The 288,358-nt window shown below is 45.1% G+C and overlaps 1 protein-coding gene across 1 annotated transcript; it reads right to left on the bottom strand.

Moving 5' to 3' along the window:
* Window positions 1-747: 747 nt before the first annotated feature.
* On the bottom strand, window positions 748-123,857 carry VSTM4 (V-set and transmembrane domain containing 4). The gene is made up of 8 exons (XM_086920089.1): window positions 123,541-123,857; window positions 80,387-80,785; window positions 54,282-54,350; window positions 49,933-50,040; window positions 38,647-38,680; window positions 37,302-37,402; window positions 35,189-35,253; window positions 748-1,063 (listed from the first exon to the last, which is right to left on the bottom strand). Exons 1-8 carry the CDS (start codon window positions 123,593-123,595, stop codon window positions 938-940), a joined length of 957 nt encoding a protein of 318 aa, XP_086776215.1. The 5' UTR covers window positions 123,596-123,857; the 3' UTR covers window positions 748-937.
* Between the last annotated feature and the right edge of the window lie 164,501 nt (window positions 123,858-288,358).

Consider the following 288,358-nt stretch of genomic DNA (forward strand, 5'->3'; position numbering starts at 1 on the left):
GTGAGCAGTAAAATAAAATTCCATCACAAACGCAAAAAAATATAATTACAAAGAATTAACAGTTCAAGCTTCCTAAACATTTCAAAAAGCAGTAGTGCAAGCTTCCCTTACAAACACAAAAAGGTAAACACCTACACCAGAGGGACAAGCTCCCTTCACAAACACAAAATGTACGCACATACAGTGGCAGTGCTAGCTTCCTTCACAGATGCTACAAGGTAAACTTGCATCAATAGTGTAAGCTTCTTTCACAAATGCAAAAAAAAGCATACAGCAACAGCGCAAGTTTCCTACTAAAAAACACAACAAAAGACATACTGCAGCGGCGAAAGCTTCGAACACATTAACACAAATCAAAGTCATAGAGCAGCAGGGAAAGCTTCATTCACAAACACAGTAAAATAACACTGCAAGTTTTCATGAACACATCAATTATCGACACAACCAATAGTTTTTTTATATAGTGAAGTGTTTTGGGTTTTGTGTCTGTGACACCTTTTTTCAGTCCAATGACACTGTACAGCCAGTTCTCGTGTCTTTGAAGCTATTGACTCCCAACCTGGTAAAGCTCTGAACCCCTTAAAATAGCATTTTGCGTAATTTCAAACTTTTTATCAAAGTTCAGTAGCATGGCTAGATAATCTTTCATTAACCAGTTGGTTTGACCCAAAAGGAGAATGTTTCTAATGATACATCTTTTCTAGACTGACCAAAGGACGCGAGAAAAGAAACACATAGACACGGATATGCAGAGCTATCTGAAGGGGGTAGGTTTATGTCTTGGCTTAAACTATACAGAGAACAGAGAGTCAAGTCAACAAGGCGCCTGGCGCCAGCAGAGAATAAGCGAAGACAGTACAGTAAAAAAATAATGAAATGTGTTTCTTTTATAAATATCAGTCCAAGAGGGCTCAGTGCCAGCATCGGCCGGATCCATTTAGATGGTGTTCTCCTCAAATAGGATCTGGGCATAGACTGTGGATGTGGGGTGGCCCTTGGCAGGCGGCGGGGGCTTCATCAGCTCCAGCTCCGCGTATGTCAGGCTCTCCTCCGTGATTCGAGGCTGCAGAGATAGGGAAAAGCAAAGTGATCTGGGTGAGCAAGACTCCTCATCGGCTAAAATGAATACTAATACTACATAATAATAATCATTTTATATAGCTCTTCACACTGCAATCCTGGTATAAGTTCTGTAATGCTTGTTACTATTACATAATTTAATGTACTCACTTTGCGAACTCAAAGGGATGGATAGTTAAATTAGACTTGCCAAGTTTCAAACTAATGGCTTGAAATTTTCTGCATTGCAAATATTCACTTCACTTTGGTATTGTCGGGACGGCAATGCTCCCTGGATGGCAAATGGGTGAATACCCTATTCTTAAAGTACCTGACTGTATATAAAACTAATAGCCTGAATTTAAATTTCAGGCACAATATTATGATTATCTGGCATGTGTGCAAAGACTTAGGCCTGTCCCTGGTAATGCAAGGTCCTATTTTGTGAGCTAGAGGGGTGCACCAAGCATGTCCTCATAATTGTTGTAGGACTACTGTCCCCTGTGAACCACGTGAAGTGATGGACACAACATACCTAGTTTTGTGAACCAGACGTGTGTCCAGACCTTTTTTGTGTTAGAGACAGGAGATTCTACTGACCCCCTCCCATAAAGTTTCACCGTTACAGGAACCCCGTGACCCTGCACTGATATGCTGTGTGTGTGGTGCGGTCATATAGGTGTAGTGAGTGTGTAGGAGCAGTACAAGTGGGATCCATTTTGGATGACCCCTGTTTTACCATGGCTCAGGACAGAGGGTATTACAGCTTTCCAAGACTTTGGAACCACATTGCCTGCATTACTGTGGCAAGAGGATAGACACACAGACACTGGGGTGAGGAGGAGGAACACAGCGCTACAGTAAGAAATTCCATGAATCCTTGCTAGCAAAAGGCTGCTGGTTAGTTCTTCTTGAGCACTGCCATTAGGTGAACGTAGGGGTGAGGGGTGGGGCTTCACTTTCTGTTGTTCAAGGTGAAGAAATGTGTAGGCCAGGCCTGCATGTTCAGAGAGTGTGCTTAACCATGCAGGAGGAGAGTCTGTCTAGGAGATGGGAGATGTATTCTTGGCATGCAGAATTCCCAGAAGTTGTTGACTGTCATTGAAAGTGAAGCCGGAGCCGACACTTGTCATGAGCGGTCTCTCACTGTGACCCTGCAGGAGACCACCTACAATAATGAAGCCCAAGAAGTAACCATGTGTTGTATGACACCTTTTCAATGCCCATGGTCCTTGAGTTGCTGCTTCCCAACTCCAAGTCAATCCTTTTGAGTATCAGCATCACTGCCAGAGATGGAGCCTGAACCCAGATAGGAGGCTGCACATGCCAGACAAGCACCCCATGTGATCCCAGCTAGAAGGCTGCAACTGCCCACAACCAACACCTATTGGATCCCTGCCTGGAGGTTGCATCTGCCAGGATAGGCGCCCACCGAGCAGGCCTATCATGCTGCTCACCTGCTGTGCCCAAAATCCTGAGTGAAGCTTCCACTGCTGTCTCTTGTCAGTGAAGCTGCTTCTGAAAGCACCCACTAGCGATGTGCAATTGAAGCAACATGAGCAGTAAACTGGTCACATACAAAAGAATGAGCTAGACACTCAAACTGTGTTCTACTGCGTGAACACTGAGTGGTACTTAAAAAAAATCCAATTGGCATGAGCTGTTAAACTGAGCTAGAAAATACACTGTATAAGTTGAGACCTAGTGAACTGAACTTGAGCGTAATATATGCCTTTATCTACACTTCAGTAGAAGTTCCATAGACACTAGAGTAGTCCTAGAATGGGAAGTGGGTGCCATACAAAACGGAATTGCAGCAGGGATTAAAACACCATAGCTGAGCCCCAATGAACTATGTAGTATTGTGATTTGCTGCATTATTACAGTACTTTCTAAGATTGAGAACACTTCACTAAAAAGGGCACAGTGCTGAAGAATGCATGCATTATTTTTGTCTGTTGCTTGACTACTGAGTTCTGAGCCCGCACTTATATACCACCCACCTGAAAAGCCTTTGACCACTTGCTCCTGCTAACGCGAGAGCCAAATGAGGAAAGGGTCAAATCTGCCTATTTTTCAAACCATAGGTGGTTGGACCTAAGAACACATGGCAAAATAACCTCAACCACCACGGTTGATGCCCAGTAGCCCCTGACTGTTCTGTGGCCCCTAAATGGGTCTGATTGCTATTCTGCTGGATAATGAAGAATGGATGGTGTTCGCTGGTTAGCATGGTATTGCAAACTTTTCACAAGGTAGTGGTCTACTTTTGTGGACTAGTGCACATGACAAGCTCTTTATCTACTAATGCGGCACAGCCAGATCTTCATAGGCTGGTGTGGCAAGCCTAGCTGTCCATGAGCTTTTGGGCTAGTGACTGCTGGTAGTGCATCAAAACTATGAGAGTTTGTCAAGTACTTTGGTGGTTAAGTTACTTGTGGGCTAGTGTGACATAACTTGTTGTTCATAAACTACTGTGTCATAGCTATCGGCTCACATGTATGTGGAGTAATGTGGCGCAGCCATCTCCTCAGGGGTTATGTGAACTGATGTGGGACAGCCAATACTTCATGGACTTACGGCCATGAACAGCTCTGTGTGCCCTTGATGGCAAAAATGGCCAGCGTTTCACAAGGTGTAGCATGGCCAACTTTCCATCTGCATGTGTGTTTAGAGTGGCCCGGCCAGCTAGCTGTGAAATAGTATGGCGTTCACAGTAAAGGTCTCTCTATCTCTACCACCCCGATTAACTCCCTCTCTTACTCGCTCTATCTCTTCTGGTTGTATGTTGTCTCAACCTGGTACTGTCCCAAAATAGAGCAGGCACTGTGAAAGTTGTTCACCGTCTGTCATGGTAAGCGCCTCTGGGGCACTACCCTCTGTTGAAGCTGTTCTCCTTCATGACAGAGTATTGCACTGCAACGCGGCCCATAGAAGCCATGGAAAGTATTTTCCGTCAATGACACCTGTACGCATAGGAACACAAGCCATGTGAGGTGTTCTATCTCCTTGGACATGTGCCCTCCACAGCAGACATCATGAACGACATTCTGTCTCTCAAGCAAATTGGACCATACACTGTGGAAGGTGTACTCTGCCTGACAGAGAACTACATTGGAGGATATGACGTATAACGAGTTTCCACTGTCAGAGCACATTCAAGACAACACTTTGTAAGCCACCTGTACATGTCATAGCACACTTTGTGGAATGGGTCCTTCTTCCCTGGCAAGGTACAAACTTGTGCATATATTGCACTTACACCACACTCCACAGTAAAATACACAGTGGAGCAAGCACTGTGAAGGTTTTTTCCCCTCTCATGCCGTGTAGCACCTTGAAGCACACATTATGGATTGTGCTCCCCTTAAACACACACTGTGGAACGTGTACTCCCTCCCAGGCAGTATACACACCAGAGCACACACTGCCCGGAACGTGTTCCATTCTCACTGTCCGAGTAGCGCCTGAGCAGGTGGCACGTGCTTTACACCCCCCCCCCCACCCCCCCCCCCCCCCTTGCAGGGCAGCCGGGACTGGGAAAGGCCCAGTTGTTTCTTAGGCTGCATTTCCCATTATCTTTGGAGATGAAAAATAACCCTCTCCCATTCACCAGGTCAGCGGCAAAGAGGGCTGCTCTGCCTTTTTCATGCATTTTTATGATGTTCCTTGTGTAAACATAATTTAATAAAGCCAAAGCACACTAAATAAATAATTGCATCTCGAAAAGCAATAAAACCAAATAAAATTAGTGCGCTCATAAACGGAGACGGCCCCTCAATTACCGCTCGAAGCCGCGGCGCGCTGTAAAACGCGGAGCAGACGCTCCCCCATGCATATTTCTCGCATGTAATAATTTGATTGCGAAGATGAAGGAATCCGCTGGAGGACGGAGTTTGCGCCGTGTGTACTTAAATTCCAGCTCATACTGTGAGATTTAGGGGACACGCTCCACCGGCAAACAACCGGAAGCAGCCCCTGCACGTTCCGCCATCACCCCGAGGTCCTGTCATGTGCCTGTGACTACTTCGGTCAGCAGAAGCCTCAACACGACCATCTTGAAGTGACTGCGCGAGCTCAGTCCCCAAGCACTGCTCATGACTACACCCAAATCCACACACATCACAGTGCTGCATTAGTGCAGATGATAAGCATTCTCTGGCACTAATTTCCAGAGATCAAGACTTGTTTTTATCATCAGACTTTGACCAAAAATAAGAGATAGAAAGCAAAAATAAAAACAATTAAAGAAGTGAAGGATGGGAAAGAAACAGTGACAAAGGGAGAAAGCAGTAGGATGCAAAAATTAGATAAAGGGCCAGGAAGTGTAGGGTGGTGGAAGAACAAGACATGAAGCGAAATCCAGCCTAAACAGTCTTAATAATCAGTAATTCTATTATTCAGCAGCAGACTCCTAAAAATACATGGCATACTTTGCCCCTGTCCTTTCATTTTTTAATAAATGTTTACAAATTACATTTTTTTGACAAATTAAACGCCGATCACATAACACATTATCCGTGCTATCACTTGTTAGGAGTTCAATCCTGTGATACATCCCAGCGGCTTCATTGCTCCCTTACAAAAAGAGGGGACACCCATCTATACAAGGCGTATCACATCCACCATTGTTAAGTCACAGTTCTTGCTACACTATGGTGTCTATTGCAGGGGAGATCCACGTCTCTAAGCCACCTGTGCATGTTGTGTTCTTTTTATGTTCCCAGTCTGGATCCTTCTGCACTCTACAGTTCAATGTTCTGTTTCTTCACAGCTACATCTGGGCTTCGTACACGAATACCAATAACTGTACATATATTAGAACGAAGTAGTATGCAATTTTCCAAGGAAACTATAAGACAACAAATTGTGCTACTTCTGACAAATTTAACAGTGTTATTATAGGGATGAGACCCCAGAGATGTGGTGCTGTGCAAGTCTGTAATACCAATCCGAGCTGGACAAATCCATAGGTTACTAACTTCCTGTTAGGAGGAGCAATGCAAAGGGTTTGAGGGAGTTTGTGGATGATCATGGTTGTGTATGGAAGGATTGTTTGCATTGTCTTTGAGCATGGGTTCTGGAGGTTCCACTGCTTTTTGGTGCAGACAAGTGCTCCTCTGTGTGGGTCTTGTTTGCTTTCACGTTCTTCACTCCACTGTCCCACCCAGTCCTTTCCACGGCTCTTATGGAACGTTCTATTCCCTGTTGGTCCTTTCCTTCCAGCAGTGCACTTTCATCATTTTTGCTGATGCTGCAGTGAGTGATTTTTTGCTCCACATGAAGGAGCCCAATGTGTCCTCCCCTCCCCACCAGTGCCAAACCAGTGACTTTCATCCTTTCCGCTGCTTCATCCCAGATGGACATCTTTTCCAACCAGCTTCATTGTCACTGCTGCCCTGATCAAGAGAGAACCCTATCCAGCAACCATCTGTAGGGGGTGTGATGTCTGTGAGTGTCAGTGACGAAGAGAGGCGCAGAAATAAAGAGCAAGTGGTCTGTTGCAGCAACTAAACGGCACACTTTTGAATCTTTGGCCCAAGTATTAGTTTGAGGGACAATGAAAGACCACTTTTGTCTTACAACTTCTCTAGTCGAGAATGAAGCGTACATGTTTTTGATTTTGGTACCATTTCGTAGCATTTCTGAGGAGCGATGTCCTTGAGACGGGAAGGGATAAGAGAGACCGTTTCCAAATGGTATCGGTATGAAGAAGTAAAATCTGGTCAGACAAAATCTCATCACTTTCTTTTATTCAGAAATTGTGAAGATAAGGGGGGGGGGGTTTGTTTGGTGTAAACTGTGGTGTAGTAAACAATAAAATAAATCACAGGATACACAAAGGATACTGCTCACTTGTACACCATAGTTGGAATATGGGTAGTGTAGGAAAGAACCTTGTCCATATTTTCCAGTGGTATAAACTTGGTTACAGGGAGAACATAATGTAATAGGGGAATTATATGATCACCATATACATGATAATAATGGGGCTCTTTTGAGCTGTGCACGACTATGAAGGTGAATACGACAGAGTCCTTAATCATCTCTTTTAGTATTGTACCTTCTACATTAAAAATATATGAAAACGAATTATTGAATGAACATTTTTGGACACTACTCAAGATGTCCGAACATTTGACTAGTGGACCAAAAAGTCAAGCATTGTCCTACATGGATTTCCTTCTCCCCTCTCCCGCCCCACCAGCCTGTGGTAGTGCATGGTGAGGAAGGAGGTGGGAGAGTGCTTCTGTCCGTCCCAATACCGTGATCGCAGTCTAGCAGTCTGAATTACAACTTACACGTGCACTCCCCACAGGGGCTAATGGTTGTTCAGTAATGCAAGGTACATAGGAAGCCCTTCGCGGTCAGAAGCATTAGAGCTTAAAAAGGGGAGAAAATTGGGGAAACGCAGTGAGAAAGGTAGACATAAAAAAATACTGAAGTCTGGTCTATTCACCCTCTTTAGAGAATTCAGTATGCATATTGAGGAGTGCACTAGTCAAACGTCAGTGGACTGTGTGACAAGGTCTGGTGATGAAACGTGGATGTACACGTCTATAGACAAAACTCAGAAGGCTCCCAAGTGTGATTTCCACAGTCCACAGTTTGAAAGGTAGCTCTATAGCTATGCACTATGCACAGTTAGATATTTATTTATTTTATTTATTTCAAAGGTTTTATATAGCGCTGCTGGACCCAAGAGTATCAGAGCGCTTTACAATGGGGTGAAGATAAACAAATGATTGTGCGGAAAAAACACTAGAAATACAGCAAGCAAATATACATGAGGAAGCAAATAAATAAAATGACAGTGCAATCATCAGAGTTAGCATAAAGTACCCCAGTATTTGTTGAGAAGAAGTACTTTGAGTTCTTTTTTGAGGAGAGAGTAGGAGGGGTTACAGCGAAGATCCTTGGGGAGAGAGTTCCAAATTGTGGGCGCGTTACCAGAGAATGCACCGGATTGGGTGTTTTGACATTTGAGTCTAGGAGGGATGAGGACAAGGGAGTTAGTGCTTCTCAGGGACCTGGAACATCCTGCTTTGTGAAGTTTGATTGAAAGGTAAGAAGGCGTGTTTTGGTGGAGAGCTTTGTGAGTGATGCAAGCGATCTTATAGATGGATCTTCCTTCTATTGGGAGCCAATTGAGGTTTTTGAGGACGGGGGAGATGTGATCAAATTTTTTACAGTCAGAGATGAGTCTAGCAGCAAGATTGAGGACAGATTTGATCGGGGCAAGATGGATTTTGGGGGTGCCAGCCAGAGTTGCGTTACCATAGTCGATCCTAGAAAGGACAAGTGATTGTACAACAAGCTTGAAATCGACTGCTGGAATACATGGTTTAATTTTCTTGAGGTGGAGAAGGGTGAAAAGAGCACTTTTTGCTGCATTTTTAATGTGTGGGATGAGATTAAGGTTCTGGTCAATACTGATGCCTAGGGATTTCACAGAATTAGAAGTGGAGAGTGAACAGTTAAGAGCTTTGATGTCATTGATCCAGAGGAAGGGAATTGTTTTTGGGAGAGAACAGTATGGTTTCAGTTTTTTTCTGGTTCAGTTTTAGATGGTTCTGATGGAACCAGGTTTGAACTTTAGTCAAGGTGCTATTTAGGTGAAGTATGTCTTTGTGGGAATTGATCTTGTAGTATAGTTGGGTGTCGTCAGCATAGAGGTGGTAGCTGATATTAGCTTGTTTGAGGATGAGAGTGAGAGGTTCCATGAACAGATTGAATAGGGTAGGGGAGAGGATGGATCCTTGGGGGACGTCGAGTGAGACAGGTTGGGGATGAGAGAGGAAGTGGTTGAGCTTGATTTGTTGTGATCTATTATTAAGGAATGAGGTGAACCAATTGAAAACATTACCTTCAAGGCCAAATTGAACTTTTAGAGTGTTGAGAAGGGTGGGGTAGTGCACTGTATCAAAAGCAGAAGAGAGGTCAAGGAGGATGAGTATAGAGATTTCCCCTTTGTCTAGTGAGCGATGGATGTCGTCAGTAATGTTTATCATAGCAGTTTCTGTACTACATCCCCTTCTGAAGCCAGATTGGAAAATATCAAGGAGATTGTAGGTGCTGATGTGTTTTTCTAATTGTAATAGGACACATTTCTCAAGGGCTTTAGAGAGGAATGGAAGGTTTGAGATAGGGCGAAGGTTGTTGAGGTCATTGGGGTCGGTTGTGGGATTTTTTAGAATGGGTGTGATTTGACCAAGTTGGAGAGAGGCAGGGATGCAGCCAGTGGAAAGAGAGGAGTTGATGATTTTGGTCCATATAGGTGCGATGATAGAATTAAGTTTTTGTACTAGATGGGTGGGAAGAGGATCTTTGGAGTGGGAGGAAGGTTTGAGTTTGTTAATGATTCTAGTGATCGTAGATTCGGATACTGGACTAAAGTCGCTCCAAGAGGCATTGTTTTTAGCCGGGGGGGTTTGTTCCAGAACGGGATCAGGTTGGGAGGGAGCAGGGAGGGATTGAGAGGAGATAAGAGAGTGAACGAAGAAGAGTTAGAGGTGGTGGAGTGGGTGTGTTGGATGGGGGGAGGTTGGAGTGGAAGTGGGAGGGAAGAGAAGGATAGTTAGATCAAGTTGATTTTGTTTGGTAAAGAAGCTTGCAATTTCTTCGCATCTGTCGGTAGAGGCTAAAATTTTGGGAGGGCCAGTGGAAGTTTGTTTTTTGACAATGTTAAAGAGTTCTTTAGGGCGGTTTCTCGCTTGATCAAGCTGAGTCCGGAGAAAGGAGGCTTTTTCCTTGAAGATATCTTTTTTGTATTGGGCTCTAGCTGCTCTAAGTAGAGCCAGATTCTCAATGGTTGGATGGTTCCTCCAGACCCTTTCAGAGTGTCTAAGGGTCCGTCTTTGATTATTTAGCTCAGTATTAAACCAAGACTTAGGAGGAATTTTTGTTGTTGTTTGAATTTGATTGGAGCAATTTGATCGAGGGCTTCACAAATGGAGTTATTATAGTGGTTAGTTAGATCGGTGGTGCTGTCAGAGAGTGGGGGAAGAAGTAAGTGGTTCTTAATTGTGGATTCCAGTTGTCCCGGGGGAATGAGGTGAAGGTTGCGTGTGGGTTTCTTTGGTAAAGTGCTAATGGGGGTGAGGCGAGGAAAGGGTCTCTTCATGGTAAAAAGGATTAGGTAGTGGTTGAACCAGTCTACCGGAAGTATGTTAGATAGGGAGGCCAGATCATGGATGGTCATAAAAGCATCGAGGGTGGCACCTTTGTTATGGGTAGGAGAATGGCAGAGTTGGGTCATATTTGTGACGTCCATGGTGTTGTTAAATAATATGACAGCAGGGTCATCATCTTTGTTCCAATGGATGTTGTAGTCACCGAGAAAGAGATTATTGGGGTGTGAGAGTGATGCTTGAATAATAAGATCGGTCATCTCTTCCGTAAAGGGGATATTATTACCCGGGGGGTGGTAGATCGTGTGTAACCGGGTGGAGGGGGCGTCGGGTATAATGAGATCGGCGCAGAGGTATTCAAAGGATGAAGGATCTTGATGGGGGACAAGTGAGATGTTAAGTTCAGCTTTAAAAATTAAGGCGAGTCCTCCTCCTGTTTGTTCAATTCTATCTTTCCTAATGATAGAATAGCCTGGAGGAATAAGTAAGTCGAGGATGGGAGTGGAGTGGGCAGTGAGCCAGGTTTCCGTTAAGAATGCAATGTCAATGTTTTCGCTGAGAATGGTTTCAGCAATCTCAGTGGCATGGCAAGAGGTGGAGCGGCAATTAATCAGCATGCAACATAGGGGAGTGGGGTCTGGTGATTGGGAGGGGGGACAGGGGGGGATAGGTCTAAGTAGTTGGGGAGGTCTCGGAGAGGTCGGAAGAAGGGGGAGTCTGCTAGTTCCCAAGAGGACTGGGATATTAGACTGATGGATAGGGGGAGAGGTGGGCAAGGGTGGGGAGGGAGAGATGGGAGAGTTTGTAGAAATATTTACTTCAGAGGTTGTTGGGTGAGTACCAGGGTGCTGCGGTGATGGTGTTCTATCCATGTCGGGAGGGACAATTAAGGACGGATGAGTGTGTAAGGAACTGGTTGTGTCATTATTAAAGTGGGGAGGCGTGTTGTTGTAGGTAATAGTGTTAAGTGGACAGAAAATGGATGGGTTGCGGAGAGTGTCATTGTGTGTGGAGATGGTATTGGTAAGGAGGGAGATGTCACTTCTAAGGGAGGAGAGTTCTAAAACTAGGGATGTGAGGACCATTTCAATATTGGGGGGTGCCCAAGTGTGGTTAGATCGGAGTGGTGGATCAGTATTTATTGGGAAGTTGACAGTGTTGGGGTTGGGTGGGGGGGGAGGTGAGGTGAGGAGGTTTAGGGGGAAAACCAGGAGGGGGGTGGGATTAGAATGCGGGGGAGGATCATTTTTGTGGGGCAGAAGAGAACACGATGAGAATGGAGTAAAGTTAAGCTTATCAGGCTGATAGTTTGGAGAAAGTGATACAGGGGAAGTAGGAAGTGGAGAACCTGTTGGCTTGAGGATTGTCGAAGGGAATAGGGAGGTGAGAGGAGGTGATTTTGGAGGGTACATGGAGGCTGCTAAGGGGGTGTGGGGAAGGGAGCCCGAAGGAGAGATGGTATGAGAGTTGTGGGGGGGGGAGTGAGGGAGGGGGTGAGTGTAAAGAGGGGGGTAGTGCCAGGGGGTATGTGGTAGCAGGAGAAGTGGAAGGAGAGTGAAGGGGGGGAGGTGCATAGAAGGGAGATTATTAATGGAGCATGGGGGAGTCTGGAGGTAGGAGGCAGAGGGAGAATTGGAAAGGCAGTAGAGGGGTGGGAGGAGTGTGGTAGAGAGTTTGTGGTTAGAGATGAGGGGGACCAGGGGGTAAGTGGGGGATGTTGGAGGTGGAGGGAAGTACTCGAATGGGGGTGAGGGAGAGTTGGTGGCGGAGAAGGAGAGGGGGGGATGTACTCAAGAGGATTGTGAGATAAGGGAGTCGTAGCAGGTTATAATATTGAGAGCGAGAGAGGTAAGTAGAGATTGAGAATAGTCAGTTTGATTGAGGGAGGGGGAGGAGGGGGAGAAAGAAAGAGGGGATACAATGGGGTGTAGATTGTCATTAAGAGTGTGTGAGGGGGAGGGGGGCGTGATAGTGAGCGGGGATATAATGGGGTGAGGGAGTGGGGGATCTGAAATCATACTGGGGATGTAAGTGGGGGAGGTCATTAGAGGTTGGGAGAGGGAGACGTTGTTGAGAGTGAGAGAGGGAGATGGTTGGTCAAGAAGAGGTTGGGAGAGGGAAACATTATTGAGAGTAAGAGAGGGAGATGGGAGGGCAGGAAGAGGAGGTAGGAGGGAGGGGGAAATGAAGGGAGAAGAAGGTGAAACGAGTTGGGATAAATCAGAGAGGTGAAGTGAGGCAGTCTGGGATGTGATGGGAGGTGAAGAGGGGGTGAAGAAATGAGGGGAGAAGAAGGTGAAACAAGTTGGGATAAATCAGAGAGGTGAAGTGAGGCAGTCTGGGATGTGATGGGAGGTGAAGAGGGGGGGTAGAGGGGGTGAGATGGGAGGGTTCAGGGATTGAGTGAGGTTTTGGGATATATTGCAAAAGTGTTGTTCAAAGATGTCGAGATAGTTTTCAGACGCTTGGATGAGTATGGTGCCGGATTTGAAGATGGAGATATCTACTTCGCCAGGGAAGGATGAAGATGGTGTGGAGGAGAGTTTTAGACCATAAGGGATATTACGGGAATTAGAGATAGTGAGGTAGCGTAAGAAAACGCGTTTCCATTTAGATGGACGTTTAGTGAAGAAGACGAAGTTGGTGGTAAGTGAGGAGTTTAGGCTGTTATGATGATCAGCAAATAACGTTTCTGGGTGGAGACAGAGCAGTTTATGTTTGAAATTTTTCTTACAGTGTTTGGAGAGATGAGGGGGGTAGATGATGGACTAAGAGTTTGGGCCGAGTTTCGAGAGGGGAGGGGTTGAGATTGCGTGAGGGAGAGTGAGTGGAGGCATGTTTTAGAGAAGAGGGGGAGAAAGTGAATGAATAGCAGATTTGGTCGTACTGATCATAGAAGTGAGGACAGGAGGTGGAAATATAGCAAAAAGAACAATTCGAATAAAACATTGGGGCAGATTACAGTGATGGGACATGAGGGAGAGCTAAACGGAGGAACTTAAGGCACATCAAAATATACAATAAGGCAAAGTAAATAACGGCAGTTTACACAATTAGGATAAAGTGCATAGTGAAGGAGGGCACAATGTCTATGAGCATAAGAAACAGTCTAAAATAGAAGACTTAAAATTGAAATGTATGATACATAAGTTACAAATACATAAGTTACAAATATACAAAGAAAGTAACATGCCATGTGGAAGAGGGACAAAACTAAATACACAATCCAGTCGATAAAGAATTAAAGATGAAATGTATATAGAGCCAGTTGGAATGTACAGCAGAGAAAACACTAATCCAGAATAAATAGGATTATATTTTAACACTTTTAGAAGTTAATAAAGTGCACGCCAGAAGTAGGTGTAGGTAAAGTGAGCTAATTAAGAATAGAATAGTATGAAATAGGATACAGTGAATGATAACTGGTTTAAGTGGTGGGTACAGTGAGGTTGAAGAAAGGAAGAGAAAAAGAAAAGAAAAGAAAATGGTGTGAAAAGGAGGAAAATGATAGGAAGAGATGAAGCAGATATGAGGGAATTGTTTGTGAGATGACAGATTAAAATAGGATAAAGAGTAGAGATAGTGAGCATAGGCTTATAGTTGTGATTAGAGATCAGGATTGTCTTCAAAGATGGCAGCCAGTTTGTAGAGGAGAAAGCAGTCCTTTTTTGTGTCTAGGACACAAGTATGGGAAAGCAGTCCTTTCTTAGTGTCTAGGTCAACAATAGGTAGAAGTGGATAGAGATCGTCAAAATTGAGGACATAAAAAGTTAGTTACCGACCGATAGTAAACAAAATGGACTCATCACGTTAGATTTTTCCTTAGGAATTGAATCTAGAGATAGAGCTAGGAATTGCATCAAAAGACAACGTAAACAACGCAACACTAGTGAGGGTCAAAATGGACATCAGCCACACGCCATGATCTGCTCCCTGAAGGGACCAATTGCAGGAAAAATTCACTCGATCAGCGAAGCCCCACTGATCCTACCTGTATCAATGAGGTAGTCCGGAATAACAGACAGGCAGGAGCGAAGCCGCCAATACTGAGTAACAGGGGCGGGTGGACTATTTAACATCGTCATGCAGCAGGGGTGCTCCGGCCAACTTGCAGCCTCCAAGCTGTTTGTCGGCAAGTTGACCGGCAGACCGCAGCGCCCAAAACGGGGGAGAAAAAAGGAAAGGCGAGGAATCTTGAAACCCTCCTCTTGTGTAAGGGTCGAATTCGCCCGATCAGCTGTGAGACTCCGCTCAGGGGAAGCAGCTCTGAAGAGGTATCAGGAAGGAAAGCGGCAGCTGGCGGCTCCGAGCACGGAAGTCATGGTGGTCACGGCAGGGTACCCAATTCCGCTGTAGCCTGGAGGGGGGCCCCTGTGATGCAATCGGATCAGCGGCAGCGTTGATGGGGGTCTCGTCAGTGCCCTCGGTTTTAACGAAGGTCTCATCGGAGGGAAGCAGTGGGTGCAACGCGCTCGAGTCTCTCCTAGAAGCGATGCAGACCACTTCCAGGGCAGTCAGCTCTGCAGACTGGACAGCTCTCTCATCAGGACAGAGAGCGGCGGCTGGTGATTGAGAGTACAGAGGCAGCGGCCGCATCCACGGGGGTCGTGGCAAGTCATACAACTCACCGGCAGCCTCGAGGGGGTCACGGTAGAGCACTCGGCTCAGCAGCAGCGGCAAAGGGTTCCAGTCGATGTCATCGTTTCAGTGGCAGCACCAAGGGTATCCCGCTAGTCACTCGGTCCGGCTGCAGCAACGAGGGGGGGTCACGGTGGTGAAAGCAGATCGGTAGAGAGAAGAAAGTAAGTAGCCTCGTCGCCTGGACATCACCAATTTCGTGAGTAGATATCAAAAGTTAATTTCAATGTCGTCGATGGATAAAGTAAGTCTTCTGATTATTAGTGGGAGAGTTACGCGGAGATGGTCTTAGGTTTATCCGGGGATTTACACCAAAAAGGTGATCCCTAAACCAGGAGCTTTTCATTCAGCTCCTCCTCAGGCGGCCATCGTTCCATTATGAACATGTGGTTCAGTTAGAATGTGGATATGTTATGAATATTTAGGCTAAGGCAGTGTGTAATGTGCACTGTTACACAGGGGCAGCTCATCCGTTGGAGCGGAGGAGCGTCGCCCCACTTTAGTTACCCTATGGGTAAGGAGCCGTTGCTGAATGACAGCAGCATGGAGGAGGGTGGGCTATGTTTGCACATGTCTTTTTGGCAAGCTGTATAGCGACGGTCCGCCACATATGCGCACTTTGAGACTTCTAACCAGCTATCGTCAGACAGCTGGGTTCGAGAAAGTGCAAGCATCCAGTGCCCTCGGGAGCAGCGAGTGAGGCCACTTCCTCCAATCAGGGCGCTGCTCTCACAGCGTGAAAGCAGCGCAAGGATTGGTGCCCGCACTGCAGCATCCGGTTGAGAAGAGGTCCAGAACTGAGAAAGTAGGAGGATGTCGGTTGAGGTTTTTTTTAAAATTCAAATATTTGCTTGCTCGCACGTGACCCCTCACCGTAGATGCCAGCTGCCACTGCCTGTAGATGCCAGCCGACACTGTGTGCACAACAACATTAATTGGAAAGCTCTGATTTGATGGTCATAGTGGGAGGTTAGTGCAAACAAGCATTTGCAATGCAATAGGTCTCGCATTAGGAAAGTTTGAGCTATTGGTATTCTAAATGACACATTTTTTATTTATGTGTTGGTTTTGAAAATAGCTAAATTAATAGCTTTGCCATTTACAATGCCAATAGTTATAACTTTCGCAAATGTGACACCTATAGCATTTGTAATGCAATATGTGTTGTATTTACGTGACTTACATATATTGATATTACAAATAACAATGGCTTTTATTTTATTTTAATAATTAATACTTAAATAAAAGTTATTGTAATTTATAATGGCAATAGCTTCAACTTTTGTAAATAACTTTTGTGAAGATTATGTTCAGTGTATTTTATTGTGATGAAAATCCAAGAACAGAAGTGAAATATTAACATCTTTTTGTGTCAATTGTAATAAAGCTTGAAACATTGAGAGGACATATTTGAACCAGTTGTTGTTGAAGAGTTGAACAGATTGATGCTGTGGTGGCGCTGAGTGATGTTGTGGTGGCGAACGAGTGATGCTGTAGCGTTCAGTGATGCTGTGGTAGAGCATAGTGATGTTGTGGTGCCCCTGAGTGATGCTGTGGTGGTGCTGAGTGATGCTCTATGCTATGCTATGTTTTGTTTTGCTATCCTATGTTTTGTTTTGTTATGCTATGCTATGTTTTGCTATCCTATGCTTTGATTTGTTATGCTATGCTATGCTATGTTTTGTTGTGTTGTTTTTTTATTATGCTATGCTTTGTTTTGCTATGCTATGTTTAGTTATGCTATGCTATGTTTTGTTGTGTTTGGTATGCTATGCTATGTTTTGCTATAATATGATATGTTTTGTTTTGTTTTGCTATGCTATTTTGTTGTTGTGTTTTGTTAAGCTATGCTATGTTTTGTTTTGCTATGCTATGTTTTGCTATCCTGGTGTGTGGTTGTGTGTGTGTGTGGTTGTGTGTGTGTGTATGGTTGTGTGTGTGGGGGGGGTTGTGTGTGTGGGGGGTTGTGTGTGGGGGGGTTGTGTGTGTGTAGTTGTGTGTGTGGGGTTGTGTTTGTGGGGTTGTGGTTGTGCGTGTGTGGGGGTTGTTGGTGTGTGTGGGGGGTTGTGTGGTGTTGGATTGTGTGTGGGGGGTTGTGGTTGTGTGTGGGGGGTTGTGTGTGTGTGGGGGGGTTGTGTGTGTGGTTGTGTGTGTGGGGTTGTGTGTGTGGGGTTCTGTGTGGGGTTGTGTGTATGGGTGTGTGTGTGTGGGGGGGTTGTGTGTGTGTGGGGTAGTGTGTGTGTGGGGGGTTGTGTGTGTGGGGGGGGTTGTGTGTGTGTGGGGTTGTGTGTGTGGGGTTGTGTGTGGGGTTGTGTGTGTGGTTGTGTGTGTGTTTGGGGGGGTTGTGTGTGTGTGGGGGGGGGTTGTGTGTGTGGGGAAGCATAGAAAGCACAGCAAAAGTGGGCCTGGCAGAGTGTAAATTAGATCGTGAGCAGAAAAGTTTTGGTTACACTTGAAACCCCATCAGCAGCGACAATAAAGCATTATTAAACTGAACCGAAAGTGTGTGAGGGAAGGGACGTGAGAAGCAGGGGCACAGAACAAAGATCTAGGGCGAGAAGAGGCGGAGGAACAGAGGAGCAGAGAAGTAACAGAATGAGACGAAGGGATAAAGAAGAAAATGCAATGACACGGCGAACGAAGGAGAGAGGGGAGCATGTAAACAGGTCTAAAGGGACGCTAGTAAGAGAGGCAGAGAACAACAGAAGTGAGTGGAAGGAAGAATGTTGAGAGGAGGAGAGAAAATAGAGAAATATGAGGTGTTAGTGGGAGAAGAAGGGAGGGGATAGCAAGGCAGAAAGAAGGAAAGAGGAATAAAAATGGAGCACGAGGGGGCTGGAGAGAAATCGTGAAAGGGAATGAAAAGACATAAAAATAAAAATGCATGCTAGTATTGGCATAAGTTATAGCTAATATATAATGGTATATACTTAATGGTTTAGCAGTTCGCTGATCAGTAAAATAGCGTACGGTATTTTGGTATTTGATAGTAGTAATGGAGAGGAAATAGCGGAGGGCACGCTGTGGTAGTGTAGTAGCAGTGATAGTGTAGATAGAGCTGAGGGGCACGATGTAATAGTGTAATAATAGTAATGGCGTGGATAAAGCTGAACAGCACAATGTTGCAGTGTGATAGCAGGGATAATGGCGGTAGAGCAGACGAGCACATTGTAGTATGATAGCAGTGATAGCACGATAGAGCTGAGGGGCACGATGTAATAGTGTAATAATAGTAATGGCGTGGATAAAGCTGAACAGCACAATGTTGCAGTGTGATAGCAGGGATAATGGCGGTAGAGCAGACGAGCACATTGTAGTATGATAGCAGTGATAGCACGATAGAGCGGAGAGGATACAACATTTTGTTACGTGAAAGTAGCAATGGCAAGGATACTGCAGACGGGCACGGTATGGTAGTGCGATAGCAGTGATGGGGGAGATGCAGCAGAGGGGCACGCTGTTGCAGTGTAATCGCAGTTATTGCGGGGATAAAGCCAAGGGGCCTAATCTTGTAATATAATAGCAGTAATGTGAAGGATAGACCTAAGGGGCATGGTGGTGCAATATGATAACATCAATAGAGGGTGTAAAGCAGAGGAGCACAGTGTTTTGTTATGTGATAATAGTACTGGCAAGGATACAGCTAAGGAGCACGATGTGGTAGGGTGATAGCAGTAATGACGGAGATACTGAAGAGGGCACAGTGTTTTGTTTTGTGATAGTAGTAATGGTAAAGATATAGCGAAGGGCTACAATGTTGTAGTGCGATTGCAGGGATGGCGGGGATAGAGAGGAGCATGGTGTTTTGTGGTGTGATAATAGTAATAGCGAGAATACAGCTGAGGGGCACGGTATTGTACTTTGATAGCCGTGTTGGTGGAGATGAAGCAGTAGAGCATGGTGTTGCAATATTAGCAGTGATGGCAGACATAGAGCGAATGAGCACAGTGTTGTACTGTGATATTAGTGATGGCAAAGATGCAGCACAGGGCACATTGTGGTAGTGCGATAGCAGCTATTGCGAGGGTAGAGCAATATTTCTAAACATAATACAACATGAATATGTAATCATTTACACAATTTCACAATATGTTTGTGCAGTTTTTATTTCGTTCACTCTATTGCCACACGAGTCTGTTAGCAGTACCTTTTACATCATTCTTTGCAATATGAGCCGAGTATCTCTGGCAAAAGGGGGCTTTGGAAGATGGGGGAGCCGCTAATGTACTTACTTTACTCGCGAAACAAAATGAGGTTAAGCATAACTGTATTCGGAAACCCATTCTGCGCGGACGAAGTGCTAAAGCAAGATAGATATTGTGCGAGTATTTGCAAATGTTGTTGCTGAGTTATGTGGCAGTTTATAAATGCTTACACAATTTCACTATAAGCCTGTGTAGTTTGTATTTACCACTCCTTGCAATATTAGCTGAGTATCAGTGGCAGAAAGGGGCTTTTGAAAATGGCGCCAGTGAGACGGCCGCTCATGCCTTCACAACAAAGCAGGAAAGAAAGAAGCTAATTAACGCGGCATACTGCCAGCTAACCACGTGCTGTGTAACACTGGATGCTACCTCGTGTTTATGAGTGCGTTCATAAGTTAACCACTACACCATGCACTATAAAGCAGCAGTGTTAGCGACGACGAAGCGCATTAATCGCCAGATTTGTACATGTCAGTGCTGTCATAATACAGAGCTAAGTATAGAGCAAAGGGGCATGATGTCATAGTGTAATAGTAGTGATGACGGAGGTACAGCGCAGTGTATAACGTTGTAGTGTAATAGCAGTGATGGCAAAGATAAAACGAAGAGGCACAGTGTTGCAGTATAATAGTAGTGATAACACAATAGAACAAGTGTAAAGAAGATGTGATTTAAGAAAAAAGGTTCCTTTGGTTTTTAAAAGTTTGCTATATTTTACAAGGTCTTGTTACATAATTTACATTGCAAACATTTTCAGGGCTTGGCTCTGTGCATCAGCGTTTGTAAAACCCGCACTTGACAAAAATGAACAAAAGCTCACATTCTTTAATTATGCGGCACAGGAAGAGCGAGTTCCTCAAGGCAAAGAGTAAAGGGGAGGCAGCCATGAGAGGACAATTAGGAGAAGGCTGGAGTGATGGGAAGAAAAGTCAGAGAGACAGAGAAGGATAAGGCAAATAAGCTTGTTTTTTGTTGTTGCAAATGTGAGCTCGACTTAGGAAGTTGAGCGCTAGCTGCTGGCGAATAGGGTAGTCTAACGCACAAGGGTTGGAATGCAGGCATTATGTACTCAGCTTTCGTGCTACTGATAATTTTCGTATTATCGTAAAAAAAAGGGTAATTACACCTGCAATGACTAGCGCTTAGAATTGACAGATGTGGGGTATGAAGAGCTAAGCAACAAGTTATGAAGTAAACCTTCCTCGTCCTCCTTTTCCTCCCTCAAACTAAACTGAGAAGAGCTGAACTGCCATGATTTGCACTATCACTTCTGAGACAGGCGATGCAACGCATATGGTGGTCTGCATGACACAAGTTCCAATACCAACACACTGAGGTGGCTAAATCGGGTACCCTTATATTGGGCAATGTTTGCCCCTGTCCTTTACAGACAGAAATGGCACGGGCACGATTTAAAGTGTTATATATGGCAAGTATTATTAACCTCTTCTACACACAGAAAAGCAAATGATTATTTCTAAAGGAAGCTGTGAGTGTAAAGATCACTTTATACCGCATTCTTCCAGACCGTGTCACCGTGGCAATACTTCATGAGTACCTGTAATAAATGCACATCTGTTTCGTGTTTAAGAAATGTTATAAAACCAAAAATCGAATGGTATTTTTAAGCATGAAAGCCGCACATCTTGCTTGTTGGATCGGGCAATCTATATTAGAATTTAGTTTAGGGCCAAGAGATCAAGGCAGACATCAACGGTTAGGTGCACACAGCAGAGCCATTTATCAGAACCACATGAGTCAGCGAAAAGCGAAAATGAGCACAGATGACGGGGCTGCAGCGTGCCCTTGTCTGATGACATCCGGGGTAAAGCTTCCCGGCGTGGCCTGGATTGCAGCGACATATTGCTGCATCTTTTAGTACTTGTCGTGAACTTCTTTTGGAGTGGCTGTCACGCGATTAAGACCTTCTGAAGACGCAAGCTTCCCCTAAATGAAATGCTTTTTGCATGCATATTTGTAACTGACATGCTACTCAGGCATGTTGATAAAGGTGTGCCCATTAGGAGTGACAGTCCAAATGGTCCCAACACCTGTTAAAATATGTGGAATTGTTACAAAACAATGTTGGATAAAAAGGTAAAGTCTACTGAGAAAAAAGTAATGAAATTGGCAGGGGTCTCCCACCCTTCCAACCTTGCCTCCTTTGCATGTCTGTGTTACAGGATCGGGCTACGACAGAAAATAGGTGTGGGCGACAAAATACAAGCGGCCTTTGTTTTTTTTGTGAATCCGCAGTGCGAAAGTAAAATGTAAAAAAAATTAACATGAAGTGCGGCACCCGTCTGTGAAGCGGTCGTAGTGCAACAAAAGAAAGTTTGTTTACGCAGGCTATTAGTTGGAAAATGCAGCTTCATGGACGAGTGCCTGGATTCATGTTAATGTATTTAATGTTTTACTTTCGCACAGAGGATTACATGGATGAGACATTGTCACACAAAGCGGCGTAGTGCAACAAAAGAAAGTTTGTTTACGCAGGCTATTAGTTGGAAAATGCAGCTTCATGGACGAGTGCCGGGATTCATGTTAATGTATTTAATGTTTTAATTTCGCACAGAGGATTACATGGCCGAGACATCTTCACACATAATCCACACTTAATCTTTAACCATGCTCGCTCGGAGGGCAAAAACTTGTACCCAGGCATTGTTAAAGATGATGTGCAGTGTGTGTGTGAGGCTGTGTTGTCCCGTAGGAAATGCCAAAAATAACAAGCTCTCGGCATTGCGTGGCGCGGGAGCGGCTTCCTTTGAAGTCTGATGGGGGGGTGGGAGGGGGTGGGGGAGCAGCTTCCTTTGAAGTCTGATGCTGAGGCCGATGGTGTTTGATGTGCACGCGCCTGGCTCACATGAACTGTACACGATCCGCAGCTAGGTAGACTTTTCGGACCACTTACTATAATTCTCGACAAACGAGCATTGCTAAAGCAATGCTGTAGGTCGAGACCTAAACATCATTGCATCCACATGGCGAAAATGTGAATGAAATAAATGTAAATAAATCTAATTTACATATTCAGTGGTTATCCAAAAATCTTCCACGGGCCCCACTCTACTGGAGCCACCATTTGACACAGCTGGCCAGAGGCTAACCTGTGTGTGACCTGCAGACTTCATTTCAGGCGGGTAATATGTGTGAGGGGTATTCGTGAGGCACACATTGGAGAGTGAGCATGTTTGAATATGTTCCTAGGTCAGAGTTCAACAGATACGTAGCTTCCGTGCACGGACAGGGAAGGCAGGTCACAGAGGCTGCACTCAGGACATAATGAGAGGATACAATGACCGGGCCCTTCCGCAGGGGGAGTGAGAAGATGGGATCCCTTATGTCCCCGCAGAGCTCTCTTACTGGAATCCCCTCATTCACAGGGCAGTCTCCATCAGAAGCCCATGAAATAGAGATGCCATATTCGCTAATCCGATTGCCATGAACATCGCCATTAAGTGGTAATGGAAGCTCATCCCACACTCTTCATCACGAAACCCTCGGGGCTAGCAACATAATGACCGACAGCCCCTGCACGCCACCTGAAACCCCCTCTGTGCACCATGGATGGGAGGTGCGGGGCTAGTAGAGGAAAGGGGGTGTGTGCGCCCAGTCTTGATGTACTGAAACAAGCATTGGCAAAGCCAATGGGTCTGGACTTGGCAAGGCTGTAAAGTTTGTTTTACATTTCCTTATGTCTTTATTTTTGCAAATATATGCACTAAAGTGTACAGGTTATGGAAAGCATAAAAACCAGTCTAAATGGGTCATGTATAAGTTTGCGAAATATAAATAGGTACAAATAAGTGAAAAATGGCCCATTGCAAAAATTAATTTAAAAAAAACCTGAAACGGAAGTAAAAATAAATGCAGAGATTAGTCCACCAGGGGTGGCACTGAAGTGGATTACGTTTTATCGCTGTGTGCAAGCAGCGATGCATCACTTCTCAGTGTGCACTCCTTGCGACATACGTGATGCGTCATATTTATGTATGACGCATCATGTCGCAAGGAGTTAAAGATATGTCAGTATTTCTGACGTATCTGTAAGCGCAAAAGTGACGCATTGCTGGAGTGTGTCACAAAAGTGACGCAACTCCAGCAATGCATCCTTTCACCTGGGGCAAGCACCATGTGAAAGGGCCTGCGTCAGTCTTAGGCCTGCTGTGAGGCAGGCGCAAGATTTTGACGCTACAGGGTCTTAAAAGTGACGCAGTGAAATCTCGTAGATTTCACTGCGTCACTTCTACAAGGCTTTTTGTGAGGGAACACCTGCATACATTAGACCTGACGCAGGTATAATGTAGCGCAGGGGTTTACAAAATGACGCATCTACTTAGATGCGTCACTTTGTAAATAGTGCGCAACAGGAGGCATGTTTTACGCCGCCGATGCGTCACAAAAAGTGATGCATCGGAAGCGCAAAACTGACGCAAGGCCTCATAAATGAGGCCCCCAGGGTTTAAAATATAGTTCCATTGAAATGTAGTAATAATGTGCACAAATAATTACTAACACATAAACTATCTCTGCTGCCTCAGGATTGGGACGTACCTCACTACAGAGTTCACAATTTCCACCCTTAGGTGAACTACACAAAAAGCCGCAGGGCCAACTTTTTACTCACTAGGGAATTCACCACCAGATCCTTCATACTCTGTTTGATCACGTTGCCTTAAAAAGAGGTACACGCTTTCTTTCATGAAAGAAAGAATTCCAATGTCACCTGTTTCTTGTACCGAGGAGACCTTGAAACAATTTCAGTGTTGAAATGTGTGAGGTGTGTGTGTGGACGGGAGGGATTTTTTTTTGGGGGGGGGGGGGGAGACAAAAATCACCAAAAATTGCAGATGTTCCTGGCACAAGAGAACTGAGATTCATGTGCTTTCCCCATATTTCGGTCTGGCTTGGAAGCGCAGCTGTCGCCAGACCCTATGTGATCAAAAAGAGCGTTCAGGAGTACTAGAGAGAGGACTGTGGCTATGCCCAGATGTTGGTTCATCTGAGTACAGATTTTGATTTGTCAAAAGCGGTGTGCTTCCACAGAAGAACTGATTACCCTCCAATCCAAACAGCTGTAATCATTTGTTTATCCTGCTGCTTGAGAAAGGCTCTTGATAAAGCAAAGCATGCCTTAATGATGGATGAAGCTTACTCCTTAAGGTAATACAGATGCCACTGTGATACTTTGAAGCAACTTCTCCTAGATAATTACTTATTTATAGTGTTTGCTCTTAACTGGGTGCTATGTGTGAAAGCTTATACTCAATACAACAGGGCTTTGTTGGTTATGGCGGCAAGCCAATGACCAAGACTATACCCCAGATCTGTTAACTATGAAAAGTTATGATTTTTATTGTGATAAGAATATATTAAAGTCAATAAGTATTTAAGGGTGAATTGTTATTACTCCACTAAAATCTGCAGAGATGCATTTTTTTACATGGAATTTCTCAAAATTAATCGCAGTTGGCAAGGGTTTCTGAGTCGGCTACCGCCTCTGACAAACTGTGGGGATAACAGATTTGCAATGTGATAATCATAGTTAGGTCCTTTTGGCGGAGACAGGTGCTTATTTACTAACCCCATGCACCGCCACTGAGTCACTTTTTGTTTCACGCACCAGCGGCGCAATCAGTGCTCAACACTGCTCCAAATCTACAAACTGATGCATTGGGTACAATGCGTCAATTTGTAGAGGCCTGCGTCACATTGTATCTGCAGCAGGTATATTGTATGCACGGTAGGCGTTCCCATGCAAAAAAAGCCATGTAGAAGTGGCGCAGTGAAATGTACAACATTTCACTGCGTCACTCTTCAACATGACTGCGTCAAAGTCCTTATGCCTGCTCAGACCAGGTGTATTCTGACGTATTGCAGGAGTTGTTTCAGTTTTACGATCAACTCCAGCAAAACATCACTTTTGCGGCAACAGATGCATCAGAAGTTCTGACGCATCTGTTAAATCCTTGCGCAGTGGAGCCCTGTATTGTAAGTACTGCGCATCCATGGTGTCGCAAGGACATTTGGCGCAGCTGCAAGGAAACTGATGCATCAATGCCAATGCATCAGTTTCTTGTAAATAAGGCCCCAAGTATTTTGCTTTGGCAACTGTAATATTGTTTACATTTCTAATTGTGTGACTGTATACCTGATAGTGCCTTGTTAAAAAGCCTACACTCAATACAGTAGGCCTGAGTTGCTTATAGTGACAGGCCAATGATAAAGGGTATAGGCCAGATTGGCTTACTGGTGTCTAAAGCCATAGCTCTGATCTCTTTATTATAAAACATTAAGACAAAGGAAACAAGCATGGCTTGTTTATTGTGAAAAAATATTGAAGCCAATCAACATTTAATGGTGGAATATTATCACACTGTGTTGCAGATTGTAGTAGGTATTTTCTTACATGACTCTCATAGTTTACTATAGAAGGCAAGGGTTTTATTGTCATCATCAGCAGGACTGTATGTTGTTTTGTCAACTGTTCTTTTGTAAGTATTTGTAGTTTTATAACTGTATGCATGACAGCTGCTAGCATACACGCACTTCAGTAGACCTATGTTGGCTATGCTGCACTGGCACCATGGTACCACAGGGGCGTCCTCGATTGGTACCGTGGTAGTGGGTGCTATTACCACAGTACCGTCGACCCAAATTATTTTTTATTTTAACTTAATCGCATGGCTCTCTGGGTCAGGGTATGCCCACTTTGCCCCTTAAGTTACCTTTCCAAAATTTTCCAAGATTCGAGGACAGAGTCCTCGAGTCCTGTAGTAGAGGCTAAAACCATTTTTTCGGTGTTGCAGCCAGCCAATCAGATCATTCAGTACCATTGTACTAGCACCAGTACCACAGTACTGAAATGACTGACTGGAAAAAAGAATGGCCTATTTTTATTTTTTGGTAACAGAGGAGTCCCGTGGGGCTCCCACAGACCGCCATCAATATAAACCAATTTTTCTTTAGGTTTAGCCAGTTCATGGCCAGACTGAACCCCTGTTCGAATGCTAATTTCTCAAAAATGTCTGAACGAAAGTACTTCAAATCCATAAAGAATGCTTTCTTGGGAAAGTTCTAACTTCACGCTAAAACTGATGTAATTTTTTTCAGCCATTTTTTCTGTATCAGAGCGCAGATTTTCATATGGGAATTACCATGAGAAATCACACTTTTGGGACTCCTCATTTCCTTGCCCATTGAGTTCATTTAGAGGTAGTATGGGGTCGCAGCTTTGACCTCTGACCTGCTCACAGCTACTCCTAGCACTTCCTTTGCGACCCCTGGCTTTGTGTGCCCCCCCTGAGGCCGGTGGTTGCACGCGTTCCGTTTCCCTGCAAGCCGAACCACGCATGCATTAACCACGCATATGCCTTAACAATGTATATGCGTGGTAAAAGCAATACGCGGTCTAGTTCCAGAGTGGATGGGCGAGCACAAGAAAACAGGAAGAGGAAGGATTGGGAGACGACACAGAGAGGTAAGTCAGACTGGGACCAGGTCTTGGGGGAGTTAGAGTAGTTTTTCAGAATGGGGTCGTTTTTAGAGCTCAGGAGGTGGTCAGGGAGCAGTTTTAGGGCTCAGAACAGGGGGACTCGGCAGAGGTACTTTAAAGGTGTAGGTGACAGTTTTTAGGACTCGGGCAGGGGGGCAGGATGTCCGGGTCGTTTCTAGGGCGTGGGGCCAGTTTATAGGGCTTGGGGGCGGGGAAAAGGGACAGTTTTAAGGGCTGGGGCAGGGTTAGGTCTCAGGGCGAGAGGGGGTTGGGTCGGGGTACTTTCGGGATGTAGGGGACAGTTTTTAGGGCTTAGGGCGGGGGAGGCTGGGGTCGGGGTCGTTTTTGGAGCATGAGGTTAATTTTTAGGGCTCAAGGAAAGGCAGGGGGAGAAGGGACAGTTTAGAGGGCAGGGGTCAGTTTTAGGCATCAGCACGGGGGTTTGATCGGGATACTTCAGGGATGTAGGGGACAGTTTTTAGGGATGTATGTCACTACAACGCATACTTTTACAACGCATGCCATTACAACAAAACTTTTACAATGCAACATCCATTACAACGCATTCCATTACAACGCATGCCATTACAACGCATTTCACAAAACTACCATTACAACGCATTCCATTACAACGCATTCTACCTTTACAACGCATACCATTACAACACATACCATTACATAGCATATATGGTTAGTATTGGCTAGTGTAGGGGTAAAATGTACTATTCTAACTCCAGGGGGTGCAACAGTAGGGTAAGTGTTGGATAGTGTAGGGGTAAAAATTACTATTCTAACTCCAGGGGGTGCAACAGTAGGGTAAGTGTTGGATAGTGTAAGGGTACTTAGCGTAGTAATGGTATGCATTGTAATGGTATGCGTTGTAATGACTGCGTTGTAATGACATGCGTTGTAGTGGTATGCGTTGTAGTGTCATGCGTTGTAATGGTTGCATTGTAATGGCATGCATTGTAAAAGTTTTGTTGTAATTGTAGTGCGTTGTAAAAGTTGCGTTGTAAAGGTTGTTTCCCGTTTTTAGGGCTCAGGGCTGGGGTCAGGTTGGTTTTTGTGGTGTGGGGTTAATTTCTAGGATGCAGGGCAGGGGGTAAAGGGACAGTTTATAGGGCAGGGGTATGATCTTTAGCACACATGTCTCTTTAGCCATCTTGTCTTTACCACAAAATGATGTGGTATAGGCATTCTTGGTAAAGGCATGCATGATAAACACACAGTCGTGGTTGGGATCGTGTGGCACAGGCCTCCTTCATGCGTCATACAATCGTTTTTTTCAGACCTGTCATGAGGGGAGGGTACAGAAGGCTATATGTGCACCGAGTGAAGTTTGTGAACAAGGCCCCACATAAACTTCGAACTGACCTGGTTCTTCTCCCACAGGTCGATGGAACAGTGATGCAAAATGAGTAGCCGATTCTAGCTGTCTGATTGTCTGGACAGGAAAGCAGGAGTAAAAGAGTAAGGGCAGTTGCAACAGAAGCAACAAGAGATTGGAGAGTAAAGAACAAGATAAAGAGAGAGAGTCAGAGAGAGAGATAAAAAAAAGTGTATGTGTCAGAGGAATCAAAACCTACCATGAGCTTAGACACCATGTAATCCTTGTAGGGGAATACTTGGCCTGAAATGGTCCAGGGGAACAGAAGGATGACACTTTCTTCCTAACAATGTCTACACTTAGACATACCTGTCTCTGTGGACCCACAAAATGAAGAAAGTAGTTTAGTGATTTGGAGCTGGAATTAGTAAACACCCCCTCCCCTTCCCTTCATTTCCTGAGTAGCTTGGGCATCTGAGATATCATGTGTACCAAGTTTCAAAGAGGTGTCCTACACAAGCGTACTCTTCGTTGAGTCTGATCAGTGTTAAATTTGAGCTGGTGGTTGTAGGTAGGTTCCCATCAGCGCTCATGTTTGGGGACTAACTTATTTTCCTCATCTGATTTTGATTCAAAGCAAGAGAGAAAATGCGAAAAGGAGAAAGGAGGAAGAGATAGAGAGAAAAACAGTGTCAGAGGGAACAGGCATTAGTAAAGCCAATAGATTTAGCCTACGTGAGATATATTGGCTTTGTCAATTTATTTTAGACGTGTTACACAGTAGCATGGGCTGCGGTTCAATGTGGCTTAAAGTAAGTAAAGAATAAAAAGCACTGGCCTGGCCTGGCACTGGGCGGCACGACAGACACTCTCTCCAGTTTTGCCTTGGCACCTTTCAACACTATAACTGGTATCAACCAAATATTATCAACGCCTTTGTTGAGGGTGTGAAGGTGTGAGAGAGGGTTCACGCGTCGCATCCACTGAAATGTCGCTTATCTGGAATTTACTTCTATTCCTGATAAAAACGGACTTTTAAATGGTTTTAAATCTTCTTTATATCAGACAGCCTTCAATAAGATACCTGGTGATCTGAAACCTTGAAGGCAAGATGTCTGCTTGCACCAGATTAATTAACTCCTTAGAAAAATGGACATGTCAAACCAGCAAGGAGTAACTATAGGGGAACACCTTCGATTGCTGAGAAAATAAGGCAGTGCTGTGACCAGAGCTTCCCTGAACAACACAGCAACCTGCCCTGTTGAAGGGAGGCTTTCAGCTTTTGTATGATACTGAAACTGTGCTGTTGTGTAGTATACCATTGGAAAACTTTGAGTGATGTTTACATTATGCAAAACAGAAAAGGGAGCTTCTGGGTATGCTAACACTTTAGGTAGAAACATTCCAAGAGAAAAGCATTTTCTCTATTTTGCCTGCTCAAAGATCTGTTATCTGGCACAGTCTTTAAGCATTCGATTACTGAAATATCATCGACACACAGCTAGAACAGGGCTTAAGCATTTACAATTGGAAGCAACGTTAATACAACTTGTAGATTAGTACACCACCATCCATGTCCACTTGGAATAGAATAAAATCAACTTCCGGAAGCAGCTCACAGTCAACCCTCATCAGAGGGGTACAGCTTAGTCCAAACACGAGGACAGCATCCAGTGCAAATGACGTATACATTATTCAAAACATACAGGAACTCAGGCGGAAGACGGTTCAAGTGATACGCGTCAGTCCATTAGTGGCAATCGCAGATTTCTAGAAAAGTCTTAAATCACTGGATTACCAAAAGGCCAAAAGACAAACTTTCTCAATTCCAATCAAAATATGATTGGTATTGATGGTTTAGTAAAATATCACCCAAGCCCCTATGTCATGGACTATGCGCAACTTCCAGCATGCGTTGCTCTTTGTAAAGCGCATCAGAGACATATGGTGTATTCAGAAGTGCTCAAAGCACCCTGTACAAGTGAAACAAACACGCTCAAAAGCTTAGGATGGGCCATAATTGCACAAAAACTAAAGAGGAACTTTGGGTAATGTCCTCTTGTGTTTGTCCCAAACAGCAGTAATTTACTGATTTTTTTCTCTAGTGTTGTTTTGGTCTTAATAATGACCTCAAAAACTGGGCCGAGCTGTTCCTGTGTTTTTTCTGTGCTGGGGCCTTAATGCTGCTAGAGGTCATTGCTTGGTATGTGTTGGGAAGGTAATCCTAGGTAAAACCTCACACAGAGGACGAAGAATAGTCCGATAAAGAAATAGCAGCAGCACAGAAAGTCACAACTTGTTCGACCTTTGGGATGTCAGAGGTGTTTAAAAACCTCTTCAGATAACACTCTGTAGGCCACTCAAATGTAAGTTGTATATGGCATCTTAATTAAATGAGGATGATTATGGAAAAAAAATAAGAAAAGTAACTCAATTCTTGACTAGATAGCTAGGGTAAAAGTCAAATTAATTGAAACATCGGAGCATCAACCAGTGGCGGCTCCTCCGCTAAGGCGGAGGAGCATCGCCCCACTGCTAATTCAGCAATATACAAAAGGAAAAATAAAATGATTATAACATATTTTTATTATCATTTTATTTTTCCACGCGGGAGCTCGGAGCCAGCTGGAGGCGGGGCCTGGGTCCATGATGCCAAGCAGAGTGAGGAGTGATTTGGACTCCTCTAAGTGCACATGACTCTTTGGCCAGCCCTCTAGGGCCGGCCAAGCCGTCATGTGCACTTGAAATGTTCTCCATTGGGCTATGTTGCACAGCCCAGAGGAGAACATGCCCACCATCCCCAGGCCCTGCCTGAGCATCCAAACAGGACGCTCAGACCAATCACGATGCTGCTCCTGAAGCGTTGTGATTGGCTGGGAGAATCAAAAAGCCAGGGTGCTTCCAGTGCTTCTTGCAGATCGAGGAAGAGAATGGAGGAGAGACGTGCGGCAGCGAAGGAAAAGGTAAGTTAATTTTTGTATTATTTTTTTGTTTTGGTCAGCCATTCTACCCGCCCTCACCACCACCGTTCTGAGGCAGCCGCCACTGGCATTAACCTGCTGAGAAGTACTATTAAGCTTTTTCACTTACACGAGTCGGGAAAAAGGGCCCGATGCACAGGGTTAATTTGATGGCATAGCTTGGCCAAAAGGCGAAGTCGGATTTAAATCCCAGTTTTTTGGGGGCTCAAGCTTGAACACCCCCGGATGTGGGTGCTGACGCTTGGTCGTTGTGCTTCGTTGTGCAGAGACTGGTTCAAATGAAAAACACACAGTCACAAACTCTCTCTCTCTTAACATGTAGACCTGAGAACACTGGGTAAAAGTGATCTGCCTGAGATCACATGAAGTGTCAGTTCTTCGATTATAAATGCAGGACTACATGTAATATAATGCCCAGGGGGCCACCTCTCGTGGGACAAAGCTGATTCTATAGATATTTAGTCTGTCAGCACTATTTCTTTAGTGAGATTTTTCTTACAGCAGGCACGACGTGCTTTGCAGCAACATTCAGTGCGTCATGCGCGCTTTCACTTTCCAAGCAGCCTGGACGACGGTGGCCGCTTCTTTGGAATGCCATAGGTCGCACATTTACAAAAGTTTGGGCTATTGGCATTGTAAATGACAATAGATTAAACTCTCATAAATGTAACACCTATTGCTTTACAAGTATTTTTTTTGTGGGTTGTTTCCAAGTGCCCCATGGTGTGCTCACACTTAATACAGGCCATGCCTCTTTCTTTAAACCCAGCTCATCTAAAGAAAGGGGCGTGGCCTCTATCAAGTGGAAACAAACAACATGTCCAATTCAATAGGTCTTCCATTTGCAAGAATTTAAGCTATTGACATTTACAGTGCCAATAGCTCAAAGTCCTGTAAATGTCAGACCTATTGCATTGCTAATGCTTGTTTTTAAGAACAAGGGCTTTTACTGATAGCGCATGCATGCTGCAGGTAAAACCTAAAGAACAGGAGTGAAAAAGAATCTGCAAGAGTGAGATAAAGAGGCAGAGAATGTCTAGTGGTGGATTAAAGAGACATGAGGTGAAATACGCAGCCTTGGTATTCAGCACTCTGACTTTTGATAGCACCGGCCGGGGGTTTCTGAACAGACTTTGGGCCTCAGCACTTATTCTTTTACAAACTAAGCATTTTTCCTGGTACTTACTTGACTACAGAGACTTCTCTGAGGCTACCAAAGCTTAAGACCTTATGCTGAAGTGGACTGAGATTTAAGCAAATTTGGTAAGCCGGGCACACAATCCTGCTCATTTGGCTTCAGGATTTCAGTAACACAGCTTGTGTAATAGGAAGCCATGCTCCTTAGAATGGTGTGAGAGTGCTGGTTCCATGGGATGGGGCAAAGGTTTACGGTTTGTAAGTGCATATCAAATCACTGGTTCTTTGGGAGAGTGTTCATGGGTTGGGATTCTAGGCATAAGGCAGCCGGGTGCACCATCTCTACAGAAGGTAGAAGCTCAAACCAGAGGGCATACGGGGACTAGTTATCTAGAAGTCCGGTATTAAGTGCATTGCAAATGTGGCAGGAATAGAATGGTCCGTCCAGTAGCTCCTGCTCTTACATGGGAGATTTGAAAGCATTAATTGCTTTAATAAGGGATCAAATGAATGTTGTGCCCTTCTCCAGTGCACGTCCTGTTTTTCTACAGATGTCCTACAGGAGTCATCTGCCGTCCTCTGCTCATTGCGTCTACAAGTTAAATAACCTACAGGTGCATTCTGTCCATTTTCGACTTCATGCTATTCCAGGGCAGACTTGTGATGGGTACAAGCATGTGCTTCTTTTCCACATATCCCTGCTAGAAATCTACGCTTAGCACACCAAAATTGGGTAACGGTTTCCAGAATCTGGAAGCAGAAATGAGGAGAAAGAGCTTTTTCAGTTGCAGCAGCAAGCAGCGGCGGCTTCTACCTGTTAGCAGCAGTGGAGGAGGGTGGGGGAGTGGGCGGGGGGAATAGGTAAAAAAAATCAATTACTTGCCGGCCGACTAGCTTACCGCCGCCTCTCCTACATCCTCTTCCTGGCTTCTTGGGGGAGGGAGACAGGAAGCAGGAAGCACCGGGGCTCCCAGACTCCCTACAGCCAATCACAAAGCTGCAATGCGGATGTATGACGGTACAACTTGTACCGTTTCAACGCATGCTTTTACAACGCGTCTTTAACAACGCAAGTCATTACAACGACTTGCGTTGTTGGGCGCGGATAGTAAATAGTATAATTTACTATTCTAACACCAGTCCCCGTGGATAGTAGGGAAGGTGTTGGAATAGTAAATATACTATTCTTTATCCTTTAGCGCCCTCCAGCGCAAGTCGTGGTTACGACTTGCGTTGTAAAGGACGCGTCGTAAAAGCACTGCGGGGTAACATCCGCGTTGAAAAGGATGTTCCCCCTGCAATGCTCCCCCTGCTCTGAGAGCAGGTCTGCCCCACATAGACGCAGCAATGGGGAAAACTAAAATGATAATAACCTTGGGTTATTATCATTATATTTTTCCTCTTTTTACACTGCAAAAAGCAGTGGGGCGATGCTCCTCCACCTAAGCGGAGGAGCCGCCACTGGTGGCAAGGCTCTGGAACATTTTTCCCCACTTTCTTATATCCCAGACAATGCATCTCCCTTTTAGAAAAGCCTTAAAAACTTGGCTGTTCACTTCATAGATATGCACAGTATTATCTGTATTCTAACAGTTCGCTGCATGGTTTTTGCAATACTACAGCGCCGAGATGTCTATTGCCTTTGTAAATTTTTATAAATCTTGGTCATTCATTCATTCATACTCTATATCACATCTAGTAGTGGGCCCCACCTCCTCAGTCCCTTCCTTTTGCTACGACTCCCCTTCTTTTGCAAAATAGCCTTCTCTAGGTTACAAACAGCCAACACCCTGGCTAGCCATTGTTGGAACACTGGTGGATTACTATCAAGCCAAGCAGAGGCAATACATAGAAGAAAAATAGTCATGGCGATGAAGATCAACTCTCTACCTCTTGTCGGCCTCTCATATTCAGATACTCCCAGAAGAATGACTGCCGGAGTTAGAATTACCTGAATATTCAATTTGTTTGATAAAAATTCAGTAACCTGAGTCTTAATGAGCGATAAGGAGGAACAGGTAGCAAAGATATGCACAATGTCAGCACCCCTAAGTTGACATCTAGGACAACGGGTGCCTTTACCATCCCCCATTTGATAATCCCACTGGGGGTATAGTATAAATTAAAACGTGTTTTATAATATTGAACATGTAGTTTTACTGATATGAATGATGTCTGGACGAGAGAGAAGGATTCCTGAAAGCAGATATCTGAGATGAGCCATTGTTCTTGCCATCTCTGCGAGTGCTTATCTAAGTCATCCTACTTCATGCATCGCCGTTCTGACTCTTTGATGTTTCAGATTAGAGACTTCTTCCTGTCAATAAGGATCACAACTACACCACACCCTGCATGCGCCTTTAGCCGAGGTTGCTAGTGGCAGGCACAGCAATCATTCTTTTGTGACTGTGACTTATTTTTCATCATCAGACTTTGATCCAGAGCAAGAGAGAGAATGGAAGGAAAGAAAGATAAGAGAAAGAGAAAGGTAGTGTTGTAAACAGAGAAGATAGTAAGTGTAGTTTGTTGGAGGAAAGAGAAGCCGCGGTCGGTAATGGGTGTACTTGCAGGGCGGTGCGTGGGGAGGTGGAGGGAGTGGGTGGGGGGTAGTAATCTATGGATTACGGAGCTTTACAGGTAAGTAAACATTTAAATAAATAAAACGAATTTTGTTGCATGCACTGCATCCCCAAATGCGATGCAGTGCGTGCAACGAAATTCATTTTATTTATTTAAATGTTTACTTACCTGTAAAGCTCCATAATCCATAGATTACTACCCCCCACCCTGCCCCTCCCCCTCCCCACGTCACCGCCCTGCAGGTACACCCATTACCGACCGCGGCTGGGAAAGAGGTAAGGGTGGAATCTAGATTAGACAGCCTTGGTATTCTGCAACCTTGGCATATTTCAACAATGGTGGCAGAAAACATTTGTTCCCTGCTCTTTCTTTTTTTTCTAATAAAGTTCTACATTGATAGAAAAAAAACCATTTTCCATGGCTCTAAACGGGAATCTCATTAACCACTGGGTAGGTTGTGTTTCTAGACAGGCATTGAGTGCGCCATGCAGTACAGAGGTCAAGCGATTACTGATCTGACTGTGGAAACCCTCTGAAGTCTCAGCACAGACCTCTCAGAGTCTGCTGTGACCCGGAAATGGAATGGGCACTTTAAGGAGAGGATGTCTAAGAACAAGCAAGCCAGAACTTACCAGTGCAATGTTACCCGTGTGATGCTTCAGCAACTTGGGTCCAGGAGGCACCTCCAACACTGGAGCTGGAAAGAGCAATCGGGATGGGAATTAATGCAATAGCAAAAAAGAACACAGAACCAAAGCGACTGCACATTTTCAGGTCTAATTTACATGTGCCTGCTTAATTTATTTTGGGTCTAACGACTGCGAAGTAGATCTGCTCTTTCACTTTCATGGTTTGTATTTGTATGGACACTCAAAATCGTAGAATTTCCCAAATTTCTCCTGCCTGTATCTCTCATGAAAACTGAATACACACTTTGTGTTCAATATCACGCAAGATACTATCAGGAGTCTGGTTCAGAAAGAATGTATCTCCTTCATGCATGTTTTTCATGGATTAGTCTTTCCTAGTCAGAAATGAGGGTAAATAGTGCACCTGCAAAATTTGCAACATTTTACAAACTTTGTGCTTATACGAAACTGGTAAATTTTGTAGCCGTAATTTTTTTGCCTGAGTCTTATTCCCTCTACCCCCACATCATATGTAAACGACATGGGAATGCCTACCCTGCATACATTATACCTGGCGCAGATATAATGTGAGGCAGGCCTCTACAAACTGACGCATTGGGCCCAATGCATCAGTTTGTAAATATGGAGTAGTGTGAAGCACTGATTGCGCCGCCTTTGAATAAAAAAATAATGACGCTATGGTGGTGACAGCTCCTTTAAAGTATGCCCCTCTGTTTTCTATCTACCAGGTATTTTGGCTGGGGTGTTCTCTCTCATCAGTACGTCATGGTGAGTGACTGCTCTATGACTTTGGAACATTAAGTGTGCCTCCTATTTTGGATATGTGTCTCCTTGGGATGGGTGTCTGCTGAATCAGTTCCAGATCACTTTATAGCGATGAAGATCAGCTCTTTCAATTGCAGGCCGCCTAATACAACCTCTAGGCTCACATGCATGAACATATCTGCATGATATACTCCACATTGTTAAAATAATGTGCACTTCTGGTTTGGCCATTTAGAACCAAGGGAGAGTCATGGAAGGCTGGAAGACCAAGGGCTGCTTTTACTGATGGGCTGCAGAGGTATGACAGTAAGGCTTTTAGCCAATATATTAAGAACATTATGCTTTATAATTAATTATTTTAACCCATTAAGTGTTGCTTACGCTATTAACACATTGCACCAAACTTCTATCAGCTCTCAGCCTTGCCCTGGTCGTATGTGTTGGTGATTTAATATGCAGGTCCTTTGGGTGATGTGTGCCTTCTCATTCAATTTCCAGGTAACAACGGGATGATGTGTGCCTGTTTTACGTCAAGGTTCATCTTAGCAGTCGAGCATTAGTATTGTGTGAACTGTGGCTGCTTTACCACTTCCAGGTCATTCTAGCCTCATTTAGTCCTGCTCTATCACATACAGGTTACTCTCGGTGTGGTCTTATGTGCTTTTAGTTTCAGGTCACTTGGTTTCGTCTGCACTATCACATCACAATTGTTCTGGGTGAAGGGCGCGCATTTTATCAGCTCCCTGACACTCTGAGCAGTCACGTGTGTCTGCTCTATCACACGGATGCCACTGGATGTGAAATGGATGTCTGCTACGTCACTTCACAGTTACCTGAATAGATCAGCTGCCATTTTGAGGGTGTTGTGGGTCCGGGTCACCCTAGAGTGACGTCGATGTGCTCTACTCTGATCTACCATGCTGTTAAGTTCTAGCATACCCAGGTAACTTTGTAATGACGTATGTCTGTTATCATATGCAAGCCACTTTGAGGTGGCGAGTGTTTGCACTTTCACTTCTGGATCACATGGAATGAACAGCGCTATTGCGCCCCCGTCACTAAGGGTGAAATGTATTTGTTCTATCATCCTTTGGTCAGTTTGAGGGTGATGTGGGCCTGCCACACTATTTCATCCAATTCTCTTTAAAAGGATGTGCGTCATGTGCAGGTTCACCCACGGGTTAGATTGTGATGGTGGTGTGTTCTGCTCACATCCCTTTCATTTTGGGTTTGTGTGTGCTTGCTTCGCTCCTCCACGGTATCTTTGGTATGATATGCATATGTCCCATCACGCGAAGATTCCTTTATGTTGAATCTGGCCTCTCCTTACCTTTCACAGGCACCGCTGGCGGAAGCTCCGGCTTCGGCTTCCTCTTCTTCTTTGGCTGAAGTGGTGATAAACTTGACACACTCGTCACTGTCTCACCCGAACTGCAGGTAACAAAGAGGACAGCAAGGTAAAGAGAAAGACAACCTATAGGTGCAGTGACACACAGGTACAGAAGGCTTGGAGCCCCAGGTGCAAATCACTGATCCATAGATAAAGGCTATAGGGGTCCCTGGAATGAGGTTATTAACCTACAAGTTCATCTGACTACAGGGGATGTAAGTACGACGCACATGAGTTGAAAATGTAATGCTTCTTGTGTGACACAAGGTGTGAAAGGTACCAAAGTGTGAGCGGTCTGAATGTTGATGATTTACAGGGACTGGTTTGAGGTGGCACCTGTGCGCGAGTGTCGTGGCCCGTGCAGGGAAGAGCGGTGTGGCCAGGTGAGGGGGGGCGGGGGGGGGGGGGGGGAATTTGACAGACAATGACGAGGGAAATTTAATTATTTATTTAATGTTCCCTTGTCGTCTGTCGAAATCCTCCCCTCACTGTCCCCACCGCTCTTACCTGCACGGGCCGCGGCTGGTGATTACCAATTATAAACTAGTATAGGAATATATGAAGTGCCTTAAATTTAAATAAGGCAGGGCTGGTACTCGATATCAATGAGAGCCTGTTTGCTCACTAGAAGTGCTGGTACTTTCACATTAAAAGCATTGCACCAGTGCTGAGAAGTGCAGCTACTCTCCCTTTTAAATTAAAGAAGTGCAGGTGCTCAGTAGTGGACTGTGCCTTCCCATTTAAAGCACTGGATATATATTTGTGTTATGTCTGGTGCACAAGTGCGGAGAGTTTAAGCCCCTGGTGATACTTTCAACAGTGATCAAGCGCAGCTGGGGTCCAGGATGAGCTCAGGATCTCTGCAAGTACCAGAATCCATAATAAAAGACCATGAGGGACTTAGTTCTCGATCACAGCAGGTCTCCAGGTCATTCGCTTTAGGCACAGAAAGGTCTGTGTTTTAGGTCACATCTGATCTGGTGTGTACTATTAATAGATCTTGTGAGAGCCTGTGTTCCGGATCACTGCTGGGCCATGAGTCATTAAATACCCATAGAGTGAAGATCTTAAGTCTAGATCAATGTTTATCAGTGAAATCAAGCCTTCTGGCAATGTGAATCTTTCCGTCAAGGCTCACTGTAGGGTTTTCACCCATTGGCCACAAACCATGTGAAACGCTGTGTTCTAGATCACAGCTTGCCCATTAGTTCCGAGCTATGGAAAGTGTGAGGCCATGAGCTCTGTACATGACAACAGTGTGCCTGTTGGAAAGGGTCTCTCTTACCTGTTCTGAGGATGTCTCACCAACTGATGTCGCACTGGAAGAGAAAACAATATAGAAAGAAGGTGAGGCTCAGGTTGGCCAAGTCTGCTGCAACTACCATCTCTATGACTTAATCATTTAGTCCTGGCCTCCCGGCACAGTATCGTACAAGCACCAAAGGAAAGAAGTAGGCAAAGTACAAATACATCGTCACTGCAGGAGACCCTACAACAAAATATAATTTGCAGGAGTCTGACAACCCACTTTCGCCCCAGGAGGAACGATCAACTGAGAACAGGGCTCTACAGACCTGTGGAAATCTCTTATATGAAGTTTCAATCCAGACGTGTTTTCACTTCTGATGGGCCTTTCCACATACATTTATCAAAAAACCTTCTTCTAGGCCAGTACACGAGTAGAAGAGCCGAATAGATTCAGGTCAGGAACTCCATGTTTCAATCTAATCTTTCTGAGTGGCTGACATAATCTAGAATTGTTAATTTATTGAGGTAATTCAGGTGAACCACAACAACCACCTTTAGAATTCCCTAGGCATTAAATGAACGCCTACAACTACAAACAGGTGTCACTGTTGACATTAAGTTATATGTCATCTTGATTAAGAACCAAGAGATCTTGAACACTCTTAATTCTGCTGCCAATGGGAAAGTCACAAGGAATACACAATCTACTCTGAGGACACATGTATATACATCAGCAGTCACCTGCAAGTGTTAAAATAATTCAGGAACAGGCCCACCAGCCCACTAATGTATTGTACCAGATGAGCTATCTTGTGGTATGAAACAGACTCCTAATTTAATGCTTACTCCATACTGGTAAAGCAACACAATTGTACATTTGCATGAGTTCATATTCCCACACCACATAAGTGAAGATGTGCTTGCTTTGGACTCTGACGACCCACAGGTACTTGCCAATTCTATCTCTGATAATAGACATTATAGTCCTCTGCAGAGGGCTGTACAGGAGGTTAAAGGCCCTGAACCTGAGTTATAGGCCCAAGCTGCAGGCGCGGGCCTATAAAGAGAGTGAGGGCCTTCACCAAGTGGTATAGCCTAGGGCAGAAGGGCTATAATGCTTTTTATAATATTCCACCTACTGAGAATAGAATTGTCTTCAATAGAGCTCTCAACATTTTAATGTTCTAATCTATGATACAGAAGTTTATTTAAAAAATAGCCTTAAGCACTTCTCCACAAGGCCCCCCAAGCTAGAGAAGAATCACATGGTGGGCATGCATGGGGTTCTCCTCGGTGTCACACAGTGTTGCACAATAAGTTTACTAATCAGACACTCTTGATCTTGGTCACCACTGTGCCTCTATGGTAGTGAACAGTTCTTGTGCCTGAGGCCCCATCACAGTTTGTGGCTCTTGTTACTGTGGCTCTGTGATAGTTTACAGGGCCATTCAGTGCTTAATTTAAGCCGGTGTTTGGCAGTGGGGACCACTAGCACTTGTTTTCGGGCACTGTCAGTTACTTTTCCTCATTAAATATTTACCGAAAGCAAGAGAGTAAATAAAAAACACGGAAATGAGAAAGAAGGAGGGAGAGAAAGGCAGAAAAACCCTCACAAAGGGAGAAGGCAGGATCCTGCAAGAGTGAAACAAAGACGCTGGAAGTGTCAGGTAGTGGATAAAAGAGGCCTGATGTGGATTCAAGGCAGCCTTGGTATTTTTTGTGGATGCTGACATTTAAAAGCACCAGTCACAGGCTTCTGAGCAGAGCTTTGGGCACTTATTCTTTTACAAATTAAGCACTGGCTCCTTTGTATCTCCACAATATTGTACGGCTGCCCCATCACTGTGACCTAATGATAGTGGACTGCAGTAACAATGAAGAGAGCTGTACAAGATGTCTTGAAGAGATGCAATGGCAAAGGCGACAGAGCTGAAGAGACTTGTGGAGCCTACAGAGGTGTACACACAGTAGCGGCCGCCACAAATAAAGGTTGGTGAGGTGGGAGGGGGAGCGCGAGAGGGGGGTCTTGTGGGGGGGTGAGAAATAATAGATTTCACACAAAAAAAACGTTCCTTTAGCAGCCGGCTGCCTCCAGCATCGCTTCGCATTCGCCACCTCTCTTCTTCTTCCTGGGTCCCAGCAGCCCCTGGGACAGATTCCCATCAAATCACTGTGCTGCAGAGGAGTGCGGGGATTGCTCTGAACACGCCGAAAAGACGCCCTGCTCAGACAAAGGAGTCTATTGGGGTTTCTCCAGCCTGCTGCTCAGCCGGGCTGTAAAACAGCTAAGTGCGCATGTATGTTTTGGTCGGCCTGAGACGGCCGACCAAACACACATGAGCACTTAATGAGTGGAGTGCACGTGGCACTCCTCCACTCCCATGCCTAGGCCCCACCACTCCCAACAGCGCTGGATAAGAGCCGGCAAATGAAAAATACAACGATGCAAGAACATGGTTTTATTTTACATTTGCTGGCTCTGAGCCAGGCAGTGGGGTGACGCTCCTACGTCATTACGGATGAGCCGCCGCTGTGTACGCAGTAACAAGAGCTTTGCACTTGTACCTGGAGCCACTGGGAGGACAAAGGTTTATACTATCATTGGGCCCCAGTGATAAGAGGTCTGCACACTCACATGGAACCACAGCCACAAAGACTGCGTTTTCGGTCTGATGTAGAGCTGCAGTGAAGACAGTGCCGAACGCGGGCTTTTGCAGCCCCTGCGACGCAGGGGGCCCCCCTAATCTTTCAAGGGCCTCCAAATCTTCAGAGGGGACCCGTTCAGCCAAAGAACAATAAATATGTGTGAAATATGGGAGACTTAAGAGCCTCTCACCACATTCAGCATGGGGGCCACCATCATTGTGCCTAACCCGCTGGGTGATGACAGAGCTGCGCGTTCTCAAGGAGACGCAGGAAAGGGAGCTGCCAAGTCTCGCGATGTTACACTGGTGAGATCCATAAGAGTGAACTGTATCAGCTGTATCATTAGTGCAGCGAAAGGAAAACCTTCAGCGTCGACACCGCGGCTCCAAGGCCACCACACTGAGTCAGCGAGGAGGAGGCTGGCCCCGGACACCCACGCTGACCAATTAGAACCAGATGCCAGCGTGGCGCGGGTCCAACTTTATACCAGCAGTATAGAGTTTTATAGCAAATGTTCGCGGGGTTAAAATAAATCACGGGCTTGTTAACTTCTTTGGCATGTGGAGCGGAGGCCTCCTGAGCTGTTCTTAGGCGTGAATGCATTCGACGTGGTCGAGGGCCCGTCTGCCACAGCTGCAGTCGAGGAGCAGGGAAAGGGTGTTTGAGGTCAGCCTGCGGACTACTCGACACCTCCTACACACGTGATCTTCAAACTAGGGGGGCAGGCAAAGGGAGACCCAGCGTGGCACAAAAGAAGAGGACTGCAACCAGGACGATGTCTGTATTTATTTAGCAGTTTTATGTAGCGCGAAATTGTTGTGTCCCCGAGGGTCCGCCCCCGAGGTCCGGAGGGACGGACAAGTTGGTCACGTGACCCCCCTATAATAAAAAGAGGTCGAGCACGTGAGAGGGCGTTCAGAGACACGCGCCGACCGACCAAGCAACCTTATTTCCCAGTGTCCGGCTGAGTTTATTCTAGGGCCACGTGTTAGGCCTAGCTAGGGTTAGATGCCCCTTGAGTATAGATCACCCGACACAACAATTGGCGACGAGGGTGGTGATCGATTCCCCGCTCGGGGTGCGTGTGTGTGTCCCTGGTGAGGTAAGGCGGCTGCGGGCACTTCCACGTGTCCGCGGTGCTCGTGCCGTGCCCCCACACACCCCCCGCTCTGCCTGCCTGGAGGAAATACTCTGATCCCTGGCTCTCTTCAGGTGAGCAGCGCTGGCCTGCATCTATCTGCAGCGCGCAGGAGCGTGATTGGTTGCGCGAGGGGTGTCCGGCGATCCGGCTGCCGCTGGAATACATCCCGGCCGCCCACGGACATCCTCCCGGGCGTCCAAAGCGATGGCTAACATTCCGCCCATTGAGCCGTTTGTGGTGGAAGGTGCGCCGTCCACTCTAGCACCGAAATGGAAAGAGTGGGTGGACAGGCTATTTATATTCTTTGAGGCCACCAAGGTCCATAAGGAACAGAAGCGTGCCATGATCCTCCATCTTGGTGGCAAGGACATTCATTCCATCGCCCGCACCCTTACGGAAGCCACTCCTAAAACCCACCACACGCTCATAAATGCACTCAATGCGCACTTTGAACCCATGGCCAACCAAGACTATGAACGGTTCATCTTCAGACAAGCGCGGCAACTACCAGAGGAATCACTAGACGCCTATCACTCTCGGTTGAAGAAACTGGCACTAACGTGTGGATTTCAGGATGTCACGGAGGAAATCAGAGGCCAGATCATTCAGGGGTGCGCTTCTGCTAAACTGCGCGAGAGAATACTAGAGGAGTCGGGAAAACCCCTCCCAGACATTCTCACGCTGGGCCGCACGAAGGAGCTGTCCAAGGCCAGGGCAGCCCACATGGAAGCAGCTCTGCAGGCCAATATGAAAGTGGAACCGGTGAACAAACTGCAGGTCCGCCCACAGCCCAAATGGGTGAAGAGAACAACAACTCCGCAGGGCGGAGCCTCGGCGCAATCATGTGGTTACTGTGGAGGCCCGAGACACCCGGCGCCAGAATGTCCAGCACGGGGCAAGATATGCTCCGGGTGCGGGAAAATGAACCATTTTGAAAAGGTGTGTCGGTCCAAAAGGTTCAGCAAGCCCCGCCAGACAGTACACGCGGTGGCGGAGCCTGAAGGCGCGGAAGGAGGACCCAGCAACAGCGACATGGACGACGACGAGGAGGAAAGGTCCCCACACAAGGTGCACATGATCGGCACAGCCACCCGACGCACAATGACACTACCACAGTGCGCAATACAAGTGGCTGATCAGGACATCATGGCGACGGTGGACACGGGCGCCTCAATAAATCTGATGAGTGCGTCCCTCTATGGAGACATGGCTACTCCACCCGGCCTCCGCCCCACTCCGATCACCGTTTTTGCCTATGGCCAGGACGTGCCCCTCCGCATTCGAGGAAAGTTCAAAGCAGCAGTCCGGCACGGAGATAAGATCACGCGTGCCAACATCTTCGTGTCGGAGGAAGGCCAAGGTATGCTCCTGAGTTGCCGGACGGCAGAAGACCTGGGAGTGGTCTCCTTTGCATTTGGGGTGCACGAGGAATCAGTGCAGCAACTGATCGCAGACTTTTCGGACCTGTTCGAAGGGATTGGCCGATTCAAGGGCCGGGAAATACACCTGCATGTGGACCCCACTGTCCAACCGGTGGCCCTGCGACACCGGCGGGTCGCATTTCATCTGAGGCCACTGGTTGAAGAAGAGCTACAGAAGTTGGAAACAGCGGGCATCATTGAAAAGGTGTCCGGACCCACTCCCTGGGTATCGCCCATCGTGGTCACTCGGAAACCCAAGCAGCCGGGAGCGGTCCGGATATGCGTGGACATGCGCCTCCCCAATGCGGCCATCAAAAGGGAAAGACACATCACCCCTACGATCGATGACCTAATCGGAGAGATGGCTGGGGCCCGGTGGTTTTCCAAGTTGGACCTCAGGGCGGGGTACCATCAACTCGTGCTGGATAAAGAGTCCCGGAACATCACGACGTTCTCCACTCACATCGGACTGCGCAGGTATACCCGACTGAGCTTCGGGATCTCCAGTGCTGCCGAAGTGTTCCAGAACGTCATCCAAGAGCTCATCACTGGTATACCGGGGGTGATCAATGTCAGTGACGATATCATGGTGCACGCAAGGACAATTCCCGAGCACAACCAACGCTTGGCACAGGTGTTCCGCAGGCTCCGCAGCGCTGGACTTACTCTGCACCGAGACAAATGCGAGTTCCTTCAGACCAAGCTGGGGTTCTTCGGCTACGTATTCTCGGCCGATGGCGTCAATCCTGACCCGGACAAGGTCAAAGACGTCAAAGATGCACCTCCGCCCACGACTGTCACGGAAGTCCGAAGCTTCCTCGGGATGGTGAACTACTGTGGTCGCTTCATAAGAGACCTAGCTAACCTGACCCTCCCTTTACGTGAGCTAACTAAAGACTCCACGCCATGGAACTGGGGACCGGAGCAGGAGAGAGCGTTCCAAGCCATCAAGAGTGCGCTGTCCAGCAACACCACGCTGGCGTTCTTTGACCCCAGACATTTCACTCTCATTGCAGTAGATGCTGGACCGGCGGGATTGGGGGCTGTCCTGATGCAGAGAGCCCGAGACGAAATAGACTGGGCCCCCGTCGCTTTTGCCAGCCGGTCCCTCACGGACACCGAACAAAGGTACTCCCAAATTGAAAAGGAAGCCATCGCGATTCATTGGGGATGCCGGCACTTCCACCTGTATGTATATGGCAAACCCTTCACAGTAGTAACGGATCACAAGCCACTGCTGTCGCTGTTCTCAGGCACCTCATCCAAACCACCCCCCAGAATTGAAAAGTGGATTTTGCAATTACAGGAGTACAACTGTACCATTGAGTACCAGCCAGGGGCAAAGAATCCGGCGGATTATCTGTCACGACACCCCCGGGCGGCCACCCCAGAGGAGATGGAGGAAGCTGAAGAGACGGAGGCTTATGTGCGATGGGTCGTGGCCAGATCATGCCCGCGCCCCATATCCCTGGAAGAAGTGGTGAGCGCCACGGCTCAGGACGCCTGCATACAGCGGGCCAAAGATCTGCTCCGGACAGCCAACTGGCAGAAAGCTAAGGAGAGCTGGAAGGTACTCACCCCCGAGGCCCAGAAAATCATGGACGGTCTGTACCACGTGAGGGCTGAACTGAACGAAGACGAGGCGGGGTGCCTCCTGCGAGGGCATCGTCTGGTGATCCCGACGGCTTTGACGAGCCGAGTAGTTCAGCTGGCGCATGTAGGGCACCAGGGAATGGTTAAAACAAAGGCCCGGCTGCGGACCAAGGTGTGGTTCCCGCTAATGGACGACATGGTGGAGACCGCTGTGCGCACATGCACGGCCTGCCAAACCACAGGTGACAGCCCCCGCGAAGCACCCATAATCGTGGAACCCAGGCCCCGAGGCCCTTGGGAAAGGGTCAGCATGGACTTTGGCAGCCTTCCGGATGGACGGCACACGCTAGTGATGATCGATGATCACTCCAAGTACCCGGAAGTCGAAATCATCACCAGCACCAGTGCCGACTGTGTGATTCCCAAGATGGAGAAAATCATTGCCACGCACGGAGCCATGAAAGAACTCAGAACGGACAATGGACCGCCATTTCAGGGCCAAGACTTTGCAGCCTATCTCTCATCCCTAGGAACTCGCCACAGGCGTATCACCCCAAGGTGGCCTCAGGCCAACGGAGAGGCCGAGCGGTTCATGAGGACATTAAACAAAGTAATCCGCATTGCACATGATAAAGGACAGTCCGTGGAGATGGCCATTTTCACCTTTCTCCGTAGCTACCGCCAGACCCCTCACTCTACAACGGGGGTAGCTCCTGCACACCTTCTCCTAGGGCGGGTAATAACGGACTCCATTCCTCATCATCCCCAGTGGGCACCTGAACTGATAAAGGAACAGACTGTAGAAATGAGGAGGCGGGCCGCTTATGATCAGATCAGCAAGAAACGGAGAGCTGTGGCTCCCCATTTCAAAAGAGGTGACCTAGTGCTCATAAAAAATCGGGCCACTGGGGGAAAATTCAGACTCAGCTATGAAAGACGACCATGGCGAGTCAGTGGTGTGAAGGGCACCCGCATCACAGCTACTCGAGGACGAGACAAGGTAACTCGCAACGTATCTCATTTCAAACTCTACCACCCGGCGAGCAGCGAGCCAAGGCGCCAGCAAGGCGACAGAGAAACCGAAACTGCAACTATGTCATCGCCTGGTGAACCAACATCCCAGCACGAGGTCCGGCCACGTGCCGAGCAGCCGGGTCCTGGTGAGGATGTGGGAGGAGATTCGGAGGCCCTGGATGAGGCCCCAGATCCGGAGGGGGCCGACAATGAGGCGCCAAGCCAAGAGGTGGAGACTGGAACAGAGCCGATGACTCAGCGAGGGTCCCAGCGCCAGCTACGTGCTAACCCCACCCCCTCCAGCTGGCTGAGAGACTACTTTACGTAAGACTGTTCTAATTTATACGTGTGCCCGCCATGTTTGAACTAAATGCGCTAGCATTTGTGAAAGACGCTGAAGGTATTAGTCCCGATGCTAATGAGACAGTGGGCTCGATCAGACCATGTTTGCAATGTTGCAGTATGTTTTTGGTTTTGTTGTTTTTCTTGTTTTAGGAGGAATGTTGTGTCCCCGAGGGTCCGCCCCCGAGGTCCGGAGGGACGGACAAATTGGTCACGTGACCGCCCTATAATAAAAAGAGGTCGAGCACGTGAGAGGGCGTTCAGAGACACGCGCCGACCGACCAAGCAACCTTATTTCCCAGTGTCCGGCTGAGTTTATTCTAGGGCCACGTGTTAGGCCTAGCTAGGGTTAGATGCCCCTTGAGTATAGATCACCCGACACAACAGAAATCGACCCGAAGTCATTGGAGCGCTGCACATGAGCACCAGACAGATTACGCAAGGATGAATGCATTTATTTATTTTTAGCCACGGGGAGATTTAGTGATGTGTCTAGAATCACAGGATGCTGAGACTCGAACCTGGTTCCCTAACTCCAAAGTCAACAACTCTGGCTGTTATGCCACATCCTTGCCCAATGAGACTTGTCAAATAAGAATCAAATAGGGAAAACACGGAGAATCATTCCAATCAGTGGTGCTGGAACAATTTTCAGAGTGAGCTTTCAGAGTGAGGGAGCTCCTATTAAGTCATGAGGATTGTGTCACCAAATGAGACACCCCCTTTCAATAGGAGAGAGCAATGGGTGTGGTATGTAGCTGATGGTGGATTTTGCAGCCCACTGTGGCAAATACAAAACTAAAGCATCGTGTGGTAGCACATTGTCGTTTACAGATAGCACATTTTCCATTGACATGGTCACAAATTTCGCACTGAGATGCAGTTTTACTGATACGAGTATAAGCTGCCGTGCTTAACCACCTCTGGTCCATAAAGCCTGTATGGAAGTGGGCCAACCTATCTGTGGAGTAAACTGCAACGATATGCCCACACTCGGAGTCTTAGATCGAGTGGGAAATTCCTGTCACTTCCTCTGCGTATTCGCACAACCTGGTATGGTGGGTGTTGATTTTCACATTTAGCCCCCCAGCACTGGAATCTGCTCCCATTGCATCTAGGTGTACATACACAGACTGTAAACAGTTCAAACAATCTCTTAAAATCAGGACTATTACTGTCATTACCAGTTGCAGCTTAATTCCGAAGGAGTCAATAACAGCAGGATCCCTGGTATTGGTAACTCCAGTGGAACGAAGTTACCGGAAGGATTAGTGGGCCATTAGTAAGGAGGGCCTATGAGTGAATAATGAAAACTATATCTTCACTCTATCAGTTAAAATTAGACATTTCTAGTTGGAAAATTATCAATGTAAAGATACTGAACATTTTAACAACGAACTACTTATTATGTAATTAATATTTATAGAAAGTTGCAAGCGAGACTGACACAGAAAATAGTAAGTTGTTTTAAGTTTATTTCTTTATTTACTTTGGGGTTTTTGTCAAGCGAAGCACGTCCCATTTCAGTTATGTATGAGCCCTGACAAATATGTCAAATGAACAGTTTCATAAGGAGATCATCAAAATGACAAGGACAGTAACCGTGTGTGTTAATGTTCTGCTCTTTATAAAGTTCAATTCAAAGCAAGCCTACAGACCTGGGTTTTGCAAAGTTTGCTGAACCGCTCTTGATTGGGTGCAGATGCCGCATCATAGCCCTTTTACAAACTTTCAGCCATGCTGCACTGCAGCTGCGCTGCTGTACCAGTCTAAATATTGACAAAGCCAATAGGTCTCATCTCGTAGTCAAGACCACTATGGTAATAAATAAAGTTGCTGTGGATTCAGCCATAGACTTCATGAGGCGGGAGTACTAAGTAACACACTGAGGCGGCAGTGGAATGGAGGGCTCACATTTCCGAGTGCCGGGCCACATTTCATGATAGGTGCACAGCCTTCTGGTCAGCCAGGTTTGTTTCAGGTCATTCCAGTTCTGATTTCCTAATACAGTGCTCAGTTTGCTGCTGTTCTTATTTTAAGCGCTGCCAGGGCCGGACTGACTGTAGCGGGCACAGGCATTTTCCCAGTGGGCCGGAAGGGTGGGGGCCGGTTTTGGACCGGTGGGGGCCGTTTTTGGTACAGAGGGCCGTTTTGCTGCAGCACCAAGCCCCCCCCCCCCCCCCCACACCCCCTCCCCCAGCCGGTCCGATTCAATTGCCAGGGCCGGTTTGAGTTCCCAGTCCGGCCCAAAGCACTGCCTTCACTGCATCCCCTTATTAAATTCTACTGTGTCCTGCTTGTTCCTGAAACCTTTGTGCCAGGTCAGCCTAGTTCTGATTCTGCAAACTGATGCCTCATGTGGCGCAGCTGTGATCCCCAAATTGCGCAAATGTCATCCAATTCTGCAAGGCCTTGTCAAGGGTAGTAAGTCCTATATAAATGCAAATACAATATAATTGCTCTTTGGTTTCCTCAGTGACCCTGTGTGAGCAACCCACCTAGCCATATGTAGGCGGCACAAAACCATTCAGTATTATACCACATTCAAGGCATTTATAAAAGTATATAATAAAGACAAATAAATATCCAAAACTCTACATCCTGATTAAAATATGCTGTAGAAAGCTCACAGGTACAGCAAATAAAATAAACCACAAATAAAATTCAATTCTATCACCAGTGCGATATGCAAGAGGCTCAAAGCATCTCTCTGTCTTTGATTCTAACTTGTGTCCCACCTTGCTCCTGACTATATCTAAATAAAAGATTGAAAAATTATCCTTGGGTCCTATGTGATCCTACAGGAAATTGAGTGGAGAGAAGAAGGGATACCGTGAGAGAAGAGTGTACCTAAGACCAGGAGAGCCGGATCAAAGACAGATTTTCGGGGTATCCAATGTGGATAAACTTGAACACAATGAAACTAAATCAAACTCATTATCCTGAAAATCTGTCATAGATCCGGACCTCTTAAACCTATGTTGGACACCCTGTAGGATCTGCTTTGCCTTTGTCTGCCCTGGGCTCGCTCAGTCGAGGGAAGACGTGAGCAAGGCTTCCTCTCTGCCCATCACATGAACAGATGCACCAGGAGAGGAGCACTGAGCCCCCATCCCAACCCTAGGCAGAGCTGCTTTTTTATTTCTGTTTAATGAAAAAATCTTACCTTTTGTTTTTCTCTTGTTGGGAAGAGATTGGCACCAAACAACAATTGCAAAGAGCAGAATGCTGATGATCCCAGTGCAGCACAACAGCACAGCATACACGTACAGATCTGGGGAGGAAAGGAGAAAGAAGAGACTATCAAGGGGATGCCTGGATATAGGTGCAGGACAGGGAAGAATAGTGTGACAATCGAACACCATGAGCATCTTGGGAATGTACTAATAACATGCAGAGCCCAGTGCATAATTTGAGCCGGTGGTTTCCGGTGCTCGGCACCAGCACTTAATTGTCAACACCGGCACTTGTAAAGGTCTGCCACAAGGTGGCGCTGTCTCAGATAACCACAACAACAGTCAATTTATTAATTCAACATACATTAATAATGACTATTACCTGCCGCCCAAGCCATTCTTATAGTTTTGGGTGCCTGGAATAGTCTGAAGTGTCACACTTGTAGGAATATGATGGTTAGTAGTTTTGTAGTTGTTACTATCACTGCCAGCATGACTGGGGCAATGTGTGGTGCAAGCTGCAATGGTCTACTGACGAGAATCCTGGCACTTATTTAATTACAATTTAAGCACTGGCGGAGCCAGTGAGTGAGACAGGCATTTCACACTCTCGCGTAGCCCTGGTCAACACACTACACAAGTCCCTGTTTGAAGCTTTTATACAAATGTTTTCTGAGGAAAGAGGACATAGGCAGATGCAGAATCTGGCGCCATCTAGTGGTCCTTGCTGAGTTAGCTGCATTCCCATTAATAACTAGGGCAGCTTTGGGCTAAAATTTGTCAATAAATGTAACACCACAAGTGTGGGGGACATCAAAAAGCATAGGTGTGGGCAATAATGACTCCTCTCTGATGGGCCAGCCGCTGCTCTCTTGCACTGCGAGTGACAGCATTTTGCTTGATCACATGCGCATTCACCTAAAAATAAATGAACTTTGGTGCCTGGGCTCCTCCTCCTATAACTTTACTTTGCCAATACTTTTTTTTCTTTCCAATCTATATCCTTTTTGTTTTTTTATGTCATTCTAGCGTGTTTCAACTATGCTTCACATTAGAGCAGAGTTCTTCAAACTGTGGGGCGTGCCCCCTGGGGGGCCGTGGCTGCATTCCCAGTGGGGAGCGAATGCATCTTTAACTATTTGTAAATGAAGATAGCCTAAAAGGGGCAATTTTGTTTTATTTGCGCTTTTCCAGGCTGTCTTCATTTGCATAAAGTGTGTGAACTGTGATCCTGAGTACCATGGGCAGGGTCAATAAGTCGCATCACAGGGTCAAAGAAGTGACTAAAAAGAGCAGCATATTCTGTAACTATTTTTGTATTTTTTCACTTTGTTGTAGCACATATAAAATTGCAGGCACATGTTAAATGAAAAATAAATGGAAGTTACACCAATAGGTGGGAAATGCACGATGTTTGGCTGTGAAATATTCCGTTTGGCTAATGTTTTCACTGCAGAGTTCCTGGGTGTGACAAGGCAGCCACAGAAAGTCATCCAAGTTGCTCTGTGGGAAATAGTAGCTGGGTTTTTGTAGTGCCAAGAAGTCTCAGCGATAACAGAAAACATTGTGAATATGTCAGTCATTGTTTTACAAAAAGGGGCAGTAAGCCTGCTTTGTGTCTCACGGCTAGTCGTGATGGGCCAGTGGAGTGGGCAGAGCAGCCAGCCCGCTTCACAGAGTTGTAGGTATGATTTGTGTGGTCGGTGCTGTGGCACCAGGTTCCAGTGGTATGAGGGGCCAGCTGCTAGCATTAGGGCAGAGAGCACCTTTGCTGCAAAAAGAGGGCCAACACATGGGAGCTCATGTGGTCTAATGGTGAGTGCTGCTGACATTGGCAATGGGAAACCAGGTCCAGGTCTCTGCGTTCCTTCACTTAATTTTGTAATTGGAAGAGATGTCTTGCTACCCAGGGTCATGATTATCATTACTGCAGCAGGGGCAGTTGTATGGGGGGCGAGGAGCGTGGTGGTCCCACAACACCCCAATTATGGGGAGCCGTAGTTTTTGGTTAATTTATGGGTTCTTTTGAATGATGTTGCTCTTTTAGTCTTGTATTTATTGTCAATCATACGGCATAAAAAATGTCTCCCTGACATGGGTAAGATAAATGCAACGCAGATTTGTGATGTACAAAATTCTCAACAGAAAGGGGAAAGAAACCCATAGCCCACTTCCTTTTTTTTTCTTGTCCAAACTTCTTTAAAGGGCATCTGTTCTTCCCAAAGTAGATAGCACCCACAGCAACACACATGGAACGCCCCTTTCATGCAGAGTAATGCGTCAAAGGGGGCCATATTTACAAGGCCATGAAAAGCCACTTAGGGTGGCTTTGCGTGGTCTTGTAAATATGGGGCAGCACACTGCGCCACTGGCGCATTAAAAAAGTGACCCTACAGTGGCAGGGCCCTCCTACCTGCATGCTGGAGAAGCCAGTTCATGAGAGGCGTATTACCCCACACACCGCCACCTCACACCGATCATTTTTGGGGCCCTCCCTCAGCCATTTTATTTGCCACTGCAGCTGTGCCGCCGCCCAATACAACTCATAGTTGGGAGCCCCAAGACCCCCCTCCATCATAGGGTGTTGCACTTCACACAACGCCACCTATATCCGACAGCTTCCCAGACTCGAAAAAAGAATGAAGATCTGTACATGTATAAATTAGGATCTAGTCTTTAAAGGGCTCATATTTTGTAAACGTTTTTGATAATCGTTAATTGTAACCCAATCAAGGTCCGTGGTAGCAACAAAAAAGAATACCTATAGATTTCTCGTTTGAACTGTTGAGTATTTTTATTATGTACATATTTTTTACTTCACATGATCGTTTGTTCTTATACTTTTTAATTCATCATAGTTGAAGAAATGAATTATTTTAATGTGATTTCCATTTTTATTTCTATATGTATACCATAAATATTTTAAGTGATCAGCAATAAATGTTGATTGATTGTCTGAGTAATGATTGGTTATTTACGCCTACAATCTGATCTGATCGTAACGGACCTTTGCTCACTGATGCACTGATCTAGTTTTCCTGTATGTGTGCCTATTTTCTGCAGTCAGATGCAATATGCAAGACTTGTCTTGTGCAAGTGTGGTATTTCAAGGGACATCAGCAATCACTCAATTACGTTTGTCAAGGTGAAAGGATGATGTCACTACTGCTGCCTGGCCTAAGTCTTGAAGGTCATAGGATATATTGGGATTTATATTTCGGCCAACGGGATATCTGTCACCGTTGTGACGGAGTAACCCATCCGCCAAGATCGTAATCAGTCCCGTTTTGTGTGATGTTGTATGATTGAGTGATAGTCTGAAGGAAGTATCGGAGTCAAGACGAGTTCTGGGAGTATCTCAGGCAGATTGTCAGTTGTTTCTTAGGAGGAGGGCATGCCGGGCCAGGGAAAGGATGAGCTCCTTAGGGAGGATCCTCATATTGAGCGGTCTTTACGGAGGCACTATCCAATTTGGATCGAAACACTGGAGGACCTTGCACTAGGCTAAACTTACGGTCCCAATCAGCAGAAAAGTTCTGTGTACCTAGATTCAAGCTCTCCAGGATGGGAGGAAGATCCTTTGCCCACCAGGGTCCCACTATCTGGAACTCACTACCACTTCACATACGAAAGGAGGGAAGTCTCTCCAGGTTCCGCAAAGAGAGAAAGACCTGGTTGTTCGATCAGTAACCTTGAACGACCTCTGTTATATTATTTCATCCATGCTGCTGTGCTCTTAGGCGCCGGGAAACCCTTTTTGGGTAGCTGTTTGCGCCATATAAGTTTAAAAAATAAATAAATAAATAGGCTACTGTTGTGCTAAAAGTAGAATGGTTGCACTGGTTTATCCTAGTCCCTAAGCCTTTATCACAAGTCATGAAGGTGCAGAAGATGGAAGGGAGTCAGGAACCAGGAGCCAATGAATTCTAGAATGAGTGAGCAGGTGGGAATCCATTTTGGGACAACTAGCTCTGGCAAATGAAATAAGTAACTGTAGGATTCTTTCTGTTTTGTCTGTAGGAAGTGTGTCTGACCTTGCTTTCTAGTGAGCTCTGGTGTACTCTGTATATAGTTTGCTTCAGTTTACAGCTCGCAGCCAGCCTGTGTTATTTCTGCTCCTCTACTGGTTAGCATCACAGTATGAAATGCTTCGCAAGGGCGTGTGTGTCCCAAATAGAGAGACCAAAACTATAGTTGGGACTGACAACATTGAGATGTATTTTACTATCATATGTTTTCTCTATTTTCCTTTAAATTTACTGTCAATGATTTCTGATGCGAAGCACTGAAGCGGATTCAGAAAACCTAAATCTCTCAGTTAAACATCAGTCAGACTTACCCTCGAAAATCTCCCAGGGCTCATAAATCTTCTCTGGAAATGACTCTTCTGCCCGTTTGTAAGAATTCACTGAAATACAAAAAAACGCATAATTAATACCTTGCTGTATATAGGCATGCCATTACAGTCATGTCCCACCCACACCCAGTGTGAAGCTGCACATTCATAGAGAGATTGAAGGCACTCGCAGCTGGTCAAGAAATTTGCAGGTGAGGTGGCTGAGTATTGTGGGTGATTGAGGCAACTTTCTGCACCCACCTGGTTGCCCTCGGTTTCCCCAGATTACACACCCTCGTTCTAGGTTCCTCCAGGCCTTCTACAGGGGTCCAATTGTATGTAATCAGCCTGGGTTTCTATGACCCGCTCAAGAGTAAAATCCAGTCAGGTCTTCAGGATCCCCCCAAAGAAAATATATCAGGCCTACTGACACAGAATGAATTTCAGAGGATATTATTTGCACACTTGGGCAATCTGAAAACATGACTAGATTTTACAGATTGATGAATTAATGACCCCAACTTTGGCAGACCGACCGCCATTGCACCGCAGCACCGCCAGGGAATCGCTGTTCCCTGGCGGGGGCGGGTCAGTCAGGGCTTCAGTAATATGTTGGTGTTGCTGCTGCAGTACTGCCAAGCATATTATGAGTTTCAGGACCGCTAACGATGTCATGGAGGTCTTTCATCCATGAAAAGTCTGGCGGTCCTGAAATATTACCCATTTGCCTGGGGATGCATGCAGGGGGGCACAAAATGTGCCCTCCTATGTGCGTGCACCCCAGTTCCTGCACAGCATGGGCTTTACAGTCCATGCCATGATGGACCTTTTTTGGCAATTTCATTGCAGTGCCCATTTTTAGAGGCATCTCCATGGGACTGCCGAAAAAAGCCCGCCTGTCACGATGAAACTCGTAATGTGGTGGCCACACAGGTTTGGCGGTGCGGGAGCAGGCCGCCGGCGTGGCGGTCTGCTCACGCACCACCAAACTCGTAATCAGGCCCTCTGTGTTAACGATATTTATCAGATGAGATACCTCAACACCTTCCAGGATACACATATAAGTGCTACTAAGTTTCTGCCATCAAGGCAAGCTGATCAGAGGGGCAGGACCAAGCACAATTAAAGCACTTTTGGTGTGTGCGAACCATCCTTGGGATGAAAGCCACTGTTTGCATTGCAGTGTATTTCCACCTTTAACCCCTTCACTGAGACGGTTATTCCACCGCAGTGCTAAGGCGGCGAGGGGCCGTGCGGCGCGCCCATGCTGGTGACGGAACTGCTTCGTCACCAGCCGCGGTTACGCTGTGCTCATGACGGAGCGGTTTCGTCACGGTCCCGCCCGCTCAGCGCAGGCGTGGAATCCGCGCAGGCGTGCCGAGCGGGCCGTGACGGAACCGCTCCGTCATCAGCACAGCGCGACCGCGGCTGATGACGGAGTGGTTCCGCCACCAGCAGGGGAGGGGTTAAGGCACATGGGCCCAAATTTACTAAGTCTTTGCGTTACCAGTGCTTTGCATAAAGTGATGCGAGACAACACAAAAGTTTATTTGGGATTTACAAAACCATGCATGTGGCCTTGTCTGGCTTCGAAAGAAAGCAACTGCCTTGCTTTACATTTCATAGTTGTAGGTGTTCCTTAGATGGTTCATTGGCATTCTTGTGCATTGACTCAAGGATTTCACGCAATTCCAGATTTACTAAGGTTTCTACAGCTAGAATTGCATGAAATCAGTATGCTTATTGCAGAGAGAAGCATTATGCATCAAGCATTGAAAGAGGAAAATGCCTCTTTGGATTGTTTTTGTGCAGGAAGGTACCTGCACAAAAACAATCCTGCACGTATCACAGGCACCTTTGCAGCATGGCGAGGGGGGGCCTGCATTGGTGCTAGGCAACCTCAAGCCTGCGAGCGCTAAGAGAGAGATGAAAAACGCCATGTCTTTGTAAATATAGCACTCTTCAGCTCCCTCATATTCATGCAACGCAGCACAGCAACTTGCCTCGCGGCACTGTGTCGCATAAATTCTTTCACTCTCAGCTGTACTACGCAAATACCTTATATCTAGGTTCTACCTGCATATTTAATCTGACGACTACAGGTGGTCCAAAATATGGCCTTCTTTTTGATCTGTGAAAATGCACCCCCACTTCACCCTTTCTCATCAAATTGCACTGGCTCCCTGTCACTAAAAAGATCACCTTTAAAGCACTTACTCTAGCACACAGGGCCTTGCATAACACCGGCCCTAGTTATCTGAACAATAACATTTCAGAGTACAAGCTCAGCAGAAATCTACGTTCCAATAAGGCCCACCTCATACCAATTCCCCTCTTCAAAAAAGCTAGACGTGGTGGGACCTCTTTTTTGGCATGTACTGCCAAAATCTAGAACCTCCTCCCCTTTCAGCTCAGAAGCATAGGAATTGAATCTTAATTTCGCAAAGCTGTAAAAACCTTTCTGTTTAGCCAATGATTGCCTATCTCACTCTCTCTTCTCTATTTCTCCTCATTGGCAGCGCCAGGACATCCACGACACTCAATTTTGAGTAGCTGATTGTGCTACACTATTTTTTTCATTCATACGATTAAAATGTTTTCAATACCTGGAGATTACTATGTCTAGTCTTTTAATAGCCCTCAGGCCCAGGCTATTGTCTAGTGTCAGGCAAGATGGCGAAGTGATTAAAACAACTATGGCTGACATCTGCTATGACCTGCAGTCCTGTGCTTGCATCCGTCTGAGGTCAATACATTAAGTACCATTACATTGCGTGAGAGTGTTACCTGTTATTTACAACACTTAGAGGAAAAAAAAACAATGTTGAAGCTGTAGATAAAAAACCTTTCATTATTACTCTGGGAAGTACACCAGTCCAACTGTTTTCATCTATTCTAGTTGTGTACTGAGGCTGTTGTTTCTCTGGTTGCTGCATTGCTACAGCTTTTGTTCGAGGGGTGGCAGGAATTCTCTTACCAATAGGTAGATGTGAGGGATTGAGGAGAGATTCTCTATGGCAGTGTGTTATGGGTTTGAGATTTACTCTGTTTTGTATATCCCTTTAATTGCTGGAATGGTGTTGGGGATTCTATTGCCAGGGTGTCTCTCTATCAGGGTCCCAGGCTGTCAGTTGCAGTGGGTGTCTAGGGTGATCGCTGGGAGATGCAGAGGGCTGATTCTTACAACTGAAGAGAATAAATTGGTTGTCAACTCAAGGATCTAAGACTCCTGTCTTCCATGAATACTACAGCATGTTTTGGCACCAAGTTTATGGAGAATCAGAATCTCACCTCTCATTACTCTTCTGACTGCCTTCTGTCTGCTACCTACAGCCTGCAGGTTGCAGATTGCTTTAATTTCTGTACTTCAGGGTAAGTGCGGCATATTAATCAACATTTCATAATTATCAGCCATACCTTGATAGGGTGGCGGTTGAGTCAGGCGCTAAGGAAAGGAGCCAATCTCGCTGTGCTCGAGCTTTAGAACTCAGCGAGGGCAGGCATTGTGTGCAGGAGCTCGCGCAACGCATGATTGCAGAAGATCAAGGACAAAGCCTGCTCGCCGCTGCAAGAAATGCTCCTCACGTGCCTCCCTTCGTGCGGCCTACACTTAAGGACTGGTGCGACACTCAAGCTTAGAAGCCCAGCATAGAGAGCGTGTCACCACAGGGAGCCCTATTTTTGTTTTAACACGTTTCTCCTCTACACTCTCCTCCACATGGTGCAGGAGAACAGGAAAGTCAGAATAGCAGGTACCTTGACACACACCTAGCTGATTGCAAGGATTGACTGCTGTCTAAGCTGGAAGCTGCTTTGCTTTTCATTAACCTTCTCTGCTGATTGGCTTTTCTGTTCCTCCCTGAGATTGGCCCCTCTTCCCTTTTGCTGATTGGCTGTAGGCTCAGAAGCTCCTGCTATTGGATTTGTTAGCCTCTTTTATCATTTACAAGGAACACTGTTGCAAATTTGAAGATCAAGTGATTGTAAGTGTGAATACCACCTATTAGAAACATGCAACGTGCCAATCTTCCTGTTTTATTTTTACCAGAATAAAATGATAAAAATGGTATAGAACTTTCAAGGGTTATCTACTGGCCATTAAGTAAGTCAATTGTAATGCTGCGAGCAAAAGGGCCCTACTGTGTAACTGTTTCAGCACACAGGGTCAGAGGATTTTTGACCACCAACCACTAATTCCCACCCCTTCAGTTGAATGGGTTGTTTTTACAGAGGCTTTGAAGAGACTAGAACACAATTTTAAGGAAGACCCAAGTGTAATCCTGGAAAGACACAAGTTCTTCACTCTGAACCAGTTTTCACATCACTCCATGGATAACTTTTTAGCAGAACTTAAGGGCCCGATTCACAAAGTTAAAGTGAGACAAAAGTCTAACTTTACGGCTTTCTGTATTCACAAAGGGCATTTACTCATAGTAAATGGCCTTTGTGGATACTGAAAGATGTAAAGTTCGACTTTCGGTATTCACAAAGTGCAATTACGATTAGTAAATGCCCTTTGTGAATATCCAAAGTCGTTAGGTTAGACTTTTGTCTAACTTTATCTTTGTGAATCGGGACCATGAGTCTTAGCAACCACTTGTGAATTCATAAGTCCAATTGACCACTACTTGAGAGACAAATAGTAGTTAACTGCTTTGATAACAGAATCCAGAAACTGATTTTATGTTGTAGAAACCTATTCTTGATGAAATGTTGGAAATCGCGAAAGACATTTAAAGGCCTATGGCAGAATCAACTGCCTAAATCTAAGCAAGGGCTGATTCAGAATATAAATGCCATAGCCCTCAGAGATAAGTCTATGTCTGAGATCAAGGAGGACTGACAGAAGCTCATCTAACTCTTCAGGGGTTTGTTTTAGACGCAGCTCCAAGAGTCACATGGCCCACTCCAGAAACTGTCCTGCAAAGTATGTCTAAAGTGCAAAAAGACTAGACATTTTGCAAGAGATTGCAGGAATATTCAAAACGTTGTTTGTGTAAATGGCCAAGATGAATATGTATCAATCAAACATTTGGAAGAATTAGAAAGGAAAAAGAGATTGGTGTTATCTGTTAGTGGGATATTGTCTGTTTAATATGGTGTTGGAGAGAGAGAAATCGGAGAGCAAGGGGGATCGTTTATGTGTGATCAAAATTGACAAGTTGAATTTGGGAGTCGCAGTAGATTCAGGATCACCCATAACTATAGTATCTGACAAATTGTATGATCAAGAATACAAACAGGTTGATTTATTACCCTCAGATATCTGTACAATAGCTTTTGGTGGGCAAGAAATTGAAAATATGGGATATTTTCGTAAAACATTAGGTACAAAGACAGAGTGATCAATTCTAAAGTCTATGTAGCAAAAAGAGGGTATGACATTTTGGGGTGGAGAGACCAGGGCACATTTGGGATGGCTCTTAGGTAAGCATGGGCGAATTTTGCGGATCTCGCGTTCGCGAATTTTGCGGATTTGCGAACTCGCAATCCGCAAAATCCGCGAATTCCCGCGAATTTGCAGATTTTTTTTTTTGTGTGTTCGCCCGTGTTTCTGCCAGTTCGCGAGGGTTTTTACAATTTCGCAATTTGCGAACTTACCTGTCGGGTCGCAAGTTTTGCGAACTTGTTGTTTCTACGTGTCCAGCCTGTTTGGGACACTCTTCTTCATCACTGCCACTCTCTATCACCACTGCCACTCTCTGACTACTCATGCCACCCTCTGGCCCACCCATGCCACCCTCTGTTTCATCACCACACCCTCTGGTTGTCCAGTGTACATTATTTTCGGCAAAGCAAAGCACACCTTCCCTGCCTCAAGTGACCTGAATTAATTTGGGGCTGATTAATGTGTCACAGAATATTTTTTTAGCTGGCACCTGCTTCCTTAGTGCGCCCTGATTAGTGATCTTTTGCACTTGCTAAGTGCTTTCATTGTTGCAAAATTAGTTACAACACCTGCCCTGCCCCAACTGACAATAATGAATTAGGGGCTGCTTAATGGATTTTAACTTCCAGCCTGGCTCCTGCTTGTCTCCCTTAGCTGTAATTCAGGACCTTTGTGGCATATGTGTAACTATTCTGAGGTTCAGAGCAGGGTCACACAATAGTTGCAACTGGCAACTGAACTCTGGAGGGGCCCCTCAGGAAGCACTACAGGAAATGGCTACTAATGATGAGCCTGAACTTTTGAACCTGGCAAGTAGTTTCAGTTTTGCTAAGATCGTATTTCTGCAATTTAGCACTTATTCGCGGGGCGCGAAGTTGTACTGGGAAGCCGCGAACTCACGCGAACAGTGCGAGCAGTGCGAGCAAAATCCGCTGCTCGCGGATTTTGCGGGAGATTCGCGAATCTCGCGGATTGCGAATTTCCCGAAAATCCGCAAAATCCGCGAGCGAAACGGATTTTCCGCCCATACCTACTCTTAGGCCAGAAACTACTCATCCCATATCCTTGGTGAAAAAGGTTGATTAGGAAGTGTTTTCACCATCAGAGGTTTTGGACAGACACAGGACTGTATTTGAGTACAGATGAGGGGTGGTAAGAGCATTCGAACACAAAATTATTCTAAATCTTGATGCCATTTGTGTAATGTATAGGGTTGCCAATGTACTCTGAGTATCAGAAGTAAGCTGAAGGTTCATTTGGATAAATTGTGCAGGTAGGGTGCATTGAGCCTCTGGACTCATCACAGTTAATTTCACCAATAGTTGTAGACCTAAAAAAGACAAGCGATCTCAAACTGTGTATTGATCTCAGATCTTTAAACAAGCACATTCAAGTTGATTGCTTTCCTTTGCCAAAAATTCAGGAGATGTCGGCGCAATTGGGGGGAGTGAACATTTTTGCAGCACTAGATCTAAGAGCTGCTTATCATAAGGTTGAACTCAGTGAAAGTTCTCGCTTCCTGACCGCGTTCAACACTCCTTTCTGTGCTTTCTGCTTTTTATGCATGCTGTTTGGCCTAGCCTCTGCAGCTTCAGTATTTCAGAAATTGATACACCACCTTTTGGGTGAGGTAAGCGGAGTGTTGGCTTATCATAAGGTTGAACTCAGTGAAAGTTCTCGCTTCTTGACAGCATTCAACACTCCTTTCTGTGCTTTCTGCTTTTTATGCATGCTGTTTGGCCTAGCCTCTGCAGTTTCAGTATTTCAGAAATTGATACACCACCTTTTGGGTGAGGAAAGCGGAGTGTTGGCTTATCAAGATGACATCTTGATTTGCTCTGAGTCGTTTAATTCTCATCTACAAAAGCTTAATAGTGTCATAGGCATATTAGAAGATCATGGATAACCGTGAAGGAAGAGAATTGGAAATGTATGTTGGAGGAGGTGGAGAATTTGGGCCATAAGATTTCTGCTATGGGTATTATGCCTGAAGAAGATCTCAATAGAGGTATTAATAAATGTCTTTCTCCCACAGATAAGGACCAGTTAAGGTGGTTTCTGGGCGTATGTGAATATTATTCAAGATTTGTTGAGAATTATGTACTACACACATAACTATAGAGAAAATTGTTAAGAAGTTGGGTGAACTCTGTGTGGAAACAGGAACAAATTGATGCTTTTCGCATGTTAAAATCTTTCATTATCAACACACCATCCCTACAACCTTTTTGGGATGAGTTCCCTTCCACAGTTACTGTGGATGCCAGTGGATTAGGGCTGTATTGAGGCAAATGGTGGATTTTGAGGTTAGTCCATTGTGGTCATGTGGGAGTCACAGGTACAAAACAAAGGTTGAGGTTGTATTATAGGTTGCCCGCCGTGGAGGCAGAAGTTGAGGATTTTGTGAGTAGATGCAGGGAATGTGTGGCTGCAGACATCTTTGTGTATGCACAGTGTATCACTTTGCCCAGTTGAGCTGCCTGAGAATCCGTGGGAGAAGCTAAGCATAGACTTTATTACCTCAAATGGTGAATTGAATGAGGGTAAGAGGTTTATCTTGATAATAGTTGACTGTCACAAGTGGATTTCTTATAGGTTCATGAGGGAGCTCAACATGCATAATCTCATTGTCTTACTCAGGCAATTATTTCACAGTGAAGATGTTCAATGATTCTCGGTAATAGTCAATGGAGTCCTGTTTGTTTCTCATTATATGGATATTTGTTTGAAGAAGTTAGGTGTCAGGCATCTCACCACTGCCCTGTGAGGCCCCAGGAGAATGACATGGTTGAGACGGTGAACCACATGATCAAAGACACCTTTTGTAATGTTGTGCAGAAGACATTCACCGAATGAATTGTCGCTGTGACAGCTCCTCAAAGAAATCAAGATTGGCAAAAGTATTCCTGGAGTTGATTGGATAAAGGTCAAGATAACTCAAGAGAGGAGCAGGAACAGGTATGCTAACCTAAAAAGGGTGTACATTGTAGATTTTTTGTGTGGGAGAGAAGGTCAGAGTTAGGAGACCCGTTGATACCAAAAAATCTGTTTCTAAATTTTACCCCAAGACAACGGTGAGTCAAGTTTCCAAGCATTCAGAGTGGAAAATGGGAACTGGTGGAATAAATGGAATGTGGCCAAGGTGCTAGGGGGACTAGAGTGGGATCTTCATGACCAGTTGAATTCTTCCTAGGGTCTGGGTGGTGATGGCTCACCTGTGTTGGGGTCAAGGGCAGGTGATGGGTGTCTTGAAGGTGGGAATTCTGTTACCTCGGCAAGCGATGGGGTGCAACCAGGGACATCTGGGACACTCACATCTAGTGGTGACACTATTTGGATGGTGGTGATGGAGGTTGTGGTCTGCAGCACTTTGACAGAGAATACCCTGATTTGCAGCTGAGGGGTGAAGAGAGTGAGGTTGTGGAAGATGAGGGCAGTTACTATATCCTGTCATGAGACGTTTCAGGTATCTAATGTTTTCTTTCGTTCAAGAGGCATTTAACTTTTTCAATAAGTTCTTTTTTCATTGTCTCTTCGTATTTAGACTTTTATTTTCTTGTTCATTTCCTGCCTGTCTTGTTATTTGTGTTGTGTGGCCTGGTACCCATGTGTGTGAGGGCAAATGTGTGTTTGTTTCATTTTCGTCTGTTGTGGTCTTTTTCCTAAATGTATATAATTCCTTTGTGTTTTGCTATGTAAATGAACGATCGGTGTGTTATATGTTCGTGATTTACTCTGTTTTGTATATCTCTTGAATTGTTGGAATGCTGCTGGGGCATTCTATTGCAAGGGTGTCTCTCTAATGGGGTTCCAGACCTTCAGCTGAACTGGGTGTCTGGAGCGATCGCAGTGAGAGGCAGAGTGATGATCCTTACAACTGTAGACAATAAATCCTTCTTTAACTCGAGAAACTAAGACTTCTATCTTACATGAATAATAAAACACAGTGTATTGTCTTCCAGCATAGTAATAATAAACAGAGGAAGAAGCGACCACTTCTTGACAGGTGGTGGCTGTTATTTTTATTACTATTGTGGCTTTTTCTTACAAAACCACTGCGATGATGTAAGCAAAACAATAGCAGGGCCCATTCTTAAGGTTACACAAGTACACCATTGGCCAATATTCAGTTATCCACTGAGATAAATCTGGATCTAATTATCAGTCATCAAAATATTTACTTTCCCACGGCATAGTGAAGGCCAGGGGTTTGGACTGATTGAAACCAAGTGTGAATAGAACTCCCCAACAAACCTCACAACCAGCAGCAGAGCTGAGAAGTTAAGACGTTATGTCTCTGCCGCCATGTGGTAGTGACCGACAGCCTGAATATATAGTCAATGATGAAGTACTTTACATTCCTCGTAAAGCATGTTATGTTATATTATGCTACCTGCACTTATATTGCATCATCTAATATTAATAAGGTACACCAGTGCTTGTGACATGTCCAGGGTTAAGATTGTATATGCATCATAGTGATGGCTAACTATGCACCAAACATATGTTGTGTTGCATTCATGAAGGTGCTATGTCAGGTAAGGTGTTAGAACAGCGTAGAGCATAACCCGGTGATGAAACAAGCCATCTTGATGGGTGATGGTCCGTGCATCCTGAAAAGGATCCTCCTTTGGTTTAGCTGAGGGCGACATAAATAGTGGCTCATTGTGAACCTCATAACAGACTACTTTACAGAACGTCACATACTTGTGTTTATACGTGAAGCTAAAGGTTTTTCGAGCACATGGAAGCCTGCCAGCCTGCTCGCTCAGAAAGTGAAGGAGATTGCCTGAACCTGCAGGAGAGACTCTCAATGAGGAGAGGCCAGCATTGTTCCTGGCGTGAGGATCATCCATACGTTTTTGACTGACTTTGGGAGCAAAGACTAAGTTGACCCGTGCTGTAAGGGATCTTCAGGTCTCCCAATGCGGCCAATGCACTGGGTGCACTGGATCACATACAGAAAACACGCCCAGCAGTCATCTGTGCTGCCCGGCCCCCCTGTATTGCCCAATAGCTTGATGCTACTGCTTCCCAACTTTCGATAGAATCCCAAGGAGGAGTTGTTGTCACCCCCAAAGCAGGTACTGGTCACAGCCTGAAGGCCATACCTGCTATAAGAAGCACAACCCCCAAGTGAACCTGGTGTGGAGGCCGCGACTGCCCAAATAAGCACAACCCTGTGCTAACCCGCTGCAAATCAAGCACCTGTCAGATCTTGGCCTTAAGGCTGCATCTGCTTGGAGGGGTGCCCTCTAATGCCATGCTGCTCCCTCGCCACAATTACAGTCCCAGACTGAAAGAGCCATCCTTAAGAGTGCCTGCCAACACCGGCTGACAGTGAAAGCAAACGCAGGTAATGGGGCCCCACACGAGAACATAATCCAGGTTCAATTTTGCAGTGGGAGCATGGCTGTTGCCTGAACAATGCCTTTCATTTGTGTATAAACTCTTGAACTAAAGTGCAAACTGAAACGAGTGAGTGGGATCAAATTAACTGCACTTGTGCCTATGACTAGCATCGAAGAGCTTTAGACCGTACAACATCTAGAATGGGAAGAGGGCACAGTAGCTGGTTAAAAGCTATACTAGGCCTCGTAGTTGCAATTAGAATCTTGTATCTGATCCCTATTTTATTGTGGAGTATTCCTGTTTAGTTGCTATAATAAAGTTAAGTGAAGAATGACTTAATTATTGTGTCTGTTGGTTGACTGTTGAGGTCTTTGCTCTTGGCCCCCACACTGCTTCCATAAAAAGTCTTTGGCTGTTTGCCCTCACTACCCTAAGAGTCAAAGGTAGAAAGGGCTGTACATGACCCACTTTGCAGATTCAAGTAGGAATGCCCCAAGGACACTGTGGGCAAATTACCTCAACTACCATAGCTGTTGCCCAGTAGTCTTGTCTGGCTTGAGGCCCCGCTAATAGTGTCAGACATAAGGCCTCGTGATCATAGGTTTGTGTTTTGGGAGAGAAGAAATGCATTATAAGCAGTGGTGAACAGTGCAGGTTTTAGAACCAACAGTGCAGGAGTATAAATTCTGTAAAAACTTTGCAGGTATTTAATGGAAACAGTAGTGTGCACTGTGGGTGTTTGTGAAATGTCACATTCCCTAAATGCTGCTGAAGTCTTCATGCTTTGACAGAACCGATTAAAGTCAATGAAATCAAGTCCACAATTCAGATCAAAATTGCAAACGTCTAATTCCAGATAGTGAATCCACTTTTGAATCTAGTTTTTCTCTATCATTAAAATATGTGTCAGTAAGGTTCAGCGGTAGGCACATCTAGGATGAACACAGACTGTGTGATCGATCTTCTGGATAAGGTCTCTCCAAGGCTTATGAAAAGAGTGACCTTCCCTAGCCATGTCTGATTGAACTCTTCTGCTCCAGTTTATTTATTTGTACCTGTTTTGCATGAACTGGTAATCCTGGTTCCAGGTGTTTATGTGCTGCATGACTTTGATGTTGTGGGCTGTGTTTTAGCAACACCCAGAAGCAATTGTTTTATGTCAGCTGTTTCCCTTAACACAATTTGCTACCTTTGTTTTGTTGTAGTTGTAGTTGGGTATTGCCAAAACTTTGCTGATGTGTATTTCTGCAGAGCTATGTTGTTTTTTCGGTCACTCTATACTATTGTTGCCTTAGACTGCTGCTTGGGGTGGTATTTGAGGATTTGCGTTCATCAGACTCTGTGATTGTTTTTGTTTTGTTCTTATCATGGCGCTCGCTGGACACTCTTTGCAGGATCACTTGGAGGCATATTTACCAATGTGTTGTGTTGTCCTTGCGCCATGCAAGGAAGGGAAAAGGGAGAGGCAACACTAAAGTAAGATTTATCAAGTCACGCAAGGCCACCTTGAGTGGCTCAGCACGGCTTGATAAACTAGAGTAACGCAACGCAGCGCAAATCACTTACTGTTCCCCAGAAAGGCCTTCCATGGGTGGAGCATGGGTGTTCCCACGCATTCACCCATGGATGTTGGCGCATTCTCAGATTTACCATTACTGGAAGACCTGGAAATGCATCAAAATGATACGAGAGGAGTAAAAAGGAGAAATATCTTTATTGCTCCTCGTTTTTTCCTCTCTCTGTGAGTGCTTAGAGGAAAATGCCCCAGAGGATTGTTTTTGTGCAGAAAGGTGTTCCTTCCTGCACAAAAACAGCCCTGTTTGCAACGCAGGCACCCTTGTACATTGGTAGAAGGGTTCCTGCATAGGCGCTAAGCAGCCAAGAGTGTGCCAGCACAGGGAAACGAGAGGATTGTACCAGATTCTGTTAACTTTGGCACATTCTTGTCATTTCCCTTTCGCGCAGAGCAGCAAGGTGACTTGCTGCATTGCGCTGCGTGAAAAATGGGTAAATGTGCCCCTCAGGTTCTTTCATGTGATAGCACTTCCCATCATGGATTGGCAAGTAGGGCGTTACTCAATGCTGTATTAAATGTATATTGTTATGTGTGTGAGTTCTGCTGCAGCTTTCTTGTTGCTATATTGACTTTGCTAAAGCTCTCAATTGCTTCTGGCTTTTTCTCTCCAGTACCTTGTAATCCCTGTGACAGAATCCACTTTCGTTTTTGTTTCCTGCCTTTACAATTATAACTATTGTCTAGTAATATATTAATATTGAATATACACTTGCCTTGTCACTATTTCAGGAGGCAATATTATGGTCACATTCTATTTGTAGGTCAATATTTTGGGGATTGATACTGCAACATTCAATTGTTTACTTTTTGTTTTCTGTTAATATTGCTATTGTGTGTGCCTGTTCCTCACCAATATTTCAAAATTTGCCTTAACAGCTGCCACACCTTTCTCCTCTGAGAGTATAGCTAACAGCAGCAAGGGTCTATGACAAGAAGGTAGAGTGTCATATTGGAAAACTGAGGGATTCTGAAATGATGTCAAGATACAGTCATGGTAGCACTGAACTCATAACTTTAATGGTGGCATGGGAAAGAGAAGTTGGGGAGCTACCTTGAGAGCTAAAGGGGAGACTGGCTGTGGATTCCCTCCTCGGCCGTCACCTACCCAGTCGGTCATTGGGCAGATTTTCCCTTCGTCTCTCCTACCGTCTACCTCTCCTCTCCCTTTTCACTCCTCCTCTCCCCCTATCCGCTCTATTTGTCTCCCCTTCTCACTCTTTAATGTGTCGCATATATTTATCTATACCCCCTTACCCTTCTAATCTCCATTTATTTCGTCTCCTACTCTCTTGAAAAAAAAAAAGAATTCTAGTAGGTGATGTAACGTGTAACTGATGTAATTTTGTACTTTCTATGGAACCTTAAGTAAAGCGCTCTGATACCTCCGGGTCTAGCCAGCGCTATATAAAACTCTCAAATAAATAAAATAAATAAATAAAAATAAAGTATGATGAAATTATTGGAAGAAATAATGCAAAGACTAAGAAATATCCCCTGAGAAAGATTAAGTCATAAATAAGAAGTGGCACCATACCACATTTGGTGTTCACGTGTCAACCATCGCTCCCTGTATAGTGTGGATAAGGATGTGGACTAGCTACAAAAATAAAATGTTCCATCATTGTGCGCTATGTTGTGCCTGTAAATGGTAATGTGAAGCAAAGGCAAATGTTGAGAGTCCAGTTCAAAGAAGTATTTGTTGGCATAAAAGATAGGAACCAGGTTCATGGTCTCTCGTCCACGAAGAAGGAAGTTAAGCCAATGCTGTGTCTGAGAAAATCATTTTAGACGTTTAGAGTCAGAAAATTGGAAGGCAAAAGCTCTGGGTCTTGCCCTGTTTGCATTTTACCAGTGTCCAAGCCTCTATGTATTATAAAGACAGGAGAAGCAGATTTGCCTCTGCTGGAGGTATATTGGTCAGATTTTGAAACAGAGGGATTAATGACCTGAAAAATATTGGTGGAGATCGAAGTCCAACAAGCAGTAGTGGCTGCTACCAAACCCGTGTGGTGAGGCAGGTGGGAGAGACGACAAAAAGAGAAAAAAAAACTTTCCTGTAACGTCCGTCCACCGCCTCTCCTCTGTCCTCCGTCATTTTCTGTCTCAATAGATTTATGTATTGCTAAATGACAAAAAGCTGCTTTTAAGTTTCAGACATAAACTGCGTTTTAAAAATGGCACAGCGCTGAAATGCAGCATTGTGATTGGTCAGAGCGCCGTGATTCGGTTCTCAGGCAGGGAATAGAGTCTTTGCATGTTCCTCACCGGACTGTGTAATGCAGCCTGGTGGGGAAGATGCACAGTGTGCAATACTGTTTGCCCGGCCAAAGAGGGCCGGCCAAGCAGTTGTGCGCACCCCCCTGCTCTGACCAACCCTACCCGGATGTATGACGTTACAACGCATGCTTTTACCACGCATGCCTTTACAACGCGGTTTTTACAACGCATGCCTTTACAACGCATAGTGCTTTGGGGCGCTGGATAGTGAATAGTTTAATTTACTATTCCAACTCCAGTCCCCCTGGATAGTAGGGAAGGTGTTGGATAATACATTAAACCTATTCCCTATCCTAGAGCGCCCCCCAGCACAATGCGTTGTAATGGTTTGCGTTGTAAAAGTTGCGTCGTAAAGGCACTGCGTGGTAAAAGTTGCGTTGTAAAGGATGTTCCCCACCCTACCCTGACCCGATAACCACTGATGAAAATGGAAAACTAAAATGATAATAACAATTTGGTCAGTGGGGCGACGTCCCGCCACTGCCAACAAGCGTAGTGATAAGAAGATACTAACAGCAAGGTACCTTGTCGAGCACATATACACCATGCTGCTGTTTACTTTTGTTGTATTTGAATTAATTGGCAATGACCCTAGAGGAGAAGAACCCTCTGGTGGACTATAAAGGTGAGAAGAAGCATTTTAGATATGAGAGCTGAATACTCAGTTCCTTATGGTTAAAACAAATACCTGGATTGTTGCTCATTTTGATGTATTTTGGGTTTAGCTGCTGTTTAGTCTTAGAAGTGACTTGATGTTTTATGATGTGATGGATGATGGTTCATATATGAGCGGCGCATGTTATGTGAGGTTATTAAACATTAGGGGAAGGAGTCTAGGATGGGGCACTCATGAGTGATACTATAAAAATGGCAGAATAATGCTTTTTCATAGTACACGACAAGGGGAGTGTATTACAGGAAGACAAGTTTGGTCCTTATATATTGTTGTATATTTTTATTTTTTTAGAGAGTTGCCTGCTGTGCATATAAAGAAGGGCTGAAACTAAAACAACATTTCTGAACGAGCACAAATGCTGCATTTAACAGAGAATATCAGCTATGTTGATTCCAGAATACACAAGAATTGGCAAAGCCAATATGTCTTGCTTTGCCAATGCTTTGTGTGTGCCGTTATTAGCTTTGCAATGCCGGATGCTTTTACATGCACCGCCATTCGCAAAGCCAATAGTGATGATCAGCCACTCTAATTCTGTGGAAACCATTGTTTTCTGTACTTACTAGATGGCCACCTCATTGCAAACATTCTTTTCTATACATTTTATGCTCTGAAGAAGGCCGCCATGTTGCATTATGCAGTGTGATGACACGTCATCACTTTGTGATGCATCAGAGCAGCCATATGGAGAGTGTAGAAAGTATGCAGAACAAAGGGCCATATTATTAAGAAAGGGCGATACATTATCGCTGCTTTTATACGCAGGAGACTGCCGCTAAAGCGGTGATAATGGGCTTGATAATATGCCCTTGTGAATTCCCATAGAAGCCCAGGTTAACACCAGAACCTGGGCTTCTATGGGAATTCACAAGAGCATATTCTCAAACCCATTATCGCCGCTTTAGCAGCAGTTTCCTGCCGATAAAAGCGGCGATAATATATCGCCCCTGCTTGATAATATGGCCCAGAGTTTTCTATAGCTTACAGATGAAAGCCACGATGCATCGCCATGTTGTGGCAGTCATTTTGAAAGTATAGAAAACATTGGGGCATATTACCAAGGGCATTACCGCCGCATTAGCGGGACTTTTTCCCGCTAATGCGGCGATAATTTTATCGCCCTATTACCAAGCTGTCGCTAACACCAGTTAGCGACAGCTTGTAGGCGATAGCGGGCATTTAGGGGTCCACTTTGCATATCAGCGATAATTATCGCTAATGACATGCAAAGTGGGCGTGCCAAGATGTTAGCGACTGAAAACAGTCGCTAACATCTTTAACTCCTATTAACAACTTTTGGAAATATTCGCGCTAAGCTCGAATATCTCCAAAAGCTAACGCCTGCTAAAAGCAGTTCTTAGCCATGTTATCCAATGTAAGGTGGATAACATGGCTAAGAGCATTGTCACGATAATGCATGAATATCGCTGATTTTTCAGCGATATTCATGCATTTCGCAGGATTTTTACTGCTTTTGAGATAAACCTTGATAATATCAAGGTATCTCAGCGGTAAAAATCCTCGGTACTCGGCGATATTTTTTCCCGCTAACCAAGCAATAGCGATAATTATCGCTATTGCTTGGTAATATGCACCATTGTTTCTATACTTTTAGCATGGCAGATCACCCTGTTTGCTTTGCCAGTGCTGGTGCATTATAAAGCATCTAGCATTGGCAAAGTCAATTGGAGCGAAAGGAGACAAGAGAGGCAGTGGAGGCAATGGAAGGTGAGCGCCAAGCAGGGGGTGCAAGAGAGTAACGCATTTGCTAGGGGAGTATATATTATATAAAAACTTGAGGGCATATTATCAAGGACGAAGTTAAGATTATTGCCGCTTAGCGACAGGAAACTGCCGCTAAAGCGGTGATAATGGGCTTGATAATATGCCGTAGAGAATTACAATAGAAGCCCAGGTTCACACCAGAACATGGGCTTCTATGGGAATTCACAAGGGCATATATCAAGCCATTATCGCCGCTTTAGCGGCAGTTTCCTGCCGGTAAATCTGCAATAATTTTAACACCGTCCTTGATAATATGCCCCCAAGTATGAAAGGGAGGGGAAGGAGACCAACAGAGGAGCTCATGATAAGCATCTAAATGCCTCCAACTTGTGGTGGCTGTGAGCAGGGAGGGGTGGGGAGTATTGAGGTGGTCATTGTTGAAATAAAAAAAAGCCAGACAGAACAGGGAATGATGAGAGAAGCAATGAACAAGCCTGAGGAGTAAAGGGCACCATGTAGAAAGCAGGATGAGGGGGTGTGAAAGCTGAAGCTGCACACAGGGGGAAGAGACGGCAGAACAAGAAAACACATGCACTCCCATTGAGTGTTAAATGCACAAGAAAGGGGAGTCCAAGGAACAGAAACAGTGAAAAGATAAAAGTCATCAAGTCCAAAGACTGTGTCATAAAATAGGCTACTGCAGCCCTCGCGGTGCGGGAGGGGCCCCATAGCACAGTACCCGGTCCTGAGAGCTCCTGATTGAGTCCAGAGGGGGGCCCCCTCAAGTTTCATTGTACCACTGTCCAAAGGGTGGTAAAGAATTAATGCTCCAAGGGAGGGACAAACACACGAAGAGGAAGGGAATCCATAAAATACAAAGCAATCAGAGGAAGTTGCCAAAACAGCCAACCATTGATATGCATTGAGCTGACCCAAATCTAAAAGCTCTCTGTAAGCAAGATCTAAAACAGATTATAGATTCATTGTTTACAAGTTGAATTTAGATTAATCCTACGCATATAAAACAATCTAAGAAAATGAGAGCAATGTGTGAGTGGTTCTTTGCTGAAATTTTGTGGAGAGTGTTGGTGAAAGGCAAACCCTGAAATGAATTTACAGGATAAGGCAATTGAGCTGGATTTCTAAACAAAATCTGTTTTCTGTGTCTTCTGTATCAAGGTCTGGAGCATGCTAACAAAGGGGGTGGTTCTTGCATTCCTAGCACCCCTAATCATGCAGCCGTGGGATGAAAATACAACAATACCAAGGTTTCAGAAGAATCATATCAACATAAACCATGAGGATAAAATGTGGTGAGCATTAGGTATTGGAAGGCTGCTCTGGAATTTCATAAGGTGAAGATATCCTGTAGCCCTGTGTTCTTGGAGGAGCATGCCACTTGTGTTGGAAAAGATTGAATTTTAGCTTTTGAAATCAGTGTAAATGCAATACCCCCTTACTAATGTTTGTTCATAATTTAGATGGTGTCCAAATCTTCAGTAGATACACTGATCTTTTGATGTAGTTGCAATAACAATGCCTTGTTGATTATATAGTACATCTGCTATTTTTAGGAACTATCAACAAAGGGGCTATTTATGAGGCTGTTTACATCGCTCTTGCACCACGCAACACGGTTCAAGAATGATGCAAACCTTAAGACAGATTTTTGAAGCCACGCCACGCAAAGCCACTTTTCATGACTCTGAACGGCTCCAAAGATCTGGAGCAAAGCAACACAGAGCAAATCGCTGCATTGAGTTACTTTTCTCTGGTAAGGCATCCCATGGGCATTGCATGGGTGCTCCCGTGTAACTCCCATGGTTTTTGACGCATTCCTAGATTTACAAGAACTTGTGAACCTGAAAAAGCGCCAAAATCTTGCACCTTCCTAGCGGAATATCTCTATTTCTCCTATTTTCTTTCCTCTTTCTATTTGTGCTACATTCTTATGACGCATAGAAAGAGGAATTTGCCTCCCAGGGTTTTTTGTGCAGGAAAGGGCTCCTTCCTGCACAAAAACAATCCTGCATGCAAAGCAGGGGCACCCTTGCACCATGGCGAGAGAGCACTTGTGTTGGCGCTAGGCAGCCAAAAGGGCACCAGCGTAGGAGAAAAGACATGCGTGCACCATATTGCCTTAAATACAACATATTCCTGCCCTTTCACAGTCATCCAGTGCAGCACAGCAAGGTGACTTGCTGCGCTGTGTGGCTTGGCCATAAATGTGGCTTACAATATGTTACCATTCTCGATTTATGGTTGTCACGTTAGAAGGATGAAAGGCTTGGTTACCTAGGCGGGTTACAAACTCATGATCACCAAGCTACCACGCAAGATCTGGTGGCTCAGTGAACTGATGCATCCACTCCACACATCTGAGTTTGGCCTCGTGGCCAAAGGTTCAAGGGCCAGATGTAGGTGGCCGTTTGAGGCCATTTACCGAGCGGTAACGGCCGATTTTGGCCGTTACCGATCGGTAAATGGGTGACAGGTATGTAGGGGGCATTATTTTACCGAATCGGTAAAATTACTGATTCGGAAATTTTACCGATTCGGTAAAATAAAAATTCGGTAATTTTACCGATTCTGAGGCACCCAGATGTAGGTGTGACTCTTCAGAGTCCCTGAGGCCTTACCGAATCGGTATTTTACCATCAAATCCAATTTGATGGTAAAATACCAATTCCGGTGTGCATGCACATGTGTGCATGCACACCTATGCCATGTGACAGGCAGACCTGCCCTTAGGGCATGTATGCCTGCCACATGGCATCCGAGCCTGTTTTGGGGGTGCCAGAGGGTGTCAAAGTGACACCCCCTGCACCCTTGTGAAAATCGGTATTCACCTATTCGGTAAATACCGAATCGGTAAAGCCCATTCATTCCTATGGGCTTCAAAGCCCTTAGGAATGAATGGGCATTACCGATTCGGTATTTACCGAATCGGTAAATACCGATTTCTTCCGAATCGGTATTCCAGCACATCTGGAATACCTACATATCCACCCCTTAGATTTACCGATTTTTAATTACCGAATCGGTAGAATTCGGTTATTAAAAATCTGTTTATCTATTTTACCTACATCTGGCCCCAAATCCTTGCGGGTCCACTCAGCTTTCCATTCTTCTGAGATTGATAAAATAAGTACAGTTGGGTAAAACTAAGCACATGTTATCTAGTGGCATGATACCCCATTGGATGACATGCACTTTAAAAAATCCAACTATTGTTTGTCAGAGGCTAATATCTGGCTCAGTGAGATATCCTCATTGCATGAACAGTTACTGGTAGTTAACAAACCCACTTTGAGTGCATTGCAGATTTTTTCTCATAGTAAATGATTTGTTTAAAAAAAAACTTAAGTGCAGGGCCCCAAAATGTTTCTTGGAAGCCTAGGACGAGCACTGAGGAATTCTGGAATTGCTGAATATCAAGGCTGCCTATCCTTAATTATACCTCATGCCTCTTTCTTCACCACCATATACTTCCTGTGTCTTTGTCTCACTCTTGCAGGTTCTTTTTGATGGTTGTTTTCTCCCCTGCACTCTTTTGCTATTTTCTCTTACTCAATGTTAATAATGCTGAAATAACTCTGTTGTTTAATGTACTTACTGGAGAGGTCTGAGTTGTGTCTAGTCCCAGTTCTGACTCATCATTAGGTGGCACAGAGTGTTGATGTGCCTGCTGCAAAGCACAACGTGTAACATGCAGTTTACAGATTTGTATTTTATCAGTAGATCACTGCTTTTGATAGAGATTCTTTTGTGATAATATCCTATTTCCTACCCATGCCACTGTGTCCCTCCCAAACCAACCGCTAAAATCTATACTTACACGTGCAGCGACTCAATAAACATAATAGTCAAGACTTACATTTTGTGGTAATTTTTTTTTTTTGTTGTACTACAAAACATATGACAAAGGACAGTTTGAGAATCAGGCCCCTCGTCCTAGCCAGGATTAGAAAGGCACAAGCTAGTATTTAATTTTCTGCATCGCACACTCACTGCTTATCATGAGTGTGTAATTCCACATGTATAACAGCTTTCGTTGGTAAGTGTAACGAGTTGTATCGAAATGATCCTTCAAACTCTTAATACTGTTGTTCATAAAAGTTGCCGAAGGAGAGGTAGCAGATTATGAGAAAATGTAATCGACTGACAAAAAAGGCTCTTTAACCGAGACCTGGTTCAAGACCGACTCCCTGCCCAATGTGCTTGCCGCCTTACCATCGACATATTCCGCCATTCGTGCGGATCGTCCCGAGGGCAAGCGGGGTGGTGGAGTGGCTTTAATAGCTCGTACTGATTTCAACTTTCAAATCCTTCCCTCCCCTCCTATTACCGATGTCGATCTCCTTGTAGCTCATTCTACTTCCCACCAAACTCCCCTCACTTTTGTTCTTATTTATCGCCCTCCACAGCCTACCCCTTCGTTTCTCCCCGATATCCAGACCCTCTTGGCCACTCTGGTAGTTAACAATTCTTCTGTATTAGTTTTAGGGGATCTCAATTACTGGCCCAATGACCCTGCCTAAAGCCCCCAATCTAAGGAATTCACCTGCCTTATGAAAAGTTTGAATTTTGTACCGCTCATCCACAGTCCCACCCACCTACATGGCCACATGCTTGATCAAATCTGGACACTGAATGTTCCATCCACACCTCCTACTATATCCCCTTGCCCATGGTCAGATCACTCCACCATCACGCTCTCCCTTGCCCTAGCACCCCTGGTCAAACCCCCCCTTCCCAAAAATACCTGGGTTCGGAAATGGGGTAAGGTAGACATGCCCTCCTTCTGCTCAGCCCTGGCCAAGACCTGTCCTGATTTAAACGGCCTGACAGCCGCCCCACAGTTGGCCGCAATTAACAACTGGCTCACGGCGGCAGGTGATGAATTCGCCCCCCTCAAGCGGCTTTCAGTTAAACGGGCCCACGCAGCCAATCGTTGGTTTACTTCCGACCTTAAAGAAAAAAAACTAGCTGCAAGAAGGGCCGAACGAGTCTGGAGAAGAACTTACGACCCTGCCCTAAAAACCATCTACTTGGCCGTTCTGCAAACCTATAAAAAGAGCATCCTGGAAGCAAAAGCCGAATATTACACCAACAGGATAATGGTTGCAGAGTCACAATCGAAGGAAATCTTCTCCACTGTCCATGAACTTGCCTCATCCACCAGAGCCACGGCAACCATCCCCCCGTCCCAATCCCTCTGTGACTCGCTCAACGAGTTTTTTATAGACAAAGTTGTTAAAATTAAACACAACATCCCCCGCCCTCTTCCACCTTTGTTGATCCTTCCCCTCCCCCCACCACCGTTAAACTGACTAACTTTCCACTTCTAACCGCTGACACCCTTTTCCCTTTGCTCCAACGGGTCAAATCAGGCTCTCCCCTGGATTTTGCTCCTGCTTGTACTCTCAGGGAAATCTACTCAGCCTGCCCTACTCCCCCTTTAACCCTTCTTAACGACTCACTCATTCACGGTCACGTTCCCAGTTCACACAAATCGGCGGTTGTCATCCCAATCTTAAAAAAATTGGACGCCGATCCCTCCACCCCCTCCAATTACCGCCCCATCTCACTCCTCCCTTACCTTGCAAAAGTCCTGGTTACTAACATCACTTCTACTCAGAGCACTCACATTGAGGCAAATCATTGCCTCTCCCCCTGCCAAGCTGGTTTCCGTCCCCTGCATTCTACAGAAAAAGTGGTCATCTCAGTCATGGACAAGCTGCGTGAAGGTATCGACATCAACCTTCCGCAAGCCCTGATTCTTCTAGATTTATCCGCCGCTTTTGACACGGTGGACCATACCATCCTCCTTAACCGTGTCAGGGCGGCGGGCATAGAAGGCTTAGCCTTTTCTTGGCTGGAGTCTTTCCTTGCTGGGAGAACACAGGGAGTCCGCTTGACTGGCTTTGCGGCGGCCTCTCGCAAGGTAGAATGCAGGGTCCCTCAGGGTTCATCACTTTCCCCTCTTTTGTTCAACCTTTACATTTTTCCCCTCATTTTTATGTTACAGCAACTGGAGGTCACCGTGTTTAATTACGCGGATGACCTCCAGTTAATCTTCAATCTGTCCCATTCCTCTTCATCTGCTCTGAACGTCCAAACAACCATGACTCTCATTCAAGATTGGATGAACTGCAGCCACCTCAAACTCAACCCGGACAAGACCGAGCTGGTCTTGACCGGAGGTGGCTGCAGTCCCTGGTCCCCTTCCTTTTGGCCCCCCTCCCTTGGTGCCCCACCACTTCCTGTGTCCAAAGTGAAAACCTTGGGAATCCGTCTTAATCCCCAGCTCACTGTTCACCCGCAAGTCAGCTCCGTAGTTTCTTCATGTTTCTTTTCCCTTAGAGTAATTAGGAAAGTCTCTCGTTTCTTTTCCCCCTCAGCTTTGAAAATTATCATGTTGGCCATGGTACTCTCCCGTATAGACTATGGAAACATAGTCTATAATGGAGCCCCTGCATACATGATCCATCGACTACAACTGGTGCAGAACCAGGCGGCCCGCCTGATCCATGGCCTACCCAGATATCATCGGGTCACTCCATTACTCAAAACTCTGCATTGGCTCCCTGTGAGAGAGTGCGCCCTGTTTAAACTCGGCTGCCTCACGTATCAGGCCAGATCGGGCACTGCTCCCGAGTTCATCCGTTCTCTCATTAAGCCATACTGCCCAGGCAGAGAACTTCGCTCGGCCCATTTGGCCCTCCTCACCATCCCCCGCTTCAAAAAGCAGAGGGCGGGCGGAGCGAGATTCGCTGTCCTGGCTCCAACATTTTGGAACTCCCTCCCGGTTACTCTACGCACCTCACCTTCTTATCTTTTGTTCCGGAAAAATCTTAAAACCTTTCTGTTTACACAAGCCTACCCTTAATCTCCCTGTTGCTGCCACCCACTGATCACCACTAGCGCCATGAAACCGCTGGGTATGCGAGCGCTGTACAAATGTTTTTAAATTCAAATTCAAATTAATGAGTGGTCTGGTGTTGGGGCTGATATTTATCTGACTCGATAAAATCTGCACCTATGTTGGGGTTTATCAGGTCTGATAAATGACTCCAGTCACAAGTTTGTGGCTGACAACAGGGGCTAACATGCGGATTTTGGTCCTGACCGCGGCGAAACAAACGCATTCAGGTAATTGGGGGGTATTTTACTCCCGCTAAATTTTGGCAGGTTTGGATTGCTGGCATTTGTCATAGAAAAACTGTGAGAGTGCTGTGTATGCCGCCATGTTCCTAATTGCGATATGTGGGATAACAGGAGTCACTTCAAATATAACTAGTCGGGCCACTTGTAATGAGGGCCAAAGTTCTGTGTGCAGTGGTGAGTGGCGGGGTGGCGGGGTGGCGAGGAGGTGGGGGACTTGGAAAAATTAATCACCTGATTAAGGCCGCCGCCTCCCCTCCGCCCTCTTCTCTTCCTCCTGACTCCCGGAAGCAGGAAGCTCCCAGGCTCCCCTAAGCCCATCACGATGCTGCTGTCACAAGCATGACAGCAGCATTGTGATTGGTCTGAGCGGCTTGTTTGGCCGCTCAGGCAGGGCCTGGGAGCCTTGGGGCAGTTCTCCACACGGCTGTGCAACACAGCCGGGTGGGGAAATGCTAAGTGCGCATGATGGCTTGGCCAAGACAGCTGGCCAAACTGTCATGCGCACTTAGTGGTGTCCATACCACTCCTTCTGTGAACCAGCCCAGCCCCGCCCCAACCTGGCTCTGTGCAGAAAAATAAAATTATAATAACAATTTGTTATTATCATTTTATTTTTCGTGGTTGCACTGCTCTGAGATCAGTGAGGCGACGCTCGTCCGCCTTAGTGGAGGAGCCGCCGATGGCATTGAGTAAATAAGATTAGATTTATAATTTTAGATTGCTCATAAAATCAGTCTGATAATTTTGTACTGAATAAAGGTTTTTGTTTTTAATGAATATTAGAACATTGGAACGTTGGAAGCTCCATTGAAAAAAATGGAGTAGCTCCGGGCTTATAATGGCTGGTATACGCCCGAGCTCCAACATTCCAATGCTTCTTTGAGGCTGTGAACAAATGCTTCAGGGAGCCTAAGGGAATATCAATCCCCTCGCGCTCCCTGAAACCTTTGTTTAATTTGTTAGAATATTCTGCCCTCTAGTGGCAGAATGTTCTAATAGCCTTATAGCCCTTCGTAGCAGGGCTATGCCGGTTCTTAAATGTCAGCTACCTTGTTAAAGACCCTTGCCTTCGGCTCGGGCCTTTAACACTGCAGCGGGCCTTTAATAGCCGGTATAGCCCACCGCAGCGGGCTATAAGGCTATAGTAGGCCCAGAGAATGCCATTCTCTTTGTTCATTGTTGTACGGCATGAGTGAGAGTACACATCAAGCTTGGTAGATGCAGCAACTGAACTACACAGGACTGACTGGAAATCCGCTTTTGTGTGTGAAAGCTACACATGTATGCAGGATTTATTGTGAAAAACAATTGGGCTTAATGTTTAACTTCTTAATGCAGTCCTATAAGGTTTTAATAGAACTAGTGATTCAACAGTCTAAACAATTATTGGGAACCCGATGAAATGATGAAACAATTGGAAAAGAGGCCTAAATGAAAAGTAGCGTATCAATGAGCACTATGTTCAGGAAAAATAAGCTGAATGGACACTATGAAACGAATGAATGACAATATATCATATTAGAAAATAATCCAATTAAATCACATGACAATCCTTTACCAATTAGGGCACCCCATCACATGCAAAGAAACAAAGTATGAAATAAACCTTTTTAAAGGATAGGGCTTCAGTGAATGATGGTACCACATTACTTAATACAACATTCTATTTATGGAATCGGATGACATGAATAAATGCTAGAATGAGGTTAGGCAAAAAGATATCTCATTAAACAATGTAATCCCTCAGAATGTTTATATACTCTTTTAATGAAAAAGCTCGACATAAAGGATCAGGTACCCTAGTAAATCAAAATGAAAATTGAAGATCCCCGGTTAAAAGGTAGGACTTACTTAAAAGTAAATGCAGCCATTTGAAATATAGGATCCCTCACAGAATGGGAGGATCCCAATGAATGCTTGTGTAATAGAATCCCCACTCTCACCTATCAACTCTGTGGTCCCAGAGCCATTGGACCAAGCTGTCCACTTGAACCGGTGCTTGCCGATCTCCTGCACCCGGCAGGTATAGCGCCCCTGGTCCGAGCGCCGCAGGTTGAACAGCTCAAGTCTGTAGGTCCTCCTTGCTCGCTCCTCACGCAGGTGCAGCCTCTGCCTGTTGGCCGGATTGCTGTAATTCCCATAGTACTGGACAGACCCGAATTTGTTCATTTTGATCATGATGTGCTCCCGGCCGGGTGACCTGGAGAAGACCCAGCGCACGGCCAGTAGGTTCTCGGGCCGCTTCTTCTGGGAGACATGGCAGATAAGAGAAGCGTTTCCTCCTTCAAAGAGTTGCACCGAAGGCCCAGGAGAGACGGTGACATTCAGGCTGTTCCACACACCTGCCGAGGAGAAGACAAAGAGCTGTAGTCTTGACTGCTACATATGTGCAATCCCCAGTGACCCCTACACCTGGTTATAAAGACTACAGATATTCGCGTACAGCACAAATTCCCATATCCCTCAACGTATAGACATAGGAATTCTGAAGGCATCTTTGGTGATAGGAGGTCCCATTCTCCCCCACCCCCCTGCCCATCCACCACCTCCGATCCCTTGAATTATCCACCCTAGGTACATTTAAGTGTCCTGCTTCTGATGCTTACTGAATGCCATCCAATAGACGAATAGTATAATGTTGTTTGAGCCAAGATGATCCCATTGGTTGCTGCTCCCCTGTTTGAATAGTTCACTCTTGCAATGGCAATTAAGTATCCAAACAACATGTTTGTGCCATGCCTTCTTCCCCCACCAATTCTCGCCTGCACCATCTTCAAGTTCCACATAAAGCGAGTGTTATGTCAAACCAAAAAAAGACGCGTCATCTTATATTATTACTAATTCTTGACATTATTCATTTGATAACCTACGTATTTACTGTCAAAAATAGTGTAACTCATTCTCCATATGTAATCCATATACTTACCACTTATAATATGGAACATAATGCAATCTACAGAATGATATCAAAACATTGGGCATTATTATCCAGGGTAGGTGGCCTGAATGATGTTGTTTCCGGAAGACCATTAATCACATACAGAAAAAAACAAAACAATCAGAGACAAGATTTCTAAGAATGATCTACAACCCATGAAAAATGCACAGGGTGACGGTAACCGACAATCAAGGGATTTTATGCATATTCAGAATGTAATATGTGTAAGTTTGGAAGTAATAGTGTGTTTACATCCCCTGTTTGTGACATTTAGCAACATCACAGGATGGCACATGTTTTTGGCTTGCTAGAACCCTCTGCATAGGGGGAACTTTAAGATGGCAGCATTGGCCTTTAAAAGGTTGTGATTGGCTGGATGACTGCTTTGCTTCCGGGTGGATGGACGTATCGTATACGGAATCATACTGCGCACCGAAATATACTTTAAGAGGTAGAGGAAGTACAGCTGACGCGGGTGCACATAGTTTGCATGAGGGGGGGAGAAAGGAGAAAATAATTATTGTAATTGTCATTGTTTGAATATGAACATTGGGATGATAATGTTAAGTTATATTTAGGACTAAAGTATGTTTCTTAATTTCGCATTCATGCTCCCTTTTTTATCCTAACATTTTTTAAATGACTTCCAAATAATGTTGGAAGTTTGAATGTTGTTTTTGTCTTGATCAACTCAAACAACTTTTCACTGTCTGGATATTGTTGAAAAATTAACTTACCTGTATTAGTGAATTAATGGGAAAGGGTAAGAGTTGGTCAGCTCTACTGTCCTGTAAAAGCTGAATCGATGACTGTATGAGGGGTTTGAACACCACTGTCTGACAAAAGATACATCAAACTCCCAAGAGAACATAGGATCGACCCCCAACTGAGTTCTCTCATCATTTCAGTTGTTGTCAGAGAGGAAGAAGGGAGGGGCTTTTGGGTGAGGGATTCACAGAGGGGAGGGCTAGAGCGATTCTCTATTTCATTATTGCAGTAACATTTAGGATCTTCTCAAAGCTCCAATCCTAACTTTGGGTTTCTTATTGCTGTTGAGTAATAGCAATTGTGGTATTCTTTAACCAAGAGGGCAAGACTTTAACATCTGTATTTATTTAAAAATGCTTCTGCATGTTTCCAATGATTCTGATGAAAACGCGACCATGTTCCCAGGCACGCCTTGTTTCAAACAACCAAAGGGCTAACTTTTTGTTTCTTCAACGTGGTGGCCAAGTGATAAATTGAGCTACTGACACTTTAGGATAGAAGACAAAATACATCTAGCATTGATGTACATTAGGAGATTACCAGTCCTCTCCAACTGTTAGCATTTTTTATTTTGTTAAGTGAAGGGCCATTTTTCCACTTGCCCTTGTGTGCCTTCGACACCTCGTCAGGGGTAGTAAGTGCTATATAAATTCAAATACAATACAATGTGCAACTTGAAGGAGCACTATAGCACCTCGTCTGCTGACTGCTGCCTATGCGGGTGCCTGTACTACCTTACTCTTGAACCAACCCTGAAATTAGACTACATTTGTCAATGGTTTATGTAGATCATTGATTAACACAGTAAACAAGAGAGAGCTGAGTATATAAAGCTGTGCGAACTGTCCATCACTCATTCTAACTACGATCCATTACATGAGTGAAGGCAATTTGATAACATTTATAAGAAGTGTTGGTTTGATTGACAGAGCAAGCAGTGAGCAGATTAGTTTTACCCTACTTATGATGTGTTGTTTCCTCAGTTGTGTAGGCCTGTTTTCTATGTGGTTCGAAATAATCCATTAATCTTCAAAAAATGTAAAAGCCTTTACATGGCCCTGCATACAGCAGATGACTTTTGCACTGTGCAACTAAACGAGCAAACATTTCAGCTAGGTTCAAGCAAATAGTTTCCCTATCGTGCTCAGTAAAAAAAAACTTCAGCATGTATCTGGGTTCAACAAATTTCCTTTCGGTTATATATACACAAAGGGGCAGATTCACAGAACTAACTTAAGACAAAATCCTAAATTTACTACTTTTGGAATCCACAGAAATTAGGATTTTGTCTTAAGCTTGTCTTAAGACAGACTTAAGTTAGGATTTTGTCTTAAATCTGTCTTAAGTCTGTCTTAAGACAAACTTAAGACAAAATCCTAACTTCTGTGAATACCAAAAGTAGTAAGTTTAGGATTTCGTCTTAAGTTAGTTCTGTGAATCAGACCCAAAGACCATCACACTGCCCCTCTAGAGTTCCAGCCTCTTGGCCGATAATAGTTATTGGCAATATATGGGATTGCATGGTGTTCTACCAGTAGGGATGATGGTTAAATAAATGGTAAATAAAACCTAGTTCAGGCACATCTTTTCTAAAGCTTTGTTTTCAGTAATAACATCTATTAGTAGGGACTCCCAGACAGGCTTGTCAGAGGTTTTGCTAGACTTGGAACAAAAAATGTAACGCAGGTGTCTCTGGGCACTTTTTCTTTGTTTTTGCCATGTGCTAGAAGCGCCTGTTTCTAGGTATTAAAAATGTATCTGGAGGAAAGAAAGAACAAACAATCTGGCACGTTCTGGTGGGACTGCCACACAGGCCACTTCTTTATTAATAAAGCCAGTGGGCCTGCCTTTATTTACATTTCTGAAGCAGAAAAGTATGGGTTCTGGGGCATACTGCTTATACCCTTGTGGCAGTCCTGTTTCCTGGTAGAATCAGAGCAGGATGATTGTTAACGTTTTTGGTGCCAATGATCAGCAGACAATATGTAAATGTAACAGTCCCATTTATTGGGTGGCATACAAGGTGAGGGTTTCAGACAGGATGCTATTGTAATTCTAGCTACAGCCTGCCAAAGTTCATTGATGACCCTAACGTGAACACCATCTTTAAAGAGCCCTCTTTTCTCTTTCTTCAGATGGCTCAATCCTCTCCTTGTGACGTTCAACTAAGCCACAACCTTCTGGTGTTGCTTGTCTGCCTGTCCAGACGGGAGCTTATTGGCATTTTAGGCTAGACTATTCCTATTGAAGAGGACTAAGGCTGCATTGAATATAGCTGGTCTCTTTGTGGAGTGGTATAGGGGCAAAATGGGGAAGAAATATGAACTGGAATGGGGCTCTGGCCGACTGCCAGCTGCTAAGACTATACGGAGGTATTCCACCGGGAAACATCCTTTACAACGCAACGTTTACCACGCAGTGCTATTACAACGCAGGTTTTACAACGAAAACTATTACAATGCATTGCGCTGGAGGGTCGCTCTAGGATAAGGAATACATTTAATTTACTATCCAACACCTTCCCTAGTGTCCACAGGGACTGGAATTGGAATAGTAAATTAAACTATTCACTATCCAGCACCCCAAAGTGCTATGCGTTGTAATGGTATGCGTAGTAAAACCTGCATTGTAACAGCATGCGTGGTAAAAGCATGCGTTGTAACGTCATACATCCTATTCCACCTATTACCTTTCAAACTTGCTCAGTGCGAGACTCTAAATGCAACCAGTATGGCCAGATGTGGGCCCCATGGTCACTATGTGACAGGAAACAAGCAAAACCAGACTGATGAGGACTAACTAGACCGAAACTAGCCTAGGATTGCTTACGCTCCCAGTTGAAAAGGGGCTTAGCTTGACAATGTTCTGGTTGGACTGTTCCCATTGGTGTAGGACCAAGGCTGATTTACATAAAGCTGGTCTCTGCCTGGAGTGGCATTTATTTATTTAAATTTATATATTAACGCGCAGATACCCAAAAGGGATTCCCGGCGCTATAAGAAACAGCAGAAGTTAGATGGACCTACTGGATAAAAAGCAGTGTTTTGAGAGATCTACGGAATAAAAGAAGATTAGATTGCATGCGGAGAGGCAATGGCAGGGCATTCCATAAAGTGGGGCCCAGATAGGCAAATGAGCGCCCTCCCATTCGAGCAAGTCTGTCTTTAGGCACTTGAAATTTTTCTTGGGTGGAAGACTGGAGGGTGCGGGATGGAACATAGGGACTTGCTAGATATTGTAAGTGACGGGGAGACTTCCCATGCTTAATACGAAACATATAAGTCAGAGCCTTGAACGTCACCCGTTTCTCCGTTGGAAGCCAGTAAAGGTCTACCAACAGCCCGGACGTCGGGGCAGTTTTTGGTACTCGGCAGACCAATCTAGCAGCCGAGTTTTGTTCTCGTTGTAATTTGCGTGTTACCTCTTTGTTGGCTACCAAATAAATAATATTCCCGTAATCCAGCCTAGATGTTACAAGGGCTTGGATTACGGTGCGCTGGGCGTCAAATGGGAGCATCCACACAATCTTCCTCAACCATTTTAAAATGGTGAAGCAAGTGGCAGCAACCTTGGTGGCTTGTTGCCGCATAGAAAGAGTATCATCAATAATGAAGCCAAGGTTGCGCACTTGGGTAGCAGGTTGAGGAAACATGCCCATTTCTGGCGGCCAATGCTGAGGGCCCCCCGAGACCTCGATCTTTGCCCAGAATCAGGACCTCAGTTTTATCGCCATTGAGTTTTAAAAAGTTGGCATTCATTCAGGCCACAACCTTGCTACGGCCTGATCTGAGTACAGGCGGCTCAGAGGTGTTCCCGGCTGAGAGAGAGAAGATGATCTGGTATCGTCAGCATATGAAAAGAGCGACAACCCAGATTCTTCAACCAAAACTGCCAATGGTCTGGCATAGGATGTGAAAAACTGTGGAATTGAATGCAATACTTACAGATACCAGTGGAAGAGGCCACTTGCAAGCCCTTTGCCCATCATCTTTGTGTTTCCCTCATTTGTCTCCTGAACTATTGATTTAGAAAAATACATTGAGATTCAAATCCATGGTTTCCTTAAAGAGCCTCATTATCTGGAAACCATTTACAGGAGGGGTTCAATGGTAAGAACAGCCACACTCACAATACTTTTCAGAACTATATGTCCTTTATAAAAGAGCAAACAGCATTCAATCTATTGGAATTATTTAGGCTGTTCTACCTAAAAAGAATCCATTATCCCTTGAGATTCAAATAGTTTGCATTTGTGGGGCGTAGTATAACATTACTTCCCACCAGAGCTTTGAGTCCTTAAAGAAATTGACAATGAGGCAGCCCTCCATTCTATTGTATGGATCTCAAACTCATTTTCCATCTCTTTCAGACTTGAAATAGTTCCAAGAGGAACAAAAGATGTGCTGGCTGATTTCCTTGGCTAGGTTCCTGTCGAACCTTACATTACCTCTCAGGATAAGCTTCAAGGCAATATTCATTCATAACAAGGACCTTCTGCTCGAAGGACACAATAATTGTTATATGAAGCACATTAAATACATTTTAACCCCTTCACTGCGGTGGCTATTCCGCCGCAGTGCTAAGGGGGTGGGGTGGCCGCGCGGCGGGCGCATGCTGGTGACGGAACCGCTCTGTCACCAGCGGTTGCGCTCTGCTCATGACGGAGTGGTTCCGTCACGGCCCCGCCAGCTCAATAGAACATTCAGCGCAGGCGCGGAATCCGCGCCGCGCAGGCGTTCCGAGCGGGCCGTGACGGAACCGCTCCATCATCAGCACAGCGCGACCGTGGCTGATGACGGAGTGGTTCCGTCACCAGCAGGGGAGGGGTTAAAAGGTACAAAACGCCCGACTTTGTTCTGTAGCTTAATAAAATAGAGTGGAGAGCTCCCTTACTGTTGATAACCTCGTTATGTGGATGGTGATCATTGCAACCAACCAGCAGATTGACTAGATCAGGGTTCTCCAAAGTCGGTCCTGGAGGGCCGGATCCATGCCAGATTTTTAGCATATCCCTATTTAGATAAATGTAGTTATCTTAAAATCTGGCGTGGATTCGGCCCTACAGGACTGATGTTTGGCAGATTGGGGAGAGCAATGTAGGTAAACAGACAAGCGCGCCTCCTTGATGAATGTGTGACTACAGAAGCCATCCACCCTGACATCTGCCCATGTTGTAAAGCACCCACCACCGTTGGGTGGTCATCTCCTTGCAGGCAAGGTAGGAGTTCCCTGTGTCACCTGCATGTGGAGGTGTTATGTCAGTTAGGAGGGGTTTACTATCTCTACTTTTGTTATCCCTGACGAATCCCCGAGATCGTGTTTTAGGATTGTTTATGGGCATACACGTGTGGGTAGGGTAAAAGTTGTGAGGGTCACAATGCCTCTCAGCAAACAAAATCCTGATATGAGGGTCTTAGTGCACAGAAACATCTTTTTTAGTTCTTTTAACCATACTTAGGGTGCCTAAGAATAAAGGGAATTCTTATAGGGTTACCCTAAGATATTTTTATGTAGATCCCTGTAATTATCGCAGAATTTTGTATCAAGAACTCCCTCATGCTCATGAGGTTGAGTACAATTTTACCAGGGTGGGGTGAGAATGCCTTTGATGGAGCATGCCAGATTACGTGGGTGAGGCTTCATCATCCCGGAAAACTAGATCTGGTCTTTCCATCGAGGGATATTAAATACCCGAATACAGTGTACACCATACACTTTTGGATTTAATAGAATATCATTTGAGACATCAGTGCGATTCAGCTGTTTGACTGCCAAAGTTATTTTCCTGCCAATGATATTATCTATATAACTTTCTATTTGACCTAAGAAAACTGTGCAAGCCTCTCCCATGTGAACTCATGACCTCCATTGTTGCAAATTATACAACGCTCAAGGGGCAGGGAAAAAGTTAGCCACGTTGATTCAAAGAAGTGAGAGAACGCAAAATTTTGTTAGAAATTGTAGGGGTGCATCATATTCACAAGTAATCCGCACCCGCATATATAGAGGTTTATAATCATGTTTGAAAATGACACAAAGCTATGAAACCATGTACCAGAATTTACATAGCTGTAACGTAAAGCGTTTCCTTTGAAATACTAATGTCATGTTAACTTAGAAATGTATTGTATTATAATACTAATTCAGTTAAAGGATGCTCAAATAGGCATTGATGTATTTGAATGCTTGTCTAGACATTTACTATTGTATTCATGTAACGACATAGAAGTGTTTAGTTAGAAAATGTATTCTTTCTTTCTGCTATAATGATGTAGGCCTAATGAACGAAAAATGTTTTGCCAATGTTAGGGGGTGACATCTCGAACCGTGCAGAGGCCCAGGTGGGGAGGAAGGCCGTGTAGGCCAAACTAGGAATGTTTCTCATCACATTAAATCATGGAAATACTTTTCCTCGAAGGTTGTTTTAGAGAAATTAATTGCAAGTAGCATGGGGTTGCGAATAGATTTATGTGCTTTCTTTTGCAGGTGCAAGGTTAACTAGAGATAGGAGAGAAGGGCCCATTGTATATGAGCGTTAGGATGTTAGTTCTAGACATGGAGGAGTGGCTGCGGAATTTTAGGGAAGCAACTTCAAGAGGAGACGACTCTGGGACCCAAGGCCATTTTTCAACGAACAAGGAAGAAGATGTCGTAATGAAGATACTTTGAAAATTGATGCTTAGAGGGGGGCGTCCCTCGGGGCGTGTCACCCTCATTGTGGATTTTGTATTAGGGACAGCACCCCGGTAGGAGAGCAGAGCAGAAGTGCACGAGGGCAAAGAAAGATGCTGGGTAGGCAGAGAGCGTTGCTATGCGAAGATTTATCATAGACAAAGTCCGAACGAAGTGAGTGAACTTCTTTGGAAGTCACCACTGCTGACACCTTTGTTAGGAGGGAACCTGTGTGTAGGGATGTCACTTAGTATAGAGTAGGGACAGATTATTTGGATGTATTTCTTCTTTTCTTCCACGTCTACCAAGACCCAGATTATAGCAATTCTTGCATGCCTAGTGGTCTTGGAAATCATACTGGTGTTGATTCTTAGTAGACTGAGACTTTTACGTAGGATTATGTTTGTATTAGTACCTGTATATTTACTGAACCTTTTACTGAGGTGTTTATATACACAACTGCTTTTGGCTTTATAATAAATCCTTAAACGTGACTTTTTGTCAGTGGTTCTTTGGGGAAAGCAATGAAGATGTTTTGATCTGAGGGTATGATGTCAAGATAGATTGCCTTCTACGGTACACAGACAAAATATCGATTTTTAAATATCGACATGCAAAAATATCGAAGTTTAAATATCGAAATACAAAAATATCGAAGGTAAGTAATATCGATAGTCTAAATATCGATATTGGTATGATATCAGTAATATCGAAGTTGTAAATATCGATGTTAATAATATCGAAATTAATAACTTTGATGTTACTAATATCAATTTTTAAATAAATTTAGTGTATATTATATTGTATTTATTATGTTTTATTATTTATTTTTAATGTTATTTTATTAAATATTGTCTTTTACTACTGTAGCGGGTTGTGGGTTTATAGGGGAATAGGGTGGGAAGTAATTTAATTATGTTAAATTAATTATTAATTAGTAGGAATTATTAATTAATTAATTGAGAATTACTTTTTTATTATTTTTAATTAATTTATTAATTGATAAATATGTTCTGTAGCGGGTTATGGGTTTATAGGGGAATAGGGTGGGAAGTAATTTAATAATAATTAATTAATTGATATATGTTTGTACATATTTTAATTATTAATTAATTGGTAATTAATTTCTATTAATTAGTTAATTAATTATTATAATTTTTAACATATTTATAATTATTAATTAGTTTGTAATTAATTATTATTAATTATTTAATTACATTAATTATAGTGATTTTATATATATATAATTTATTGTTATTCTTAATTAATTAATTGTGCAAAATAATATTAATTATTAAATTAAATTAATTACAGCAAATGTGCTAATATATTTACTTTATTGTTATTGTTAATTAATAATTAATTGGTAATTAAATAATATTAATTAATTTTGGGTACAGGGGTATTTTTAAGGTTCAGGGTCAGTTTTCAGTTCATGGGTACAGGGGTATTTTTAGGGTTCAGGGTCAGTTTTCAGTTTTTGGGTAAAGGGGTATTTTTAGGGTTCAGGGTCAGTTTTCAGTTTTTTGGGTAAAGGGGTATTTTTAGGGTTCAGGGTCAGTTTTCAGTTCATGGGTAAAGGGGTATTTTTAGGGTTCAGGGTCAGTTTTCAGTTCATGGGTAAAGGGGTATTTTTAGGGTTCAGGGTCAGTTTTCAGCTCATGGGTACAGGGGTATTTTTAGGGTTCAGGGTCAGTTTTCAGTTCATGGGTAAAGGGGTATTTTTAGGGTTCAGGGTCAGTTTTCAGTTTTTGGGTAAAGGGGTATTTTTAGGGTTCAGGGTCAGTTTTCAGTTCATGGGTAAAGGGGTATTTTTAGGGTTCAGGGTCAGTTTTCAGTTTTTGGGTAAAGGGGTATTTTTAGGGGTCAGTTTTCAGTTTTTGGGTAAAGGGGTACTTTTAGGGTTTAGGGTCAGTTTGGGGTTTTTGGGGTACAGCGATATTTTTTGGGTTCAGGGTCAGTTTTGGGTTTTTGGGTAAAGGGGTATTTTTAGGGTTCAGGGTCAGTTTTGTGTTTTTGGGGTACAGTCGTACAGGGTAAAAATAAAATAAATTTAAATTAAATCAATTAAATGAAATAAAAAATATAAAATTACATTTAATTATTAAGATTTTAATTTATTTTAAATGTATATGTATTAGTTTTAAGTTTTTTAATTATGTTTTAATATTTTTATTTAATATTTGTAACATTATATGTATTTTATAATTATTTTTACATTATTATTAATACATTTAAAAAAACGATATTTTTAATTACGATATTTTTGTACTACGATATTATTTTTTCGATATTTTTGTACTTACCTTGTTAGGGATAGGATTCCGATATTTTTGACTTCGATATTTTTGTCCCGATATTTTTGTACTTCGATATTTTTGATTTCGATATTTAGTCAGACATTCGCCTTCTACACTCTATGGCAGGTAAAAAGGTCTAGTCGACCTGTGGCGGGATTCTAGAAATATTAGTCTGATTCTAGAGAAAATTCCCACCTTTCCAGTTGGTAGCAGAGTAGGATGGTTTATCTTCTGGAGTGAAGGTAATCCAGAGAGGCTAAGATTTCCCCAAGGCCCATAGAGATCTGGAGATGTGCGTCCATAGAGCAGCGGACGAAGGATGGCGATCCAGGGAAGATGATGGAGAGTGACGGTGCGGCAGAAAGCAGCAGGTCGTAAGAGTGTGAGTATAAAAAGGGTCATGCGTGTTAGATTGCGGTGTGTATTATGTTGCTGAATTGTGTTGTCTAGCGGAGTTGAGTGCCTGTAGTGTGAAAGGAGAACAGGTTGTGAGCGTGCGCAACCGGTGAAAATCTTAGACTCAGGGAGAGTTTAAGTGGTTCGGGTGTATCGAACACCTACAGTAATTGTCGACCATTGAAAGGGGATCATGAGGTACCATTGATCGCCCGCAGGACCGAGATAGGGGGAATGAATGTGTGAATGTGTGGGTAACGGACGCTGGTCGGAAGTTACCGTGTGTATGAAACCTATCAGAGAGGCGATTGTTTGGTCATTAAGCAGACAGACATTCACCAGTCGGTGACAATTACAGTCAGACTGTGGACGTACAGTCAGAGAAGTGGTTGCTTGGTCGGAAGTGATCATTTCAAATTGTATGATTGGGATGCATGCATGACCGAGAGACGAGCAGAGAAAGGAGGGGAACTGCTGCGAAACGGAGGCGAGTGACGTCAGAAAGAGCCGCGCTGGGATAGGACGGGTAGCGAGAAGCGAGTGACGTCAGAAAAGAGCCGCGCTGGGATAGGACGGTTGGAGTGAAGCCGCGCTGGGATTGGTGGATTGTCATTGTACAGTAAAACAAGCGTAGTAAACAAGGAATTGTGGATTTCATCATGAAATGTCTAAAAGGTTTGCAAAGTTGTTTTTCTGGAGAAAAGAGGTTAGAACCTCGGGGTGGGGAAGAGGCTCCACCCGAGGATACGCCAGCACATTACATGTCTACGAATGTTGGGTTACATACTATATTGTGGCTTGAGAACTGGTGTAGGATGACTGAAGGGAACGAGGAATTGACTTTCCCTAGCTACGGGACATTCAGGTTAGAGGTGTTGTACCAACTAAAAGCGATCCTGTCTTCTTTGCAACCCTTGCCTAGGCCAACACAGTTCGAAGCATTGAACGCATGGATCAGGGCAGCCCACGAGAAAAACAGGGATAGGAGACAGGAAAGAGTGAATAGATCAGTCAGGGCGGTACAGGACGCGAGGTGGGATGCACTGGCCAAGAGGTGGAGAGTGCAAACCATAGAGGGAGACAGGTTGTACCCACTGCTGGTCAATGAAAGGGAGGTGCAGAAAAAGAATACAGAGGATGATGACAGTGAAACAGAAGACAGTCTGATAGAGAGGCTGCTGTCAGACAGACCACCTCCATATAATCCAGAAATAGAAGGGACCTCACCACCACCAACAGGAAGAGAGACATCGGCAGTGGACGGTGGAGTCCTAAGAGAGAGCGATTTGGGACCGGTAGGGAACAGGGCTGGCTTGATGGAAGGCGAGGGGGTACCTCAACGGACCCCAGAAGCGTGAGTAGTGGGAAGATTCACTGTACAGCAGGTACACTGTGAAGAGGGGGCAAGCGCTCAGAGACTACCAGACGCTCTTACAGTACCAGTTACCATAGGTCCCATAGTATCAGTATACAATCCAGAACAGACTCAAGGTGAGAGTCTGCCACAATTAGATAGAGAAAGGAACGTTAGCGAAAATAGAAGTAATGTGGCGGACGACTGGAACCAATGGTCTAGACCTGTAGAAAGGAGCACTCCTCTGGCAGCATCGGCAGATTCCTCTAGGGAACACGGGGGTTTAAGAGGACCGATGGATTTGAGAGGACCACGGCCCCGGTCGATTAGAGAACTGAGGCCAGATTTGAGGACTTGGGAGACAATCGCGGATACCCAGAGTGACAGGACAAGAGACGATGGTAGACATTGGGGTTCAGAGAATAGAGAGATATCCCATTGCAGGTCTAATGAAAGCAGACAGGAAGGGGACCGCGGGAGTGAGGAAAATAGGGGTATGTTTACCCCTGGAGCTGCAGAAAGAAGACAAGAGTGGAATTGTGAAAGATGGGAGAGAGGAAGTGTTCTCCATAACACCCCTGAGGAAGACAGACGAGTGAGTCAGGAATGTAAAGGGAAGGACCCGAGCGAAACCTCTAGTCAAGGCACATTGAGAGCGGTGATAAAGGCAAGGAGAATAGATGTGCTAAGACTTAAGTCAGAGGTGGAAGAGATATTGGAAGGTACAATACAATAGAACTTTACGAACCAGATGAACTGCTGTTCGTAGCGAAGGATGTTACTCGTCGAGCTAGGGCAGCTCACGAGAAACTAACGGAATTAGCGAACAAATATTCAGTGGATCTGACCAGGACAAAGGCATTACAGGGTGGCCATAGGCTGCAGTATACAGATCAGGATCTAGACGAGAAGAGAGTGATCGGATTGAAAACCCACATCAGAGAACTAGTAGTGGGTATCCGAACATGGATGCAATTGGTTAAGTGGGAGGAAAGGTGGTCAAAAAAGAAGAGTGTTAGGTGGAGCACTATAGAGACTCCTCCAGGAACAGGACTGATGCATGCAGAAGCGTACTCTTTGAGGGAAGTAGCTCATGGAGGATATGTGCATGTACCTTGGAGTAGGGGGGATTTGGCTGCTTTTACGAACACTTTTCCAAAATTGAGAGAAAGCCCAGTAGAATGGTACAAGCAAGTAGAGAGGTTTGTCAAAATTTCAAAGGTACTATGGGTTGATCTGAACACACTGTTTGACATTGTGGTTCCGGGAGATCTGTGGGTAGCATGCAAGGTTAGTGTCGAGTGGCCCACAGAGGAGCCAGAAAGAGAGGCACTCACAAATGGACCTTCACCAAGAGTAATGATAAAGTACGAGCAAGTGATTACGTGGTTGAAAACCAAGGTGCCACCACAAGATATAGATTGGGTGAAAATAGATCGAACTAGACAAGAACCAAAAGAGACAGTTCATGAATACTATGAGAGACTGTTACAGATATTCAAGCAATGCAGTGGCCTGGATGTGATGGATCCGAAGGACATGGGACAGTTTGTGTCCAAGTTTGTTTTGGGACTGAGGCCCGAGATCTGTCTAATGATACAATAACATTTGATCTGTTGGCAGAACAAACCTCTAGACGAGATCCTGAGGTACGCCAGGTACTGCAGTGATGAGATAGACTCTAAGACTAAGAAGCTCAAAGATAAGCTGATGCTAGTCCAAATGCAACCGGGAGGACAGGGTCAGCCTGGAAATGGGACATTGGGGAGAAGATCGAGTAGTCAGAAAAGGGACAGCGAGGATGGCCAGAGGCCAAAGGTAGATCTGGCGACTCTGAAAAAGACAACAAGGTGCCATCAGTGTCACGAGATCGGGCACTGGAGGCGTGAGTGTCCCCATAATCCAGAAAATCAGGTACAAGAGGAAGAAGAGGAGAGTCAGGCTCCCCAAGCTCCGAGATCAACAGTGGTCAAGCTCAAGGTGGCAAAAGGAGGGACTTCCGCTCCTAGGGCTCCCGTTCCCCAGCCACCGAAGATCGGAGCAAAGGAACAAGATATATCAACAGATGCCTCTTCTGATAGACGGAGACGAGTATTATGCCTTTAACCCAGTGACAGGAAGGTGTCTGGATGGAGAGGAAGAGTGTACCTTAGGGGCAGCATTGGAGGTAGATCAGAGAGGACCCTTTGTAGAGGCGGATGTAGCTGGACACCCCACTACCTTTCTGGTGGACACGGGTGCGACTTGTTCTACTGTACGGTCCGCAGTGGTCCCTAACTTGCCTCTTTCTGGACAAACCATCCAAGAAGTGGGAGTAGCAAATAGGAAAATGACGAATCCACTGACTGAACCAGTTCCAGTAAAAATAGGAAACTTCAGGGACAATCATCAATTTGTGGTATGTGATTCTAGTCCCGTGTGTCTGTTAGGAAGAGACCTGTTGTGTAAGCTTAATTGTACTATCTATTGCACACCCAAGGGAATGGAGTTAGAGACGAATGATGATGATGCTACCTTTAAGGTTGCAAACACCCGTCTGTGCATAGAATTGTATCCTGCACTAACCGTGGAGGAACTCCCCTGGGATTTGAGAGAGACAGTTAGACAGGAAGTTTGGGATTTTACAGGAGAAGAGATTGGACTGATCAAAGGTGTAGAGCCAGTTAGGATACAAGTGAGACCTAATGCAGAATTTCCAAGAACACCCCAGTACAAGCTGACTCCAGAAACGATTGCGGGAATAAAATCTGTGATCGAATCCATGATTAGACAGGGAATCCTAAAAGAGATAATAGGCAGTCCGTGTAACTCTCCGATCATGGGCTTGCAGAAGCCTAGCGGGAAGTTCAGGATTGTGCAGGATTTACGAAAAGTGAACGACATCGTCGTTCCATGCTGTCCAGTGGTACCGAATCCATCAGTAATATTGTTTCAAATTCCAGCACAGGCTGAATGGTTCACCGTGATTGACCTATGACAGGCATTTTTCTCAATACCGTTACATGAGGAGAGCCAATTTCTTTTCGCTTTTAAGCTGGAAAACCGTGTGTTAACATGGTGTCGTATCCCACAGGGGTATACAGAAAGTCCATCGATCTTTAATCAGATATTGAAGAGAAATCTTGAAAGTCTAGTACTGCCCCAGAACTCAGTTCTCGTACAGTACATAGACGACTTCCTTGTTGCGTCAGAGACAGAAGATGCCTGTAGAATAGACACCATCGCTTTGTTGAACCATCTGGCAGAGAATGGTCACAAGGTTTCTCCCAGCAAGCTACAATACTGTCTTCCAGAAGTACAGTATTTGGGACACAGAATAGAGAAGGGAATAAGGAAAGTGTCCCCAGACAGAATAGAGGCAATAATAAAAATGATGGTGCCTACCACACAAAGAGAGGTTAGAATGTTCCTGGGAATGGTTGGCTACTGTCGCCAGTGGATTGCAAATTTCTCACTAAAAGCAAAGCCCTTACAGAAATTGACGCTCAAGGACGTGAGTGATCCGGTACCATGGGACACAGACTGCATGATGGCTCTCCTAGCGTTGAGAGAGGACTTATGTCGTGCTCCGGCTCTGGGAATGCCTGATTACACCAAATTGTTTTCATTGTTCTGCTGCGAGCGAGAGGGTTGCGCGTTAGCAGTTTTGACCCAAGATCACGGAGGTGCCCGTAGAACAGTTGCATACTTCTCGGCTACTTTAGACCCAGTAGCCGCAGCGTTGCCTGGATGTCTCAAATCCGTTGCTGCAACAGGTGTCAGCATTGAGCGATGTGAGACCATTGTGATGGGGCATCCATTGGTGGTACACGTTCCACATTCAGTAGAATTGTTAATGACAAGGACCAAAACGCAGCACCTGACTAACAACGGGCTCACACGATACGAACAGGTTATACTCGCTGCAGAGAATGTGACCCTAAAGAGGTGCTCAGTTTTGAACCCTGCTACATTGATGCCATTGCCAAATGTCTTAGATGAGGATTGTGAAGACCATGACTGCCTCGAGGTGACTGAACTGTGCACCAAACCGAGACCAGACATTGTCGATGAGCCATTAGAAGACCCTGATGAAATTCTCTTTGTGGATGGCTCATGTATAAGAGACAATGCTGGACAGTTAAGGGCGGCTTTTGCCGTTTGCACGATTCATAGAATAATCGAAGCTGCCTGTTTAGAAGGAGTACACTCCGCTCAGGTGGCTGAGATAGTTGCGTTGACGCGTGCCTGTTTGGCAGCCAACAAAATTCGAGTCACCATATACACCGACAGCCGATATGGGTTTGGTGTGGTTCACGACTTCGGTCAGTTGTGGTCTCAAAGGGGTTACATGACATCATCAGGGTCCCCCATCAGGAATGGAGAATTTGTCAGGTTACTGCTGGAGGCTCTGCAGGGCCCAGCAGAAATTGCAGTGGTGAAATGTACAGCACACGGCAAAGGCGCTGATTTTGTGTCCCTGGGAAACAGATATGCGGACGAGGTGGCACGTTATTGTGCCGAACAGGCTTACTCCTTCACCGACCAGGTTGTCGAGGGAATACACAGAGGGACCGAGCTAAACATGGTACTTGAAGTGGCAGATACTTGGGATGAATTGAGGAAGATGCAGGAACAAGCGTCAGACTTTGAGAAAAGTGTGTGGGTGACTTCTGGCTGTACAAAAGGGGATCTGGACTTGTGGATTTCGGCAGATGGGAGAGCTGTGTTGCCAAATAAATTAGTGAGCCCGACGGCTCGACAGATACATGGCTCTGTGCATTTGGGAAGAGATGCAATGATACGAGTGTTCAGGCAGACTTGGTATAATCCTAAATTCAGAACGGCTGCAGAAGCGGTGTGTGGTAGAGGTGTGTTACGTGTCAACAGATGAATGTTGGGAAGAGGACACCAGTCACGTTAAGTCATGTGGGGAGGTCTGGAGGGCCTTTCAATAGAATGCAACTGGATTTCATAGAGATGCCAAAGTGTAATAGCCTCAGGTATGTCTTGGTAATTGTATGTGTGTTCTCCAGATGGGTCGAGGCATATCCCACTCGTAGGTGCGATACACTCACAGTAGCCAAATTATTGTTGAGGGAATTAGTGCCTAGATTCGGGGTCCCGACCTCTTTGGAATCGGACAGAGGGACACATTTCAACAGTGAAGTTGTGAAGATGCTCTGCTCTGCACTGAACATTGATCAGAGACTGCATTGTAGCTATCGGCCAGAGGCTTCTGGCATAGTGGAGCAGATAAATGGGACACTCAAAGCACGAATGGCCAAAGTGTGTTCATCCACGTCCCTGAAATGGCCAGATGCTTTACCGTTGGTGTTAATGAGCATGCGTAGTACACCAGACAGGAGAACAGGACTTTCACCTCATGAGGTGCTGATGGGAAGAGCTATGAGATTGCCGTCCGTTCCCTCAGCGGCCTTGCTGAATATCACAGATGATCTGATTTTTGATTACTGCAAGGGACTATCTGACGTCATCCATTCTGTGTCCCTTCAGGTGCAGACGGCCGAAATCCCGACTTCTAGAGACCTTTGTCACGACCTGCGTCCCGGAGACTGGGTTCTAGTGCGGAAACACGTGAGGAAGAGTTGCCTGGACGTCCGCTGGCGAGGGCCATTCCAAGTCATCTTGGTGATGAACACTGCTGTGAAGTGCGGGGTACTGCCAAATTGGATACATGCTTCGCACACCCGAAGAGTCCCAGCGCCCCTGGAAGAAACAGCTCCTCTCGTTGAAGAAAATCCAGCAGTGGAGGAAGATCCACTAGAGGGGACCAGCCAAGCTGTGGGGGTGTCTGAAGAAGCTGGTAACTCATCTGACAGAGCCCAGGGAGATCACGACGGCAGTGACACTGAATCCGCCTCTGAATGGGAAAGCTGCTGTGAAGGTGATCTCAACCCTGAAAAGGCTGAAGGTGTTGATGAGCAGGTTGTGCCGACGAGGAGCAGAGGAGTGAAAGGCACAGAGTCAAGTTGGCCTGAAAGACGGAAAAAGCTGAATGTGAGGCTGACCGCTGAAAGAGATCTTGCACCTATATCTGAAGAATCAGACCCGGAAGGAGAAAGCCAAGAGTCAGAGGAAAAGGGTCCGAGGAGATCGAGGAGGGTGAGAGTACCTTGCAGAAGATACGCCACTCCGGAGTGGACCTACCCTTTGACAAATGCCAGGTGTACTGAGATCCGGGAGGGTGAGGTCGGTGCTTGTGACCGATACGACTCCGAATGTTAAGTTGGAAGTGATACTGTTGGTACCTGGACTGGAAATTGAAGGTTTACTGACAATCACTGTTCCTAATCCCCCTCTCCTAAGCAAGATAAATGATTTGATCTTAAATAGACTGGTTTTTCCTACATTTGGCCCTGAAATACCTGCCTATGAATCAATAGTCCTTCACATGGAGCTCTTGGATTACGTACTCTGTGCACTTGGGGAAAATTTTATTATTGATGCGCAGTAAAGACTTTGTAAATAGCTGCTAAAAGTTACTTAGAGCCGAGTGGAAGAAGAAGAAATTCAGGGACATCCCTTAGAGGACGGAGAAGGGTTAGAGTCCCCTGAATACAAAATGGACAATAAAGAATTGAAAGGGGATCTCTGCTTCTAGGTGTGGTTCAAGAAATTCATAAAGCCAAGCAAGAGACTTTGTATTGCTGAGAATTTGTGTTGCTGCTAGAATTGAATCATACTGTCTGAAACCATGGAGGCTGGGAACCCGACTCGTAGGGCAAAATGTATTATAGGTACACTAATAGGGTTAGTGATTTTCTTTATATTTGTAGTAGTTTTAGTTTCTTATTTAGCACCACAAGAGCAGGAAGCGGAGGCTAAGGAAACCCCTACACCTACCACTCCTAGCCACAAAGAGGTAAACATAGGAGCCGAGAAAGCTTTGCTAGCTGAAGAGAGCCGTAGATTACATGCTGATCTGTCCAAAGGAAACTTTGGGAAGAATGCGTATGCTAAATTGTTGCATGAGTATATTGATGCGATGGATGCGAAAGATTGTTATGTGTGTATGCAATTGCCAGCTTCAGTAGACGAGGGTATTAGATACCATCACCTGCCATTAACGTATGGAATTTCATGTAGTTTACTGCTTAGCATATTTTATGGGAGATCTCATTTTGAATATTTATTTTCAAATTATGATGCTGTGTTACCGGAAGTCCCAAGTTATAAGCACCTGAACAAGTGGGATTATTACAAATCAGAGGATAGACTTAGATACTTTTTCATTCCAACAAAAGCCATAGATACCTCATACGCACACCGACACAACTTGACCTGCTCCTTGACCGAGGTGAAAAAGAAGTTTGTAGAACAGGTTGAAGATAGATATCAGAAACAGAAGCAGTTACAGACGTCAGGTCAGGGCAAAGTAGATTGGACGGATGAGGAGCTTGGACATAAGTCAAGGGGAAGCTATGGTCCAATAGCCTTGGATGTGGTACAGAAGGGAAGGTTGTGTTTGCACAGGCCAAAGACGTATTACGAAAATGTGTATGTGGGCGAGACAACTTGTGAACACACTTTCAAATTAGAATATTACACCAAAGATTTCCTGAAGAGCGTGGTGCAAGTGATCCCTATGGTGTATTTTGTTTGTGGAAAGAATGCGTACGTGAGGTTACCGGATAAGTGGTATGGGACATGTTACTTGGCGATTATCTTTCCTAAGATATATCACACTGAGGATTTTGATCAAGTAGAGGGTGGCAAATTGACAAGGGTGAAGAGAGGGGAAAGTGCTGTTGCAATAGTGGGAGATGTATTTGGAGCTGCGATACCGATGTTGGGAGTGATTTTAAATGACGTAAAGATACAGAGATTAGCAACAGTGGTGGATGAATTATCGATGAGTACGGCAAAATCACTGGTGTTGATCCATGGTGAGATGTTGTCGATACGGGCAATGGTTTTACAAAACCGCCTTGCCTTAGACGTCCTATTAGTAAAAGAGGGCGGAGTCTGTAAGCTTTTAAAGGTTCAGGAATGTTGCGCGTATATTCCGGACAATTCTAAGGATCTGAAGAAATATATACGCAACATTACTGCAATTCACTATGAGATTAACGATTTGACGCAAGAAAATACATGGGAAAAGGTTGGCAAAGGGTTTGGAAGTGTTGGAGGTTGGTTTGCAAACTTGGGAAGGAGTTTTCTTGAATACATACTGGAGCCCCTCATCATCATAGTGGCCTGCGTGATTGGAATATGGGGTTTGTTGAGATTGTACAAATGCTATAGGTCCAATAGGTTGGCTAGATCAGTGAGAGTACAGGCACAGAGAATGGAGGAGTTGCAGGACAATCAATACAGAAGTTTAAGAGCATTGGAAATGCTCCGGCAAGGGAATGTCGCCACAAGTGCTGTTTAGACTGGTCCCTACCCTAAGGAATGTGGGTTGGTGGTGATGACACAGGTCATCAAAGGGGGGACTGAGAGAGCACAAAATGTTGTTAGAAATTGTAGGGGTGCATCATATTCACAAGTAATCCGCACCCGCATATATAGAGGCTTATAATCATGTTTGAAAATGACACGGAGCTATGAAACCATGTACCAGAATTTACATAGCTGTAACATAAAGCGTTTCCTTTGAAATACTAATGTCATGTTAACTTAGAAATGTATTGTATTATAATACTAATTCAGTTAAATGATGCTCAAATAGGCATTGATGTATTTGAATGCTTGTCTAGACATTTACTATTGTATTCATGTAACGACATAGAAGTGTTTAGTTAGAAAATGTATTCTTTCTTTCTGCTATAATGATGTAGGCCTAATGAACGAAAAATGTTTTGCCAATGTTATGGGGTGACATCTCGAACCGTGCAGAGGCCCAGGTGGGGAGGAAGGCCGTGTAGGCCAAACTAGGAATGTTTCTCATCACATTAAATCATGGAAATACTTTTCCTGGAAGGTTGTTTTAGAGAAATTAATTGCAAGTAGCATGGGGTTGCGAATCGATTTATGTGCTTTCTTTTGCAGGTGCAAGGTTAACTAGAGATTGGAGAGAAGGGCCCATTGTATATGAGCGTTAGGATGTTAGTTCTAGACATGGAGGAGTGGCTGCGGAATTTTAGGGAAGCAACTTCAAGAGGAGACGCTTCTGGGACCCAAGGCCGTTTTTCAACGAACAAGGAAGAAGATGTCGTAATGAAGATGCTTCGAAAATTGATGCTTAGAAGGGGGGCGCCCCTCGGGGCGTGTCACCCTCATTGTGGATTTTGTATTAGGGACAGCACCCCGGTAAGAGAGCAGAGCATAAGCGCACGAGGGCGAAGAAAGATGCTGGGTAGGCAGAGAGCGTTGCTATGCGAAGATTTATCATAGACTAAGTCCGAACGAAGTGAGTGAACTTCTTTGGAAGTCACCACAGCTGACACCTTTGTTAGGAGGGAACCTGTGTGTAGGGATGTCACTTAGTATAGAGTAGGGACAGATTATTTGGATGTATTTCTTCTTTTCTTCCATGTCTACCAAGACCCAGATTATAGCAATTCTTGCAAGCCTAGTGGTCTTGGAAATCATACTGGTGTTAATTCTTAGTAGACTGAGACTTTTCCGTAGGATTATGTTTGTATTAGTACCTGTATATTTACTGAACCTTTTACTGAGGTGTTTATATACACAACTGCTTTTGGCTTTATAATAAATCCTTAAACGTGACTTTTTGTCAGTGGTTCTTTGGGGAAAGCAATGAAGATGTTTTGATCTGAGGGTATGATGTCAAGATAGATTGCCTTCTACACTCTATGACAGGTAAAAAGGTCTAGTCGACCTGTGGCGGGATTCTAGAAATATTAGTCTGATTCTAGAGAAAATTCCCACCTTTCCAGTAGTGAGCATCTTTCACGAGAACAATAATATTCAACTAACCCAACTTTTCTAAATGTTCAAAGCACAAAGTTGTGAAATCGTGACTGGCAACTTAAAAGCTTATTTAATATTGGTTTACATGCTAGGAGTTAGTGGACAGTCCCTCACCCAAAAACTCTTGGAGAGAATAAAATGTACCCTTAGCAATGGGTGAGTAGGCTCAGCGAACATAAGATTGTGACATGGTGTGTTGCTCATGCAAGATGTGTGTAAAAGTGTGACTTACACAGACGTCAATGTACGACTGTAATACCATGTGTGATCAGTTAATTTCAATATTGGACCATAACAGCATATGCGGCTCATGCAGGTGTATCCTAGGACAGTAACACAATGTAAGACTCGTACAGCGTCAGTATCAACACATGCTCTGAATAGGCCTATCGTATAGCCTTATAGCCTGCCGTAGAGGGCTATACCGGCTATTAAAGGTCCTCTCCAGCGTTAAAGGCCCCGAGCCGAAGGCGAGGGCCTTTAACAAGTGAGAGGGACTTTAAAAGCGGTATAGCCCATCTACGAAGGGCTATAAGGCTATTAGAACATTCTGTCACTAGAGGACAGAATGTTCTAACAAAAAAAACAAAGCCTTTTGGGAGCGTGAGGGGATTGGAATCCCCTCCGGTTCCCTGAAGCCTTTGTTCACAGCCAGAGCTGTGAACAAAGAAACATTGGAATGTTGGAGCTCCAGGCTTATACCAGCCATTATAAGCACGGAGCACTCCATTGTTTTCAATGGAGCTCCCAACATTCCAATGTTCTAATACTGCATACGAATCAAGTATTTTACAATATTTGACAAACACATGCTGTAATTTTATGTATGGCTCACAAATGATCAGTATAGGTGCGAGACTTAAAGGTGACCTTCAGTGAACAGAATGGCTAAACACATTTTACCAAATAGTGTTTAAATGCTCCCACCAACTCCAACTAAATTAATGATGAACAACAAAGAGGAAAATATTTGTTCCAAGATAAACCATTATTTTTTTAGCAGTAGGCCAAAACTGTCTGTTCTGGACGAGTGTGGAAGGCAATATTATATAAACATTGCAAGAAAACGCAATAGAAAATAAAGAATTAATTCCAGTGTTCCCACACGCAAAGTAAAGTTTGATAAACATAAGACCTAAATTGTAATTTAAAAACAATCTACAGGCAAACATAGGATCATTTAAACAAACAGTAAAAATGTTTCATAGGTTCCTCAACAGCATGTCCTAATTTCGAGATTATGCCAAAACAGTAAAAAAAATTCTAACTGTAACCTCAGGAAACCTCACAAACTTTTAAGAATTGGCAAAAGGAAATTCTAATTATTGTCTTTACAAGAAAATGTAAAATTAGAACGGGCAGGCAAGTTGAGATCAATCACGAAGCATGGACCATCTCAGGGAGCCCTTTGGGCAAATTGGTGATGAGGATACAGAAATAGTGAATTCTACATTCAGACTGTCGTTCTAGAAGATGAAACACCCTTCTGTTCAATGCTCATTGCCGAGTTCAGGTGGTTTTTAGCCAGCCTTGTCTTTTGGCTGTTCCAGCTGAAAGTTCTAGTTCTTTTCCTGTGTTTCTGAGTGGGAAATCTGATTCACAAAAGCCCTAAGCTTTTTCTTCACTGCACAACTGAAATGGACAACATTTCAAATTCTTCTTGTAATATCTTAGGAGTTTCGACACAAAGCACAAGGCTTTATGCAAACTTTTCCAAAGGGTGTGGAATGAAGCTTTTCCTCCAACAATGATATACTTAAAGAGGTCTCATAAGGGATCAGTGTGGTGAAATTCAGACTGCATGAGGAGTTCTACTCTTTCTCAGGTCTCACTACACCGAGTATACAGCCTGCATGCAAAGTGGTCACAGTCAGTGATCGCACATTGGTTGTCTCTTAGTATGCCAGCCTTATCAGGCTTTCAAGATTTAAAATAGCAGCTCTTCAAATCAATTTCATGCATCAACCCTGGCGATTCTGTTATGCGCATGTACATTAAGTTTGACTTCTCTGTTTCCAAGCAGGTCTTACACAAGTCATTGTAAGCGTCTCTATGACGTGAAACACTAGGATAGTTTTTTAAGTTTTCAAGGCAATGAGATTTTATGGAGTAGACGAGTCTAATGCTGCAATTTTCACATTTCAAGATAATATCAGTTTGTTTTTTTACCCCAAGATTGGATCTGAAATAGAGTTTCCTGAACCATTCAAATAGTTTATTATGCTTCTTTCTGTCATTCATTTTAGCTTTTAAGATTCAATCCAGATAGGTATTGCAATGGCAGCATGCTCTGTAGCCCCTTTTCCTTTCATACGCTACAAAATAAAAACGAAAAATAGGATAACTATGCTTAAACCTTACCCTTAAACTGACTCTTTCTTTAACAGTAATAATTACTTTTAGCTATAAACTATCAGCCTGATTCATCAAAGACCCGTTTTGCGAGTCTATAATAGCGATTCATAAGGAATCGCTATTACAGACTCGCAAAACGGGATTCATGTAGGAATCGCAAAAAGAATTGCGATTCCTACACATTCCTTATTTGAGATTAGCAAATTGCTAATCGCAAATAAGGAATAACTCCCCATTCATTCCTATGAGCCAAAAGGCCCATAGGAATAAATGGGGAGTATTCCTTATTTGCGATTAGCAATTAGCTAATCTCAAATAAGATAGCGACTGAGAGCGTCCTCGGTGACCGACATCCGCGGAGAACTGCTGTCTCCCACTGCGGACCAGTTATTTACCTGGCCGCATTCCCTCACCCGGCTCCATTGTAAGACGCGTGAGGACAGCGCACCCACCCGGAAGATATCTGGTTGACCATTGTGTCGCGCTCCAATTAGATCCAGCAGACTGTACCTTCAGTAACTGCCCTGGACCTATGCCATATTTATGCCATTCCCCACCGAACGAGGCAAATATTTGCGGAGGTGCAGACGCCCCTAAACTGAACATATCAAAGAATTGTGACTTCGTTATTATTCAACCCTAACCAACCTAGAAGATTGGGCCATGCCATCTAACCTATACCGGCGCTCCCACAGAATTTCAAAAGAAACTGCAATCTGAATTACAGTGCACCTACCAAGAATCACGAGAGCGCATGCTCTCCCCGGCAACAAGGTCCTTCCCAAGTGAAGCCTAAACTACCCCGGGTCACCAACCTGGTTTTATAAATAATTACTTTCAGGCAATATTAATTTCTTGTCCTGATGATGATCCCGTGATACTCGAGCTAGTGATCGAAACGTCGACCTCAGAGTAGTTCATACATGTACTTATATGATACCACTGTTTGTATGAATGACTCCAGGATACACTGCTAATGTACATTTAATGCCAGTGACCTGCTAGCTCACTTTTGTTTGCCTGATAACTTTTCTCACTTACCTTTACTCTCTTGTCTTGCTTTTCTCTATATGGCACAGGACTGTGCCCCAATTTAACCCTTACCATTTGGGTTAATTTTTGTATCTTTGAGATCTTAAACAATTGAACCAATAAATATTCCCTGGCCGGCTGGTCAAGGAATCTTAAACTATATAGAATTCCATTGTGATCTATATATACCATTTTTTTCGTTATCTTTGTATGCTCAGGACCACTTGTTGTTTTCATAAATACTTGCTACCCATGGTCCCGAGTGATTCAATGGGTTCCCCTTGTCCTCGTTGTTGAAGCGATTTTAAGGGTGCCAGGGGTGTCCAAAGGACACCCTGTAGCACCCCTTAAATGCAAATTGAAACAGGTGTTGTGCACACACATGTCCAAAGGACATGTGTGTGTGCAACATGCAACTTAGAAAAATGCTTTTAAAAGCATTTTTCTAAGTTTTCGCTATTTACCACGAGGTTTGACCTCGCCGTAAATAGCGGGCCGAATTCGCAATTTTTAAATGGATGATGAATTGCATTTAAGGAATCTCAAATAGAGATTCCTTAAATTTAATTCCTCGCAAAATTGCGAAATCGCTTTTACCGATTTTTGCATTTGGGATGATGAATCCCAAATGCAAAAATAGCGCTCGCAAAGGGCCAGATTCTCAGAATCTGGCCCTTTGCGAGCCGATTTCGGCTTGATGAATCAGGCTGTATATCTATTTTATTGTATTTATTACCAATAACATATTGTGCAGAAACATTATACAAAGCAAAGCAGGCGGCACTCAGAACAATGAGGGTAGGTGGGTTAATATTAAGCTGAAACAGTGGTGTGGATTTACTGTGTCATTTGTATGGAAAGACAAATATATAACTAAGATGAAACTTTTCCATGACTAGGGGACAGATAGGTCTTAACCTAAACTCAAAACTCGAACCTTATCCTGAGCCTTAACCCCTTCCTCTAGGCATAATCCAAATTCTCAATATAAAACAACCCAAGTCATACGCACAATCAACATCATATCGCTAGGCAATACTGTACCCTTTTTTGAAACACACATCCATGAACATAAAACTAAATGTAACCATTACGCCTAATCATACTATTCACAATATTTCTAACCCATGCTGTACTGTAATCATAACAGTAATTCCTACACGAACACAAGATTAGAGCCAGGTTTTGTATATAATTTGACAGTAAAGCGGCTCTGTCTCAGAATCAGAAAGCTAAGTAAATAGATGTTCATTTTTTTTGCTCAGGCTCACGCATTCGGCCAAAATCTGCTGGTGAGTTCTGGGGTAAAAAAAAAAGAAGTGAATGGCACATGTGCAAAACAGGTTCCAATTTGATTTTTATCCATTATACGACATTATCCAAATGACTCAGCAAGTGCAACTCATAATGGCTCTATAAAACTACAACACTGTCCACAAATCACAAAATGTCACAAAATCTCTCAGCAGATTTCATGCTGCAGATCTACAGTGGATTCCGTTTCACGTGTGGAATGATGACCTTACATCTTACCGTTAAACCTTATTTCTGTCCGATTACTCTCGAATCACAAACACAAAAAGTGAGTTTAACCCCACAAGTGGGAATTCCGTAAGCCAGGCCTACCTAGTCTCCATGACAAAAGTTGAAAGATTCACAAAAACAGGTCCCACAAAATCTGTATTGTCTCCGTCAATTAATCTTTCTATGTGTCTGTCAACAGCCCAGAGGTTCTGCTTGAATTCCTACAACCTAAAATATGCAGAACTCTTGACGTGCTGGCTCCACTCCAATTTACATACATTGAATTCAGCTGAGAAGGACCAACAGGTGGTTCAAATCCATTACGGCAGACATAAAGCGGCAAGTCAGAACTGGGTCAACAATGGGGGAAATCCCAAATGGAATCTAACGGAACATTGTGTAAAACTGATGTAATAATATTGCATAACAATTCAAAAAGCAATATATATATATATATATATATATATATATATATATATATATATATATATATATATATATATATATATATATATTCACTGAAAAAACCATAGGTTTCACACCAGTTATAGTTAGGTGGAAATTTTACTCGCATAAAACCATTGAAATTCCCACGTTATAGTTAGTTGGACTCACTATAACTTGCGCGTGCAATGCACTGCTGATGGCGTCACATATTACATCACTCATGACATGGTCAGTGACATCACTCATGACATCACTGATGACATCTCAAATGACATCACTGATGACAACATCCTTGTGACAAAGTGGCAGACCTCCTATCAGCATAAAATAACCTTTGACACACACATTCAAAAATAGAAACTTACATTTTCTTAAAAAAGGAGAAACCAATACCAATTACAACAACTTCTTAGGTAATTCCATCATCTACATACACATCCACTCATTTACCAACAGTTCTATATAGTCACTCATGCATGTACTTACTCATCATATGTACTCATACACCTATACATCCTGTTACACACTAATACTCATCCATATAGTTACTCACACACAAATTCACACATGCAAATAAACTATCAAAAAACCATTTACTTGATTATACTGCTATATACACACCACTACACATACTTCTACAGAAACGGAAACATATTTATTCTCTTAAACAATCAATTATAAAAACACATACTCACTAACACACCCCTACACACAATCATCCACCCATACAGTCTTGCACACATGCTGTCTTCAAAATACATACAAATAGTGAGTCACTCATTCATGCATCTGTGCTCTAAGTAATATCCCCCACTGAACCATACAGACACCGATACTGATACTCAAAAAAACAACTAATAACCCATATACACACACTCATGGAGCTACTCACCAACCCATGCAGCCACTTATACACAAAGTGAGACACAGGTACAGATATTTAAATATTTAAACATTACTCGATAATATATGTATTCACTAAGATACATTTAATAAGTCAGTTAACCAATCAATTTTACACAAAAAAAACATCCATTTAGACATTTATTTACCCATTTATTCTTCCATCAACCTTTAGATATACATATATAAAAAATATTTATTTTTTCGAAAGATACACATTCACTGGATGATGTCATCAGTGATGTCATTTGAGATGTCATGAGTGATGTCACTGACCATGTCATGAGTGATGTAATATGTGACGCCATCAGCAGTGCATTGCACGAGCAAGTTATAGTGAGTCCAACTAACTATAACATGGGAATTTCAATGGTTTTATGCGAGTAAAATTTCCACCTAACTATAACTGGTGTGAAACCTATGGTTTTTTCAGTGAATATATATTACCTACTGGCGGTCGCCAGTAGGTAGTTATAGTTAGGATTTTTTTCAATGCAAAATCCCAAAATTCTATTGTGAATAACTTTGGCGCCGGTTGACAAATCTGCCTCAAATTTGCCTCGCGGAGCTCCAGTCCTTCCCTGAAAGTTTCGGGGGGATTCGTCAAGCGGGGGCCGAGATAAAAGGGGGGTCCCAAAACGTGTTTTCCCCATGTTAATTTCCATAGGGCGGTCTAGGACTTTTTTACCCTTGTGTGGGAGTGGTCCTGTGATGCTATTTTGACTTTTTTTGTAAATTGACATACCACAACGCTTTGACTAGTGATAGGAATCGTGGTTGAGAGGGAGTTGAAAACTGTGGGCAACCCATCGAGTGTCGAGTTTGCAGTACTAGGTGTGTAATTCTAGTCATGCCTATTGTTGTTCACAGTGAAATTTAAATTCCGCCAGCATAATTTCCATGAGTGCAGAAATTTTGCCCTACACTTGTTTCACAACATTTCAGAAATTATGCCCTTACACCACTTCACATAATGATACCCAATTCACAGTAAAAATATACCGCAAACATATGAGAAAAAGAGAACTTGAGCAGCAGTTGTTCATTGTGCTTTGTTTGCCCATTTTTAGAGTGAAATGGGTTTTCATATAAAACAAATTGCACACCTTTTGCACTTACATGTAGCTCTAAATGGCAAAATTCCATTTTGAGTTATTACTCGTAATTTTGAGGATATATCATATAATTATGTGAAAGCAAATTATGCAAATTCCACTCACCCTTAGTAATACACAGAGTTCTTAGCTTTAACTTGCTACTTAAGGCAAAGGTGGTGATCAAGTACAAACCCCAAAGCTTTAGCTTTGAGAAAAGGGCCCACCCCCAATCGGCCACTGCTTGTACAATTAATTGAGGTTTGACAAATTTCCAATAGCAGATGGTCATTCTTCAAGGTGTTAAGTACTAGGCAGTTGTAGTACATCCAGATTGAAAGTGTCTATTGGATGGAAACTTTCAGCTGAATCCATGTCCACATTGCTAGAGGTTGGAAGGGGTACTAGGGTGTCATCAGCCAAGTGTGAATCCTCCAGACCCCGTGGGCAAAATAGTAAAATATGCATGCACTGCGTATAATTGTAGAAGAGGACAAGAGATAGCAGACAACCCTGAGGGCCGCCAGTAGTCAATGGAGTGCACTGGGACAATAATTCAAACCAATTCGCTTGTAAAATTCCATCAGCTAAAAATGACCTAAACCTGCTGACAGAAGAGTCTGCAAAATTCCGGGGCATATTTACATTTTACAAGTCCCTTGCGACACTTTTGCACCGCCGTTGTGTCACTTTTGTGATGCAGCGGCGGTATAAACAATGCGCCACGTTGCGACGCATTTAGAATGTGATGCATCTAGGGAGATGCATCCCGTTGTAAAGCCCTGCAACACATTATACATTATACCTGCATCAGGGTGGGCGTTCCGACGCAAGAAAGCCTCGTAAAAGTGACGCAGTGAAATCTACAAGATTTCCCTGCACCACTTCTACAACGCACTGCATCAAAACCTTACAACCTGCTTGAAGCAGGTGTAAGGAGTGACGCTGCATAATAGGTATAGACCTTCCTGACCATTGCTGGAGTTGAGTTGAGTTGTGCTTGCGACAGGACTCCAGCAATGTGTGACCTTTGCGCCAACAGGTGCATCACACATCTGTGAATCCTATTGCCATGGTGCACCGCATTGTAAATGCGACACATCCATGGTGGTGCAAGGGTTTTTTTGTGCGACACAAGTAAATTGGTGCATCTCTGCTATAATGCAGAGATGCGTCAGTTTCTTGTAAATCTGCCCTTCTGTGTCCACAGAACCAAAAGCTGTTTATACGTCTGATATTACAAATAGAGTACCAGAGCCTTGGTCAGATGGCCAATGCAGCTGTTTGCTCAAATCCAAGAGACTAGGCTCCATTTCCAAATCTTCCAAAGTGAAAAAATTCAGCCCCTTTTTAAAATATCTGGGATCAAGTTCTCTAAAAAGGAGCATTCATTTTAAAGATAACCAACTTCAGGAATTTTAAATAGTCTGTTACAATGATGTGTGGTTGAGGATTACCAGCATATTGGATTGGTTTCTAATGAGTTTTCCAAACTTGGAAGGTGACAAAATTTAAAAACTAAAGGCTGCAATGCCTTTGCTCCCCATCTTCTTCCTAGGGGCGACTGAATAGGGGCATGAGACGTAACAAAGGATTTTGGAATGGACAGAGATGGGATGCGTGAATTAGAGGCACTCTTCCTGGTTACCTAGATATCCTTAAATTCCTTTACTTGGTGTCAATACAATCTGAATGAATTAATGCTGGGGTGTTCGGAGAATTAACTAGATCAGGTTTGATTAAAACATTATCACTTCTCTTAAGATATTAAAAAGGTATTTAGTACAACTGCCTTTCTCACAAATTTGGGATCAATGATAACTTTTTTTTTGCGAGGCGGATAACTTGCATATAAATTGCATTCACCTAATTACTAAGGGCCTCATTTATGAGGCTGTGCGCCACTTTTACGCCGCCGGTGCGTCACTTTTTGTGAAGCACAAGTGGCGTAAAAAATGTGCCTTGTTGCGCCATATTTACAAAGTGACGCATCTAGGTATATGTGTCACTTTGTAAACCCCTGCGCCACATTATACCTGCACCAGGTATAATGTATGCAAGGGGGCGTTTTGACGCAAGAAAGGGCCATGGAAGTGACGCAGTGAAATCTATAAGATTTCACTGCGCCATTTCTTGGCCGCTAATACGTCAAAATCTAACGCCTGCTTCATGGCAGGCGTAAGACTGGCGCAGGCACTAACAACATGGGACTTGCCCATGTGAAAGTACACATTGCTGCAGTTGCGTCAATTTTGTGACACACTCCAGCAATGCGTCACTTTTGCGCCTACAGATACTTCAGAAATACTGACGTATCGGTAACTCCTTGAGACATGATGCGTCATATTATAAATATGACGCACCAATCATGACGCAAGGAGTGCGCACTGAGAAGTGACGCATCGCTGCTTTCACGCAGCGATGCGTCATTTCTCATAAACGAGGCCCTAAGAGTCTTTCTCGGTCCAAACTGGATTTTGCAATGTACATGCACCAGAACACATCTTGACATGTAGGCTTTTCAGACCTGAGGAATATTTTTAACCTTTAACCATTTCAACCTTTCCACGCTCTATTTAAGCATGCAAACTCATCGGTTATGTTATAGTTGGTATAGGGTTGCATTACTATTTGTGGCTTCTATTGGCTCGCTCGAGCCGCATAATAAACTGTGACTCACACTGGCTCGGGGCACGGCTGTAGCCTCTTGCGGTGCTCAGAGCATGAATTCAGGGGCACGTTTCGCCCATAACAGAGCGGAATCCTGCTTTTAACATCTGAGGCTCACCTCAAGGTCTTTTTTTAAACCAGCTTCATATATCCGTTTATGACTGGAAAGGATTGCCCACGTCTTTACCTAATGCTTGATAACTTTTTTTTTAACTTCTTTTTATTAGGCAGTTATTGAAATAAACGTGATCAAAAGCATAGCAAAGTGATACTTTTTCAGTTGTGGTAAAGCATAAAGAACCTGGGACTAAATGGTGACAAAACCTAGATCAAGTACATACTTGGCTAACAAAATGCATGTCTCTGCAGTTGTTATTTAATAAGAGCATTGTCAAATCCAACTGACCTTTCTTTGCCAATCCCATTTGATTGGCTTTGACAATTCATGTATATTTGCCCAGGCACTCAAAAAGCCAAAATCAGCCACAGCCTTTTAGTAGTAGTCAGGGGCGGCTCCTTCATTAGGGCGGAGGAGCGTCGCCCCACTGCTTTCTCGCAGTGCGATAAGCAGAAACATAAAATGTTAAAACTACTATTTTATGTTTCTGCTACTCGCACTGCGAGAAAGCAGAAGGGTTTGGTTGGTCGGGCGGGTCTGCTCTAGGGCAGGGGAGGAGTTGCTTGCCCACTGCTGAGGGCGCTGACTGTTTGGTCGGCCCTCAGGGGCCAACCAAACCAGTCATGTGCACGCTGACTTTTCTACATGTAAGCTGTATGTAGCCTACATGGAGAAAATGGCCTCTACATAGGCGCCTGGCTGGCCGGAGTCCCGACCAATCACAACACTGCCATTGCAGTGTTGAGATTGGCTTAGGGGAGGGGAGGGAGGCTGCCTGCTTTCTGTTCCTGCCAAAGGCAGGAGAGCAGGAAAACACGTGACCCAGCGGACTGGTACGTTTTTGAAATGTACTAACCCCCCACGTGGCCCCCGCACCACCCACGAATTATTGTGACCACGACTGGTAGTAGTACTTCCTGTACTTCCCAGATGGCCATTACGTTGCATGCAAATGCAATATGTCTGCCATCTTGGAAGTATGGACAATGTCATTACAAGATGGCCAATCACTGATATTGACTTTGCCAGTGCAGGCACAATTTACAAGCATTAGCGATAATAGCGGAAAGAGGTGGGCAAGGGACAGAGAGAGAGAAGATGAGGGGGGGAAGGGGAGAGAAAGAGAGAGATATTATGTCAGAAGAATGCTCAGTGTCGGGGTAGAGGGAGTGCAAAAGAGGAAAATAGAGGCAGTGGGGGAATGTGGGAAACAGAGTGACTGATTGATGGGGAGAGCCGGAGGGGTCAAGGGAAAGAGAAAGTGTGAGCAGGTGACAAATTGAGACAAAGTGAGAGAGAGAAAGGAAGGAATGAGAAAAATATTTACTCCCATAAAGTGATGAAACAGAGAACACTAAAGGAAAAATAGATCCCGGCCATGAACAGTGGAAGAATACACTGACTCAATCAAAAATCACAGTGAAACATAAATACTCTGGTGGCAGGACAATCACAAGAATAGGGATGAAATACATTTAATTATGAACAGGTAATTGAAATAGTCAAGAAAACCAATTAATCATGAGCAAGGATCATACTAAAAACCCACTATTATAAGTGTAACTTAAAGTATTGGGTACAATTCTGTCTGAGACAAACAACGAAAGCTGTCAGCAGTGAGACTGTAACAAGTTACAAAAAGTTTGGGAGCCAGATGGACATTAAAACTGGTTGCAAATTGTCCACCAACTTTTGTACCCCCTCTTTAATATTGGGATGTAACGTGTGTGCTAATAGGTTGCACCACAACTTGTCCAATCGCAGGGGGATGCAGAATAACCTGCCTACTGAATATTAATTTGGCAGGTTTAAATTTACAACCCCCTTGTGATTGGCTACAAACATGGATGGTGGCCTGCAAGGAACAACAGACCATGATCTCTATCTTTGCATAGACAGAGAAGCTTTTTATTTTACTAGCATGCGTTCCCTTAGAGGAGCCTGTGATATTCCAAGAACAAACAATTCCAATTTGGTAACACATTAGGGTAGAAGGCAGTAGTCCACTGAACCACTGCTTGATCCTCTTCAACCCCAACGTTGCCCAATGGGACAACTTCGGCTTTGCGAATGTATTACCCACGTTGTCAGACCACAATCGGGGGTCCATAAGCCAGGCAGGAGCTTCTGGGCCTCAACCCTAAGTGCTGAGGTTGTTCACCAAAGATGACTTGGGGTCAGTCAAATCTTGTTTCTACAAACTGGTCGGAGTATAACCCTTTCTGCACTTAACTCTCAGGTTAGTGAAGGTGAGCAGTCACAGGCTTCACAGGAGGACATCTGTGGTGTTTGTGCTCAGGACTCAGCAATCAAACAAATAAAACCATAATCCCAACGTATAACCTAGTGCTTGTCTTTTCAAGAATAAAAATACTTTAATTGCACAATTGCACTGAATACTGTGTAAATTTCTCTCGCTGCGATTCTCTCAAAGCGCTACACTCATCCTGTTCCCTCGGCAACTCCCTCCTGCCAGGCCCCCTGTCTCTCACTGCCCCCCGCCCCCGCTTCAGAAGTAAGGATGCAGAGTGAATCAAGCTCAGGTACAGTTTTTAAGCCGAAAGAAAAACATGCTCTTTAGGTCGAGGGACCTATAAGCTGCGCAAAGCGCAGCTTCCGGTCCGGAGATCTTAAGTTTTGGAGTAGGGCAGTTTAAACCCGCCTCCCTGCTCCGTTCCCTTCCATTGGCTGGCTTCCTAAACGGAGGCCAGCCATTGGAAGAGAAGGGAGTCACTCCAAACAAGCCCCGTCTCTTTCGGATTCAGGGGCGTAAGTTTTGCTGTTCTTTAGCTCGTGACGTCGTCAGTCACTCAGGACAGAAAAACACTCCCCCGAATCAGAAAAATCGCGGAAGCTTGAGGCCGCCATTTTGCTGCTGGTAAGGTTGAGGTAGGCTGCTCTCGCTCTCGTTCCCGCCGTCTTTTTTCACGCCCCCTCCCTGTCCGTGTCTTTGTTCCCCTACCGCTGATGAGATCGTCTCGCTGTCCTCCCCGCCGTGTCTTTTTCCCGCCCCCCTCCCGGTACTCAATAGAGCTCTTGTTCCCGATCTGTCCCGCCAGCTCTGCTGTCTCTGTGCTCCGGAGCCTCCTGAAGTCCTACTTCTGTTTGTATCCATAGTTATCTGTTCTGCTGCTTTGATATTTGCGAGGGGTGCGATCCGTGACTGCTCCCGGCCGCTTCACATGCAGATGGAAGAGACGACAATGGGGGGAGGGGGGCCTGCATCACCGAGGCCGGTGGCTCAGGGTAACCAGAAGCCCCGCTCTGGGTTCATCTCTGGAGCTCTGTGTGTGTTATACAATGGCCTTCCCACCCTGTGAAGGCTCCCAGAGAGCGCCCTGTGTGGACCCGGTGGGTTTGCCCCTCCGAGGAGGCGCTGTGTCTCTTCCTCGTCCCTGCATGTGTAAGCAGAGCCGAGTCTGCCGTAGACGGACTGTCAGGGCCTCTTGTTGTCCGCTGCTCTTCGGGATTCGTGTCTCTGGTTTCCAGGCCTGTGTAATGTCTGGCAAGGGGCCTCCCATATTCGCCCTTAGCGGAAAGAGCGCCTGACCGACGGTGACTTACTATGGTTTTTAGGCAATATTTAAGAGTGAATGTGTTTGTGTGCCTTCACAGCGCAGTTCTCTTCTAGAACTGTTTTTGGGTCCGACTGACAGCACTGTTTCGACCTATTGTCATCTGTTCTTTAAAGAATGGTCTTTATCTCTGCCCGGGAGAGCAAAAGCCCATTCTTTCAAGAATAGATAACAAGAGGTCCAGCAACGGTGCTGTCAGCCAGACCTAATAATAATAACTGTTCTAATGAAGAATAGCGCTGTCAAGTCAAGTAAAAAAAAATGTATTGTTTTTGATCCTTTAAAATCATTACAATTCACAATAGAAAAATGATCCTTAATAGCGCTGTCAAGTCACACCTAAATACATTCACTTTTAAATCTTGCCTAAAACAAGGTATGTCACTCTTACTCCATACAGTTGGCTGTTCGGTGTGTCATTCCACCTCGTATACAGAGATTTAACTTACAGTGCATGCAGGACTACTGTACAGCTCAGAAGTACACTGAATCATTAAACATTACGTTACATCTTACAATGTATACAGAAGACCATAATTTTTCTTTAAATTTAGTTTTTCACTGCAACAGGCTTTTAAAAATATTTTTGTCAGGACCCTAAACGTAAGCCAGACGTTTAGTCTATACCAACACTTGTTTAATTCTGTTCTGGACCTGAATTTTGTGAAAAGTTTTCACTCGTTTGCAGATATATTGCCCGAGTCAAACACGTGCAAAGCACTGAACGGAACTGGAAGATAATGCATGGCGCTTTACCAAATCTCCAGCTAAACCAATAAGTATATTAGTTAAATATAAACAATTTGCATTATCGTCTGCTCTGTCTCAATTCCTGTGTAATCCAGCTTGCCGTATCCACAGCAATTACTTACCTGCCTCGCACTATTTACATCTCTTCCAGGAGTAGTACGGTGCTGCGCTATCAGCAATCACAGCCGCTCTGCCCTACTCCCTCCTTTGTTCTACTTCTGGTATCGCTAGCTCCACTCCACTTCGTGTATCGCCAGATCTGCGCCATTTCCAGAATTAACTGGGTCCTCTTTATTTACAACACCTATCAACATTTAAGAGATGGAAGGGATGGTGCTGAGGAGGCAATTGGGCTCAGAAGCCTCCTCCTGCTTTTTCCCGGTGAAACCCTTAGGCAGTATGGTGACAATTACTGACCGGTCTGCCATAATATTGGTGGAGGGGCTGGGTTAGATTGCAGATCTTAACTTTGCCTGGTTCAGAATAGGAGTACAACAGCACTTTTCAGGTAGCAAACTACACATTTAATGTAATGTTATCAGCACTTCTTGGTAGGGTTGTTAGACTTTAATGGAATGTCAGATCCCATTCAGGAGGCCACTGGGCCACACCTGTGGAGGGGTTTGAGGCCCTTTAAATCTGCTGTCCTGGGGCTTGCCCTACTATGGCTCTACAAACTGGGTAAGTACAGCCCTTCACTCATAGAAGAAGAGCAGGCGAGTAGTCACAGACGTCTCAGAGAAGTTAGTGAGTGAAGGATACTCAGGCTCCAGAATCAATACCACCAGAAACATAGGTCACCTTACATTCAGTTATGCACAAATACCCAATTACATGGTGCAGGGCTTGGTGTATGGGGCCTCCGCGGATTAGATAATCAATTGGCTCGAGTGGGTTCTCCTCTCTGGTAGTGGTGAACCCCCTCCTTCCCCCCAATAGAGCATGTCCATGGTCAGTCATGTAAATTGGTGGGTGCAACTTGTGCCTCTTGTATCTAAGTTAGCGCTTGGTTCCTTTGGTCTAGGCCCATTCGGTCTCTTACCTACTTCAGATTAGCAGCTCCTGTCCTTACTCCGCCATCTCAGCCACTCAACAGTATATGGTTTTAGTGAGGGACTGCATTCTTCCTGCCAGCCGCAGTGGGATCTTCACCAGCAGTGATGTGGCAGACCAGGGGAGGTGTGATGCTGCTTTCCCTCTTACCCCGGCAGCAGGATCTCACTGGGTGCAGGCAGGAGCCTCTAGACATAACACACAGAAAAGTGGCTCTGTGTGTGGTTGTGCGTGTGTGTGGCTCTGTGGATAGCTTTTTTTGTAGGTGGCTCTATGTGAATGACTCTGTGTGGGTGGCTCTGTATGTGTGTGTGGGTGGCTCTGTATGTGTGTGCGGGTGGCTTTGTGTGTGTGGCTCTGTGTGGGTGTAAATGCAATAGGTCATGTATATGCGAGCGATTAAGCTATTGGCATTGTAAATGACAATGCCATTTATTTATCGATTAAGCTATTGGCAATGTAAATGACAATACCATTTATTTATGATAAAAAAAATTAAAAAAATGTTGTGAGCAATGCCAATAGCTCTTCTTTAAAAATGCCGAGACCATTGCATTGTAAATGCTTGTTAGTCTTTTCGTTTATTTTTTAGTCTTCCCTTTCATGTGATGTCCCTCACCTCTGGGAGACTGGCTGTCACCAGCCCTTGTTGTTAAACAGTCACTTGTGAACTCCTTGGTCATAAAGGACCAGGAAGTGGAACAACAGGCAGTGTTCTAGGACCCACATTTATAAACAACTTTTAGACAGGGGATCTAAATCCACTGCTTTAATCTAGAACCGGTTCGGAATAGTTCTCCATTTAAGTTTGCTCCTCAGACTGCTCTCCAGACACAGCCTTTGTGTAGCGTGATTCTTCCTACAGCAGGCAGCACTGAGGCTGTCTCCAGTCTGGGGAACTCCCAACAGAGACACAACGAAGTATGAGGTTTCTGCACCTGGCTGTCATCAGCAAAACTGAAGCCATTTTCAGGCACAGCCAAAAGGTCAGGCCTCTCTTACAAACTGGCTTACTTCTCACTGGAGAGTCTGCAGATCCACAACTCACACTTATCATCCACCAAAGGGCAGTGGCCATGAAGAGTAATCAACAGATCCTTGCTAACAAAAAACCCCATGGAAATTCTAAATGAAGCCTTGTATGCACGTCAGTGTCTGGATTCATTCCCTCCGGCTACAGGAATGCAGGCTATACACTTCCACTTCATCTTGTGCTACGCCAGGCTCATCCGAAATCAACCACACTGCCCTCCATTACTCTGGTTCCCTCATACACAAGTTACCACCATAAATGTGTTATACTTACTACACATACACTCAACCCAGAAACGAGATGCCAGTGCAATAGTGGAATTTAAGAAAGGTGGCATTACCCCGGTGACATAGGAAAAAAAGTATGGTCACACTACTGATTTAGATTTTCTTTAAAACACTATAATCTGCTACCAACGTTTTATGCTCTATATTCAGTCCATGTACAGTAGTTCACTTCCCCTGATGAGGGAAAGTATAGTGAGCCCCTATAGGCCCAAGGAGAGGCCAAGGACTAAGCCTGGGCAAAATGTGTATAATTTTCTTGGCAACAAATGTCCCAAAAAGAACAAATTTACGTGAAAAGCTTGTCCTTCAATTTCCACATGACATGAACAGCTACTCGTGTTCTGTTCATTTGCCTTGTTCCCATGCTCCCTTCATGAACTTACTTCTTCTACTGTACAGTAATGAAGCATCCACTTGGCATTTTCCTAATCACTTGTTTGATCCGTTCATAGTATTGTTTAGAATCTTGCTTCAGGTCTTAAGAGTGGTTCTATGCTTCTGCTTGATGTCTCTTTCATGGAAAATCTCTGTTGTTGCTCCTAACAATCTAGATTTCTGGGATGCAGAAATACAGAATTTGCTGACATCGCTAAATTGCGTGTGCGGTGAGGGGTGATATGGTTTCTTTCACGTATGAATCCAGCTCCTCCTGAGAACATTTGTTAAAATGTAAGAGCAGGGACCCACAGCTTTTCTTGGGAGTCTGCGGCCAGCGCTTCAAAATGTTGGGTTGGAAAATTCCAAGTTTGCCTTGTCTTGATTCATGCCTCCTTCTTGCACTACCCTACACTTATTGCCTCATTATGGCACCCTTAAAGGTTAGTTTTCATTCTTGTTTTTCCCTTTAACATTGTTTTTCCATTTTTCGCTTCCTCTTTCTTTCTCCCTTTTCTGGCTTTATCTCTTTTGCTATGGGTCAGAATCTAATGATGAAAAATAGGTTCTGGTCCACCAAAATGAGTTGTGATGCCCAGTTCATGCACTCATGAAAAAAACTAAGCATTGTCTGTCTGAAGATATGATTATTTTGAGTGTTTTTGGTCAAATTAAGTTCTCCCATTTCTTCCTTTCCTACTTTTTGTGCCTAGAGCCGCTATGTTATGCAGCGTGCAGAAGATACATAACGTGGAAACCAGGGCTTACAAACTTTGAAGGACTCAGATGTAACCCATCCCACAAAGTTCACTGAGGAGGCTGTAGGAAGTCCTGGAGGTGATGCAATATGGCTGAAGAACCCAAATTATTTTCTCCTGTGACCATCAGAATCTGGTTTGGTGGGTGGTGTTGGAGGAGGACTCACACTGTAGTTATTTGGTGGCACAGGGGACACTGGAGAAGGTGTTTTATTTTGAGGTGTATCCTTAAGAAGAAGGGGATGATGGGAGATGGGTGATACGGTTAGACCCTTCTGTGTCAGCGTGGCGGGCAAGACATTAGTGTAGGGGTTGTCCTAAGAGGAGTTATGAGTAGCGAAGACAAAAGGCTTTACATGGAAGGTCCTTGGCGGTGGTGGAAGGGTCCAGCAATGGGAAGGCTGTTACTTGAGAGGTTCCTAAATAAATTGGGTTTTGTTAGGGTGGGATGTCGAGGAGTCTGTGGGAGCTTTCTGGTGAGATAGATAAGCAAAGGTAGTGATGGCGAGCGGGCTGTGCGCAAACAGCCTACATTTTTCAGCCTAGTTCTCTGTTTTCTCCAGCACCAGCCTAGACATTCACCTGCCTTATGGCCACTTGGTAGGAACGTGCTGCACTCTGCCCCAAAGGTTAATTCTCACACTCCATGTACATACTTCGATAATGCTTACAAGCCTTATAATGCCAATTACATATTCTGTACTATGTTTTTTGATTTTTCTTCCTTCTCACAACCCTCTGAGTCTCCAAGCAGGTTGAGAACAGGTAGCTTGACCGGTGAGCCCACTGAAATCAATGGTGATCACATGTTTTTTGGAAGGTATGATGGTGTTAAAGTCTGGGAGTCCCAGTGCTTAATTTGAGCCAGTGGTGGTGGAGCCCACCAGCACTCATTTATGGGCTCAAGAACTTATCTTCCCTCATTAGGTACTGACCAGGAGCATGAGAGGGGAAACACAGGAAAGGATGGGAAAGACTGAAAAAACGGCAAAAAAGGAAGAAAGCAGGAACCTGCAAGTGTGAAACAAAGGGACAGAGAGTGGCTCAAAGAGGCGTGAGTTAAATTCAAGATTATGAAGCCTTGGTATCTGGCCCGCCGACACTGAATTGCACCGACCGCGGGCTTCAGCCCCGGCACTCAATATTTTACAAATTAAACACTGGCGGGTTCTATTGAAATCTATGGGATGCATTTCAATTGGTTGCCGGTTAGATGGGTCTAACGAAGGTGACAGCTCCCCACCCCCTACATACTTCTACATGTGGGTGGGTTGAGAGGTATGTATTTGTGAATGATAACCAATCCGAAAACATGTGTCTGTCCCATGCATGCTAATAGACGCAATTCAGGCTGCAGACTCCGGATTTTTTTTAAGCCAAAATGGCTTTATTTTGGCTGTTTCATGCCTGAAATTGAAATTGTCGCTTCTTCAGTAGAAGTCAATATGGGCAATACATTCTCCCAATTTTTTTTATCTCTAACTTTACTCTTCAAAAATGTTGGCATGCATGCTGTCTCCTTGGCAGAGTTAAAAATTCTCCTTTTCACGGATGTTACATTAACTTAAGACTCGTCGATTGGCTGTTTCCTTCTGAAATTGTCTCTTCTTCAGTAGAAATAAATTGGGGAAATACTTTCTCTCAAATATTTTTTCTTTATTTTTCAAATCTCCCACTTAACTCATCTACAATGCTGCCAGGCATGCTGTTCTTGGCAGAGTAAAAAAAATCATTTTCGCCGATGATATCTAAGTTAAGACTCATCGAAAAGTAAGACGAGGCAACTTCCATCACTTGGAAACACAGGCCGGTTCGTAGCAGCAGAGAGAGAAGCAGACAAAGCTGGCAGACATCGATCCAAACTGCACAGCAAGGGGAGGGGGCGCGGGGAGGAACATAAAGGGCCGAGGGAACACTTGTTGCAGTGTTCAAAACCCGACAACAAACCTCTGGCTCTGGAGGCAGAGCATCCCGCCTCCCGGGTCCTTCTTGTACCACTACATGTCCCACCCCCGCCCCCAAACCCCCTTCTCGTACCCCCAGTCCACAGTGCGACTTTGAAAGGAAATTTACTAAATCTTTCCTAGTACTTGAGAAATGGCGGGCACAGACCCTCGACTCCTAAAGACCCGAACTGCACCCACCCTCTCGCGGATCCCTGCAACGCCTCTACGCTCTTTAACACTCATTTGTCGCTATTCTACCAGCCCCAGAACTTGGGAATTCACAGCAGTTGCTCGCCCCCCTCTTGTCCTCTGGAAGCCCCTCGACACGCCAGCCTCCTGCTGACGCAGGAAATCCCCTGGACCCCTCAGCCCACCGAAGCGCTGGACCTACAACAATATCCACACATCCATGGCACAAGTCTTTAAAAATAAATAAATGGGGGGACGCTGACGTCACAGGACGTGACCTCATGAAAGGTGGCTGGCACCATCTGACTCATTGCCTCCCCTCGCTCACCCCTTAGATGCGATTGCCTCAGAGAAACCAGTGCATGAGCAGCGTTCTGAATGGGATTCGGTCTCGCCCCTGAGAGGCCAAAGAGTGAATGTGTGGCTCCATTTGCTCCAGTAATCGAGCTCCTGGTAAAATAAGTGGGGGGACGCCGTCCACCCGCGTGGTACCCCGACTCAAGCCCTGCACACATCCCCTCAACTCCGTCATCCCCGGTAGCCCCTCACCCGCCCACATCACACATTGCACCGTGTGAGCCCCATGGGGACAATGCCGAGACCCCCGCCCCCCAAAGACCCTTTAACAGCCCCTGGCCCCTTCACCTCTCAGATTCCACCCCCACACACGTCCTCTCTTACCTGCCGCGACGAGAGCTTCAGTCAGGAGAGACAAGTTCACCAGAAATGTGGGCATTGTCCGGATCCATGAACGGCAGCTCTCCGTGGAGGGGGGCCGAGAGGGGGGCACTGCTGAGGAGGGAAGGAGGGCCACAGAGGGAGTGAGAAAGAGGGGGGCAGTCAGTGCTGGCAGAGGGGGCCTTGATGACAGAGTGACGCGGAGGGGTCACTGCTAACGTCACGCGGAGAGGGGACGCTCTCTGTCAGAGTGGCGCGAAGAGTGACAGTCCCAGCAGCAGCTCTCTTCAGGTGGCCGCGCTGCTGCGCCAGCCCCGCCTGCTTTGGGATGTGCACAGCCCAGCAGAGGATCAGTGCCGAGAGAGAGGGAACGAGGGAGAGGGGAGGGGAAGTGTGCTACAACTTCTGGGAGGCAGGAAACATATGTAACAACAACTGCAGGGGGAGGGGAGGGGTTACAACTTCAGCTACAGAGAGAGAGAGAGAAGCGAGTGATTCCAGAAAGTGCGTGACAACACCAAGCACAAGTGTGGGAAACAAAAACTCGAGGGGCCGAGAAAAGGGGCAATGCACGCTAAGAGGAGTAATGACTATATGCAATACGCCAGATAGAGGGGTTTGGAGAGTTTAACAGACTTACAAAAAGACATATAACACCATAGACTAAATCATGGGTACTCGCAAACATTTCCTGGGGGAGGGGGCGCGAAGTACTGTCTGTGGCAGGACGTAGGAGTGTGAGAAGCAGAAGCATGGGGCATTCCCCTGACTTCTGTCTGCCAACAACGCTCTATTCTCAGGCACCAAGAATTAAAGTCAAAGCATTGACATCTAATGCAAAACGTGAGAGGGAAAAAGATACTATTCATCTGGTGGCAGAATTACAAAATGTGAAACTATAAAACCTGGTATCAGTCCCGGCTCCCCACTTGATGAAATTGTGTGATCCTAGGCAATTGGCTAAATTCACTTTGCCTGCCATTTCTTTATTGCCACATATGAGAGCCCCTTAAAATATACGATTTCATGATTTCTGCTGTACAAAACCTTCTTTTGTGTTTTTTTTTAATAAACTATGATGTTGTTCCCCCTCTCTTGTGTTTTATTTAATAAACTATTATGTTGTTCCAATTATATAACAACGAAGGCTACTCACAAGGTGCTCAACACTAAATTGTACACCTATAGTCTCAGACATATGTGTGTAAAAACATGTGAGTAGTGCCTCTCTCAACCAACAAACTGCTACTAGAGAAACATGACTGGGGGAGACATCCCTTAAGGATAAGAACCCTCACTCACCCAAGGGTGACATGCTTCATCATATGGGTCCTCCTTACCAGTGTGGAAAACCTAGTCACCACTGGGAGCTACTACTTCAGTGTTTAAGGAAGGAGCTCAGAGATGTTTTTTAAAGTAAGGATGGTAATCCCATATGTGAGAAGATTGGTGTAATGAGGTATGCAGCGCTGTGTGAAGGATAGGTAGGTGGAATTAAAACTATCTAAGTGGAGACACTATATAACTTTATTGATGTGTTCCACTTGACAGGGTTAAAAAGGAAACAGCACCGTGGTATGGATATAGAACCACTGTCACTTAATGGTCAACATGTTTCAGCCTATTGATCTACACAAGAGTATCAGCGGCTTTCTTCAGGACCAGATCAAATATGTGAAAATGCTGCTGCAAAAATAAGTGATAACTAATTAATCTAATACAAAAAAGTAAAGTTTGTACAACACCGGTATTCCTGCTTTTTCTTTTGTTGGTTAGGTCATACCCAGGTATCCTCAAAAGTAGGAGCCAGGTAGAGGTGAGGCAGGATTTTCCTACTTTTATACAAAACTTTACTTTAATGTATTAGATTCTTTTTTTGCAATGTTTTACACTCCATTTGGCCAAAGGGTTACAGACCGAAAGTGAACGGGTGAACAAAGTTGTGAAACTTAATGTGCTACAGTTTTTGAATGTATTTTGAAACGTCATAATCAGTTGAAAAAAGGCTTAAAGTTTTTCTATATGGGAGAAAAAAACATCAATATGTGATTAGGAGGAAAGCGTCAAACCCAGATGAAGTATGTCAAAGTCACACACTTTGTAAATGCAACTAGCATCTAATTTATGTACTTTATTGAACTTTTACGCAGAATAATAATTACACACATACCCAGTTTGCTATCATTTTTTTCAATGATTTTTTATTGATTTTTCAAATCACAAAAACAGTCTCACATTCCCTTGTCTACAGTGACTTCTGGGTTACCTGAAGCAAATATCATACATTCTTACATCCAGAATCACAATCATTAGAATTTTTAGCCACTGGTACCTTGACTGGAAGTGAAATTCCTATTCTTCCCAAACTACTGTCATTACCTAAAGCTCTTAGGGGCAGATTTACAAGCCCCTTGGGCCTCTTTTACACCGCATTTGTGTCAATTTTGTGACGTAGTGGCGGCGCAAAAGATGCGCCATGGTGCGGGGTATTTACAACGTGACGCATCTCCGAGATGCGTCACGTTGTAAAGCCCTGCGCCAGAAGGAGGCGTTCCATCGCAGGGGTGGGGCGTTCCGGCGCAGGAACGCCTCCCAAAAGTGGCTGAGTGAAATCTACAAGATTTCACTCAGTCACTTTTGGGCCCATGCTGCGTCAAAACCGTGCGCCTGCTTGAAGCAGGCGTAAGGATGGGCGCAGCATTGTGGAGATAGAGCCCCCCCAGAGCATTGCTGGAGCTGCGTCGCGCTTCCGATGCAACTCCAGCAGGCGCCGCTTTTAAGGCACAGATGCGTCACGCATCTGTGCCGTTTTTGCCCCATGGTGCGCCGCATTGTAAATGCGGCACATTCTCGGTGGCGGAGCTGTGGCGCACAATTACTGGCGCATCCCTGCTGATATGCAGAGATGCGCCAGTTATTGTAAATCTGCCCCTTAAAGCCTATTTTTGAAAGCCTGCAACACTTTTACGCTGCTGTTGCATCACTTTTTGTGATGCTACGGTGGCGTAAATAATGTGCCACTTTGCGCCATATTTACAAAGTGATGCATTTAAGCAGATTTGTCACTTTGTAAACCCCTGCGCTACATTATACCTGTATCAGGTATAATGTTTGTAGGGTGGGTGTTCCCCCGGAGTAAATGGATGTAGAAGTGGCGCAGTGAAATCTATGAGATTTCACTGTGACATTTTTAGGACTCTACTGCGTTAATATCATACGCCTGCCTCACAGCAGGAGTAAGACTGATGCAGGCACTTTCACATGAGACTTGCTCCATGTGAAAGGACATATTGCTGGAGTTGCGTCTGTTTTCAGACACACCCCAGCAATGCTCCACTTTTGTGCCTACAGATACATCAGAAATACGGAAGTATCTGTAACTCCTTGCGACATGGAGAACCATTCATTAACAAGCATTAGAAATGCAATAGGTCTCGCAGCATTAGAGTTAGTGCTTTTAGAATTGTTTATGGGTTTTTTTGTAAATCTTTAGCATGAGGTTGAGGGTGAGTGAGGGTGAGGGGTTGAGGGTGAGTGAGGGTGAGTGAGGGGTTGAGGGTGAGGGTGAGTGAGGGTGAGTGAGGGGTTGAGGGTGAGTGAGGGGTTGAGGGTGAGTGAGGGTGAGTGAGGCGTTGAGGGTGAGTGAGGGTGAGGGGTTGAGGGTGAGTGAGGGTGAGGGGTTGAGGGTGGGTGAGGGGTTGAGGGTGGGTGAGGGGTTGAGGGTGAGTGAGGGTGAGGGTGAGTGAGGGGGAGTGAGGGGTTGAGGGTGAGGGTGAGGGTGAGTGAGGGTGAGGTTGAGGGTGAGTGAGGGTGAGAGGGGTTGAGGGTGAGTGAGGGTGAGTGAGGGGTTGAGGGTGAGGGTGAGTGAGGGTGAGTGAGGGGTTGAGGGTGAGTGAGGGGTTGAGGGTGAGTGAGGGTGAGTGAGGCGTTGAGGGTGAGTGAGGGTGAGGGGTTGAGGGTGAGTGAGGGTGAGGGGTTGAGGGTGGGTGAGGGGTTGAGGGTGGGTGAGGGGTTGAGGGTGAGTGAGGGTGAGGGTGAGTGAGGGGGAGTGAGGGGTTGAGGGTGAGGGTGAGTGAGGGTGAGGGTGAGTGAGGGGTTGAGGGTGAGTGAGGGTGAGTGAGGGGTTGAGGGTGAGTGAGGGTGAGTGAGGGGTTGAGGGTGAGTGAGGGTGAGGGGTTGAGGGTGGGTGAGGAGTTGAGGGTGAGTGAGGGTGAGTGAGGGGTTGAGGGTGAGTGAGGGTGAGTGAGGGGTTGAGGGTGAGTGAGGGTGAGGGGTTGAGGGTGGGTGAGGGGTTGAGGGTGGGTGAGGGTGAGGGGTTGAGGGTGAGTGAGGGTGAGTGAGAGGGTGAGGGTGGGTGAGGGTGAGTGAGGGTGAGTGAGGGTGAGTGAGGGTGAGTGAGGGTGAGTGAGGGTGAGTGAGGGGTTGAGGGTGAGTGAGGGTGAGTGAGGGGTTGAGGGTGAGTGAGGGTGAGTGAGGGGTTGAGGGTGAGTGAGGGTGAGGGGTTGAGGGTGGGTGAGGAGTTGAGGGTGAGTGAGGGTGAGTGAGGGGTTGAGGGTGAGTGAGGGTGAGTGAGGGGTTGAGGGTGAGTGAGGGTGAGGGGTTGAGGGTGGGTGAGGGGTTGAGGGTGGGTGAGGGTGAGGGGTTGAGGGTGAGTGAGGGTGAGTGAGGGTGAGTGAGGGGTTGAGGGTGAGGGTGAGTGAGGGTGAGGGTGAGTGAGGGTGAGTGAGGGTGAGGGTGAGTGAGGGTGAGTGAGGGTGAGTGAGGGTGGGTGAGGGTGGGTGAGGGTGAGTGTGGGTGAGTGTGGGTGAGGGATTGAGGGTGAGGGGTTGAGGTTCTGTCATCAGACTTTGACCCAGAGCAGGAGTCAGAAATGCAGAAAACAAAGAAAGCAAAAATGGCAAACCCTGCACGATTGAGATCGTCACAGGAGTGGAAGGAAGAGGCGTGAGGTAGAATCCAGAGTAAGCAGCCTTGGTATTAAGCAGCGATCTCTTAAGAAAAACTTTTGGAGTTACACTTTCAATTTTTATAATCGAATTAAGCACTGGGGTTAGATAGATGTGTGTGTGGGCCGAAGGGCGTTATGTTGCGATGGCCTTGCATGACGTGCAGATAAATCAGTTGTGTTTAATCATCTGTGGGCTGTCTGACGTGTTCTGGCGTTTGTTTGATGTTGGGCTGCTGATGTGTCACATGGGCGGGCAGGCCAGTGTCTCACAGTGGATTCTGCTTGTATATCCGGGTTTTCCTTTGTGTTGTTGGGGGTGGCTTTACATGGCACTGGGAGGTGTTTGCATTGAGCGGCTGCCTGGACGGACAAAAGGTGGTGCTTAGCGGGACAACGAATGCTGCCTTCTCTTTTGTTTTGGTGCTGTCATGTATGATGGTGTCCGCCTGAAATGACGTTGTTAGGGACGTGTGTACAGCATCGGTGAATCGACTACCATGGTTGAAGATCTGGAAGGCTTTCCTTCTCTGACGCTGGTTCTGGTCTCTGTGGCGGCTCCCTGTCCCTCGGAGCGAAACAAACAAGGCATCTTTGTGCTTTTTCCCTTGACCCAGTAAGCGCAGCACGGCTTATTATGGCGGACTTAAATGGCGCTCTGGATTGAGGTATTGAGAGCAGAGGGGGAGGGGCGAGGGGACCTTATGCAAGATCCGGATTCGTTGTAGGTGCAATTGGCGTTGGAAGCAGAAAGGAAAGATTGTTGATGCCTTCTGGTTAAGGGCCCCATCAGGATGTGTTTGGGTGGTGAACATGGAGGAAGTGCCGCCCGAGCATGAATACGTGTTACTGGGTATTCTGTTTACCACTGTGCCATGCCGTTCTCAGGCGGGGGAGGGCGGGTTTGGAATGACGAGCTCGCGAGGCGGTGTTGGCGGGGAGGGGGCGGAGCGGGGGAGAGGGTGTGTGTGAACCGAGACGGAGGGGAGAGAGGGGAGGGGGAGGAGAAAGAGAAATGCGACACGGCGGGAGGGGGCGGAGCGGGGGAGAGGGTGTGTGTGTGTTGTTAGGAGACGGACGTGCACGCGCCCGTGACTTTTAAGGTCAATGCGCATGCGCATAAGCTTAATGCGCATGCGCATTGACCTTAAAACTCACGGGCACTGCAAGGAATCGCCACGATTCCTTGCAGTGCAGATAAAGTGTGGATAACTCGCAATAGTCTCGCTTTGCTCGATGCGCATGCGCATCGACAACAGGCGAGACCTAAAAACGATGTATACATCCTGTCGTAAGGAGGGGGCAGTGAAAACTGTTACATAGCTGTTTATACACAGCGATGCAACAGTTTTCATAAATGAGGCCCTAAAAGCTAGTCTGTCCTCCTACGCAGTTGACGGGTATTTGAGAAGCACTCGTTTTGTTTTCTACATATTTTATCATCATTTTGTTTGTTTTTGTTACTTCTTTCTTAGCCGTCTTTGACATTGTGTTCATATTCTGTTCCATTTCCCCAGCTGTTTCTTTTGTAGTTTTTGGCCTAGTATGCATCATTAGTCAAAAGTGTAGAAAGATGAGACGTGAACAAACACACATTTCATAACAAATATCTTTTGAGAGAAAGTGAATATTGCATCACAATTCTAAAATAAGAGGGAAATCTTGCAGGACATAAGCCTAGACACAAAAATAATGTAACAACTTTTGGTAGAGAGAGAGAATGATTGAAACATTTGGAAACGAGAGATCACACAGCCAACACACTTTAGAAGTAAGAGAGAGCCTGCAAGAACTTCAGAGTGAAGTAAAATGTACGGTAGCTCCATGAAGTTGTGCAATAATTTAAAGTCCTCCTGTTAAGAAAGTAACGAGGCACACATTTTTTTTTTATTTCAAACTATTTTATTAATTTTTATAAGCAAATACATTAGCATTACTGTTACAAGGTTAGCCAAACGTAGTTTGTAGAGCAGTGTTTACAGGCACTCTAAAGTATATGTTTAGCTAATCCCCTCTGACTTGAATTGCTGAAAATTAGGTAAAGGATGATAGAAAAGAAGCAGGAGAGAAAGGGGTGAAAGGAGGATACAAGAAAGGTTCTGTAGTAATGAGACTAATGGGACATATAGGGCGCGACAGAGTCGTCACCCCACTGGCTTGCTTGTGGCAAGATTGGTAGCCAAGTCACCCACCCGATGCCCCGTAGGATCATGGTAGAAGCGCTCCATCTTCCTCGGGGGGGAGTGACATCGAGAGGAAATGGTTTCATGGGTGTTTGTAAGAGTCTAGGTACGTGTCGAGTGACTTCCACATCCCCCTGGTTGCTGGCCTCCAGGATGAGTTCTGTAGTGCAGTGTTATCTGCACCTCTGAGGTGCGTAACCCAGTTGACCCAGCCTTTGTATGAGGTCTTGCTTGTGTCTTTCCAATTGGCCAGGACCATTTTTACCACCGCGGCCAGCAGCAGGTCTACTAGGTCTTTGTCATGCTCTGATCTTAGTTCTGTGGTCATGAATGCGGTGGCGAGGGAGGAAAATTCAGTTGTTAGCGTGCAGCCCAGTGCTCTATTTATGAAATCAAAGATTTTTTCCTAGAACGTTTTGAGTGTTGGGCAATAGTAGATAAGATGTGCTAGGTCCCCCTTTTCCTTTTCTACAGTTCCAGCATAGTTCATCTTCCCTGAGGCCTAGTCAGAATAAGCATGCCCACAAAGCCTTATGGAGTAGCCAGAATTTTGTTTGTGAAAGTACCAGGGAGATTTTATTGCATGAGGCAGGGGTCCATAATATAGCCAGTTCTTGCTCATTAAGTGTGCTTTGTTTTACCCAATAGTTAATTGTCTTATTGTTAAGTTTGGTGGATCTTGGGCGTAGAAGTTTGTAAACGTGTGATACCTGATGTCCTAATCTGTTGATTTTTGCCATGTACTGTGAGATTGACGGTTTAGCGGGTGATAGTTTGGCTTTGGATAGGGCTGTTTTGATTTTGAGAAAGTTGTAGAGCTCAATTTCTGTTAGGCTATGTCTAGATTTTAGTTTGGCAAACGTGGTGGGATATCCCCCTTCTTCTAGGTGGACTGGGTGGGAAATGCCTTTAGAGGCATAATAGCGTAACTCCTGCTGTAATGCTGATAGTCTCAATCACCACAGAATCATTATAAACCCCTATATGCCACCCACTGACCCCAGACCTTTTCCCATTTCCTTGGGAATCTTAGACCCTTGTAGACTACCTTTCCGCTGCACAGCACCAATCTAGATCAGCTTCTCAGTTTACTGCCCTTGAGAAAGACTCGCTGCCCAGGCCCTGGCAATCTTTCTTTTCACCACCATTGCTGCGTCCATCAGCCATATTCTTTGGTACTTCGGTCAAGTCTCCTTCCCGTCACGCAAAGCATATGCCACCTGGCCTCCATTGGAATAGTCCGGCCCCTCACCTCAGACATGATCAGTGTTACCCCCCTCCAGTATTGTTGGATTGCTGGACAGGACCATAAGATGTGGAAGAAGGAGCCCGCTTCCTGACAACCCCTGTTTTAGAGAACAGTGGTCCCCATTTTGGAAGGAAAAATGGACAACCACAATAATCATACGCTTAAATAGATCATATGTCTTTCGTCCAGCCGGACAAGAATTTATTTTTATATATAAGTTCAGTTGATTGTGATTCAAAACATTAAATGACAAGTGGGCACAGCCGTGACCCACAGAACACAAGACAAACCAACGAAAAATAGAATGGCCAAAGGCAGGGTATAAGATGTGTCTGTTTGTTTGTAATCACTATGACAGACTTAAATATCCATTTTCACACCATTGATCATTACAATATTATAAAATCATATTGCATATGGTGCTTTTAGTGTCGACAACGTTTCAATGCTATTCACAACAATATAAAGCATCATCTTCAGGACAAAGGATAGTTCATTGTTGTCTTAAGCTTACACATCTTATACCCTGCCTTTGACCATTCTGTTTTTCGTTGGTTTGTCTTGTGTTCTGTGGGTCACGGCTGTGGCCACTTGTCATTTAATGTTTTGAATCACAATCAACTGAACTTATATATAAAAATAAATTATTGTCCAGATCTCTGTACTGGGGTGAATGTATGACATTTTTCTGCATTCTATCCAACAATTGTTCTTCTTGCATTTGTCACCCCGAGTGGGACGGGTATGTCCAGATTTGGGCCCCATGCTCTCCATGCCTCTGGAGTCAAGCTATCCCGGCTGATGAGGGGTGAAACCCCGAAACCAGTCCTAGGATGCTTGTTACCAGTTTAGAGAGGACCTGGCCGTTCGGGTTGGACTGTTCCTACTTGGCACAGGGTCAAGACTGATTTGCATATGGCTAGGTTCAAACTGGAATGGCATGGAGGCAATAAAATGATGGATTTATGCCCAGATCTCTGTACTGGGGTGAATGTATGACATTTGTAGGAGAGTAGGGTCTGCAATCCTATGGTCACCCCCGATTTTTGCTTTTTGCTTCACTGGTTTACGACTTTCCCTGGCTGTGGGCCTGCCAATCAGACCCACAGCCTAGCTGTTCTCTCTCTAAATTGACAACCATGTACCTTAGGTGCATTTACCAATTGGTACTGGGCCACCTTATCAGTACCTGTACAGCATACCTTAGGTATCCAGGGCATAGGTGTACCCAGGGCCTACCAGGGGCTACAGCATGTATTATGCCACCCCTGGCTGGCCATCCAAATCTGACACAACTGGCTGCACGACAGATGGGTCAAGGTGGTGTAATCACCCTTTGCTTTAGATATAGTATCTCTATATCTAACCCTAAAATGGACACATATATTCCTATCAGTCACTCCTATGGCAGGCCTTATCAATCCTGAAGGCAGAGTGCTTGGAATTATGAGAGATGGTGCTCTGGCATGAGCTGAGCCCGTTTGCAGCTTGCGGAACCAAGTCCTATAGCTGTTCCATGATAACGCTATACCATATGCTCTTAAGTGCATTATGAACCTCGCCGTCAAATGCTAACTTTGGTATAGCATTATCAAAACATGTCGAGTAAGGCGTCATACGAATTGGAATACTACCCCCTCGCCAATTCTGGCGACGGGGGTAGCATTCCACCCTTCTAGAGGGACACGACATTTATGTAACTGTGAACCCCGGTTAAAGTTAACTCGAGCCTCAGCATCACAAAATGGATGCTGCCACCACAGACACAAGTCTAACCTCCTGCTGCTGGGAGTCCTTCCAGCGAGGGAGCTTGGACAAAGGGTTTCCTGCCTTGAGAGGTGCTAGCACCACCCCAGACAGGATTTTGTGTATTAGGTAGGACAGGGCTGAAAGGAATGAGACATGCCTGGGGCACACAAGGTGTCCTGTGCATACACCGGTCAGAACCAGTTCCTGGGGCACCCCAGCCCCAGAGCTGGCGCAAGACCGGACAAAGGAAAGGGGGTGTAACCACTCCCCTTCCTGGTCCCACCCAGAGGAGGCACCTAGTCGTAGTGCAGCCCCCTTTAGCTGAATAAAGGTAGGAGCTGGTCCCATTCCCAGTTAGATTAATCTTGACAACTTCCACGAAGAAACTCTTGACCATCGACCTCCTGATTCCAGAAGACTGAAGAATCTCCCCTATGGTCAGGGAGTGACCATCCTGCTTCGCAGGCACCATCAAGCTCCTGTGCGGTTTGCTGCAAGTCCTTCCATCCCGGAATCCAACGACTCAGCTCCACAAGACCCGGACCTTCAGACTCCTCTGACCTCTACCCACATCCACAGCACAGCTGGGACCGTGGGTGCGACGAGCAACGTGGAGACGGCCATCTTGAGAAACTTGCACAGAGCTTCCAGCACAACCGCCGAGGGATCCTCGAGTGAGTGCATTGGCGTCTGAGAAGCCCCACACCGACGCAGCTCCTGCACCAAAGACCAGCGCCCCAGCATCCACGAGATCTGCGTGGGGCCCTTTTGCCTGGTTGCTGCTTGTCCTGTTGTCTGGTCACTTGCCGGCTGGCTAGTGACCTCTGAGACGACGATCCAAAGAATCCAACACTGCTGGTCTGGTCCCCCAGACTGACCCTTGCTTCCCTGTGAACGAGAAGCACCCCGGACCCTCCTGTTCCGCACCAGAAGCCATCTTTGTTCCACCGCGTGGCTTGCATTAGCCAAGGCCTGTTGACCAGATCGACGATCCAACACCACCAACAGCAGCAGACTACGTGGGACAGCTCGTGCCTCCAGCCTGGTCATGAAGAGCATCTCCTGGTCAGCGCAGCTACAGAGAGAAGTGACCCTTCCTTCACCTGACTGCGGCAACAGCATCTGGTTCCCTCCTGGTTCCAGCACCGTCACTGGCTAGTGACCGAGACTCTGTCCCCTTCCCTTTCAGGACTTCTTCTTCCTAGTTCCATCCTTGGAACCACCGGACTCCTCCATCTGGCTGCCTGCCAGCAACTCCTTGTTTCAGGCATCACCGGGATCAACGCAGCAAACCCGACGCAACTTCAGCCCTATGCACCCGCAGCCTGTGGGTTAGGTAACGAAAGCTTCTAGGTGCTGAAGTCTGTGTTCACTCTCCTAGTGTCCAGGTCCACTGGTGTTTTCCCTCCATCGAGGCGGGTTCGTCCGGAATCCGTAACTTTCTAACACTGTAGTATCCATAGACGTTGGTACGCATCTCGCGTGAGAGTTTCCACTCTGCACGTGAGTCCTGTGGGCCTCCTGCTCCTTACCTAGTTTGTAGCGGTCCTCCAGCGGTCCTCCAGCCTCTGGATCACCTTACAGTATTTTCTTTCCTCGCATTCCATTGTTTTGAGTATATGGTTTGTCGTGCCCCTAAGGCGCACTTGTAAATATTGTGCGAACTCGTATTTCCTTTTTAGTATGGTCATGTGCTTAGCCCTCTGACCTCATAAAGAGTTCAGAGGTGTATGTTAGTTAATAAATATCTGTTTATTTTCATAACAACCTGTGTGGTGTCCTTTCACTTGGTATTCAAGGGGTTATATGTGGTAAAACAGCTGGCTTCACATGCCATTCAGAGTTTAGTCTAAAGACTGCTTTTGTCCACGCTACTAGGATAGCTGGTCTATAAGGTTGACTTACAACCAATCACCATAAGGGATGTTTGGACTGATACAAGGTGATCACTAGAACTAGTGAGCATCATATATCAGGCCAACTTCTCACAACATTGTTCTGCATTCTGTCCATCAATTGTTCTTTTTGCATCACTCTTCAAGTACATCACCTGCAAATGTGTGGCTCACTCTTCAAGTATATCACCTGCAGACACGAGGCTCTCTGCACAAGTACCTCACCCGCGAACACAAGGCTCACAACTTCAGTACATCACCTGCGGATGTGTGGCTCACTCTTCAAGTAAATCACCTGCAGACAAATTTAATAGTTACTTGTGCTGCTTTCTTAGGGTATCTTTACCTCAAACCCCAACACAAATCAAATGTACAGTATAAGACAGTACAAACAATCCACAAAAATAAATCTACACGAACATCACAAGAAAAAATACATGACATACATTCAATACACCAGTACTACATACTACAATGTAATGACTGATTGTTTTGCCTATGTATGTGCCTAACATATATATTCACACGTGGTAGTGTCCAACAATACGCACTGAATTCTAACAAGAGCAAAGTGCTAGGGATCTCTTATTTCTCACAGCTTCCAGGTCCTTAATTACCATATGGCCCTTGGTGGTCAGAGTTGAAATTATTCTGTCTTTGGAGGTATTAATACTCCCCAGGACCTTATTGTGTCTCTACTTGTCTGTGGGAATAGATTGCTCCTGGCCACTTATCTATGTACCCTGACATATTTCGATCTTCTCAGTGGGCCTAAAGAATTTTAACAAAGGTCTTCCTCAGGGCAAGATATGTGCATTGGTGGGGCACTATGTGGAACAAAAAACACTGGGTGGGAATTCATGCAAATTCTAAAAAAAAAAAGTGGTATCAGTGGGGAAAAAAATTAATGACAGCCGCTACAGTTGCGTGACTTAAATTAAAGCCCATGGTACACATAGCATAGGCAGAATTTAAGGGTTCACGTATAAGGAGCAAATGCTAATTAGGATGTATGTAATCGAAGCCTTTAGTTCAAAATAGGATGGAGGGCAAATGCCCAAGTTGATCATAGCCCAAATCAAACTAGTAATATGATAGAAAAGTTAAATACATAAAAAACATTAAAAAACATTTGTATAAGAAAAAAACAGAGGAGCTCATTTGTAAACATACCATGAATGAGTTTCATGGGATCCCCACCCCAAGTGTTGGTGGGTGCAGCAGAGAGTCCTCTCTTAATAGAGTTTTTGTGGAGCTATGAGATTCACTTCACACGGTTCTTGTACTTAAATTGCTGGGAAAACAAAGCTCCTTTAGGTCAGGAGAACCAATACATCCCACCTAATACCTTAGGAGTTCTGAAGTACATGCAATGTACATACCTCCATAGCTGGTCAGTGTGGAACCTAGTTTCTCTGCAAGGGAGTCCTTTTATAGATATAGCGTGTCACAAGCTGTGCTTAATGCCTCCTGGATCTTGTCTCCTAACCTGGAGAGCAAAAAGAAATGAACGTGTGTGTGTGGCTTCAAGGACTGAACATGCAATGCATGGTCAAACTCTACTTGTGTGCGCAACTTCATATAAATTACTACATGGAAGCTGGGATAGAAAGGCGGCTCAGCGTAAGATGCGTCTGGCTACAGCTGCGTTGACTGGCTAAAAGCGTAATGCTGGACCAAGGGGGAAGTGAGGGTCACAGAGCAGTCTTCCCCTGGGGTACTTCGTGCAATACCGGAAGGACAAGTTGGGGTTAATGCTAGTTAGGGGAAGGGGAGGGTGTTAGGTAGAGCTATGAAGGTGTCATGAGAGGAGTATCTGACCTCTTCCTGACATCAAGCACCACCTGGAGGGGAGTGATAAAAGTTAGTTAAGAAATTAATTAGGCCTATCTAGCCTTGTTGAGCGACGTAGAGCCGGTTTTATGGCAGCGAAGGACAGCGAGGCGGTCCAGGCTGCGCTTATTGTCCTGGTTGGGTCGATCTCCTGAGGCCGGACGTCCTCGTCCAAGCCTGGGTCGGGATGAGTCGCCTGGCGCGCTCCGCCTCGGGCAGGGTTGCTACAGCGGTGGCGGCTTGTATGCCTGAGCCGCCACCTGCAGGCAAAGCACCAGGAGGTTGTGGGCGGGCTGAGAAAAAGGACCTGGAGGAGCCAAGCACGGGGGCAAGAGGAAGAACCTACCCACGCGGCTCCCCTTCCACATTGAGATGGGTAAGGAGGCGGGCAGGGGAGGGGGCCTTCCACCAGTGCTGCCAAATGCAGACCCCGGACCCCGCAAGGCAGCATGTGATCTCCTAGGGGAAAGCGGACCACTAGATCTCTCAATGAGGCCCCACCTAGGAATAAAAAATCCAAATGGGCTGGCCTTGGCCCACCGATGGCAGGGTCAGCAGGGGAGGTGGCCCAGAATAGGTTTACAGACATTAGGGCAGAGGCCCCAGGCGGGCAGGAGGGGGATGCTCCGAGGCCCCCCTGCTTTGCATATGGCAGGGCATGGATCTTGAGGCACGGATAAAAGAACAGCAACTCATCATCCAGCAGACGAAGGAGAAGTGGGCATGAATGTGTGAAGCCAGGGAGCGGATGGTGGCCGGCTCACCTGGGTGGTGGCCCCCAGATAGGAGATGATCATGGGAAGGGGGAAAGGCAGGTGGGCAAATAGGTAGGGGGCAGTGGGTCTCAGAGAGTCAGACTAGTGAAGGGGTTAAGGTGGCAACCAGCACGGCGGTGAGGCCCGATGGTGCTCAGGATCCACCAGGTTGGAGCAGCCTAGTGGTGGATGGGGGAACAAGACCGGCGAGTGAAGCCGGTAGAAAGGTGGTGATGCTGACGGAGCGCAAGACGGACCCAGGATGTTGGTCTGAAGCAGCAGGGAGGTCCGGGGTTGGCCTACCCTCCAGCAAGGGCTCGCACACTCAGAACGGCAGCTAAGGACTGCCCACAGCAGAATACAACAGCTGTACAGTGGAAGAAGACAGTTGTGTAGGATCCTGTGTGCGGTGCGTTTGATGGTGAGGCTGAGCTGGTACCGGAATATGAGGATGAGAGCGACGAATGGGAGGAAGGAGAGTTGTGCGATGATGAGGAGGAGGCCGTGGGGCGATCTGGGGCAGCGGCACTGACATCTGGGAAAGTTGGTGTTTTTCAGGTGCCAAGTGCGGCCAAAGAGAGTGTGAAGTCCACGGGGCATCGGAGCAGCAGCAGCCGACGCAAGGACAAAGCAGTTAACAGTGAGCAGCTGTCAGATAATGGTGAGTGGTGGACGGCATGGGATGTGGGGGCTACAGGTCTCAAAGGGAAGGCTCGTCGGTCAGTGGGGATGGGCGATACAGAGCTGCGGGCAGCGTAGGCAGGTGCAGCTGCGGCGCCTGCGGAGTGCAAACAAATTGACAGCGATAAGCGCCTAGTGGGTCCTGGTGTCCAGACGGATGGTACTGTAGGGACGGATGGGAAAGATGAAAAGGTAGAAAACAAACATCACAAAAAAGTGCCTTACATAGGACTGGCGATGCCGTTGGGGTCGCATCTGTCAGACAAAACAAAAAATAGAATCTGGAATCATGAATATGTTGATGTGTTCAAACTCCTCCATAGGGAGATACAAGAAAAGGAGGGATGGAAAGAAGAGTAGTGGGAGTTGACTAGGAGGGTGAGGGTGCCCATTAACAAGGAGAATTGGACCTCTGCTTTCTTGATTTATGCTAGCATTTACTGCAAGCGGCATTTAGACAGGGCAAACACCTTGCTGAACTAGATGGACATTATCCGCAAGGCACAGATGCATTTTGGGGGATATACCTGGTTGAGCTATGATGAGGGGTTTAGGGCCAGGTTCAGTATTGACCCTGATAAACTATGGGGGAGGTGGATTCGGAGCTCTGGATCCAGCAGATGACGTTCACCCAATCCTCACCACCCACACATACCGTCAGCGGCCTGCCAGTGACTTATCAGTCCCTTCAGTCACGTCCCACTCCACATGGAGCAGGGGGGGCAGGACTTTCACAGAAACCCGCAGCACCCACCATGGGGGCATGCTGGAATTTCAAAAAGGGATTCTGCTCCAGGCACTCCTGTAACTTCAAACATGAATGCTTCAAGTGCGGGGGACGGCACCCAATTACACAGTCTTTCAGTTTGACCATTCCAGCGGAACAGTGAAATACCTCTAGAGGACAGGGGGAGTCTGGACCGAAGAGCCCCTACCACAGTTAGAGTTGAGGCAATGGGTCCATGGCTCTCGGTTTACCCTGACAAGGAGGCTGCATTGCAGTTACAGTGGGGTTTCACTAAGAGGTTTCGGTGGGATACCAGGGTCCAAGGGGGCTCAGATGGGCGGACTACTTGAAGTCAGCAAAGGAACTTCTGCAGGTGGTGGCAACAAAGCTAGAAAAAGAAGTAGTAAAGGGTAGGATTGTTTGTTTTAAACAAATATATTTTTATTTGCTTTTTACAGTGCATTAACACAACAAGCATGTCACAGAAGACCATCAGCCACCACCCTTCATCCCCCCGCCCTCCTCCCCCCTCCCATGAAACCATACTCCCGTCTTTCTCCCGACCGGGCTCCCAACCAGAGCAGCCGAGTACCCCTCCCTCCCTGGTTCACTTACTCTGTCCAAGCCATGGTATCGGCGCCATTTCCCCCATACTCTATTGAACTTCTTAGGGCACCCCCTTGCCTTGTACGTGACCCTCTCTGCTGCCATGTATAGGTCCATACCCCTCCTCCACTCATCCAACCATGGCGGGGAAGAGGCCCCCCACGCCCTCGCCACATCCCTCTTAGCTACCACCAGAGCTAGAACTATGAAGATCATGAGGGGGCGGCTCAGGTCAATATCATTCGTTATGCCTAGCAGTACCAATTTAGGATCTGGCAGTAGGGTGACTTCCAGGACCTCCCCCAACTCCCTCAGGACCTCCGCCCAATACGTCTGTATGACGGGGCACCATCAGATAGTGTGGTAAAAATCCCCCATCTCCTGACCACATCTTAGGTACTGTGTGTCGCTAGCCCTCCCCATGTGGTGTAAACGTACCCTACCATAATACACACTGTGCAAGATTTTATACTGGATAAGCCGCAGGCGGGACTTGATGGCTACTTCCCTCAAGTGCATCAGGGCAGTCTCCCAATCCACCGTATCCATTTCCCCCACATATTGCTCCCACAATTCTCTGAGCTTTACCAGCCCATCCAGTATATTATTGATCAATGTTTTGTAGGTTAGGGAAACTGCCTTACACGGGATGTGATCCTGCAACAGTCGCCCCTCCAGCGGTGCATACTCTGGTAAGGGCTCCACCAGCGCCTCCTCCGCCCGCCATGCATGTCGCAGCTGCATATATCTAAAATACTGTGTGTGGTGCAGCCCAAATTCCGCCCTCAGGACCTGGAAGGACTTTAGTTCCCCCCTCTTTATCAGGTCCCCCAGGACGGAGATACTGATTTCATCCCAGCCACTCACCCACCTACCGTATCTACCTTACTCCCGTCGAGCACAGACATAGATTACCTACCCTCTTACACCAACCACCTCACCCCTTCCCACCGCAAACCAGCCCTCAACCCCTTTCCCACCCCTGATACCACAGCTCCCACCCAAAAAGACATGCACCACCCCTCCACTCCCGGGACCTTAGTCATTTTCCCACCTACCGTAACTACCCCACATCCCTCAAGCACACACATAGATCTCTCTCCCTCTTACAACAATCACCCCACCCCTTCCACCTCCAACACATGTCCCACAGTGGACCACATTACGGCCTCCCTCCTCCAACTCAAGGAAGACATGCACATCATCAAACAACAACTACTCTGTCTATCACACTCCAGTCACCCCCCACCCAACACCTTCCACCAGATCAAACAAGACATTCACATCATCAAACAACTACTCAGCACACACCCCAGACACCGCTCACGCACCTCCACCATCGCCTCCCCTCCCAACTGGTCCTCCACCCGGGCTGCAAACTCTCGCACTCGTCTCCCACCGCACTGGACCTCAATCCCTGTTCACAATCGTGAAAACCGCCCTCATCGCTCCTGCAACCCTCTCTCGGACCTAGACACATTCACCCTCCTCCGTTCCTATGACTCAGCTCCCCTTAGCAACACACCAGACACTCTCACTGCCATACCTACGATTCACTCCAATCCCCTTAGACCCCCCACATTGAACAACAGAGTCGCTATCCATAGTAACCTGAGTAAAGTCCCCCTCGCTCTAGAACACCCTTCCACCCTCGACACACCCCGTCTCAAATGCACTCTCCTAAATTGCAGATCAGCCGTTAGACACTCCGCCGCTATTGCCGATCTCATCCAAAAATTGGATCTTGACTTAATCATCATGACTGAAACATGGCTAACAGAATCTTCTACACCGATAATGGACATTTTGGTTCCCCCAAACTACCTCATCACTAGACTTGACAGGTCTGGCAATAAAAAAGGTGGCGGAATCGCATGTATATACAGGAGCAACCTCTCTGTCTTGAAAGTATCTTCCTCCTCCCTTCCCTCCCCATCGTCCTGTGAATGCATCAGCCTAGATATTATTAGTGAGGGCAAACCGATCTGCACTCTTCACGGCATTTACCATCCACCCGGTGACAACCTCACCTTCTCTCAACAAATAATGGACATGATCTCAACCAACTCCGGGCGGCAACTCACACAAATATACCTTGGGGACTTCAACCTCCACTGGAACGATCATAATGATGAGGTGGTAAAAGGTCTGAAGAATTTCCTCAACGCCCTTGACCTTACACAAATTTGCAACAGTCCTACACACAAGAAAGGCTCTATCCTCGACCTTATCATCTCCAAAGAGGCCTCTATCCAACTCGAATCTATCCAACCTTGTGACTGGTCGGATCATCATATTATCACGTTCTTCATCAATGAAAAAGTTAAATTTAACCCTATGCAATCCGTCAGGCCCAAAGTCTGGAAAAGAGACATGAAAAAGCTGAACTCAAACTCTCTGCCCCCCAACAGCTGCAACTTACTACTTCCTCCAGATGGCGTTGAGGACGTCCAATCCTTGACTGATCACTATCTTAACAATATGACCGCAATAATTAATGAAGTTGCACCCTTGCAGCTAAAAAAAGCCACCACAAAAATCTCCAATCCCTGGTATGATGGGAGTCTCAATGACGATAGACGCGCCATGAGAATGGCAGAGCGTTCCTGGAGATCAGCTCCCTCCGCACTGAACCTAAAAAACCTGAAGAAAAAGAGAAATGCCTACTTCAGGAAAATAAAACGATCAAAATCAGACTTCTTCAGTCGTCAGCTCGACCAAGCCAAAAATCGGCCGAGAAAGCTGTTTGAGCTTATCCGAACACAGTCTAAAGAACAACCACAACCTCTCAACACTATGCGCAAAGCTCCCTCCTGCGAAGACTTCGCCTCGTTCTTTAACCAAAAAACTGACAACATAAAGAATGATCTCCTCTTGGACGCAAGCCTCTATCCCAAACCCCAGCGCATAACACCCACTAAACCAAAAAACAATGCTACCTGGTCAACCTTTGCCACCTACACGGAAGAAGAAATTGGCAATCTGCTCAGCACTCTGAAACCATCCAATCACTTCACGGACCCCCTTCCTGCTAACGCTGTAAAAGTCCTCACCCCGACGCTCCTTCCACTTTGGACCAAAATTATTAACAGCTCACTTCAACAAGGGATCATCCCCGACTCCCTCAAAGTTGGACAAGTAACACCTTTGCTAAAGAAACCTACAGCCGACCCCTCTGACCTGAACAACTACCGTCCCATTACCAACATTCCGACTCTTGCCAAACTGCTGGAAAAATGCGCACAAATACAATTGACTAAACATATTACTCAATTTGATCTCCTCAACTCTCATCAATCAGGCTTCCGAGCTAATCACAGTACGGAAACTGCAATGATTCACATAGTCGACGACGCCCTCCAAATCCTAGATCATAACGATACCTGCCTCCTCATCCTCCTTGATCTCTCCTCCGCATTTGACACCGTCAAACATGAGAACTTACTCGAACTATTAAACACAAGAATGGGCCTAAAAGGAACTGTGCTCAAATGGTTCACTTCCTTTCTGCATAACAGGTCGCAGAAATTCAAAAGCAACAACTTGATGTCCGCACCAAGATCTGTATCGCTAGGCGTACCAAAAGGATCCTCCCTATCCCCAACTTTGTTCAACCTAGTTATGGAACCTCTCACCACCTTGCTGCAAGAATCCAATGTACACTTCCACATGTATGCTGATGACACCCAACTCTATCTCAAACTACAATCACCCAAAGACATCACGCTCTTGAACTCAACGATCAGAAGCACCCAATCTTGGTTGACCGCTAATCATCTCAAACTCAATGCCCTTAAAACAGAGTTCCTCCTGATCTCACCTCCCGCTAAGATCACTACCGCACAAATGTGGCTTAAAGACCTAACGGCACTCAATGTTCAACCCACCATCGTGGACTCTGCGAAATCTTTGGGCATAACACTTGACACCACTCTCAGCATGCAGGAACACATCAACAAAGCAACCAAGGGAGCAAACTACCAAATCAACACCCTTAGGAAACTTAAACCTTTCCTTCCAGCCAAAGACTTCCAAACTGCGGTACAATCACTAGTCATACCTCGAATAGAATACGGCAGCACCGCCCTCTGCGGTCTCCCCCTAGCTACTACGGCACCCATAAGAGCCTCTCTAAACGCCGCAGCGAGACTTATCACTGGATCAAAAAAACACTCACACATTTCCCCTGACTTCAAATCACTGAACTGGCTGCCGTTTGAAGCCAGAATACACCTGAAAATCGCTTGTATGACCCACAAGGCTGTCCACTTGAACTCACCTAGATACCTCGCTCAGAAGCTGACGATTTCGGGAGGCTCCAGAAACACTAGAGGCGCAAACAATCTTTTGCTAAAGCCTAAAAGATTCCGCAAGGAAAAAACCTATAAACGCTCTTTCTCAGGAATGGCGCCCAGGATTTGGAACTCACTCCCCCCTGAAACAAGGCTCATCACCTCTACCATACTTTTCAAGAGAGAAGTAAAAGCAATCCTCATGGCCAAATACACCTGAACCAATATAGGGGAAAAACTACAGAGACTTGATACTCATCTGTACTACTTGTTCGAACCCTTGTATTTTTATTGTACTTTTTATTTTGACTTTGAAATTGAATTACTTGATTGTGTTATGACATCACTTCAATGTACTGTTAACATGATGGAGGTATCTGCGTATACATGCTCCCCTCCTCTGTAAAGCGCTCTGATATCTGCGAAGATCTTGTTCGCGCTATATAAAACTTTAAAATAAATAAATAAATAAATCCCATCTCTTGGACCCACAGAGCCTGTGCAGCTCCTTCAGCCAAGTGCAATGCCATATTGGGGTCTGTTTTGTCGGTGTATGCTTCCAACCTATTGCCCTAGTCGCCCTCTCCCATATCCCTAGCGTGACCCTAGTAGCTGGGTGCAGTTGTTCCTTCCGCTTGCCTCCATATATATAGTGTAGGCAGGTGCGCAGCGCCATAGATGTCCTCTCTACGCAGTACGTGGGATGCACTGCCGGGGCATGCAACCATTCATTTATGGGGGTGAGGTGTTCCGCCCAGTAATAGGCTTCGATATTTGGCAGGGAGATCCCACCATTATACTGGTTCCTTTGCAGAGTTCTCAGTGCTACCCTAGACTGTTTCCCCAGCCACAGCAGGGATCTCAACTCTGCGTTTATATCGGTGAAAACCTGACGAGGAAGTGGGAAGTATTCATTTTGTAAGGCGTACAAAAACCTCGGTAGCGTAATCATTTTAAACATGGCAGCGCGGCCCAAAATCGTGAGGGGGAGCGCCTTCCACCTAGCAGCGTCCTCGGCAAAATTATCCAGCACCCGCTTGACGTTGCTCTGATATGAGAGACTTCTATCCAGGGTCATGTACACCCCCAGGTACACAAAACCCTCGTCCGTAGTTCTCAGTGCCAGGCAAATAGGACCAGTCCTCTCCCCCTCGGGGATCATATAGAATTGACTTATGCCAATTTATCCGATAGCCCGCATGTGCGCCATAACTTCCCAGTGCAGTGAACAACGCCGGAATTGTGGTAACAGGATGAGTGATATACAAAAGGACGTCGTCCGCATATAGCGATATATTTGGAGGGTAGGATTGTTGGACCATTCTCAGAATGGCCACTTGAGAACTTGATTATTTCACCTTTGGGAGTGGTACCAAAAAAGAAGCCAGGGAAATTCAGAATGATTCACCAACTATCTTGACCGGAAGGTGGGTCAGTCAATGATTTCATTGCTGAGGAAAAGGGGTACTGTACGCCTCAGTGGATGATGCTATCTGCCTGGTGTGGTCAGGGAGCTGAAATGGCAAAATGCGATGTCAAATCCGCCTTTCGTTTGGGTTGTGCCATTTCATATGCATTGTTTGAGATGTTCAGTACATTCTTGCAGTGGGTGTTCACAAAAGCAGCTGCCACTGTGGGGTGTCTCATTATCTTGACGACTTTTTGTTTGTGGGAAAGGGAGCTTCCGGTGACTTTGCTCGGGTGTTACACCATTTTGAAGTCTTAACGCAAGACTTTGGGGTACCATTGGCACCTGAGAAGATGGCCGGGCCTAGTTGCATGCTTCCTTTCTTGGGAATTGAGCTGGACTTGGTGCTCTGGGTGGGTCGTCTGCCCGGGGAGAAAGTGGATGACATTCAGGCCTTTCTGCTGTAGGTGGTGGGAGAGCGGAATATCTAGTTCAGAGCAGTACAGAAGTTGCTGGGTTTCCAGAATTTTACATGCAGGGTGTTGAGAGCAGTAATGACATTCTGCAGGCATCTTGGCATGGCCATGTCAGGGGCGGTGATGCCACATCACAGGGTACGGATATCCTTGGGTGTCAGGGCAGACTTGGTCGTGTAGTAGAAGTTCCTGGAAGATTTCAGTGGTGTATCCTTGGATTTTTGGAGGAGAACATGGTCTGGCAGGTCCAGATCTTCTCGAATGCAGCCAGATCTCTGGGCTGTTTTGGGATAGGAGATGGTGTGCGGAGAAGTGGCTGCCACACTGGTTGTGTCAGGGACAGAACATTTCATTTTTGGAATTCTTCCCACTGTTGGTGGTACTGGCAATCTGAGGAGAGGAACTGAAAAATAGGAAAGTGCTGTTTCATGTGGACAACATGACTGTGGTGAAACTGGTGGACAGGCAAAGAGCAAGGGACCTGAGTGTGTTGCAGCTTTTGGGAAGGTTCATGCTGTTGTGCTTGTGGCTTAATGTTGTTTTCAGAGCAAAGCACATACCGGGGGCCAGCAATGACATAGCTGATTCCTTGTCTCATTTGCAGTGGCATCGTTTCCGCGGACTGGCGCCCGGAGCAGAGGAGTTCAAGACCGAACTGCTAAACGACATCTGGACCTGGGGGGAATGAGAGTGATAGGCCTGGTTGAGAAGTCATTAGCGGAATCCACTAGGAGGAGCTACGGACTGGCATGGAACGAGTTCTGGGAATGTATGGGTCGCTCCCCAGAAGTAATGCAACTTAAGTGGCAGGACACTGAGCAGGGAGTTTTGAGTTTTGTTTTGAGTTCCCGCAGCTCTAAGGAACTCTTCAGCATCATACAAGAATTCACCAACCCCCCCCAGCGAAACCTCACATGTCCCTCCCTCCCAGGATCTCTGGCTGCTTTTTCCATCACAAGATCAAGACTTTTCACGACAACTTTGACAAACAGAACCAAGGCACAGACACAACACCAACCACCAGCAATGCCACCCAGCCGAGCATCACCGCATGGACTCTAATCACCCCAGAAGACACCACAATGACCATGAGGAGCATTCACTCAGGACCCCCCACTGGCCCCTGCCTACTGCACATGCTCCGCAGAGCCACCTCTGCCATAGCACCTGAACTACGATGTACAATCAACTGCTCCCTCTAAATAGGCACCTCCCCCGATGACTGGAAACGTGCATGAGTAAAAACCCTCCTCAAGAAGCCCTCTGCAGACCTCTGGAGCTACAGACCCTTCTCCCTCCTCCCCTTCGCCACCAAAGTAAGCGAGAAGATCATCAACAAGCAACTCACGAACTTCATAGAATCCAACTCGATCCTCAACACTTCTCAATCCAGATTATGCAGCAACCACAGCACCAAGGCCGCCCTCCTAGCTGCCATGGATGACATCCGCACTCTCCTCGACCAAGGCCACACAGCAGACCTCATCCTACTAGACCTCAGCAGCCTTCGACACCGTCTCCCACCGCACACTAGACGCCAGACTCCATGATGCCGACATACAGGGAATTGCCCTAGATTGGATCTGCTCCTTCCTCGCCAACAGAACCCAAAGAATAAGACTCCCACCTTTCCTCTCCGAACCCACAGAGATCAGATGCGGAGTACCCCAATTTTCCTCACTCAGCCCCATGCTCTTCAACATCTACAAGGCCCCTCTCGCAGCCCTCGTCAGGAAACACAGACTCAGCATAGTATCCTACGTCAACGACACCCAGCTCATCCTCTCCCTCACCAAGGAACCCAACATCACCAGACACAGCTTCCAGGAAGGAATGAAGGATGTCACATCCTGGATGAGCAGCAGCTGCCTGAAGCTCAACTTGGAAAAGACAGAAGCGCTCGTCTTTGGAACCACCCCCTCCATGTGGGATGACACCTGGTGGCCACACTACTTTGGCAACCCTCCCACACCCACACCCACGGACCACACCCGCAACCTCAGCATCATACTTGACATTTCCCTTACCATGAACCGACAGATCAACTCTGTATCTTCCACATGCTTCACCACCCTCAATGCCATACTCTGCAAGACCTTCAAGTGGACCCCCCCGAAGCCAGGAAGACTTCCACCCATGCACTCATATTTATTTCTGGTATTTGTAGAGCGCAGCATTCATCCCAAGGGATATCAAGGCGCTAAAAGAGAAGGGACTGCTGAGGTTTATGCGGGAGGGGTTAGTTTTTGGGGAAGAGGTGTGTTTTGAGTTTTTGCCGGAATGAAAGAAGGTTTACAGTATGTCTCAGGTCCATCGGTAATTCATTCCATCGTTTGGCCGCCAGGTGAGAGAAGGCTCGTCCTCCTGTCCTTGTTTTATAGATACGCTTAGGTTTTGCTAGGGCTGAGTTAGTGGATCTTAAGTTCCTGTTTGGAATATAAAATTCAATTTTCCCTTGCAGGATTGTAGGGCCTGTTTTGTGGAGGGCTTTGTGCGCATGACAAAGTAGTTTGAATGTGGCACGCTGGCGCATCGGCAGCCAATGGAGTTGTTTTAGACATGCTGATGCCGAGTCTCGTTTGCCTTTGTTGCATACCAGTTTGGCAGCCTGGTTTTGCAGAACCTGTAGGCGGGAGAACAGCTGCTCATTCATTCCTTCGAATAGAGCATTGCCATAATCCAGGCGGCTGACTAGGAGGGCCTGGGTAATCGTACGACGACAGTCGAGTGGGATCCAGGTGAAGATCTTAGCGAGGAGTTTCAGGATTGCAAATCCCTTACCCCACAGTGTGCGCACATGATCTTTCATAGATAGTGTGTCATCCATCATAATGCCTAGGTTTCTGGCGTATTGTTTCGGGGTGGGGGCTGTTCCCAGTGACGGTGGCCACCATGAATCGTTCCACGATAGTTTGGCTCCTCCGAACAATAGAATTTCGGATTTTCCGGCATTGAGCTTAAGGCAGTGGTTACGCATCCAATCCGCCATTTCGGAGAGGCAGCTGTGGAGTTTATTTTTAGTTGTTTCTAATCTTTCCGATCTTTCGTCCATGGTCACCATCAGCTGCGTGTCGTCGGCATATGAGCAGATGCCGATGCCCCACTTTCTTCCGATGTCGGCCAGAGATGATACGTAGGCATTAAAGAGAGTGGGGCTTAGGGAACAAGCATAACAAGCATAACAAGCAGACTGGACGACGGGAACACCCTCTATGCTGGAATTAACAAATCTCTACTCCACAAACTCCCGACCATCCAGAACGACGCAGCCAGACTCGTCCTTGGCATCCAATGACAAGACCACATCACCCAGCACCTACGAGACCTCCACTGGCTCCCCGTCGAAAAGAGAGTGGCCTTCATGCTGCTCACTCATGCCTACACATCCCTCCACAACACCGGCAGGGCCGGACTGGCCATAGCGGGCACCGGGCAATCCCCAGTGCGCCGCAAGGGTCGGGGACGGTTTTGGGCCCCTGGGGACCGTTTTTGTTACAGGACCGTTTTTGCAGCATAGCTGCAAAATCGGCCCTGTAACAAAATCGGCCGAAAACCGGCCCTGACAAAGAGCTCGGCGGCACGCCGAGCACTTTGCCAGGGTCGGTTTTGGTTCCCAGTCCGGCCCTGAACACCGGACTCCAATACCTCAATGAAAGAATCTCCTTTCATGCCCCCAAGAGAACCTTCCTCTCTGCCGAGCTCACCCTGGCCGAAATCACTCGCATCCAAAGAGCCAGAACAGGTGTAAGAGCCTTCTCCTACATCGCGGCCAAGACCTGGAACAAACTACCCCTCAGAATCAGGAGAACCCCCACACAGCAAGCATTCAGGAAGAGCCTCAAGACCAGGCTATTCGGATGACTCGGAGCTGCCTGATACCCCATCGCCTTGAGACTCACACGGGAGAGTAGTGCACTTCACAAATCCCTGATTGATTGATTGAGTTGCATTGATAGAGGTTTGTAACATACGACCATTGCGGGCAAGTTAGCCGGGATATCCTTTTATGGGAAACTGTATTTGGGTTTTGACCCAGCCAAGGATGAGATTCTGATCAAAGTGTTGAAAGGGTAGGGCAGGGAAGGGGGGGAGGGGAGCTCCACGGGAAGCCATTACACTTGAGTTGTTGCAGGAGCTGTTGGGGGATTTGCTGTTGTGCTGTTATGATCCGTTTGAGGTGGACATTTTTAGGCTGTGCATGATTTGGAAGTTCTTTGGATTACTGGTTTTGGAACTAATGAGAACAGTGCGTCAAGTGGGGGTGTTGTATGGGGATGTGCGATTGGACATAGGAGGCTGGGGATCTGCTTGAGTCGGTGAGTAAAGATCAGGCGGGCATGGGTAGTTGGGTGTAACTGACAGAGAGAGGTTACAGTGACGTATGCCCTGTACGGGAATGACAGGATTTCTTTTTGGCACCTGGGAGGTGCGTATTGGGGATTTTCTGTCACACATGAGGCAGTAGGGTGACGTCTTTCCAGTTATTGGCAGTATCGCGCATGGCTCTATGCAAATTGGGACGGGAGCCAACTAGTTTTGGCACTCATTTGTTCCAAATTGGTGCAGCAATGGCAACAGTGCTTCTGCGGTGGTCCTGGGGTAGGATTCGCCAGATTGCAAGACGTAGTTTAGAGTGGTGCGAGAGATATGTGCGGAAGCAGGGGCTCTCCTAGCCTGGGAAAAGAGGGGGAGGCAGGAGTGGGGGGGAGTGGGGTTCATCTTCTTTTATACTGCAGGGTGTGTGAGCTGGCCAGAAACCAAGACGTCTACCTGGATCGTAGGACATTCCTTCGTGCATTGGGCAACTAAGTATGCAGACCACAGGTGTATGGACAAAATCTAGGCTTGAGGAGTAGTCATCACAAGGTGCTTTGGTAGAACAAAGGGGGGATGCTATGGGGGCACTGCTACCATATCTGATGAAATTGGTTCCGCAGAGGGGTTGACCAGACATGCTCTTGATACGCCTTGAAGAAAATTACTTAGTGCGACTGTATGGAAGACCAGAACAATGAACGCTAATTTTCAGCGATTGCCACATTATGAATGACTCAGTGAGAATTGTTGAGTTCTTATGTGCAAAACGCTTGCTATTATCCAAAATGTGTGTTCACAGGACTTGTGTTTTTTTCAGGGAATACACGTACGGGTTACTGGATTGGACTACTCTACACTCCCTCACATGAATGGTTACACCTTGAGTGGGTTACTACAGCAGGTACCTAGCATTCATAGACACCAATTTAGAGCAATGAGGATAATTTCCTGTGATCAACTGACTCAATGAGAAATGTTGAATTCAGTTGGACAAAGCGCTTGATGTTGTCGGGACACTGTCTCCATGGGACTTATAGCTTCTTTCAGGGAGAAAGCTTACGTGTTACTGGGATGAACTTCGATGCGCTACCTCGACATAAATGGTTGCACCTTGAGTGAGTTGACGAATCAGGTGCCATGCTTATCAAGGATGGTTGCACCTTGAGAGAGTTAATACCATAGGTACCTTGCAAGCTGGTGTATATCCATAGCATTAAACATGAAATAATCACTGTTGGGGACTACACACTATGGAGACAATACCCTGTATGTTCACCCGGATTGTTCGTCGGGCTTCCGTCTTTTAAGACCTCATAACTATCAGCCTGATTCATCAAGCCGAAATCGGCTCGCAAAGGGCCAGATTCTGAGAATCTGGCCCTTTGCGAGCTCTATTTTTGCATTTGGGATTCATCATCCCAAATGCAAAAATCGGTAATAGCGATTTCGCTATTTAGCAAGGAATTACTTTTAAGGAATCTCTATTTGAGATTCCTTAAATGCAATTCATCATCCATTTAAAAATTGCGAATTCGCAATTTCGGCCCGCTATTTACCGCGAGGTCAAACCTCGTGGTAAATAGCGAAAACTTAGAAAAATGCTTTTAAAAGCATTTTTCTAAGTTGCATGTTGCACACACACATGTCCTTTGGACATGTGTGTGCGCAACACCTGTTTCAATTTGCATTTAAGGGGTGCTACAGGGTGTCCTTTGGACACCCCTGGCACCCTTTAAATCGCTATCTTATTTGCGATTAGCTAATTGCTATTTGCAAATAAGGAATACTCCCCATTCATTCTTATGGGCCTTTTGGCCCATAGGAATGAATGGGGAGTTATTCCTTATTTGTGATTAGCAATTTGCTAATCGCAAATAAGGAATGTGTAGGAATCGCAATTCTTTTTGCGATTCCTACATGAATCCCGTTTTGCGAGTCTGTAATAGCGATTCCTTATGAATCGCTATGATATACTCGCAAAACGGGTCTTTGATGAATCAGGCTGTATGTGTCAAATGATCAATACATGCTGTCTCCCACCAGTCAACCTTTTACCAGCCCAAGAACCATGCGGGCTTCAATAGGAATGGAGTAGATATAGACACAAAAAGTTGGCACATTACACCTAAGGAAAATATATTTAAGCATTTCAGTGCACACAGGTCGTTCAATAGAATGGTGAATAGTTTGTAATCCCCATGTTGTTTCTGTATATACCTTATGCAGGGACACCTACTCTCATTGTTTATTACAAAAATAGGGGGGGTGGCTAACCATTTACTGTAGCCTCAGTCATCTCAAAGTTAGTATTGTCTCTTAAGCAGATGATTGAAACATTACACGAAAGTCTAGGGGGATAGACTTCCCAAGGTGATCCTCCCATGTGAAAAAGTGACCTATTTTGCTAGCCCCTTGAGTTCTTGTGTTGCCATGTGCAGGGGTAGAATAATTTGTTCTTCCAGTCTAAGAAGTATTGGTTCAGGATCCTGAGATTTGAAGAGACTTAGAATTGTTAATCTGATGTCTGCTGCTAAATGCTTGAATTCAGTGCAGTGTTGCACCATCGGTGCATTCTGTAATTTGCACAGGATGAATGATTTATGTTGCACAATTCTTTTGCGTATCTCTTGTGTGGTTTTCTCAATGTAGGCTAAGTTGCAGGGGCATGTGACACAGTCCATGACATGTTTCATGTTACAGTTAGTGAATTCCAGGTGTTTGGTTTTGATTTCTTGATAGGGAAATTGTTTTCCCTTCAAAGCTGTTGTCACACAAAGTGCAATTTCCACATCTGTGATGTCCTTGTACGGGTGGTAAATTGAGCATAATGCTCAATGATGGAGGCACGTTTCTTTTTGAGGTCTTAGCTCTGACCAGGCTGTCTCAGAGGTTCAAATTCCTTTTGAGAGGAAACATGGGTGCCTCTTTAAATGGGTCTAGACCACTGACAATCCTCCATTTCTTATGTATGGAATCCTCAAGTGCATTGGTGGCTCCCAAGATGGTGGTGACACATACCATTAGATCTTTGTGAGTCGATTCCCAAGTTCCAGTAAGGTCTCACGTGGGGTATATCATGCCCATTTCATCACTCGTTTGAGTAGTTTCTTAGGGTAATTCCGTTGTAGTCGTTTTTCGACTAGGTTACCAACATTGTTGACACAATCATCTTTTTTAGAGCAATTCCTTCTTATCCTTAGGAACTGGCTTAAGGGAGGTTATCTCTTAAGTTCCATTGATGGAAGCGTGAGTATTGTAGAAATGTATTTCTATCCCTTTCCTTTGTAAACAGGGAGGTGTAAATCCTGCTCATCTCATGCCTCAGTGTAATATCCAAAACGTTGATCTTCCTTTTGTGCATTGACTTTGAGAACTGGAATTCTGGACATCTTTCATTTAACAAATTGGTAAAATCTTGTTGTTCGGGCCCCTTCATATCATCAGCAAGTAACCGATATATCTTTTTTATATGTGGATGTGTTCTTCGAAGGGGTTAGTGCTCTAAATTCATTTCTCTTCATATAATGCCATAAACATTACGGCCATCTCTGGAGCAAAGGGACACCCCATCGCAGTTCCTTTTGTCTGTACATAAACTAGTTGTTAAATTTGAAGAAGTTAAACTTCAAGCAGATTTTCACAAGTTTTATAAGTATCAGTAGGAACCTCACAGGGTTGCTGTCTTTTATTCAAGAATACTTCCATCTGTTCTAGACCCCACTCCTGGGGGATGTTGGTGTAGCGACTACCAATATCCAAACATGTCAGTTGCCTCATCGAATGTCAAACTTTCTAATGTATTGATCGCTTGCATAGTGTCCCTGAGATAACTTGGGATAGCCAAGATGAGGGGTTTGAGAAATACATCTTCATATTTAGCTACATGTTCCAGTTTTGAGTTAACCCCTAAGATGATGGGTCTTCCAGTGGGGTTCTCGGGGTCTTGGTGGACTTTTGGAAGGATGTAGATCAGAGGTATCCTGGGATTTCTATTGTGTAAGTATTTTATTTCGCTTCTTTTTTTTTAGATCCAACCTTCTTGTTTGCCTTCCTCGATAAGATCACAGATCATGCCAGAAATCATTTGGCTGGGATTCTCTTTAATGGTCTTATAATGTTTCTCATTTTGTATTTGTCTTAATACCTCTGTTTTATATTTGGACCTGTCCATGATGACAATGCCTCCGCTCTTCTCAGCTGGCTTTATTATTATATCTGGTTCATTTGTTAGTCTGGACAGGGCTTCTTGTTCTGCTTTAGACAGATTGGAATTGATGTGCTTGTTTTTTCTTCATAGAAAAAGTGCATCACTTGTAGATATGAAGCATTGTGTAAAACTGCATCAACTGCAGGTATGAGGCTAGCTGTTCAAGTACACCATCTGCAGAAGCAAGACTCTGCTGAAATACATCACCTGCAGATTTAAAGCTCACTATAAAAGTAGATCCCCAGCAGACACGAGGCTCACTGTTCAACTACATCACATGTGGATGGGAGGCTCACTGTAAAAGTACATCACATGCAGACATGGGACTCTCTACATGACACTGTCACCTCTAGAGATATGACTCATTGCACACTTAGATCACAAGCACCAATCTGCAACCTTTTTAGGTTGAGCCTACCAGACAGCAGAAGCTGACCTATTGTGGGCTTACTAAGAACTTAGAGCCTGCGCATTGCTCATTGGTTGGTTTTATTGTCTCTCTCATTTGCTTGTCTCTCTCATTTGCTTGTTTCTCATTTGATGCCTAACCTTCTCCCAACTTATCTATCTTCTGTTTGTCGTTCTGTTAGAGCATGGCCTCTCTACCATCCCTTTGACAGGCTGAATTGAATCCTCCCACTGCTCAATTTTCAGGGAACTAAATCCTTTTCTTTTTTCTTGTACGTTCAGCACACCATGAGACTGCATGTGTTTCCCAACTCTCTTCCTCCTCTGCTGCTTCTTTACTGAAATACCTGACCCTCCCCCACCAATTGCTGCAGGGCACCTAAACTCCTTGAGAATACCACAACAGACCCCTAACATCTCACCCACTGATTGTTGTCTCGAAGTTTATCAAACTCATGAAAAACAAAGCATTTATCTTCCCAGGTCTGGATGTTAAAGCTTGAAAAAATAAGCAAACGTTGTTTCCGAGAATAGAGAGCATGGTATTCTACTACATCCATGCCAAAAGCACCTTTGTGCATTCCAAAATGTTTATATTTCAATCTCTTCATGACCTAATGTCACTCTAAAATATCTCTCACTTCATTACAAGTTAGTGGGTTAATTAAAACCACCGTTTTTCCAACAGCAAATCCCCCCCCCCCCCTGTGTGTTCTCAAATCGCATGTTGTGTAATTATCCTGTGTCCCCCATAATGTAAACCATTTTAAACTTTAGAGATGCATGCATGGCCATGGAACAGTGCTCTCTGACTTAATGTTTCTCCCGATTTACTGTTTTCTGGAGTTTTTTTTAGGTTAAAGCATACCTGACAGCACAGCCGCCTGGTTTGCTAAAGACATCTTGGGGACATTATGAAAGCTTCCCTGGATATGTATTCCTCCCATTGCTTACCGTTGGCTTTGTGGTTTGTAACAACTCATATTTCCTTGCTTTCTATTTGCCGGCTTTATTTGCTTTAGGCTATGTAGCATGTTTTGTCACTCCCATGGTGCATAGCCTATTTATTGTATTTATGTGACAATCCTGCTGAGTACCCGTGTGAGACGAAAGGCTGTAGCATGTTATTTTTCACGCACACAAAAGAATTAAAATGTCCATAAATAAACTGTGCAATATTTCAGATTGGCACTAGGAAAGCACAAATGAAGCACATTTTTTGTAATTCTGAAGTGTGGTGGAAACAAATATTTTAATATTATCAAACCAAATCAATGCACTTTGTGATGCCATTTCCACACATTATCGTTAGTGTGCTGTGCACAGACATACAGTTTTATCAGAAAATCTGTATGTCTGTGCATATGTAATGGTCATTTCAATTTAAAATGTATTGTCTGTAATGGCACTGCCACCACTCAACTCCATGACACGCTATGGCACGCTACTTTCCTCTACGCTATGCCACTTCGGGCCATTCTACTCCAGTCCACTTCACTCTAAGCCACTCCACTCTATGCCATTTCACTCTATGCCACTCCACTCTACGACACTCTACTCTACGACATTCTACCCTGTGACACTCCACTCTCCTACCCTCTGTGACACTTTACTCTACCCTATGCTACTCTATGCTATGCCACTCCACAACACTTGACTCCACTCTAAGCTATAACACTCTTCTCCACTCTACGACACTCTCCTCCACTCTACGACACTCTATTCTACTCTATGCTAATTCACTTTACAACTCCGACTTATACTCTTTTCCTTTTGGCTAGCCCACCTTTGACAGCGAATGAAGCCTCATTAGGGCTTGCAGACAGACAACTTTTTAACTGTTTTCAAAGACCTATTTGGGACATTACCAACACTAACAGTGTGTTTTGAATCCGCCCATTTTCTTCCGTTGGGGTATTAAGCCATTGCTTCCCTTCCTTTTCTTACAAGGGCCTCACAGCAGGCCCTTTGCTCACCATGGTTTGCTTCATCATCACTCTCATATCCTTGCTTCTCCTTGTCCTCTTGTGCCAGTTTAATTTCTTCTTCATTTATTTGTTCCTCCCCTGGAGCTTGGCCCAAGTACTGCTCCCTTGTTCCACTATGTGTCCTTCCACTGCTCGCACTTTCAGAGGCACATTTTTTTTCTTTTAGTTGCTTACCCCATTGTCGTATGTTGCCCTGTTGTGATTGCTTTCCGGTCATTGTTGCATGCCCCTCCCCCACCCACATTGTTACTGTTGGCCTGTGCTTCCCACCTCTCTCTCGCATTGTTCCTCTTCCCGACTGTACCAACCCCCCATGTGTTGTGTTGCTTCTCTCTTCCCTTCCACCCTGTGAAGCTTTTCCCATCCCTCCCTCTTTTTGTGGGGTTGCTTGCCCCCCAACCTTCCTCCCACTGTCTGTTGTGTTACTTGCTGTTTCACGCCATTCCCCACTGTGTGTCTTCTTGCTCCTCCTGCCATCGTTGTCTGACCTGTTTCTAGTCACCTCCCAGCCTCCACCCACTGTCTCTCATTTTGCTTTCCCCCTGCCGCCTTCCCCCCATTGTCCATGTTGGCCGGTCCCCACCCACTTTAAGAAAAAGCGTGCTAGGGTTTTTATTTTCCTTAACCTGTGGTGAAAAAAAAAACATTGACAAAGCCCAATAGCTCTTTTGATCATGTTGTACAGAAGCCTGGGTGCTAAGTAGCATGGTTAAAAGTAAACATAAAGTGCTGACCATGTCATAGTCGTTTTTTTACTTTTAGCTGTAGTGCACAGCAGCCACTCTTCTATGCAACATGGCTAAAAAAATGACAAAGCCAATAGATTTTGTGTAGGCAAGTAATATTGGCTTTGCCAAAACTTGTTTGAAGGAAGCATCTGTGTACCTGCTAATATGCCCCACAAGAATGTATTTGTATTCATTAGCTTTTGACAAAAATAATCATCGGCCAATCAGCCTGAAGCTGAAGTGAACTTCTTTTTAAGCAGCTATGCCTATGTGATCAAGGCAAAATGCCATCAACAACAGTGCCAGAACCAACTGCAAGAATTGCTGAAGTGGACTGACCAATTGGTTCATGCTGTGGTGGGTGGAAGCAAAATATGTAAATGACAGTTGACCAGAACAATGGATGCAGAGGGCTGACCCAAAATTCCTCTAAATATTTATATATGTGTGCATTTTTTTATTGATGTTTGTTTGTAATTATATGAGACTGATGAAACAGCTACTCCTGTTTCTAGGCCAGGTGTAAAAACTGGAATAGAATGAAGGCACTTAGGGAGAGCAGGGAACGGTCCCGATAACATTTGTGTGCTCCACCTGGTGTCCGCAGTCCACATTCATCAGGTGTGATGTCTACATTGAAGAAGAACATATCATAGACTTTGACAACACGTTCATGCAGTCTCAGGGTTGCACATCTACTGTTGTCAAAGATGGTAAACAGCCTTTACACCGCGGTCAAAACACCTGCTGTAGCATTACGACGCGTCCTTTAAAACACAAGTCATTACCACGACTTGCGCTGGAGGGCGCTCTAGACTAAGGAATAGTAGATTTACTATTCCAACACCTTCCCTACTGTACGTAGGCTGGAGTTGGAATAGTAAATCTTACTATTCCTAAGTCCAGCACCCTACAGCGCAAGTTGTGGTAACGACTTGCGTTGTAAAAGATGCGTTGTGATGTACCGCGATCTTTTGGATCGCGTTGTAACATCACACAACCGTCAAAGATGGCCTGTCATTCCTCCATGTTGACTTTGACATTATGCAAAGGAACATGGAATCTTTGAATGTATTAGTAGATTAGGTACAGTATCACATTATCTTCATCCTGAGCTTAGAGGATACTTTGAATGATGTCAAACAGATCTTAGTGGACGCCATGCTCTTAACAGCTTTGAGATATACATTGAAATGGTGTCAGCTTGCATGTGAATTGCTGTGGGGCACATGTCTGATAACATAAAGAGGGCAAATGACAACATATCTTTCAATATCAAGGAATCACTTGGGACACTCACTGCTAAGATGAGCAGCCTTGGTTTTGGCATAAAGCTCTAGCTAGGAAAGGAGGAACCTGATCACATATGTTCAACTATCAATCTCACAATGAAGCATTTCATTTGGCTCACATAACTGCCAGGGCCCACCCATCCATGCTTCTTTCTTTTTCCCCCTCAGCAATAGTCTCAGTCGAAACCATCCTCAACCTCAACAGGCAGAGAAGCAGTATTAAGCAGGCGCGGCCGGTACAGGTAAGAGCGCTGGGGTGGGGTGGGGGGGAGGGAACGGGAGTCGACATACGACGGGATAGGGAAAATAAAATAAATAAATAAAACCACTTACCTTGCGTTTGCCGTATCGCCGTAAGTGTTTTTATTTATTTATTTTATTTTCCCTATCCTGTCTTATTTTGATTCCCCCCCGCACGCCCCTCCCAACGCTCTTACCTGTACTGGCCGCCCCTGGTATAAAGGTGTAATGTATGTAGAAAATTATGTTGTGGAATAAATTGTTCTGTCAGGTAGTGGTTCCTGATTTGATGCTGGGAGTTTATATCCCTTCCTCATTTCAAGAACCCGATGTAGACTGAGTTACATGCCGTACATGTGTCAGGTTTGTTCTCTACCTTTTAAATGAAGACATATTTTAATATGAGATCCCGTTCCCGAGCAAAAGGTCAATGAGTAATCAGAGTTATATCATCAGGAGATTAATCCAAAAAAGTATCAGTCCAAATCTTGTACGTTAGCATCCTTCTTTATTTTCTCATTTCTTTATTTTCTCAGATTACTCATTTACCTTTTGCTCAGGAACGGGATCTTGTTTTGTATTTGTTCTTTGTGTCCCTAGGTAACAGAGGGTTTTTGGATGCGTGGGTGGCCGTCTCCTAGCTGTTCCCTCGAGCATCTTTTTAGATATTACTGTTAACCTGACAATAATAATGCGCAAGTTTTGACCTAGCCAGGTTTCAAAGTCTTATCCTATTTTAATTTGCATGGGACTCAGTTTGACTTGGGTAGAAATGACATAATAAAGTCTTTTGGCCCAAATTTACTAAGACTTTGTGTCACCCTTGCATGTAGAATTTGGAATATCTGGAATTTGCCAAGCCTTGCAAGGCCTGATTTGTGTAACCTTGCAATGCTTTGTAAAGAAATATAACACAATGTTGCTTTTAGGTTGTGCTATGTTACATTTAAAAAAGAGAGGTGTTAAATGGGTGGAGCATGGGTATTCCCATGCATTCTTTCGTGGATTTTGGCGCATGCCCAGATGTACTAAAGCTAAAAACTTGGGAATGCATCAAAGTGCTGTGCCTTCCCCAGTGAGTTGTAACAAAGAGAAATGCTCCATATCTTTGTAAATATGGAGCATTTCTGCTCTCTTCCTTTCACGCAATGCAGCACATCTTTCTGCCCCGCATTGTATTAAAAATGAGTAAATATGCCCCAAAGGGCCACAATTTTATGTTAACATGCATATGTTTTGAGCTGAGATTCTGTAAATAAAGCAAAATAAGCCCACTTCTTCGTAAATTCATAAGTAAAAACGTTTGGTGCGAAGATGTTTCTTTTCACTCTTTAGTCCTGTGAGTTACTGCCATTGTTGGATTCTATGTTCATGTTATCAACCAAGGTGTGGGTTAGTAATTCTGAATCCAAAATATTGACGGGTCACAATATTGTGCCCACCATATCTGGAGACAAAATATTGAAATATATATATATATATATGTATTTTTTTTCTTTGTCAGGGGTGAAGGGGGGTTTGGAAATGAATACATTTTGAAAACAACATCTTAACATCGGAGTGCTTGCCGTTTTGTGACCTGTATTGGTTGGATCGTGTGGACATATATATATGTATATCTATATCAAATCACAAATGCAAGCATAAACGCTCGCAGCGCCTCTCCCAGCCGCTTTGGTGAAGGCGGTCCGTCACGAGGCAGGCAGCCTCTTTGTAAATGCACCACAGCCGTACTTCTTTACCTTGCTCAAAAGTGCAGCAGTCACGGACACAGAGCAGAGTTATGTGCGGCAGACGTAGATTTATTCAGCAAATGGTCTTATGACAAGAATTACACTCAACGCGTTTCAGGATCACTCCCTTGATCATGAGTGTTTGATCTTACTTTGCATTCGTTTTTATACAACACGTGACACCAATGTAAGTGAAAACAGACTCAGCTAGTCGTAAATACACATTTCTCAAATGTTGCTAAACAAATATTCTTTCAAATGCATGAGTCTTAAATGTGATATAGTGAAAAGAAATACATAACCACGTAAATGAAAAGCATAATGTGACATGTGCTGCTGATGGCAAACATAAACAAAACTCTGTTTGTTCATGCCTAATGTGCCTAATAAAGTTATAATTTAAAGGCTTTGTGTAAGCAACTGCTGAATTTATGGCCGCAGTCAATAAAATAAGATGCATGGGCTCTAAACTGCAATCGTGTGAACCGGATGCTCATTGCATCCTATTTTATTGACTGAGACCATAAATTCAGCAGTTGCTTACATGGAGCCTTTAAATGATAACTTTATTAGGCACATTAGGCATGAACAAACAGAGTTTCGTTTATGTTTGCCATCAGCAGCACATGTCACATTATGCTTTTCACTTACGCGGTGTTGTATTTCTTTTCACTATATCACATTTAAGACTCATGCATTTGAAAGAATATTTGTTTAGCAACATTTGAGAAATGTGTATTTACGACTAGCTGAGTCTGTTTTCATTTACATTGGTGTCACGTGTTGTATAAATACGAATGCAACGTAAGATCAAATACTCGTGATCAAGGGAGTGATCCTGAAACGCGTCGAGTGTAATTCATGTCATAAGACCATTTGCTGAATAAATCTACGTCTGCCGCACATAACTCTGCTCTGTGTCCGTGACTGCTGCACTTTTGAGCAAGGTAAAGAAGTACGGCTGTGCTGCATATATATATATATATATATATATATATATAATTACCTACTGGCGGGTGCCAGTAGGTAGTTATAGTTAGGACCTAGTTACCATAGGAAAATGGCAACATTCTATTCCCAATAACTTTGGCGCAGGTTGACGAATCTTTCGCAAAAGTTTCAAAACTAATTCTTTGTCGATATCAGCTCCTATGTTGAAAGTTTGGGGGTGATTCATCAAGGGGGGACAGAGAAAAAAAGGGGTGTCCCAAAATGTTAATTTCCATAGGAAACTTTAGACAAGGCTACAGGTCGAACAGGTGAACGGAATTTCCACAAATTTGGCAGGGAGAAGGGTCTTGGTCTAGAAAGCACGCTTTTGTTTATTTGGTGTAAATTCGTTCAGTAGTTTTTGAGAAATATCGAAATTTACAGATATCGATATTTGGGAATTCTGCCATCTGATTGGCTGAGGCGTTACGAGCACAAGCTTGCTGCTGATTGGCTGTGAGTGGTGCAAGCGGTTGCAACTAGGAAGTGTTGGCCGCCATTTTGTGATTCCGTTGAAGCGAGTAAGGGAAAAAAAGGGGTTAAAAAAGTGGGAAAGAGAAGGGTAGGAGCAGTGGTTCCTCTGTGGGGTGTGCTATAGAGGGGGTGTGAAGCGAAGTATTCACCCCTACCGGTGTGAAAGTGGTGGGCTACGGAAATTAAGTGAGGTATTGCCTAGAGTCTGATGCTGCTAAGGTGAGCTCCTGCGGGATTCGGGGATTAAAGCATGAGCCCAAATTGTGTGTCTTATGCTGTGAAGTCATGTGCTGTGGCCGCTGCACTACACTTGTGGAAGTAGTGTCAGCATGTGATTATAACTACTAGGATGAACTACTGACCCGTACTGTTCTTAAAGTCCTGGGGTACGGAAAAAATCTGTGAGGGACTGTCTAGAGTCTCATGCTGCTAAGCTGAGCTGCTGCCGGACTTGGGGATGAAAGCGTGAGTCCAAACTGTCTGCCATATGCTGTGAAGTCATGTGCTCTGGCCACTGTGCCACATATGTCCAAGTAGTGTCAGCATGTAGTTATACCTTCTTGGATGAACTTTTGTTTCGAACATTGTAGCTTGTGTATGGTGCTTAGGGGGCTTATAGAGGGAGTGTGAAGGTAAATTAGCGCGTATCAAATCAATTCGTTATTTGTGAAGTGCTAACTACTCACTCCTACCGGTCTGATGGCGCTGGGGACGTAAGCTGAGATGCTGACGGACTCGGGGTAAAGCCGTTGAACTACTGACCCCTACTGGTCTGAAAATGCTGGGTACGGAAATTAAGTGAGGTATTGCCTAGAGTGTCATGCTGTTAAATTGAGCTGCTGCTGGACTCGGGGATGAGACCGTGAGCCTAAACTGTGTGTGCTATGCTGTGAAGTCATGTGCTCTGGGCACTGTGCCACACGTGTTCAACTTGTATATGGTGCTTAGATGGTGTTGTATACGGAGTGAAAAGGTAAATCAATACGGTATTTGTAAAGTGCCAACTACTCACCCTTATGGGTGAGAAGAGCCGGGGATCAAAGTAAGAGGTCTATGCTGCAAAGCTAGATGGTCTGGCAGCTGTGCCACAGCTGTGTGGAGAATAAATTTGGGCGAGGGTCCGGGAGTTGCCGTTATTTGGCCCTAAAATAGCAGGCTAAAGTTGTAAGTTATAGGGTGGCTCCAAAAAGACCCCTTGTGGTCATTAGTTGGAGCTACATATAAGTGCGGATGCACAGCTTCAAGTTATTCAGGAAAACTATGTTTCCCTGATCTGTAAAGTGTACTCCATCACTTCTGTATTATCCGATATATCAAAAAGTATGTTGTTGTTGTAGATGGAACCCATTTTGTAGTCTCTAAGGTATGCAGAGACAGCTTTGTTGACTTTCTTCTGAGATTTTTCAATCTGAGGACAACCTTGTTTGGACCATTTCCACTTCTGCCTTTGGCATATATTGGAATATACAAAGACAGTTTGAGGCACAAATAACATATTTGTCCAAAGGTGTCCTTCCTAAGCATTTCCAAACCTACCTCAGTCAATGTGCCTAGGTCGTTTCCACCACAGTGCACAATCATGAGGTCAGGGTGTTGGAGATGCAAACAGGTTTTAACCAACAGAAACAATTGGTGCCACTTTAATCCTCTCTGTCCAAACCATTTAATGTTCACATTTTGTAAACCTAGGTCTAAGTCAATACATCTCTGTTCTGCATACCTCTTGCACCAGAAAACATAGCTATGTCCTACGATCCATACTAGCATTTTGAAGGTATGGCTGAAAGGTATGGAAAGTTGTGTGTAGCTATGCAGTTCCTTCATAGAATAAGAGATATGTTTAAAGATGGGGAACTACTTTTTTTTTGCAACACAAAACGATACGTGATTGGGAGATGAAAAGCATTTTTTTTTAAAAGTAGGGTGGACATTCGTTTAGTGGAAAAGCATCTTTGTGATTGGTTAAGAAAAAGCAGTTTCAACGTGGAGTACACATCATAGGATAACATTTGTTCAACTCAACCACACCTGCTACTTGCATTTGGAAGGCACTGTTCGAACTTAAAACCATCATGAACTTTTAACCTTCACGTGCAGTTAAATGTTCGAGAAAATGTTGCAAAAAAATATCGTTAGGTTTAAAAAAATTGATGAACCTTTAACCAGCACGTGTTGTAGACTGTTCTTGAAAGTGGGTGGATAGAATATGTTGCACTGCTGAGTTCTATGTGTCGTTGAATATGAAAAAACCTGTTTGCATGGAAAATTAAAAAGAAACTAATAGAGAGAAGTTTTGAAAGCCAGAAGAATGAAGGAACTATTCTAATTTGTTCTTTATTACCTACTGGTGGTCGCCAGGAGGTAGTTATAGAGTTAGGACTGAGTTTCCGTAGGAAGAGCATTTTTGTTTTGCTTATAACTTTGGCGTCATTTGATGAACCTTCATGAAATTTTGAAAACGAATTCTTTCTTCATATCAGCTCCTATGTGATTCATCAAGGGGGGCCGAGATAAAAGGGGGTCCCAAAACGTGTTTTCTCCATGTTAATTTCCATAGGAAAGTTTAGACAAGGCTATAGGTCAAACGGGTGAACGGAATTACCCCAAATTTGGCAGGGAGAAGAGTCTTGGTGTGGAAAGCACGCTTCTGTTTATTTGGTGCAAATCCGTTCAGTCGTTTTTGAGAAATATCAAAATGTATAGATATCGATATTTGGAAATTCTGCCATCTGATTGGCTGAGGCGTTACGAGCAGGAGCTTGCAGCTTATTGGCTGTGATGGTGTTGCAACTAGGAAGTGTTGGCCGCCATTTTGTGATTCCGTTGAAGTGAGTAAGGGGAAAAAAGGGTAAAAAAGTTAGGAAAGGAGGGTAGGAGCACTGTAAGCTTTGTGGGGGAGTGCGAAGCAAAGTAGTCACTGTTACCGGTCTGAAAGTGCGGTGTTGCTCAGAGTGACATGGTGCTGATATGATATGGTGCTACACTCTGGTATGAAACCGAGAGTCTAAACTGTGAAACCGTGAAGTGGGAAGCGAACTACTGACCGCTACTGTGTGTTGATAGTATATCGGAAGCGGGAAGCGAAGTAGTTACGCCTACAGGTGTGAAGACTTGGGAATGAAATCAAGGTGATTGCTGGAAAAGGATGGGCTCTGGGCGCTGTAGTATAAGTGTGCAAGTAGTGTTAGTAGGCGTTTATACCAAACAGGGAGTGTGCAGGGAAGTACTGACCGGTACCGTGTGTTTATACCATACCGGAAGTAGGAAGCGAAGAACTTACGCCTACCGTTGTGAAAACACGGGGATCAAACCGAGCTGATTGCTGTAAAGTGATGGGCTTTGGGCGCTGTAGGATACTAGCTGTTGTAGTATAAGTGTGTAAATAGTGTTAGTATGCATTTATAATATATAGGGAGTGGGAAGCAAACTACTCACCCCTACTGTGCTCTGGGCGCAGTAGCATACCTGTGGAAGAAGTGTTAGTTTCCGTTTATACAATACAGGGAGTGGGAAGAGAAATACTTACCCCTACCGGTCTCAAGACTCGTGGATGAAACCATGAGCTCATTGCTGTAAAGTCATGTGCTCTGTGTAGTATTCCAATGTAAGTCATAGTAGAATGTTAGTATTTAATTCTACTAGAATCTACGTATGTAATGTTAGAATGTAGGTCTGTCACGAGGGGAACCTTGCAGAGTTTGTACACGGTGCTGGAGAAGATGGTTGCATTGCTGTCTGCTCCTGTTGGTGGTTGTTTCAGGTGTCTTGTTTTCTTGCAATAATTCTACTTATTGGATCCACTGCTGTCTGCCTCTTCACAACATAAATTTGGCGAGGAGCGGGAGAAGGTAAAAAGAAAGCACCACTCACGAATATTTCAAAATTGATTGCGTTGTGCTGAAGACCCGTTTTATTCGTGTAGCTGTTTCTACTCATGCCAGGGTCGTCGGCTCATTGAACTTTCGACTTCTGGTAGGATTTATATTTTGTGCCTTCTCTGCTTCTTCACTATATTCTGGTTGCTGTACTACATGTGTGTAAGTAGTGTTAGCATGCCTTTATACTAACAAATGGATCATGATCCAAGGGAGGGCGACGTGTCAGGGGCAGGTCATACAATGACTCGGGGTGTGCATTCGCGGGACATTTGTGTTTGTTATTAGAGGGCTGGTGCATTGCTTCCACCCTGTGATAGCAAATACTTGTTTCACTACTTAAAGAGAGAGGAGGAAAGCCTTGTATCGCTTTAATAGAGGAGATGCGGATGGTAAAAATGGAGAGAAAAAAAGAAAAAAAAGGAAAAAAATGCGGGGTCTCACCCGTTCTTTTAAATGAGACCCCTGGTGGGTAATGTTCCGTGGGCAATCAAAATATTATATTGCGGGGTCTCTGTAGGATTGGGGATCTTAATGTCACATGTAAATTAGGCGCGGAAGGGCACAGAGATGTTTTGAGCCTAGGGGAACGCCAGCTTCCCGGGTATTGTTTACTAATTGTTCGGGGGTTCGAGGCCAACTGAAGTCCGGGGATCGCCACACTCCGGGTATTTATTTAAATATGCAGGGTGGGCCTCTGCAGTCCCTGAAGCCTCAGTGGTCCTAGGCAGTGCCTTATTTGTTCGGTAATCACACGGACAGTACTTATGGTGTTATAAAGTGATACACTCATAGAACTCTTGCCGTTGTACAATTACCCAGGCTTCATTTGTCTAATAGTCAGTCAGATTATGTTTGGTAGATGCACTCTAATATTAGATAACTTTAGCCTTAAAATCTCTTATAAACAGATGATTTTCACAATAAATAATAGACAAGTGTTGTCAGAAAAAGAAAACCTATACACTCAGTTATTTATTTGAAAAAAAAGTAACCTTTATTAAAGCAAAAATAAATAGAAACGTAGCGTAGGAAACCTGCAAGACAAAAATGAAACATAAGTACGTGTGCTATGTGGAAGAGGTAAAGAAAGGAAGTCCGAATGAAAGGATGATAGTGAGAATGGAAGGGAGGAAGATTGGGTAGAAGGGAGAAGGGGAGGGAGAGTAAAAAGAATAGAGGGAGGAGGAGACAGAGAGTCGGCCTACTGCACACAGCCCTTAGTGTTTACCCTTCTGTCACCCGTTTGTCTAGGATACTATAATCGCGAGAAAGAGTGTGGTTCAGCAAGTCCTTAAAATGAAACACATGAGGCCAGAGATTATGGGCCATATTATCAAGGAACGGCGATAACATTATCGCCGCTTTAGCGGCAGGAAACTGCTGCTAAAGCGGCGATAAGAGGTTGATGATATGCCCTTGTGAATTCCCATAGAAGCCCAGGTTCTGGTGTGAACCTGTGCTTCTATGGGAATTCACAAGGGCATATTATCAAGCCCATTATTGCCGCTTTAGCAGCAGTTTGTTGTCGCCAAATTGGCGATAATGTTATCGCCATTCTTTGATAATATAGTCCTACATTCATAACTACGAGAAAATTGTTTGCATGCACCTGTGCACCCAGGGTGCTGCACCCTAGCCCCTTCCCCGCACTGTGCTCAAATGACACAGAGGCTTCACTGCTCACCTGCCACCACCGGTGTGTCCCACGACGTGTTGGTGCAAGCTCCGAGTCCGAGGTACGTTTGCACGGTAGACCAGGTCTCCGGTCGGGGACAGTGTCTTGATACCACGATGGAAGGTGCCAGAATGCCCAGGGCATCTTTGAGGGGTCAGCTCCCGCTCCGACCTTCTTGAGGCAATAAATGGAATGTCTGAAAAGGGAGAAATAATTTAATGGTGGAAACTTCTGGAGGTAAATGAAGGTTTATTTCAAGCTTGGTAGAAAATAGGAGTTGAGTGCATCCTTCGTTTTTGAAGTACGATCTACCAACTGTTATTGGTAATCGTGGTTCAAAGAGGAGATGGAGTGCTCGAGAATTCACAAGGTTAAATAATTATACGTTCTATGAATGTTTATATAGAAAGGAACAGAGCGCATGCTAGAAGCATAATGTGTGCATGTAATGCAGTGGCGGAACCCTATATGCATGTACACTTAGTAACGAGCTCACTACAGTGTCCATAAAGTTGGTTCAGGCCTACAGTACGGTCCAGCAGGTCCTTAAAATGAGGCAGTTGTGACTGAATGAGGTCAGAGATCACATCATTATGCACGGCAACATCGCTTTTTCGCACGTGCACACTCAGGGGGATGCACCCCACCCCTCCTGCAGCATCGCGCTCAACAGGTGTCTGTAGGGCAGCGCTGCCCATAGGCTCAGGCCTACAGTATGGTACAGCAGGTCTTTAAAATGAGACACAGATGTAACTGAATGAGGTCAGAGATCACATAATTTCACACAGCAACATCGCTTATTTACACGAGCGCACTCTGGCTGATGCACCCAACCCTTCCCGCAGCACCACGCTAAAGAGGTGTCTGTAGGGCAGCGCTGCTCACTGGCACAGGAGTACAGTATGGTCCAGCAGGTCTTTAAAATGAGACAGGGATGAGACTGAATGAGGTCAGAGATCACATCATTAGGCACAGCAACATCGTTTGTTCGCACCTGCGCAGCGAGGGTGATGCACCCCAACCATCCTGCCACACCGCGCTCAATTGGAGGCTATGTGCACCCAGGCCGCTCTGCTTAACTGCTGTCATTGTTGTGTGAGCAAACACTACGGGCAGCAGTGCTCACAATTCAGATGGAGTGTTGATTGCAGGATAGTGTACACCTCATGGATCCCTTCCATAGACGATAGGCAGTAGGGCTCACAATTTAGAGCCTGTGCTGATTGCCAGGATGGTGTACACCTCATGGATCGATTTTTTTTTACTGCGCATTGTGATATGCAGCCATATCACCTGAGGCAGTGTGAAAAAACTGGGATGTGGCGTTGTCGCTATCCTATTTATAGGTGCGCAAAGTGGGCTGGGCTTGCGTACGCCAGGCCAGCGTAGGGGTGTGAATAATTATTCTGGGGACCTGGGCGTTGCTCAGTTCCTGTCTGGCCAGGAAGAGTACTTATGTGTGTTTATTTTGTAGTTTTGACCTCGCAGAGTGTGCAATTTAGATTAGTGTAGGATGTGTCGGGAGGGCGGAAACTATCGTTAATGAGATGGTGATTGAAAAGATTGAATGGTGAACATTACATGTCGTTGTCAAGGTTGTGGATATGCGCAGACACGCATGTCAATTTTGTGCGGTATTGTTGAAAGTGTTGCTATCACGAAGCGTACACATATGAATGTGCTCGGATGGAGGGAGGATCAGCAGTGAGGCTACGTCATACCAAGTGATAACACTCATTACAGTCAAGCAATGCATGTCAAATCTGAAAGTCTCACATATAACACACTACTATATTGGTAAAGCCTGACAACAGAACGTACAGCAAAAGAAATCTACACATTGCTGTTTACTGTTTGTCACATGTGATCTAGGATGTGCACTCTGCTCAAGGCTCCTGATACTTCTTAGAGCCACCAATACCCAGGCCGAAAGGGAGCACAATTTTGTGCACACACACACACCCCAGAGGCATCGTGTAACACATATTTGTTTTTTGATGGAACGTTTGATATGCATGTTAATCACACATGGAAGGATAATGTACAGAGCATGAATATTGATCAAGATGATCATTGCATGTTGTGTGCAGGGCCGGACTGAGAACAGAAACCGGCCCTGGCAAACTGCTCAGCTGGCCCCCCCTGGGGTCAGGGGGAGTGCAGGTGAGCAGTTTGCGACGGCCGGTTTCGGCCGATTTTGTTACCGGGGGCCGACATCGCCGACCCCCGGTAACAAAAACGTCCCCCCAGGGGCCCAAAACCGGCCCCCACCCTAGCGGCCTTCCGGGGAAACGCCCGGTGCCCGCTATGGCCAGTCCGGCCCTGGTTGTGTGTAGTATAAGATATGTGTATAGAGGAAAACACTTTTCAAAAAAGCTTTCTAAGCAGAAGAGGTGTCTCTCATTAAATGCAGTAGAGAGAATGAGTAAAATTGGTGGGGTCGTCCAACTGTTACAATGGGAAATGTTATGAACCAATCAAATGCTTTTTTAAGTTCACATGGCAATCGCGCACCGAGTGCGCAAGGAGGTCGCGCCCGACGCGATTTTTACAAAATATATTTATCATAATATAAGTTTATTACAATTAGAAATATATAAATGTTTAAAATATTTTAGATTATCGCTTGCTCTCATATACTGTTTAAAGTTATTTAGATATACTTTTGAGACAAATAAAAAGGGAATGGTGTACCCCGCGCGATACTATACGTCTGTGACATAACAAAGGGCCTGGCAGCGTGTACTCGTCGCATATGCAAAGCGCAGCAGGCGTGACCCCATAGCTACATGATGTAACGCGTGGCTTGGTACTGCGTACCCGTCGGATACCAAAGTAGTGGGGTGATTTCATGTGTATATGATGTTACACGGGAAGCAGTGACATGAAGTTGTGGGATTGTTTACCAGTTTAGCAATATGGTGGATAGGATTCATGTGGTGATAGAGCTTGGTACACTACCGTTATGGGAGTGCAGTTTTCTCCCCCCAAAAAATAATATATACATATTTTTGGGGGAAGATATAAAACATTACATCATTTTTAACGTTAAGAAAAAAAATATATATATATAATACAGTTTCAAAATATAAAAAAAATATAGGTTTTAGAAACATTAAAATATAAAATTAACATTTAAAAAACCTTAGAAATTCACTGAAAAAAACATAGGTTTCAAGCACGTTATAGTTAGAAATTAGCATTTAAAAACCTTAGAAATTCACTAAAAAAACCATAGGTTTCATGGACGTTATAGTTAGTTGGACATTTGACTCATATAAAACCAGAGAAATTCGCCAGTTATAGTTAGTTGAGTTAACTATAACTTGTGCGTCCGCAATGCACTGCCGATGACATCATATATTACATCATTCATGACATGGTCAGTGACATCACTGATGAAATCACTGATGACATCTCAAATGACATCACTGATGACATCTCAAATGACATCACTGATGACATCATCCATGTGATAATCTGATGCACATAATGATGCTCTAATATTAACTCTAAAATACAGACTACTATTTTTGAAACCATACACACAACAATGTCAGATACTACATACCACTGACTATTTCCTAGGTCTACACACATCTAGTGACTTATACATACAGTTGCTTATCAATACAGTACTATAATATGTACTCATACACCTATACATACAGCCACACTCTACCACTCATCCATAGAGCTACTCACACACCTAGTCAATCATGCAAAGAATGAATTACATACTCATTTACTCATGTATACAGTTATACACACCAACTAAGTTATTTATACACACACCACATCACTTATTTATGTAGATATTAACACATACTTACTGTCTTATACAATCACTGATACAAGCAGACACTCATTCATACACCCATTCTTCAAATAACTTACTCTCACATATATTCATTTATATACTCCAACACTCACATATACTGCCTTAAAACATATGTAGTTAATCACACATATACCACTGAGACAGTCATTCACTCACCAACACACCCATACACACACTCACACACCCATACAGCCCTTCACAGATGCACTCTTGAACCCATACACCCAGGGAATCGCTCCCACATCTATGCACAAAGTCACACCCCCATCCACCCACACAGACACTCAGGCACCCATACAGATACTCAGACAACAAATCAATAACCCATATAGACACTCATGTAGCTACTCACCAACCCATGCTGCTGCTTACACACCAACTGAGAGACTAATACAGAATTTCACACAGCTTAGTCACTAACCCATGCATTCAGTAAAACACGTTCAATCACTCACTTATACAGTCAGTCACACACCTGCTAAATTATCCCTTCAGGCACTTGTAAATCCACTAATTTTTCAATACCCCTTGGCATAGATATAGATGCAAAATATTTAAACTTTACAGAAACACGCATTCACTGGATGGTGTCATCAGTGATGTCATTTGAGATGTCATCAGAGATGTCACTGACCATGTCATGAGTGATGTAATATGTGACGCCATCAGCAGTGTATTGCGGGCACGCGAGTTATAGTTAGCTCAACTAACTATAACTGGCGAATTTATCTAGTTTTATATGAGTCAAATGTCCAACTAACTATTATGCCCTGAAACCTATGGTTTTTTTTGTGCACATATATATATATATATATATATATATATATATATATATATATATATATATATATATATATATATATAATACAATAATTCCAAAACTCCCCGATCTCCCAGGAAAATGGGCTGCACTCGTTATCAAGTTGGTGTGCCAAATTATTTTTATTCTTTCACTCCTTCTGTGAGCATTTGTAATCCTTATAAGAAGACAGACGCTGAATATTTCCCCTTTCACTCCTTCTGTGAGCATTTGTAATCCTTATGCGAAGACAGACGCTGGATATTTCCCTACGCGTTTCGGCATTGCAAATGCCTTGTTCACGGTAATGCGTTACAATTCAATCAGTCCTTCAACCTTTTCACAACACACAAGTGAAATTACCTCATTTCCGCTACACGCCCTTGCCTGACGGCTTTCTGGGACATGTAGTGTAGTGCTCAAACCATTGAGTTTTGCCCACCTTCCTTTTTAGGAGAACATGGCATAAATAGATATTTACATGGTATTTACACTGATATTCATATGCAATCCATAAAACGTCATGATTTGTTATCATAATTATTTGTTCTTTGAGTCCCGATTATCAAGTTGCACAGTTTTTTTGTATATGTCTCTGACACTTTATTGAAAATGAAACACTCTCAGTTTGCTATTGTTCTGTCAGTTATCATCCTTTGCCTTTTGAAGATTTCAAAACCTTAATGCCATCATATGTGGTCTGCTGTTTTTATTTATTTTCGATTTGGCTCCGCGCATAGTTGGTAATTTTTCTGGGCCAATTTGCATTGTTACAATTTGATGTTTTGCACGGTATATATATATAGATACAATTCCAAAGTTGCCCTCACAATAAAGATGCTCTCTACAGCAGATGATTTCTTCCAAATCATTTATTTTCTAAAAAGCAAAACCCAGCATCTGCATTCTGAAACTTCTCTTCCCTGAGGTGTTTCAGAGCTCTCAGCGCCTTGTTCACAGGCTTAATGAGACTTTGCAGTTCAATCACAAACGCCTTTTCTGCCATATATATATATATATATATATATATACTACTATTATAAAGAGAGAACTGTGTCCTTTGAGCCAGGTAAACTCGAAAAGTACACCACCAATCCAAACACCCAAGACATATTTGAAAACCTCAGGGCAAGCAGAAGGACATAGGCTATATAAAAATATAAAATATACGTTGTTTAAAAAATTTAGAAATAAAAATAAAGTAGTGCCTTGCAAGTAGCGCCGGCCGCGACGTCTGCATGATGACATCGGGAGTGCGGGGAGGAGTGGCGTTCAGGAGCAACAGGAAGAGCGGAGGACATGAGCGCGGGGAGGAGCGGCGAGCGGCGGTCAAGCGGTGAGGAGCAGCGAGAAGCGGAGGAGCAGTGAAGTGGTAAAATCAGCAGCGCGGGGAGGAGCGGCGGGTGAGGTAAGTGAAGCAGCCAAGAGCCGCGGGTGCGCACTGAGGGACGGGCAGGAGCCATGAGTGCACACAAGCCCAAAATGCTGCCCCCAGCCCCCTTCTGCCCCGGGCAACGCCGGCGGGTGAGTTAAGTGAAGCAGCCAAAAGCCGCGGGTGCGCACAGAGTGACCGGCGGATTCAAGAACAAAACTGTGCAACAAAATCCCAATGCAGGAGGGGCAGGCGCACTGCCGCAAAGCAAAGGAGAGCAAAGCAGGCGAGGCCGGGGAGCAACCCGGAAACCACGGCAATAATTCCCGCCAAAGAGCTACTAACTGTGGATAATACTCAGGTGATTGATGCAACCAATACTAACACATCAAAATCTATAATCAACCTGAGTTCCACAGTACTAAACAAGGCAGAGGAACAGCTCCTCAGTTTGGGCTTGAACTTTTGCCCGGAATCAAACTTTTGTTACACCAGAACAAGGGCAGATGTATACCAGTATATACGGAAATTAAAACTGAAAAAACAATTTCTGCACAAATCATCCAATGCAATTACTGAGCCACCCAAAACGAGATTGGGCAATGAAGAACTAACAGTGCGGGATATCGGCCTTTTCCATGACTTGTGTCAGTTAGGAAGTGAGGACAGTTTGGGGACACAAGAAAGAGTTGCATTAAGTGGGCAATTGAAACCCCCTACCCCATTCAAACCCAAGTCGAAATATATCCCCCTATCAGCTCGTGATGGATTAGATGCCTTCAGTGAAGCAGTGGTGATGCCAATTAAAAGACTGGCCCAAGTGAACAATAAAGGGAACAAAAAATATACAAGCCAAGAAAGAAAAGTGAATCAATTGGTAAACAAACTGCACGAGGCAGAATTGGTGATCCGCAATTCTGACAAGGGCGGAAACATTGTTTTATGGCCAATTGAAGATTACCTTAAGGAAGCGTACAGTCAGTTGGATGACATCCAGTGCTACAAAAGGAGTAACCCACAAAGATACAGGTTGATGCAGGAAAATCTATGTAAAAATCTGGTGGCCTGGAAGGGGTTAGGTATGTTGAGTGGGGACGAGTTCAAATACATCAAAAATGATCACCCACTAACACCATATATATACTTCATACCAAAGGTGCACAAAAACCTTACCACACCGCCCGGACGACCGATAATATCGGCATGTGGTGGGCCCCTAGAAAATCTATCAAGATATATAGACTATTTTTTACAGGCTCATATGAAATCCTTGAACTCATATGTACAAGACACTAGTGATTTCCTGCGAAAAATTGAAGAGATTGAATGGAAGTCCGATTTTGTCCTAGTAACACTGGATGTCAGTTCCCTATATACCTGCTTTAAACACATGGATGGCCTACGGGCATGTGAATACTACTTAAGTAGCAGGTCAATGGAACTGACCCACCATACAAAAATGTCAGGAACTGCCAAGGCGCCTGCCTAAAATGTAAAAACTACATCTCCCAGAAGTCCTGGAGGTGGGCGTGGTCCTATAAAGGCTGGGTGGGCCCAGTCCACTTTGTTCGTGATTTTGTTACTAACAGTGCTTTGGTTTTCAGTCGTTGGTTACTGGCATTCGTCTTCTCCCTGGTTCCAGCAGAGAGAAGCCTTTATTCGTTCTTTGGTTGCTACCGGCGTGTGAAAGAGGAGACGCGCTTCTGAGTCCTTCCTGCTGACTCGGGTTCTTCCGAGTAGCGCGTGTGTTTTGGATTCTAGCTGCAAAGTCTTATTGCGTTCCTGGTAGACGCTACATATCGGCGTGTGGAGGAGCGGAGATCTAGAAGAGGAAGAGCGGACCCTTAGCAGCTCATTCTAGTACTGTGAGTTTAAAAAGCAACGCGTGGCGTTTAACGCGTTACTTGTGTGCAACTGATCTGCTATTGTCATTGAGCAAGAGAAAGGCTCCGGATTAAGAGACTGGCACGGCGGTGCTCAGCATTGGTGTTTATTCAGTTAAAGAGAGAGCGGAGTGTAGTGGAGATATCTTTTCTACGCACTACCGCTACGAAGAAAGGCACTAGTGTCTAGAGGGTTAAGTGCCAAAGCGGAAGGTTGTGGGGTTCTACACCTTGCCGTGTTCGGAGCATGCTTCATTGAAGATACGGTGGATTTACATATTGGAGAGCGGAAGACTGTAGTAGGATGCTACGTCTTGCCGTATCTATTTAGGATCCTATTTGTACATATTCTAAGAAATACTTTTGTCTTTCAAATAACAGACTTTTTGATTGAATTCACGTGGGATTGTGGTGTGATACACATTTATCTTAGCACATTGAACTAACACAAGGCGGGGTACGTTACAAACAGAAATGAGAAATTCTTACAAGTGTTCTCTGTAGTATATGAGTTAACCTGATATTTGTGTTCCTTAGGGACTAGAGGTTCTGTTATTCGACACATGATACAACAGGGAGGAGGTGGAGTACACTTAGTAGTGCGCTATATAAATGCCTATACATTTACATTTACATTCTTCACGAAGGTGAATCATTTGATCTATTTAGCGAGAATGAAATGAGTGTAGGGTTTACCTGTGAACATTTGTAACCTGTGTACTTGTTTTCTTGTCTTTCAGCCATCCCTTCCCTGCAGTCCCCTTCCGTCCCTTCCTTGTTCTGTTTATTTTTTCCCTCGCCCTATCCCTCGAACACACTGTGTTTTAAGCAACAGTGTGTTGGTGAGGTCGGGAGGTGGAGTTTTATGTGCACCAACCGGATCCTGCAGTGTGGAGTCTGACAGAATCACGAACCCACGAATTGCATTCTGCCTGGTCCGGTTGAGGTACATATGGCCACCTTGGAGGATGTGTTACATGCTCTGGTTTTGGTTCAACAGGAATTGGCATCATCCAAGGCCGAGACGGCTGCACTTAAGGATAGGGTAGAGCAGTTATCCAAGAATCCCTTTTCTGCCAGTCCTTCTCAGATACAGGTTACTCTCCCCCCCCTATACCATTGGCTACCCCTGAAAGATATGCGGGTGATCCGCGCAAAACGCAAGTGTTTTTGACACAGGTGATGCTCCATTTTTCTTGTAAACCAGCCTCTTTCCCTACGAACCACTCCAAGGTTGCGTTTGCTATCTCTTATTTGGTGGGGGATGCGGCCAATTGGGCGGTACCCCTGATAAAGAGAGACGATGCCATATTGTCTAACTGGAATGCTTTCAGGGAAGAATTTGAGAAAGTTTTTGACAGAAGGGCCACTAATTTTAGCGCAGATAAAGAGTTGCTAACCCTGCGTCAGGGCAGAAGTGATCTGATAACATATCTAACTACATTCAACCGTTTGGTGGCTGAAACGGAATGGCCAGAGGGAAAGAGAATGTCTTTGTTTTATCAGGGTTTGAGGGATGAATTGAAGGATGTGGTGGCGCAGATAGACCCTCAGCCCACTACATGTGTAGACATGGTGAATTTGGTTCTAAGGTTCGTTGGTAGGCTGACTGAGCGGAGTGGAGACAGGAGAAAATGGGACAAAGGTTATGCCCGTACCACGAGCTTCCCTCCTAGGGCTATGGGTACCGCTGAGGCAGGAATAGAACCGATGGAAATAGGAGCTATTAGACCCCCTTTATCCAAAGAGGAAAGAGAAAGTAGAAGAGTCCAAGGCCTTTGTATGTATTGTGGGAAAAAGGGGCACTATGTACGAGAGTGCCCTTCCAAGCCCAAAACTTCATCAGGGTGGAACAAAAATAAAAGAGTAGCCGTTTCCACTACTGCTAGAGAGTCAGATAATTTGTTGGTACCTTCGCCTAGGGAGGTAGAGAACCCTGATTGGAAACTCACCTCATTATCTTCTTCTGGGATAGGGGAAACTGAGTCACACCTGGTGCTAGCTATGACATTGGAGTGTGAGCAGAAAACCCATCAAGTAATGGTTATGTTGGACTCAGGTGCAACGGGTAGTTTTATAGACAATGGGTTGGTGTCTCGTTTGTCTATACCTAGGGTACCAAGAGACAACCCAGAGGAAGTTTTGGCAGTCGATGGGCAGCCCATAAAATCTGGTCTCATAACTGAGAAAACAGCAGAAGTGGAATTGTCTATAGAAGTGTCAGAAGGGAGACATGTGGAAAAGGTGGAGTTGAATATAATCGATGCTCCTCAATACGAGATCATCTTGGGGATGCCTTGGTTTACATACCATAACCCTTCTATTGACTGGAAAACACGCACTGTGCATTTCTCATCTGGGTTTTGTAAGGAACATCTGGTGCCTTACGCGTCTTCCCCCGTAGCAGTGCTAGCTTTACAGTTTATAGTGTCGACAGCAGCAGAGAAGGAGGTGGTTCTTCCAAAACAATATGAAGCGTTTCAGGATGTGTTCAGCGAAAGCAAGGCTGAGATGTTACCACCTCATAGGGCGTATGACTGTCGGATTGATTTGATCGATGGGGCGGTGATTCCCACATGTCGAGTGTATGCCTTGTCTGTCCCTGAGACCACACACTTAAAGGAGTACATCGATCATTATGAAAGTATAGGGTTTATAAGACCTTCTCGTTCCCCTGCAGCCTCTCCCCTTTTTTTATTGCAAAAGCTAATGGTGATTTGAGGGCCTGTGTGGACTACCGCGTCTTGAATAAGAATACCATTCGCAACCGATACCCTCTCCTCCTCATTACTGTTTTGATTGACCAAGTGAGGGAGGCCGTGATCTATACTCGCTTGGACTTGCGTGGTGCCTATCACTTGGTCAGGGTGCGTGAGGGGGATGAGTGGAAGACGGCATTCAAGACGCGGTATGGACTATACGAATATCTAGTCATGCCCTTTGGGCTGTGTAATGCCCCTGCGGCTTTTCAATTCCTGATCAATGATGTCCTGAAGGAATATATCGATTTATTTGTAGTCGTCTACATTGATGACATCTTGGTGTACTCTATGGAGGAAGACAATCATGTGGAACAAGTATGCAAGGTGCTGGCGAAGTTAAGAGAACATAGACTGTTTGTGAAACTCAGAAAAAGTGAGTTTGGTGTATACAGTGTGGTGATCAGTCTTTTGGGGTTGGAAATGTCCGAGCGCAAGGTGAAGGCAGTGCGGGACTGGCCGGTTCCGAGGAATGTGAGAGAGGTTCAGAGTTTTTTGGGCTTCGTGAATTATTATCGTCGCTTTATCTTGCATTTCTCGCAATTGGCAGTGCCCATTACAAGGCTTTTGAGGAAGGGTATTCCTTTTTTGTGGACCCCGGAGGCCAGAGAGGCTTTCCTCACACTCAAGACATCGTTCACTACCGCTCCGGTACTGTCCCATCCTAATCTAGAACATCCTTTTGTGGTAGAGGCGGATGCTTCGGATGAAGCCATAGGGGCGGTGTTGTCTCAGAGGGATGTAGGTACAGGGCAATTGCACCCAGTGGCCTTTCTGTCAAAGAAGTTGAGTTCGGCTGAACTCAACTATACAATAGCGGAAAAGGAATTGTTATCTATAAAGAGGGCTTTTCAAGAGTGGAGGCAATATCTTTGGGGTGCTCTTCATACCATCACAGTATACACTGACCATAGAAACTTGCAATATATGTCCTCGGCCAGACATTTAACTCAACGGCAAATGAGATGGATGCTCTTTTTTGCCGAATACAATTTTGTGGTCACTTTCCGCCCTGGGTCTGAAAACAGAAAGGCTGATGCCTTATCCCGTCAGACAATGCCAGCAGAGAGCGAGGAAGAGAAACAGGCCATCATTCCTGCAGGGAAAGTGTTATGTGTAGTGAGGGCTGAGACGTTTTTGGATGATGTTAGAAGACATCATTATCCTGGAGGCTGGATGGCATGGGCGCATGGCATAGTCGATAGGAAGGTGAGAGACGGGCTGCCTTTCTTTCAGGATAAGTTGTGCTTGCCCTCGGTCCCTTTGCAGAAAAAGGCGTTCAACTGGTGTCATGAGGGAGAGCTAGCAGGACATCCTGGTATTCGTAAGACCATCGTTACCATCCAAAGACATTTCTGGTGGGCTACCCTGATCAAGGATGTTACTATGTGGGTAGCTCGTTGTGATATCTGTGCCAGAGCCAAGGGAGTAACCACAAAGAAAGCGGGGAAACTCATTCCCATGCCTACACCCAGTCAACCGTGGCAGAACATTAGCCTGGATTTTGTGTCAGGTCTTCCGCTTGATCAGGGTTTCTCAGCAGTTTTGGTGGTAGTGGACAGTCTCACCAAAATGGGACATTTCATCCCTTGTAAAAACCTTCCCAATGCGAGCCAAACTGCACAGCTGTTAGCCAGCAATGTTGTCCGTTTTCATGGGATACCAAGAGTAATCGTGTCAGATAGGGGACCCCAATTCATTGCCCGATTCTGGCGCATGTGGTGTCGTGCCCTGAATATCGAATCTAATCTGTCCACCTCCTTCCACCCTCAAACAGACGGGCAAACGGAACGTCTGAATCAAACTTTGAAGAAGTATTTGAGATGTTTCTCTAAAGAAGCTCACGAGTCCTGGGTAGATCTGTTATGGATGGCGGAGCTGGCCTATAATAATGCTTGGCATAGTTCCACTGGGATGTCTCCCTTCAAAGCTAATTTCGGATTTGATGCAAACACATTGCCTGTTGACATTCCTACAGATCTCCAAGATCAGCCTTCTGTTAAGGAAAAGATTCTATTGCTGAGGAAGGTTCATAAGGGGGTGCAGGTGCATTTGAACAAGGCCAAGGAGGTGTACAAGAAGTGAGAAGACCGCCGCAGGATAGAGAGCCGTCAGTATGTGGTGGGTGACAAGGTATGGCTGTCAACCAAGAACATTAAGTTTAAGCTGCGCAGTGTGTTTCACCCCAGGTACATCGGACCTTATCCCATTGTGAAACAGGTGAATCCCGTAACATACAAACTGAGACTGCCAGGTTCGCTGCGGATACACCCTGTGTTCCATGTGCAATTGCTGAAGCCCGCGCTTACATCTCGTAGGGCGGCCCCTCCGCCTGTGTTATGTGATGGGGGTATGGAATACGAGGTTAAATGCATCCGTGACTCTAAGTGGTGCAGGGGTGTTCTTAAGTACTTGGTGTCTTGGAAGGGGTACACCACTGAAGACGATTCTTGGGAGCCTTGTTCTGATGTGCATGCTCCTGGTGCGGTGCTATCTTTCCACAGGAGATTCCCTGCTAAGCCTGGCCCTTGGAGGCGCTAGGGACGGGGACATACTGTCAGGAACTGCCAAGGCGCCTGCCTAAAATGTAAAAACTACATCTCCCAGAAGTCCTGGAGGTGGGCGTGGTCCTATAAAGGCTGGGTGGGCCCAGTCCACTTTGTTCGTGATTTTGTTACTAACAGTGCTTTGGTTTTCAGTCGCTGGTTACTGGCATTCGTCTTCTCCCTGGTTCCAGCAGAGAGAAGCCTTTATTCGTTCTTTGGTTGCTACCGGCGTGTGAAAGAGGAGACGCGCTTCTGAGTCCTTCCTGCTGACTCGGGTTCTTCCGAGTAGCGCGTGTGTTTTGGATTCTAGCTGCAAAGTCTTATTGCGTTCCTGGTAGACGCTACATATCGGCGTGTGGAGGAGCGGAGATCTAGAAGAGGAAGAGCGGACCCTTAGCAGCTCATTCTAGTACTGTGAGTTTAAAAAGCAGCGCGTGGCGTTTAACGCATTACTTGTGTGCAACTGATCTGCTATTGTCATTGAGCAAGAGAAAGGCTCCGGATTAAGAGACTGGCACGGCGGTGCTCAGCATTGGTGTTTATTTCGTTAAAGAGAGAGCGGAGTGTAGTGGAGATATCTTTTCTACGCACTACCGCTACGAAGAAAGGCACTAGTGTCTAGAGGGTTAAGTGCCAAAGCGGAAGGTTGTGGGGTTCTACACCTTGCCGTGTTTGGAGCATGCTACATTGAAGATACGGTGGATTTACATATTGGAGAGCGGAAGACTGTAGTAGGATGCTACGTCTTGCCGTATCTATTTAGGATCCTATTTGTACATATTCTAAGAAATACTTTTGTCTTTCAAATAACAGACTTTTTGATTGAATTCACGTGGGATTGTGGTGTGATACACATTTATCTTAGGACATTGAACTAACACAAGGCGGGGTACGTTACAAACAGAAATGAGAAATTCTTACAAGTGTTCTCTGTAGTAAATGAGTTAACCTGATATTTGTGTTCCTTAGGGACTAGAGGTTCTGTTATTCGACACATGATACAACAGGGAGGAGGTGGAGTACACTTTCTTCACAAAGGTGAATCATTTGATCTATTTAGCGAGAATGAAATGAGTGTAGGGTTTACCTGTGAACATTTGTAACCTGTGTACTTGTTTTCTTGTCTTTCAGCCATCCCTTCCCTGCAGTCCCCTTCCGTCCCTTCCTTGTTCTGTTTATTTTTTCCCTCGCCCTATCCCTCGAACACACTGTGTTTTAAGCAACAGTGTGTTGGTGAGGTCGGGAGGTGGAGTTTTATGTGCACCAACCGGATCCTGCAGCGTGGCGTCTGACAAAAAATTCTTCTTGAAATGTTATCTTTTTGTCTAGAAAACAACTATTTTATGTTCAATGGCCAATTGTTCCAACAGATTCAGGGTGTAGCCATGGGGGCCAGCTTCTACCCGAGTTATGCTTGCCTCTTTATGGGGTGGTGGGAGGAGCTGGTCCTCAGGCGTAAATACATGCACTACTGCACCTCCAATATAATATCATGGCTTAGGTTTATTGATGACCTTTTTATTGTCTGGCATGGAACTGAAGAAAGTGTTTTAAAATGTATACAGGAAATTAATGTGAATGATCTCAATTTAAATTTTACCTCTAGTATCAGCAAGGAATCGGTGACATTTTTAGATGTGCAGGTTTTCTTAGCTAACAATGTTCTTAGTACTACCCTTTTTAGGAAACCAACGGCGGGTAATACTCTTTTACATGCAACAAGTGCCCACCCACAACACCTGATAAAATCAATCCCATACGGTGAGATGCTTCGCATCCACCGTATATGTAGCAATGAAGAGGATATGCAGGTTAAGCAACAATAAAGTTTCTGTAGATTTGTGGAAAGAGGATATGGGGCCAGAACAGTAGAAACCGCCATCAGAAAATCATGATTGAGAGCTAGAAGTGATCTTCTAAAATATAGCCAAAAAGTGAGTCAAGTACAGAGTGCAGAGAGTAATGCAGTTCGTCGAGTATTGACTTACTCCAAACAAGAAAAAGAGTTAAGGAGTATAATGAGACGTAACTGGCATTTTGTGCAGGATGATCCAGTCATTGGAGGACTGATGCCCACCAATCCCTCAATAACCTACCGTAAAGGTATGAGTTTGGGATCTATCCTAACCAAGAAAAGCAAGGAATGTTCTGGCAAGGAACCCTGGAGTCCCATCAGTAATATCTCCCAGAAGTCCTGGAGGTGGGCGTGGTCCTATAAAGGCTGGGTGGGCCCAGTCCACTTTGTTCGTGATTTTGTTACTAACAGTGCTTTGGTTTTCAGTCGCTGGTTACTGGCATTCGTCTTCTCCCTGGTTCCAGCAGAGAGAAGCCTTTATTCGTTCTTTGGTTGCTACCGGCGTGTGAAAGAGGAGACGCGCTTCTGAGTCCTTCCTGCTGACTCGGGTTCTTCCGAGTAGCGCGTGTGTTTTGGATTCTAGCTGCAAAGTCTTATTGCGTTCCTGGTAGACGCTACATATCGGCGTGTGGAGGAGCGGAGATCTAGAAGAGGAAGAGCGGACCCTTAGCAGCTCATTCTAGTACTGTGAGTTTAAAAAGCAGCGCGTGGCGTTTAACGCATTACTTGTGTGCAACTGATCTGCTATTGTCATTGAGCAAGAGAAAGGCTCCGGATTAAGAGACTGGCACGGCGGTGCTCAGCATTGGTGTTTATTTCGTTAAAGAGAGAGCGGAGTGTAGTGGAGATATCTTTTCTACGCACTACCGCTACGAAGAAAGGCACTAGTGTCTAGAGGGTTAAGTGCCAAAGCGGAAGGTTGTGGGGTTCTACACCTTGCCGTGTTTGGAGCATGCTACATTGAAGATACGGTGGATTTACATATTGGAGAGCGGAAGACTGTAGTAGGATGCTACGTCTTGCCGTATCTATTTAGGATCCTATTTGTACATATTCTAAGAAATACTTTTGTCTTTCAAATAACAGACTTTTTGATTGAATTCACGTGGGATTGTGGTGTGATACACATTTATCTTAGGACATTGAACTAACACAAGGCGGGGTACGTTACAAACAGAAATGAGAAATTCTTACAAGTGTTCTCTGTAGTAAATGAGTTAACCTGATATTTGTGTTCCTTAGGGACTAGAGGTTCTGTTATTCGACACATGATACAACAGGGAGGAGGTGGAGTACACTTTCTTCACAAAGGTAAGGAACCCTGGAGTCCCATCAGTAAGGGGTTCTACAAATGCTTTTCGTGTAAGGCATGCCAGTATGGTGTGAACACCAAAAAATACACCACGGTCATCCCAAAAACTACGAGGGAGATCAAACAACACCTGACATGCAAAACAGAATTCTGCATATACATCCTGGAATGTGAATGTGGGCTGAAATATGTAGGTAGCTCGAAACTACCGGTTCACAAAAGAATCCTGCAGCACCTACGTGCGATAACATTAAAGATCAAAGTTATCCAGTTGCCAGGCACTTTGAGGTTTGTCACAACAGTAAACCTCAGTGTCTAAAATATTACGCCATTGAATCTATCCCGGCAACAAAAAGAGGAGGGGATAGGGAGGCCCACATGCGAAAAACTGAAACTAACTACATTCTGAAATTCGACACTAAATGGCCCGGGGGATTGAACACCACAGAGGACCTCCACACATATTTATAAAATGTTATCCAGCAAAATATGTGCGGTCCCTAATAGGAATATGTATTGAGAAACACAGTAACACAATACCCATTATATAGTGTAGTAAAAATTAGGATAATTGGGAAACTCAACTGCTAGATTTGCACAATTTTTGTACTAGCAATATTTATGTCTTTTAAACTTTTTTAGTCTTTTAGATATAGTACATGTGTTGATTATTAGTTGGTAGTGGTCCATAATTAATTCTGGCTGGTTTTAGATATCAGGGTAGTTTTTATCCAGGTGTCTTTTAGGTAGTTGGTTTTAATTATGTCACCGATTTCCTTCTTTTATAACTATGTATTTATTATATGGCAGTGTGTTGTAGTTTGATTGTGTTTTTTAAATACTAGGGTGTTTTAATTTCAAGCAGTTATGATATCAAACTGCCAAATCACATAAAATACTGTATAAATGAATTTGAACATGTCCTTGAAAACAATAATATATTTATGAATTGCCCTCCATGAATATCCGATGATATGCGCTAAAATGAATTTAATTTAACCGATATGAAATGAGACATGAAAATATTTATAATTCCTTATTAATGATGTAAGCATGAGTCACTTTAGCTGATTTGCACTTAAGCACGAGTTCACTTCAGCAAAAGCACAGTAGGGGATCCTACTATGTAAGCTAAAGAATTATGTTGTAGGTTTTACAAGTAGTTATAGATGCTACTGAGAAATCTAGTAAAGATTAATGTGTTAGATAAAATAAGCACTCATGCACACTAGCATGAGAACAATCTATCCACAGTGTTCAGTGACTCATAAGACACCTATAGAACTACCTTCGTGTAAAAATATTTTTTCATTCTACATAGGGTTGAATTGTGAATAATTAGGATTTTTTTAAAGATTTTTTGTTTCAATATATTTTGGTTTGAGCATGTTAGGGTGAGCACAGATTATTATTAATAAGCATTGCAAATGGTTAAATGTGGTTGAAAATTATGTCTGGAACTTGATTAAGCATTTATGCTGTTAGTTTAAAAATTCAATGTTTGTTGGAACAATGCATTTCTGACCAAAGTACAAATTATTTACAACATAGGAAGTTGTCTAAAACTGTCTTTACAACGTATTCATACGGTTATATATGAGACACCATATCCAATGTATTCAAAACAGAAAGTATTTCCTTTATTTCCATTTGCACATGTGAGCACTTGCACTTTAAAAAGAGGCTGAGTTTATGGCATCGTCATGTGACCAAGGCCGCAGGAACGGCCGAAACGCGTCATGACAAGCTGTTGGGGTGAATACATTTTGCAAACTACAAGAAGTGGTCCATGCCTTGTTTTTTCGCCAGAACGGTGCTGCGAGGTATTGCAGATATATATATATATGTTTGGTACATTTTTGGCGCTTCATTGACGACATATGTATGATTTGGAGGGGGTCGTTGGAGTCAGCTAATGAATTCGTCAATTTGATTAATGTAAATAACCTCAATTTAGGTTTCACCTCACAGATTAGTACACAAGTCATCCAATTTCTTGATGTGGAGATTTACATTGAGAATGGGAGAGTAAACACGCGCTTGCACAGGAAAGCTACAGCGGGCAACGCCATACTGCACGCGAGTAGCTCCCATCCTAACCATTTGATCAGAAGCATTCCTTATGGTGAGTTTCTTAGGATGAGGAGAATCTGCAGCACCCCATCAGATTTGGAAAGATGCCAGAATGAGGCGCTGGGAAGATTCTGCGCCCGAGGATATGATGTGGCTCTTCTGTTAGATGCGAAAGACAGAGCCAACCAGCTAGACAGGGATATTTATCTAGCCTCTATTACGGGGGTTGTTACCCCTAGTCTAGTTGAAAGTGAGGTTGAGACCCAGACTAACAACATCAGCCTGATAACCACTTTCAATGATGATCACAAAAAAGTGAGAGGAATTTTGAAGAAGCATTGGCCCCTTTTAAAGACCGATATTATTCTGGCCCCCCTCATACCAGCTGAACCAGGGGTGGTGTTTAGAAGAGCTCCTTCTATGAGGGATATGTTGGTTAAATCTAGTCCGGAGGTAGTAATAAAACCTCATCGTATTTCCAACAAATGCGGTTTTTTTAAGTGTATATCTTGCAGGGCCTGCAAATTTGGTGTAAATACCAGTGAATATTGCTCTGCTTTTGATCCTACTCCCATCAAGATCAGGGATCATTTCACCTGCCGCACGGACTTTGCAGTATATGTGCTCCAATGTACCTGTGGCCTCAGGTACGTTGGTAGCACCAAACTGCAGGCTTTTAACCGCATTCTGCAACACCTACGGGCTGTGGTCAATTCGGATGGTAACTATCCGGTAGCCCGGCATTTCGAATTGGTCCACAATAAGAACCTTAATGATTTGAGATATTTTATCATTGATGCGGTGCCGAAAAATATCAGAGGGGGAAACAGGGAGAAAGTGTTAAGGCAGCTTGAGAGTAAGTACATCGTATTACTCGATACCAGAATCCCAAACGGTTTGAATACAGGGGAGGACCTTTACTGTTTCCTCTAGAGGTAACAGTATAGTAAGTTATATTAGTCACCCTGTTATTTCACTCATAAGCCAGTATCCGTTGGGATTAAGCTGTCCACTAAACAGTGAAAAGGGCACTATGCCATAATATTCACTTGAGATAGTACTCATACCCGTTGGGCCCCGTACCCCATGTTGTAAGCCTTTTCTTATCAGAAATTGACCACTTTGCCATGATGTTTACGTTGTGCCTTATCACATGCGTTGTCTAAAAAAGGTTTTTTGATGTTACTGTGACTATTACATACATTTACTTCTGCTAGCGGGTGGCATGCAACTCTTCATCAATAGAGATTAAATTAGCGTGCCACCACCAATGCACTCCCTTAAAACATTAGAGTATAGTACTCGGTTTTAACAAGCACAATTTTGCACATTACCACTAAAACTGCACTTTATAACAGCGTATTTTGCACGTTCCCTATATGTGAGACTTTTTGCAACTTTGGAATACATTCATATATGAATTGGAGTGAATCATTAATTTGATGGGCAATGCACTTTATTCCACAGGCATCAGTATATAAAGATATATTTATTTGTAAATAGTATGTAAATATATTAATTTGCCTTGTCATGTGTTTACAATGATATATATTTTACCATGTAATGAATTTGCCTTTTGCATATGGACCATTGTACATTGTTGATGGGATTTGAAATAACAACTCCTTTTACGAAGTATTTCTTCCATGTTTATGTTGCATTTATGTCTGATTGGGAGCATTCACAGTATATAAGTACACTTATTGGTTCTTTGTAGTCATGTGATCAAGGCTGCCTTGCTGCAGCCGAAACGCGTCATGCTGGGGACAGAAGAACAATAAACTACCCTTGAATTAATACCAATCGCAGTGTTTGTGGTCTGTACCTACGTCGAGGACTCTGCACTTTTGCTGAGAAGTAGGAGTTGGAACGGATATATATATATATCTATACTACTATTATAAAGAGAGAACTGTGTCATTTGAGCCAGGTAAACTCGAAAAGTACACCACCAATCCAAACACCCAAGACATATTTGAAAACCTCAGGGCAAGCAGAAGGACATAGGCTATATAAAAATAAAAAATATACGTTGTTTAAAAAATGTAGAAATAAAAATAAAGTAGTGCCTTGCAAGTAGCGCCGGCCGCGACGTCTGCGTGATGACATCGGGAGCGCGGGGAGGGGTGGCGTTCAGGAGCAACAGGAAGAGCGGAGGACATGAGCGCGGGGAGGAGCAGCGAGCGGCGGTCAAGCGGTGAGGAGCAGCGAGAAGCGGAGGAGCAGTGGAGCGGTAAAATCAGCAGCGCGGGGAGGAGCGGCGGGTGAGGTAAGTGAAGCAGCCAAGAGCCGCGGGTGCGCACTGAGGGACGGGCAGGAGCCATGAGTGCACACAAGCCCAAAATGCTGCCCCCAGCCCCCTTCTGCCGCGGGCAACGCCGGCGGGTGAGGTAAGTGAAGCAGCCAAAAGCCGCGGGTGCGCACAGAGTGACCGGCGGAGGGACGGGCGGGAGCCATGAGTGCACGCAAGCCTGAAATGCTGCCCCCAGCCCCCTTCTGCCCCAGGCAACGCTGGGGCGGGCTGCTAGTATATATGCCACTGGAGGGCAGTTAAATATGGACCAAAAGCACGTAAACACTTTGAGAAAACGGACTCCACTAGAGGAGCATCAACAAACCACAACCCCCAGCATGCACCCATTGGAGGGCGCATGCGCAATGGATAAATAGAGTTGTGGTTGTATCCGTCCTCATCGAGTGCCACCCCCTGAGGAAGAAGCGAGACGCTTCGAAACGCGTTGGGGACCCCAGAAAAATGACGGACGCTTGGCGCAGTTTTCGCAAATAAAGAAGGTTGTTCCTGTTCATCCACGGAGTGGCGTCTTTATGTCAGAGGCATCCTAGTGAAAAAAAATATATATATATATATATATATATTTATTTATTTATTTATTTGTTTTTTTCCAAGGTAGACAAATCTGAATCTAAGATAATAAATCCTTTACTCTCTCTGCACAGTTACCTCTTCTATATTTTGTCCCTCGAAAATGTGGTCATAATATTGTGATTCGTTGCTATTTTGATTTTGATATTCCTTTTTACAGTCATCATCCCAAATTACTCTGTCACTTTCTGTGTAGTCATCCACTGACACTGGTTTCATGCTCCTATGGGTGTTACAAGGGCAACAAACCAAAATCTTATTACAAACTCTTTTTGGTCTGTATAAAAGTCTAAACAAACAATACATTCCAATAGATAGAGGGTCTCAGGGAGAAAGTTGAAAGACCTGCATGGATGAATTCCCCAACACAATTACATATCAAACAAATAAACCGCTGGTCTGTTGAGCTAAAAAAAACGGCTTTAGAACACAGGCAGTACAAGCCTACAACTCCTACTAAAGCATGGGGGAATCCCATCGCCCACAGAGGTGGCATGCTTCATCATCTGGAATCTCCTCTTGGTTTAAAGGTCTAAAGGTCGACCTGTTATTTGGACCAGTGCAGTCGACATTTTTTAGACTGCATTTGCACTGTGTCTAACCTTGACACCAAGAGTTAACTAATTAACTCTTTTTTTCTCTTGGTAGCCAATTTTACATCACTCTTCACATCATTATTCCTTGCACAGCAACCATCACCCTTTAGATTTCTTACGCTTTGCATCAAACGAATTCTAGGAGATCTGATCATTTGATCAATAAAACATCCCTGAGCTCCTCCCTCACAGTGATGAGGCTGTAGCCTTTGGTCGCACTAGGGTTTGCAACCTAGAGGAGATCCCAGATGATGAAGCATGCCACCTCGGTGGACGATGGGATTCCGTCCTCTTAATAGGACTTCCCCCATGTTTTAGTAGGAATCTTATGCTTGTACTGTCTGTGCTCTAGATCCCTTTTTTTTAATTCGACAGACCCGCGGTTTATTTGTCTTTATAAAAGCCTACCTCCAGACAGCCTAAAGCAGCTGATTCTTGATTTCATAATGCCAAACTTTTCCCTATCGTACTGCTTGTTTTCCTTAGTGTAGTGTCATAGCCTTTATGGGTTTGACCACCAGAATGGTTGTGCGAGATCACCAGCCATGGGCACAATGAATACCCCTAGTCACATATGTCAAGGAGTCGAGAGTGTGTTAAACATGCTAAATAGCAAATAGCATCTATTTAAAAAGGTTTAGTGCTCCCATGTGTCTTATGCATATTTAGCCCCAGGCTTTCTCTGCAAACACCACTTCCCAATTATTTGTTGAGTGTGACCTTCTCTTTTTACTGTCCTCAGACTATGCAAGAATGTTGCCATTACTGCATATCTTTCCTGTTCAGCCTTCTCCTGAGTTAATATTTCAACAATTGCAGCCATATGCGTTTCTACTGCTCTATTACCACAACTACTGGTACTCACTGATGCTGCAGTATTTAATTTGTAAAAGAATAAGTGCAGGAGCCCAACGTTTTGCTCAGAAGCCCACAGCCGGTGCTATTGAATATCGAGGGTGCCAAATACCATGCTCCCTGGCTTTGTTTCCACCTCTAGCCTCCAGATGCCCCACTTATCTCTCTCTAGCAGGTTTCTTTTTCATCCCTGCTTTCTCCTTTTGTAACCGTTTTTCAGTATTTTCTTCCTACTTTTGTGTTTCTCTCTCTCTTGCTTTGGATCAAAGCCTGTGAGCAGTCCCCCAAAATTTAGTGTGGCTCACATTAAGCATTATCTGAGGGTAAATTATATTCTCATTTTTCATGAGCCTCATTATCGCCCAATTTTAGGTCGAGGACTCCGTTGCACTGCGTAAGCAGTGGGCGGAGCTCCGAAGATTTTATGTTTCTTGGTGTAGGGGGCTTGAACCCGCCCCTCTTCTCCATTGGCTGGCCTCGTAAATGCTGGCCAGCCATTGCAGGAGAGGGGCATCACTCCCTTTAAGCCCCGTCTTTTTCGGATTCGGGCGTGTTTTTTATGTTCTTTCTATCTGTGACGTCATCCGTCACTCAAACCTAAAAACACGCCCCAGATTCCGAAAATTTCGGAGCTTTGCGGCAGCCATTACTGCCCGACTGCGTCCAGCCTTGCACCACGGGATGACAAAGCCAGCTGGAAAAAAGAAGAGCATCGAGAGAGTCAGAGGCGAACATGGACGGAAGATAGAAATATACAGAGCTTCATGTAAATATGAACAGAAAAGAGGACAAGATGAAACAAAATAAGCCTTCCAATAGAAAAAAGTACAAGAAGCAAGGGGGCGTGGTTAAGCTCGCCATGATGGTGGATGCGACTCCCTAGCGCTCTGCTTCTCATCCCCAGTAATCCAGACTTTATCCGCTTATTGAAAGAGCCCGGTGGCTGTGCCCGCTACCCTTGCGCACCTCGATGCAGGATGGACTTGAGTGAGGCACGCTCCAGCTGTTGCTGTGATGATGATCTCCCTGCAGATGGTGGGGAGCATTGAAGTGGGCCTGCGGCCGAGCAGCGAATGGCGCACGGATGTGCTGGTGCCAGTGGAGCTTGGAGGGAAGGCGAGGCCGTCCTGGTGTTGGGATCCCGCCCCCGACAGTCAGGACCCAGAGGAGTTGTTCCGCTGCGGTCAGGGTGCGGATGCGCAGCGGGAAGGCCTGGACCTATGCAGCTTGCGGCACTTGCCCGACCACAAGTGTAGGAGCTGGCGCGCTGCTGACTGGGCGTTGGGATTCGGGACAAGGCCGGAGTCTCGCCTTCCTGCGCTGTGGTGCTGCGGGGGCTCCACGCCGGACCTGGGTGCCCCCCTGGACTGATGGCGGGCCCCCATAGGCCCAACTGAAGGTGGCTGGTGGTCAGAGCGGCAGAAGGTCGCAGGCGGCTGCAGCGAGTGGATTGCGATGCTGTTGTGGTTCAATGACCAGCGGCCTGTATGACCCCGGGGACACACGACCTAAGTCCTGAAGGCGGCACAGATTGATAGCAGAATACACAGGAGCTGTGAACATTGTTGCGGCGGTGGTGGAGTCGGAGGGCCCCCACCGGATGTGGCGGAACGGCAACCTGACCTGCGGCAACACGTCACGAGGGCGCCCTGTGGTCCCCCTGCTGAGAGGACAAGTGGGGACTGCTTTTGATGTGCCCCCTCTGTGCTTGGGGACCTGCTTGCCTGCTGATTTCGTGCAGGGGCCGTCGGCTTCAGGTACCGCCCTGTGGGGTGCCCTGTCTCACCCACGCTGCACCTGGAGCGATCTCCTGGGGATGTAGTCTGACAGAAGCGGGCGTAGCATTGGGGGGGAGGAGGTTTTAAGGATTTTGAAGGCGAGGCACAATGCTTTGAACTGGACCCTTTTGCCCACCGGGAGCCAATGCAGTTTCTTCAAGGTTCCAGATACCGAGGAATGGCGCGGGAGACCTACTAGAGCTCTGGCAGCCGCATTTTGAACTCTCTGCAATCTAGTGATTTCAGCTAGATTAGCCCCCAATAGAAGGGAGCTGGCATAGTCCAATCTAGAAAGGATGGACGCTTGGACGATTACTTGACGAGTGCGGCAGTCAAAGAACTTCAGAATGGGCCTGATGTTACGTAGAACGCCAAAACATGTGGCGGCAACTTTTTTTGTATGGTGCGTGAACTTTAGAGCAGAGTCCACCCAGACTCCCAAGTTTTTGACACATTCCTTGGGCATAGGGGGTGGGCCTAGGGCATCCGGCCACCAGTTATCACCCCAGGACGAAGTGTTTTTGCCCAAAAGGAGGATCTCCGTTTTCCCGGCGTTTAGTTGGAGAAAATTCGCCGTCATCCAGTTGGTGATGTCAGTGAGTGTCTGTTTAAAGTGATGTGCCTCCAGACCACTGTTGTCATTAAGTGCCACCACCAACTGGGTATCGTCCGCATAGGATACCAATGCAAGTCCATTTCTTCTGGCCACCTCCGCCAGGGGGCGGACATAAACATTGAACAGGGTAGGGCTCAGGGAAGAGCCTTGCGGCACTCCCTGTCCAATGTTATGTTCCTCAGAGATGAAAGGGGGAGTAGAGACTCTAAAAGACCTGTTAGAAAGGAAGTCTCTAAACCATCCCAGAGCTGACCCTGTGATTCCAATTTCCTCCAGTCTCGTCAAGAGGACCTCGTGTGACACCGTATCGAAGGCAGCACTAAGGTCCAACAGGACCAGTGCTGCCGTACCGCCGGTGTCAAGAATGGTCCTCTGAAACACTGAGCAAGGCGGTCTCAGTGCTATGACCAGCTCTGAACCCGTGCTGGGAGTCATCCAAGATGTTATTGGTGAGGAGGAAGTCTGACAGAATGTTATTGACGTGTGCCTCGATGATTTTGGCAGGCCAGGGAAGCAGGGAGATGGGTCTGAAGTTCTCAGGAAGCAAGGGGTCTAGAGTGGGTTTTTTTAGAATGGGAGAAACCCAGACCTGCTTCCACTTGGAGAGAACTTTGGCTGTTAAAAGGGACTGATTGATGATTTCTCGGATGTGCTCAGTGATAAATTCGTGGGCTTCCAGAAAGGTGTCCGGTTTAAGGGGATCTGCCGGGGAGCCTGATTTAATCTTTTTGCAGATTTTTTGGAAACTCTCTTGCTCAAGCGTAGATAAAGAGGAGAGAGAAGGCCTAGTAGGGTCAAAGATGGCCACTGCCTGCGGGCCTTTAGGAAAGGTGTCGTAAATTTTCTTGATCTTGTTAGTGAAGAAGTTGGCCATATTATTACAGAGGTCAGGGGAAGTGACAGTGGTGTTGACGGTGTGTATGCAGAAACGGATGGATGTGTGTCTGTGTTTGTGTGTGTGTGTAAGTGCATGCGTGCCTGCGTGCCGCTGTATGTGTGTGCGCATGGGTGCATGTGTGAATGCATGCTTTCTTACCATGACGTGAGTCTGCATAAACGCATATACGGCTGTGTGTGTGTGTCCATGGGTGTCTGTGTTAATGTGTGTTTTCTAACCATGGTGTGTGTGTGTGTGTGTGTGAGTCTGCATAACTGCATGGATGGCTGTGTGTGTGAGCATGGGTGTATGTGTGAATGCATGCTTTCCTATCATGGTGTGAGTCTGCATAAACATATGGACGGCTGTGTGTGTGCATGTGTGTGTGAATGCATGCTTTCTTACCATGGTGTGAAGTATGCATAAATGCTTGTTTACTGTCACGCTATGTTTTTCTGTGGTTTTGCAGTACAAGGTTCTGGTAGATGCAGTGACTGTCCTTACTGATACATTGATTTTCGATACTGTAAACTAGTGGCTTGCAGGACTCCGTTTTATGTATTACAGCATACTCTGCTTCCTGTCTCTTTGTAGAATCTCGGTACATTAATAAACGTGATTGAGGGTTTGCAGGACTGATAATTTTGGGTGGATGTGGTGTGGGTCAGCAACCTTTCCCGGGCCTGAAGAAGTAAAGAATGTGGTAGTCATGTTCTGTTGTGCAGCTAGGAGTTGGGCAATGTGGATTGAGTGGGATAAATGGTCAGATGTTGCAAACTTACCGGTCATCTCAACTGAATGTGAGCTGCATTATCTGTTACCAATTCTGGCTGCTACACTGGGGGAGATATAGGGCCTTTTTGTTTTCATCCAAAATGTTTGAGTTGTACCTGCTTTTTTTGTCGTTTTGGAATTCTGATGGATCGCTTAATAGGTGACTGGTCTTGAGTATTTGCGCATGGCATATGTCAAATTCAATCTAATCTGTGTTAGAGACTTGTCTGTTTTTTTCTTTTAGTTTTATGGTTCCTGAGCCAAATTGTGATCCGGTGATTGTGCCCGCCGTTTTCGTGCCTCTGTTTCCCTGCTTGTGAGCCGGTGATTGTGCCTGCTGTTTTCGTGCCTCTGTTGCCCTGCTTGTGATCTGGTGATTGTGCCCGCCGTTTTCGTGCCTCTGTTTCCCTGCTCGTGATCCGGTGATTGTGCCCGCCGTTTTTGTGCCTCTGTTTCCCTGCTTGTTGTATGTTGAGCTCTTCCACCGAATAGCTGCGGATTCAGCATCTGTTATGTGCTTGCTCCCCTGGCTGTGCTTGCTCCCCTGCCCCCGGTTCTCCTGCCCCCTCGCTGTGCTTGTTCTCCTGCCCCCTGGCTGTGCTTGCTCTCCTGCCCCCTCGCTGTGCTTGCTCTCCTGTTTGTGTGTGTGTGGCTCTATGTGTATGTGGCTCTGGGCGTGTATGTGGCTCTGGGCGTGTGTGTAGCTCTTGGTGTGTGTGTGGCTCTGGGTGTGTGTGTGGCTCTGGGTGTGTGTGTGGCTCTGTGTGTGTGTGGCTCTGTGTGTGTGTGGCTCTGTGTGTGTGGGGGCTCTGTATGTGTGTGTGGGGGGGCTCTGTGTGTGGGGGGCTTTGTGTGTGAATGTGTGTGGAGGGGCTCTGTGTGTGTGGGGGGGGCTCTGTGTGTGGGGGCTCTGTGTGTGGGGGGGTTCTGTGTGGTGTGTGTGGGGCTCTGTGTGTGGGGGGGCTCTGTGTGTGTGTGTCTCTGTGGCTCTGTGTGTGCGTGGCTCTGTGTGTGTGTGTGTGTGTGTGTGTGGCTCTGTGTGGATAGCTTTTTTTGTAGGTGGCTCTATGTGTGGGTGGCTCTGGAGAGTGGCTCTGTGTAGGGGGCTCTATGTGAATGACTGTGTAGGTGGCTCTGTATGTGTATGTGGGTGGCTTTGTGTGTGTGGCTCTGTGTGGGTGTAAATGCAATAGGTCATGCGTTTGCGAGCGATTAAGCTATTGGCATTGTAAATGACAATGCCATTTATTTAAAGATTAAGCTATTGGCAATGTAAATGACAATGCCATGTATTTATGATTTTAAAAAAAAACATGTCATGAGCAATGCCAATAGCTCTACCTTTAATAATGCCGAGACCATTGCATTGTAAATGCTTGTTTTCCTTTGTTTCCGGTTGGCACAAAGATTTAGCACTATTTGCACATACATTAAGTTGCAGTTGCATGGTGTGAGGTTCGTAAATTTCAAGCAGTATTATGGATGTTGGAACCGTGAGGTGTTCCTGCTCAGATATACCCATTTGCACAGGGGCGGCCCCTCCGCTATGGCGGAAGAGCGTTGCCTCACTACTTTCAAGCAGTGCAAGAAGCAAAAACATAAATTGATCATTTTTGTTATTATCATTTTATGTTTGGACGGGGCTGCTCTGCTCTCGGAGCAGGGCAGGGGAGGAGTGGTTTGCCCACTCCTAAGGGCGCAATGACTGTTTGGTCGACCCTCTCAGGCCGCCCAAACCAGTAATGCGCACTTTCGCCATCCTCCATACAGGCGAACATGCCCACCCCTCCAGGCCCCGGCTACAAGGCGGTCAGACCAATCACAATGCTGCATTGCAGCGTTATGATTGGCTTAGGGGAGGGAGCCCGGCTGCCTGCTTCCTGGTCCTGAAGTTCGATGCAGGAGAGCAGAAGCAGAGACGCCGGACCCGGCAGCAAAGTAAATGTTATTTTATTTTTGTTTAGCTCACTCCGTCCTGCAATCTTGACCCCCGCATGACCCCCCTGCGCCCGCTTCCCCCACCCGCGAGACATGACGGCCACCATGCTTTAGCATGCCTTATTGACAGTGCTGGACTAGCCTTTTGGGCAGTCTGGCACTGCCAGATGAGTCAACATGAAAGGTCCAGTGTCTGGTCCATTGTTTTGTTGGTCATGTTAGCCGTGGCAGGACCCAAAAAAAACCTCACTCTTGCCCTTTCAAGCTGTCCCATCTGTCACTACCATACTGCTGAAAAGCCAGTCCAATAGTGGTTATTGGCATTTTTCAGCAACACAGGCAATTTCTTGTTACAGCGCTAAGTGGTTTCTGACAATGAGGAGCTTTTTGGTCCTGTCGTTGGTGCGTGGTAATGTGTGCATTTCATTTTGCTGGCCTTGTTACTTTCTAAAAATGGGGAATGGAAAATGAATCACTTGGAAGTAAGTCAATTAAAAAGATGGGAAAGTTTGTAAACTCCCTGGAGGGCGGAATTTGGATTTTCATACAATTCTATGGATGCACAGCACACACACATCCTTGCTCACCACACCACTATATAGCGTGAAGATCTGGAGGTTTCTGTGCCCAACAAACTAACAAAGAGCACATGCCCACCATGCACCCTTCTAATATCACACACATTTTCCGTTTACTTTTCTTTGAAAAATGTGATCTCGTCAGTTAACTTCGTAGAGTTTTTTTCTCTTTTACAACTCTGCGTGTATCTGATTACCTTACGATTGCAACTAGCAGTCAATTTCACAGCACTGTCTCCCGCTGTGCGCCTTGGTGGATAGTGGGAGGCGGTGTAATAATAACAACCAGCTGTTATCCCTGTAAATAGACTATTTTTTAACTCTGCAGGTCTATGTTGCTTTTGTTCTTCATTCTTAATTCTGACCTAGTGACTGTGTGTATTTTAGCATATATATATATATATATATATATATATATATATATATATATATATATATATATATATATATATATATATATATAATCTGTTTGCATTTATCTCATCTCTCCTTAGTGCTCTATTTCAGTTTTAAATTGTTCTTCTTTCTCATGTTTTTCTTAAAATGGCTCCTTTTCCCTTCACTCTTTGATTTTGTTCCCCCCGCCCCCCCCCCCACTCTCCAGCCCCGTCTTCTCTTCTCTTTCTCTTCTCTTTCTCTTTTCTTCTCTTTCTCTTCTCTTTCTCTTTTCTTCTCTTTTCTTCTCTTCTCTTTCTCTTCTCTTTCTCTTCTCTTCTCTTCTCTTCTCTTCTCTTCTCTTCTCTTCTCCTTTCTCCCCCCACACCCAACACCCGCCTTCTCTTCCCTTTGTGACTGTTCTCCACACCCCTCACCACTCTTTTCAAAGTTCTGTGGCTCTTGGTTTAAATTAGTGTGTTTGAAAACCGAGTGATTTTTCGGCATTTCATTGAGTTTATTTTGGGAAGTGCTGACTCGAGTTTCCCATTATAAACCGCCCGGCGTCCTCTGCGGCTGTATGTCTCACTTTGCTCTGCCCTCAAGTACACTGTGGATCTAGTACTGGATGGGGAGTGAGGCTCAGGAACACTTCTGGGTCTCTTGCAGCATGTCGATATCTGTAATCCAGGCATTCAAACCAATCTCCTGTGGGTGAAAATTATGCAAAAATGGATTTCTGTGAGGAAAAGAAACAATTTGCAAAAAAATGAGAAAGCAAACAATCAGAAATCACTGAAGCTATCATTTGTGTAAAAAAAAAACCACACAGCTTTAGTATATATAAATCCTGCTAAAATGCAACACACTGTGCTCAGTAGTCCCTGACTACTATCAATAAAGAGACGCTAAGTGGATTTCTTGCTTGAAACCCTACCCTGTTCCCCTTCTAAAAGTGATTCAGTGGCACCCTGTAGACTTTATTGATCAACCTGAGATCACAGGAGTACATTTGATACTGAGATGTGCCCAACAACACGTTTTTTTTTTTTTTTTTTTTTTTTTCAATTTCACAAAATTTTTATTGAGAGAGATGAGCAAGCATTACAGACATGAGCATAAATCATGCATGGTTCCGGTGTCAACCAGAGCAAGTAAGCAAGTATAACGGGAACAAAGGAGGGGTAAATTAAGTTCAGATAAGATAAGAAAAACAATAATCAATTTAAACTAATAATAAAATGTAAAACACAGGCATTGCATCAGTACATTTACTGCACTTCGTACTCTCTTCTCATTAACTTTTTTTTAGATTTTTTTAAAAGTGAAATTCGGACCTTTTTAATAAAATTTCCAGGCAGATTTACTAACATTTTTTTCGTTGAGGTTGACTACCAAAAGTGAAGCAAATCTGCGCAAAATGTTTTTGGGGAATTTACTTTCCAGTTCAAAAGATACTAGTTTAAGACACCCACTCAAAATTCGCATCCATTTAAATGTAAGTTATATGTAAGAAGAAAATCATGTCTGTATTAGACATGGACAACAATGTACCATCAAACTGCACTTCTGAAATAGGCTATAAAGACATATTTGCTCTAGAGAAAAACCGAGGGAACAAACAAAATGTTGCTTTCGAGTTCAACTTTATGCTTGCGGTATGCAACTGTCATGGTTTATGCAGGCTTTATGTGCACATCCAGGATAACTTCCAAAGTGGTGCATAATTCTTAGTTCAGAATTGCACCCTATGTGACTATTCAGTTACCATGGCATAGTCCACCGAGAGTATGATATGGATATTTTGTGCAGTTAATGCAGTAAATTATTTTGGGGAATGATGGAATGGCTTAAAATCCTTCAATCGCTGCATTCAATTTTGCATGGATTTTGGAATTGTAATAGATAACGGCATTTCAGACAACATTGCTTCGCAACTTAGTTGAAAACCTGGAGAATGTTATCTGAGATAATCCTGCCATCATTACAACTATTCCTTGGTCAAAACTAGCAGCACAAAACGCAGAATAGATGAAAATGTGTGCAGTGTTGGTACTCTCGTGCTGCCTGACCCCATAATGGCATCCTCCATTACCAACTAATTACTCACCAAACGGAATCAGCTATCTCACACATTACTGGACGCTTATCAGCGTGGACTGCAACGGGCTACCGATAGGGGAAAACCACGGCTGAATTGAACGGCCACCCCATGGTACCAACGGCCCTCCCCACACCCCCGGCACCACCCTAAATACTACTCCGGTGAGTACCCGAGAAGGAATCAAGTTTTTGGGCCTACCTACTGGCTCCGTGTCATTCTCCTTTTGCCCCCTCTTTTCTCTACCTTCAAGGTCGCTCCGATCCAGGAATTGCATGAAGCAGGTCATGTGACCCCGCTGCCTGGTCCTAAAATGGCGGCGTGCAACCTCACAATAATCCATTCCTGAAGCAGATTATCTCACTCCTCACCAATTTCACTACGTCTACTGCCAATCTCGTCTCTCAGAACCAGACAACCAGCAAGCAGTGACGCGCTGGCTGCTAAATCCAGGAGGCACAGCACTCTTCATCGCCCTACACCCACGCGATGCCTGCCCCAAGATGGCGACCTCTGCTCTCCCCTAACCTCTAGCTTTTGGTCTAACCACCTGACTCTCTCCACAGAACCGCAGTAACCAATGCCTTAACCAAGCAGCCAAGGTCCCTCAATCAACCCTACTGCCCTGTCACACTTAACGGCAAAAGACGTGGCAGCCTGAATCCTTAACCGCCACTTCCTGACACTAACGTGTTGCCTGGCCTAAAGATGGCAGCCCGGGCCCTGCCATTATCCCTACTCATTGTATAAACACTGGTCTCTCAGCAACAAAAGGCACGGACGTTGCAATCCGGACACAGGTGCCTGCCATCAACTTGAGACCTGTCCCCAAGGAGATGATCCCCGTCTATTCATATCCCATGTATCGGGGATAAAGCACTGGTCTATAGATGGAATCGCCAGTAACCCAAGCACCAAGTAACATCCCCAGTCTCTCCAATCCATCCTCCACAGACGAGCTAGCCCCAGCCTCAGTAGGCACAGCCGAGACGAACCAGATGCCTGTCCGTTAAGCGGCCTTTGGACGCCAACGACCACCGTCCCTCCCGTTATAAAACCAAACAGAACTGACTCTCCAGACCTCCCGAACAACCCTCCACTAGCATCCCGACCCTTCAATCTTTGCCCCCTTATGACGGCAGCCGCAGCTGCAAAACACCTCCAGCCCGATTAGATAACGACCCCCTCCATCTGTTCCACAGCCACTGACAAGTACGAACAATCCCCGACATCCCCCTCTCTTTCCACCTCCAACCCCCCCAACCCAGCTACACATCCTAATCACCTCCCGTCTTACTTCACCTCCAGGCTAGGGAGTCCGGCTAGGAGCTACACCACGACCCAACCCGAATCCAGCTAACTCAGGCTATTGATACTGTTAGAAATGGGATCTCTGGTTGGCTAAGGCGTGCGCCAAAGCCAGGCAGAGACCACCAATCTATTCAGGGCAAGGGAGTTACACACCAAGATAACCCCTGCTCACCCCCTTGGTAGCTTGGCACGAGCAGTCAGGCTTATCCCGGAGGCAATGTGTAAAACGTTTGCGCAACACACACTCACAGCAGCAACACACTAGGCACAGCACAAAAAGGAACTCCACACAAGGTTATATATAAAAATAGCCTTTGTATTACCATAAACACATTAGATCATAATCACACAATTTACACTGTGCCAACTGGCACTGGGCAGTATCTACAGGGGATTATTTACACATGACAGGGCCACGTGGGCCACTGTCAGAATCAGCACATAGTAGAACTTGTAGATGTAGAACATAGAATAACTGTAGCACAAAATAACAATTGTAGAACACAAGCAGTAACCACTGGTAAAAGGTAGGAACACTACCCAATACTAATCACCTAGGCATAGATCACGCAGGTAAACATAAACTAGCTAGCATAAACCATACTAGGCAAAACAACCTCCTACTCATGAAAACACAGTTAGAGGTCTAGAACAGGGTGCATACATACATAACGCATACATCACATTAGGCATCAGATAATTACCAACATAAACCCAAATCACCAATCACCTTGTGTAAGAGTCACCTTAGGTACTGACCCCAGGCCAACAGGCCTTTTGTGTGGCTCAAACGCCCTTTGTCCCAAAACTCAGGGCTGGCTGCGCACGCAGCCAAAAGCAACAACGCAAAAGAACATCCTAAACGCACTACTTGCTGGGCAGCTGTAAAATGAGCCCTGGCACCACTGTGCCCTCTGAGCCCCTCTCTGGGACTCTAAAAGCAATGTAGCAGCTGCCCTCTGCTGAGTGGGGCAGCTGATGAAAAAATGGCACTGGCCAACGAATACTGCACTTCTTGTGCCTGGTGAGCCCCCCTCTGGGACTGTCAAGCAAATGGCCACTGGACAACAGATAGAAAATTAATAGAATGTGTTATGGATATGAATAGATGAAGTTGTGAATGTGGATGAGTGTGAGAGAGTGTTGTGTTTGGGTTGTTCTCTACCTGGTGACAAGGTTATGTATATATTGTTATAGGATTTATGAATTTGTATTGTGATTTAAGATGGAAATAATGCAATTTGAAATTAAGAAAATATTATTTTTTTAACTTAGAATAATGATGGAGAAAAAGAAGTAACTGAATGAAAAAATAATTTAAATTAAAAAAATGAGAAAGTAAAAAGATTGTGTTATTGTAATGTGTTTATGCCCATGATAACCAGAGGTTGTACCCTGAAAAAATAATTCAAAGGTTACGAGGGAGCTCTTCTTCTATTGTATTCAAGGGGAGAACCAGTTACAACTGGTTCTGGAGCACTTTGTTTTGCTCAGCCCCTCTCCCTATTCACAGGACAAGCTAGGGGCATCAGACGGACAACAGTAGGTGGAGCCAGCATTGTGTAGGGAAGGCACAACCCTATTCAGGTCCCAGGTGCAACTCCTCCCTCCCATCCACATGCAGATCTCCCTATTCACCACCTGGCAGACCCATCCTGGCTCCTGGAGCCAGGCACAGCAGCCAGCCCCTGTCAATCACAAGCCAGACAAGCAATTCACATTCACTGCGCACAGAAATGTGCGCAACTTCTAAAGTGGCACTTCTCCACTAGACACATTCAATCTGCGCACACCATTGCACAGCATTTATACTCACGAGTTCGCAAATACCAAACTCGCCCCTGCACTCCTCTCACACCAGGAATTACCATGGACACACATATCCCCCATGCATTCCTATGGGAGGGCAGGCCAATCTCACCGCACGCACTCAGACTGCGCACGCACTTTACACTGGGACACGGTGCTAAAGTACGCAGAAGCCCAAAACATCAGGTCACATTTAAAAAGCTAAAAGTTTGGGGGTGAACCTGCCTAAAGGGACAAGTCCAACAGACACCAATCGCGGAACCCACACTGCCAGCAAGAATATAGTTAGGCCGTGCATATACCAACCAGTCTAAACAGAGCTCTGATGAGCGACTCCGCCTTCCCAGACCAATATGTCTTCCGCCACTCCGACCCCCCCAACCTGCTACACAAAACTACATAAAACCTCACTGTCCGAACTCCTTCTCCATCATTTCCTCCCTCCCAACCTATCACTAAAAGCAAAAAAAACTTCAAACATGGACTAATTATACAACACCTAGAAACACAGTTCACGGATTTACCACTGTACCGCTAAAGGCCAGCTGAAAACAGATCTAATTTTCCATACGGTAAGACCGTAAAATTGAAACGCCATTCTCAGATCACATCTCCCCATAATCAAAACAACTAACACCCCACAAAGCTGTAAACTAATGACCGCAATCCCCAACCGCCCCAGGCAGAGTGTCAACACCTCTGTGACCATATACCCCAATGGCACAGTCCTGATCCAAGCCAACAACGACAACCTAGATACTGTTGACTCACTCTTGCCCTCGCTACGCAACGCCCCCACTCACACACACCTCCTCAGCCTAAACAATTCCCCACCCTACGATAAACCGACCCGCTGGATGCTATCTCAACCTAATCCCACACCCAACACTTGCAACACCAACCTCACCCTCCTAGACCGTTAATACGCCCTGTCCTCCCTGCACCGATCAGGCACTCTAAATACCTCCCTTCTAACACGAACCAGAGGTATGTTACTAGTGAAGGCTCATCAACCCCCTGATGACAGACACCTTCCCCTACTCCTCACACTGCCTCCCTCAACAAACAACCAGCGCCTCTAACCCGCAAACAATGACACCAAGCTCACTCTTGCTTTCTACACATAAGAGGAGGTTGCGGGAATCACGACGTAAATCCCCACACCCCCCGCCCATGGCTACCTAAAGAGACAACATTGGCACGAAGACCAAAAGACGCTACATCAACGACAAGCTCTCGCCCTCTCGAGAAGATCCCCCCAGAACATCCCCACCCCTTCCGCTGGGAAGACAACGCTGCATCTCGCTCTGCTGGAAAACCAGCTAAAACGGTAATACGAGGCCTCAGAGAAATCCTAGGGAACCTCTCCTCACCCCAAGGGCCTAGCCAGCGCCCTCATCTGACACCCACTATTACCATTACGAAATGTCAAAAGCCTCGCAAGGCTTCATGGCCCTGTTGGAACACAACCCCACTCCGGAACCCGACTCAAAGTCCAAAAAAAGAACAAGCGCTGAAATGTCCCCAAGCTGAAGCGTTAGATCTTGCCTCTTCGTATGACACATCCTCTACCGTCATTCCAAAGTCACAGATACAGGTGTTCACTGGATTTGGAAGAGACCACTCCCCACCCAGATCTTCGAGACCCCCCACCTGCCTCACGAATATTCCCAGAGCCCCCCCAATGAAGAAACTCATAAACGGAGGTACCAACACCAACTGCATGCTCATCAACTGCAGATCAGCCATCAAAGACACCACAGAGCTGGCTGAAACCATCCTTACCCACGACATAGACATCACGTCCCTCACCGAAACATGGCAAAACAAATTCTTCCCTCCAATCATGGACATGCTTGTGCCCCCAGGCTTTACAATCATCAACAAAGACTGAAAAGATCAACGCGGAGGGGTTATAGCAATCATTCACAAGAACACCATCTCTATAACGGAAACGGAAGCCTTCAGATACAACACTTTTGAATGTCTAACCGCCAACATCAAGTCGAGTTATAACCGAACACTATTCTGCCTCTACCATCCACCAGGCAACACCACCTCATTCACAGAACACCTGTCCGACCTGATAACCCACTGCGCACTTTGGGACGCCGGCAATCTAATTCTAGGTGACCTCAACCTACACTGGAACAAGGAAAACAACTTGCTGATCCACTCTCTGAACAAACTCCTACACAACAACAACCTCACCCAACATTGCTTAGAGGAAACCCACAACAAATTATCAATCCTGGATGCCATCATTGCCCAACTAGACACAGTCACGATCGACCACACCCTGCCAATCGACTGGTCCGACCACCACATTATCCTATTCTACATCAACCAAACAATTCCATGCCTCCCCCCCAAACAAGAACCCCCCACCACACTGGGCGAGAAACATAACTATGATTCCCCCTGACGTCCTGGAGGAAAGGATAAGCTTTCTCCTCTCTGTCTCTTCAGATGATCTCTCCACAACAGAACTCACCTCTCACTGCAACATTACTATGACCTCCATTCTGGACCAGATAGCCTGCTTAAAACAAAAAAGAGCCAGGAACACTCCCTCCAGATCCTGGTTCAACACAGACATAAACGCTGACAGAAGACAACTTAGAACCACAGAAAGAGGCTGGCGGATCAATCCGTACACAATCCTCCTCGACCAACTCAAATCTGTATGCAGGAAGTACAAAAACCACATCAAGTGCGAAAAAACCTCCTTCTTTTGCGACGCTCTTGAGAACGCAAAAAACAGGCCCAAAGAACTCTTCACCCTCATCAGGCAACAAGCTTCCAAGCCACCTTCATCCTTAACAGAGGCCTCTAAAGTCCTGTGTGAGAACTTCGCCAACTTCTTCAAAGATAAAATCACCAAGATTAGGCTCTCCCAGGATGTCAATGGCAGCCCCCCGTCAGGAGCCCGGCTCCAGGGGCGGAAGATACCACAGCAAAGCACCCCCCCAACCACTGGAAATCCTTCAACCTCATCTCCAAAACACAGATAGTCAAACTGATCTCCACCTCTAAACCTGCATCTCACGACCTGGACCCTATACCTGCCCAACTGGCCAAAAAGCTCAAACTCTCCAAAATCTTAAATAGCTCCTTGAGTACCGGAGTCATACCTGACTGCCTCAAAGTTGTCCAAGTCATGCCATTACTATAAAAAAAATGGGCCTAGACACCAATGATCTGAACAACTACAGACCTGTCTCCAATCTCCCTCTCCTTGCCAAAACCCTGGAAAGATGTGTTCTCCTTCAACTGACTCAACAAATGAACAGCATCAACCTTCTGGACCCCCACCATTCGGGTTTCAGAAAAGTTTGCAGCATTGAGACAGCGATCCTTAATGTCATAGATGATATACAGAAGTCTCTCGATACAGATTAATGCTGCCTACTCATACTCCTAGACCTATTGGCAGCCTTCGACACTGTGGACCACAAACTACTCATTAAAGTACTCCAAGAAAGGTTGGGAGCCGAAGAGGTGGTCTCACTCTGGTTCGCTTCCTTTCTCCAGAACCGCACCCAAAGAATCAAAATCTAAAACTTCTCTTCGGACCTTCACCCAGTCAGCAGAGGTTCCCCCCAAGGATCAGTTCTCTCCCCGCAACTTTTCAACACCTACATGGAACCCCTCAACACCATATTCAAAAAATCCAACATGCCCTTCCACCTCTATGCTGACTACATCCAGATCAACCTCTAAACCTCCTCTATTGATGACATTCAGAGACTCAATGACACTAACGGAAGTAAAACACTGGCTTTCTCTAAATCACCTTAAAACTCAACCAAGACAAAACGGAAATCCTCCTCATTTCCAACAAAAAGGATAACCCCCAAGTCCCAGTATGGCTAAAAGCAATTAATGCTCTGAAAGGCAATCTCACCTTGGCTGACTCAGTAAAATCGCTGGGAATCACCCTGGGCCCAAAAGTAGACATGGTCAAACACATCAAGAACACCGCAAAGAGCACTTTCCTTAACCTGAAACTACTAAATAAAATAAAACCCTTCATCCCGTCCAACGACCTCAAACAAGCTACTCAAGCTCTGGTGCTATCTAGACTAGACTACGGGAATGTAACCCTCACAGGCACAGCAAAATCGCACTTAGCGCCCCTTAGATCAACCCTTAACGTAGCAGCAAGAATGGTCACATGAATCAAGAAATTCGAACACATCTCGCCCACACTCAGAGAGCTAAAATGGCTCCCTGTGGAAATGCATGCCAACTTCAGAACTTCCTGCCTCACGCACAAAGCCCTGCACACAGGGACACCGTCCTACCTGGCCTCCAAACTCAATAAGGCTGGTCAGACAAGGAGCCTCAGGAGTACCAACACTCTACTACTCATCCCTCCGAAAGCCTGCAAACAAAAAAACACATCCCGATCCTTCTTTGGAAATGCGCCCATAATCTGGAACTCCATCCCAGTCCATATCAGGACCATCCCCTCCTTTCCGAAAGTCAAAAGGCAGGTCAAAGACCTCTTCCTCAATCGTTCTCTTCCGAAGGGATAGCTGCCGCCTAAACGCACAATGTTTGTACTCTGCAGCACACAGACATTTTGACATTAAGTCATCTACCTCTATACCCTCCGGACCCCTTCACATCCCCCTCCCCTGGAAGGAGGCATGGCTTGAGTCTATGTGCACTCCACCACGTGAATATGCTGACTTCCTTGCTTCTATTGATGCACTACGTGCAAAGACTTCCGTTACATAATGAATCATCTTGATTACTATTGCTATACCGTATGATTTCACTGTTTCCAAACTGTTGTAAAGCGCTCCGATACCTTCGGGTCTAGCCAGCGCTATATAAAACTAACTAAATAAATAAATCATATGCAATCTATAAAAATCAAAAGAGCAAAGTTATTACCAAGACTCACAAACTACATTACATGAAATTAGTACATGTGGCATATACATAGGACCACTGCAATCAGTACTTCATTTGTAAAAAAAAAAAATAAGTGAAAGACCCCTCATCAGGAGGTCACTTCCGCCTGCCCTGTCTATTGCCAGTGTCAGCGCTGCCAACTACATAACAGCACAACTACTAACCATCACACTCCTACAGTTGTGATATTTCGCACTATCCCAGGCCCCCAAAACTATAAGAATGGCTTTGTCAGCAGGTATTACTAATTTTTAACGCATGTTGAATTAATAAACAATTGCTGTTATGCTCATCTCTAAATTAGACAAGCAGTGCAACCATGTGGCAGACTGTCATAAGTGTGGGCGTTGAAAATTAAGTGCCAGTGCCGAGCACCTCAAACCACCAGCTCAAATTAAGCACTGACTGCAATTATGAGATTCTGCAGCCACTGCATTTTCTGCATTATTGGGTATTTGCAGCATTTGCCACATAATCCATGGAAAGCTTCCTAATTTGCAGATTTCAGAAAAAAGGTTTCTAGCTCAAATGGATCAAAGTTCCATAAAAATCACTGTACACTGGTATAACGAAACTTGAAGGGGCTCGCGTGCAAGGTACATAGAGGGCCCCCTCTAAACTCAATCAGGAGCTCTCCAGCCAGAGTTCTGTGCTGAGGGGCCCCCTGGAGCTTAGGGACCCCCCCTCCCCAAGAACCACAGGGGCTGTGGGGGCATGTGTTACGCCACTGGCACAGTAACATGGATCTGCACAATGGCAGACCCTTGGAAAAGTTTAACCTATGACCTTTCAGCTGCTGATCCCTGTATTGGGGGTATTAAGGTGGTATTGAGTTGAAACTTCACCTAGACAGTACTAATAGGTACTGAAATACCAAAAGAACACAATAATACTGTGACAGATGGTCCTGCATTGAGCTGCATAATTTGCCTTTTCTTTCCAACTAAATTTGTCAGTGCTGCCACGTGATTTGGCCCTTTATTTCTGCATAATTCCAGTGGCCCTGCATATACATATTGAGAACAGGCGATACAACAGATTAACCAAATGCGTTCACCAAATGAGTGTTAGTAATTAGAAATGTGATTAATGTGGTTGAAGAAGCCCATGTTGGCGCCCATCAGTTATGCACATTGGCTTTCCGCCAATATATTGTGTCCTAAATGATGCCACACAACTAACGTCACCATGAGTCCAAAATACTCATCAGATGTGCAATTTGTCGGTCAAAATCCAGTGACTCACAGTAGCTAATGAGGGTTTAAACAGCCCAGGTCAAAATCTTCAAAAACACTTCTTATACACTGATTTCTGATATCTAGTTGACGTGAACATGTGAAAAGGCTTTTATATGTTTTATTCAAAAAGTGCATTATTAATAGTGTGCATAGCAATTATATAACAAAAGATCTTTATTGATAGCAAAGCCATTGACATCATCAAATGTAGCACACAAGCATAGTGTACCTCCGCATACAGTACCAAAATCACGTAGGCAGCAAATTATTAGTTCGTACACAGCCTTTTTGCCGGCATCCCGGAGGCCCGGCGGCGAGGTAATGCATTAATAGTATAACTGTGTCTTTTAGGAGGTTATATCACAAGCTACATGCAGGTGCGGTGTGTCAACTGGCAATCAACTTCTGCAATCGCGGTTAATCGATCTAACATCGAGGCGAGATCAAGAAAAACAGTTCCCGCCAAACTCCCACCCCACCCTCTAGAGTGCGTCTGTGTGTCTGCCAACCCTGTCCCAACTAACATGTCCCCGTGTGTGCCTACTCTGTGTCCAGTGCCCGTCCCCCCGTAGTCAACAGTCCTCCCTCAGCAGCCCCCCGCTATCTCAACTCTGGGTTCTCACAGCCGCCCCCACTTAACTCGGAGCAGTCCCACCCCTTCCCTCTCCTGTGTCACAGTGAACATTGTCAGAACCTAACTCCTCCATTCTATCTTGCAGTTCCACCGCCTCGGAGGTGTCAGAGCTGTCCTCCTCTCCTTTCTGTAAGTGCTCTTTGTAAAGATCCCAGAAATTCTTGGGCCTGCTTCTGGGCGGGAGCAGGTCGCTGTACAGTTCTGTCTGGGTGCAGCAGTACTGTAGATCCCTCATCCATCTAGTTTTTGTGGGAAGGGGCCCTCGCATCCAGCAAGCCGCAACCACCCTTCTTGCCAATAGCAGCGCCATGTCCACCAGGTGACGCAGACCTGGGGCTAGAGGCTTAGAGTAACCGATAAGCGCGAGGGCAGGAGTGCGGGGCAGGGGTTCCCCCAGAATCTGATCAAGTTCTGCAAATACGTCCCCCCAGAATGCTTGCACCCCAGGACATAACCATGCCAAGTGGAAAAAGTCTGCCACCATTGTCCGGCAGCGCTCGCATTCAGCTGTGGGACGGAGGCCATAGCGGTGGAGACGTTCAGGAGTATAGTACACCCTCTGTAAATATTTGAAATGCACCAGGCGGTGCCTGCCGTTCAAGGAAATCTTGCGCGTGCTGGAGCAGCAGTATCGCCACATCCCGTCATCTATTGGGGATTGAAAGTCAGCCTGCCAGGCCTCCCTGGCCTTAGGCGGCTGCAGGCACTGCTGCGTCACACCCAGCTTGTTAAGCTGCGAAATGAGCTTCGCCGACGAGGTGGATTTAAGTACATAGGTCAGTTCCGGGATCTCCTCTGGTTCCTCCAGGTCTGAGCCCAGTATTTCACGGAACGCCGAGCGGAGCCTGTGATATTGGAATTTCTGTAGCAGGGTGTGGCCTGCCTCAGTGCAGTCAACTGGTCCCAGGTTTTAAGTATGCCATCCGTGAACAGGTCTTCCATTCTTACTACGCCAAGAGACCGCAAGGGTTTAATCACTCCTTTTTCCCCCAGAGGGTCAAGCCAAAGGGCCCACTCCACAGGTAGCAGTGGGGAGTATAGTAATGTACAGCTACGAGAACTCACCAAGCAGTTCCAGGCATGGTTGGTCGCTTTCAGCGAGTCCATCTGGCCAACCGTGCGGTCCGTGGGCAAGCAAACAGTGGCGGGCAGAGGAAGCGGGTCCGCAAACAACCGCTCCAACATGAGGTGCGGGGTCCGAGCATCACCATGTACCCACGAGTGTAGATGCGATGCCTGTGCGACCCTATAATAGCGTTCTAGGTCCGGTGCTCCCAGTCCCCCCATCTCGCAGGGGAGAATCAGAGTCGCCCATCGGACTCTAGGCTGCTTGCCACCCCAAGCCAGCCGCACCATTACTTTGGTAAGTTGCCGAAAGAAGACCTTCGATAATACCACAGGCAAATTCAGGAAGAGAAACAGGAAACGGGGAAGTACCACCATTTTCATTAAAGCAATTCTGCCCGAAAGGGAGAGCGGGAGCCTGATCCAATTATCCACGTCATCAACCAATTTGCTATAAGCCACCCCGTAATTGTCCCGGATGAGGATCTCAGGATCCGTATGAAGGCGAATGCCCAGGTAGCGAACCGAGACGGAGGACCACTGCAATGGGTACTCCATAGCGAACGGTCGTGTCACCGGGGTGAGCGGGAACGCGATCGACTTATCCCAGTTCACTTTCAGGCCCGACAGTGAGCCGAAGCGGACCACCTCGCGTAGCACCGCGGCCAAGTTGACTTCCGGGTCTCTAACGTACAGTAACGTATCATCTGCATAAGTCGATATCCCTATTTTATAGGTGGGGAAGCTAATACCCTCCAGGCTGTGGTACTCTCGTATGGCACACGTCAGGGGCTCCGCCACCAGTGCATAAAGCAACGGCGACAGGGGGCAGCCCTGTCGCGTGCCCCTCCCAATGTATATCGGCTCCGTCACCCTATCTCCCAGACGCAGCCTGGCAGAGGGTCGATGGTACAGCGCCCCAATCTGCTGCAGGAACGGCTCACCTAGACCCAGTTTCCGCAGCACACGTACCATAAAGGGCCATTCAACCGAGTCGAACGCCTTTTCCATGTAAAGGAAGATTGCCAGCGCGCTGTTCTCCTGCCTGACATGCTGCATTGCGCCTAGCACGGTGCGTATGTTGTAAGTTAGATTCCTGCACGGGACAAATCCGGATTGCTCCGGTGCGACCAGCTCAGGGACCAGTAAGGCCAGTCGAGTGGCAATGACCTTAGCATAAATCTTGGCATTGACATTGAGCAGGCTGAGTGGTCTGTACGAGCCGCAAAGATCAGGCGGTTTCCCCGGTTTGGGTATAGTAATGAGCAGAGCTTCACGCATAGTAGTCGGCATTTCACCATTCTCACAGATGGCATCAAATAGGGCGACCAAGTGTGGCAGCAGCAACCCTTAAAGGCTTTATAAAAACTAACCGTGAGGCCATCCGAGCCCGGCGCACTTCCCGATCGCATACTCGCTAGCGCCTCTAGTATTTCGTCCTGGTGGAAGGGGGCCATCAAGAATTCTCTATCCGAGTTCTTGAGGAACGGCATAGCAATATGATCTAAGTAGTCTTCCATCTCGCTCTCCACTCCCTGCGTCTTGGACTGGTATAAATCTGCGTAGTATCTCCTGAAGGTCTCTAGTATCTGCTCCTCATCCGTTACCGTGTCTCCCTCCGGAGTCCTCAGCTCCTCAACGACCAGTGGGCGTCTAGTGCTGCGGACCTTGCGTGCTAGCAGCGCGCCAGGCCTTTCTCCCTCCCCGTACTGTCTAGCTGTGGCATATTTGCCCATATAGAGGACCTCCCTGTCTGCCAGTGCCTGAAAATCGGACAAAAGTTGAGTGATCGCCGGCCCCTCCGTATCGCCGCCTGACTGCAGTCGCCTATCTTCAAGATCCGCTATCCTATTCTCCAGAGTAGTGAGATCCCGCCGAATGGCGCGTAACACACTCGAGTGCTTTGACATCGCCACCCCCCTGATGTAGACCTTAAAGGCCTCCCAGACCGTAAAGAAGTCGTCCACTGTGCCTATGTTTGTCGCAAAGTATTGTTCTATGTCTTCAGCGAGCTCCCCCCTGAATGCCTCATCCAGCAACGCAAAAGGCGGGAACCTCCATGTGAAGACCAGGATCCCCTTCCTGGCTGTTACAAGGTGTAGAAGAATAGGGGAGTGGTCCGAGAGTGTGCGTGGAAGGACCTCGCATGCGCTAATGTTACCAAGTACCAGGGGGTGCGCCAACCAGTAGTCTATCCTAGTATGGACATCGTGGAATGCCGTGTAATGTGTAAAACCACCCTTCGTTGGATGTCTCTCCCTCCAAACATCCACCAAGTCAGATTTGATCATCTCAGCCGCCATATATGAGGCCGAGGCCACAGGGCGCCGAACAGTGCCCGCAGAACGGTCCATAGTTGGGTCGAACACAAAGTTAAAGTCCCCGCCCCACAACATCCAAGGCTGTGCATATGTTCTGGCAAGAGCGGACAGTGTCGCGTAGAATTCAGGGTAGTCATAATTAGGGCCATAAACATTCACTACCAACAGGTCCAGACCCTTACCTACACATCTCGCCAGGACATACCTGCCTTCCGGGTCAGAGTGTACAGGAATGAGCCGCAGCTGTGACGAGGGATTGGCCCAAATTAGCACCCCACGGGCATGTGTCTTGAATCCCGCGGCAACTATGTTCCCAGCCAGTCCCCTGGATTTTAGCATTCTGCTGGAGAGTGGCAAGTTCGTTTCCTGCAGCAGGGCGATGTCTACATGATGTCTACTGAGATAGCTAAGGACCTTCCTCACTTTACGGAAATCGTTCAGGCCCTGCACATTCCATGTCATCAGGTTCAGCTTATTCGGGGCACGTGTACGCAAATTCGGCGCAACATTAGCCATCACCAGGGTTCACTTGTGCATAATCATCGAGGATAAGCAAAACAGGACACAGCAGTTCACATAATCTCAAAGCCGCCAGCCGGCGCTTCCGAACAGGTACAGCACTACACTGCAGTTCACACTCCGCGCAATCAAACCCCACAAACAGCCCCAAGCAACCACACTCCCCAACAGTCCAAATCCTAGTTCCCGCCCCTAGTGCACCAACCCACCCACAGCCGACCTCCCCCAACCTGGTCAGACAGGCCCCAAGAACCCCCCCCATGTGTGCATAGCAATTAATATGCACTCAGCTTCACGGGTATACTAACGTGAAGCTAATGCAGTTGAAATGAATTTGCGACAACTTTTTAAAGTGCGTTTCCCTGCAGTATGCCAATAATGCCTCATTTAGGCCTCAACTCCATCTTTGTCCAAAATGGATTTCACAGTATCATATTTCTGTTTAAGTTTCTGCTGCACATAGTGAAGCAAGATTTGGATTTGTTTATTTCTGAATGACACTTGTCGAAGACAGCCTGCTAGAGGGCCTGTTGTAAAATATTTCATGGACCTTCCGCTTCAAGTGGTGCTACATTCATTCGCAATGGTTCACTGCTGTTTATGTAACTAATTTGTTCTGACATCTCCGGACAACATTAGGTCAAAGGAGCCAAATCATTATTCATGTAGTAGGTTAGTGCTAAGCTGATATGGGTATGTGACGTTCTAAAAATCTGCAATCTGATATGCAGAAAATTTAATTCTTTGCTCACACCGCAGTGACTTTGCCATCCAGCAGCTTTTCTATGGAGAATATGGCTTTATAAGCCTTTGAATTTGGGGAAGAGCCAGATGTTTTTGGGTCTCTACTAGGGTTTGTGCACAATTTCCTACTGATTTTGCTGCACATTTGAGATTTAACTTGTTAATGACTCTGCCTATTATTCTTCCCTGTTCCTTTTACTGCGAGCCTTCATGGCAAGGATTTTATGCATTTAAATACGATTTGCTGCATCTGCACTTTATTATTTATTTATTTCACCTTTTTACATGTTATAATGAGCCCAGAACTAATAATACACTGTCCAGTAAGAAGTTCAGAAAAGGCTTATGAGATTCAATGGTAGTGTGTTGCACATTAGGGCCTGAACTTAGAAGGATTGTCCCTCTCGAGGGCTCAGATTGTATTTGGGGAACTTTATTATTGCCTTACTTTTGCTGCTCAGTTTATTCATAGAGGTATTTCAATTGATTTTCGCTGACAGATATTTGAGTCAAAACTGATGCAGGCATTTATATACAATGCCTAAGATCTTAAACAAAATGTCTTTCAGTGCAGGAATCCATGAGATAGGGTTTCTTCTTGCCAGACCAAAGATAGATCGAACGGCTACATTCAAGTCCATTTGGATCTTGTCCGTAAAGATCTTAGATGTACAGGGCATCGCAGTAATGCACCAAAATCCATTTGGCCCAGGCCCCCAAAATCCTAAAGATTACCCTGTAAGTGCCAAAAAGTATCTACTCTGTTTAGGATTTATTTGGCTGCAGAAAGAGAATATTCATCCAGGCTGCTATAGCCCCTAGTCGTTGCTCCAAATCTGCACAGTGTTGATAGTCTTGGGAGAGGCGAGTGTAGATATGGATCACTTCTAAAGATTGTATCAGAACTTGGCAGACTTTGACGAGGTCAAGCGTGGCTGGAGGTAGATCCTAAGTAAGATGGGGACAAATCTGAGTCATGTGAAACACCCTAATAAAACCCATTAGTTTCTAGCAAGAATGGTCCTAAATTATCCTGTTGTATTCAATGAGCCTAAATACATTGGAGTCATGAGACTGTTTTCACCGATTCCCCAACTCAATGGACTTATGCTCCAAAAGGTCCATCACATCCACCATGCAAGAACATCTCATACGCACAATGTATACAAAGTCATTACCTTCATTGGGTCACGTTGGCATGTGAAAAAGTCTTGTGTACCACACCAGGTTGAGGCCATGAAACTGTTGCCACTGTAGTGAGGATGAGGCAGGAAGAGAAGATGTAATAAGGAAGCTCAATCTCCAGAAAATGGAGTAGATGAATGAGTGCAGTTGTAAGACTCAAGAAGGACTAGTTAGGTAGTTGATCCAGAGGCCAGATTGTTGGCGGCAAGTACATCATGAGGAGAATATTTGAGAGGCCGGGAGGGGGGGTGGGAACTGTAAGAGATGTAATATAAGGTAGCAGAGAAAGCTGAGAAGTGCACTGCAACTCGGACTCTACCAGAAAAGGAAAAGGAAAGGGCCCTAAAAAGCAGGAACTGCAGGCACAATTCAGAATTTAAACCTTTGTACTATCTGAGACTCCAACAGAGTGTGGGGCTTGTACACATGATGTTGGAACTAAGCAGAATTGGATGATTACTAGATAAGGCTTGAAGGGTGCAATCTCAATCATTGCGAGAGGTATGGTGTAGCGGCCAGAGCGGCTGACTCTGGAGCGCAGAGCTCGCGGTTTGATTCCCGGCGCCAGCAGCAGCTCAGCTCAGCATTATGCAACCCAGGGCAATAGCTCACTTAATCTCCCAGACAGCCCCCAATGCCTTGAATCCCTTAAGGGGAGTGATATGTTCGCATGTTACAAATTGGACTTTCATTTAATTTCAATCATCCACCAGAAATAAACACAGACATGTTGCATGAAGGTCAGACAGAAGTTGTATGCATGATCCAAAGACTCCAGCCAGAGGTATGCCTGCCTTCCATTGATAGAGATACCCCTGCATGTGTGGACAGTTGCAGTGAGTGGCATCCAAAGCCAAGGCCAACATTAGCTGCCACAAAACAATTGCAACCATGGATTGGGCTTTGGACCAGCGAGGGAGAGACCACCGCTGAAATTTGTCAAGTGTCCTTTTGTTTACAAGAGGATGCAGACTCACAAAGCACATAAACAGTAGCATCCGCCACATCTTCGCCACATTTGGTTGCCAAAGCTGAATCTCACAGACAATATACTACAGTTTGGTAGAAACCTTTTCCAGAACAACGTATGTGGGATGGGAGTAAAACAGGACTACAGAGTATTATATCTATTAGCCATAAATGGGAAAGAGTGATGGTAGGCTGATGGGCCAGAAGGGACACTTAAGAGAGAATGACAAATTAAACACAAGCTGATTGACGGCTTGTCATCATGTAGGAGCAACCAACTGGATCCCACCATAGCCTGAGGTGAAGGCTGGTAAGGAAACTATACGCTGATTTTGAGAGACTCGTTGAAAGACGCCATAATGTTGTCTTGACTTTTCGGCCTAATGTTGCATCTATATTGTTATTCTTTTGTTTAAATACTCAACAATCTCCTTTGTAGATGGTCTAATTAAAGTTGTGCTTGAGATGCAATGTTAGATTGGATTAGTTTTGACGAGGGTGTGGCGGTGCGGACGGACAGACATCATACTTTGAGATCACATACTGTGGAAGGGACGTAATAAATAGCATAGTGGGTCACTGCAATTGCCTTGGCCTACCTATTTTCTTGTGTAGCTTTTTGGTTCTGGTGTAGAGGGAGCTTTGACTGTCTTGCAATCCTCATGTAATTAAAAAGATCATAAATATAAATACATATATAAAAGTATAAATCCACAGCTTGGATTTCAGTCTCTTCATTCATTGGTCTGTTCAGCTGTCATTCACATTTCTCTTTCACTCACCACAGCAAACAGTGTGGAGCAATGGGTGAGCCCACTTCATCTATTGGCTCTCTTGTAGTACGAGCAATGCTGTTATCCTGCTCACATGTGCACATCCAAATAGAAAAGAAGTGCTCTTCAGTGCCATGTATCAGGACCAATCCTATACTTTGAGAGTGCTTCTTCCTTTCCATATTTTAAACTTTTTTATTTTCTTTAGTCACCCTTGTTAGTTTAAAGTTTGTCTTCAGGATACAGAAATTCAAAGCAAACAGTACGTTTCCACTGTACCAATTAGATTTACATTTTCAGTGATATACATTACAACAAAAAAAGGAGTTTTGTCTCTTTTGGAAGTACACCTGCCTGGTAGGAAGCATCCATGCTGTTCTATTAAAATTATATGTGATGGCTATTTTTTTTGCAATTATTTATTTAATAATACAATTTTACAGGAAGCATAGGTCTGCCACGTTTAAGCAGAAGCATGTTTATTTTCTTTTTTGCGGCATGTACATATAATAAAATATTTTTTTTTTATAATTGTGTTTAATTTTTGATGATCTCTGCCAACGTTTAAATTAATATAGTTTGCCTTTGACTGTCAGTGAATGGACTTTAAATCTGTTCCCTGATTCTGTTTTTAGTCCTTTGCGTTCAGGGATTGACGTTGTGCTGACTGTCAGACTTGGAAACATGTTCACATAGGGTGGACTCGTGACCAGAAACTCCTGTTTCTGCAGAGAGAGTCAAGCAATGCACCACAGTCAATGGATTTTTGTTGGCCGCGCTCCCAGAGAAGAGAAATTACTCCACCACCTACGGAAACTATTTAGCTAGAAATAAAAATACTTAGGAAAGTGGCTTTGCAGTGGTTGCTGCTTTAGCAAGTTTTGTGACAGTTGTAGCTGGCAGCCCTCCAGGGGCCCATCTGTAAGTGGTCGGGAGAGTGAGTGAGACACAGTGAGGGAGGAGGAGAGCCTGGTTGGACCGGGGGAGGGGGGGGGGGGGGTGGTAAGAGGCAGAAGCACTAGCAGCAGATTGCCTCAGCAGAGCAGGGCTTGGCCTCTTCCTCTTAGCCCTCTGTTTTCTCCTGCCTTCCCCTCTCCCCGTTCCTTCCTGTACACATTCTGTCCTTTCGGTCCCTTGTGAAATTTAATCCACAGTCACTAACAGAGCTCTTAAGATTCTCCCTTTAAAGTATGAATAGCTCATCCAGTCCTTTTTAGGTCTCGCGACCTATCGATGTGCGCAAGCGCATCGAGCGGAGCGAGAATTCAAGTGGCGAAAACATCGTCAAACCAAAGGGCTTTCAGCCCCGCGGTTTTCATGCAGTTCACATGAACCACGTGATTAAACATGCACGCGCATTCAGGGCCAGCCCAGCACATCAAAGGGCTTCTCCTCCCCTAATTATTCATGGCCGGCCGCAGGCCGGCCGTACTTTCAGTTTCCCGAAACGGCTTCTCCTCACCTAATTAGGGGAGGAGAAGCCCTTTGATGTGCTTCACACCAATGCGCCTCACAGTCATTCCTAAGTCAGTACACTGCCTCTGCCCAAGACCTGCCTCCTAACACTTTGAGCCTCGCAGGCAGGCCGTGGCCAATTGCTGCTTGTTTGTATTTGCTTCGGCTGCCATTCTTTATCTTCTTGGCTTAGCGCGGTGTCCACGTCCCTGTGTCTGCTTCATGGTGTATGCGTTTTATTTATTTATTTTATTTGTTGCCACAACTCTTAGCGGGATGGCATAAGTCCTCAGACTCCACGATGTGCTCATGTGACATGGTTGCTCCACAAGACGCTTTACACATTACACTCATCTGCCTGAAGTGGGAGAGCATATGTCATAAGTACATATGTCCTCTTCTTTTGCCTCTGAGTTTTAAACAAGCAAAGCTGGTCCTTCTGTACTTGCAGTTTCACTTCTAATGTGTGTTGTTATTTATCATGATTTTTAGCTGAGGTGTATCACGCTCGTTCATGAGTTTGATCTTTTCATACTGTGAAATGTTTTCTAAGTTGTTTTTGATTGTCTTACCGCTGGAGGTCTCCCTGTGCTACATTTAGCCTCTGACACATGCAACGCCACTCAACCACGCAACGCCACGCAACAACGCAACGCCACTCAACCATGCAACACCACTCAACCATGCAACGCCACTCACACATGCAACGCCACTCACAGATGCAACGCCACTCACACATGCAACACCACTCACACATGCAACGCCACTCACACATGCAACGCCACTCAACCACGCAACGCCACTCAACCACGCAACGCAACTCACACATGCAACTCCACTCAACCACGCAACGCCACTCACACATGCAACGCCACTCACACATGCAACGCAAATCACACACGCAATGCCACTCACACACGCAACGCCACTCTAACACGCAACGCCACTCAACAATGCAACGCCACTCAACCACGCAACACCACTCACACATGCAACGCCAGTCACACATGCAACGCCACTCACACATGCAACGCCACTCAACCACACAACGCCACTCACACATGCAACGCCACTCACACATGCAACGCCACTCACACATGCAAACCCACTCACACATGCAACGCCACTCAACTACGCAACGCCACTCACACATGCAACGCCACTCACACATGCAACGCCACTCACACATGCAATGCCACTCAACCATGCAACGTCACTCAACAACCCAACGCCACTCAACAACCCAACGCCACTCAACCACGCAACGCCACTCAACCACGCAAGGCCACTCACACATGCAACTCCACTCAACCACGCAACGCCACTCACACATGCAACGCCACTCACACATGCAACGCAAATCACACACGCAATGCCACTCACACACGCAACGCCACTCTAACATGCAACGCCACTCAACAACGCAACGCCACTCAACCACGCAACACCACTCACACATGCAACGCCAGTCACACATGCAATGCCACTCACACATGCAACGCCACTCACACATGCAACGCCACTCAACCACGCAACGCCACTCACACATGCAACGCCACTCACACATGCAACGCAACTCACACATGCAACGCCACTCACACATGCAACGCCACTCAACCACACAACGCCACTCAACCACGCAACGCCACTCAACCACGCAACGCCACTCAACCACGCAACGCCACTCACACATGCAACGCCACTCACACATGCAACGCCACTCACACATGCAACGCCACTCACACATGCAACACCACTCACACATGCAACGCCAGTCACACATGCAACGCCACTCACACATGCAACGCCACTCACACATGCAACGCCACTCAACCACACAACGCCACTCACACATGCAACGCCACTCACACATGCAACGCCACTCACACATGCAACGCCACTCACACATGCAACGCCACTCAACTATGCAACGTCACTCACACATGCAACGCCACTCACACATGCAATGCCACTCACACATGCAATGCCACTCAACCATGCAATGCCACTCAACAACCCAACGCCACTCAACAACCCAACGCCACTCAACCACGCAACGCCACTCCACCACGCAACACCACTCACACATGCAACTCCACTCAACCACGCAACGCCACTCACACATGCAACCCCACTCACACATGCAACGCAAATCACACACGCAATGCCACTCACACACGCAACGCCACTCTAACATGCAACGCCACTCAACAACGCAACGCCACTCAACCACGCAACACCACTCACACATGCAACGCCAGTCACACATGCAATGCCACTCAGATATGCAACGCCACTCACACATGCAACGCCACTCAACCACGCAACTCCACTCACACATGCAACGCCACTCACACATGCAACGCCACTCACACATGCAACGCCACTCACACATGCAACGCCACTCAACCACACAATGCCACTCAACCACGCAACGCCACTCAACCACGCTACGCCACTCAACCACGCAACGCCACTCACACATGCAACGCCACTCACACATGCAACGCCACTCACACATGCAACGCCACTCGCACACGCAACGCCACTCACACACGCAACGCCAATCACGCACGCAACGCCACTCACACACGCAACACCACTCACACACGCAACACCACTCACACACGCAACGCCACTCACACCCACGCAGTGCCAATTTTACCCACACAGCACCACTTTCAGACACACAACGCCACTCACACCCACACAAGCCCACTCTCACACACGCAACGCCACACTCACTCATGCAATGCCAATCACACACGCAACGCAAATCACACGCGCAACGCCACTCACACACGCAACGCCACTCACCCATGCAACAACACTCACACATGCAACGCCACTCACCCACGCAACGACACTCACTCAAAGCCACTCACACCCACGCAGTGCCACTTTCACACACACTGTGCAGTGCACAATAGGTCTCGCAGTAGGAAAGTTGGAGATATTGGTTTTGTAAATGACAAAGCCCTTTATGTTTTTAACATGCAAAATAAAAATAAAAGGCATTGTTATTTGCAATTGTAATAGCTCCAACTTTCCTACTGCGAGACCTATTGGCAACGCCAGTGCTTGTTTTTGTTAGTGCTTGTACGCCTGAATTTCTAAAGAGATGATTTTCCAAGAACTGTCTCTCTCTTACTGTCTGAAGCATCCAACTCTCTCTTTCTATCTTCACTGAATCTATTAGGACTGTCTGCAATAATTAATTTGTAAATAAATAGGTGCCAGGGCTCTTGTCAGGAGGCCACTGCAGCTTACACCACACATGTCCCCTGCCATGCTGCCTGGGATAACAACACAACTACTAATCATCACACTTCTACAAGTGTGACAATGCTGGCTATTCCAGGCCCCCAAAGTTGTAAGAATGGCTTGGGGGGCAGGTCATAATCATTTTATATGTGTATTGAATTCATAATATACTGTTATTGTGGTCGTCTAAGACAGCACCACCTTGTGACAGACAAGTGCCCGTGTTTACAATTAAGTGCCTTGCCGAGTCCTGGAAATCACTGGCTCATATTAAGCACTCCCTTCGCCTCCTCTTTCTTTCTCTTCAAATTGTGCTTTTTTCATCCTGTGCCCTTCTATTGTCTTCATTTTCTTTAAATGTCCCCCATCGTCCTATCATGCTTCCCTCAAGATTATATTATCCCTCTTGCCTCCATTCATGTTTCAAATGTTAGCTCTTCGTCCATTTTACCCACTCTTTTTCCTTCACTGTCCTTGCTGGTATCCCACTCCATCTATTTTCTGTTTCACCTCTCCATCATTTTTTGCAGTACATTTTTTAATAAAATGCAAATCCTGCATAGAGTTGTATGTTCACTTTTATATTAAAGAAGCATTGGCAAATCCAATATGTCTGCCACTGGCTACCAGCCTTTTGGCTTTGTCAATGCTTCTTTGTCATTGTTTTGGTTTGCAATAAGTAAATAATGGTGGAGCTCCTGGACCACTCCTTTATTTTAAAAAGATATTGGCTCACTGCAAAATATTTTTTGCTCTCAAAAAGCATGCATTGATATAGTGATTCCTGGAACCGAATAGAACTTGGTTTAGTTCAGGTTTTTTAAATGCTTATTCCTAACTATAACGAGTGTTAAACCTATGTTTTTTCAGTAAATTTCAAAGGTTTTTTAAATGCTAATTCCTAACTATAAGGAGTATTAAACCTATGGTTTTTTCAGTGAATTTCGAAGGTTTTTTAAATGCTAATTCCTGACTATAACGAGTGCTAAACCTATGGTTTTTTCAGTGAATTTCAAAGGTTTTTTAAATGCTAATTCCTAACTATAACAAGTGTTAAACCTATGGTTTTTTCAGTGAATTTCAAAGGTTTTTTAAAAGCTAATTCCTAACTATAACGAGTGTTAAACCTATGTTTTTTTCAGTGAATTTCAAAGGTTTTTTAAATGCTAATTCCTAACTATAACGAGTGTTAAACCTATGGTTTTTTCAGTGAATTTCAAAGGTTTTTTAAAAGCTATTTCCTTTGTGTATCAAGTTTGTAACCCTCGATTTTTTTTATTACCTGTTTTTTATAACTAATATTTTTTTTTCACAAGAATATTTTTTTCAATGTATTTAAAAAAAAAAATTCATATTGTCTTGGGGCGCTCATGGTGCGCGCACCGGTAAGCTCACCCGAGCGCAGCGTGAGCGTCATTTCTTCGTGCGGAAAAAAAAGTATGTATTTAACTAAATAATAATGCAAGACATTCAGTAGCATAGTTATAAAAGTAGTATTTTTGATTGTAAATACCCGTATTACAGCTTTGAACGTATTTTCGTAATGTTAGCAAAACGTCATTTAGACGCGCCGCGTCAGCGCCCGCATAAGCGCCCCCGGAAGCGCCTACGTACGTGCCACATAAGCGCCCCCGGAAGCGCTTACGTTCGTGCCGCGTAAGCGCCCCCGGAAGCGCTCCGGTGAGCGCAGCATAAGCGCGTCAAGTCATGTGACCTTAAAATAACTTTTCATTGGTTGTTAACAGTTTTTTTTACAACTAATGAAAACCCCACCCATTTCCTTCACTTCTTCTTTCACTTTTGTGACTGCAAGACCTTTTTTTTTATCTGTCCTACCATTTTGTGCAAAGAATGGCAGCTAGACCATCCAGCGGTAGTGAGGACTCAGATGGCTTCATTGAGGAAGAGCCTCCTCAGCCCAAGATCAAGGAGTATTTTATTTGGAAGTTTTTTTCAATTCCTGAAGGATTAAAAAAGGGGAATGCTCCCAAAGTTGAATGCAAAATCTGCCAAACTGTGCTTTCCCGAGGAGACCCAAGAAGGAAGTACAGTTTTGGCAATTCAACAATGATTCGCCACGTCAAACGCAGGCACCCCCAGAAATATGCCTGGGAGAGTGTCCGAGACCTGGCACGTAATCCCTCAAGGGATGGTGCCTCTACATCTACAGGAGGAGCCACAACATCAGGGTGAGGACGTGCAGCGGAATTGGAGATGATTCCTAACATTCAACCTGTTTTTAGTGACATTACTATAAAGTGCAAGCAATGCGATGAAATGCTTTGCTATGGTGAGCAGAGCATCAAGCTCATTGCACGCAAGAGGCAAGAACACCGCTGCCTTCCCCAGCCCTAATTTTTCCCCTTTTTTTGCTCCTGTTGAGCAGTTTTGCATTCCCTGTTTTTGTTTTTGTTCTGAAAAACATAAAAAAAGAAGAAAAAACAGTTCTTTTTAGAACTACCTCCAATTCTCAAAAAAGAGCTGTATTATGTATTTTCTTTCTCTGTTTTTACCTGTGGTGCGCTCAGGGTCCGCGTACCGGAGAGCAAACCTGGGAACGTACCCAGCGCTTACCCCGCGAAAATAGTTTTTTTGCCTTTCAGGGTCCTTCTATGCCCCCCTCAAAAAACCTAGGGGGTCAGGAGATGTCTACCCTGCCCCCTTTTAAACTTTTCCCACTTTTTATGTTCACCTCTTGTGTCTCTATTCTACTGAGACACAAGATGGCGGACTCTCCGGACTGTTTAGAATGTTGACAGACACCCGACAGCCAATCAGCTTTCCGCTCGCGCACTCCCGTAGCGCGCCGGGTGCGCTCCCCGGTTCACCCACCGGTGAGCGCCTGCAGCGCGCCTATAGATATACATGTGTTTTTTAAGTTAATTTTCATAAAAACCACTGGAGCAATTTCACCAAACATAGCAAAGGCACATCTACGTACCAGTCCCTACAATTTTGCCAAGTTTGGCGTAATTCCGTTCAGCGGTTCGGGCTGTAGACTTGTCAGACCGTCCTATGGAAATTAACATGGAGAAAACACGTTTTGGGACCCCCTTTTTTCTCAGCCCCCACTTCACGAATCCCCCCGAAACTTTCAGGGAAGAAGCGGAGCGGAGCGAGACCATTTTAAGGCAAATGTCGCTGCTTGTTTAATAAGTTGACTGAAATTTTTAGTTTTCATGTAAAACTGTCAACACGACTCAGATTATTTTTGTTAATGTCTCTTTGTTCGTCTCTCTCTCTGTACATATGCCTGCTTTCTGTTTTCGTATGTGCACATGAATTTGTGTATGTGTGTACTTGTGTGCATGTTTGTAAATGTATCACTGTGCATTGTGTGTGACAGTCCATTTGCCAAAATAACTTTCCTGTGCATACCCGCAAGCACGGATGCTTATGCACATGTGTGTACCCGCATGTGCGCAACTCTTCCTTTGTATATGAGGCTTTTCCTCTGTGCAAGTACACCTGTCAAAGTGACTGCAAAACCGTGTCCTATTGGTGATACATGTGATGTGCCTATACCTCTGTATTTCCATGTCACTTTCTGCCAACATGTGCTTACAGTGTGAGTAGGGAACAGCAAAACACACATAAGTCACAACTAGTCCTTGTGATAACGTGGACTGCCTGTCCAGACACAGTTCATCGCTCATGGACGCTTTTCACTGCCTAGACTATTTCCCTTGATTAATGTGTTACAGAACAACCCTACCTAAATTTGTGACTCTTGCACTTCGTTGCTTTCTTACACTTTTAGTTATGTTGCCTTATTTTAAATCTGTTTCACTATAAGTACAAAAGTATTCCTATTAAGCTGGAATCAGTTCAAGAAACATACTGATTATCATTGAATAAAGCTTACACAGTACTTCATGGCCAACCGACCCTGAGAGTGCTTCGACTACAGGAGAAACCGGCCCACTGAGCCATAAAAGTGACCCATAAACAGCTAAAACAAGCACCCGGCAAAGCCAATAGTCTCACCTATGCGAAAGCTATTGGCTTTGTCAATGTCTCATAGCCTTTTTGTATAGCAGCACGACTGAAAGTTATGAATAAATAACACTGTACTGCATTGCAGCGCTATGATGATAAAGGCGCTATTACACGGCCAGCACGGGCCGCAAAATACTGCTTTTTAGGTCGAGCCTAGCGCAGCGCGCATGCGCTGCTCTAGGAGAGGACCTTTAGAAATCGGTTTGCCCTTTGCAAGCACTCGTGCTTGTGCTGGAATCCACCATGCGGGAGCGAGCAGCAGCGTGCAGGGGGCAACTGTTTCTAATTAGCGTGGCCGCACGCGCTTGTTTTCCTCTCCTCTCTTTGGCATCTTTGATGTTTCCCTTCTGGGTTCCTGTCGTGTGAGTTTGAGTGTGAGTTGGATACTAAAGTTGTGTGCTACTTGAAATCTGCAATGTATTTGTGTGCATGGTTTTCTGCCCTTGTTCTGTACCAGGCTGTGTGTGCTCCATGCACACTGCGAGGACCATCTCCTCCCGCTTTGGGTCCAACCCGAGGCACTTCTTGTGTCAAACAGCTCTCCCCCTGGTCTCTGCGGCTGCCATCCCCACGCCTGCTCTGTGTGCCCTTTCATATCTGTTAGAGTGCATACCCACTCTCTGTGCACGTGTCTGTTGTTTCTGCGCCTACAACTCCAATAAGCGGCTGCTCAACCTAATTACATGTTAACATACATTAACACATGTTTGCCTTTTTCATCCTCTGAGTTGTGCATGTCACTCAGCCGATGGGCATGCGTACAAATCCTGCCGAAACACATATATTCCCTTGTATCTGTGTGTGTCGGTGTGTTGTGTGTGCACGCTTTATAGCCTTATAGAAGTAGTTGTGCAGCATGCCCTTGTGTTCTGTACTACAGGGATAGGAGAAGAGTAAAACAACACACACACAGCTGTACAACCACAAAAAAATGAACAAACGACGTTCACTCGCCGCGTCTGTGTGCTGCTGATATGTGGATTCCTTGCAGCTGCTAAAAATAAAGATTGAAGAAAGCAAGATCGGGCCCTGTTGCAGTAGGGAGGGATGGAGGGGTGCGTAATTGAAGTGCTGCACTCACACTCTGCGAAGAATTTAGCGCCTAGAATCCTTCCGAGGTTAGTGGTGTGGGCGCTCCTCTGACTCTTCTGTCTTTCGTTTTAACTGTCCATTTGCGATCACAACTGGTGAGGATCCAAGAGTCCGACCCTTCGCCTCCCGAGCCCAACGTGCCCGGGCTCTGCCACATAATTCTCGTTTACTTTTTATATTTAGATAGCAGTTTTATATTCCGTTTCACTTTCTGTCAGAACTCTCGCGTCCTTCACAAAATTAAAAAAAACACCTAAAAGTCCTCTTCCTCAGCCGCTCCCTCCCGAAGGGATAATCGCTGCCTCAACGCAAATTTCGACTAGTCGTTGCTCCCTGACATTATATCACAAAGACCTACATCCTAACTGCTCCCTGACCACCTCCTGATACCACCCCCTTAAGGGTTCATCCCAAGACAAAGTGCACTGATCAAGGTTATCTCAAGTCACACATACTACCTCAATACTGCACAGCAACCTTGGACATCCCTATTCCATATGTATAACACTGCTCTAACCTCCTCCTGTTCCTCTGCCTTACCCTTAAAGGTTCATCCCAAGACAAAGTAAGCCAATCGAGATTTCCTCAGGACTCACGTACTACCTCAATACTGCACAGTACTCTTGGATCTCTGAACCTATATATATAAAACACTGCTCTATTTTATGACTCTTGCAAAAAATTGCTGTGGTTCAACCCAAAAACAACAGTGATGGACAGAATGCAGAACAATGTCATACATTCACCCCAGTACAGAGATCTGGGCCTAAATCCATCGTATTTTTGCTCACCATACCATTCCAGTTTGAACCCAGCCATATGCAAATCAGTCTTGACCCTGTGCCCCATGGGAACAGTCCAGCCCGAACTGCCAAATGCTCTGTCCATCATCCCCTTTGGTATTGCTTTGTTCGCCCTAAGTTGGCAGGGTATCCCCAAAAACATATGGCCATGTCTGAACTGGGGTGGTGGAGTGAGCTAAAGAATGATGGATTAAACCCAGATCAGTTGACTGGGGAAGAGTGTTTGATTTGCTCAAACGCTCCATCCATCATCCCCTTTGGTATCGCGTGGTTCAACTCATGACAACGTGCACTAATCGAGGCTAATCTCAGGTCTCACGTACTACCTCAATGCTGCACAGCACACGTGGACTTCCAAACCAATATGTATAACAAGATAACTGGTTCTATTATATGACTCTTGCGAATAACTGCTTTAAAGCGCTCCGATACCCCGGGTCCGGTCAGCGCTATATAAAACTCCTTAAATAAAAATAAATAAAATTAAATTAAATTTCCCCACAAGCTTTACATTTAGACGTGTTGCTTTGCATCTGTTCTGTTAACTCAAAGCGCATCTCTTGAATCACACAAAGGATCTTCGGGCCGCAGACAAGGATGTGTAAGGAGGCAGGGCGAATGGGCTTACTTCCATGAAGGAAGCACGGATGAGGCGTGTGCATTACAGGGTTATTCCCATACAGAAAGCTGGGCAGAATGAGAGCAGGTGGTGCACACAACTATTCTCTTTCACTGCAGGCAAAGGAGGTCTGTGAAATAACGTTGTGTGGGGATGCACGCTACAGTTTCACTGTTGCCGAGTAAGCAGGGCAGGGTGTCTTCAGCACGGTTTACTTGTGTGCGGTAAGCATGGGTGTGACATGTACATTACACTTTTACTTTCAGAGAGGCGGCACGCCATGAGGAGTGCATTGCAGATTTTAAGCAGGGGGTGCATATATTTCATTTTATTTGGGAAAAGTATGCATTTCAGTCTGGAGTTGTACTTTATAAAGTAAGCAGGACATGGATGCATGCTGTACAGCTTTACTTTATAAAGTAAGCAGGGCTCGGATGCGCGCAGTACAGAATTACTTCATAAAGTAAGCAGGCAGTGTTTACATCTTTACGTGTGGGAGGTTGGCAGGGATGGGATGTCCCCTGTACAGTTTCTTTTTTGTAAAGTAAGCAGGGATTGGATGGGCGCAGTACAGCTTTACTTCATAAAATAAGCAGGCAGTGTTTTCACCTTTACGTGTGGGAGGTCGGCAGGGATGTGATGTCCCCTGTACAGTTTATTTTTTGTAAAGTAAGCAGGGCTCCGAGGCGCCTAGTTCAGCTTTACTTCATTAAGTAAGCAGGCGGTGTTTACACCTTTACGTGTGGGAGGTCGACAGGGATTTGATGTCCCCTGCACAGTTTCTTTTTTGTAAAGTAAGCAGGGCTCCGATGCACGCAGTACAGCTTTACCTTATGAAGTAAGCAGGGCTCGGATGAGCACAGTACAGCTTTACTTTATAAAGTATGCACGGGGTGTGTCCTTTACGCCTTTACGTGTGTGAGGTCGTTAGAGACGTGATATCCTCTGTACAGCTTTATTTTTGTAAAGTGTGTGAGAAGTTGGCCTGGTATATGATGTCTTCTATTCTAGTGGGCACCTTGCACCAGTCCAATCGACCCTTATTGATGGTAGGTTATAAAGTCAACCTTATAGAAAGCTATCCTAGTGGTAGCTGTGGAGAGCAGCCTTCAGGCTAAGACTTGGAGATGAGTTAAGCTAGTTGTTTTACCATTTATAATCTCTTGAGTACCAAATAAAAGCACACCACACAAGGTATATATCATATATATATGTATTTATTCAAAACACAACCCCTCTGCACTCTTTATGAGGTCAGAGGTAAAAGTATAATACAAGGAACGCATACGATAAGTTGCACAGTATACGTTATGCCCCAGGGGTCTCACAAACCATATACTAAAATAGTGGTATAAGAACCACGTCTGGCATAGAAAGAAGGCCTGGGGCCTGTGGAATCGCTGGGGCTTCTAGGAACAACCAAAGGTTAGGATGTAGGAGGCCCACGGGAGACGCATGCAGTGTCTAAACACAGCTGCGGGTTACCATTGACTTTCTATGGGAAATGAACAAGTTACAATTTTAAAGATTAAAGGTACAAGGAGGTGAACTACGATGGAACCCTTTTAGATTAGGACACTTGGAGAGTCAATACCCATGGGAGCACCGGAGTACTCGTGTTACCTCACCCAGGGAAGCCGGTGCATAGGCGTCTTTTTTTGTCGGTTTTGTGGTCGATTCCTATGGAGAGCTGCGAAGAAGTGCTGCAGGCGACCAGAGGAAAAGTGTCCAGGTGGATCCAAGGGTGGATCGGAGATGTGAAGAACCTGAAAGCAGAGGAGACAGAGTCTGGGCCACTAGCCAGTGACTAGGATGGTGATAGGAAGATGCCACCGGATGTCGGGTGATTTCAGGTGAGAAGGTGAAGTTTGTCTCTTTAGCCACGAGGCCCAGGAGGGGTCGACGACAACCAGGGGCTGGATTCGAGCTGTCCCACAAAGGATCTAGTTGACTGCGGTGTCGGTATCCAGATTAGACCCAATAAGCTTTGGCAAACGCAACCCAAGCAGAATGTTGAGATTGACTTCGGTGCAGACCAGCAAGGTCTGAGGAACTTCTTCTTAGCAGGGAAGTTGGAGTAAGCCTGGAGCAACCAATAAAACAGGTTAAATCAAGGATTGGTCTTCTTGGGGGCTCACTAGCCAAGGGACAAGGAACTGCAAAGAGGCATTGAGCGGAAATGCACAAAGTGGGCCCACGGGTCACTGTGAGCCTCTGAGCTTCAGTGCAAAAGGTGCTCAGGGCTGGGGCTTCAAGCACCCCAATGCACAACTTAGGGATACCTCGGGAAGTCAATGCAGGTAGCAAAATGCAGGATGTCCAGGAGTTCCGGTCCCACGTCTCTCGTGTCTGCCACAAGTCTCAGCTTTGCTGGGAGCACAGATCAGCATCAGAGATCTCTGGAAGTCTATGTCCTGTGTCGCAGATTCTTCGGGATTCGGCGGGAGCCTCGAAAATGCAGACTGGCAAAGATGCTGTTGGTGCCTGTTTGAACAGGGTGGTCACTCCTTGACCACAAGGGAGATTTCTTCCGTCATCCAGTCGATATGGAATGTCGAAGGTCCAGGATATATGTTGCAGTGTTTCGTCCAGGGTAATCTAAAGTCCTAGGGACTGGGGTTCGATACTTATAGTAAGCTTAGGAGTTGGACTAACTCTAAGGTTCCTCCTGTGGGTGGTACAATCAACAATAAAAATAAGAGAGGGACCCCTTGTTAATGTCAAGGGAAGTGAGGTACTACTACCAAGGCAAGAAACAATTCCCTTGACCCAAATTTGTTCAAACACAATAGTCAAATAAACACTTAAAATACTGAATCTAACATTCAACGTATGATCAATACATTTTATTAAAAATCATTTGTTTTCATTCCATTTTAAAAAACAGTCAAAATCACATTAAATTATACACTTATAGCATCATAAAAACTCAATTCCTCCTTTCTACAACTACTACCAATATATCTAAAAACAGGATTCTTTTGTAATAGAACAGTTTGCAATTATGACCAGCATAAGAAGAGACAAAACAACTGTTAGACGTAACCCTTATCTAATACCAATACTCATACAAAGGAGCTCTGGGACAACACAGTTGATACTTTGATCCAATCGATAATCAACTAGGTTGTGTCATTCCTTGAATTGTGTTCCCAACAGCGTTGACGCGTTTCGATGGTTTCCAAATTATAATACCATCTTTATCAAGACACAAATATTTTTGTCTCTTATTCTTGTATTCCACAATTGGGCTTCCAATATTTCTTTTAAAATTCTGCGTGTATTTTCCTACTTTTCTCTGTCTTTCAGCTCTACGTCCTCAATTCTCCAGTTTCACGCCAGAGCTGGGGCTGAGAGCCACAGCAACCGGTTTGAACTGGGAAATGCATGGAGCACCTAGTATGCCCCAGGCAGTGTCTGAAAAGCATTCACTGAATGCAACCCTCCCTGCCCCAATACACTAAAGCCTGTCTGGGGAGGTGCCAGCACCTCCCTGCACAGGAAACCTATTGTCCTAGCCTCCTCTGTCGGAGTTTCGTCCAGGAGTAGGAGGGCAGACTTGTGTCTGTGGCAGCAGCATCCATTTTGTGATGCTGGGGCTCTGTTTAACTTTAACCAGGTTTACCAGTAACTAGATGTATGGCACACTATACAGGGGCTCACAAGGGTGACCCAGTAACCAATCTGGGATGTACCTAAAATACATGGTATCAATTAAGAGAGAGAACAGCTAGGCTTTGGGCCTGATTAGCAGGACCACAGCCATACTAAAGTCGAAAAACCAGAGAATCCCAGCAAAAAGTGGGGGTAACCATAGGAAGCAGACCCTACTCTCATACAAAGTGTGTAAAAAAGGTTTTACCTTTATAAATATAATATTTTTGAGTCCGTTTTACTTGAGTAGAATGAGCAAGGCACTCTGCGCATCGCTGTACTCTTCTACAGAATGCAGGGAATAAATGGCACATTTCACTTTAACCTGCATACTGTAAGGAGCGGGTGGTGTGTGTGTGTGTGTTACAGTCATATTACTGCCTGCATTCAGGAGGTTACTTACCCTTCATTTCGAGTTACAAAGCATGGATGAAATGTGCACATTACAGTTTAACTTGTATTTAGTGTGCAGGCAGCTTTACTCAGACGGGGTGTGCATTTCAGGGTTACTAATGTAAACAGGAATGTGAGTGTAGGTTCTATTTATGTTTATGTCAAGTAAGATTAGACACATCTAAAAAGGCAGTTTTACACTGTAATTAGGGAAGAGACGTGTACATAGGAGTGCAGCTCTCGAGGGTTCGGAGTATTAATGCCAATACTTTGATGTACATCAATGCGTACTTCTCTGAAGTGAGCAGACCTTGATGTGTGCATTAAAGTTCTACTTCTGCAAGCAGGGATGGAATTGGTTCGCTGTAGCGCGACTTGGGTCAAGTGAGCAGGAGTGATGTGTACATGCTGTTTCATTGGTGGAAAGTTAGCAAAAGTAACAAGTTTACTTCTATAAAGGTAGAGGGATATGAAATAATATACAACAGAGGCTAGTGAGTGTACCTTACAGCCTTATCCTGTAGAGTCAGCAGGGATCTCACATATGACATAACAGTACTATAGCAATATCCAGATATAATAGTTATGTAGGAAAGATGTGTTTATTGTCGTTTCACAGCTGTTGTGTAAAATAAACACGTGTCGCTGTTTAAATTGCTCATGAACGTATGTAATGCACAAGTGCAGACTACAATACCGTACATGTACTGTGTCGTCAGCATCGCACCGCTACTTTATATACTGCTAAACGTATCACACAACTACCTGCTTTACACCTGTTGTGATGTGGTATATACACAATGTAGCTGTTTTGATCATAGGCTCAGTATGGAGACACATGTTCAAAAGACGTCTGCCTGTTGTTTTGCCATCCTTCGTTCCCTAAGGAAAGTTCTGCCCCTCTTACCTAACCAGGCCCGTGCCCAAGTGGTCAGATGTACCATCCTTAGCAGGTTGGACTATTGCAATGCCCTCCTGCTTGGTTCCCCTGAGTTCCTGTTGGAGAGGCTCCAGAGGGTCCAATCAGCAGCTGCTAAGCTGGCTCTGGGGCTTCCGAGAAGATCTCATGGACTGTCCGCCCTGGCAAAACTGCACTGGCTACCTATAAGACAAAGGATACAATTTAAGGCCCTCTGTATAGTCTTTAGGGCTCTCCATGGTACTGGCCCAGCCCCCTTACAACCGAAATTTGCCTGGTACACTCCAACCAGACAGCTTCGATCCTCTGATGCCAAACTAGTAGTCGTACCCAGATTCAGGAAGGTCAGAGCCGGAGGCAGATCCTTTGAGGTGGCAGCTGCCAGACTATGGAATACTCTCCCTGTCGAGATCAGGCACCTCACTAAACTCCTCCCATTTAGAAGAAGGGTTAAAACTTGGCTATTCCCCTGTTAATCCACCTGTAAGCTCTCACTCCCTGTGTTTTTTATTCCGTCTCCTCTGATCTCATCAGCGCCAGGATGCCTGCAATGGTGACAGTTGCGCTTTACAAATTCCCAAAATAATAAATAAGTAAATTTAAGTGCAAACTGTTAAACATAGTCCAACAATACCATGCATGCGTTTCTGAATGTATCTCATTGCATTATACAAGTAACACTGAACTATTCGCATCACACCGACCACCTTTTTAAAAAGCTGTTGTGAAGTATTTTAGAATCAAGCGTAATTTTTCCGATCCATGCCCTTATATAGGTACCATACACACACATATGTTCGAGTGGGGGGAAAGAGGTATTTCTTAGTGGCACACAATGTAAAAATGCACTAAGTGGTACACTTTTATGTCAGGGTATTAACTTACATGGAGCCTGTGAAGGTTCTTCACAAAACTTATCCTGCCACTGTCAAGGTTCCGGCAGCAGTGATAGATCCAATTTTTAGGCAGCTTTCAAATGGGAGCTATATACTGTTGAATAATGACAGCTGTTGTGGAATGATTAAGTATGGGTGAATTTTGCGGATCTGCGGTCTGCGAATTCGCAAAAAAATCTGCAAATTTGCGTGTTTCCCCACAAAATCGCGGATTGTTTTGCGATTTGCACCATACTTAACTGAAGTACTTGCTAGTAGCTAATCAGTAAGTGCTACCTCATTGGGTAAATGTATAGTGCTTTTCTTACACTGCAGCTGCATAAAGGGCCAGAAGATTTGTCTCCAGTCACCATGTGTGCCTGTAACTTTGCCACTGCGCCAAAAGGCGCTGAGGTCCGTTGAGTGAGCTGCCCATCATAGTTGGGAAAGTGCGGGAAGACGTTTGATACCGCTAGTGTGTGGTGGCGGGGCTTCTATGCGTGTTCACATGCCTCCTGTGTATAAAGGGGCAGAGAGCGAGCAGGGCAGCAGATGAGGAGAAATTAGCCTCCTGGTCACAGGAACTACACTTGGATTGCGCTCGAGAAACTCATGGATGCAAAGTCCTCCCTCAAGTATTACAGCAAATTTTCAACGGCAGATATGGGGTTAAAGCACACTTGCCAGGCCTTGACCGTGCTCACTAATGTTTTGGGCTGATTAAAACGTTACTGAATTTGAGCTTCAACTCGGGCACCTGCTTTATTTATATCTGTAAGTGCTTCCTGTTGAGGTTTAATTTTTGTGACAGGTGCCATGTCCCAGAATGAATCCTGCCCTGCATAGTTATCCACGAAGATGCCACCGTTTTGCGCAATACCTCTACACAAATGGAGTCCTTTCTACTGGCTAATCAGTAAGTGCTACCTCGTTGGGTAAATGTATAGTGCTTTTCCTACACTGCAGCTGCGTAAAGGGCCAGAAGATTTGTCTCCAGTCACTATGTGTGCCTGTAACTTTTCCACTGTGCCAAAAGGCGCCGAGGCCATTGAGTGAGCTGCCCATCATAGTTGGGAAAGTGAGGGAAGACGTTTGATACCGCTAGTGTGTGGTGGCAGGGCTTGTATGCGTGTTCACATGACTCCTGTGTATAAAGGGTCAGATGAGGAGAAAGCAGCCTCCTGGTCACAGGAACTACAAGAGGATTGCGCTCGAGAAACTCATGGATGCAAAGTCCTCCCTCAAGTATTACAGCAAATTTTCGACAGCAGATATGGGGGTAAAGCACACTTGCCAGGCCTCGACCGTGCTCACTAATGTTTTGGGCTGATTAAAACGCTACTGAATTTGACCTTCACCTCGAGCACCTGTTTTATATTTGTAAGTGCTTCCTGTTGCAGGAGCCTCGTGCCATACTTGTAACTATTCTCTGACCCTGCTTCGAGGGTCAGAGCAGAGTCAGAGAATAGTTGCAAGTAGGCAAGGAGGCGCCACTCAGGAAGCCCTTACAGGGTTACAGCAGGTGCCCAAGTTGAAGCTAATTTCTTTGTAACCATTTAAATTAGCTTCAACTTGGGCACCTGCTGTAACCCTGTAAGTGCTTCCTGAACAAAATTCGTCCTGCTCGCGGATTTTGCCACAATTTCGCGAGATTCGCGGATTGCAAAATGGCAGAAAATCCGCAAATTCCGCGAGCGGAACGAATTTTCACCCCAAACTTAGGAATGATGCCAGGAAAACCTTATCTCGTAACTGTGTCAGCCAGGGTCACTTGTTGTATGCAAGTATTGTTTCCTAAAGCTAAGACAGATGGGGAGTCGCCGCTATGGCCTTCACTGAACATCTCTTCTATTCGAATTGATACTTTAAGCAGGATGAAAGCCATTCTTTTAAAAAAAAACTGTGCCACTGACCTTGTCTAAAGAGACGCATGAACTGTAAGTTGCAAGGTCCTCTGCAGAGATACATGCCCTTTTATCAACAAACTGCCCCGTACATTTCATAGAAATGTTAGGTTGTATCTTAAACATGTCTGATACCAGTGGTATTGTACATGTATCTAAGACAGTTTTTTCGGGACTATTAGCACCCTTTGAAGCAGTCCTAGGCATTTTTCCAAACTTCGTGCACTCTGTGTTTGGCGACCTGCCTCTCATTTTGGGACTCATAGCAGGAATACTATTCTTATTTCTCCTGCTCCGATATGGCTAATCCGGTCAGCGGCGACACTCAGATTACCATTGAGAACACTCTCCTGGCAATGAAGTGTTGTGAGCGCATGATACAGATCCTGGGCCTGGCTCGCTTAAGAGACCTGAATACTTCGTGGTTCCTATCATTCCGACCAATCTGGCAGGATTGCATCTTACCTGTTCTACGGTGCCTGCTATGTGGAGAAGAATGCGTGTTGGATGTCTGTCTAACACTTCCATCAGCACTGCCAATGGATGTTGATACCCTGCTTGGTTCAGTACCGGCCCATGCATCGTGTTGTCCCCAGCGGCTACCAATCCTCATGACGGCATTCATTGAGATCTCAGAGACACAATCTGCTGACGGTGAGATACGTGGATCGACAGCACACAGGTACCACCTCCGTCTACATCTCCAACAAACATTGCTAGTGCGGCTAACGCTGACAGAGAGGCTTCACATTTTTGTGCTATCGGTTTACTTAATGAAGTGGTCCAACTTTGACCTACTGTGGTAGACAATTTCTTTGCCAGCTTAGAAGATTTGATGTTTTCTCCTAACAACGAGAATGACTTTTGAAGTTAGCACACAACGTTCTACAGGACTCTGTATTCGACCTTCATTTTTCCTAACAAAGCTTCCAACTTTAGAACTCTATTTTTCTCCGATTTGACTTTTCCAAAATTGAACTTTTTTTTGGGCACAAAGTAATCTGCTTAAAGTAGAACTATTCTTAGAGAACAAGAATTCATTGAAACACTTCCAAGTGACAATATTTGACCTTGTCCAAAGCTAAAACAGTATATATTTTCTGTCGTGGAATGGTCTCGACCTTTCTTCTGTATTTAAGAGCCATTTCATAAATGTTATTTCATGACTCATTCTGATAAGCATTTCTCTAGTTTCACAGTACATGCTTTGGATGAAAATATTGCTTTTTTAAATGCGTACAGCACAAATGCTCATCTTTCATGTACAACCATTTCAAATGCATTCTATGTATTTTGGGAGGGATTTTTTCACGTCTTGCTTTAAATATGTTTAAAAGTGCTTAGAATTTAGTAATATAGAACATAATAAAGTGGAGTGGGTCTTGTGAAGCATTTTAGAATCAAGCGTAATTTACCGATTCATGCCCTTATATAGGTACAATTCACATTGCACTTATATAGGCATAGAAATCCTGCCCATATTTAGACCCAACCCATCCAGTCCAAATACAGGCAAGGCTACTTCCACTAGTTCCAAAAATCAAAATTCCAAAAGACCAAGGCAGCAGACCAGGTCAAGCACTCCAGATCCTATAGTTCTAAATTTAGGGTGGTGCAAACTACTTCCTCCACCTGCTACCAATAGGTGTATAAATCAGAAATATACAAACACAAAATGGAAGGTGCACACAATTAGAGTAAAAAAAGCAGTAATGTATTAAATATCTTCTTCTTTATTTAGTAGTATTCATTGGACATAGGCACAGCCAATGCGTTTCGTTCCATTTGCCTTTAGGAACTTCGTCAGGGCAAAAGAATGTAATTCAGTGCTGTTACCAATGTTGGACAAGGTTATAAGGATCAAACAGGCAGTAACCAATTGTGGGTCAAAGTCTTATGACCTGAAAGGACGGTGTCCTCACTAAGAGAGATGGGTCCAGTTGGGATCCTAAAGGTGTCTTCCAAATTAGCCAAGGCTGTCTGGTGCCAGGTATGCCATGAAATGATATGCACAGATGAAATTATAGCTCCACGGGGGTTCTAGTAGATCTCGTGGGGAGTTTTCTAATATGACTCATAACTTCGTTTTCCAGGAAGAGCCGAATATGTAGGCGTAACCGCCACCAGACTATAATCTGGTAGCGTGTTCGTGGCAATAACCACCAAGCACCTATTATGGGGTGCTCGTATCTCGTAATCCTGTTTCCCGAGGCGTCCTGGCCACAAACACGCTACCAGATTATAGTCTGGTGGCGGTTACGCCTACATATTCGGCTCTTCCTGGAAAACGAAGTTATGAGTCATATTAGAAAACTCCCCACGAGATCTACTAGAACCCCCGTGGAGCTATAATTTCATCTGTGCATATCATTTTATGGCATACCTGGCACCAGACAGCCTTGGCTAATTTGGAAGACACCTTTAGGATCCCAACTGGACCCATCTCTCTTAGTGAGGACACCGTCCTTTCAGGTCATAAGACTTTGACCCACAATTGGTTACTGCCTGTTTGATCCTTATAACCTTGTCCAACATTGGTAACAGCACTGAATTACATTCTTTTGCCCTGACGAAGTTCCTAAAGGCAAATTGAACGAAACGCGTTGGCTGTGCCTATGTCCAATGAATACTACTAAATAAAGAAGAAGATATTTAATACATTACTGCTTTTTTGACTCTAATTGTGTGCACCTTCCATTTTGTGTTTGTATATTTCTAGTTCCAAAAATCCACAACAATTTCTTGGAAAACTCTGCTTCAGCAGTCAGGGAAATCCCCTTACTTGAATATTGATTTGTCCTAGAAATCATGGCATTTTCAAAGAACTACCATTCCCTTGGGGTTCTTTGGTGACGTTATTATATCCAACTTTACATCAAACAAGGCACCTTCAAGGTATGAATATGCCACACTTGCCCCAGCAAAGGCACGGTGGCTCGGAGCAGCTCGACTATCTACTTGCCCGACGTAGCTCGCTACAGCAAGTGCTGAAGGAAGCCAACCCTCCAGCTGACGCACTGACAGAGAGGCTGCCTTTCTCTCGTCGGATAATCCTGCTCCAGTTTTTTTCAAGTTCCCCTCGCGGGGTGTTGGGAAATCAAGTCCCGAGACAGAGATACCAGACCTCCTTCATTCTAAAACCAAGGTACAGAGCTGATTAGACCTTAAGAGAACTCTTGGTTAGATTCTTGGCAAAGACAAACTAAAACTATGCTACACCTCACTTACTTCTTCCCTCGTACTAGACTTAGGTTAGTTACATTGGGGTAGGCGTATTTTAGAAGCACCAGTTGAGTACTTTTTAGCCTATGTTATTTATGTATGTATTTATCTACGGTCTAGGAACCATACAATGCATTTACAGTATTATTTTATAATACTCTTCTTACTGTACGCATTATACTTTGCAACTAGTATTACGATTGGAGCAGTTCATTTCTTTTGCATGAGAAAGAAGACTGTTCAATAAACCTTTTATTGAAAATGCCCGTCTCTCTATTTCTCTGCACCTCTGATGAAACGAAGAATGCACGAGTGACTGAGTACAACATCTATCTTTTGTTTCCACGACTCTGAAGATTAGTTTTATTCTTGGGGAAACAAAGTTGTCATGTTTATGCGGTTGTCAGAAACTAATCCCTTCTTGTTTTTTCGAGAAGGTTTCTAGTGACCTCTGAGATAGCTGGCACTCACAATTAAGTCTAATATATGCAATAGAGACCAAGTCGACCTAAGTCCTACGTCAAATCTAAACAATATATTATTCCAATGCACAGAGCCTATAGGGAATATAGAAATTACACTACATGGCGCCCAATGTTTGGTAAGGCACTAATTTAACGCTAGATACTAGAGTAACTCAGTCGTGCTTTTCACAGAGACCCCTTTTTCCCGTAAAATACTCTAATAGACGTCTGGAGTGGGTAAAAGGATAAAATATCCGCCATAACTGAGTAGGACGAAAATCCTATGTATTAGTTTTTGGTTTGTTCAACATTGAAGGATACAGTGTTCCAAAATATTGTGCACCTTATCTTTGTTTCCTTGAAACTTGCTCTGCAAACTTTCAGTCAACAAAATGACTGGACACGAGACCGGTGGATGTGCAGCAACTGCAGACAAACCGGGCTTAGACGTTACAGGTTTCCAACAAAATGACTCGGATGCGATAATCATCCCAGAAAATTTAAGGAAAACCATCACTATAAAGCTTATAACAAATGGCCTACCACCTAGAGGTGGTAGGGTAATTTTTGTCATAGAGGCACACGAATATCGGCAGACAGAGGTATTCTATTCATGGATTGTCTTCCCTCAAGCAAATCCAGTAACACATGTGCTCCACTTCTATAAAGTAGAGGAACCTCCAACGGAATACACACCTTTCAAGGACATTGAAATTCCACTAACTTACCAAGAGCATCAGCTCTGGTTTAAAGGCCCCCTACAACATCAAAATCACATTACCGGGCTAGGTCCACTAGGTAGACTAGGAGCAACATGGCCGGTACTAGCCAGCTATACACCACACCCTGACATTGAAGAAATGTCAAGTGAAGAACTATTAGTTCAACTAAAACAACTAATTAAAATACATAGACAATTGGTTCAATGTGTCATACGGACTCTAACAGTCCAACCTCCTATAAGGATTCCACAGCAAACCCCTCACCAGGGGAACACAAATGAAATCACACCACAGACTATACAATCAGTCATTGGTAAATTGCCTGCAAAATGGGAACAAATTCCATTCTGGATAGCTCAAAAAATTACTCAAATTGAGGCTGTATTTCCTGACAGTACACCTCATGAGAAACACAGAATTTTAACAATCTGCTTACCAATGGGGATCGCACCACATCTGGAGGACTGCGACACTTGGGGTACAGTCTTCGCTGCAATCTACACAAAACACATGGTGTTACATCTATGGTGGTGATACCAGACGTCCTGAAACAGATTCAAAATGAATACGGGGCAGACCCTGCTTTAAATCTGGGTATGAAATTACTGAAGGATTTCAAACAGGTCTCAGCTTTAATATTAGCTAATATTAAAGATGAAGTAGCATCAGTGGCGATCCGCCAAAAAATAAGAGAAATAGATATAACTGAGTAACCATCTGAGTGGCCAGAATAATAGAAACATTCTATGAAGAACTAGGTGGAGATAGTTTGAGTGGGAAACCAGTTAAGCCCCAACTAACAGAAAGTCTTGAAAAGGTCTTTATTATAAACACTCTCACTACTCCTAAAAAGAAGTGGGAGAATACTAAACAAACTTCTAATGAGAAGCGTTGTCAGTCCAGAGGTAGGTCTCCTCAAAAGGATCCCTCTGAAAAGAGGTATATCTTCAGGAACAGGGATAATTTGAGAAAACCTGATAGATATCAAGATACTGATACATGTTCCTCTCATACCTTTCAGACGTCCTCACAGAAATCCGAAAGAAGAGGACGATCAGATCACAAGGAAGAACGTGTGAAGTCCAAAGACGATCAACACGTTCCAAAAAATAAGAAAACCCAATTCACGAAAAAGAAGGTAGCAGGTCTAAAAATCAGATATGCCGAGGATCTTGAGGACACAAGTCAAGAACGGGGAGTGGGCCCAGACAATGCTGGACAGCGCAGCAGAGGTCACCATAGCTCGCAGGATCTTGAAGGATCATCTGGAGACAGTGGACTTGAATGAGTACATTCAAGTTGAAACAGCTGATACCAGGTTTAGTGTACCCCATAAGTTATATGAAGTAACACTCCAGATAGAGGGGGACATACCTAGGAAAAAAAGAGCACTCTTTTGGGAGAAGCTCTCTAAGGGTTATGACATTCTTCTAGCTGAAAAAGACTGGTCACATAAATTTGTCAGGAACTGCTCACATGGCAAAGACATCATTATGCCAGCCTTCTCTAATCATATTCCAATTCATTTAAAATACACCTATGCCAGAAAATGGGCTGTAGCCCAGGCTCCCGCATTATATAAAAATCATGTGGAATGGGACGAGGATTCTCCTCACCACAAAATCCAGTTAAAAACTCAACCAACTGCACAGAGGCAGTATCCAGTTAAGCAAGAAGCTAAAAAACAGGTCAGGGAGATATTAGATCAACTTGAATACCAAGGGGTGATTGAAACATGCACCTCATCAATGAACAATCCTTTGTTTCCTGGCTCCAAACCAGATAATACATATCATCTAGTTTTAGACTACAGACATTTAAACTTTTGTTGCAAAACCTTTGCAGTACAAAATACACACAGTGCAGTACTGATGAATAACATTGTGCGTAAAAAATATAAAACCATATTAGATATTTCTAACGGTTTCTTCTGTCAAAAACATTGCACCTGAAAGCAGGAACTTGACCGCTTTCTCAATTATGGGGACATAGCGTCACTTCTGTCGTCTCCCCCAGGAATTCAAGAATAGTCCAGGGTTATTTTTAGCCAAAGTAACAGAGTTACTACAAGCGTATAATGATGAGGCATTATCTCATGTCGATGACATCTATCTTACAGACGATGATTTAGACAGGCACTTGAACAGAGTGAATACAATTATACTTGGATTCGCCTCTGAAGGGTACAAATTCAACTTTAAAAAATTAAGAATTGCCCACCTCAATGTCCTATTCTTGGGATACGAGTTATCAAGTGAAGGCAAAAGCCTGGCAGCCAACTTTTTAGAAAAGTGTGCGCTGCTCCAACCTCCAAAAACGCTGAAAAACTTACAGTCAATTCTAGGTTTCCTGAATTTCGGTAGAACATACATTCTAAACCACGCAGAAAGAGTTAAACCTCTCTATGAATTAATCAAACCTGATTTCAAAACCACAAATTGGACTCAAAAACACACAGAAATTTGTGTTCAGTGCAAACAGACATGTTAGCAACATCATATTTACAGACACGCGTAAACGTACGCAACCTTGTAATCAGAATAATCCCAGGAAGATGCGGATTTACATACTTAACCTTTAATGAAGGTGAAAAAGTACCAATTGCTTACAAATCACACTTGTACACACAAGCTGAAATGAAATTCACTTCAACACAAAGAATTCTGACAGCGGTTCAAACTGCAGTAGCAAAAGAGAGAGCTCTCGCACAGGGTAAACGCATAATGGTCATTACTCCTGTACCTGCCTTAGAGGCGGTGACAAAAGCAAGCATTCCAAATGCAAATGCTTTACATCCAAGATGGATACAATGGGTTAACTCTCTTGCTGCAACAGGCGTTGAATACGTTTTTGACCCATATTTGAAAACTCGAGAATTTCTACAATACGCACAAGAATGTCCTCTGCCTACTAAGCTTCTGCCTCTGGAACAGTACAAATGTATAATGTATACAGACGGATCAGCACAACCCGCAACTGGGGGTAAACAAGCTTATAGAGCTGTGGGCACAATTGTTAAAGGTCCCTGGCGCAAGGGTAAATTCCAACCTATGGTCACAAAAACACAATCTCTCGGAGACTGTAATGCTCAGCGAGCTGAACTACAGGCCTTCAAGATGGCGCTTGAAAATACTGATCGCAATTTCCCCACATTCATAGTGTGCGATTCGTATTACTGCGTTCAATCTTACAATGAATACTTGCAGAACTGAGTTCAAAACGGTTTCAAAGATGCAAAAGGTGGCACAATAAAGCATAAGTTGCTTTGGGACAAGTAGTTCAATTACAGAAAGAGCTACAAAAGACTCACGTGATCCATACACTGAGTCATCAGCATGATGGCGTTCACGTTGCAGGGAATTCATCGGCTGATGAAGCCACGAAGGCAGCTGTGCAAACGGCTTCCGTAGCTGCAATAACTTTTTCATAAAACAAAAATAGAAAGTGAAATAATGCAGGCTGTCGCCACTTCCAAAAAGACAGCGGTAAAACGTTACCAAAGGCTTTCCACTCAAGTACTCATATATAACTGATGTAAATAATGTTCCTTTTGCTCAAATCCCTGGAGTGGGGGATAGAGTCATTCTAAACATGGAACACAGATTAGGACTAATCTTAGCAGCACATGAAGGGCTCGCCTCTGCACATGCAGGTGTTTCCGCTACAGTGTCATTATTAAAGCAAAGATACTGGTGGGCGCGTATGAGGAAACAGACCAGAAATTATGTTTTGGAATGTGAAATCTACCACAAAATGAAGGTTTCAACAGTGACGTAGTGGCGCAGACGTCCCTTTTAATTTCAGATAATCCATTAGCATGTGTTTACCTGGACCACTGTGGTCCCTTACAAAGGGATGGAAACTACAAATATATCATGATCGCAGTGGATTCTTGCTCAAGATTCATTTGGATGTGGCCTCAGTGCTCGGCTGACGCCCAAACTGTTATAAAAGATTTGCAAGTCTTTATCGGAACATACGCAATCGGCACGCTACATTCGGACCAGGGTCCTGCGTTTAGCTCTCGAGCTTACAAGGAGGCCATGGCCAATTTGGGCATTGCATTGCGGTATTTGAGTCCATTCAATCCTGAGGGAAATTCGGTTGTGGAAAGAAAAAACCATGACTTAAAGCAATCTATAACAGCTAGGGTACTAGGCTCGGGTGACGGGTGGGTCAAACATCTAATAAGTGTCCAACGTAGTCTTAACAATCTGCCAAGAAATTCTCTGGGTGGAATCACTCCACATGAAATGCTTTTTGGTACTAGAATGCTTGTCCAAGACCTTGATCATCACACTTCAGTGGTGGAACAAAAACCCTTTGATATCAAAGAACGTTTGGCTGTTTTGCAGGACTTAAACGAGAAAAGAAGAAGTCTAAGCAACACATTGCAGAAGCCAACGGCCACTGAAGGAGAACCACCCATCTCAGCAAGGCCTGTCTGGATTCCAAAGATTGAGGATCTAGTCAGAGAAAAGATCGCGGATAAGAAGGAATTTGGGCCTTCTTACAGAAAACCAGTAACTGTACTAGCAATCCACGGATCAAGAACAGTGTTACTGCTGCCCCTTGCTGGAAGAAAAGAGAACAGGTTTGTATACATCGACCTGGTCAAACCACATCATGTGGCCGATAATAAGTAGTAGGCCCAGTGGCATACAAAGATGTAGCAGAAGACCAAATCTTGCTAATATCCAAGAGGTTCAGACTGAGAGACTGATAACATTTGAAGACTCTGCAGCACAGAACAAAGGACTATGAAATAAAGCAATGGAACTTTTGTCTCTTGAAACCCAAATTGCAGTCCGTCAAGGCACTCCCGTCTACAATGATGTAGCATCTGACTACACTAATATGACAATGGATCCGGTAACCTCAGTGATTTCAAATAATCCTGGTGCAATACCAACAATTGACAGAACTGCTTCTGGCTATTTCATCAACTTTGATACATTTTCCGAGGATCCCAGTGAGCCTAAAACAATGGCAGCAAATAAAACTTTCAAAGATCAAGTAACAGAACTTTTTCAGGAATTTGGAAAATCTTATCTGGTTTCACCATGGGTTGAGTTTTGGATTGTACATGGCGTACTTTTTCTCCTACTTTGGCTAATCCTTGTATTAAGTTTGAGAATGCTGATAAATGGAAAATATAGTAAAACTAGCAGCCCGCCCCAGCGTTGCCTGGGGCAGAAGGGGGCTGGGGGCTGCATTTTTACCCCGGGGCAGAAGGTGGCTGTGGCAGCATGTTGTCAAGCGGTGCACCCGCTGACTCCCTCCCGCCGCCCCCCCCCCCGGCCCGGCCCGCCCCGCCCCGCCTCCCGCCCGGACTCCAGCAACATCCGATTTAAGTTAAGTAGCAGCCCGCGCGGTGCACCCGCTGACTCCCTCCCGCCTCCCGCCCCAGGAACATCTCCAGCAACGTACCTCTCACTGCTCCTCCGCTTCCCGACGATCCTCCCCGCCCTGCCACTGCTCCTCCGGTTCTCGCCCCTCCGCAGCTCCTACTGGCGCTGTTGTCCTCCGCTCTTCCTGGTTCTGGTGAACGCCGCTCCTCCCCTCACGCAGACGTCGCTCATGGTGTCTGCTCTTCCTGGTTCTGGTGAACGCCGCTCCTCCCCTCACCCAGACGTCGCGGCCGGCGCTAGTTGCAAGGGACTACTTTTTTTCATTTATTAATATTTTAAACAACGTTTATTTTTATTTTTATGTAGCCTATGTCCTTCTGCTTGCCCTGAGGTTTTCTAAGATGTCTTGTGTGTGTAGATTGGCGCTGTGGTTCCCGAGATTACCTTGCCCAAAGGTGCAAGTTCTCTCTTAATAATAGTAGTATAGATGGACACAGCAAGTAAGAACATCATCTTGCTCCTGAAGCCAAACAAATCATCTCATCGCGAACAAAGAGACTTGACATCAGTGAACATCACAGCTGTTCCTATACCTGGTGGTATAGCATTGGACAGAACTGATTATGAAATTTATGGTCCGGCAGAGCTGTTGAAGATTCCACATCAATTCAAGGTTTCTTTGAGTGACTTTGTTTCACCCAGCACATTCTCTGATGATTGGGACTTTGAGACTGTTAATAATATGATGTCAGATTTAGAGATGTCTGCAAAATTCAGAAAACATGAATACTTAGAATGTTCATCAGATTATGCACACATGTATTGTTATAATCATTTTGGCCATCATTACTTGCACAAATCTGCAAACCCTAGGAATATTTTTACTTACAATCAATGGGAACATTGCCCAACGCCACCAAAAGGTAGCTCAAAAACATTCTATGAAAAATGTCCATACCTCTCAGGTTTTAATACCACAAATGCGGAAACATTTTACTTTAAAAATGTTAATAAGACAGAAATGAAAAGTATGTTAACCAATACAAAGCAAATTTATTCAGCAGCCTTTTATGCCCAGCTGTCCTCATTAGGCTTTGAATTTTGGAATGACAACATAGAAACAAAAACTGTCTGGGGCTCAAAAGACTGGCAAGTGCAGGGAATAGAAGCTTTATTTCGAGCCTGCATTATCCCTGAACAAATAATGTTTTTAAATGACACTGTTCAACAGACATCCTGCCTTGGCCTGGCCAAGATAAAAGATTTAAACAAACCGTCTATACCTCTACCTACATCTGATAGCGAAAACACTTCAGAAGGGGGGGTTGATGTAAACTTTATTTTTCAAAAAAATAGATCTGATCCTGATTGGAAAAAATGGTTAATCTGGCCCACAGACACGAAGAACTGTCAAGATAGGTTCCTGAACAAGACACAAGGGTTTACAGTAACTAGGCCAGATCCAAGATATGTCCAGAGACAACATCCAGGGATAGTAACAAGATACAATGTTGGAAAACTGTGCCTTGAGTGGCTACAAAAATCTACACTTACAGAGGTTAAACAACACTTATCTTTACTTAAAGATGGCGTTGATTTAAGGGACTTCTTACAAGGTCCTGCAAAACTACGCCAAAAACGTTTCATATACGCAGGTAGATATGCCATTTACAATGAAGCTTGGAAAGCAACACAGGCAGAGACTGCAGAAAGAATTCGAGAAATTGACCATATTAATTTAGAGAAAGCTCTCTCTGTAGTTGACAATGGGTTAACGACCCTGTAATCCAGAAAGTATTCTTTGGATAGCATAGTATCCTCTGCAATAGACATAATGGAACAGGACTTGCTCATGCTACAGCATGGACAGTCACAATTGCGTTCTATAATGCTATTAGGCTGGACGTTGCAAAATCTTCGTTCTGGATATGAGCCATGGCGTCTAATCAACAGCACGTCATTGTTTGCTGTATTTAACCTTACATATAATCAAATCAGTTTGGCACAAAGAGGAGCAGACTATACGGTGCTAAGCATTGAGAAACTGGAAAGATTACCATTAACTGTTTCGGAAAAACCTGCGACAGAATGGCTAATGCATGGAATAATAACTCTGCCTATCACAATTTTCAACTTTCAATACTGTTTGAAACATATACCAGTTGTCGTTTATGAAAGGTTGGGTAAGGAATAAATAAAGTCAATCTGGGAATTACCATACACACGCAGATGTTGGAGTGGGGAAAAGAGGTATTTCTTAGTGGCACACAATGTAAAAACGCACTAAGTGGTACACTTGTATGTCAGGGTATTAACTTACATGGAGCCTGTGAAGGTTCTTCACAAAACTTATCCTGCCACCTGCAAGGTTCTCCGGCAGCAGTGATAGATCCAATTTTTAGGCAGCTTTCAAATGGGAGCTATATAATGTTGAATGATCACAGCTGTTGTGGAATGATGCCAGGAAAACCTTCTCGTAACTGTGTCAGCCAGGGTCACTTGTTGTATGCAAGTATTGTTTCCTAAAGCTAAGACTGATGGGGAGTCGCCGCTATGGCCTTCACTGAACATCTCTTTTATTCAAATGGATACTTTAAGCAGAATGAAAGCCATTCTTTTACAAAAAACTGTGCCACTGACCTCGTCTAAAGAGACATATGAATTACAATTTGCAAGGTCCTCTGCAGAGATACATGCTCTATTATCAACAAACTGTCCCGTACATTTCGTAGAAATGTCAGGTCGTATCCTAAACATGTCTGATACCAGTGGTATTGTACATATATTTAAGACAGGTTTTTCGGGACTATTAGCACCCTTTGAAGCAGTCCTAGGCATTTTTCCAAACTTCGTGCACTCTGTGTTCGGTGACCTGCCTCTCATTTTGGGGCTCGTAGCAGGAATACTATTCTTATTTCTCCTGCTCCGATATGGCAAGTCCGCTCAGCAGCGACATCCAGGTTAACATCAAGAACACTCTCCTGACAATGAAGTGTCATGAACGCATGATACAGATCCTGGGCCTGGCTCGCTTAAGAGACCTGAATACCACGTGGTTCCTATCATTCCGACCAATCTGGCAAGATTGCATCTGACCTGTTCTACGATGCCTGCTATGTGGAGAAGAATGCGTGTTGGATGTCTGTCTAACACTTCCATCAGCACTGCCAACGGATGTTGATACCCTGCTTGGTTCGGTAACGGCTCATCCATCGTGTTGTCCTCAGCGGCTACCAATCCTGATGACGGCATTCATTGAGATCTCACAGACGCAATCTGCTGACGGTGAGATACGTGCATCGACAGGCCCACAGTTACCACCTCCGTCTACATCTCCGACAAACATTGCTAATGCGGCTAATGCTGACAGCGATGCTTTACATTTTTGTGCTATCGGTTTACTTAATGAAGTGGTCCAACTTTGACCTACTGTGGTAGACGATTTCTTTGCCAGCTTAGAAGATTTGATGTTTTCTCCTAACAACGAGAATGACTTTTGAAGTTAGCACACAGCGTTCTACAGGACTCTGTATTCGACCTTCATTTTTCATAATAAAGCTTCCAACTTTAGACCTCTATTATTCTCCGACTTGACTTTTCCAAAATGGAACTTTTTTTTCTTGGCACAAAGTAATCTGCTTAAAGTAGAACTATTCTTAGAGAACAAGAATTCTTTGAAACACTTCCAAGTGACAATATTTGACCTTGTCCACAGCTAAAACAGTATATATTTTCTGTCATGGAATTGTCTCGACCTTTCTTCTGTATTTAAGAGCCATTTCATAAATGTTATTTCATGACTCACTCTGATATGCATTTTTCTAGTTTCACAGTACATGCTTTGGATGAAAATATTGCTTTTTCAAATGCGTACAGCACAAATGCTCATCTTTCGTGTACAACCATTTCAAATGCATTCTATGTATTTTGGGAGGGATGTTTTCACATCTTGCTTTAGATATGTTTAAAAATGCTTAGAATTTAGTAATATCGAACATTATAAAGTGGAGTGGGTGTTGTGGAGCATTTTGGAATCACGCGTAATTTACCGATTCATGCCCTTATATAGGTAAAATTCACATTGCCCTTATATAGGCATAGAAATCCTGCCCATCTTTAGACATAACCCATCCAGTCCAAATAGAGGCATGTCTACTTCCACTAGTTCCAAAAAGCCACAATAATTTCTTGGAAAACTCGGCTTCAGCAGTCAGAGAAATCCCCTTATTTGAATATTGATTTGTCCTAGAAATCATGGGGTTTTCAAAGAACTACCATTCCCTTGGGGTTCTTTGGTGACGTTATAATGTCTGACTTTACGTCAAACAAAGCACCTTCAAGGTATAAATATGACTACACATGCCCTAGCAAAGACACAGTGGTTCGGAGCAGCTCGACTATCTACTTGCCCGACGCAGCGCGCTACAGCAAGTGCCGAAAGAAGCCGACCCTCCAGCTGATGCACTAACAGAGAGGCTGCCTTTCTCTCGCGGAAAATCCAGCTCCAGTGTTTCCAAGCTCCCCTCGCGGGGTGTTGGGAAATCGAGTCCAGAGACAGAGATACCAGACCTCCTTCATTCTAAACCCAAGGTACGGAGCTGATTAGACCCTAAGAGAACTCGTGGTTAGATTGTTGGCAAAGACAAACTAAACCTACGCTACACCTCACTTACTTCTTCCCTCGTACTAGACTTAGGTTAGGTACATTGGGGTAGGCGTATTTTAGAAGCACCAGTTGAGTACTTTTTAGCCTATGTTATTTATGTATGTATTTATCTATGGTCTAGGAACCATACAATGCTTTTACAGTATTATTTTATAATACTCTTCTTACTGTTCGCATTATACTTTGCAACCAGTATTACAATTGTAGCAGTTCATTTCTTTTGCATGAGAAAGAAGACTGTTCAATAAACCTTTTATTGAAAACACTCGTCTCTCTATTTCTCTGCACCTTTGCACCTCTGATAAAACGAAGCATGCACAATGAGTAAAATATCTATCTAATGTTTCCATGACTCTGAAGATTAGTTTTATTCTTGGGGAAACCTGGGGGCCCATTAGGATGACGGGCGGACTTTGCCCGCCCGTCATCCCATCGTAAATCGGGACCGCCCGCCATAAGGGCGGGGGTGCCATTAGGATGTGCCCGCCACAGTGGCGGGCACATCCTGTATTTTCAGCATTGTGGCGGGCGGTGCTCTCTGCACCGCCCGCCACAATGCTGAAAATTGAATTTAACATTGTCATTTGCAAAGCGGCAGGCACCGCGCGGTGCCTGCCACTTTGCAAATGACAATGAAGGGGGGTACCACAGGTACCCCCCACGTGCACCCCCCACCTGTACTTCACTGGGGGCCCACAGGGGGCCCCCAGAGGGAAGACCGCATGCCTTTCCGTGGCGGCATCGCCGCCGCGGAAAGGCACTGAACACCACGCATCATAATATGTCTGGCGGTGTCTATTAGACACCGCCAGCATATTATTCCTTTTCCGCCCCGGCCGCAAGGCGACCGGGGCGGAAAAGTGGCGGGCGGTGTTTCCCTACGCAGCGGTCCCCCCGCCATTGTAATGTGGCGGGGGGAAAAGGGTGGATGGCGGGCATTTCTGTCGGGTGGATCGCCACCGCCACCATGGCGGTGGCGATCCGCCCGACATCGTAATGGAGCCCAAAGTTGTCATGTTTATGAGGTTGTCAGAAACTAATCCTTTCTTGTTTATTCAAGAAAGTTTCTAGTGACCTCTGAGCTAGCTGGCACTCACAATTTAGTCTAATATATTCAATAGAGACCTAGTCGACCTAAGTCCTACGTCAAATCTATAGGATATATTATTCCAATGCGCAGTGCCTATTGGGAATATTGGAACTACACTACAAAGCATTGGCATACCCAATAAGTCTCGACTTTGGGACCTTATAAGTGTTTAGTTATGCAGCACAATATCCTTGGTTCAACAACATCAACTGTTGCATGGCTAAACACTTATAAGATCCCAAATGGGAGACCTATTGTCTATGCCAATGCTTGTTTTCTTTTAGTCATGCTGCAGAGCAGCAGTGCTGCTCTGCAGCATGGATAAAAGACTTTGGCAAAGCCGCATAGGCGAGAAATATTGGCTTTGCCAATGCTTGTTATTGTTCCTCATCTCTTTCCTGCTCCTTCCTGGTCTCTCTGTGCTCTCCCATATTCTTACGATAAATATCTTGTCAATCTTGTCTTCCATCTCTCTCCTTTCGCTTCTCTTACCTTCATACTTTCACTGCATCATGTTTCCGTTGCTTGCTTACCCTCGCACTTTTTCAGTCACACACTCGTTTATTAGGGCTCGGGCTCTGCGTACACTGCGCATGCAGTGTCGCGCAGCGAGAGTCCTATTCCAGCGTTTTGAAAATGGATCTTGAAATTCCGCATAGCTCGTGCATGTGGATTTCCAAGGTCCATTTTTATTGGGCTTCGCGTGCGTGCTGTTTTTTAATAGAGCACGCAATAGACAATGGGCGGTCGTGTAGCTCCGCCTATGGCCTATTGGTGTCTGTTACGTGCACCAGAGGCCATATGTTTTGAATTATCGTGGCTTGACATCCGCGATAATTCAAAATATATGCTCGCAATGGCGCGCGCACGTGCACCACTCGCTGGCTTTTTTTTTATATAGAACTTTAAAAGAGTGAAACTGGCTTTGTTGGTGGAAACAGATGGCTCACTCGGTTAAATGACGCTGCCGTTTCGATTTTGCACTCTGGCAATCCAAAGTCCAGGGCCCCATAAGACAAACGAGCACACGCGGTGAAAATAAACCACATGGAGGGTATGCTGACAGTAGCTGCCCGGTGCGTGGACAGCTCCCGCCCTGCCCCTGTGAAGGCGCAGGACGTCTCACCATTGAACCTTCCTGAGATCTTCCCACTGGGTGTGAGACCTACCCCTCTCACCTCCCTCGTTTGACTCACCCCTGCAGGCATGGGAATTGCCCCCTATAGACCCCAGTAGGTTCAACAGCTTAGAATGCCCCGATCGCCCTTCACAAAATTTGGTGTTAAAGGCACAAGCATCCAAACCCACTGCTCCACCCTTCTTAGAGAGTTAAGACGGGTGAGAGAGAGTTAGGGGCGAGAGGGGTGCTGAGCCACTTCACCCATTCATAAATATCCGACAGGGGAGGCTACACCCTACCCTTTATTGGCCCCTCGTAAACAGGCTCTAGAACTCACCTAACAAAATGTTAGTTAACACTGGCTGGAGCAGAAGAATGCAAATGGACACAACACCCTATTGCCCGCAATTCCTCTTATGCTTTCTTTCCATTTGGGGACCCGTGATGGTAACTGTCCGGGAGTCTGCATGTGGCACACAGGTATGCTGATGAGAAACTGTGGGCTGCATTATGGGCACGCTTGGTGAGCTCGATGGGCGGGGTTGTGGGGGCAGAAGGGGCGGACTCGGAGGGAACGCGTGGAAAATGTTGGTGTCAGAGTTGTGCGCCACTGTGCCTTCTGGGGCATATTACCAACAACTAGTGATAATTATCGCTATGTTGGTTTAGCGGCGATATTTTTATCGCCAAGCTGCGGCGATTTTTATCGCTTAGGAACCTTGCTATTATCAAGGTTTATCTCCTAAGCAAAAAAAATCAGCCGAAATGCATGAATATCGCTGAAAAGTCAGCGATATTCATGCATTACCGAGCTAATGCTCTTAGCCATGTTATCCACCTACCATTGGATAACATGGCTAAGAACTGCTCAGGGGCAGGTGTTAGCTTTTGGAGCTATCTACAACACATACAATTAAAGGGGACCCTAGGGCAGTTTAATGACCAGCTCTGAGTACATGCCCTATAAATACTCATCACAACAAAGGTATCAGAGGGTCAGGATTCCTACAGGTAGTTATTGGGGTCAGTAGTAGTGAGTTGTTACCACTAGCCGTACAACTGAAAGTTACAAAAGCCAGGTCAGGTTAGTGTCTGGTCTCTGGCACCCATCAGTCACCACTCGGAACCCCCCTTCATCATTTGGGGCTCCGAGGACCAACAACGCACCTGATCTTTTCTCTAACAGGAAAGGACTGACCTTCCTGTTGGTCAGGGCATGATCGTGTTGAGTAGGAAAGATATGTACTGGTGATGTAACTGACGGGGTGAAAAAAAGTGTGCAGTGCAAAGAACAAAGTGATGTCAAGAATTATAGAAAAGGTGAATAAAATTGGTTTAGGGAGCAAAAAGAAATTTTAATAGGGTATAGCTCCCAACACCAATGTTAAAAAATAGCCAAGACAGGGAAAATGTATAAACTGTCTAGTGGTGGAACGTGGTCGACATGTTTCAGCAATAGATGGCCATGTGGCCTTGCTTTCTTCAGGACCTTCAAGTAACGCTACTGCAAACAAAAAAAAAAACAAAGTGTGAAGAAGTGTTTTTTTTAAAAGAAGGGAGGAGATTAATGGAACAACTTAGATATTCATATAAGTGTCACCTGGACCTCCTACCATTGGAAAACATGGCTAAGAACTGCTCAGGGGCAGGTGTTAGCTTTTGGAGCTATTCGCACTTAGTGCGAATATCTCCAAAAGTTGGTAATAGGAGATAGCGATGTTAGCGACTGTTTCCAGTTGCTAACATCTTGGCAAGCCCACTTTGCATGTCATTAGTGATAAATATCACTGACATGCAAAGCGGGGCCCAAGATGGTCGCTATCTCCTACTAGCTGTCGCTAACTGGTGTTAGCGACAGCTAGGTAATAGGGAGATAATTTTTATCTCCGCTTTCTTGGCTTTTAAAGCCAAAAAAGCAGAGATAAACCCCTTTGATAATATGCCTCTCTTTTCCCAATCTCGTTGCACTTGCAGTAAAAAAGTTTTTGCTTGTGTTCCGAGTTCACTTCTGACGCAAATCTTCACTGGCCCTATAAATTAACATAACTAGCGCAGACGGATAAGAAGTCCGTGCGCTGCATTCACGTAATACGACCGACATGCCACGTACTGACAAGCTGCCATAAACGTATATGTGTCACTCAGTGTATTTGTGCCTCGCTTAAAAAAACCACATACCGCCTAACATTCAGCATGTGACGCAGTTCTATACATCATAAAATACTAAACTATGCGGAAACACATCATGCAGTTTGGGAATCAAATATGGCGAATGAAGGCTCATTGGAATGTGGTTGTGACATCCAGCTCTTCCTGTGATGTAAGAAGCATAGAATCAAGAGCTATGGACCCTATGCTAAAATCAAATTAATGATGCCATTAATACACGTCCTGACCGCTTGTTTTCACTTTCTTTCGGTGTATAACCTGTTTAACGATTGTCGATGGTTAACTCCTGTTCCCATTCCAATGTCACGCCACATCTCTGTTTTCCCTTCCTTTTCCCGTTTGCTTCGTCGCTGTTGTTCATATTTCGACAAACGACGACGAGGGAATGTTAATATTAATTATTTATTTAATTTCCCCTCATAGTCGTCTGTCGAATCTCTCACGAAACCAAGCCCACCACTGTTGCCTGCACGGGCCGTGGCTGCAGTTAGTGCTCCTTCTTCGGTCTGCCGCAGCTCAGTGCCGATTGAGCAGAGGGAAGTGGAGCAGGGCCGGACTGGCCATAGCGGGCACTGGGCATTTCCCAGGTGGGCAGCCAGGGTGGGCGCCGGCTTTGGGCCCCTGGGGGTCCGTTTTCGTTACCGGGGGCCTGGAATATCGGCCTCCAGTAACAAAATCAGCCAAAACAGGCCGGGCAAACAGCTCCGCCGCACCCCACAACCCCTACCCCCTGGGGCCTGCCGAGCTTTTTGCCATGGCCGGTTTTGGTTCCCAGTCTAGCCCTGAAGTGGAGCATTCTTTTCTGGCACATCCGGCTCAGATAGTGGGCCAGATGTTGCCAGGAAGACCTTTAAATTCAATGGCTGGTTGGACATGCAGCAGGAGTGCCTAAGTCATGCCCGACTGCGGCCGTCCACGTCTGACCGGGGCCAGGGCCCAGGAACCCTGTCCCCTTTCAACCAGAGATAGAGTCTATCGTAAAGTCTCGCACTGCAGCGCTACTGTATACGCTGCAGCCATGTTCTAACATGAGCTGTCAGGTCATTGACCCAGGGGCGGCATTATTAACCCCTTCCGCGCGGATGACAAAGCCAGCTTGTCATGGGCGTTACCTGCGCTGCACGCATGACGAGCTGGCTTTGTCACGTAACGCGGGATTTTTAAAAATCCAGTGCACAGCGGGAAAACGCGGTAGCGCGGAAGAGGTTGACCTGTAAATGTTGCAATTTGGCCTGCTCTACTCACGATAATTTGGGGGACGCTCATGTGGCTCAGCCCAGCAGTAATCTCCATATGATATGCGGTCTTTGGGATGCCGCCGGCTTGGCAGCGTTCTCCCATCTGCTGATGCAGCGGCCTAGTGGTCCTACCACCAAGGTCGTAATAAGGTCGTTAGTGAATCTCATGGGAGCTCTGAGGCCTGGACTTTCATAACAAAGAAGTAGGGCCTGGTGACTACCCTCCCTTACATTGGGTGCGATAGGGACTAGCCTTACATACACCAGGTGCCTAAGGAATGTCACAGATTGTCACTGTCCCCTAGATACTCATGTAAAATTATGCAAAGTCAGGAAACATACTTGCACAAAATCACCCAAGGGGCACAGGTACTCGAGCACAGTCAAGTAGAAGGCCAAAGGCCTTGCTCAGAATCACACTAGGGCCAGAGAACATTAGCCAGACTCACAGACTAGTCCACAGCAGTGGGGCACCATCCTTCAAGGGCCAATGACAACCCTACACAATTTCCAGGGGCGTAGTTTCATGGGAGTATTTGGGGTGTCTCACCCCCTCATAAATTCATTCTCATGTTTAAAGTCGGGTCTCATCAGGTTTTATTTTGGATAAGCTGCAGGATTTAGGTTTCTTATCAACTGTGCATGCCGGAGTGCTAATGAAAACTTCCCAAGGTTACTAAACAAGGAAGCACTCTGCTCGACCTGAATTTATAGACTGTTGTGTTTATTTACCATTGCACATTCTCACGGCACCAAGCAGCCAACCCACAGGTCTGCAGGAGTCTGCATGCAGAAGGCGAGAGCACGCAGGTAGACCCTGAACAAAGTGGTGCATGTATTGAATATAATGTTATGAATACCTATTCACAAGTATATCGTGACCCAAAAATGAATGGCCTCATTTACTATATTTTGACACATGGCGGTTCAGTAGGCCTTCCTGCTGCGCTGCCATGCATCAAAATAAAAGGGCAGGAATGCTTCATATCTACAAAATACGGCGCATTTCTGTCCTTCTCCCCTGTGCCGGCGCACAAACAGCAGCCGTGCAGCAAGTAAGACACCCTTGGACAGTGGAGCACGGGTGCCTATGTTGCAGGGATGATTGCTGTTGTGCAGTAAGGGACAACTTCTGGCACAAAAACAATCAGGAATGCGTGAAAGGAGCCCAATAGTATAATTTACTATTGCAACTCCAGTCCCCACAACTCTAGGGGAAATCTTTGGACTTTACCTAAAGCATGTTCTTGTAACGACTTGCGTTGTAAATGGAATGCGTGGTTCAGGTGCATTGGTTGTTCCGTCTGTGTTGCAAAGGCAACCCGTTGTCCGGCGGTCGTGGTATTTGCTGGTTCCCATTTTAGGGTAGTGCGGTAATGACTGTGATTCAGTATCTTCCAAGCCTTGACTGTAAAGGAAATGTGCATGCCTAAGAGGTATGTGGATTATGTGGCACTTTATGAGTAGATTCTATTCTCATTGGTTTATATAGTTTGTTATGTATGCCTCTCATAGAGAGCCTCTAGTGTTTATTTCGGTTTCCAAATGTCATAACCCACTCTTATGACATGGCAATAATATGTGTATATATTCACTGAAAAAACCATAGGTTTCAGGCACGTTATGGTTAGAAATTAGCATTTAAAAAACCTCAGCAATTCACAGAAAAAACCATAGGTTTCAGGGGCATTATAGTTAGTTGGACATTTAACTCGCACAAAACCATTGAAATGACACCATTAAACTTAGTTCAGCTAACTATAACTCGCGCGCCCGCAATGCACTGCTGATGACGTCACTTATTACATCACTAACGACATTGTCAGTGACATCACTGATGACATCTCAAATGACTTTCACTGATGACATCACTGATGCCATCATCCAGTGAATGTGTGTTTTTCTGAAAATTTTATATGTTTTACATATGTATATCTCAAGGTCAAAGGAAGAATAAATGGGTATATAAGTGTCTAAATGGATGATTTTTTTTGTTAAAATTGATTGTATAACTGACTTATTAAGTGTATCTTAGTGAATACATGGGTTAGTGAGTGATGTTTGAATATGTAAATATCTGTATCTGTCTCTCACTTTGGGGTCCATTAGGATGGCGGGCGGCCTGGCCACCGCTGGCCTGGCGGGGGCGATACGCCCGCCATCCGTGCCGGAATGACCCCCCGCCATATTATTATGGCTGGGGGGTCCGTGGCGGACGGGAAGACCGTCCGCCGCTTTTCCGCCCCGGTCACCTTGCGACCGGGCGAAAAAGGGTTCTATATGATGGCAGTGTCTATCAGACACCGCCAGCCATATTAGTATGGGCATTTTACAATGCATTTCTGTGGCGGCATTGCTGCCACAGAAAGGCATGCAGAGTCTAACTGCGGGGCCCATTGCAGGCCCCCAGGGACTCCAGGGGGGTGCACATGGGGGGTACCTATGTTACCCCCCTGCATTTCAAAGAACAACATGGCAGGCACCGCTCAGTGCCTGTCATGTTGTGCTTTGAAATGCACAACATTTATTCTTAGCATTGCGGCGGGCGGTGCTTTCAGCACCGCCCGCCGCAATGTTAAAAATACAGGATGCGCCCGCCACTGTGGCGGGCGCATCCTAATTTCCCCCACGGGACCCCCACCCTTATGGCGGGCCGTCCCTTTCTACAATGGGATGGCGGGCGGACAAAGTCCGCCCGTCATCCTAATGGGCCCCTTTGTGTATAAGTGGCTGCATGGGTTGGTGAGTAGCTGCATGAGTGTCTATATGGGTTACTAGTTGGTTTTTTGAGTATCAGTATGCGTGTCTGAGTGTCTATATGGCTCAGTGGGGGGTATTAGTGCATAGATGCATGAACAAGTGACTCACTATTTGTATGTGTTGAAAATAGCATGTGTGCAGGACTGGATAGGTGGATGAGTGTGTGTATGGGTGTGTTACTGAGTGAATAACTGTCTCAATAGTGACTTTATGAGTAACTACATATGTTTTAAACTAGTATATGTGAATATTGGTGTATGTGAGAGTGAGAGATTGGAAGAGTTCCTGTATAAATAAGTATGTGTTTCTATAAGTGATTGTTTAAGAGAGGAAGTATGTGTGAGTTCCTGTAGAAGTAAGTGTGGTGGTGTGTGTATAACTGTATATGCAAGTAAATGGATGTTTGATACTTTGTATGTGTGACAATGTGTGCGAGTAACTCTGGATGAGTGGCGGTGTGTAACAGGATGTATAGGTGTATGAGTACATGTGATGAGTGAGTACATGTATGAGTGACTGTATAGGACTGTTGGGTAATGAGTGGATGTGTGTGTAGATCTTGGAATTACTGAATATGTGTGTTGTAACTGGTATTGGTATGTCCATTGTTTTAAAAATGTTAGTTACTATTTTTGAGTGTGTGTCTCAAAGGTTAGATTAAGGTGAGAGGCGGTCTGCCATTCTATCACAAGGATGATGTCATCAGTGATGTCATTTGAGATGTCATCAGTGATGTCATGAGTGATGTCACTGACCATGTCATGAGTGATGTAATATGTGACGTCATCAGCAGTGCATTGCGAGCGCGCAAGTTATAGTTAGCTGAACTAACTATAACGGGGAATTTCTATGGTTTTGTACGAGTGAAATGTCCAACCAACTATAATGCCCATGAAACCTATGGTTTTTTCAGTGAATTTTAAAGGTTTTTTAAATGCTAATTTCTAACTATAACGTGCCTGAAACCTATAGTTTTTTCAGTGAATTTCAATGTTTTTGTAAATGCTAATTTCTAACTATAACATGCCTGAAACCTATGGTTCTTTCAGTGAATTTCAAAGGTTTTTCAGATGCTAGTTTCTAACTATGCCTACAGAGGTAGGACATGTGAAGAAAGAAGAAAAACACACAGAAAGAAGCAAAAGAAATGCAGAAAGAAGCAACAGAAGTCCAGAAAAATGAAGAAAAGTGCAGAAAGAAGCAAGACATGTACAGAAAGAACCAACAGAGGAGCAGAAAGAGGCCTTGTTGCAAAATCATCCTGTGCCCACAACTTTTTCAGACAGGTACTGGTGGTAACTGACTCTGACTAACCAGGCCTAGAGCCAGTGCTATGGTAAAAGACACTTAGAATACAGTGAAAACACCTACATACACCAGGGAACACTATGCGTTGGGGTACCCCTATGATTAGCATGACCTCCTCTGTAAGGCCCTAGTACATAATAGGAAGGGGGATTAAAACTACCTCTTAAAACGCTCTACGGGGCTCGTTTGCACAGTGGTGAAGGGAGTGATGGCCTGAGGTGACATGTGTGCAAACATGCCCTGTGGCCGTTTTAAGTTGGGAGATTAAGTCCCTTTGAATCCTGACGTCCCTGGGGTCCAACTAGCCAACCATGTACCTCCAGTAAGCGCCACAGAGCTGCATTGCAGAAAGGTGTAAAAAGGGGCATGACCTAGCCCTGTGGCGCTTACTGGAGGTACCTGGTGGGCTAGTTGGCCCCCAGGGACCTCCAGTATTGAAGGGAAATTAATTCCCCATTGTAAAATGCGCCACAGGGCACGTTTGCAGAGTGATGCTGTGAGGGGGCGGGGCCTCTGGCACAATCCCTTTTTTTTTAGAAGGGGAGCTTTGTGGCCCCCCTTCTTTTTACTTTTCTGGGGCCCTGGGAACCCCATCCCCCAGGGCCTTAACCATATTTTTTTTATTGAATGGGAAGGGGGCCACGTGGGCCCCCCTCCCTTGGCCAGTTCCAGCCCCGGGGACTCCATCCCCCGGGACAAGGCCACATAAATGTATTTTTTTTCTTATGGAGGGGGGCTGCGTGGCCCGCCTCCTGAGGCCTCTATTGGCCCCGGGGACCTCATCCCCCGCGGCCGGCCTTAATTTATTTATTAAAAAATAATAATAATTTGGAGGAGTGAGGCCGTGTGGCCCCCCTCCCAGGCCACTTCTAGCCCCGGGGACCCGATCCCCCCGGGCTGGCCCTCTCCGTTGGGGACCATAGGGGGAGCCCCAATGCCCCCATTGTCCCCTCCCGCGTCCTGCGGGAGCCGGCATTGCTTTTCCACATGGGGAGCTGCTGACATACAGCTACCCGTGTGGAAAAGCAATCTGGTTTGGATTTTGGAAGAGAGAGCAGGTTTACTGCTCTCTCTTCCAAAATCCAAACCAAGTTTACTGTGACAGGGCGGGAGCCGCAAGGCTCCCGCCCTGTCATAGCAAAATGCAGTGTCCTGGGGTGGGCACCTCAGGACACTGCAGGAGCCGGCCCTGGGAGGTGGCGGTCCCCAGGGCCATCACAGGCTCCAGGAGAGGGCTGCCCCCTTCCCAACATCGGCAAAGCAGTGGGCAGGTGGCGGTCCCTGGGGCATGTGGGGGGGCTTGGAGGCCCCCATAGATTAAAAAAGAATCCCCGAGGGAGGTAGCGGTCCCAAGGGCAGTGTGGTGGGTTTGGGACCCCCCCATACTTTTTTTTTACTGCCCCCGGGACCTGGCCCACCCTAAGGGCTAAATATTAACGAAGCGCGGGAGCCTGAGCTTCGTTTTTTTATTTTCGTGGTGGGATCCGCACACCCAGTGCGAATTCGGATGATTTTTTGGGGGGGGCCCTGGGGGTACTTGTGGGCCCCTCTGAGCAGGCCTAGAGGGTCAGGGTGTTTCTACCCTGCCCCCTTTTCTTGTTTTGCAGGTTTCTTTTTCTCTTTTCTTGTAACTCGGTTCTACCGAGGCACAAGGTGGCTGCCAACACTTCCTGGTTTTGAGTGTTGACAGCCAATTAGAATGCAGCTCGTGATCGGCAGGATGCGCAGATCCACTGCTCCTCTAGATATCAATATTTTTATTTTTTTAATTTCCCAGCAAATACTGAACAGATTTACACCATTTAAGAAAAAGAGTTTTTTCTGAGGCAAGGGCTACCTTTAGGCCAAATTTGGTATAATTCAGTTCAGTAGTTCGAGCTGTAGTCGTGTCTAAAGTTTGCTATGGGAAATGCATTTTTTTACCTCTTTTTTTCAGTTTCTCAGGAACTACTAAACGAATTTACACCATTTAACAAAAAGGACTCTTTCTGAACCAAGGGCTACCTTTTTGCCAAATTTGGTGTAATTCCCTTCAGCAGTTCCGGCTGTAGCAGGTTCTAAAGTTTCCTATGGGAATTAACATGGAGAAAACACGTTTTGGGACCCCCTTTTTTCTCAGCCCCCGCTTGCCGAATCACCCCGAAACTTGCAAGATAGGAGCGGACCGGAGCGCCCCACTAGTTTTGAAAATTTTGCAAAGATTCGTCAACCGGCACCAAAGTTTTTAGGAAAAGAAAAAAGCCTTTTCCTATGGAAACTAGGTCCTAACTATAACTACCTACTGGTGACCACCAGTAGGTAATATATAGATGTATATTATATATATATATAGAGCCATAGTCAATCATGATGGGGCATACCCGGTGGCGCGTCACTTTAACAGCAGGCATAACAGGGATTTGTCATGTCTTACCTATTATGTCATTGACGCCGTTGCCCCCTTGAGACGAGGAGGTGACCGTGACAAAATACTACGCCGGTTAGAAACGCAGTATATAATTAAACTCGACAGCAAACAACCAAATGGGTTGAATGCGACGGAGGACCTGCACAACTTCCTGTAGGAACATTGTTTTTGTACAGACACTCTGCAGAAAATTCATATAGTGGATACAACGTGAGAACAATTGAAGAATTGTATATAATGTGTATATATATGAAATCCTGTATTCCAGCACCTATTTTAGGTATCCTGTAGTCCTATCTCTTAAAAAAGGTCTGGCTGCTTAGTTTTCTGAACAGCACAGTTTTTTTAAACAAACACTTGGGAAAGTTCTTTTTTTTGGTGATTTTGTTACACTGTATATTCGCTCAAGCACTCTTTCTTCATACACATTTTTGCTGTAAATAGTTCTTATATATAGCTATGATATTGAAAAAATGAACAATATATATATTTTTTCCGAATACATAAAATGGGACTAAAATGTATATATATATGTGTTTTCTACACAAAGGTGCTATTTTTGGTGTTTTTAGGTCAACATTTTTGGTTGATTTATGCTAGAGCAACAAACTACATGGCACCGCTATGATTTGTATCTGTACACTTATGTTGCATGCCCTTGACAGTCTAATTGGAGTTCTGTGAAGTTTTAATGCATTCATGCACATTATTATTATCAGGGCAACCCCATAAGATTTTTGCGCATTCATGCGGGTATTTCTAACATTCAGCCAAAATATCACGGCATATATAATTACCTGTACACTGTGTGATTTATGTGATCCATACAATGCATTAATGCATATTATTATTCTTAGGCAAAGCCCACAAGATTTTTACACATTCATGCGGTTATCTCTGATATTCAGCTAAATCGTTATTGTATATCCAATTACGTGAACAGATTTACTGAGTAATCTATGTGAGCACATTAATAGACTTGCATGAATGTTTCTATTATTGATGCAACAATGTTACAAAAAGATAGCGTTAAGGTGCACTGTTCCCTTAAATCAGGTTGTGCTTTTAGCTTTTTTTCATGTGTTTCAACCATGTGACTCACGTTTGGGAGGTGGGGCCCGGAAGGGTGTATCCTCACTGCATAGTATAAAAAAAGTTTCCACTTTGTGTAATGTGGTGTGTGAACAAGACTACGTCAGTAGTCGAAACGTTACATTTTGGAAGGCACAAGGATTAAATAAACATCTTGCCTGGAGAGCGTGGGGTCTGTCTCTTCTTTCGCCGCTGTGAGTGGAGGTTTGAAGACTTTGCTGATATATATATGTATATATATATATTTTATGTTTATATTTTTAGACTTAACTTATCAAAAACTACTGAACATCAAATTACAAAAAGTGTGGGTAAAGGTGCAGCTAACTGACAAATTTGATGTCATTCTGTTCAACTGTTTTCACTGTACCTTTGCCTAAGTTGTTCAGCGGTGTCATCAGTGATGTCATTTGAGATGTCATCAGTGATTTCATGAGTGATGTCACTGACCATGTCATGAGTGATGTAATATGTCACTTCATCAGCAGTGCATTTCGGGCACACGAGTTATAGTTAGCTCAAATGTCCGACTAACTATAACGTCCCTGCAACCTATGTTTTTTTTAGTGAATTTCAAAGGTTTTTAAATGCTAATTCCTAACTATAACGTCTGTAAAACCTATGGTTTTTTCAGTGAATTTCAAAAGTTTTTTAAATGTTAAGTTCATATTTTAATTTTTATAAAAACCTATATTTTTTCTATTTTTTTTTGTAATATTTTGGAACTCTATTATAGTTTTTTTTTTACTTTGAAAATTATGTAATGTTTTATATCTTCCCCCAAAAATATGTATATCTTTTTTTTTGTGAGAAAACTGGAGTCCCGGTAGTCTTCCAAGCTCCATCAGCACGCGAATCCTATCCGCCATATTGCTAAACTTGTAAATGATGCGCATTTCGTATCCAACAGGTTTGTGGCACCGCGTCCCGCGTAACATCATATACGTATAGGGCCTGTCCAGCTGCTATTTTGGTATGTGACAGGTACACAGTACCAAGCCGCGCATTACATCATGTACATATGGGGTCGCGCCCACTGCTCGTTGCGTATGCGATGAGTGCACGCTGCCAGGTCCTGTGTTACATCATAGACGTATGGTGTCAAGCCGGGTACACCATTCCCTCATTTTTTTTTTATGTCTCAAAACTATATCTAAATAAGTTTAAAGTGTATATGAGAGCAAGCGATAATCTAAAATATTTTAAACATTTATATATTTCTAACTGTAATATACAATGGTGAATATATTTTCTCAAAATCGTGTCGAGTGTGGCCTCCTTGGGCACTCGGTGCGCGATTGCCATGTGACCTTAAAAAAGCATTTGATTGGTTCAATAAATTTCCCATTGTAACAGTTGGAGGACCCCACCCATTTTAGTCATTCTCTCTACAGCGTTTGATGAGAGACACCTCTTCTGCTTAGAGAGCTTTTTTGAAAAGTTTTTTGCAGTGTACACATATCTTATTCTACACACAACATGCAACGATCATCTTGATCAATATTCATGGTCTGTACAGTAGCCTTCCCCGTGTGATGGCCATGCATCTGAAACATTACATCAAAAAACAAATGTGTGTTACACGATGTCCCTGGTGTGTGTATGTGTGCATTATTGTGCTGCCTTTCGGGCTGGGTATTGGTGGCTCGAAGGGGTATCATCAGCCACAGGCAGAGTGCACATCCTAGATCACATGTGACAAACAGTAAAGCGTAATGTGTAGATTTGTGTTGCAGTATTCTCTGTTGTTAGACTTTACCAGTATGGTAGTGTGCTATATGTGAGACATTCAGATTCACGTTTGACATGCATTGCTTGACTGTAATGAGCGTTATCACTATGTATGACGTAGCCTTTCTGCGGATCCTCCCTCCATCCGAGCACATTCCCATGTGTGCGCTTCTCGATAGCAACACATTCAATAATACCGCACACCGTTGGCATGCATGTCTGCGCATATCCACAAGCTGGACAACGACATGTGATGTTGGCCATTCAATGTTTTCGGACAGCATCTCATTAACGATAGTTGCAGCCCTCCCGGTACATGCTACATTAATGTACACCCCTACACTGGTCTGGCGTACGCAAGCCCAGCCCACTTTGCGTACGTATAAATAGGATAACGATGACGCCACATGTCCCAGTTCTTCCACACTGCCTCAGGTGATATGGTCGCATCCACCTCGCATATCACAATGCGCAATAAAAAAAGGGATCCATGAGGTGTACACCATCCTGGCAATCAAAACTCGATTTGAATTGTGAACCCTGCTGGCCGTCGTGTTTGGGCACACAACAATGACAGCAGGTGAGCAGTGGGGCCGGGGGGCACAGGGGCTACAATTGAGCGCGGTGCAGCGCAAGGGGTGGGGTGTATCACCCTGGGTGTGCAGGTGCGAACAAGTGATGTTGCCATGCGTAATGATGTGATCTCTGACCACATTCAGTCACATCTCTATCTCATTTTAAGGACCTGCTGGACCGTACTGTAGGCCTGAGCCAGCGGGCAGCGCTGCCCTACATACATGTGGCATTGGCTTTTTGGGGCACGGTAGTGAGCTGATTACTAAGTGTACATGCACACAGGCTTGCCCCACTGCATTACACGCACACAATATGCTTCTAGCATGCGCTCTGTTCCTTTGTATGTGAAGGTTGGCATAACATATTATTATTTAACCTTGTGTATTCTCTTGCACTCAAACTCCTCTTTGAACCACGCTTACCACTAACAGTTGGTAGATCATACTTAAAGAAGGAAAGATGCACTCAACTGGTGTTCTTTATTAAGCTTGAAATAAATCTTCATTTACCTCAAGACGTTTCCAGCATTATAATATTTCTCCCTTTTCAGACACTGAGTTGGTTGCGCCAAAATGGGCGGAGCGAGTGCTCAGCCCGTGATGATGCCCTGGGCATTCTGATGCCTTCCATGGTGGTATCAAGACACCGTCCCCGACCGGAGACCTGTTGTGCCACCCTGAGAGAGGCACCCCGGAGTCGGAGCTCGCACCAGCACGTCGTTGGACACACCGGTGGTGGCAGGTGAGCAGTGAAGCCTCGGTGCGCAGGAGCTGCAATTGAGCACAGTACGGGGGAAGGGGCTGGGGTGCAACAGCCTGGGTGCGCAGGTGCAGGCAAGCGATGTCGCCGTAGATAATAATGTAATCTCTGGCCTCATTCATATCTCTGTTTCAGTTTAAGGACTTGCTGGACCACACTCTTTCTCGTGGACCCCAGCATCCCAGACACATGATTGACGTGAGGTTAATAGTGAGGGCTGGGTGCAGTAGGCTGATGCTCTGTCTCCTCCTCCCTCGGTTCTTTTGACTCTCCCTCCCCCTCTCCCTTCCAACCACTCGCTCGCTGTCCCATTCTCACTTTCTTCCTTTCATTCTGACTACCTTTCTTTTTCTCTTGGACATGGCACACATACTTATGTTTCTTTTTTGTCTTGACGGTTTTGTACACTGCTTCCGGAGGGGTCCCACCCACTTATATCATGTTATACTTTTGTTTGTTCGAATAAAGTTGCGTTTCCATTTATTTGTGTTCTTTTAATAAAGTGTTTTTATTTTACCAATAAATAAGTGAGTGTATGGGTCTTCCTTTTCTGACAACACTTGTCTGTAGTTTATTGTGAAAATCTGCAGTTGATAGGAGGTTATGAGGGAAAACATTTGTAATTTTGCGGTGCACCTACCAAATAAAAACCAACAGACTATTACATAAATGAAGCCTGGGTAATTCTACAACTGCAAGGGTTCTATGAGTGTATCACTTTATAACACCATGAGTACTGCCTGTGTGATTAAAGAACCAATAAGGCACTGCCTAGGGCCACCGAGGCTTCAGGGACTGGCGAGGCCCACCCTGCATATTTAAATAAAGCCCCGGAGGGTGGCGATCCCCAGACTTGAGTTGGCCTCGAAGCCCCACAAACAATTAGCAAACAATACCCGGGGACGTGCTATCCCCTAGGCTGCGAAATGTTTCTGTGTCCTCCTGCACCTAATTTACATGTGAGATTAAGGTCCAGGGTGCTGCAAAGACCCCGGAATATAATAATAGGATTGGCCCCGGAACATTACCCACTAGGGGGCTCATTTAAATGAAGGGGTGAGACCCCGCTTCATTTTTTCTTTCTCCATTTTTACCACCCGGATCCTCTTTTTTGAAGAGATACAAGATTTTCCTCCTCTCGCTTCAATGAGAAGAACAAGGATTTGCTATCACAGGCTGGAAGCCATGCTCCTGCCCTGTAATAGCAAATATAAATGTCCCGCAGATGCACACCCCGGGACATTGTAAGAGCTGCGCCTGGGAGGTGGTGCTCCATAGGACCATGATGCATTGGTTGCTGCATAACTACAGAATTAGTATAAACGCAAAATAACACTACTTGCACACGTGTAGTACAGCGACCAGAGTGTAAGGAAGAGGCAGAGGAAGCCCAAAATCAAAAAATATAAATCCTATCAGAGGTCGGATGACATAGTTCGATGAGCCGATGACCCTGTGATGAGTACTAACAGCTTCACGAAGAAAACGAGTCTTCAGTAGAACGTAAGGAAGCTCGAAATATTGGTGAGTGCTGCCTTCTTTTTACCTTCTCCCGCTCGTCGCCAAATTTATGTAGTGAAGCGGCAGACAGCAGTGGATCCGATACGTAGATTTATTGCAGGAAAACAAGACAACTTCAACAGCCACCAACAGGAGCAGACAGCAAGTCAACCGTGTTCTCCAGGACCATGTACAAACTCCCCAAGATTATCTCATGACATACTTACATTCTAGTAGCATTACATACTAACATTCTTCTATGACTTACAGTGGAATACTACATAGAGCGCATGACTTTACAGCAATGAGCTCATGGCTTCATCCAAGAGTCTTGAGACTGGTAGGGGTGAGTAGTTCGCTTCCCACTCCCTGTATTGTATAAACGCAAATTAACACTACTTCCACAGGTATGCACCCAGAGCACATCACTTTACAGCAATGAGCTCACGGTTTAGGCTAACGGTTTAATCCCTGAGTCTTCAGACCAGTAGGAGTGAGTAGTTCACTTCCCACTCCCTCCATAGTATAAACGCATACTAACACTACTTACACAGTTATACTACAGTGACCAGTACGCTACAGCGCCCAGAGCCCATCACTTTACAGCAATCAGCTCGGTTTGATCTGCGATTCTTCACACTGGTAGGTGTGAGTACTTCGCTTCCTGCTTTCGGTATGGTATAAATGCACGGTAGGGGTCAGTAGTTCGCTTCCCACTCCCTGTATGGTATAAACGCCTACTAACACTACTTGCAAGCATATGCTACAAGGACCAGAGCACATCACTTTACAGCAATTAAATCACAGTTTAGGCTCTCGGTTTCATACCCAAGTGTAGCAGCATTCCATCTCAGCACCATGTCACTCTGAGCAACACCGCACTTTCAGACCAGTAGGAGTGACTACTGCGCTTCGCACTCCCCCACAGAGGTTACAGTGCTCCTATCCTCCTGTTTCCTACTCTTTTCGCCCTTTTTTTCCCTTACTCATTTCAACGGAATCACAAAATGGCTGCCAACACTTCCTAGTTGCAACAGCTTGCAGCCAATAAGCAGCAAGCGTGTGCTCGTAACGCCTCAGTCAATCAGATGGCAGAATTCCCAAATATTGATGTCTGTAAATTTTGATATTTCTCCAAAACTACTGAACGGATTTACACCAAATAAAGTAAAGCGTGCTTTCTAGACCAAGGTCCTTCTCCCTTCCAAATTTGGGGTAATTCCGTTCACCGTTCGACCAGTAGCCTTGTCTAAAGTTTCCTATGGAAATTAACATGGAGAAAACACGTTTTGGGACCCCCCTTTTTCTTGCCCCCCTTGACGAATCACCCCCAAACTTTCAACATAGGAGCTGATATGAACAAAGAATTACTTTGGAAATTTTCATTAAGATTCATCAAACGACGCCAACGTTATAAGCTAAAAAAAAATGCTCTTCCTATGGAAACTTGGTCCTAAATATAACTACCTACTGGCGACCGCCAGTAGGTAATATATATATATATATATATATATATATATATATATATATATATATATATATATCACGCTCTGCGCTCGCAGACACCGCTTCCACGCCAGCAAAATGAGGAACGGAGCAGCAAAGTCAGCAAGATGTTATTTATTTATCCACAGAACCAGCGACGCGTTTCGGGCAAAGGTGCCCTTGTTCACGCTGCAACATAGTCAAAATTTGAATGCTTTTTTATATACTTTTGATGAAGACTATCACCACCCCCTAGTGGTGACCTCCAGTGTCACATGTGCAACAAACAGTGTAAACATACTATCGCTGCAAGTCTTTTCTTTACCATTGCATATGAAAAAATTATTACTGGTTAAATCCATGTAATTAAAAGCAACCACAAATTCCATTCAATAGTAAAATATGTTCAGAGGCTAATGTTTGCCAGTCAACAAAGATCTAAATTTCTTTAAACTCGCAAAATATAAATTAACGGTCTAAATACAATAGTCATAATCCTCTGAGCAATTAATAGTTGAATAATTGCCCCATCAGGTTATTTGTAGCATTTCTTCTAACATGTGCAAATCTATACATTTGCAGCGAAAGGTAAAGTGCAAAAAGTGTAAAAAAGTGCAAAATGTAAGAGTCAAAAGTGCAAAGTGCAAGAATGAGCCGCATTACCATCAGAGCGGAGATACCATCGAATATATATATATATATGTGTGTGTGTGTGTGTGTGTGTGTGTATCTTGTGGCATGGTTTCCCCAGTCTTTTTGTTTCTGACCTCCTGTTTTTGACTGTGTGCTGAATTTAGGGACATATTTACAAGCCCCTATTGCCAACACAACGTCCGATAGGGGCCTCGCCTTATTTACAAGGCAGCATGAAAGGGGGTGACAATGGGTGTTGCTGTGGACGTTCAACCGCAACACCCATTGATTCTGACGCTACCTCCTATTTACAAGGGATGCATAAATAGGAGGCGGTGCCAGAATTAAGACCAGGGAAAACCTGATCTTACCCTGGCCCATTTCTCCTCATTTTTTATGTTTTCATGTGTGCTGCATTGTGCAGCACACATGAAAACAGCAAAGGCCAATTATTGTTTATGTACAGGAAGGTCCCCCTTCCTGCACATAAACAATCATTTAAAAAAATGCTGTTTTGCAACGTTTATGTGTGCTGCATTAAGCAGTACACATAGAAGTTACAAAGCGGCTTTAAAGATTGTTTATGTGCAGGAAGGGGGACCTTACTGCACATAAACAATCTTCCTCTGCACTCAGAAACCCTTGCACTATGGTGCAAGGGTGCCTGCGTTGGGGTTAGGCTGTAAAGTATAGCGCCAACGCAGGAGGAAACGCAAGACTGCACCATATTCTTGTAAATATGGTGCAGCCCTGCATTTCTGAAGTGGTGGAGTGTGGCCTTAAGCCAGGAAGGCTAACGCCTCACCCCACCACTTCCCTTGTACATATGTCCCTTAATTTCTGCTGGTGTTAGGACTCTGGGCACTTTACCACCTACTACTCTACTGCAGCACCTGTGGCCCAGTGATTTGACATCGACGCCGCAAAGTCAACACCTCGCGGCTTGACCATCGAGAGTTCATCGACACCACACTGCCCTTGGAATCAACACCCCGCTGCAACTACTGCATCACCTCCCCTGCGCCTCACCTTGTCCCCGGTTGTCAGTGGCTCTACAACTCTGCACTGCCTGTAGGTACTAATGCCTCACTTGCTTCAGTGATGCCTCACCTCTGTTGTGCAATGCACCGTCCAGAGCGCTGCTGCACCAATGACCTGCATAACAGTAAGGAACTGATGCCACAACTGCCTCAGTGATGCCTCATCTCCGCGGCACCGTGCACCGTCTTTGATTCTCAACGTCTCCAATGTACTGTACTGGGGTCTGTGCAACTTCATAGCTGGCCCTCGCTCCATCGCAGTCGGCCTGAACTTGTGGATTTTACTTTGTCAAGCACGTCGAGATAGCCCCGACCAGAGCTATTGTGTTTGTAAGCACTATAACTGTATTTAATGTTGAACAATTCATATCTCGACTTATTTATGGTGGATTTTTGTCATTTTGGTCTTGTTTTACTCAGATATATATTGGCTATTTTTTGGAAATGCCAACCGATCACTTATCAACTGCTAAGGGCATGAAACATGTTGACCATTAATGTAGACCCAAGCACATCTATAGGTTATTCACATTTCTCTCACATGACAATCAGGGTCCATTATATCTCAGTGCCTCAGTTACATGCTTTAATCTTGTCATCGAAATCATATTACATACATTGGCATACATGGTCTATAGTTGATTTAACCCACTTTTTCTTTTTTTTATCCATATATTCTAATCTTCTCACGCACTGACTGGATACTCACTTACTTGTCCGGTCTTTTCACCTGGCGATTTACAAAAGATATCTGGTAAAGCGCCCCCTTTAAGGGACCCATCTGGCATTGCAGTGCCAGCCCGATGTAGAGAAAGCCTGATGATGAAGCCTGCCACCCTCGAGTGGGTGAGGGCAATTGTTCCTAAGAGCACATGCTACCAGTAACCTTTCACAAGATCTAAAGAGAGTTTCCTAGAGTTATGTACTGAACAGTATACTTTGTTGTATTAATATAGGTATATAAAGTCAGCCACACCTTCAGAAATATCATACTCACTATGTCTACCCAATATTCCCCAGGAGACTGGATATAAACTTAATTGTGAAACAACAGGGTCCTGATAGAGTCACTTATATGTACTCTGAGTTGAGTTAGTATAGAAATTCAACCTTAATTGAATTAAACACATATGACATAATTATAAAACGGTGTACCAAAAGTAAATTGCAGAAAACCTTTCTTTTTTTATATAAATAAGACTTCAGCAACAAATATCAATACGTTCTACATAATCTATTACAGCAATGTTCAATATGAGTCTAAAATAAAACATTGCAAGATCACATGTGATCAAAGACAAATGATAAAAGTTAGAGAGGATATATTGTTGATCTTTTGGAATCCTTTCATTCCTCCATTGCTGAGATTAGTGCCAGTCGGATTCTTCTTGACCACATTTATTATTGAAAGAATGCCGAACTTTCAGCTTTTTAGGTCGAGCGTCAGCGAAGGACCTATTGTCAGCGGTTTCGGGGGAATCTGAGACAGCGTTCAGGCACGCGCCTCTGCTGTCTCAGATTCCTCCTCGAGGGCGTGCACGGTGCTGTGCACATCCCCTGCCTCCCATTGACATGCTCTCTCAATCACACACAGGCAAAGTCACGCATGCGCACACACATTCCCACGCGCACACACTCACCCCCCGCCCCCACCCCCGCGCCATGCAAGCAGCCACCCCCCACTCACCTGGCTCTTTTGTCGTGACTCCCTGTATCTCCGCCGCATCGCCTGGCCTTTGTTGCATAATTAAAACTGCACCCAACAGCCATGCGCCGAAACCGAGTGGAAGCGGACGCCGCGTCCCCAGCGCTCCCCTTGCCTGCTGACCCAGAAACGATTCATGCGCCTCCCCGCCTCCGGTACCCGGATGTATTACATTCTGCTCCTTGTTCGTACTTGTAGTCTCTTATGGTAGTCTTTCACTGGCCATCATCACTCGACTGGCTCTCTCGATATTAGCAAGAACGCCGCCAGGCAAGGCATTCGAATATACAAACCAACACGGACGGGATCGCCTAACACATTACGAGTCTTCGGCGAGTGTTTAAAATTTTAGCCCTTCGTATCAATGACATCGTTGTGCATATATTTGAACTCGAGGAATGACTCCATGTTCTTTTACAGGCTACACCTCGTGAAGTGGCGTTTTTTCAACTTCTCAACCATAAGTCGATCCCGTACATTTTAGTAGAATACTTAATCATTGCCATGTTTTTACTAGCCACCCAACTCGGTTTTCTTTTCATATTACAGAGAGGTTCACGTGCATTTTTTGCCGTGACACGACCCATCCACCAGCAGTCACCACGTAAACCATTAAGGTTAGACCCATTGCATTAGGATACATTAGCTTAACGTATTTGGACACTGTTCCGACGTTTTAATGCATGAACCGAGCTTTTCCCCGCGTGTCCTTCACCTACTGTTGCACCATTATTTAAACTTTCGTGAAACAGAAAGGAATGATTACGATTTTACTTTTTTTTTTACAGCGCTCCTTCACCTATATAAAATCGGCACAAAACAACCACAGATTTTTAATGGCATGTCACACGCAAAACACCACTAGAGGTCATGTGTATTATTTCTCAACTGCTGCATGTTTCATGGTACCCAGGGTTTTTCTTCACACCTCACAAATCACTTTCACACTTGTAATCAAACAGAATATAATACTCACAATAGCTCATCCTGTAACATGGATTGAAATGTTTCATTTTAATGCTTTCAGAATTTAAGTCCCCTGATGACGGGCAAGCCCGAAATGCATTGGGCATAAATGTTCAAATAAAGATGCAAGCTCTACATACTATGGAAGTAATAGTATGGAACTGAAAATAAAATAAATATACAACTGTATGAAACAACCCACAAGAAACATTTTGTGAACATTTATTGAAATTGATCGAAGGCGTGCCTATTGGGGACATTACTCTCACAGGAGACAACACACCCTTCTCTTAGTCATGTCTCTCCCTGGATGTCCGTCTTTTTTTCTTTAGCAGACTTTATTGCACACCCTTGAACGGTTCACTGACAACATAATATACATCATGGCGTGTACATTTGGTGTTTTGTTAAAACATTTCCATTACATATATTCTCGCGCAGAATGTTATACAATAGAGCTGGATTTTTGTAGGCATGGGGAGGGCTGACATCAAGTCTCGAACTGGGTTCCCTAGTTCCAAAGTCAGCTGCTCAGGGTCTTTCGCCACACCCTCTCTCCACATATTGCTGGGCATAGATATCAGTGTGTTCTGCTGGTAGTGGCCGAGATGAGTAATTAATTTTTTTCTCGTTTGTTTTCCTGTAGTCACCTCGAGAGGGGGTAGTGCCTGGGGCTGTAGAGATTTATGAACTGAGTAGCTCATGCTGACACCATGTGTGACTTTGGGCTAAGTTGCAAGCCAGTTTACCCATCACACATTTTAGGAAGAATATCACCAGGTGTCTCTAGTTGGGAGACTGCATCACCTCTAAGGTGATTTCATGCCATTGAAAGACTGCTGGAAAAATAAAACCATGTCTGGAGAATACCACTACACATCAGTATCTTACCAATGCAGTCACCACGCAGTCTCTTCTCTCTGTCTTGTGATGTCTGCCCTGCCACCATGTACTTCGGACGCACACCCTCACACCTCCTCACACTCACACACCCTCACAACCTCTCACCTTCACACACCCTCACACACCCTCACTCACGCTCACACCCTCACCCACCCTCCCACCCCATCACTCACCCTCCCACCCCCTCACTCACCCTCCCACCCTCTCACTCACCCTCACCCCCTCACTCACCCTCACCCTCACAACCATCTCACCCTCACTCACCCTCACCCCCTCACACCCCCACACACCCTCACACCCCTCACCCTCACACACACCCTCACACCCTCTCACCCTCACTCACCCTCACACCCTCGCCCACCCTCACCCACCCTCACTCACCCTCACACCCTCACCCCCTCACCCTCACAACTCTCTCACCCTCACTCATCCTCTCACCCTCACTCACCCTCACCCCCTTACAACCCCACACACCCTCACACTCACACCCCTTCACCCTCTCCCTCTCACCCTCATCCTCACACACCTCCTCACCCTCACACCCCTCACTCACTCTCACACCCCCTCACTCACCCTCACACCCTCATCCTCATACCCTCACCCCCCTCACCCTCAACACCCTCTCACCATCACTCACCCTCTCACCCTCACTCACCCTCACCCACCCTCACCCCCTCACACCTCCACACACCCTCACCCTCCCTCACCCTCACACCCCTCACCCTCGCACACCTCCTCACCCTCAGACCCCCTCACTCTCACTCACCCTCACACCCCCTCATCCTCACCCTCACACCCCCTCACCCTCACACCCCTCACACCCACTCACTCTCACTCAACCACCCTCACACCCCACACCCTCTCACCCTCACACACCCTCACTCACAATCATACCCCTCACTCTCACACACCCTCACCCCCTCCCCCTCACACCCCTCCCCCTCACACACCCTCACACCCCCTCACCCACCCTCACCCTCACCCTTACACACCCTCACCCTCACACACCTTCACCCACCCTCACTCACACACCCTCACCCTCACACACCCTCACCCTCACACACCCTCACCCTTACACCCCCTCACCCTCACACCCCCTCACCCTCACCCACCGTCATCCACCCTCACTCACCCTCACACCCTCGCCCCCTCACCCTCACAACGCTCTCACCCTCACTCATCCTCTCACCCTCACCCCCTTACACCCCCACACACCCTCACCCTCACACCCTCTCACCCTCATCCTCACACACCTCCTCACCCTCACACACCCTCACTCACCCTCACACCCTCATCCTCATACCCTCACCTCCCTCACCCTCAACACCCTCTCACCATCACTCACCCTAACTCACCCTCACCCCCTCACACCCCCACACACCCTCACCCACCCTCACCCCCTCACCCTCACACACCTCCTCACCCTCACACACCCTCACTCTCACTCACCCTCACAACCCCTCATCCTCACCCTCACACCCCCTCACTCTCACACCCCCTCACCCTCACTCTCACACACCCTCACACACCCTCACACCCCACACCCTCACTCACCCTCACACCCCCTCAGCCCCCTCACTCTCACACACCCTCACACCCCCTCACCCCCCTCACTCTCACACACCCTCACCCTCTCCCCCTCACACGCCCTCACACTCCCTCACCCCCTCATCCTCACACACCCTCACACCCCCTCACCCACCCTTACCCACCCTCACCCTCACCCACCCTCACCCTCACACACCCTCACTCACACACCCTCACTCACACACCCTCACACACCCTCACCCTCACACACCATCACCCTCACACACCCTCACCCACCCTCACCCTTACACCCCTCACCCTCACACCCCCTCACCCTCACTCACACACACTCACACACCCTCACGAGCATAGCATAACAAAACATAGCATAGCCTAACAAAACACAGCATAGCATAACAAAAGAAAAGCATAGGATAGCAAAACATAGCATAGCATAACAAAACAAAGCATAGGCTAGCAAAACAAAACAGCATAACAAAACAAAACATAGCATAGCAAAACACAACAAAGCATAGCATAGCATAACAAAACACAACAAAACATAGCATAACAAAACAAAGCATAGCATAACATAACAAAGCATAGTAAAACAAAATATAGCATAGTATAACAAAACATAGCATAGCATAACACAACAAAACATAGCTTAGCATAACAAAACATAGCATAACAAAACAGCAAAACACAACAAAGCACAGCATAACAAAACACAACAAAATGTAGAATACATAACAAAACATAGCATTACAAAGCATAGCAAAGCATAGCATTGCATAACAAAACACAACAAAACATAGCATAGCATAACAAAACACAACATAGCATAGCATAACAAAACAAAGCTTAGGATAGAAAAACTAAGCATAGCATAACAAAACAAAGCATAGGATAACAAAACAAAACATAGCATAGCATAACAAAACATAGCATTACATAACAAAACATAGCATAACAAAACACAACAACACACAGCATAACAAAACATAGCAAAACACAACAAAACATAGCATAGCTTAACAAAAAACAACAAAACATATAATAGCATAGCAAAACATAGCATACCAAACACAACAAAACATAGCATAGCAAAATAAAGCATAGCATAGAAAAAGACAACAAAACATAGCATAGTATAACAAAACATAGCATAGCATAACAAAGCATAGCATAGCATAACAAAGCATAGCATAGCAAAACATAGCATAGCATAACAAAACACAGCATAGCATAGCATAACAATTCAAAGCATGGGATAGCAAAACATAGCATAGCATAACAAAACATAGCATAGCATAACAAAACACAGCATAGCATAACAATTCAAAGCATAGGATAGCAAAACATAGCATAGCATAACAAAACATAGCATAGCATAACAAAACATAGCATAGCATAACAAAAGAAAAACATAGGATAGCAAAACAAAACATAGCATAGCATACAGCATCACTCCGCACCACCACAGCATCACTCAGGGGCACCACAACATCACTATGCGCTACCACAGCATCACTGAACGCCACAGCATCACTCGTTCGCCATCACAACATCACTACATCACTCAGTGCCACCACAGCATCAATCTGTGCAACCATTTAACAACACCTGGTTCAAATATGTTTTCTCAATGTTTCAAGCTTTATTACAAATGTAACAAAAAGATGTTAATATTTCACTTCTGTTCTTGGATTTTCGTCACAATTAAATACACTGAACATAATCTTCACAAAAGTTATTTACAAAACGTTAAGCTATTGCCAATATGAATTACAATAACTTTTATTTAAGTATTAATTATTGGAAAAAAAATTAAAAGCCATTGTCATTTGTAATATCAATACATGTAAGCCACGTAAATACAACACATATTGCATTACAAATGCTATAGGTGTCACATTTGCGAAAAGTTATAACTATTGGCATTGTAAATGAGACCGCAATTAATTTTGCTATTTTCAAAAACAAAACATAAATACAAAATGTGTAATTTACAATACCAATAGCTCAAATTTTCCTAATGCGAGACCTATTGCATTGCAAATGCTTGTTAATCTTGCAAACATTGGGGTGGGTTGATTTTTTATATAAATAGATCATGGTTTGGTGTTCGATGAAGTCTTCGGTCCCTCAGGGGCGTCACCTTTCAGCTTTGTTTGCATCACTCAGCCCTGACGATGGTCTTGCGGATTTGTTAGTCGTCTGAGATCGAAACGTCAACAGTACAATCTCTCTAACAAGGCTTGGACTGGGAACCGAAACCAACCCTGGCAAACTGCTCGGCCGGCACCCCCTGGGGGAGATGGGGGGTGTGGGTGAGAATTTTGCTAAATCCGGTTTGGGCCGATTTTGTTACAGGGGGCAGGCCCCTGGTAACAAAAATGCCCCTAAAACACATACAGTAAGGGGGACCCGTGGGCAGTTTAATGACCAGCTCTGAATACAAGCCCAACTAACAGTATTCACAACAGAGTATCAGAGGGTCAGTAAAAAAGACAGGCTAGTGAGTAAAGACAGAACTGGTGTAACGCTCACAATGTCCACATGATTCAGGGGCAAGCGCTCAAGAATATATATATATATACATACATATACATATCTCTCTATGCCAGATCAAAATAAGTATCTGGTCTCTGGCTCCCATCAGTCACCACTCGGAACCGCCCTTCATCATTTGGGGCCCCGAGGACCAACACTGTACCAGATCTCGGTATAGATCTTCCTGTAAGTCTGTAAGTGTTGGTATTGTGGTTGAAACCATATGTGTAGGTAAAGTAACTGATGGGGTTGGAGAGAAATCTACAGTGCAGTGCAAGAAAAAACCAGAAAAAAAGTAAAGGTGAATAAAATTGGTTTAAGGAGCAGAAAATAATTTAATAGAGTATATCTCCTAGCACCAATGTTAAAACATAGCTCAGACAGGGTGAATTTATAACCTGCCTAGTGGTGTGACATGGTCGACATGTTTCAGCAAAACTGGCTGTTAGCCTTGCTTTCTTCAGGACCTATTTATTACAGCTACTGCAAACAGAAAACCCAACGTGACAAATAAGTAAGAAAGGTAAAATGTAGTATAGGAACGACACAGAAAAGTCACCTGAACCTCCAGGTTGTGTCTGTCCCAGACCTCTTCATACAATCAGCGGCGGGCTGAAAATAAAAACATGATGTGAGCTACCATACCTGTCTTAAACATGCCTATCTGTTATACCTCGTGTAATGCATCCACATAGGTGTAGTCCGAAACCTGGACTCTGAACAGGCACACTGACCAAGTTTTAATGAAAACGTGAAGAATGAAACATTTCAAATCTCACAGGGTACCCCTTACCTGATTAGTAAGAAGTATACACCTCACCTCGCCTGGCTGCGGCTCAGGACTGGTGAAGCACCGCTCTATAAAAGGGGTGAATAAATTCAAAGTCAAGAATCATTCACCGCTTGGTGCCTGAGTCTGATCAAAATGAGCACTAGTCATAGTTAGATGTTAACATATACTGGAGAGTGGTGGAGATGTCATAGTTATTTAACATAAAGTGTATCTAATGTCAAAACTATCTGTTTCTGCTGGACCCAAGTATCAAGTGTGTAAGGCCAGATAGTGTCTGGTGATAGGTGTCGCATCACCGCTTGACCATGGAGTGTGCCAAAGTTTGTAGTATACAGATGCTAGAAGCACTTGTTCCAGAGCATACGACCCGCCAAATTCAAAAAGTTTCTAGCATCAGCTCTGCGTTCTCCATGGTTCACAGGGATCTGAACGCATGGGAAAAACGAAGCCCGGCTCACCTGCTTAAAGCTACATGCTGAGGCTCTAAAGACTGCGCGCTGTTATCAGGAAGCGTAATGCGCACTCACCTAACCGTCGGTACTTCCTCGCGGCATCTGTGCCGTCTGGGGAGGTACCGGCGGGATGTTTACAAACTGAATATGTAGCGCGGACCCTCATTGGTCCATTACGCTCACGTGACGCGCCAAACAGAGCGTCACGCGTCCGCAGTATAACGGGGCCACTGATTGGAGCAGCGTCCCCACTAGGTAACCAATGGGAAGCCTAGTGGCGGACAACAATAACAAAGAGCTCAGTCCCTCCGTGTCGTAGATGGGCGCAGCAGTTGTTACCAGAACCCGGTTAGCAGAATGACCCCCATATCAATATCTTGAACGGAGTGAAAAATGACCACAACATAACCATTGATTACAATATGCAGGATCTAGCGGGATGTGCAGACAACCCAAAATGATATCTATGGAATGAGACAAGTGCCATATGAGCCTAGAGAAAACATGCAACACATGGAGTAGCACGTGATGGCCATAAGGGCACCTTTGGCAAAATCTGATCACTGTACTGAATCAGGTGCATACCACTGGGGTGACTCAAAACGAGGACCAAAACTGCCCCCCACCCTAGCATCCCACCGGGTAAATGCCACAGGCGGTCTATTTTTTCCCAAACTGCAGTGAGAATGTGCGCGGCGTGCTCACATTGCTCACTTCTCACTAGTGGAGAAGATACGGCATGATGTCATGCGAGGTGAGCCTTGTAGGGGAAGGGAAATCCTTTAAAGAGTAATTTTCTCTGTGAATTTCCCTTTGCTTTTTGAAACTCAGGAGCAGCAACATTGTCGTGGTGTCACCAGGTCTTTAAGTGAAAGTTTTTCAATAATATATACAAGCCATAGTTGCTGTTTATTTATCTTATGCAACTAACAACCATTGACAAAACCAATAGTTCTGCCTTGTTGTAGGTATGATGTTACTTGTTGTATTATATATCTGGATGCAATGACAGAAACAGCTAAATACAAGTCGGGCGGGCCACTATGCTAAGCACAGATTTTTAGCTTACATGTTTTAAGCCACGCCCTTATTTACACTGGCCACGCCCCTTTGAGAGACACCCCCCAGTTTTTTTGTCCCACTTAAAGCACTGACGCCTTTTATTTGAGTTTGATCATTTCCAACTAGATTTTCAATCGTGGATTGTCTATGATCAGAAAGTCTGTATTATGCTAGGTAGCTATCCAGATCCCCGTTGGCCACTAATAAATACACTGCAAATTGATTTCTGTGATTAATGTGGGTCGGCTGTGCTCTTTTAAAAAGATATATTTTTACTATGGCTTCGACCATTTACCGGTTCGCTGTCACTGGAGCCCCTTCGCATACTCTGCCATCTGGAAGCCATTGCTGAGCCGCGCGCTCACACTCTCTCTCAAATTAGCCGACGGCCGCGCCCTGCCATGTTATCTGTCTAGGGTTGATTACACGGGACGGGCGGACAGGCAGGGCCCAGTTCCGAGGACGGGTCCCCGAGCTGCAGTCAGACGATGCTGCAGATGGGACCGCTCTCTGCTCCCCGAGCTGCTGGATTATAGGGGCGAACCCCTCCCCTTTCATCTGCCAGCAGGTTTCAATCACGCATTCCTAGTGTGTGCAAAGCCTTCAAATTGTAACCTTCAGAAAACCTCCGTAATTCAAAGCACATGGCGCGAGGGCCTCCCAGACTAAGCAGTGCCCCGCCTAGGTGCGTCATCTGATAGGAATCTGCCTGGTGAAAAGTGGGGGACCCGGCTCAAACGAGTGAAGTCAGCACGTCTCTTCAATGGCGCCTTTCTTCTCCGTGTCCCTGGCTGTGGGGCCTGAGAAAGGCCTTCGGGTGGCTGGGGCTGAAAGGTGAGGTAGAGTTCTTGGTACTATGAGGCAGATTTACAAGCCCCTTGCGCCACTTTTGCGTCACTTTTAACATGGGAAAAGTGACGCAAAATTGGCGCAAGGGGCTTGTAAATCTGCCCCTATGAGACTAGCGTCAGAGGTCAGGTGGAGCATTTAATATTGAGCATAATAAGGGACTAAGAAGTAGATAGGTTGGGATCTAGTTATGGTGGAGTACTAAGGGATATATCAGCAACAACCGGCGATAATTATCGCTAAGCCCACTTAGCGCTAGGACAATCATCGCTGGCTTTCGGTGGTTTATATCGCCGAGATAACGTGCTATCAGCAACGCTTATCTCGATTGCGATAAATAAACAAGCAATAGTTGCAAAAAGGTGTGATTATCGCTGGAAATCTAGCGATAAACGCACAGGGACAGGGGTTACCTTGGTGTTACGGCTGGGTGGTCTCAGCCCTATAATCCACCACCCATTGGCTAACATTGTTTAGTCAAAGGAAAAGCAGGCGTAAAGAAATCTGCGATGAGCGCAGTTAGAACTCCTTTTATCATCGCTGCACAGGTTAGCGTGCAGGTTGATAACCAGAGTAATGTCGTCCAGCGACATTTTCCTGGAAATATCTGTGTTACACCCACTTTGCATCTCATTAGCAATGCAAAGCTGGACTTTGATATAACGGGCGCTAAGTCAATAAAGCACGCAATAGCGTGTTTTTACTGATAAGGAGATAAAATTATCACCGCTTTTCACCCGAAAACGGACGCAAAAGCGACAATAATTTTATTGCGCCACCTTGATGATATGCCCCCATGGAGGGGTCATGTGGAGGGTTTTACACTTGTGGCATCAAGGCTTGGACTAAAGTAATGAAGAGATCTTACAGTAGAGGAATCTTTGTGAACTCTGGCTAGAGGGAAGGCGTGAACGCCAGTACAGTGGAGTATTAGTGTGAGTGGGCCATAGCGAGAAATACATCTTATAATGGCGGATTTCTGGGAGCTTTGGGCACAAGTGAGGAGGAAGTGTTGCTCTTGTGTTGTAATAGGGTATTTACCCTGTAGACGGGGGTCTAAATGTTTATGTTATGCGTTGCTTTGATGTTTGGGCTGGAGGTGAGATGTTGTTTGTGATGCTACCTGAAGTGGGGTTGGCTTTAAGTGAAGTGCAGGTACTAGAGGTATTAATCTCATGCAACATTGTGACACCTGAGTTGATGGATGTGTTGTTATGGAGCTATATTATGTCAATAGGAGTCATATAGAACCTGGAAAATGCAAGGAATCCATAAAAAAGACCCCAAAATGTCAGATGTTCCATCCACGAACCTCTCAGTGCCTCCACTGTATTTAGGGGTGGGAGATTACTGGATTTCTGTCGTCGGAGGCTAACTGTGAGCCACCCTTCGCGCCCAGGACCTCTGGCTCACAGTGGTGGAGGTTGGGGCAACAGCCACTGGATCTTCCTTCCCAGGACAGACACGGAGGACATTGCTAAACCTCCTGCTTCATCAGGGTGATCTTTTCTACAACAATTTCGCATTTTGGGAATTTCTTTCATGAAAACAAAAAAAGAACATTGTACCCACTCGGTACTCAGCTCCATCTTTGGGACATCCACCATGATGCTGGATTCATGGAAGGCACAGAGATCTCTGGAGGACAGGCAGCGGTCTGTCAATCCAGCAGACGATGCTCCATCAGAGGGGCATAGTTCTGGGTCTTCGTGACCTGGCAGTCCGCTGCCAATCTCTAAAGGACCTCCCGCCACAGCAGATGAGGTGAAGGTGTTCTTTTCATGCAGTGTTAGGGTCATGAGTTGGAGGTGAGGCCATGCTACGATATTAGAATGGTTTCATATATAGTTGTAATATGGTACCCGGCACAGCGGTGTGGTGGAGGTCTTGGGCTGAAGGAACATTATTAGGTGGATGGAGCTGGAGGCGAGATGAGCCAGTTATGGAGGAGCTCACGGCTTGGGCTGAATGTAAACTGGGGACCTCATTTACAAAAAAAGGATGAATCTACACGCCACAAGCATTTTTCTGCACCAAGCGGCGTCTTTTTAAAAGCACAGGATGTGTCGTATTAACCACAATATTATGCATTTGTTTGTTTTCTGCTGCACTGGCACACAATTGTCTACCATGTGCCAGCGTTGCGGATATGACTGTTTTTGTACAGGAAGGGACACCTTCCTGAAAAAACCATTAATTGATGTCATTTTCCCCTTTCTATGTGGGCTACAGAATGCAGCACAAATAGAAAGAGGTAAAAAATTAGAAGAAATAAAAGTATTTCTCATCATTGCGCCACTCCTACCCTCCCCTGGGGAAGCGTACGATTCTGACGCTTTCCCAACTTAATAAAACTTTGTAAATCTGGGAATGAGTCAGGTTCCATGGATGTTCTGTGGGAACACCCACAGCAGCACCCATGGAATGTCCCTTCCACGCGGAGTAATGCTTGAAAGGGACCCATACTTACAAGGCCATGAAAAGTCATGCAGGGTGACTTTACGTGGGCTTGTAAGTATGGGCAGGCACACTGCTCTGCAGGTGCGTCAAAAAAAGTGACACAGCAGCAGCGCAATGGCCTTGTAAATGAAGCCCTGGGTGTCTTAATCAGGCAGAGTTTTATCAACTTGGGATAGATTAGGAGGAGATGTTGTTACGGTGAATCTTTTGTGGGCCTGGTCTGGAGGTGAAGGGAGGCTTTCATTCTGGTGCATTGTCTGAAGCCTGGCGTTGTTGGATGGTAGAGGGCTTAGCCTGGAGCTTCCAGTGAATTTGGATGCTTTACGGTGGAGCGTTGGAGAACTTCAGCTCAAAGTAAGGTGGAGATCTTGCTTTGGTAAAGTCTCAGGGGAGCTGGACTGGGCATGAGGTGAAGGTCTTGTTAGTATCCTGTTCTGGAATTCTTGGACAGGAGTTGGGATGGAGGGTTTATAAATGTCCACCGATGGACGGTGTGAGTGGAGGTTAGGCATGGGCCTTGGAATGGATGTGTGCTGATGGTCTTGACCTGTAGGTTAGGTGGAACCATTGATATGCTGTAATGTTGTGAGAGGCCCTGGTATTTTTAAAATTGTTAAATGAGCTACAGGTGAGGTGGAAGTCTTTTTCTAGGTGGATGTTATAAGCCTTATTAGAAAATAGTCTAAAATTGTATTCTAGAAAAACGGAGTTAATCCTATTTGGCTCCAACTATTCTTTCTGGACTACATGTTGGCGGCCTTCCTCGTTAGACACCGTCCCCTGTCCAGTTCAGAAAGTAAAAAATCTCAGGGTGTGCTTTGATGAACAACTTTGCTGCTCAGGTCAAATACACAAGATTACTTTCTTAGGGTACTGAGCAAGGTGTTTCCTTTTATCCTGGAGGATTTGCAGAAGTTGGTCATTGTTGCACTAGTTCTATCAAGAATTAACTGTTGCAATGCCCTATACTGGGGCATACGGAAAAAGTTGCAGCTAAAACTTCAGTAACTTCAGAACGCGGCTGCTCCTTTGATCCTCAGGATTCCTACGTTTAATTCAATCTCCAAGGGCATTCGTGACCTTCATTGGCTGCCGGTGACCAAACGGGTTACATTTAAAGCCCTTTGTATGGTTCACAAGGCCTTGTACAGTGGAGGTCCTGCATATTTTCGGAAGTCTTTTTCTTAGCATGTGCCTAACCGTAAGTTAAAATCTGACACTGCAAAAGTAGTAACAGCCCCTAAAATTAAGAAAGCAAGATGGGGAGGGAGAACCTCTTCTTTCTTGGCCTGTAGGATGTGGCAGCCCTTTGTCTTGAGATCCCAATCCAATATATCTTCCTTAAGAAAACTGTTAAAGACATGGCTTTTCTCCACTCACTCCCAGTAGATTGGCTGTTTTTCGTCTTTCTAGCGCTAAGGCACCTTGGCAAATGTACGCTTTATAAAAATGATACTTATCTGGGTTGCAGTAGAGATAAAGATTTTCTGTGGTGAATGGTTTAGACAAGTAAGGTACAAGGCTTGTTATAGTTCTTGGTCAATGGACTTGGGCTGCAAGTTCACAATTAGATATCACATGGGTTTTGCTTCTGATGCTGTGAAGTTTACTCTTGCCAAATGTCACTTTAGGGTATATATGTTCTTACCAGAGATACATTTGCCTATTTTAATCCAGATTATGCAACCTCCTGACTACGTGTACCCCTATGTCTCACATTGGAGACCATCATTTACGGTTGATCCCCGAGCACAAAATACTTACAAAGGGTACTGACCAGACTAAAGTAAATACACTTACTCTCTTTCTAAGAACCCCATGTGAACATCTATAATGACATACAAAGGCGCAGATACAATAGGCCCCACTTTGGAGTGCTTTCTGCTGGACTGGTGAAAGGGGTTTATGCGCCCCTTCAGTTACTTCCAATATTAGACATGCAAACATGGCTGTTATTGTTTACCTACAGACACACGTCGTCGTCCTCCTCAGACCAGGACTTCCGGTGTGCAAACAATGGGTGTTGCACATGTATTTCAACATTTCACAACTGCCACTCAAGGCCTAGTGCAGCCCTGAGAGGTAGCAGGCAAGACTGCTCCCGCTAGGAAGCCGATCGCCTGCATCTTCACTGCTGTGGTCTTAGACTTTACTTAGGCTGAAACCTGGTGACATCACGGAGCTTTGCCCATCTTGGCAAGGGCGCAGTTACTTTGCGCATTCCTGATATGCATGTGTGTTGGCATGTCTTTATGTGTGTGTGTGTTTTTACCAGGATAGGTGAACTGATGCTCCTGCTATTGTGTCTGTGCGCGCACATTTTTGTCTTTTTATCAGTGTCCTTGTGTGTGGGGTTTTGTCAACATATGACCCAGTGTGCTTGTGTCTGTCTTTTGTGCCTGTAATTATATGGGGGCAGATTTACAAGCCCCTTGCGCCACTTTTGCGTCACTTTTAACATGGGAAATGTGACGCAAAAGTGACGCAAGGGCCTTGCAAATAAGCCCCATGGTATTTACTGCTTGTGTATTTGTGGGTGAGGCTTGTGATCAGCCCACAGTCTGTGGGACGGTTGATTTACACTTAAGTGAGCATAAAATGGTGGCTGGCAGGTTTTCTTTGTGGAATGTGCGTTACATTTGCTCTCTGCTTGCCTGCAGACTGAGTGAAGTGATGTCCTAGAAAGATGATTGTCATTCCCAACTAAATAATCACTGCAATATAAAAGAGTAAAAAAATAAAATGACTAAATTGTAAGAGGATGCATTAACCAAAACATGCTGCAATAACGACACTTCATGGAAATTGAACAAGAATCCAACTGAGATCAACAATAGCTTCTCTATAGCTGCAATAAAATTACTTCTAGTAAAAGAGAGGGGGGACATTTAAGGGCATTTATGTGACACTGTGCGGGACAGAAGCAGCTGTGAAGGAGTGAATAAGAACAAGCATTTGCAATGCAATAGGTCTCGCATTTACGAGAGTTTGAGCTATTGGCATTGTAAATCACAATGCCAATAGTTTAAACTCTCGCAAAAGCGAGACCTATTGCATTGCAAATGCAATGTTTGCAAAGCGCCCCATGCTGTGCTTTCATGTAAATTTTGGCCACGGCCCTTTATTTAGACGAGACGCTTCTAAAGTAATGGGTGCAGGAGGCATTAAGGTGAAAGTGGCACATGGGGCGCTTTTACAAAAAA

Source organism: Lissotriton vulgaris, chromosome 5 (genome assembly GCF_964263255.1).
Source record: "Lissotriton vulgaris chromosome 5, aLisVul1.2, whole genome shotgun sequence".
NCBI classification, from domain to species: Eukaryota; Metazoa; Chordata; class Amphibia; order Caudata; family Salamandridae; genus Lissotriton; species Lissotriton vulgaris.

Excerpts from the sequence above, each read along its gene's own strand:
- VSTM4 (XM_086920089.1), bottom strand. The coding sequence starts at position 123,595 with ATGCCCACATTTCTGGTGAACTTGTCTCTCCTGACTGAAGCTCTCGTC. Across the intron at positions 80,786-123,540 it reads TGAAGCTCTCGTCGCGGCAG|GTGTGTGGAACAGCCTGAAT; the intron begins GTAAGAGAGGAC and ends TCTCCTCGGCAG. Across the intron at positions 50,041-54,281 it reads GCCCTGGGAGATTTTCGAGG|ATCTGTACGTGTATGCTGTG; the intron begins GTAAGTCTGACT and ends TTTCCTCCCCAG.